Source organism: Mustela erminea, chromosome 5 (assembly GCF_009829155.1).
Source record: "Mustela erminea isolate mMusErm1 chromosome 5, mMusErm1.Pri, whole genome shotgun sequence".
Taxonomy (NCBI): Eukaryota; Metazoa; Chordata; class Mammalia; order Carnivora; family Mustelidae; genus Mustela; species Mustela erminea.
In genome coordinates this window covers 59,156,355-59,444,712 of record NC_045618.1, presented here as the reverse complement: position 1 = coordinate 59,444,712, position 288,358 = coordinate 59,156,355, and the positions used below count along the sequence as shown (strand labels likewise).

The window sequence follows — 288,358 nt, the reverse complement described above, 5'->3', positions numbered from 1 at the left end:
CATCTAATTCCATATTTCTCCATGCTTTCTTTGTTCCAAGTACACTAGCCTCCTGTCAGTACCTTCCCAAGCCAAGTTCATGGACCTCAAGGCCTCTGCACATGCTGGTCCTGTTGGGTCCCCCAATAATGGGTCCGTGATTAAAGGAGCGAGACTGATATGAAGCGAAGGTCAAACAAAGCTTTACTTCGCGCCAAGCATCAAGAATCAAACCAAACGTTTGGGGCCGCACCGCTTACAAGAGAGGGCGACCCTTCTCTATTTCACAGACTAGCTCTTATACAGCAAAGGCCATGTGGTTGGGCCTGGCTATGCACAGGTGGCCAATGAAGTTGTAACACACAAAGAAAGCTGCACGGTCATGCTAGGTGACCAACTGAATTACAATTTACCCTAGTAGACATTTGAACCACCCTATCACCTTGGTCAGAATTGGTGCTCAAAAGGTGTCCAAAGGGTGGGGCCCATACTCCTTGGTAGCTAGGAGTTAGTATGTGCCCCCACTGATTGAATACCTCCACCTGGCCTGACCCACCCTTGTATTTGGACTTTGTTACCTGGGACTGGTTTCCAGGACTTGTTTTTAAGTAAGTTCCCCTTGGGGAGGGGGCAGAGTCAATTTAAGTTTTACTGCATAAACAACAAAATGGCAGTTCAACCGGGGTGGGGCCACTCTGGCTAAATAGGCCCTTCCTGTTCTTCTTCCTGAATGGTGCCCAATCTCCATCCCTCTTCCAATGTCAAATAGTGGGCTCTTGTTTTCATTTAAGAACATTCCAAATGATTTCTCAGATATACATTGAAGGTATTATTTTAATGACTGCGTGATTTCCCATCATGTGGATATGACATAATTTATTTAAGCATTCCCTAAGATTGTTGATTAAGACAGTTCCCTATTTTTTTGTTACTAGCAAAACTGATATATGAATTAGTTACAATTCTTGGTTGAAAACAACTCAAACTAGCTCAGGCAAGAAAGGAAGTTTATTGGAATAATATTAGGGCTTCACCATAAATGGAACAAGGATTAAACAATGAAACTGTAGGAAAGGCAGGGTTAGTGAAATATCGGGGACCAAGGACCAGATGACAGATCAGATGATAAGAGAGACAGATAGTATGTACATGCGCATACACACACACACATACACATATCTATACATATACACATATTTATGTATATCATACTCTCTAATCCCAAGTCCAAAATTCCCCAAGGAAGGGTTCTAACCAGCCCGGCTTGGGTCAAGTGCCCTCTCTTAGATCAATCAACTTTAACAGTATTTTACAAACCCCCATGATTATGAATGAGGATGAAGCCCAGAAAAAGGGGACTGTTCTTCCCAGAACAAAGGCAGAGAAACTCTGATCAAACAGAATTATGAACATCTACTACAGATGAAGATATTTGTCTATAAGGAAATGGGAGAGGGTTGCTGTTTTTTTAAATCACATGCAAATTTTTAAATAACTTAATAAAGTTAAAAGGAAATGCTTTTTAAAACCCCTAATTTTAATCTCTTAAAAGTCTTTTATTTTTTGCTATTTCTCTCAAATGTTTTCCCACTTGTATAACAGATTTATATAGTTGCATTCAAATTAAACAAAAAATCTTATATGAAGTCTTTAGCTAGTTCACATGTTATCAAACTTTTTTTTCACAGTTCTGCATTATCTTTCCTTTTTTTTCTTTTTAGCTCATTGTAGAAAAAAGAGTGGCTCACTGCTACTACTATTAATACTAATGGCTAAATTTTGTATGAGATGTGTGCTGGACACTGTCCTACACACATTCTTATATTTTAATCCATTTAATCTTAGCCTATGTGCCTTAGTCCTGACCTCATGACATAGGTGCAATTATTACCACCATTTATTTGGGAGATGAAACTGAGGCCCTGAGAAGTTAAGTGACATGTGCCCTGAAGTGGCAGAGCCAGAGCTCAATCCCAGGGAGACCAGCTCTTAGATCATCGATAGTAGAAACTCATAAGGAAAGCTGGAATTACACCACACATAATCCTGACTCCCTGAGGCCACATTTACTTACATTTTGGTCTAAATTCCTCACATCTTGTTTTGTTTGCCTTCTTCTCCTTACACACCAATAAGATGGAGGGCAGATAATTGGCAGGTATCACACCATTTCCTACCCTGACCCCCATCCTGCCCCAAACAACAACATCTCCTGTCCACTGTCAATCACACCATTCTTCCCACTGACACCAGATATGCCTTCAAAATCTACCTGCAAGAAAAAAAAAAAAAAAAAAAAGCACTCACCATTAGCTCTAGTTGACAAATGGGCTGAAACTACATACAACTCCTGTGCAACATATCATTATGATTCTTGCAGATCCCGATGTTGTTAGAGATCTTTTAAACACATCACTTTTAAAGCACTTTTTCATTTCCTAAAGATAATGATTTAAATCGTTTAAGTATTTTCCTATTATAAACAGTACAGGGCTATCTTTAAATAATACATAATCCTATAATGAATAACATAAATTTTGTCTTGACTTCTACTGTTGTTTTTTTTTTTTACTTAGAACAGGTTCTAGTAGGAAACATAAATGTTAAACCTTTTATATCACAACTTCCTCAATTTTCAGTTTTTCATTTGTACTTACTTCTCAGGCAGCTGCAGTAGGGTGGGGTGGGGAGGGCAAAGGGGCAGGAAATGGAGATACAGAATGATATGACAGGGAGAAAAGGGGTGCTTCTTCCTTCCCTTCCCTTCCATCCCTTCCATCGGTAAGTCCTGAGGTCACCAGTAGAACCCCTGGCCCCTTTTCTCACCCCCTTTCTCACTTTTCCTGGACAGGAGTGGGAGTGGAGCAGTTCGGAATGAAAAAATCAGGCATGTATGGAATTGCTCCATCCTTTCTAAACCAAGCCTACCTTCAGAAAGCATCTGTTCTGCTCAGCCCCCTGCTTGCTGAATGTTTACCAGGACAGACATCGATGTCAGGGAGATATTTGTGGGTACAGGTGTCTAATCCTAGAGTTCAGTTAGGAAATCCAGTAGTTCATAGACACAAGGCATATTCTCCAACAGGAGCTTTATCAGTAACAGAAGGTGAATATTTTAGCCCATCTGTCCAACTTGTATTTCTAAATCAGTTCAGAACTTGGGCAGAGAAGATGGGTGCTATTCACTGCTCCCCAAACCCTCAATAAATTGGAATACTTACAGTAATTTTCATGATATTTTCCAAACTCTAACATATTTTAAGCCATCTTTACATTTTTATGCACAGTTATGCTGTGCCTAAACTTACTTGTTTCCAACCATTTTGTCTCAGAATTTTGGCAGTTTTGCTACATTTTCATCTGCGATTTTTGTTTCACAAGTGAAAGGTCTATGGCCAGCCTGGGTGCCATTTCTTTACAGGTAATTTTCCTCCTGCATGAGTATTTTTGAAATCATTTCTAAAAATTATTGTTAATTTTTTAAAACTTCATATTATGACCAAAGATGGTTCTCTTTTCATTGATTTTGCCTGGAATGTAGTAAACTAGTTTCATTTTCCTGTCATATTTATTTGTTTTTATTTTTTAAGCTTAGGAAAATATCTTTATCTTTGGTTATGGTATATGCCCCCATTGTCCTTATTTTTATCTGTTTGTTTACTTGTTGTTGTTGTTTTTAATCACCAGAAGGATCTATTGCTGATGGATTAGACCTCCAATTCCTGTTCTCCATGTCGTTCATCTTCTCTCCAATGTTCATCTCTTTGTTCTCCCTGAATTTTTAAAAATCTTCTGAAGTTTGTCTTCTACATCTCCGACTTAATTTTTATCATGTTAACTCCACTCCTTACTGCTTCTATTTCTGTGCTCAGCACATACGTGAACATTACAAGTTTCCTGAACAAATAACAAATGAGTGATCACTCTAGGATTTCAGTTTTTCTATTTGCTCTCTTTTCTCCTCTCATGTATCTTTTTTCATTCAATGCCATTATTTTTTAATGGAAGCTATGGTTTTTCTAGTTTTTTGTACATGTTTCACAGTCATGTCTTTCTATGTCCTAGAAGTACCTCCAAATAATTTTCTCCTGGTTCTTAGGATAAACCATTTTTCAGATTTCAAGTTTCTCTGAGTCTTGAAAATGATGCTTTCTTCTTTTTCCTCGGTGACACTTTTCCCACAAGACCCACATTTCTCTCTGTCTTCTCATCCTAGAATGAGGTGAGCTCCATTCAGAGCTTGTGTTGGGTAATACCTACATGGAGTGCATGCTTTTCACTTGGCCCCACTCCATCCAAGTGGGGTGGATTGAGTACCTTCTCAGACCTACATCTGATGTCTGTGCTTGGTGAGTTGATGCACAAAATTTTTAGCTAGCCCCCAATTTCTAATAGGATTTGATCTAAGAGGGATAAGCTGAAATGAAATAGAATCTTGTCCTGCCACTTTGCATGAGTCCCAGATGCGCTGAACAGATGGAGTTCATAAAGCACGACAGTCCCCATGCGCTGACAATACTCCCCAGCCCCAGCCACTCCCACCACAGCTCTTTACTTGTGGGAATCAAACCTCCCAGGATGAAACTCAGTCCTCCATTACTTCCTGCCCAGTTGTTTCCTGAAAGTGTTTTATTCTGCTGAACACAGAGAAAAAGAGCTACAGATGGGAAACAGGGACAACACTGGCTGCTTCAAAAGAAAAGCGCCAACACAGGAGAGGGAAGTCTGCCCAGTTTTTCATTTTGTGCAGATCTTCCGTTTCTGAATGACAGATGAAAAGGTGGCTCATCCCATCTTTGTTCTGGTTTGCATAGCACGGAATAGATGCCCAATGGTGTTCTCAAAATCAGCTACTTGGGCTTTGTAATTGCTGTGAAGTTCTTCCAGATTCTGACACTGGGTTGACTCGTAGTCAACCAACATTAGGAGGTGGTCTTCATAATGTAGACTTCCAGAGTCAGAAAGGTTTTCATTTGCATCCTGGCTTCTCCACACACTGGCTTGTTGACCTGGGAGAAAATTACTTTCTATGTCCAAGTCTGGTAGGCTCATCTGTAAAATGGGGATGATACCAGTGTGCACTCGTCAGAATGTTTGCGGAAATAATTGGGTTAAGCCTCTGTCACACAGGAAATGCAGATATCCTTCGTGTTGTTGTGTTTCCATCTTTATTGCCACAAGTATTATCAATTTTCCTATTTCTTATATGATTAATGAATATTCATTGTATAAAATTTGGAAAATGTTCCCAAACAAAAAAGAAAATAAATGCAAATCACCTAGAATCACACCATGCAGAAAAACCACTTGGACATTTCATGTGTTTTCTCAGTTTTCCTCCCATGAACGTTTGTGCGGTGGGGGAGGTGGAGGGAGGGGTGAGTACACATAAACAGAAGCAAGCCAATCCTATTTTCTGACGTTTTTTCACTGTTTTCTACAAATGTCTTCTTTTTACTATTCTTTCTTTCTTTCTTTTTTTTTTAAGATTTTATTTGTTTATGACAGAGAGCGATAGTGAGAGAAGGAACACGAGCAGGGGGAGCTGCAGGCAGAGGGAGAAGCAGGCTTCCCGCTGAGCAGGGAGCCTGATATGGGGCTCAATCCCAGGATGCTGAGATCATGGCCCGGGCTGAAGGGTTCTTTTTAGTATTCTTTGACATTAGTTCTGATAGCCTCATAATGTGCCATTGTATGGATATGATGGAGATTATTTTATTTAACTTATCATTGGACACTTAAGATTTCTATAACTGTCTTACTATTAATAACACATAGACGGACATTCTTATACACTTTTCCTCTTTGTCTATGTTCATTTTCTTAAATTCCTCTAAGTGGAAGTGTTGGATCAAATGACATACAGATTTTGTAGATACCACTGAATCGCTCTCTGCCAGTGCCTAGTGATCAGCAATGAATCCTTCCTTCAACAACACAAAAATAATAAAAAATAATAACTCCTTCTTAGTGTAATTATTAAGAATGAACATTTTAATAAGTTTATAGGTAGTTTAAGTTTCTTTTCCTTTTTTTCTGTCAATTGCCTTCTTGTGATGTTTTCTGGTTTTTTTTTAAGTTATTTATTTATTTATTTATTTATTGGACAGACAGATCACAAGTAGGCAGAGAGGCAGGCAGAGAGAGGGGGGAAGCACGCTCCCCACTGAGCAGAGAGCCTGACACTGGGGGGCAGGGTTGGGGGGTCGATCCCAGGACCCTGAGATCATGACCTGAGCTGAAGGCAGAGGCTTTAACCCACTGAGCCACCCAGTTTCCCCTGTTTTCTGTTTTTAATGAGGCTTCTTTTACATTGACTTATTTTTTAAATCTTTTTTTTTTTAATAACATATAATGTATTATTAGCCCCAGGGGTACAGGTCTGTGACTTGCCAGGTTACACACTTCACAGCACTCACCATAGCACATACCTTCCCCAATGTCCATAATCCATTGACTTTTAAGAGAGCTACTTAGTAAGTATTTTAGTCCTTTATCAGTTATAGATATTTCCTTATTAAATGTTTGGTGTGATTCACTGGTCATGTTATATTGGTCTATAGTTCTCTTTGCAGGAAGGTTTTTAATCAGAGATTCAATTTCTTCAGTAGGTATAGACTTTTCAGATTTTCTAATTCTTTTTGAATCAGTTTTGTTTTTGTATGTTTTTCTAGCAATTTGTGCACCTCATCTAAAATTCCATATTATTTACCAGGAACAATTTTATCATATCCTCTTTTTACTTTTTAAATTTGTAAGATATGTATTGATGTCCCTTTTTTCATTCCTATTATTAATAATTTTTGTCATATCTCTTTTTTCCCTGATGAGTTTTGCTAGGTGACTGTTCATTTTCATAATCACTTTGCTTTTACTTGTGTTTGTGTGTATGGGTAGTATACTGATTTACACAAGTTTTATATTATTAAGTAAGTCCATCCTTTCTTTCTTTCTTTTTTCTTTCTAAGATTTTATTTATTTGATGGAGAGAGACACAGCGAGAGAGGTAGCACAAGCAGGGGGAGTGGGAGAGGGAGAACCAGGCTTCCCACTGAGCAGGGAGCCCAGTGCAGGACTCCATCCCAGGACCCTAGGATCATGACCTAAGCTGAAGGCAGACGCTTAATGACTGAGCCACCCAGGTGCCCCCATCCTTTTCTTTCTTTGTAATTATTTTCTTTTCATGGTTTCCCCTCTCAAAATCAGATAAATCATTATTTGTATTTTCTTTTAGTTGTTTTTATTTTTTCTGTAGTTATTAAAATTATAAAATAAAAATATGTCCATATTTAAAGAAAATATACCCAACAGTTCAGAAAGCTGGAATATGAAGCATTACGTTCTCTTCATCCCCAATCCCCATTGTACCTCTCAGGATTTGTATAATGAATTCTTGTGTATATTTCCAGAATTTATTTATGCCTGGACCAGCATGTGTGTGTGTGTGTGTGTGTGTGTGTGTGTGTATTATTTTAAAACACTTCCAAACAGACATGGGACCCAAGAATCTGCATGCTTAGAAAACCACCTGAGGCAATTTGTACCACCCTTGCATGTTATGATTCTGATCTGGGGACCAGACCACTGGGTAAAAGGTTGCTTTTCCAGAGGAAGCAGGAAGAGGCATAATAAAAAAGGAACAAAGAACTGAAACAGGCATCTGCCTACCACCACCAACTGCCATTGATTAGGCACCTCCTACGTGCCCCGCACGTTTTTAGGCACCTTTATGCCAGTTACCTCCTTGTGTCCTCACAATGCTGTGATAAACGGCGCTGTGGAGGTGAAGGAAGAAGTGCTGGTAAGTGGTGGCACCAAGAGGCGAACCCGTGATTTCAAGGCCTACGTTCCTTTCCTGCTCTGCATTGCCTCCTTCCCCGCTTCAACTGCGTGAAGCAGGAGGTAGGTGAGTGCACCCCTGTGCGTGTCCTGACCTTGACTGAGGAGCTGCTGGTGGTGGCAAAACTGTTGGCTTGATCCAGGGACGTGCCAAGTGACAAATGGGACAAGAATGGCTGAGTCACCGGGGAATCTGGTGATAGGGAGAGCCAACCTGAACGATGAGCACTCGAGTAGTTTTCCATCTAACTTGCTCAGTTTGACCACTGGCAATGCCTCATTTCTCAGGCAACTCTTCAGTCAACCATCTTATGAGTCACCAGCACCAAAAAACACCGAGTGTGAGTCTAGAAACCCACCAGGCACCAAGAACAGCAAAGCATTTGGAGGCTGGGAAGGCCCCTAACTAGCATTGCCAAGATCTCTTTCCTTCTAATTTCTAAATCTGTGTGTGCTTCTTGGAAAATTTAATCCACATGTTTTGAGATCATTTCTACTAAACCCATCAAAATGTAGTTTTATAAGACCCATTTGACATCTAATAAACCTAATGTACTTTCTCTCTCTCTCTCTTTTTTAAGATTTACTTATTTTAGAGAGAGAGAGAGAGAGCATGAGTAGGGGAAGGGGCAGAGGGAGAGAATCTTAAGCAGACCTCCCACTCAGTCACAGAGCCTGATGTGGGGCTCCATCTCATGACCTTGAGCTCATGACCTGGCTGATACCAAGACTTGGATAGATGCTTAACCGACTGAGCCACCTGGGCGTGTCCCTCTTTCTTCGTTTTTAAATCACAAGCACCTAAAAATACATGCTTTCACACCCCTATCTATAATTTGTAAAGCTGGAGGTTATATGTTTTCAATAAAAACTAAGCCTAGAACCTGAAAACAGGCAACCTCAGGCCTCACCTAGCGTATGAAAAGTGACAAGTTTGAAGTCCAGACAAATATGTTCTCTCATTTCCCAGAAAAGTCCCCTAGCAGCTGTGGGAAGAAAGCCCACCCTGCTGCCGACTCTGCCTCCTCCACAGACAGTCCTCCGCCTGGCAGGGGAATACAAGATGTATTCCAGACCCTTGGTTTTAATTCAAAGAGAGCTCTGCCCACTTTTCTCAGGGTAGCATTCTGGAAACCCAACTTAGTGATTCATTCCAGTGAAATCCACAGGACACCAAATCATGGTGAATAGACTTCAAGCTGTTTCTGTCTCACTCCCATGGGAGTGTTTCTTTGGGGAGAGCATCCTAGCTTTTGCCAGGTGCTGATCACCCAGAGCCTCTTTGGGGATACCTGAAATAGAAGGAAATTAGTGAGCATTACCCACAGCACAGTTCCAAGTAGGGAAAGAGTAATTATATCCAAATCCATTGTTCATTATTTATTTCATATGTTCTTTTCCCCTAGTGTTTTGCTAAGTTGGTTGTGATTGCCATATAGTTTTTCTAACTTGGGGCTACTATTAAATTACTGATATTTAGACTCTGTTTTCAGCAGTCTTTTCACAAGCAAACCTAAATCCTGGATGAATTGCTCCCTATCATGAGATTCCATTTTAAGCTAAAGGGAATAAATTGATAGAAAACAGTGTGATGATTCCTCAAGAAATTAAAAATAGAATTACCATATGATCCAGCAATTTTATTTCTGGGTGTATATCCAGAAAAATGGAAAAGAGAGTCTCAAGAGATATTTGTACACCAATGTTCAAAGCAGTATTATTCGCAAAAACCAGACGCAACCCCACATGTCCACAGACAAATAAATGAATAAACAAAATATGGAGTGTGTGTGTGTGTGTGTGTGCGTACATATGCATTCAATGGAATATTATTTAGCCTTAAAAGGAGGGAAATTCTGACAAATGCTAAAACATGGATGAACCTTGAGAACACTATTTTAAGTGCAATAAGCCCAGCACAGAAAGGACAAATACTGTCTGATTTCTCTTGTATGAGGTATCTAGAGTACATAAACTCATAGAGACAGAAAGTAGAATGGCGGCTGCTAGGAGCTAGGGAAGGAAAATGGGGAGTTAATGTTTAATGGGTAAAGAGCTTTGGTTTTACAAGAGGAAAAGAGTTCTGAAGGGGTGTGTGGGTGGCTCAGTTGGTTAAGCAGCCTGCTCTTGATTTTGACTCAGGTCATGATCTCAGGGATTGAGCCCTGTGTTTGGCTCGCTGCTGAGTGGGAAGCACGCTCAAGGATTTTCTCTCTCTCTCCTGCCGCTCCCTGCACTCATGCTGGCTCTCTTGTGCACTCTCTCTCTCTCTCATTCAAATAAATACATCTTTTAAAAAAAAGAGTTCTGGAGATGGTGATGATGATTGCACAATATTGTGAATGTACTTAAGGCCACTGGACTGTGCACTTAAAAATGGTTAGATGGTATATTTTATGTCTATTTTGCCATAACTAAAAAAAGGAATAGATTGAACTCAAGTAGGTAAAGAGCAGTTATTTATTGAAGTTATTTTGTAACTCATCAGCGTCTGCCCTGGTTTTGTCTCTTGTCTTAGAAATAATTTTTGACTGGATAAGAGCACCAAAATTTTTCATTGTCTTTTATTGTATCTTTCTTGCTACCATCACTATTTCCTTTTTTTTTTTTTTTTTAAGATTTTATTTATTTATTCGGCAGACAGAGATCATAAGTAGGCAGAGAGGCAGGCAGAGAGAGAGAGGGGGCAGAAGCAGACTGAGAACTTCCTGCCGAGCAGGGACCCCCACTCGGAGCTTGAGCCCAGGACTCTGAGACCACGACCCAAGCCGAGGGCAGAGGCCCAACCCACTGAGCCACCCAGGCACGCCTACCGTCACTATTTCTTAACCTTAATGTGGAGCTGGTAAAGTCTTCTGAGAAACTGGTTTTGAGAAATAATCAGTTGAATAGTTCATTCCCCCTCCCCAAATCCTGTGGGATAATAAAGCCTTCTAGAATAGGGGGACAGAGTGAAGTCAGATATTAAGTATATCCTTCAAAACCCAAGAAAAATTATCCACAAATAAGCATAATCAAGTGAGAAATATAGGCAATAAACTCATGCTATAATCTTTAGAAAGTGGTAATCAAAAAAAGAAAAATGCAGAAGCTGACTTGGTATTTCTACCTTACCCTCTTGCATAGTCCTCTAAAACAGTGGTGGCAAAAAAAAAAAAAAAAAAGTAGAAAAAAGGCCCTGAATCAATGAGTTTAGGGGTGGGTTGTACTTTTATTTTATTTTAGGTGTATTATCCTTTAAAATATGGTAATATTCTAGAGTTGTGGCAAAGAATGAAAATCAATCCTTTGATTCTCTTTGACTTGCAATTCTGACCTTCATCCTTAACATTTTGAATAGGCAAGAATTTAGATAACTCTTGTAGGAGAGAGATATCATGCACAAATAGAGCATCAGGTCATTCCAGATCAAACACATTGCAAAAGAAGAGCCATTGTTCACAGAATCAGAAATTGGTGGTGGTGATTGGGGAGTGAGGGAATATCCAAGTTTAACAATGATTAAAAAAAAAAAAAAAGATGAGGAAGAAGGTGTGAGCAAGTTAGGAAAGAAAATGTGTGAGAATATAGGAAGGGCTCTACAGGCTGAGCTGTTGAAGAGGAAAGGAGCAGCTCAAAGAAAATGCAGGCAAAGTTTTTGGTCATAGATGGAATCCTGGAAGACAAGCATGCAAATTGTTATACTCGCCTCGAGACTACATGTCTGGAAAAGTGAGGTATAGACCGGAGGGACTTGAATGATGCTCAGGGGAGACTTTTAGTGGAAATATGAGAATCTGGATCTCTACCATGGGAGAGGTTCAAGGGATGACTGATGGGAGGATCCCTGGGCCATTCTCTGCCATACAACAAGAATAACACTGAAGCTCTCCCACAGTGAGTTCCATCTTGGATATCATATCCAGAGAGAAAAACCACAACCTTTATTTGATTCTTAGCCGCTGCCTGACCAAACAGGAAGCTTGTCCTAATGTCTACAGAATTCAAACTGTTTGTGGAAGGTGGAAGTCTTGCCAGCACACAATGAGTCAGCCGCCATTAACCAGAGGAGTGAGTTAGGGCAACCACTTTGGACAATATGTTATTTTGGAAGTGAGGATTTCTTTTACAACATTTGAGCCTGGGAACATGGTGTGCTTTATATAAAGCAGAAAATAAATAAAAGATTTCAAGGAATTCCTCTCCCACATGACCAATTCAAAAACCCAAGCTGACAAACCCAAGTACTAAATAGATTCAATGAGCATGCATTTACTCCAACTTTAAAAATATAATACATATGAAACTATTTTAGAAGCTTTTTCTCCTAAAAAGGAAAGTTCCTGAAATAGAGACAACTGGCCACAATTATTTTGTTTTATCAAGTGTAGGCTTTCAAGTGACATCAAAAAGGCACCCGAAAGAATTGGTCTTTTTCTGTGGGAGGATTAGGGATCAAAGCTTGGTGTGATGTTAGGAAGAAAAATCAACCTTATTGAAAATAACTGATAATAGTTAAGCATCAGTGAGTGAATAACTTAAGAGTATCTTGTTTTGGGGGCCCCTGGGTGGTTCAGTTGGTTAAGCATCTACCTTCAGCTCAGGTCATGAACCCAGGGTTCTGGGATGGAGCTCCGTGTTGGTGTCGTCATGGTCCCTACTCAGCAGGGAGTCTGCTTCTCCCTCTCCACAACCCCCATCCCTGCTCATGTTCTCTCTCGCTACCTCTCTCTCTCAAATAAATAAATAAAATCTTAAAGAAAAAAAGAGCATCTTGTTTTTAATTTGGGGAGGGAGGCACAAAATACCCCATAGCTTCTTGTTTGCTGGTATAATATGGATTCTTTTGTGGCTGATATTACTTTTTCCCTATTATCCATCTTCTTCTTCTTCCATAATAAAACCCATGATTTTTAATTAAACCCATGGCTGCTTGGAATAAAGACTGGTAGGTGTGGTCATGTGGCTAATTCTGGCTGATACAAAGAGGAAGTGGTATACACAACTTTAGAGTGCATCTTTAAAGAGAGGAGGCATGCTCATCTTTGCCCTCCTCCTCCTTTGTGGAGGTCAGAATTCAGATGTAATGAGGGCAGGGCAGTACTACTAATCAGTTAGGGCCTTGGGATCCCTGAGAACTGAAGCCAGGTACAGTGAAGCAACACAATCGAAGAAGCCTAGGTCTCTGACACAGTGCAGTGCCACAGTTGTGCTGGACTGATAGTCTTTAGATTCCTGGAACATGAGAGGAATAAACAACCACACTGCTTAAGCTGTTGTTATTTTAAGTTTCTCTGTTACTTGCAGCCAAAGCTAAGCCTAGCTAATAATCTATTTTAAAACTGTTTTTGCTTTATTGGGGGAGTAGCAGAGAAGTCTAAAATTCTCTAATTTGTACAACTTAAACCTGGTTTTAAGATGATATAGTCATAATTGGCTATCCTATCCCTATCTGTTATTTAGGCATTTGAGTCTGTGGCTTCCAACACCTACTAGAGATCTGGAAGACCTCTGAAATGGAACTATAGAAAGCAGGAGTTTCTCCACCAAGAATAGACACAATGTATAGGTCACACCCTGTGTTTTAAGGGTTAAAAAGGACTTGTGATTGCTCACTTTTGTCAGGGAAGACTCTGGCTGAAAGAAAAATCTTAGCATTCCAGCTAGATATCTCATCACTAGGGCTTTATTTTTTTAGGTTAAATCTTTAGGTACCTTTCCCTTTTAAAATGCAAACTCACAGACAGGCAAAAGTAAACCCTTTGCACTTTAGTGTAAAGCTTATCCTATTCCATTCCTGACTCTACAGAAATCTTTGGAAGATGAAAGACATGTGCATTGGGGGAGAGGAAAGAAACTGAGGAGTTGGAAATAAGAGAAAAAAAGAATGACTCTAAAGACTATCTTCAGGGATTTCATAATTATGACAAGGACAATGGATGTAAATAATATCTAGGACACGCATTCCCTGGGTGTCTAAAACCATATAGTAAATAAATGACAAGACAATTCTATGGAATGTGAACCACATGATCTTAGCTGCAATTTAGCTCAAAAAAAAAAGTAAGGAGGCTAAAAGTCAGAGTATGAGAAGGAGGGTGAATACAGGTACTGGTATGTTGTGTGACATTATTCAAAATAAATAATCCCTTTGGAAGTTTTGGTATTCAGTAGACAGCAACCACTAAGCAAGTTAACCAGCTGTACTTTCCAACCTCTAATGAAATAATGGAGCTAGACAATACTTACCAATTGACTGCTAAAACCATTCACTGAAAGCTGATAGGGACTATAAAATGGATGGGCCAAGTTCACAACATCGGAAATCCCTGATCAAACTTAACATCACAAAATGAGAGACAACCAGGCAGTATGTGCTTCCTGATGTGAGGTAGTACCAAGTCCATGGCACCACCTAGCAAGGCTTCCTGGCAAAATTTGGAACCTGAATCTGATCAGCTTCTGGCTCTAACTACTCATCTCCTGGGACATCTAGGAAGTAGAGAAACATGGTGAAGCTCTCTTGTGGATGCAATCAGCAAAATCTAGAATGTGGGAAACTCTAGAGACAAATGAATGACAAGGAAAAAAGACATCCAGAGGAGTACCTCTTTGGTTTAAAGAGACTTGAGAGACTTATCACACAGATGCAATTTGTGGTCTTTGTTTGGGTTCTTTCATCAAACAAACAGCAATTATAAAAAGACATTTTTGAGATCATCACAGAAACTTGAACATTGACTACAAATCTGGTAACATTAGGAAACTGTTGTCATTTGTTTAGTTGGAATAATAGTATGTGACCTTGGATTAGGTAATAGTCTTAAATATGACCCCAAAACACAAACAACTAAGGAGAAAATAAAGTGGAGTTTATCAACATTTAAAAATTTTATGCATCAGGGGCACCTGGGTGGCTCAGTGGGTTAAGCCTCTGCGTTCGGCTCAGGTCGTGATCCCAGGGTCCTGGGATCGAGCTCCACATTGGGCTCTCTGCTCGGCAAGAAGCCTGCTTCCTCCCTCTCTCTCTGCCTGCCTCTCTGCCTACTTGAGATCTCTGTCTGTCATATAAATAAATAAAATTTAAAAAAAAATTTTATGCATCAAAGGACACCATAATGAAAATGAAAAGAAAGTTCACAGAATGGAAAAAGATATTTTCAAATCATATTTCTGACAACGGTCTAATATCCAGAAAATATAAAGAACTCTTATAATGCAACAATAAAAAAGACAAATAACCCAGTTTAAAAATGGGCAAAGGACTTGAATAGACATTCCTCCAAAAAATAACTATAAATAGCTAATAAGCACATAAAAAGATGTTCATTATCATTAGTCTCTAGGAAAATGCAAATCAAAACCATAGTGAGATATCATCTCACATCCACCAGGATGATTATAATCAGAAAAATAGATAATAACAAGTGTTAGCAAGAATGCAGAGAAATCAGAACCACACACATGGCTGATGGGAATGCAAAATGGTATAGCCACTTTGGGAAACAGTTCAATAGCTCTTCAAAAAGCAAAATGTACACTTTCCATACAATCCAGTAATTCTACTCTTACATATATACTCAAGAGAAAAGAAAACATATACTTTCACAGGAAGTTATACATGAATTTTTATAGCAGCGTTAATCCCAATACCCCAAAAGTAGAAGCAACAACCCAGATGTCCATCAGCCATTGCATGCATAAACAAAATGTTTTGTATCAAGAAAAATTAAGTACTCGTGGCTGCTATGACATCAATAAACCTCAAAAAGATACATGTTATGTGAAAGAAGCCAGACAAAAAAGACTACAACTATATAATTTCATGTATATGAAATGTCCAAAGTAGGTAAATCTATACAGTCAGAAAGTAGACTAATGGTTGTGAGGATGTGGGGGAGAATGGAATTAGAAGTGACTGCTAATGGGATGCTGGAAATACATTGGAATTTCCTGTTTTCCGTGCTCACCAGTGGTGAAGGAAAACATCTGTAAATAAAACTAAAAGCAATTGAATTGTATACTTCAAGATGGCTCAAATGGTGAGTTTTATATTTTGTGAATTTCATCTCCATAAAATTTTTTTAAAATAGTATCATATATTATGTCTTAAAAAAGAGTCCTCATCCCTTAAAGCTGCATCGAATGTTTATGAATGGCATGACAATGCCTTAAATTTGCTTTTTAAAAATCTAGTGGGGTGGGGAGTGGGGGGTTTGCTTGGGAACTGGGAGGGTGTGATTGAAACAAGATTGGACATAAGATCATATTTATTGAAGTTGTGTGATAAGTACAGCAGAAGAACCTGTTATATCATTCTCTCTACTTTTGTATGTGTTTGAGATTTTTCACAAACGAGAGTTAAAGTCAGCTTCTTGGTTGTTATTGGGTCCCAAATGGGTTGGCTCTTAATAATGGTGGCAGAGTTCTAGCATGTTAGGCATCCTGGGTCCTTACAGATCAACAAATTCAGCTTATTCTTTGCATTTAAATGTGGAAAATGGTACCCTAGGAGACAAAAAGTGTTGGCCCAAATGGACAGAGGTATGTTTAGAACAGGGGCTAAACATACCTCTAAATCATACCTCTATATGTCTCCTGCAAGTTGTGAGGAGACATATAGTAAATATTTTAGATGTTGCAGGCCGGTTTCTGTTGTAATAATAAACTACTGTTACAGCACGAAAATCGTCATTGACAAATGACCCAAATAGACATTTTTCCAAAGAAGATAAGCAAGAGGCCAATAGATATAGGAAAAGAGGCTCAGCATCACTAGTCATTAGGGAAATGCAGATTAAAATCACAAGAGATATCACCTCACACCTGTTAGAAATGGCCATGATCAAAAAGACAAGAGTTAACAAATACTTGTATGGATGCTGAGAAAAGGAAACACTTGTGTACTGTTGGTGGGATTGTCAAGTGTGCAACCCGCAACCACTGAGGAAAACAGTATGGAGGATCCTTAAAAAGTTAAAAATAAAGCTACCATATGATCCAGCAATTCCTCTACTGGGGTATTTACCTAAAGAAAATGAAAACACTAACTCAAAAAGGTATCTGTCCCCTGTTCATAGTAGTGTTACTTAGAACAGCCAATACATGGAAACCATCTAAGTGTTCATCAATGGATGAATGGATAAAGAAGTTGTACATACAGTGGAATGTTAGTCGGCCACAACAAATGAGGAAATCCTACCAGTAGCAAAAACATAGATGGAACTTGAAGTGAAATAAGTCAGAGAAAGACAAATACTGTATGATTTAGAATCTAAAACAAAAACAAAACCAAGTCATAGAAAAAGAGATCAGTTCTGTGGTCACCAGAGGTGGGAGGCAGGGTTTAGAGGAAAGTCGTCAAAAAGTACAAACTTCCCGTTCTAAGATACGTAAGTGCCAGGGATGTAACATATGACATGATGACCATAGTAAACACTGTTGTATGATACACAGAAAGTTGTTAAGACAACATGTCCTGAAAGTTCTCATCACAAGGAATATTTTTTTCTTTCCTATTTGTTGTATCTGTATGGGATGATAGGTATTAACCAAACCTAGTGGGGCAATCATTTTGCAATATATTAAACCACTACACTGTATACCTTAAACATGTACAGCAATGTATGTCAGTTATTTCTCAATAAAACCGTGGGGGAAAAAAGAGAAAGCAGACAGTATGTAAAGAACTGAGCATGCCTGTTTTCCAGTGAAATTTCCTTTACCCACTACATTATTTATTATATTATGTATATATTTTCATGTGGTGTACAAGCCAGAGTTCTTTGGCTCATAAGCTATAGCTGGCATAGAAGAACTCTGGTATAGAAGAACTGAATTCTCCAGACTCTAAACCCTATTCTTTTTCCTCAGGGCTAAGTTACAAATAAATAAGTAAACACAGTAATCGGCTTGTGCTCACAAACAAGGACTCAAGAAAGACAAACACCATCCTTGAACCAGAGCTACCCCTGCGCTATCCATTCCTCATATCTCCATTTGGATCTACAAATGACAGGGGGATGACATCTTGAAATCACCGTGTTCTGTGACATAGATACCACTAAAAGCAGGACATCCTGACTGTAAATAAACATGACTTCTGATCAAGTTGAATGGAGGGATGGAAACAAAAGGTATTTCTCACAAATAATTTTCAAAAGAATACCTTATCATGCATGGTCCTGCGCAGAATTGTGGCTTCTTGTTGTTGTAGTTTACATTTTAAAAAATTATTTATTTGAGAGAGAGAGAGAGAGAAAGTGAGAACAAACAAGCGAGCATGAGGCAGAGGAGGGACAGAGGGAGAACCAGACGCCCTACTGAGCAGGGAGTTGATCCCAGGATGCTGAGATCATGCCTTCAGTGGAAGGCAGATGCTTAACGGTCTGAACCACCCAGACTCTCAGTCTTTCAGTTTTAAATACTTGAAAAGGAATTTGACATTTATTAATCTTGGTAAATAGATTAACTAAAATAAAGTTAGTAAAGACAGTAATATATAATATTTAACCAGCCTTTTGTTTATGTCCGGCATTCTGATACAACATAAAATGTCCCACTGAATCCTTACAAAAACCCAGAGAGTCTCTCTCTGGGAGACTGAGGAACAACATCAGAATTCAAAGGACCACCAAACTGGTGATGTTTACCATATTCTTTTTCCTTTGTGGTATTCTTGGGGCCAAACTCAATGCAGCCTGGAACCTGAAAGTGGGCATTAGTGTGAACAGAGTTCCAGGAGAAGCTTTCCAGATCAGGCTCAGAAAAAGTCACTCTTAAAACTCAGAGAGGGTTCAGAGATCTCCCTCCATCTGTTTTCCTTCTGTCCATTATCTTGTATTCCACAATCCTACAACAGCCATCCATCACAGAGGCCACACTTCAACAGGAGCCAGAACTAGGACAGAAGGAATCTTTTCTTTCCAGTTGATGGAGCTGTGATCCCAAGAGAGTGGGGTGAACTAGGTTGTCAGTTTTCTTCTTTCTCTTTCCAATCTTCCACCACTTGGCCCTATGGACAGCAAATTGGGATTACTAAAGATACAGCATTCTGGCTAGAGGACCAAAATGTGAAACCCAGGCAACCATAAATTATAGGAAAATTGCACAGAGGAAGGAGCTCGGCAAAGTGAACCAGTAAAGTTTTTTTGTGAACTGCTAGGCTCACGCTCTAGTTGTGCTCCAATGGGTTTGATCCTACTGGGCATACCAAAATGATAGACCACTACTGAGGTCGCAGACTGCATGGTGTATATGTGAGGCAATAAGCAAGCATGACTGGAAAGAAACAGCAGGAGGCAGTCTTCCTTGGTATGGAACTACTCTGTATCCTGATCGTGGTGGTGAATGAATCCATGCAGGTATTAAAATTCTAACATTGTACGCGGAAAAAACAAAACAAAACCCACCCTATTTTGCATAATAATTTTAACAATAGAATTAACAACAACAACAAACTCGCAGCAAGATAGTATGATCTCTCACATTGCTTGGACATACAAACCTCAGAAATGACTCCAGCTAACTTAGGTGGAAAGGCTTTTTATTTGAAGATTGTTGAGTAGCTCACGGAATTAACAACAAGGGCAAAGAACTAGTACTGGGAAAGTGGTACTTGAGAAACCCCCTGCTAGCACTGGGTGTTTAGTTCTGCCAGAGCCCATGTGCAGCTGCCCCTTAGGCTTCCACAGAGATTCCCACATGGGCAGAGGGACAACTGTGAACTGGCGTGGGGAGGGTGGGGTAGGTGCTCAGATGTCAGGTGACAAAAATAAATAGAAGACTATCATCAACCCCTCCTACAGATGAGAAAACTGAGGCATTCAGAGGTTCTCTGACTTCTCTGAGTTCACACACTTTGCCAGGACTCAAAACTCGTACTCCTAACCACCACACAGTGGTGGCTGAAAATGTCTCCAGCCTCAAGAGAGCTTTGTAGAAACCATACTGCCCATCTGAAAACAAAGAAGAGAACTAATTTGAAGCAGAAACTCCCAACTTCCTCCTGGCTCTTCAATTCAAGGGAATGCTAACCCAGCTGTTTGTTTTTCTTTATAACCATTTGTTTTGTTTTTGATATATAAACACTGGATTTTTTAGTATATGCATTGCCTCTGATATATTCCCTAGAGCAGTAGTATTCAAACTTTTTTGATCACATACCCATTAGCAAATACTACAATATTTGTATATTGTGTGCATTCTAAATAACATCTAAAAACTGGGAGAAAGGATAAAATAACAATACTTTAAAATAATGTTTATTAAAATAATACAAAATTATTTTTTATTTCATTAAAAATTATTAATGTGAGTGATGTTACTGGATATGCTTCAAACATCTGATCCCAAATTCAACTTTTATACTTGATTGTTATGGAAGCTATAATTTGAAAAAATTCACAAAGATATGTAAATCCAAATGGGAAAAGTGCATCACCATAGGCTACGTTTATTAAACTACGGTTTCTATTATTTAAATCTCATCTACCAAATACGCAAAAGTTTTTGTGCGTGGGAGGAAAGATCTGATTAGTAAATTTCCATTGTTGTTATTGGGCAAAAATTGGAAGGTGCTGCATTTTTGTATTTTTAACAAATGGCTTCAAGACTCACTGAAATTTCTTTAGCTAGATTAATTTAAAATAGGTTTGGGACACCTGGGTGGCTCAGTCAGTTGAGCAACTGCCTTTGGCTCAGGTCATGATCCCAGGGTCCTGGAATCAAGTCCCACATCAGGCTCCCTGCTCAGCGGGGAGCCTGCTTCTCCTTCTGTCTGCTGTACCCCGGCTTGTGCTCTCTGACAAATAAATAAAATATTTTTAAAAGTTAAAAAAAGAAAAATTTAAATAGGTTAGAAAACCATGATTCCTACTTTTAAACTGCTGTGCAGATGAGAGATTTTTATAAGTGCCAACCTGATACCATTTGCAAAAACAAAATCTTGAGATAATGGAAAATTTTTTCAAACATTTCTTTTAAAATTCTCCATAACACAAATTTCTTTTAAAAAGTAATTCCTTGCTTACTGTTAAACATCACCTTTACTTTAAAGGAATAGACCAAAAGACCAAGGAATAGACCACAAATAGAATGGATCACTTTTTAATTAAAAAAAAAAAGAGGGGGGCACCTGGGTGGCTCAGTGGGTTAAAGTCTCTGCTTTCAGGTCAGGGCATGATCCCAGGGTCCTGGGATCGAGGCCCGCATCGGGCTCTCTGCTCAGCGAGGAGCCTGCTTCCTCCTCTCTCTCTGCCTGCCTCTCTGACTACTTGTGATCTCTGTCTGTCAATAAAAAAAAAAAAAAAATCTTAAAAAAAAAAAAAAAGCTGCTAGGTAATGTATAGACTTATCCAATCACTATGCTATACACCTGAAGCTAATGTAAATTGTCAACTATAATTTTTTTTTAAATCTGCTAGGCACCATACTGTCAACAACTACATGGCATCAGAAAAAACATTAACACATTCAGCACACTTCATCTTTCACAAATCAAATCTCATATTTTGTCCTTCCCTTTAGGGGAATTCTGCTTCTATCTTTGGTAGGCTAGGTTGTTTCAGAACTACATTCCTATTAGTTAACATTCCTATTCATGGGCTAAACGTATAAGTAAGGCGAACAGAAAAAAAGCATCCCTCTCAAAGACTGGAGCCCAGCTTTGAAGCACGTCAATTCCCACTCAAATTAAAGTTATATGAAATTGCTAGCATCCCTTGCCTAGATGACTGCCTAAGCGAAAGTGAATCTTCTTGGAAGAAGATAACATAATCCAGAGCTTTAGAATATTTCTTCAGTGTCAAGATCTCAAAAAAACAAAAACAGAAACAAAAAAAAACAGACATACAAGAGGACAAGGCATAACTGACGAGAGAAAAAGCACGTTATAGATATAAATGAACAGGGGATTCAAATGATGAAATTTTCATATACACCCTTAAAATACATACAATTAATAAGTTCAAGTAATTAAGGACAAATCTGAGAATGATGGCAGGGAACAGGAAAGTATAAAATATAATCAAATAAAAATTTTAAACCTGAAAAATAATAAATGAAATCAAGATTTCAAAGGGTAGATTTAATAGCAAATTAAGCACAGCTTTAAAAAAAAACAAACCTGTAAACTGGAAGATAAGTCAGAAGAAAATACCTAGACTGAAGCATGAAAAATTGAACGATAGAAAATAAAGAAAGAAGATAGACAGTCTAGGCATACTTTGGAGATACTGCTGGTTTAGTTCCAGACCACCATAACAAAGCAGATACTACAATAAAGCAAGTCAAATTAATTTTTTGGTTTCCCAGTACATATAAAAGTTAAGTTTATACTCTACTGCAGTCTATTAAGTAGAGAATAACATTATGTCTAAAACCAATGTACATTTAATTAATTAAAATGTACATTTTTGTTAAAAAATGCTATCATCTGAGCTTAGTGAGTCATCACTGATCACCATAACAAATATAATATAATCAGACAAATATATATAATCACAGATCACCATAACAAATATAATAGCAATTGATACACTTGAAATATTGTGAAAATGATCAAAATGGGACATAGAGACATGAAGTTAAGTAAATGCTATTGGAAAATGGTGCTGATAGACTTGCTTGATGCAGGGTTGCCACAAACCTTCAATTTGGAAAAAAACGCAGTATCTACAAAGCACAATAAAGTGAGGAGCATAAAATATGTCTGTATGTGATAAATATGAACATCTATAATTAGAAAAGAGAGAAAATTAAGGCAAAAGAAAAGTCTGAAGAGATAATAATGGAGAATTTTCCGTAACTGATGATAGACATTCAACTATAGAATATAGTTGTAAGGACTTTGACACAGGAAACACACAAGCTTCTGCGAGGTACAAAGCATTTTTAAACAGTTTTGTATAAAATTCACTTAATTAATGGCACCTGGGGCTCTCTGTAAATGTCTGGATTTATCCATTTTTTTTCAGCAATAGCTTGCCTGTGAATCATGTGGAGAATAAATTTCATAGATGGTGCTATATTTGTAACTCCAGAATCTTTTATCTATTTATTCTGGTCACAGCCACTCCATTCAGTGGGGTAACATGTATAAAAACTTTCTATAATATTAGTGTTTTTTACCTTTAAAATATCACTTCTTACTGAGACCATATATTCTGTGATATAATCTTACATAGCAGTTCACCCACAAAAGTAGGCTTTTGTATATTTCATTATTGAAGTATTCTAAGATATATAATATATTTTGATATATAAGGATCATCTAAGTCCTAATTAACTAACTCAGACATCAGCAAACTTTTTCTGTAGAAGGCCAGATAATAAATGTTTTGGACCTTGAGGGCCACTTATAGTCTTTGTCATAAGTATTCAACTCTGCCATTGTAGCATGAAAGTTGACATAGGCAACTGGTAAGCAGATGAGTGTGGTGGCTGTGTACCAGTAACAGAAATAAGCAAAAGGCCAGTTTGACAAGCAGGCCATAATTTGCTCACCCCTTGATCTGACCGGATAGCAAATCTCCCATTCTACATAATTTTTTCTTATATTTCTATCTTCATATGATCAGCAATGATTTCTGTCTTCCAACAGTATATCCTATCAACACAATGTAATTTATATCTTTGTCATGTTGATTCCTGTGCCATTACTAACAATGTGTTTCCAAATGAAATTTAAAACCATCTTTTATTAATACCAAGTAAGAGTCTTCTAGAAATGTATCGTTGAGTTCAGAGAAATCTATATGCTACTGGGCTGAGTAATACAGTATATTCGTAAGGCTCTGCAGCCATCACCACGATCCACTTCCATAATTCTTTCCACCTTGTAAAACTGAAACCCTGTACTCATTAAACAACAGCTCTCCATTCCTCTTCCTCCTCAGCCTCCAGCAACCACAGTTCTACTTTCTGTCTCTGTGATTTTGACTACTCTAAGTATCTCATGTAAGTGGAATCATGTAGTATTTGCCCTTTTCTGACTGGCTTACTTCACTTAGCATAATGGCCTTAAGGTTCTGCCACATGACAGCATATATCAGAATTTCCCCCCTTTAAAGCTGAATAATATTCCTCTGTATGTATGTACTACATTTTGTTTACCCATTCATCTGTCAATGAACATGGGCTGCTTCCTTGTTTTAGCTATTGTGAATAATGCTGCTATGAACGTGTTGTTCATATTATCTTCAATAACTATGCCACGAGAGGGTCACTACTGAAGACAGAAGATAGAAATTCATACTTCAGATGGTCTCTTGGCAGTTTCTAATCCTTCAGGCTGACTTTAGCCACCCTGGCTTTAATCTCATGTTGAGGAGCTTGTACCGGCTATGGCCGAGCCTTGTCTACCATTTCCTTTATAAACATGAACGGACATTCATAGTATTATCTTCAATCTTAATCTTCTTTGCAGTAATTTTTAAAGCTACTTGTCCATTTATCATAATTTATTTGTTAGAAGTAAATAACATTACGGGTAAGTCCCCCTCAACTGAGTATATACAAATAGCACATAGTTACAAAAAGGGTGGTGAGCTTCTTGCCTGATCTCAGAATGCATTGATTAACATCTATGTAATGTGATTAACATACATACCTATTTGTTTTAGTAAATACTTATAAAGATTAATTTGTTTTTTAATTTCTAATTACAAGTAAAGATACTTAGAAGTTCCTTTATTTTCTTCTCAGACCCTAGTGAATTGTTACTTATTAGCTGAATGATTTACTCCCACTTTAACCATGGATCTAAAAATTAAAGAACATCTAAAACAATGGCACCCTTGTTATTTTAAAATACTTGTCGTATCTGAGAACTCCAAAACATTTAACTATATTCCTACAAACTATATAAGTAGTAGCTCTCAGCTTTTTTGAGATCTGGATTCTTTGAAGAACTTGATTAATTCTATAGCATCTGTCTTAAAAAAGGACTTCCCGGTCAGCTGAGTGCCTCTGCCCTGTTCTTACCCTCAATCCTGTCTTCTTCCCTTGAATGGAGGTGGGGGACTGGAGGAATGATTTAATTTGATAATTAAGGAAATTATTTAATTTCCTTAATTGAGGAAATTTTTTTGAGGAAATTTTTTAATAGTAAAAGCATTTTAATTCTTTGTACCATTACCATGCTATGTAAAGATGAAATTTGTGTTGAGTTCAAGATTTTCATGGAATAAAGATCACACAGTACTTTAAAAAAAAGGAACATAAACATCATAAATATTTTCTTTCTTCCTCTCTCCCTCTCCTCCCCCTCCATCCCCCCTCTTTCTCCCCTCCTCCCTTTCCCCTTCTCTTGCTAGTTTAGTCCAAAAAAATCTTTGGGGTCAGGGACCTGGGTGAAAAAGATGCATATGGTATCCCTGGGGAATAACAGGGACCTGCACAAGGAAATTATGCCAGTGTGGGCAGTGACATCTCAGAGACAGGGAGAGGGCCCACAGAAGGGAGATACGCTAAGTGGGATCAAGCAGGATTGAGCAAGTAGGTACATTGAGGAAATGGGCCTGAGGCTTCTTACTATAAAAGAAATTTACAACCACGGGAAGAAGGAAGCAAAGAATGAACCCTGTGGTATTAGACTGAAATCAGAGATATCAGGTTGAACATGTGCTTTTAAAATACACAGAAAGATAGATTGATAGAGATGTAAATGTGTGCCTGCATATACCTGTGTATGCACTTACCTACATACATACATATATTCCAATGTGTGTCCACTGAGAAGGCCTGGGAACAAAAATACCTCTGTAACAGTGAAGTACCTTGTGCCCAGATCTGGAATTCTAACTGCCATCTTCCAGTAATAGGTGCTAGAGCTTATTGGAAAGGTGGGCCAGTTCCAGGGCTGGGACAGGGAAAGTACAAGATAAGCCTGGAACATTTGTTAGGCTAGAAAATTTAAAAGCACTCAAAACATGATGGGGACATATCAGAAGTTAGTTTGAAGGGGATCACCCTGGCTAAATCTAAAACAATAGGTCATCAACATAAACAGTAATACTAATATATCATAACTCCTTGAAATACCATGATTCCACACTCACATAATAGAATAAATAAAAGGCAAATGTGGAAAAGGGAAAGCTCCATCTTACAGTAGAATGTCAACAAAAAATGTAGAAAAGGATTTTAAAATCAGCAGGGGAAAGTTTGATGACTTTGATGAAGGAATAAATAATAGTGTAACAACAACAAGATAATACTGGGGAAGTCAAATCACTTGATTTTCCATTGATCAAAGAGAGGACAATTTGAACATTATAAAAATAATATCAGGCATGGATTAAAGTACATCAAGTATGTTTAAGTCCACAAGTTCGTGGATCTAAAAACCTCATTGGCTGCTTCTAAAGTATTCTAGGGAACCACCTGACTATTTTGAAGACTAGTAAGTTGAAGGAAAGAATCAAGCATTTACCCTGCCTGTTCCACATGATATAAGCCTCATGGTAACCAAGATAGTTGCCTGGGGGCCTTCCCTTTTATGGAAGCACCCCAGTTTATAAAATGAAGAAGGAACAGAAGAATCAGAACAGCATCATTTTATAGCACTTAATGAATTACTGGAACCAAACAGTGAACACTAATGGCTAATAATATCAAAAAAAGAGAAACAACCCCACACCATTTCCTGATAGAAGTATGCCACCCACGAATTCTTCTCACCAAAGGAAAACAAACTTGCATCTGACAAGTTTTGGATAAGGCTCAAAGCACCCACCTTGAGTTATATACAAGCTCATGGCCCTAGGTTGGGGGAGCCTCAGGAAACATAAGCCTACAGAACACATACCAGTCTGTCCCTTAGCATTCATAAATTCTTGCTATCCACAGGATGCTGGCTGATATCCCACAGGTGGCCATTCATGGATCCCAGGCAGCTGTGTGAACCTGTGTATTCCCGACCTAAATCTATGCTTATTAAGTGACTAGACATTAGGAGCCTAGTTTTCAATAGATGCATTTCTAAATGATGACTGGCTTTGCTTCCATTCACTATTATTTCAGAATGGCCAAAAATGTGTTTAAATTTCAGGTGGTCAGTTGATTGGAAATCCATGTCATCACAACATAGACATGGTGACATTCCCCACACCACACCTCACATTCAAGCACGGACACAGAGTCTCCACATATTCCCACACTGCATGTGTACCAAAAAGAATATGTCCGTTCTCAGACTCGCTGCGCGGGGAGCCTGACTTCTCGGCTTCCTCCCTGGTGATTTCCCAACTTGGCTTTTGCAGGAAGCAGATCTGCTTTTCTCCCAGAGGAGGCCAAATGTCATAAAAGAGGAAAAGGCTGCAAGCAACAAGGGGGCCCCAAGTGAGAGAGCAGGAGAAAGGTTGGACCCAAGATCCTGAACAGATCATTTTACTGGAATAGAGAGAGAAAAATGGTTTTTCTAGGGCTGATTCATTTACTCCAGACACTTCTTGTCCTGATGCCTCCGTGTTCCTTCCTGGATTCTGTCCGCCACCCCCACAGAACCCCTTCATTGCTAGTTTTGGAAATCAGTGAGTGATAGGTTAGCCTGGGGCTCATCCCATGGTGTCACCTAGCAACGTGATGTTCATAAATAGCCACAATCATGTCTTTTCCAAAAACGGCTATAACTTCTTTTAAAGACATCAGGAAAAATGCTTAGCTCTTTCCGAGCTGGTGTGAAATATTCCCTTGTCTCAGCCCTCCCACTCCCAGCCTTCCTCTTCCCCTTCTCAATTTGACCTCCCAGTATGTTTATTGTTTATACTCTGCTTTTTTTTTAGATGCACATTTCCTTCAACAGGGTCACATAACAGCTGTTCATGGAAGAATCTCCCAGTAGTTTTGTGAACTTCATTCAGCTCAAAAACAACTCAAAAGCCAAAAAACAGTCCTACTTAATCCTCATCCCTTGCACTGTAGAAGAATTCAAACTAACAGTCACAGATTACAAAAGCTGAGGGAGAATTACTTCTAGGTAAGTGAAGACAATATTGGTCACATAAAAGTTTTACCCTTTTATTTTGTTTTGTTAAAAGTTTAAATATGAAAGAACAAAAAGGGTCCCTTTAACGAGACCAGTAACCAGCAAACCTTATTAACTCATAAATCCAACAATCCAACAGATATATATATATATATATCGCATCTACTATATTTCAAATATTGTGCTAGATAATGATACAAAGATGAGTAAGATTTCACCATTGAAGGGCTCACAGTGCAGGGAGAAATAGCACGAAATTCTCATTGTTGATGGGCTGCACAGACAGGACTCAGTCTTCTAATTCTGCAGTTATTGAAGATGGAGAACAACCAATGGGCAACCTCTACATAAAAACCATGAAGACCTAACAAAATGCCAACACTTTATAATAGCATCAAGTCTTGGGTTCTTGGCTTAAGGAAGGGGATGCATGCTGGTATCATGCCCTGTGGTGGGAGGACTGATGTCTAGGAGATATGGAAGTCCTACTGGGGCTGTGTTACCCTTGCCTGGTGGTGTCCATATCCATCTGGATCAGGCAGGAAACAGATACACTCTCAACTGGGGCACAGCAGAATGGTCAGTGAACAGACAGTTCCAAGAGCATGGGCAAAGGGAATAGTAGACCCTGGTGAAGCTCCTTGAGACCAACCATAGCACTGAAGGATGATAGGCTCTGGGCCTGAAGGGACACGGGGAGGAAGGATGGGCTCACCAGAGAGAAGCCAGAGAGAAGAGTTGTGGCCACTGGGGAGGGTTCCCCCTGATAGAGGGAAACATCTAACCCATGGTGAGCAGGTGCAGAGAAAGACAAGGGAATGCACACTGGCCCTCACTCTCCTTCTACCTTCCCATCTATTGCCAATGCTTCCCATTAGGCAAACCCAACTGGAAGACAGACAGCTTGGTGATGCTATGTGTCATGGTCAGCCTCAGAGAGAGGACACAGAGCAGAAAGAAGATGGGAGGAGAGTGGATCTGGAGAGGAATATGGAAAACATCCAGCACTGCATCCAAATGGAGATGTTGAGAGAGTCCTTTTGGTTAGGCAAGTCTGGGAGTCAGGGGAAGGTCAGAATCAGAGATAGAAATTCGGGAGCTCTTCAGTGAATAGATAGTAATTAAAGCCATTTTGCAGATGAGATCACTCAGAGAAGACAAAAGGGCTGAGGCCTGAGCCCTGGAGCATAATATAGCAGCTTAGCAGAGGAGGAGGAGCTAAGAAAGGGGTCTGAGGAGGAGGCCCTGAGAGTTTAGGCAAAACCAGAAAGTGATATCCCCAGAGCTAAAAAAAAAAAATGCATGTTTCAAGAGAGGGAGGAGATGTCTAGGGTCCTGAATTGTCTTTCACATAGACATAAAAGTATAAAAAATACTCCACAAAAATGTACTCATTCCATTGAATAAGTAGAACTTTAGGGCACAACAAGAAAACAACTTAATCCCTTTCTCACAATTGCCTTAATAATTCTTTTGAGTGGGCTAATTTTGCCTCACCCAAAGGCATAGAACTTAGGCCAGGCCCATGATTTTTCTGGTTACTCTCAGATATAATTACTTAAATTATTATTGGTTTCCTGAATGTTCTTTCTTTTGGTTTTCAGAACCGGACAGGCTCTTAGAGCTCAGGGACCAGTGGATAGATGCGCTCTGTCCTTGCAGGATCTCCAAGCAGACAAATCCACATGCAGAAGCAATCCCAGGTACCAGGGGCAGCAGGGATGTCCTACCTAACCTTCAGCACTCCTCATTTCCTTCCCAGGGGTCACTCACTTTCTGCCGCAATACTGTGTATTAAATGATGTCAGTGCCCTTCTACACGATTATAGAGTCCTGAGGAAAACAGATTACTAACTTGAAGTGTTCTAGTCTTGAGGTACTTAGACCTCGAGGGAGAACCAGAGGAAGAGGGCAATGCTTAACAGTATTAATTTATTTTTAAAATATTTTTTGAGGGGCAACTGGGTGGTTTAGATGGTTAAACATCATATGGTTAATCATCGGCTCAGGCCATGGTCTCTGGGTCCTGGGATCAAGACCCGCATCAAGCTCCCAGCTCAACGGGGGAGTCTGCTTCTCCCTCTCCCTCTACCCCTGCTTGTGCTCTCTCTCTCTCTCTCTCTCAAAAGAATAAATAAAAAATCTCTTAAAAATATTTATTGAGCTCCTACTCTGCTAGGTGCTGGGGATTCGAATAATGAACAAAAAATAAACATTGTTCCTGGTCTCATGGGAATTATAGCTTCTGCTTTAGCAAATAATAACACGGATAAATGTCAAATGTATGCCTAAAACTATGGGAGAGCATAACCAGCCAGGGAGTCCAGGGAAAGTTTTTCTGAGAAAATAATGCAGGGCTTCTCAAAAGGTGAGTAGGAGTTCATCAGGAGAGGAGATGTACTGGGAACTGTCAAGCCGGAGACTGCACAAGCAATGGACTTGTGGTGACAGTATGGACAGAAAGAATGAAAAGAAAGACAGGGGAGCTGGAGCTCTGAGGCTGAGGGGCCTGTAGAGAGCCCCCAGCAGTACTAAGGGGCCCATGGAAAGCCATGGAAGGGTTCAGAGCTGGGGAGGTACTCGGTCAGACCTGAAGTATAGAGAAGGGGTTGAGGGAGATGGGCCAGGGCACAGATGGGTGTAGGTGGCATAGACTAGGGTCAAGTCTGGGCAAGAGGTGATGGCAACATGGACCAAGGACATGGTGCTGAGCAGAGGCCCCAGGAATGGGAATGCAGAACAGGGTGGGTCCAGAAGGACGCTGGGTTTCTAGCTTACAGACCGGTCGGATGGTGAGGACAATCACTCATTCATGGAGAAAGGCAAGGGCAGAGGACCATGAGGAATGTGAGAAACATTTTATTCTTTATACCATCTCTCTGTAGAACCTGCTTTCAGCCATTTCTCTCCTTTGTGGGCTACCATCAGTACAAAATAATCACCAATTTTGTTAGGGAGATAGCAAGCTGCTGAATGTAGTGTTTCACTCTTCAGTATGGGCAGGACTTTGCATAAGATGCCTAAACATTTTCAAAGCATGTTCACATCCAGCATTTTATTTTATCCTCACCATAATTTCATGAGTTCCCCCTACTCATCCTTTATTTAAAGATCAGCGTGTTCACAATCTTGATCCAATTGTGGTGTGTATTTCTGGGCACATCATCAAAAACCTGCAGCTGCTAAATCCATTATGAAATCTTAGAATCTCAGAGGTTTAAGGGAACATTAGCTCTCAGTTACTTCCAAACCACTCATTTTACTGAGGCCCAAAGAGCTCGCTAGAGACAGAGCCAGGATGATAGTCAAATAAAACAAGTACACATCCAATTAATACTCAGAATCTCTGATAGTTACTATATTACTTTCATATAGGGTTTTTAAAAAATACATGGAAAATTTAAGACTCACCGTAGCATGTCTCCATAATGCTAACGTGACAGTCCAGTTCTGCTAACAAGCCGTCCTCTGATATCAGTCATCAAAAAGTTTATGGCTCCATGCAATGTGCTGTGGGCACTAAAAGACAGAAAGGGCTCATTCCCCTCCCCCCGGCCTCTCCTGGGTGGGGACGGACCCACACTCGGCATCAACTGTCCTCTTTCAGAAAGCTGCCCCAGCCCTAGAACTTTGATAGAGACCCCGAAAGGGTGAATAGGTGAATTAGAAAAGTCCGCTCTAGCAGGGACCCAGGGTCGTTCTTTGAAGGTATGCTAGGGTACTGTAAATTAGGTGGCTTCCTGGAACTCACTGGTTAGGGGATTTGAGGACAAGAAGATGGAAACAGAGATGGGAGATGATGAGTCAGTCGCACGGTGATGCTAAACCAACCAACCAACCAACCAACCGAGCACCATACACATAAAATCAACTCCCAAACTCCTAAGACCACAACAGGCTTCAAGATGAATTTCTGTGACTCCTTTACCTTTTCAGTTGCCCTTGATGTTTATCTGAATCTGATCGGTTCTGCAGAAAAATGCTGGAGGCAAGAAATGAGAGCATTCCAGAGGATTTGCCTCAAGTTTACATCTTATCTGTCACTCTCAGGACTCCCTCGGCCTCTACCTCAGGTCACTTGTTCAGCCAAGGTTCCTGGAGTTTTCCCCAGTGCTGGGTTTTGTGTTAGGATCTGGGGATATAACACAAACATGGAAAAGACACTTTTCCTGTCCTCCAGGGGTAGAGTGTAATGGGGACTCAGACTGCTAAACAGATAACACTGGATACAGATTGGTGTTCACTGGCTCATAAGCTAGTGCTGGAGGAGGTACTGGGAGAGACATTGCAAAGGAGACAGTGTGATGAAGCTTTGGAGTACATATAATTTGATAGGCTGCCAAGGGCATCCCAGGAAGAAGAAATCGTGTACACTGAAGGCACAGAAACATGGAACCACTGGGAAAATACTGTCAGGTGATGGCAGGAGAAGGACCAGAAGCATTCCACCACAATATATTCTTTATATGCTCAGGGTGTTCCCACACCCTGCAGAAGCTCGTTTTGCTACAGTGATGCTGAGGAAGTAACCGAAATCTCAGTGGTTTGTAACAACAAAGGTTATTCGTCATCCGCATATCCGTATATCAGCAAAGGACTAGAGGAGGTTTGGCAGCCCTGTGAGTCTGAGGTACTGCTCTAGGTTGCAGGTGGACTGTATGTCAGGCCTCCAGGTCTTCCCATTCTAGGACACAGGCTGACCAAGCAGTCCTTTTAGGAGACTCACTGTTCTCAAGTCACAGGGTGTGGAGGGAAGCTCCCATATCCCCAAAACCTTCTGCTGAGGAGTCCTGTCTACTCACATTTCCTTTGGTCCAGGCAAACAGAGGAATGAGGAAGTATACTTAGTCTACAGGGAGGTAGGAAGGTATAACAAGGATGGTGATGTAAAATACTCTTTTGGGAGAGGGAACGGATGATTAGAAATGATAACACAATGAGCTATAAATGGACTGAGAAGGAGCAAGGAGAGGCTGTTGCAGTAGTGAAAAGTGCTGGCAGTGCTGGCTGCCCAAGAAATTATCCCAAAATGTAGTGGCCTAAAGCAAAAACAATCATTTTATTATTGCTCATGGTTTCTGTGGCTCTAGAATTCAGGAAGGGCTTGGCTGGGCATTTCTAGCTTGGGAGATTATAATGCATTTGCAATTGGAGTTTAAGGGGACTGGAGCAGTTCCTTCTCAGGGACTCTCCAAGTCATCCGGTTTGTTTTTTCTTACAACATGCTGACCCCAGGGCACTCAGTCTGCTTATGCAGTGGCAAAGGTTTCAAACTTAAGCACTACAGTCAGCGGGGCAGAAGCTGCACTGCCTTTTACAATCTAACCTAGGGAATGACATACCATCACTTCCGTTGTACTCTACAGCAGGGATTGATAGACTTTTTCTCTACAACCCCAGATAATAAATGTTTTAGGCTTGGTGGGCCATATGGTCTCTGGCACAACCACTCATAACTACACAAGTTGGCCACTGTTGCATGAAAGTAGCCATGGTCAATTCAAATCCCAAGAACACTTAATTTATGGACAATGAGTTTGAGTTTCACATAATTTTCATGTCATGAGACATTATTCTTTTGATTTTTTTCAACCACTTACGGCATGAAAACAACCTTCTTAGCTTGCAGGCTATATAAGAACAGGCATCAGGTCAGAATTGGCCCCCATGCTATAGTTAGCCAAGCCCTGCTCTACTAGAGAGGTCCAGCTGGTTATGTCCACAGGCAATTGGAAACACAAGTTTTACACTCGTAAGAAATATCTGGGCCAGCATTATAGAGTTAGGCGTCACCTGTTTGTGAGTGGCAGCTGAAGCCCCCAAGACCAATGAGATTTCCCCACAAGTATCCGTTTTGTAGGAAGCCAAGATATCCTGGAACAGAATCTTCAGAACTCAAGCATTCAAGGGGTGATTTGAGGGGCCAATGAAGAGAGGCCAGAGGAGAACCACAACCCAGCTTCCCTTTCAGATTTTCTCTCCACTCTACAGTTCCATCTTCTTATCCCCACCTCCTGCTCCTGTCCCCAACACCAAATTTCCACCCCAGACACTGTTTTCAAATTGCAAGTTAGACAGCAAAGCATAAGACACTTGTAATTTGGAGGAGGTACGCTTCACACTCCTTTCTGTCCCATTCACTCATGCAAAAAATATGGTTACTTCATTTGTGAAATCATATGTTATTTAAATACTAGGTGGCATTATTGCCTGTTAAGATTTTCTTAAAGCTAGGGAGACAAACCATAAGTGACTCTTAATCTCATGAAACAAACTGAGGGTTGCTGGGGGAAGGGGGGTTGGGAGAAGGTGGGAGAAAAAAAGATTTTCTTAAAGCTAGCATAACAGATAGCTACAAACCATAATTTCTATTTCTACATCTGTTATAAACCACATACTACATTGATTAAACAGTCAATATTTTGGTAAAAAAGAATTAAATATGAGGGCAATATTTATTTGATCGTGTAGTGACTACTTCTGGTGGTCTTCACTAAATGGGGTAGTGCTAATAGCCAAGGATCAGGAGATTGGCACCTTTGTGTAAGAAAACACCCTAGAGATGGGGTGCCTATGGACATTGGGGAGGGTATGTGCTTTGGTGAGTGCTGTGAAGTGTGTAAACCTGGTGATATCACAGACCCTGGGGATAAAAATATATGTTTATAAAAAAGAAAAAAAAAGATTTTCTTAAAGCTAGCGTAACAGATAGCTACAAACCATAATGGTTTACCAAATACAGAAATAGACCAACAAATTTAACCATATGAATTAGTATTTGAAAACATTATTATTTGCACTTTATTGACTGAGAAGGAAAATAAAATTTCTGTGAAGGAGTCACCAAATTGCAGCCTTTTGGAAAGACTGGAAGTTGCTTAACTATATTTTCTCCACTTTAATCTTCAAAAATCTATTCAGAACTTCTTCAAAGAAGGGAAGCTAACACTGGGTAAATAATTGAAGTAATGAACATACTTTTTATCCAGTGTTGGGGGCGTAGAGAATGATAGATTTGTTGGCACATAAAATGTCTGTGCAGAACAGGCAGTAATATTTGACAAGCAAGGTATTAGAAGTGAGTACAGATAATTTTGCAAATTGAAGCCAGGATAAAAATGGCAAAAAAGCAGAAGTAGCAGAGTTCATGATGTAGTTCAAAAGAAGGCAAAAGTAGTGCAATCATGTGACAGGTTCTGAGAAGACAGATTTCTAACTGGTGAATTAGGAATGTGGAAGGTGGGACCCTCAGGGACCTCCCCCTTTCTGTGATTCACTTATACTGTTCCATGTGGCTTTAAATAACATGTCACCAATTATTCACTTATTCAGCTAATATTAAGTAAACTTCTAAGCTGAGATACAAATCAAAATGAAGAGTACTCTGTCAGGCTAAATGATAAACAACATTTAGATAACATTCAGTCCCTGCCTAAGGGAGATCATACCTTGTTAGGGAAGATTCCATATGTACATGAAAGGATTATTATAGACGACCTCCTTCTCTAGGCTGAGATTACTAGAGCTAGAAGCTCTGCCTCAGGAAGCTATCATTTCAAAGACTGGTTCTGGTGGTGCTAATAGCCAAGGATCAGGAGATTGGCACCTTTGTGTAAGAAAACACCCTAGAGATGGGGTGCCTAGGTGGCTCAGTAGGTTGGGCATCCAGCTCTTCATTTCAACTCAGGCCATGATCTCATGGGTTGTGGAATCAAGCCCCGCATCTGGCTCTGTGCTCAGTGGGGAGTCTGCTGGAGATTCTCTCCCTCTCCCTCTACTCTCTCACCCCTGCTCATGTGCATGCATGCTCCCTCTTTCTTTCTCTCTCAAATAAATAAACAAGCTTTTAAAAAGAAAAGAAAAGAAAAGACCCTAGACAGTGTTTTTATGCAAATTAGATCCTAGGGCCCAGTCTGGAGGATGAAAGCTTTCCAGTCTAATAATCTAAAAGGTTACCTGTTATCTCCTTTACAGAGAGGGTAATTGTTGCCTAACTCTATATTGCTGGAGATTACTTTAGAATTTATAGTATAAATATCTAAGAACCTCATAATTCCATTTCTCCCCTCCCAGCTTTTGTGCTATTGTCATAATTTCTATTTCTACATCTGTTATAAACCACATACTACATTGATTAAACAGTCAATATTTTGGTAAAAAAGAATTAAATATGAGGGCAATATTTATTTGATCATGTAGTGACTACTTCTGGTGGTCTTCACTCTTTTGTTTAGATCCAGATTTCCATCTGGTATCATTTTTATTCTGGCTAAGACTTCTTTTCACAGTTATTACAGTGTGGGACTGCTAGTTATGAATTCTTTTGGCTTTCCTATATCTGAACAAGCCTTTTCTCACCTTTGTTTTTGAAATATGTTTTTGTTGGATATAGAGCCCTGATCTTATTTGTCCCTTTTTCATTTGGTCCAATTTTGCCAGAGGTTTATCAATTGTATTCATTTTTTTTTTTCAAAACCAACTTGTGACTCTGTTAATCTTCTCTACTGTATATTTTCCAGTTTATTTAATTCCTACCTTATCTTTATATTTTCTTCCTTTATAACCTTTCTTCAACTTTATTAGACTATTCTTTCTAACATTTCCTATTGGCTCTTTAGTAACAAGTTAGTTTTAAGATTTTCTTCTTTTCTAATATTAGAATTTAAAGTTATATATTTCTCTCCAAGTATTGCTTTAGCTGTATCTCACATGATTTGATATCTGTAATTTTTACCATTTCTCTGGTCTAAAGAATCTTAAATTTTGATCTTAAGTTTCTCTTTGAACCACAAGTTATTTAACAGCATGATTCTAATACACCTTATATAGTTTCCTTTTTTCTAATTATCAGTTTATTTCCCTAATTTCAGTGAGATCATAGGTGTGTCTATGACCAATCTTTTAAATGTACTGAAATTTGTGTTATGGTCCAATATATAGTCAATTTTTGTGACTTTTCTAAATGTGCTTGAAAATAATGTTCTATAATTTTGAGGTGTAATATGTGTTCATTAGATCAAGCGTACTTATTAATTACTAATCATATGAGCCCTACAAAATGAAAGCTAAAGAAAGGTGAAAGCAAATATACCAATATATACCAATTTTACCTCTCTAACTGATGGCTCCTTAAACTAATTCCTATATTTAAGTTCCTATTCAAATCTCCACATGGGTGTCTAATAGTCACCTCAAATGTGAAATGCCTTTCCTTTCCACCCCCACCAAGACCTGCTCCTTCCCCAATCTACTTACATCAACATCTCTCCAGACTTACTTTCCTTCATTGATTCCCTCCTCCCACATCCCCCTTTCAATCCATTAGGAAGTCCTTCTGCTGCCTCCTCTAAAACTTATGTGGAGTCTGTCCACCTTTATTGATGCTTACCACCATTACCCTGATCCAAACAAGAACAATTCATGAAGACTACTCTAACAGCCTCCTAACTGGCCTTCCTGCTCTCTGTTTTAACTTTCTCTTCTTAAATCAGTTCTCCATAGAGTTGCCATCGGAATCTTACAGAATTGTAAATTTAAAATGTCACTCCCCCCCACTTAGAATGCTTCAATTATTTCCTCTCGTACTTAGAATAAAGTAAAAACTCCTTACCTCAGTTTACAAAGCCTGTGTGATCCAGCTTCTGACTGCTTCCCCATGCTCACTCTACTCTTATTCCAGTCATCCAGCTCATCTTGCAAGCTACAAAACTTGTTCCCATCTCTCGGTCTGTATCAGACAGGATAACATAGGTTATGCTACTGCAGTATAAAATCCCCAAATCACACAAAGTATCTGGTAGGGCTAGACAATTCCATAGGACAACTAATACCCATGATGGAGACTCAGTAATTCAGGAAGCCTTAATCTTGAGCTTCTGCCATTTCAGCATGCAATGTCACCAATGTTTATTGTGGTAGAAAAAGAGAGGGTCATACATCAGCCTGGAAATTATTTCTGTTACTTCTTCTCACAACCAATTTCCCAGAAGTTGTCCATAATCCCACTTACTTGCCAGATGGTTGGGGAGTTTAACCCTTTGTATGTTAAGGAGAAGCATGTCAGATATGAGTACCAGAACTGGTCTCTATTCCTGGAATGTACTTTCCTCTCATTTTCACACAGCAGACTTCTTCTCAGCATTCGGGCCTCATCTCAAAAGCCACTTTTGTAGGCTGTGGCTGATCACTCAGGTATTCTGTGTTCCAACTAAATATTAGTTTTTTTTTTTAATTTTTAATTTTTAATTTTTTATAAACATATATTTTTATCCCCAGGGGTACAGGTCTGTGAATCACTAGGTTTACACACTTCACAGCACTCACCAAAGCACATACCCTCCCCAATGTCCATAATCCCACCCCCTTCACCCAACCTCCCTCCCCCCAGCAACCCTCAGTTTGTTTTGTGAGATTAAGAGTCACTTATGGTTTGTCTCCCTCCCAATTCCATCTTGTTTCATTGATTCTTCTTCTACCCACTTAAGCCCCCATGTTGCATCACCACTTCCTCATATCAGGGAGATCATATGACAGTTGTCTTTCTCCACTTGGCTTATTTCGCTAAGCATGATACGCTCTAGTTCCATCCATGTTGTCGCAAATGGCAAGATTTCATTTCTTTTGATGGCTGCATAGTATTCCATTGTGTATATATACCACATCTTCTTGATCCATTCAGCTGTTGATGGACATCTAGGTTCTTTCCATAGTTTGGCTATTGTGGACATTGCTGCTATAAACATTCGGGTGCATGTGCCCCTTTGGATCACTACGTTTGTATCTTTAGGGTAAATACCCAGTAGTGCAATTGCTGGGTCATAGGGCAGTTCTATTTTCAACATTTTGAGGAACCTCCATGCTGTTTTCCAGAGTGGCTGCACCAGCTTGCATTCCCACCAACAGTGTAGGAGGGTTCCCCTTTCTCTGCATCCTCGCCAGCATCTGTCATTTCCTGACTTGTTGATTTTAGCCATTCTGACTGGTGTGAGGTGATACCTCATTGTGGTTTTGATTTGTATTTCCCTGATTCCCAGTGATATGGAGCACTTTTTCATGTGTCTGTTGGCCATCTGGATGTCTTCTTTGCAGAAATGTCTGTTCATGTCCTCTGCCCATTTCTTGATTGGATTATTTGTTCTTTGGGTGTTGAGTTTGCTAAGTTCTTTATAGATTTTGGACACTAGTCCTTTATCTGATATGTCGTTTGCAAATATCTTCTCCCATTCTGTCAGTTGTCTTTTGATTTTATTAACTGTTTCCTTTGCTGTGCAAAAGCTTTTGATCTTGATGAAATCCCAGTAGTTCATTTTTGCCCTTGCTTCCCTTGCCTTTGGCGATATTCCTAGGAAGATGTTGCTGTGACTGAGGTCGAAGAGGTTGCTGCCTGTGTTCTCCTCAAGGATTTTGATGGATTCCTTTCGCACATTGAGGTCCTTCATCCATTTTGAGTCTATTTTCGTGTGTGGTGTAAGGAAATGGTCCAATTTCATTTTTCTGCATGTGGCTGTCCAATTTTCCCAGCACCATTTATTGAAGAGGCTGTCTTTTTTCCATTGGACATTCTTTCCTGCTTTGTTGAAGATGAGTTGATCATAGAGTTGAGGGTCTATTTCTGGGCTCTCTATTCTGTTCCATTGATCTATGTGTCTGTTTTTGTGCCAGTACCATGCTGTCTTGATGATGACAGCTTTGTAATAGAGCTTGAAGTCCGGAATTGTGATGCCACCAACTTTGGTTTTCTTTTTCAATATCCCTTTGGCTATTCGGTTCCATATAAATTTTAGAATTATTTCTTCTATTTCTTTGAAAAAGATGGATGGTACTTTGATAGGAATTGCATTAAATGTGTAGATTGCTTTAGGTAGCATAGACATTTTCACAATATTTATTCTTCCAATCCAGGAGCATGGAACATTTTTCCATTTCTTTGTGTCTTCCTCAATTTCTTTCATGAGTACTTTATAGTTTTCTGAGTATAGATTCTGTGCCTCTTTGGTTAGGTTTATTCCTAGGTATCTTATGGTTTTGGGTGCAATTGTAAATGGGATTGACTCCTTAATTTCTCTTTCTTCTGTCTTGTTGTTGGTGTAGAGAAATGCAACTGATTTCTGTGCATTGATTTTATATCCTGACACTTTACTGAATTCCTGTACAAGTTCTAGCAGTTTTGGAGTGGAGTCTTTTGGGTTTTCCACATATAGTATCATATCATCTGCGAAGAGTGATAATTTGACTTCTTTGCCAATTTGGATGCCTTTACTTTCCTTTTGTTGTCTGATTGCTCAGGCTAGGACCTCTAGAACTATGTTGAATAGCAGTGGTGATAATGGACATCCCTGCCGTGTTCCTGACCTTAGCGGAAAAGCTTTCAGTTTTTCTCCATTGAGAATGATATTTGCGGTGGGTTTTTCATAGATGGCTTTGATGATATTGAGGTATGTGCCCTCTATCCCTACACTTTGAAGAGTTTTGATCAGGAAGGGATGCTGTACTTTGTCAAATGCTTTTTCAGCATCTATTGAGAGTATCATATGGTTCTTGTTCTTTCTTTTACTGATGTGTTGTATCACATTGACTGATTTGCGGATGTTGAACCAACCTTGCAGCCCTGGAATAAATCCCACTTGGTCGTGGTGAATAATCCTTTTAATGTACTGTTGAATCCTATTGGCTAGTATTTTGGTGAGAATTTTCACATCTGTGTTCATCAAGGATATTGGTCTATAGCTCTCTTTTTTGATGGGATCCTTGTCTGGTTTTGGGATCAAGGTGATGCTGGCCTCATAAAATGAGTTTGGAAGTTTTCCTTCCATTTCTATTTTTTGGAACAGTTTCAGGAGAATAGGAATTAGTTCTTCTTTAAATGTTTCGTAGAATTCCCCTGGGAAGCCGTCTGGCCCTGGGCTTTTGTTTGTTTGGAGATTTTTAATGACTGTTTCAATCTCCTTACTGGTTATGGGTCTGTTCAGGCTTTCTATTTCTTCCTGGTTCAGTTGTGGTAGTTTATATGTTTCTAGGAATGCATCCATTTCTTCCAGATTGTCAAATTTGTTGGCGTAGAGTTACTCATAGTATGTTCTTATAATAGTTTGTATTTCTTTGGTGTTAGTTGTGATCTCTCCTCTTTCATTCATGATTTTATTTATTTGGGTCCTTTCTCTTTTCTTTTTGATAAGTCGGGCCAGGGGTTTATCAATTTTATTAATTCTTTCAAAGAACCAGCTCCTAGTTTCATTGATTTGCTCTATTGTTTTTTTGGTTTCTATTTCATTGATTTCTGCTCTGATCTTTATGATTTCTCTTCTCCTGCTGGGCTTAGGGTTTCTTTCTTGTTCTTTCTCCAGCTCCTTTAGGTGTAGGGTTAGGTTGTGTACCTGAGACCTTTCTTGTTTCTTGAGAAAGGCTTGTACTGCTATATATTTTCCTCTCAGGACTGTCTTTGTTGTGTCCCACAGATTTTGAACCGTTGTATTTTCATTATCATTTGTTTCCATGATTTTTTTCAATTCTTCTTTAATTTCCCGGTTGACCCATTCATTCTTTAGAAGGATGCTGTTTAGTCTCCATGTATTTGGGTTCTTTCCAAACTTCCTTTTGTGGTTGAGTTCTAGCTTTAGAGCATTGTGGTCTGAAAATATGCAGGGAATGATCCCAATCTTTTGATACCGATTGAGTCCTGATTTAGGACCGAGGATGTGATCTATTCTGGAGAATGTTCCATGTGCACTAGAGAAGAATGTGTATTCTGTTGCTTTGGGATGAAATGTTCTGAATATATCTGTTATGTCCATCTGGTCCAGTGTGTCATTTAAGGCCTTTATTTCCTTGCTGATCTTTTGCTTGGATGATCTGTCCATTTCAGTGAGGGGAGTGTTAAAGTCCCCTACTATTATTGTATTATTGTTGATGTGTTTCTTTGATTTTGTTATTAATTGGTTTATATAGTTGGCTGCTCCCACGTTGGGGGCATAGATATTTAAAATTGTTAGATCTTCTTGTTGGACAGACCCTTTGAGTATGATATAGTGTCCTTCCTCATCTCTTATTATAGTCTTTGGTTTAAAATTTAATTGATCTGATATAAGGATTGCCACTCCTGCTTTCTTCTGATGTCCATTAGCATGGTAAATTCTTTTCCACCCCCTCACTTTAAATCTGGAGGTGTCTTCGGGCTTAAAATGAGTTTCTTGGAGGCAACATATAGATGGGTTTTGTTTTTTTATCCATTCTGATACCCTGTGTCTTTTGACAGGGGCATTTTGCCCATTAACATTCAGGGTAACTATTGAGAGATATGAATTTAGTGCCATTGTATTGCCTGTAAGGTGACTGTTACTGTATAAGGTCTCTGTTCCTTTCTGATCTACCACTTGTAGGCTCTCTCTTTGCTTAGAGGACCCCTTTCAATATTTCCTGTAGAGCTGGTTTGGTGTTTGCAAATTCTTTCAGTTTTTGTTTGTCCTGGAAGCTTTTAATCTCTCCTTCTATTTTCAATGATAGCCTAGCTGGATATAGTATTCTTGGCTGCATGTTTTTCTCGTTTAGTGCTCTGAAAATATCATGTCAGCTCTTTCTGGCCTGCCAGGTCTCTGTGGATAGGTCAGCTGCCAATCTAATATTTTTACCATTGTATGTTACAGACTTCTTTTCCCAGGCTGCTTTCAGGATTTTCTCTTTGTCACTAAGACTTGTGAATTTTCCTATTAGGTGACGGGATGTGGGCCTATTCTTATTGATTTTGAGGGGTGTTCTCTGAACCTCCTGAATTTTGATGCTCGTTCCCTTTGCCATATTGGGGAAATTCTCCCCAATAATTCTCTCCAGTATACCTTCTGCTCCCCTCTCTCTTTCTTCTTCTTCTGGAATCCCAATTATTCTAATGTTGTTTCGTCTTATGGTGTCACTTATCTCTCGAATTCTCCCCTCGTGGTCCAGTAGCTGTTTGTCCCTCTTTTGCTCAGCTTCCTTATTCTCTGTCATTTGGTCTTCTATATCACTAATTCTTTCTTCTGCCTCATTTATCCTAGCAGTGAGAGCCTCCATTTTTTATTGCACCTCATTAATAGCTTTTTTGATTTCAACTTGGTTAGATTTTAGTTCTTTTATTTCTCCAGAAAGGGCTTTTATATCTCTCGAGAGGGTTTCTCTAATATCTTCCATGCCTTTTTCAAGCCCGGCTAGAACCTTGAGAATTGTCATTCTGAACTCTAGATCTGACATATTACCAATGTCTGTATTGATTAGGTCCCTAGCCTTCAGTACTGCCTCTTGTTCTTTTTTTTGTGGTGAATTTTTCCGTCTTGTCATTTTGCCCAGATAAGGGTATATGAAGGAGCAAGTAAAATACTAAAAGGGTGGCAACAACCCCAGGAAAATGCTTTAACCAAATCAGAAGAGATCCCAAATTGTGAGGGGGGAGAAAGGGGATAAAAAGAGGTTCAAAAAGGAAGAAAGAAAAAAAAAAGGAAAAAAAAAAGAATTAAAAAAAAGAAAATGAATAAAGAAAAATATAAAAAAGAAAAAATATATATATTAGATAAGCTAGTTTATATATTAGATAAGCTAGTTAAAAAACGTTAAAAAAGAAAAGGGTAAAAATTAAAAAAAAAATTTACCTGAAGGCGAGAAAAAAGAAAAAAAAAATTAAATTAACTGCAAGACTAAAAAAAAAATCACAGGGAGAAAACCATGAGTTCCGTGCTTTGCTTTCTCCTCCTCTGGAATTCTGCTGCTCTCCTTGGTATTGAAACCACACTCCTTGGTAGGTGAACTTGGTCTGGCTGGATTTCTTGTTGATCTTCTGGGGGAGGGGCCTGGTGTAGTGATTCTTTGCCCCAGGCAGAATTGCACCGCCCTTACCAGGGGCCGGGCTGAGTAATCCGCTCAGGTTTGCTTTCAGGAGCTTTTGTTCCCCGAGCGCTTTCCGTAGAGTTCCGGAGGACGGGAATACAAATGGCGGCCTCCTGGTCTCCAGCCTGGAGGAGCCGAGAGCCCAGGGCCCCACTCCTCAGTGCGCCCTCAGAGAACAGCGCCCAGTTACTCCCGTCTGCCTGACCTCCGGCCGCACTCCAAGCTCACCAAGCCTGCGACCGGTTCAAGGTAACACCCAGCTGCGAGCTTACTGTCGGCTCTGTCTCCGTAGCCGGCTTTCCCCGTTCCAATACCCGCAAGCTCTGCGACACTCAGACACCCCCGATCCTTCTGTAACCCTGCGGACCTGTGGCCACGCTGACCCCGCGTGGGCTTCGCCCCGGTTTAGCCTCTGGAGCAATTTCCCTCAGCGGAACAGACTTTTAAAAGTCCCGATTTTGTGCTTCGTTGCTCCGCCGCTTGCCGGGAGCCGGCCCCTCCCCCCGGGGTCTATCTTCCCGTCGGTTTGGATTCACGTCTCCGCCAGTCCTACCTTTCAGAAAGTGGTTGTTTTTCTGTTTCCAGAATTTCTGCTCTTCTTCTCTTTGATCTGCCGGTGGATTTGTAGGTGTTTGCAATCTTTAGATAAGCTATCTAGCTGATCTCCGGCTAGCTGAAGTAGTCTCAGCCTGCTACTTCTCTGCCATCTTGACTCCTCCTCCTAAATATTAGTTTTTTGTACATAAATTTCAAATCTCTAATTTAGTTGTTTGTTTATTGAATACTCTCTCCCCAACTTAGAATATAAGACCCATGAAAGCAGGTAACATTTCTATCCTGTTTACCCTAGAATCCCCTGAATAAATATTTGTTGAATAATTTAAAAGAAAAATCACTTGGGATACCTGGGTGGCTCAGTTGTTTAAACATCTGACTCTTGATTTCAGCTCATGAAATGATTTTATGATCTCAGGATTGTGAGATCAAGCCCCCACATCAGGCTCTGTGCTGGGCATGGAGTCTACTTAAGATTCTCTTTCTTCCTTTCCTCCTCTTACTCCCCCTGAGCTTTCTCTCTCTCTCTCTCTCTCTCTCTCTCTCGCAAACAAAACAAAACAAAAAAACCCATCACTTGAAAATGCAAATCTGATCATGGCATCTCTCCTTCCTTAAGAGATTTTTATAATCTGCAGAATAAAGTGTAGACTTTCTGCCATGACATATGAGTCTTCAGAATACAACGTTTAACTTTCATTCATCCCAGAAGTTGCCACTGGAGATACGGTAGTAAAGTTAGAATATCACACAGAGCTTCATATCTAACTCTACTCTTTCCTGTACTCCGGGTTAGAAAAGTCATGTAACAATTTAAGCAGCTAACAAATTCTGTTTCTTTAAATAGATCCTCTTCAAAGTTGAAGATTTACTTAGTGAGGATGGGGACAGATTAAGAGTCTACCAATACAAATTGTACAAAGAAAGAGATTCATTTTCTAATTTGCTTTCACTGATAAATTCAGTATCCTAAAGTAATTCAGAAAAATGCTTATGACTTACATTAGTCAGGACAATCCTAGATTATGTTCTTGAAACAAAACAAAACAAACAAAAACCCTAAGTACTGTGGGCTTAACGCAAAGGTTTATTTCTTATTCAGGCAAAGTTCAATGAAGTTAGGTGATTCTCCTCCATCTTGAAGCTACACCAGCTATAGATGACTTCCCCGTGTGCTGCAGCAGGGCAAGAGACAAAGGAGGCAGACTGGTTCTTAACTGCCATGCCCCAAAGCTGACACATGTCATTACCTCTCAAATTAGACTAGCTAGAATTAGTCATGTGGCTTGAACCTATCCCCAGGGGAAGCTTAGGGACGCAGAGAAGCACATGGTAAAAATCTCTGCCTTAATGAGGTCATCAATTATTCCTTTGATCCTTTCACAAAGAACACAATCCATTCCCAAGTGAGACAACCTAAAATACAGATCTTCCTCAATTTATGATAGTATTATGTCCCAATAAACCTATTATAAATTGAAAATATTATAAACCAAAATATATTTAATACACCTAACTTACTAAACACATAACTTACCCTAGGTTACCTCAGATGTGCTCAGAACACTTACAGTAGCCTATAGTTGGGCAAAATCATCCAACGCAAAGCCTCCTTTTTAATCAAGTGTAAACATCTCATGTAATTTGTTAAATACTGTCCTGAAAGTGAAAAACAGAATCATTACAAGTGTACTGGTTGTTTACCCTCCTGATCACCTAAGGGAGCTACATCTTACTGCCCCTACTCAGCATCACAAGAGAGTATCAGACTGTGTATGGCTAGACCAGGAAAAGGTCATAATTCAAAATTTGAAGTATGGTTTCTACCAAATGCAAATCACTTTTGCACCATTATAAAGTTGGAAAGTCATAAAGTCAAACCATTTTAAGTTGGGGACTATCTGTCCCGTGCTATTGCATCCAGCTTATGTTCTAGATCTTCTAAGCCAAGAGTCAACTCTCTGCTCTTCCCTCCAACACATCCAATATACAATGCTGCATCAACAGAATAACCACAATAAAAACTCTCATTTGAAAACTAGAGGAATAGCAGATCTAAAGCAACCAAAGTCATAGCAATTCTCCTACTTGGGGAATACCAGGAAGGTCTCATACCCTAGAAGTGGAAAAGAATCCTTGATTAGACTCTTGATTTTGCTGAGAAATACTGCCTTATCCATTGTTTTCTAGGGCCCAATGCTCTGCCTTTTGTGAGATGTATTCATTTTCTGTGGCTGTCGTAAAACAAACCTGGTTGCTTACAACAACAGAACTTTATCCTCTGACAGTTCTAGAGGCCAGAGGTTTGAAATTAGAATCACTGAACTAAAAATCAAAGCACCAGCAGGGTTTTGTTCCCACTGGAGACTTTTGGTAGGGGAGAATCCTTTCCTTCCACTTCCAGCTTCTAGTGGCTGCTGGCACCCCTTGGCTTATGGCTACATCCCTCTAATCTCCAAGGACAGCATTTTCAAATGTCTCCCTGTTCCATCTTTACAGATCGTATGTGAGTGTGCACTACCTTTATAAGGATACTTGTGGTTGCATTTGGGGCCTTTTTGGACAATCCAAGACAATCTATCTCAAGATCCTTATATTAGTCATACTTGTAGAGACCATTTTTTGATATAAGGTAACACAGGTTCCAGGGAATAGGATCTATTATCTTTGAGGACCATTATTCAGCCTACTATAGTAACTTAATCCTTTTTTGGTATCCTCCATAACTCCATCTGAAGTGGGCGTGTGGAGGCTGCTGCATAGCTTTCTCTGTCTGTTTCTAGCTGGTGGGAGTTTATCCAAAGATTGTCTTGTCTTGAACTTTCCCAGAGTTCTGGTTGTTGATTCTTATTGTTGTTGATTTCTTTTTATTTATTTATTTATTTATTTATTTGTCTTTTAAGATTTTATTTATTTGACAGAGATCACAAGTAGGCAGAAAGGCAGGCAGGGAGAAGGGGGAGCAAGCTCCCTGTAGAGCAGAGAACCCTATGTGGGGCTCGATCCAGGACCTTGGGATCATGACCTAAGCCGAAGGTGAGGCTTTAACCCACTGAGCCACCCAGGCGCCCCTGTTGTTGATTTCTTTTACCACTTTCTGAATTGGATGGCTTCTTGAGAAGCACAGGGGAGCTTAGAAATTAGATACTCGTACAATTAATAAATAACAATTTACTTCTGTTTAAAAACACGACCATGTATTATTAGGTTTATTCATATTAAAATTGGAAAAAATTAAAAGCCTAAGAAAAATATCATTCACACAGAAGATGATTTTTAAATGCAGAAGAGGAGAAATTCTCTATTATGATACGTACAGATTAAACCTATATCATGTCATCACAAGTAGAGATGATTTTAACCAATTGTGGATCAAACTACAAGAAATGAATAAGTACCAGTCTTTACTAAACACCATAGACTTAATGCCAACCCATTCCAGGACAACGGCTTCTTTATCAGAATGTGAGGTACTGCAGACAACATGCTAAAGGCTCAGCCTGACTTCCCAGTTAGTCCTTTTCTAGGTCTTCAACACATAGACTTAACATCTTTCCCCCCTCCCCCCAAGATTTCACTTACTTATTTGAGAGAAAGAGCATGCATGAGAGAAGGCACAAGGTGTGTGTGTGGGGGGTGCATGTAGAGGGAGCAGCAGACTCCCCACCAAGCAGGGAGCCTGACAGGGTTAGATCCCAAGGATCCTGAGACCATGACCTGAGCTGAAGGTAGACACTTAGCTGACTGAGCCACCCACGGACCCCAACACTTAATATCTTTAAGTGGCTTTTATATAGACAGTCATGAAACTAAGCCCTTTGAAAATCTAGTATTGCTCAAGCAATCATTCGTGGATAAAAATAAGTCAGAATATAGTAAGAGGAAATGCAGAAGATGAGAGGGAAAAAAAAATCAAGGATTTGAAGGAAAAGAAGGCAGAATGAACAAAAGCAATAAAGGAATAGAAATCAAAGTTGAGGAGAAACCTGGGACTTAACAAGGGGACAACGGAGAAAACCCCACCAGAGGCAGAACGGTAGCCAAGAGAGTGGGAGTCAGAAAGAACAGGGTAAGAATTTCAGTTCCCACAATTAAGAATGTAGGTAATATTTTCTTAATTTTGGTATGCCCTCAGTTTCCTAATTTGTGAAATGGAAGTGATCATGCCTACTTCACAAAGTTACTAAGGAATTAAATAACATCTGTGAACATATTCAACCCAGTGCCTTGCCCCTAACAGGCATATAAACGTTAAGTTCTCTTTCCTTATTGCCTGACCACAAAGTACAAGTGGGAAGGAAAGGAAAGAGTAGGGGAAGTAACTGTCAAATTAGGGGGGAAAATGTATGAATTCTGAAACTATGATCATGGAAAAGACATGGGACATAGGTAATAAACCAATTCTAAAAATAAGATACGGAAGAGTGAAAAAGTGGAAGCAAGAAGTGGTCATGGAAGTACAGGCAAGAGGTGAGTGAGGCTTGGACTAAGATGGTGGTGGTGCACCTAGCAAGAACCATTCGATTCGCAAACTATTTTAATGTCTTTGATGAGGAAAATTCTTGGATCAATTGGGCAAATTATGATTATTTCTTAAAATAAGGCAGATTGGAGGTGGAACATGTATAGAGTGGGAAATCAAGAGTTCTGTTTTGGACTTACTGAAATGGAAATGCCCGAGACAGCCAAGTGGAGATGTCAAGTAGAAGACCTAAAAGTGGATGCACCAGCAGAGACGAAATAATATCCCCTAAGGGAAGTACTGCTAGAAGAGAGGGAATCTATTACTGTTTCCTGAGGAATTCCAACTTGTAAAGGTTGGAAAGATGAGGAGGATCTAGCAAAGAGGAGAGGGACCAGGGAAATAGAAGAAAGCCAGGATCATGTAGTGAAAGGAAGGAAAGAATGTGTCAAAAGCTGGTCCATGAGGTGTGTTCATCCACTGGATTTAGAATTGTAGAGTTGGTGGGGACTTTATTGAGAGCATTTCAGTGAAATGGTCAGGACAAAACTTGAGGTAATACATGAAAGCCCAACCTCTGAAGCCAGTATTGGGTTTTCTATTTAAAAAAAAAATATTCACTGGGGTGCCTGGGTGGCTCAGTCAGTTAAGCGTCTGCCTTTGGCTCAGGTCACGACCCCAGGGTCCTGGGATCAAACCCCACATCTGGCTCCTTGCTCAGGAGGGAGTCTGTTTCTCTCTCTTCTCCTCCCACCCACCCCACTCACTCCCGCCCACCTCTCCTCCCCCATTCCTGCGCTCTCAAAAAAAAATCTTTTAAAAAAAGTCACAGTTGATCATTAAATTTCCCTTACAAAACCTTCCAGTGGATTTCTGTCATCCACAGAATAAAATCTGAAATCCTTTCCATGAGCTTCAGGTTCCCAGAAGATCTGGCACTTGCTATCTCTGTGACTTTTTCTCCTTTCATGAGCTCCTGCACGCTGCCCACTCTAGTCATACTGACCTTGCTGTTCCTTCAACAGGCCAAGCTCCTTTCTGTGGAGAGCCTTTGCATTTGCTCTTCCTTTAACCTGGATGGCTCTGTTCCAATTATCTTTTAAGTAATCAGCTTTGCCTGGAGACATGACCTTGTGACCTTCGAAAGGGAAATCTGTACCAGGTAGGCTACTTTTGATGTTTTTTTTTTGAAAAAACAGGTTGTAAAAAGCAAAGAAACCTTTTGAATATGGGCTCACCTGATTATGGAGCTACTGATTTACTTATAATACTAACAGCAACAGGATCTCATAGGTTTCCAGCAATTGACCCTTCTTTTACCTAAGCTCTTAGAAAACAACCACCACTACCACAATTAGACAAGTTTGTATTAAAGGGAATTGGGACTGGGGAAGCGGGGAGGAATGGCTTTAAGGAAAGGTGAACATACAGTTTAAAGCCCATCAGTTTTTTAAGTTTGTACCATACATTTCAAGTTGCTTTTAATTCCCTAACTGATCCTAAGTGCTCAACTATTCTTCAAAGTCACTTATCATTTGACCCCTCACTCCCACCATAAACCATTCCTTTTGTTTGTATCTGGGTCTGAAGATGTCTACTTTTTATCATTACCCTGTTGTAGTCTAAAGTGCTTTCACCTTTCAATCATATTTAAAATATAGACCATCCTTTGGTAAATACAAAAATGTACAAGTGACTCAATGCCTAATCCCTAGCATTAGTACGGAGAGGACTTGTAGTAGGATAGCAGCAGTGAGGATAAAGGAACACAGATTTAAGTGACATGCAGGAAAGAGAACTGTAAAAAACTGGGAATTAATGGTGAAAAGTAAGAGAAAATGAGAAACTGATGATGACCAGGTTTCTGAGACTACTGCATAGACAGTGGTATCACTATCCATCAAGATAGAGAGGAGAGAAAAAAGTTTGAGGAATGGTTGGGTGGGGGGGAATTAGTTTGGCGCTTACTGAATTTGAGGTGCCTGCAAGAGATGTATGCATTTAAAAATGCAGGCTGTGTTATTAAATGAATGACCCTGCATTAGCATCTTAACCTCCTTAGGTCTGTTTCTAAATTTGCAAAATAAGGGTGGTGTGTAAATCTCTAAAGAGAGGTTAGGATAGACCCAGTCCTAAAACTTCAGTGACCTCAACTTTATCAGCAATCTTAATTTGGCTTGGATCCTTATTTCTTTCTTAGAAGTTTAGAGTATCATCCTATCTGTGTGCATTTCACTTAGAAAATTTAACAAGAACTTTAAAAAGAACTGTTAACTAGCTAGGAATTCACAAATTCATGCAACTTTTCTCTTAAATTTTAAGTGATAGTCAAACAGTAGTTTCCCTTACTGATGAAAGACACACATTTAAGCTTGTTGGTCATTCCTGGGAATAATGCAGGCACTTTTAAAAGAATTATAATACACTGATGAAATTACTTCTCTATGTATTTTTTTTTAAAGATTTTATTTATTTATTTGACAGAGAGAAATCACAAGTAGACGGAGAGGCAGGCAGAGAGAGAGAGGAGGAAGCAGGCTCCCTGCTGAGCAGAGAGTCCGATGTGGGACTCGATCCCAGGACCCCGAGATCATGACCTGAGCCAAAGGCAGCGGCTTAACCCACTGAGCCACCCAGGCGCCCGCTCTCTATGTATTTTTCACCTCATGGATTTGGAGAGATTGGAGACATTCCTCTAACAGGGAAAAGGAAGGAGGAAAAGACAAAGGAGGCAAAAGGGGCTTAAGTTGGACAAGTAATATCCATAAGATCTACACCACATTTTAAAAAGAAAGAAATCACTTAAATTACTATCTTGCAATTTGACAATACCAAATTAAGAATTAGTAAGAAATGGAAATTAAACAGGTCTCCTTAAGTTTTATCATCCAGAATAATCTTATTTCAATATTAGGAATCCTAGAGTTCTTCCTTTTTCAAATTGCACATAACCTCTTGGTTATTGCAAATTACTTCTAGGTTAAAATTAAGTTTGAGGGAGGAGGGGCACCAACCTCATTGTGACATGGGTATAAGGTGCCCGGACACTGAATGCAACTCGGATTCAAATACAGGCTTTGTGGAAGAGCTGACATACAAATGGCTTACTATTTTAAATAAGAGTCCAGAATCCAGAAGACTCATTTGAGAATATTGTTTCCTACTGCCTCAACAGGAAGTATCACTGCTTTGGTGATAAAGAATCCCTCATAATCTTCAAGGAAATGACATCCAATTGGGCAAAATGAACAGTACCACACACTGGACAGCATGTATGTCTTCAGTAATTTCTGTCGGATCAGCACCAACTGAGAAATCTTGGTACGTTGAAGTATTACCACAATCTTACCCTCCCAGTTTTAAGGATCCCCACAAGCCATAATGCAGACGTGCACCACAACTGAGTAAGACAGATGACTAGGAGAACCAGAATTGATACAAAAGAGTGGGAATTAAGAAGTTATTCCCTTATATAATTTTCCAGCTTAAATAAAATTTCATTTTAACAGAACAGTATTATTTTAAGTACATCTGTAACCCATGTAACAAAACATAAAATTGTCTTGCGACTAAAAGCATAGATTTTGAAGTAAGGCAATTTGGTTCAAATCCTGGTGCTTCTAACGTGATCTTGGGAATATTTTTTAATCTCTTAAAGCCTAAACCTCCTCTTTAATTAAAAAAAAAAAAAGGAAGAAAATACTTCATTATGGGGTTGAGAACTGAAAAGTGATCATTTAAAATATATTATGTAACAAAAATAAAACCTGAGAGACAAAAGAAAAACACCATTTCAACTATGATTTTGTTAGACTTTTATTGTTAATATATTTTTTGAGCCATCATTTCAAAGGATCTCTATAAAACTGCAAATCTTAAAGCAGTTAATTTTAAAGGAGTCAACTCCAGTTTTATTATTAATACCAGTGTTTTTTTTCTTTCAGGACCACTGTGAGCATGACACTATACTGATGGCCAAGCAGAAACCCTAGTTTGGATTCTCTGATGTAAAAACTATTCTCCTTACTTGTGGATATTAACTTGACTGTGAAGAATATAAAGCAAATTTCTGAAAACCTGTAAATAAGCACATGAGACTACATTTCATAATTCATGGTAAACAGTTAATTCTTGATTCTTCAAGTAAATGTAACTGTAATACAGTAATCTAAAAGTTACTCTGGTGTTGAAATATGCTATCATTTTTGAGTACTGTCCTATTAATTTTTCATCCAGAATAATTAGTTATTTTTGTTTATATTACAGATGAAACTCTGAAACCAAGTAGGACACACAAAAAATCAGTAGTAGTCTTGGGTTAAAAATTTCCCACATATCATTCAAGGATTATCATTTAATCCAGGTTTAGTGGTAACATGTTCCCAAACCAATAAATATAACATGTTTATATTTATTGTATTTACCTACTTATAAGTAACAGACCATTAAAAAATATGGATACAATCAAGGGTGAATAAAATGTCAATAAGATGAACTATACACATGAACTTTCAGTTTTTACCTTAAAAAATTACCCAAAAAGTCCATTTCTACTGCTTTCTCCTTGAGAAATTACTATCTCTTATGTGATAGTTTGTTATCCTCTAGAAGATTAAGAAAAAGTCCTTTTGTATTTCATGATAGGTTTAATCAGGTAATTAAAACAAATTCTTATATCATCTGATATGTCCAATTACATGGGTATGATGTAACAAAAACAGTTACAAACTTATATATGCATATTTACATTATATATCCAAACTATCAAGCTAATCAACTATATCTAAAGAGATACATTATGACATGAGTTAAACAATTTTTCATTGCTTATTAGGAAGAATGCAGTCAAGCTTTTAATGGAATATACAAGTGAGGCACTTTTGAGGTCAAGAATAGAAAGCAAATGACACTACATACTGGCAATGTTCACAAAAATCTATGTGAATCTTTAATACAAAGGTTTTTCAACTATATTATTCTTGAAAAGTTTCAAAACTAGCAACTTACGCAATTTAAGGAGCTTTCAGGAACAATGGCTAACATCAGTGTATCAAAGCATACGAAAGTTTTATAACCACCTGGCTGCTAGGCAAACAGTACCTTAATACCTTAAAGCCCTTTTTGTTGTTGTTGTTTTTTGGTTTATATAAATCACCTCAGGTTGTGATTTCTTAATGTTTTGACTCGCTGCAAAACACCTTATGGTACTATTATTATCATGGTTTATAGACCAATTTTTTTTTAAGTGCAACAACAATGCAAGTTTCTAGTGCTTTCCGTTCTACTTAGAAATGTGATCCTGGAGGTCAAATTAAGAATGAGAATATTTAGTGAAGAATCTGTTTTCTAGGTAACTGAAGTTTTCAAAGTTTTATATAGAAAAATGTTACACTTACTTAATGCATCTTTGGGCTAAAATTAAAAACTCAGTCTTACCCACATATTCCAAAGAGTAATCACAAAGCCTAAAGTAAATTTCAACAAAAGAAACATCCTTTAAATTGCCCATCTGGAGGAAAGGACAGGTTTCCTGTACTTTGAAGACATATGGATATTAGAAAACATCTCTGTGGCATTCAGTTAAGGGGGTGGGGTGGGGAGTAAAAGAAAAAATGCAAGACTTACCCAAGATATCAGATGGCACTATAGACATGAATTGAAAGTGCATTTGTATTACTTCAAAAGTTCTTTTTAGGCACTGCTGAATAACCAATGAAAATAGGTAGTTTCAAGTTTTCCCCTTTAAATTTTAACCCCTGTCCCAACATCATCCCAGAGACATACACACATTCTCTGAAGTTGTCATCATCAAATACAGGTGCTGTTTATTTATTTTTTAAAAAAACTCCCTGGTTGGTAATGGGAGGAAAATCAGAATACCATTTTGGTAATGGCTTTTGCATGTTAAAAGAATTAGTTTTATAAATGCTTCGGCACATCCATTAAGTTTGATTGCCAGTTCCAAATATCAAGAAATATTTTAAGACAGGATATGTAAGAAAAAAGTGCTTAAAATCTTTCAGTGACCAAAAGACACATTAGAGAAAACGTTCATTTTACAGCTCCTTTAAGATATTTCTACTCTTGCTTTCTCTGTTTGGAGGTGACCACTACTTAAATAGCCCTTTTTATTGGTAGTAGTGATGAACCCTATTAGATCCTAATTGCCACCTCACGTCTCTGGTCTATAAATCATCCAGTAGGTGGTGCTGAAGTTCCATACCGCCTATTTCTTCAGCCTCAAATGATTCCCCTGTCAAGGCAGGAGAAAAATCATTTAATTAGCAGTTCTGAACACAACAAGCCATCAGACCAAAGTCTTTCTTGTTATGCCATCTAGATGATTTCATTTTCAATATTTACTATAACTTAAGCTGGTTTAGCCATTTGCTTATACTGCCAGATTAAAAAGCAGGGAAAGGTTTCAGAGGAAAAGCCAGTTGGCAGTGCCAAGTCTATATGCAGAAGAAAATGTTCCTGAACATATCTATACACGTTTTAAAAATGAGAAATTTAAACTATCCTTTTCCCCCCCACATAGTTCTAACTTACTCAAAAGAACATTTCCACATAGGGATTCAGATAACATTATATTATCAGTTAGTCTTCTAGACTGGTTTGGAATTTGAGTATGTTATCTATAAAGATCCAAGGTGAAATAAAAACCATTTCATCACCATAGTTTTTAATGAAGAAACTTGTTTAAAATTGTAAAGGAAAAAATGGGAATGGGATGGCAAAATCTTAGCAGCAAAGTGGTTAAACAAATTGAAAATATTAATGCACAAACATTAAAATATTAAAGCATATATGTTGCATATAAAATACAGTACAGAACCAGGAGTTGCACTATACTGATTAGTGCTTAACAGAAGAAATGATTAAATTTGTTCTTCCCAGAAGTATATACACAGTTCATTTCCACAGCATTTTCCTATAGAGCCAGCAAGTTATTTTCTTCAGTTATTCACACCTTGCTCAAACCTGAATTATGAACTCAGCACTTACAAATATGAAAATTCACTCACAAGGAAAACCAATATTTCCATTTTACCAGTAAAAAGTAATTTTGAAAGTTAACAGTCTATTCTAGGAAACCAAGTTTAGCTGAAAACTTCAAGGATGAAGATCATCTGGTGTAGCAGTGTTCAATTATATAAACAGTAAAAATAAGTCTTAAAACTGCTGCTACAGTGTCATATTTTGGATTTAGTTCATCCAATTGATTTTTAGTACAAAACTAGAAATAACCTCTTCTTCATAACATCTATAGTTATCAATATATTTTTCTTCTTTTCAATGTGAAATAATACTTCAAGATGATCTATATACACAATGTTGTCAGTTCAAGCTGTCATATAAATATAAATGCTTTCTTAAAAAAAAGTATTTTACAGACAGATAGTGTTATATACATTGTTCAGTTTGATCTGGGGCAAAAGAAGAAAGCTAACACAAGCTTAAGTGTGATATGTAAAAAGAACAATACATAAATGACATTTTAAAACCTGCATAGAAATGAGCTTCAAATGGTAGTGTGATTTTAATTTTATCACTTCGGAAACTTCAAGCCATTAAAAAAAAGGCACACTTCTCAACTTTATCCCTCTAAGGGAATGTTCTTAAAGAACCCTTTACTTGTTAGAGTTTTAATGTAACACTTAAAAAGACAAAGAAAACAAAAAACAGAGAACAACGAAAAAACAAACCAACCAGACAAATTGACCCCAACTACTTTAAACCATTTGTTGGAACATTTATCCAACTACTTAGTAAATAAAACATCCAGTAATACAATGCTCTGCAAAAGAAATAAAATTATATGTACAAGACATTTCATTCACAATGTTGGATTAAATACTTTCCTGGGACAGTTTAGTATACACTTTAACATAAATTTTGCTTTTGGCAAGTTTAAATAAAGTAAAATGCAACTGGGAAAAGTTATTGTTATGTGAATAATAAGCACTGAAAATTAAGCTTAAAAATTATTAATTACAGCTGAACATATTCTAGTTTAGCAGAATGATAAATGGAGATCTCAGGAGGAAACTTTTACATGAACTATCCAGTTACACTTTTTGCCTTGTAAAACATTTGTAAATGCAATATGATTTTTTTGAAGGAGGAAACTCTGAAAGAAAACAACTTGCTGGTTGAATACCACAAAACAAAACAAAACAACCCAAAACCTCACTTTTTTCTATAATGTTTACTCAGTCTCTTTTTATATAAAAATAAGTGTTACGTTCCCATCAGAACATTAGACAATTACATCTGTGCTTTAAAAAAAAATTGGTCACTCAAGGCTATTAGGATATTTTTAAAGATTTAGATTACCAGAATGTACAGACAGAACTCAATATAAACTGTAGCCAAAGGGAAATGAGGATGAAAATAGCAAATCATTCACATGGAATAAAAACATTATTAACTAGATGAGTAAAATATTCAAAACATAATGGAATGTGACAGTAGATATATGTACATCTACTTGAGAACTAGGAAGGGGAAGAAAAGTTTAATATGTGATAATTCGTACCTTATATTTAGTTAAATATAAACATTTGTTATTTATACATAAAACCACTTTCAAAAAACAACTAATAAATGATTTAGTTGTACTTGTTTTATTTCTTATAATTCCCAAGTGTTAACTTTCTTAGACTGATATCAACTGTCCCTTAGTGCACTTTTAGTTTATGTCTTAATAAATTCAAAACTCTAAAAGTCCCATCACCTAATGCATAAATATACAAAAAAGCCAAAAATTAATCCCTTTTAGGTTGGATATTTTATGCTCACTTTTTATAGCCAATAACCAGAAATAGTTTCCTTTTGCAAATACTCTTTACAACCTGTAACAAAACATGCCATGCACTCAAGGGAAAAAGTTAGGCATGGCTAGCATTTGTGAAATGCCAAGAACTAACAAGTTCTGCTTCCTCCACGTGTGGCCCCAGACACCAGGCAAGATTTCATATTGCTTGCCAAAAGCTTCCACAAATCCAAGTTAGCTAATTCCTGGAAACAAAGAATTTAAGCTCATTTTGGCACTGGATCCTTTCATCCAGCAGCTTTATGTTTCCCACCACAGCACCCACATGCCTCACCACAACGATGGCACATTCTCAAGGGGACATAGCAGCACATACATGGTACAATGAAAGACAAAGCTACTAGGGCTAACCATCGTAAGCAGAACTTGTCATCACTAGTGTCACATGAACAGGGATCAGAAAAATCTCCCTCTGAGTCTGACATACAATGATATAACATGCTCTCTGCACAGAGCATGCAACTAACTTGATATATGCATCTTTTAATAGGGTCTGGAGCATCCTGACATTTTCCCCTGCCATTTTCTTCATGATTAAACCTTTCTTGGCAGTATACACAGCGGGAACGTTCACCATCTTCTTTTCTTCGTTTTGACTTCTTAAATTTTAATGAGGAAGGCTGTGTCTTAAATACCACAGAGTCTTTGAGTGAACTTAACTTAGTCTCATCTCCACATGAGTACAGATAGTCTGATTTTTTACTGTCTGGTTTAGAAAATTGAATATTGGAATCAGTATCATCTCTCTCTAAGTCATTTTTCCACATGTCAGGATGTCTGTAGTCTGCATACCGACGTATTAAGATATCTCGAGGGTTTATTCTGACAATCTCATCCTCATCTTGAAAGCTGACGTGACGGATTGATTTCAAAGGGACCTAAAAAGGAAAGAGATGAAGACAGCAATAAGAATGGTGAAGGTTAATTGTATATGTCAATTTGGCTAGGCTGCAGTGCCTAAATATTTGATCAAACGTTAAACGTTATTCTGGATGTTTAAGTGAAGATGTTTCTTGGATGAGACTAATCTTTAAGATGGTGGATTATGAATGAAACACATTATCTTCCACAACACAGACAGATTTCATCAATTAGCTGATGGCCTTAACAGTATGAAGACTGAGCACCCCCAGAAAGACAGAATTCTGCCTCTGGATGGATGGGACTGCAACTCTTCCCTCAGTCTCAAGCCTGATAGCCTACTTCATATTTTGCCTATGTATCTTCACTATTCCATGAACCAATTCCTTAAAATAAATCTGTGTGTGTGTGTGTGTGTATACATATATATATGTGTATATATATATGTAACTAGTTGGTTCTGTTTCTCAGGAGAACCCTGACTCATACAGATTCTAGTACCATGAACCGGAGTATTGCTGTTAGTAAGTACCTAAAAATGTGGAAATGCATTTAGAAATGGGTAGAGGCTAACAGAGTTTTGAAGTGCATGTTACAAAAAATCTTGAAGAGACTATTGTTAGAAATACATTAGGGATGCCTGGGTGGCTCAGTCAGTTAAGCTTCTGATTCTTGATTTCAGCTCAGATTATGATCTTGGGATCGTAGAATCTCCGAGCCCAGCCAAGAGTCTGCTGGAGATTCTCTCCCTCTCCCTTTGCCCTCCTCCTGATTATACACGTTCTCTCTCACTCTCTAAAATATAAATAAATAAAATTTTTTAAAAAGGGGGTGGGGGAGGGGGGGAGCAGAAGTGAGGGGAGAGGAGGGGAAAAGGAAAAGAAATTTGGGCATACAGAGAGGCAACAGGGGTGTGGATGTACAAAAGAAAAGACCATGTGAGGACACGACCAAGAAGCAGACATTTACAAGCCAGGAAGAGAAGGCTCAGAAGAAACCAAATGTGCCAACATCTTGATTTTGTGACAAAATAATTTTGTTTTATTAAGCCACTTCATCTGATACTTTGCTATGACAGCCCTAGCAAACTAATACACATACACACTAATACACACACACACACACATATATATAGCTTGGCTATATGAGTCTCTGAAAATGACTTAAAACACATTACACCCACTTATTCTCATTCCCTCCCCTTCTAATCTTCTCCCAACCCCCTTTCTGGGTATATTGTCTTCCTGAGGCCCAGGAGCAAATGAAATCTTTCTGGAGATAAACCAAATGGGGTCTAAATCAAAATGACCTTTTCCCCTTTATCTATATAAGTGGGCTTCTTGTAGTCACATTTGTATTTCCTAGTCCTAGCCCTTGGACACAGTAACCAGTCTGCAGGAAAGCACCTGGATCCAGGTTGAGGCAAACTTCCATTCTCAAGATATTATGGAACTGGGGCTAAAAAAACCCCTCCAGATCTGGGCTACAGGAATGGTGCATACAGTCTATTAAATTACCAATATATAATTCCTATCAGCTTTATCCAGTGATAAACATACAAGGGCAATCCCCAGACTCAAACCAGAAACTTGGATAGAGTTTAAGTAATCATAAATGCAGCAAATGTACACATGAAAAAACTTTTCTAGTATAATTCAGCTACATGGAGAATGAGAAGGACTAAAAAATTTCACCTATTTGTTAATTAGTTATATTCTATATTGGAAGATAAAACTAAGAACTTACCCTATTTTGGGACTTCAGACTTCCACAATCCTTGGATATTTGCCGTTGTACATATTCTATACTTCTGCTCTGCATGTCTAGGCCCGGATGACTGAACGTTATCTAAAAAATAAACAATTTCTACTTAAGTGACAAGAGAATGTATTTATTTTTAATAAAACCATGTGCAGTATGTATTCCAAAACTTTATAGCCTATTAGTAGTGAAGCTTTTCAAAACAGTTTTAAGAAAAAAGAATCACTTGAATTATCCTATTATTTAAACTTAGGTCATTCATCACACATTTATTTTTATTTTTAAGATTTTATTTTTTATTTCAAAGAGAGAGCATGAGAAGGGGGAGGGTCAGAGAAGCAGATTCCCTGCTCAGCAGGGAACCCAATGGGGGACTCAATCCTGGGACTCCAGGATCATGACCAGGGCTGAAAGGTGGCCACTTAACCAACTGAGCCATCAAGGCACCCTTCCTTACACATTAAAATTTTAATTTTGAAAGTAATACGAACTTCTGGTTTCTGAATCTGCATGTGAGGAACTTAGTAATTGCCATTCTGTCCTAACAAGCAAAAAACCTAAATAGAAAAAAATATCACTAACTCTTCTCAGATCTGTGATAGAGAGGATGACACAGTGTAAACCACTGCCTCCAAGATTGGAGACAGACAGGAAAATAAAGGGAGTCACAGCTCACCAGAGCAGATTCTTGAGCAGAAATTGCAAGAGAAACCAGTGCTGAGGTAGGAAAACCTGAACTATAATTGATGGGGTCCCAGAGTTCAGTGTACATATGGAGTTAAAAACTCCCAAGTGGAAGCAGTCATAGTGAAGCTCTCGAAGTTTTGTTGGGATTTACCTCCAAGAGCTCAACCAGGTTCTTGCAGTAAATACAAGAGAAATCCCTGCATGCTTTCAGAAGGAGGAGGGGAAAATGAACCTTTTGTAACTATGTCATAATACTCCTTTTTTGTTTGTTTTTTTAACAAGGTTTGCCCTCAGGAGAAACTAGTTAACCAGAGCCTGACCTAGGATATTATCAGAGCCTACTTGACCTAGGAAAAGAGAAAGAGCCAACTTTAGTCAACTCTAACCATGTGACCCAACTAAAAAGTTAGAAAAAACCTGCGAAATACTTGTGGAGTTCACAGTCCAGAAGCATAGGCTCATTCTAAAAGATAGACTTTGAATCAAAGGACTACGGAATGCTTCCCCTCCCCATCACATACTAAAGACCTATTTATAGCAGTTCCTTTTACCCAGTACATCATGTCTAGCTTTAAGAAAAAAAAAATCTGTAAAACATATTGAAAGGCAAAGGCAAAAACACAATTTGAAAAGATAGAACAAGCATCAGAACGAGACATAGCAGGGCTGTTGGGATTAGGAGACTAGGAATGGAAAACAACTATGATTAATATATTAAAAGCTCTGATGGATAGACAGCATGCAAGAATAAATGAGCAATATAAGGAAAGAGACAGAAACTAATAAGGAATCAAAAAAATGCTAGGGGTCACAAACATTAAGAGAAATGGAGAATGCCTTTGCTGAACTTATTAGACTGGACATGACTGAGGGGAAAAAAAAATCTCTGAGCTATTTAAAATAGTAACGACTGAGAATTCACAACTAAATTAATGTCGGACATCAAACCACAGACACAGGAAACTCAAAGAACACCAAGCAGAATAAATGCCAAAAAACACACTACACTCAAGAATATCATTTTCAAACTATAAAAACTCAAAGATTAAAAAATCCTGAAAAATGAACAAAAACAAAAGTTCCTCACTTACAGAAGAGCAAAGAATTACATCTGACTTATCCTCAGAAACCTTGTATGTAAGAGGACAGTGGAGTGAAATACTTAAGGTGGTGAAAGAAAAAAATCTGTCAGCCTAGAATTCTGTACCTTGCCAAAAAGCAAACTTCAAAAAAGATAAAGACTTTCTCAGGCAAATAAAAACTAAAGAAATTTGTTGTCAGTAGACCTGCTTTATAAGAAATGTTACGAAGTTATGAAGAAATGTTATGAAGGAAAATGATATAGATCAGAAACTCAGATATATGTAAGAGTAAAGGAGCACTGAGAAAAAAAAAATTTATTTTCAAAATAAAATACAATTTCATTTTCTTATTTTTTTTTTCTTTAAGATTTTATTTATTTAGCAGAGAGAGAGAGGGAGAGAGAGCAAGCACAGGCAGGCAGAATGGCAGGCAGAGGCAGAGGGAGAAGCAGGCTCCCTGCTGAGCAAGGAGCCCGATGTGGGACTCGATTCCAGGACGCTGGGATCATGACCTGAGCTGAAGGCAGCTGCTTAACCAACTGAGCCACCCAGGCGTCCCTCCTTTTCTTATTCTTAACTGAGCTGCAAATAGGAATAATACACTATGCTAACACTAATCAAAAGAAAGCAAATATAATTCATTTCAGACAAGGCATACTTCAAAGCAAACAAAGTTTACTGGTCATAAAGAGGGGCACTAAGGAGCGCCTGGGTGGCTCAGATGGTTAAGCGTCTGCCTTTGGCTCAGGTCATGATCCTGGGGGTCCTGGGATCGAAGCCCACATTGAGCAGGGAGCCTGCTTCTTTGTCTCCCTCTGCCTCTCCCCCTGCTTGGGAACCCCTTCTCTCTCTCAAAGGAATACATTAAATCTTAAAAGAAAATAAAGAGGGCATTACATAATGTTATGAGATTAATTTTCTAAGACCTGCAATCCTTAATGTGTACATGCTTAAGAACAGAGCATTAACTTACAGAAGGCAAAACCTGATAGAACCGCAAAGAGATACATAGGTACCTATTACCACAGCCGGAGACTTCAATACCCTTCTATCATAAAAGGACAGATCCAACAGGCAGAAAATCAGTAAGGACATAGTGGACATAGTAAGGACATAATGAATTCAACACAATCAATCAAGTGAATATAAATGACATCTACAGACTACTTAATAGCAGAATACATATTTTCTCAAGCTCACATGAACATTAACCAAGACAGACCACATTCTGGGCCATAAAACAGACTTTGCTAAATTTAGAAGAATAGAAATTACAGTGTCTGCTCTTACACCACAAAGGAATTAAACTAGAACTCAGCAACAGAAGGGTAAGCGAAAAATCCCCCCAAATATAGAGATTAAACAAAACAACACACTTTTAAATAACATATAGATCAAAGAAGAAAGCAAAAGAAAATAAGTAGTATTTTGAACATAACAGAAATGAAAATTGTGGGACAGAGTGAAGGAAGTCCAAATCCAAATATATTAGAGAAGAATCAGTAATCTAAGTTTTCACCACTGGAAATTAGAAAAAGAAGATTAAATCCAAAGGTAGAGTTCTAGCTAATGCAATAAGACAAGAAAAGGAAATAAAAGGCATATAGATTGAGAAGGAAGAAATAAAACTGATCTTGTTCACAGATGACATAATCATCTATGTAGAAAATCTGAAAGAACTGATAAAGTAACTCCTAGAATAAACAATAAGGCCATAAGATACAAGATTTATATATAAAAGACAATCACTTCCCTATATATGAACAATAAACATACAGAGTTTGACATTAAAAACACCGTACTATTCACATTAGCACTCCACAAAATGAAATACTTGGGCACACATCTAACAAAATATGTATGTAACATCTGTATGAGGAAAACGATAAAATGCTGATGAACAAAATAAAAGAAAATAAATGCAGAGATATTCCACATTCAAGGACTGGGAGACTCAATACCATCAAGACGTCTGGTCTACAGAGTCAATGAAATCCTAATTAAACCCCAGCATATTCTTTTGTAGATACTGACAAACTGATGCTAAAGTTTACAGAAAGAGGTAAAAGACCCAATATACCCAATACCATACTGAAGTAGAATTAAAGCCGGAAGAGTGATATTACCTGACTTCCAGGCTATATTAATCAAGACAGTGTGGTATCAGCAAAAGAACAAATAGATCAATGGAACAGAAGATATGACCCTGGTAATGGCGATAACTTTTTAGTTACAACACAACCCATGAAAAAAAGAACTGATAATGTGGACTTCATTAAAAATTTAAAACTTCTGTTCTGCAAAATACAATGTCAAAATAATAATAAGACAAGCCACAGACTGGAGAAAATATTTGTAAAAGATATCTGATAAAGGACTGTTATCAAAAATATACAAAGAACTGTTAAAAACCAAACAACCCAATTTAAAAAATGGGCCAAGATCTCTAAAGGAATTTGACCAAGAAAGATACACAAATGGAAAGTAAGCAAATGAGAAGATGCTGTGTACCTTAAGTCACCAAGGAAATGCAAATTAAAATAATGAGATACCGCTACACAACTAGTAGAATGGCCAGTATTCAGAACACTTAGAATGCCAAATGCTGGGGAGAACATGGAGCAAGAGGAGCCCTTACTGACTGCTGGGTGGGAATTCAAAATGGTACAAGCTACTTTGGAAGACAATTTGCTAATTTCTTACAACACTAAACATATTCTTCCCACATGATCCAGCAATTGTGCTCCTTGATATTTACTCGTAAGATTCAAAATCTTATGTCCAGACAAAAATCTGCACTGCAATATTTATAGCAGCTTTGAAGGGATAAAGTGTGGTATACCCAGACAATAGAGAGTATTATTCAGTATTTAAAAAAAAAAAAGTCATGGAAGAGTTTTACATATATATTACTAATTGAAAGAAACCAATCTGAAAAGGCTATACGCGTTATGATTCCAACTATATGACTTTCTGATCCAGGCAAACTATAAAGATAGTAAAAAGATAAGTGGTTGCCAAGAGTTGTGTTTTGGTGGGGTGGAGTAGAGGTGAATAGAAGGAACACAGAGAATTTTTAGAGCAATAAAAAAACCTCCATGATACCATAATGATGGATACACGTCATACATTTGTACTTGTAGTATAGGGAGAAAATCTTTGAGAAAATAATAGGGAGGAATTTGTAGAAACACCATCAGGAAAAGAATGATAAATTTAGTTGCATTAAAATTTAGAGTACCTATTCATCAAAAAACCCTTTAAGAGAGTGAAAAACTACCAGAAACTAAGAGATATTGCCCATAAATAAAACTAAAAATGGAGAAATGCTACTGAAAATTTTATTATTCAGATTACTCAGAAACAAGGTCATAGAAGACCACTTAGTTAAAATCATTTTATAAAGGAAAAATCACAGCTATTTCTATAATCTCACAAATGCTCAATATCTCTTATTCCTAGAACACGTGAATCCTATAGACTAATTTGTCTAATTTGTTCAGAGTCTTCTGTACACATCAATGTCAATGTTTCCTATACATGCTGAAGTAAGTCTTACATATGTTTGTACTAGCAGTATGCCTAGTAACAACAAAAACATGCAAACAACTGAAATATCCACTGGCTAGAGAAGAAGAAATAAGTGGTTGAGCTACCAAGAAAAGCACAGGTATGCAAAGCAAATAAAATCCAAGGTAATGGTTACCTCTAGAATAAAAAGCAAGGAGATGAGACTGGGGGTGCTCTTTAAGTTGTTTGCTGTTTTCTCAGGTGTTCATTATATATATTGTTTTCTATGTATTAAATATGTCATAAATCTTCCATCAGAAGCTCACTGATACATGTGCTTTTATTTGTCCACAATGAAATGACCTTCAGGACTTGAAAGTAAGCAAAATTGAGTACAAGAGCTATAATGGCTTCTAGGCCTATTAGATCTAACTGACCTAATACCTGACTGAGAGCATTAACATTTTGAAAGAATGAACCTATCCATCAAAAGGATTTAAATAGCCTATAGAAGCACAGAAAATGAGTCAAAGACAAATACTTACAATACCTATCTATGCATATCTTGAGGAAAAAACCTAGTGTTTTTTTCAGCTAGTGTTAAGTAACAATTCTCCAGAGGTCTCATTTCTGCAGATCTGGTGAGGAAAGGCACTGTTTGCCTTTGTTTCAGACTATTTCTATGCCAAGATGTGTGTAAAGTGAAACCACTGAAGTATAATGTCTTCCCAGTTTTCAGTTAGGTTTGTTTAGTATCCAGTATGACTACAACACTGTCTCCCTCCCCGGCAAAAGTCAGGCAAAACTTACTGTCCTTTAAAAAAGACTTGGGTTCCCTAAGCCCAGGGTTCCAATGCTGTGATGCAAACTCAAATGAGTGTGCAACATCTACTGAGCATCTCAGCACCAACCCCAGGGGGCCTAGAAGGCCAGGGGGCCAACGCAATCATGAAGCTCAGGCTACTTTATTGTGCTGTTAGTAATAATGCCCTTTGTCTCTCATCTACCAGTCTTATTTTCTGTCAGCATCCATAGAAACTGCAGGTTAACCTGTTAGCCAGGATGAAAATCTCAGACCTTTTGTACTTCTTGTCTAATCCTTTTGGCAAGATCATTCTGTTGCAGGGAAGGATCCATCAAGCTATCCAGTCAAAGGCAATTAAACATCCAAGCACGTAAGTACTCTGTTGAGCATGTGTGCATGAAGCTAGATTCTGGCAATCATCTAGTATCTCATGAAGATCTATTTTCTGTAGACAATGTACTAAAACAAGCTACACTAGTACTACAGTCCACATGATAGCTTAAATTAAATTTTCCATTCTAATTTTTATTAAACATTTTTCTTAAATTTGATTATTTTATGCCATGAAAGATGACGCATGTCTTAACATCCTGACAAAATATGGTTTCTGACCTTCAAGTTTAAGGCCAGACTCTGTAATACAGGTAATTAATTCTGTGAGGCCTATTAGGGGACATCCAAATGGACAAGTGGAATACCACTATAACAGGACTGTGCCAAATATAAATGTGCATTATTCCTGTTAAGAAACTCTGTAATTACTTATTAAATGCACAGTTAATATCTACAGTAGCTTTAAGGGAGAATACCTACTCCACTCTAATCCCTAATAAACTGAGTTCACTTATTTTAACATCAGCAAATGGGTAATTAAATGTCTAGTTAAACAAACTCATAAAACATAACCCTTGTTTCTCTATGTCACATCAATCTTAGAGATAAGGAAAAGTTGTAAAGAAGCTGGAATTTAGATCCTAACAGTCTGGCTCCAGAAGCCATGTTCAAAATCCCCATGCTAAGAGCTGCCTGGCAAATGTTTACTTCCCTCTCTGCAGTGACCTAGCATTATTCTGTAGTTTTCTGCAAGGCCACTATATTCTTCAACCACTCCACTACTACCATCATTGCCAAGCTGGGAGAAGGGCTCAGTTCTTCTCTCTCCCATCAGTCAAAAGAGTAGCTTAAAGTTTATAGTTCTCTCAGTCAAGAAAGGTAGGCCACATAAGTTCCCAGGGTCTGGGATGATATTAGTCTATTGTAACTTTGTGTCAGAGTCACCAAGATTTTTCCCACTGCTCAACTATATGAATCACAGGTCTACTTCAGGATGTTTGTATATCCCACTCTCCTCCACTAATGAGTTTTTCTGCCCATCGCTCAAGATATTGGAACATATTTTGTATTTAAAAGTATTAAACTGGATACCCCCAATCTTAACTATCTTATTTCCTAGGAAGCCTAGATGCTAATGAGCAAATAATGACTCCAGATGGATTGTTCTGATTCCAAAAATCCCCGGAAAAGGTATGCAAACTATTTTCAGTCTCTATTTTTGCTATTATTTTTCTCAAAGTGAAACTGGCTTAAAATTACTTTTTCCTTCTTGTACCAATTAATTTTTCTTGCATTTCTTATAAAATTTCATAGTAAACTTAGACAAAAACATGCATAAACTATAGATAATTTCTATCTCCCAAATGAGGTAGTTTGTCATAGAGGTTGCTGTGAAGAGCAATATGAGTTATAGAAGTGCTTTCCATAGTACTCAGCACACAGTAGAGACCAGCTATGATAAGGTTCAAGGGGCCACACTTAATCAGATTCAATGAAATATAAAGCTGCCTGTTTACCATAAAAGGAAATACTTTAATCTGAGTTAGAATAAAAAGGAAGAGAAGGAGAAGAGGAAGAAGGTAGAAGGAAGAAACATTTAACATTTGTAAATAACCTCAGAATTCTTATAATCAACAAGCATCAATCTAATGACATTCAGAGGTACTTAATGATTCTATGCATGAATTTCTTCGCTGACAAAAACTAAAGATATTGTTTCTGCTCAAGTGTAATATCAGAATCAAAAGCACTTAGTGAAAGACCAAAAGACTATAAAAATCTCATTTTAAATAGTCTTCTTGATTTCCTAAGACAATTACAGAGGTTAGATAAAATTATTAAACATGAAAACACATAACACTTCTAACAACTAATCTGAAAATAATTAAATATGAGAATGCAAGTCATCTTCCAAAGTAAAAGCAGAACGATTCTCTGAAATTAATGTGTTGCTTTCAGTAATTTTATTTATGATAAACACCAGGAAGAAATACTACCAGGTTTCTTTATGCCACTTCATATACCATGATTTAGAGGGGAAAATGTGAAGAATATCGATATAAACTGCAGTTCTAGGTACTGGGGGAACACTCATGTGTTTGACAGAACAAATCAAGACAATCAAACACTATCAAAGAAAAAAGAGTCTCATCTTCTTAGAAGGAGAAAAAAAAAGCTTCGCCAATAGATGACAATACCAATGTGTTTGAAAAATGGCCAACGTGAAAACGAAAGGGCCTATAAATTCTGAGGACGGGGGGAAAGTGGAACTTCAGTTAAGTAAACAATTAAAAACTATCTGATCACATGAAAGATTAGAGAGTCATCTTTTTCACCATGAAATAATCACGAGTTTATTTAATGATGATACACATCATTCAGAATAGAAAAGCCCACATGTCCTAACATACAACCTATAGATATTAGGTCAGTCTTTCACTCTGTGCTAACAGGAGTGGGAAGGGGGAGTGGTCCTATATTGGTGGTGACAGAAGTAACTGTCCTAGACTTGCCCATCTCAGATAATGGCATCGTTACTCATTCTCTTGCTTAGACCTCAAACTTAGAAGGCATCCTGGACTCTAATCTATTATCCAGACTCTTTTGGCTCTTCCTTCCAGAATTTACTCCTTATCTAACCAATTCTCATCATTTCTATCTAGTCCAAATCACCAAAATCTTTCACCTGGATGAAAACAATAGCTTCAAAATTGGTCTTAATTCCACTCATGACCACATCCTAACTGTCCATTCTCCACACAGAAGCCATAATAATGTTTTAAAAATGCAACTGGGACCTTAATTGGAGATTAAAAACCTTCCAATTGCTTCTCATTGAAACTAGAACAAAATTCCTACTCCTCCCAATAGCCTTACTCTATCCAAACTCTACTAAATTCTCTAACTATAACTTGCAGTATATTTACCACCTTTGCTCACTAAACTGCAGGTCTATCAGACTGTTTCTCTGACATACCAAGCTGCTGCTTGGATATCCCGTCCCTCACCCCTGGATTTTCACATGACTATTATGTTTTGTTTTGATATTACTCATATCTTCATATAAATAGCTCCCCCAGAGGACTTTCCCTATCACCTTATAGCTCTATGTAAGTCCCCCTCTATATTCCTACTATTCTATTTCCCATTACTTTGTTTCATAGCACTGTTACTATACATTATTGCTTTAACTTATTTATTGTCTATCTCCCTTACTAGCATTTATATCCTTCATGAGGCTAGGGATGTTATTTTTCTTGTTCACAGCTACTGTCAGGGCTTAGAAGAGGGCCTGGCACATAGTAGGTGCTCTAGCATTTATCACATGTATATATTTCAAAAACATAACAATGTCTGCATGAATGAGTGATCTTCCTTAACCCCTAAAATAACACTACAGGAGCAAGTTTTATTATCATTGATATTTACATATGAGGAAACAGTAAGACGGAGAGCATTAGTTTTTAATCTGAAGTAAATTAAAAGGACAGGATTTAAAACTAGATCTGCCTTTGTCTGAAGCCCAAGATCTTACCAACTGGTGGAGAAATTTCTATCCAGGAACAATTTTTCTCCTGGTGCCTAGCTTGGTTCTATTAAGCAAACAAGACCATATGAAAAACAGCAAAGTAACAAGTTTAGGGAGGAAATGTAAAACATACAGATTAAATTTACACAAGGCAAAAAAAGAAACATCTCTTTGCTCAAAGGATGCCATGATTAGCCTTGCCAATCTCTTGCCAATCAGCCGTAAATATGATTAAACCAGGATCTGGCACTTGACACAAAGGCAAGCCATATACTTACAAGATAGTCTAGAACAGGAGCTCTGCCCAAAAGTGGCAAAGGTGGATAGTGTGCAACATTTTATCTCTTCTTTGCCTAACTGGCCCATCCTGTAACCTTGGAATGGAGAGCTATGTAGCATATATAAATAAACCTTCCTTGAGCTGAACCAATAGGCTTCCTTCTTGTAAGAATATGGAATTGGTTTGGGACTATAGGGATCCAGGTTAGAATGTCATGTTGACTGAAGAGCTAAGCCTGACATTCTAAAAGTCATAATACACTACTAATCAATGAGGAAACAAAGAACCTAGACCCCAGGAAAAAAAGAATGAAATGGGTATGTAAAGAGAAACAGAGATAAATGGCCATGCTGAGTTTGTATGAATAAGATAGAGGGAAAGAGTGGGAATGGGGAAAGAGAGAAGCTACTTAATGCCTAGCATCTCAAAAGTCCTAGCTGTATTTATCCTCAAAATGAATCCTGAGGAATGCCACTGAGTCATTAAAATAAAGTCTCACACGGCGTTGCCCTTCCCCCACCCCCGCTGGGTAAATATATACAATGAAACACTACGCATCCAACAAAAACCTTGCCCTTTGCAACGACAAGGATGGAACTAGAGGGTATTATGCTAAGTGAAATAAGTCAGGAGAAAGACAATTATCTTAAAATCTTTCTGATACGTGGAATTTAAGAAACAATGTAGAGGATCATAGGGGAAGAGAGGAAAAAACGAAACAAGACAAAACCAGAGAGGGAGACAAACTGTAGAGACTTATAGGAAACAAAATAAGGGTTGCTGGATGAAGAGATGGGTGATGGATACTGGGGAGGGTGTTGTACTGAGCACTGGGTATTATATAAGATGGATGAACCCTACACCCTGTACCTCTGAAACAAATAACATTGTGTGTAAAATTAAAAAATTATAATATAACAAAGTAAAGTCACCAAGTGATCCTGAATTAATCAAGTTCCCAGCACTGAATAAGACCAGGAATAAACCGAATCAAAACATCATTTGCTTCTAAGCTGATGCTGTTAGCATTTATCTATTCTCTCATTCAACAAATGTTAACTAGAGGCTCACTTTATTCAGAAACTTCTAGGTTTCTGAAGATATCAGGGAACAAACTAAAAGTACAAATAGAAAAATTAAGTACATTAAAGTTAGGAAGTGATAAATGTTATGAAGAAAAATAAAGCAGAATAAAGATAGAGTAGTGATAGAAAAGTTGTTATTTTATTTAGAGTTCCCAGGGAAGGGTTCATAGAAAAGGTGACCTCAAGTGAGGGGTAAACTCCATGAAAATCTAGGAGAAAAATGTTCCAGATAGAAGGAAGAGCAAATGCAAAGCAAATTTCTTCCCTAACAAGCTGCATGTTTGAGATCCTCAGGTTAAAATGAGAATCATGAAATGAGAATCAGGTGGACTTTAGTCATAGCCACAATCCCAACAGACACTAATACATCTTATAAATAACATATATCAAGAAGAGTACTTTAAAACATTTTAAATTTTTTTTTTTAAGATTTTATTTACTTATTTGACAGACAGAGATCACAAACAGGCAGAGAGAGAGGAGGAAGCATGCTCCCTGCTGAGGAGAAAGCCCAGCAATGGGCTCCATCCCAGAACTCGGAGATCATGATCTGAGCTGAAGGCAGAGACTTAACCTAAAGGTGCCCCTAAAACATTTTTTAAAAAAGCACTTTGATTGGCTTCTGATTTTGTAGACATATACTGGGTATCGTTTAAACCACATGTCTTCATATTGAAACAGTTAAAATGCTTATTTAACAATGAAAGCATCTGTTTCTATTACTAAGAGAAATGGGATCATGAATGGTCTAACAGATCTGATAACATTTGTGAGTGACATAAAAATAGGGTTACAGCCTACTATTAAGGTCTCATTTTTAGATCAACTGGAACAATCAGAAGGTTGTATACTGAGTACCCAAAGGAAATACTTTCACTAAGTTGATTTAGGAGTACATTACTAGTATCTGAGCTAAGCTACAAGAAATAACTCAATGAAATTTATCAGTCTATATGCCAAAACAGGTATGTTTGCTCAGGATATTTTTCACAGTATCTCTAATCTGAGAAGCTTCATGTAAAGTTAGGGAAACTTTTGGTTCCTAAGAGGCTAAAATGGCTTTTCCTCCCAGATAATGAAACTATAACATACTTTCCCTTTTCACCTTTGTAATAAAAAAATATAAAGTCAAATTTATGGTTTAATTTAATCACATTCTCCTAGATTTCTGTTGTTTATTTTGTCTGACAAAGGCAGATAGTCTTAATGTTCTTCTCCAATATATCCAATTTCTATACATATGAATAATACACTGAAAAATATTTAATCTTCTCACCTGATTGGCTTGGCTTTGCAAGTAAACTCTTCTGGCATTCAGATCTTCAAAGGCAGAAGGTCTTGAGCTTCTATAAGGCTCACTGGTAACAACTGTCTCTTGCTGGAAAAGATGATCTTTCACTAGAGAACTGGAAGTGTCCTCTTCAGTTGCCTAATGGAATAATCCCCCAAATTCATTAGTTGCCAGGATATAAACAAAAATAAAGTAAGAGAGTTTCAGGCTAGCAAGTATTTAGCAAATCATTAAGTACCACTACCATCATTATAAATGGCAATTCCCCAAACTCAAATAATTATGATTAGGTAGCCAGGTCAAAATAAAATAACAATAATATTAATAATAAATCAATTTTATGAGCAAAATGGGCTTCCTTCTGGAAGACAACTTAGGAAGAATCAAAAGCCTAACCATGCCACGTGAGAGAGATAATCTAATCTAAATGAAACTTTAAACGAGAAGTGACATACATACATAGAAAATGAAGAAATTATTACAGAGAAGAAACAAATCAATGTAAGTGTTGTCTTGTAAGTTAAAAAAGCATGTACCAAGGACTGTGCTGTGCTACATGATACAGGGGATCAAAAGAAAACCACAGTCCATGATCTTACTGAATGAATGAAAGAATTAATTAGCCTGAACATGCTGATTCAACTGAGGCACATGAGACTTAGGTAGGGGATAGGCTCAATGACAGGCCCTAATGACATGTTTTTGAAATTTCATAAATAATTTGTTTAAAGATATGTAGATTTGCCATTACTTTTCCTGTTACTGTGTAATTATCTGAAAAGACTGTGAAAGCCAAATAAAAATGACAGAAATACTTTCACTGCCTTAGCTTAAAATAATATTTGGAGTAATCACTACAGGGCTAAATCTTAAAGGTGCAAACCTTTATGAACTTAAAAAAAAAAAAAAACAAACATTTAAAAATCTGGTGCTCTAAGACTAAGTAATAAGATTAATAAAATAGCTAACATATTTTAGTTTATAAATGCAGGTTCTAGTCCTTGCCCTGGAACAAAGTAGTCTTGTGATATTTAATTTCTGTGGAATTGGTTTCTTCAATTATCAAATACTTTTAATACCTATGCTATTTTATCACATGGATTTTCTTAAGGATTTAGTGAGATGATAATATATGTGAAAATGCCCCGAAAACTAAAAGCAATTGAACTTTAAAAAATATATTTGAGGGGTGTCTGAGTGGCTCAGTCGTTAAGTGTCTGTCTTTGGCTCAGTTTGTGATCCCAGGGTTCTGGGATCGAGCCGGGAGTCAGGGTCCCTACTTGGCAGGGAGCCTGCTTCTCCCTCTCCCACTCCGCGCTTGTATTCCCTCTCTTGCTTTCTCTCTGTCAAATAAATATATGAAATTCTTAAAAAATAATAAAAAAAAATAAATAAAATAATAAATAAAAATATATTTGAGAATGTAATATCACTTAAAACTAAAATGTCAAACCCAGTTAATTGTTCTTTTTAGCTAATTTCCATTACAATTGTTCCAGTGAGTTATGATAGTTAATGCTAAATTAATTACTAGAAATAAGTCAGTTAAATACTAGTAACCAGCAAACATTCTTTAAAAATGCAAGATGAAAATTGGAAAGAGTAAAAAATTTTGAAAGGTATGAAAATGTTCTAGACAGTTTTTAAAATAATTCAAGTAACTATCAAAAATCATAAGCAGGGACGCCTGGGTGGCTCAGTTGGTTGGACGACTGCCTTCGGCTCAGGTCATGATCCTGGAGTCTCGGGATCGAGTCCCGCATCAGGCTCCCAGCTCCATGGGGAGTCTGCTTCTCTCTCTGACCTCCTCGTTCATGCTCTCTCTCACTGTCTCTCTCTCAAGTAAATAAATAAAATCTTTAAAAAAAAAAATCATAAGCAGACTGAATAGAAGAAAACATGGGGGACTGGGAGGAGGTTAAGAGAAAAGGCCTAAGTTAGAAACTTGTCTCATCCAACTAAGGTATAAAATTTAAGCAATTAACTTCTCTAAATTATGGTTTTATTATAAGCTGGATATATTTGCACCAATAACTTTGGGGTTAATTGGAATACTCAAAATATTAAAATTTGTAAACAAGCATGAATTGCTCTAGTAGCAGCAGTAGTGGTGGCAGAAGTAGTACTAAGTAAGACCAGTAGTAACTACAAAGTAATTATCCTTATAATGCTGACAACTATTTGGACCAGGTTGTTTTTACTGAATTCCAATCTAATTGAGAAGTATTTTAAAATTTAAGATAAGCCTACTGAAAAATTTGTATCTGAACATCATAAACTTGTTATATAATACAAGTATTCTACTCTACTGACTTGGGTTTATTCTATTTATATTCTGTACATGAAGCAAAAACACATTTCATTTTGATTAAGAACACATTTATTTTTATTTTTTGTTAAGATTTTATTTATTTATTTGACAGACAGATCACAAGTAGGCAGAGAGGCAGGCAGAGAGAGAGGAGGAAGCAGGCTCCCTGCTGAGCAGAGAGCCCGATGAGGGGCTTGATTCCAGGACTCTGGGATCATGACCTGAGCCAAAGGCAGAGGCTTTAACCCACTGAGCAACCCAGGTGCCCCAAGAACACATTTCTTTTTTTAAAGGGAACTATCAAGAGTGTTGATTATTTCATTATTAAATAAATAAAAATGTGTTTATTGTTATTTGGGTAACAAATAATTTAGTTCTACTTAAAAATGTTTACCAAAACAGCTAGAATTAACCTAATAACTATAGTTACTATATACTATAATTACTATAGTAAATCACTGAATTTATAACTACACCTAAATGGGTCTCAGCTAGTAAAATAAAGAAAACATTCTTCAGGTGTCTTATATGGTAAGAACAAACAACTCCCCTCCCCCATCTATTATAGAGTCTACAATCTACAATAAAGCCGATTATCCCTGAACTGTAAGAAACAAACTAACATTTTTATAGAATCACAAACTAGGAGAGTATTGTCCTACTACTTAATTATATCTCCTTCAGCAAGTTAAAAATTTCGATGTATACTGGAAGAGTTTTAAAAAACGCAGTAATAAGTAAAAATGTCATTCTTATTCACTACTAATTCTATATACATGAGTAAAATCTGGAACAACCATTTGTGAAAAGTAGAATGTATAAAAATTTTAAAATATTCAAACATTTTGACAAATTCTTGAATCTTGCGAAGAAAAAAGGTACTAAATGGACGAAGCTTTAGGCAAAAGTATTTTTTTCAGAATTACTTTTAATAGTAAAATAGTAAAAATGAAGAAATAACCCTAATATCCCAAAATATGGCAATCATTACATAAATTATGGTATCCCCACTTAATGGAATATTGAGCAGTCATTTGAAATTAGGCTTATGACTAATATCCACTATATGGGGAAACACTTAATTTTTAGAAGTCAGTAAACAAAATTTTATTTATAGTATTATCATGACCATAAAAAAATAAAAGATTGAAAGGATATAAAAGGAATGTTAACACTTATCCTTGATGGTTTGATTGAGTAATTTTCCAATTTTTCTAGAGCTTTACTTTTATCCTGGCCACAAACAATATCACAATTGTTTGTGATACAGAATTACAATATTTGTGTGTGTGTGCACGGGTGTGATTAAAACACTCAAGTAATTTAACTAGGGAATTAGTCACATGCTTTTTGGTTTAAATACATTTCCCCCTACTCTGTATGTGAAATAATGAACTAAGACATTCTTTAACCTTTGCCCCAAACCCATCTGCATTCATGCAACCTATCTTTCTGTCGATTAAAAAAAACTATTTTCTAAACAAGTTCACCTTCGGAGTATCTTTCAAATCCACTTTCTCTCATTATCTTTTTTTTTAATATGTTCTATCAGCAGGCCTTTAACTGATCTCCTTGTTTCCAGCCTTGGGGAAGGCTATTCATGCAAATCTATTTGTCTTTCTGCTCAGAGCCCTTCTAAGATTTCCAATTATCAAAGCTCTTTTGGGGAATCCTGAACATACTGGAGAGTGGAAGGGAAGAAAATCAGTATTGCCTGAGGAACACCTTCATAAGAAATGTAATTTACACAAATCCACAGAAATGGGCCCTCTTCCCCCCAGTTAATCTTTTTTTGTTTTGTTTTTTGTTTTGCTATTTCAAACAATGTCGCTAAGAACATTCTTTTACAGACTTTATGGTATTTATGCACATGAGGTTTTTCTAGTAAATATCCAGGAATAAAAACGGTGGATTACAGGATATACCTATGTATGACCCAGTTTACATAATAAAAATTCGTTTCAAAGGTGGTTCTAACAATTCACATATCCATATTCTCACCAAGCCCAGGCATTATTATAATTTGTACTTATACGTACCTATCTGCTATTTAATTTTTACAATAATTAATTTCTTACTAAAAGTTACATAGTATTTTCTTTCTGGAAACAAGAAACTCTGAGAATGAACAAAAGAACTAACGAATGGATAGGTTTGTTATTTTATCATGTCTCCTAATACTATTTCATCCTCAAATCTTTTGGTTTCAGAAATATTGATGTGCTTGTTTCTTACCATTCTACATTTCACACTTCTGATTCCTCATACATGTCATTTCCACTGCCCACAATGACTATCTTCAATTTTTCCACAAGAAAAACATTGACAATGTCAGCTATAAACTCTTAAAAAGTCTTTGGTGATCCACTCCCCAATTTAATCATTCCCTCCTCTAAAGCTCCTCAAAAACACTTTTGTCTATCACCCTATATTCTAAGTGTTCTTTTATTTGTATTTCTGCCAGGAGCCAGTAATGCGAGACTTTGCCTACATTTTATCCGTAGGGCTTATAATTATGACCGTCATATAGTATCATGTAAATAACCTTTAACATGCAATCATCCACAAATCAGACCACATTATAGTAATATAGACTCAGTAAATCTGGTGTAACAGGAATTAAAATGTAGGAAAAAAGTCTTTAACAAAAAAATCTTCACCCACAAAAGAAATAATTCTAATAAATGTAAAAGTTCAAATTACACAGAAAAATTCTGCTCATTATCCCAACCCCATGGAATAAAACCTACTATAATTTGATAAAGAGCTTTCCAGACTTCTTAATGCATGTTTATTGGTTCAGATCCTACAAAGAATATGGTTTCATTTATACTATAGACAGTCTATCCATGTGGTGCTTTTTCTCACTTCAAAATGTATCATGGACCTTTCACCACATCAGTTTATAAAGATGTACCTTGTGCTTTGAAATGGTTGCAAAAAAGTTCAGTATTTGTTTGTAAGCAATACTCTAATTGTGAACCTTTAGATTCCTTCCAACTTTCTATTATGTATGTTGCAATGCACGTCCTTATACACACAACCTGGTGCAGTGCTAATATTATTTCCTTAGGATTCATTTCCATAAATATAATCACTGAATAAAGAATATACATATATCTCCATTGTATTACCAAGCTACCTTCTAGTAAGCTTATGTATCATTCGAAAACCCCTCAACAGTACATGTCAGAGAGACCATTTCCTCACATCTCTGTTCACACTGGGCTTTACCACTTACTGATCTTTGCCAATCTTATTTGTCAAATAAGAAAAACACTTTGTTATTTAATTAAATTAAATTAAATTAAATTTCATTTAATTTAATTAAAATTAATAAAACCCAAAACTTTAAGTTGGATACAACTGAGTAAAAAAGTATTCAGCTAAGTCAAATTTGAATGTTTTTAACGGAATTACAAACCCTTAAAAGTAACAATTACTATGGGAACATGGACATATTCTAAAGTTAGGTGTTGGGAAAAGCCAAAAATCTTTCACAAGAGCAGAAAATTTAACACATGATATACATAAAGACTGTACATACATTTGCATGCTCCCTGGCTTTAAACAAATTATCTATAGCAGTCCTATACACCCACATTCAATGCTCTTAGGACTGTGCTGGCATAGGCTCATCTGTATTATCTATATAGTAACCAATGCCAATATTTAATGTACAATGGAAATCTGTTTCACTCTCAGAGGCTGGTATAATAATTATTCTCCTATGGTTGCTAAGAGATTGTGTAGCTTTTTCTTTTTCTAAGACTACTATAGCAATTTAATGTGTAGAGGCAAAAGGATGCAGGGTAAAACAATAAAATAATTCCAGCTGTAGCTCTCTATCAGAACATAAGGCTAGATGACAGCTGCGGAGAAAATAGAAACCGACTTTGCTCCTCTCCTCCCTTTATCCCTTCTTACTGTGTAATTCTGAGTACAGACAACTTAGCGTTGTTCTGCAAACCTTTTAAAATACGATTCCCAATGAATAATCACATGTGGAAAAAGTATTATTGGTCTACTTGCTGCTCAAGAACTTTACTCTTGTTTTTGTATATCACAAAACACAGGTTTGAAAATGTGTGTCTGGGTTATAACCAACAAGAGAAGAGTTTAGTAATTATATTATTAGTTAATTTTAGCATGATGAAAGAATTTTAAAATGTTCTTTGATGAAAAAGTCTTACATTTTAGCATTGCATATGTTAAAAATGTTACAAAAACTGTTTTTCTTTTGGCATTTAAAATCATATACTCAAATTATGCAAACTTGGGAAGCACAGAAAAAATTACAATTCCACAAGCCCAGCAAAATCATCATTAATATTTTGCACCCAGTAGCAATTCATTTTAGATTTGACCACAATTATATCCTATTCTGCTCACTAGATTTCTTTAGTTCCTTTGATTAGTTTAAGAGTAAGAATACACTAACCTGTGAGTTTTTAATCTTGCATTTGTCTGTGAGCTTTGTCTAAAAACACTTAATAGCACATAAAGAATTTTAAGCAATCTGAACACAGTAATCAGTTATGAAATATGGAAGGAACGAGAAGTGTACCAAGACATAATGTCCCACAAAAACAGAAAAAAGAAAACAAGTCTTCCACCCTAGGTTAATCAACAAACAAAACAAACTACTTTTCTAATAAAGTCAGTTTGACTTAAATGTGGTGTTAGATTTTCAGGAATTGTTTATTGTCTGTTAATTTGTTTTTTAGTTATTTTGTTCCTGGTAACGATATAAATTTATACAATCCTGTAACTGGTAAATCTATTTTTAGGATTTTATCCTAAGGTCACACCTGGAAAAATACCAACAAAAATTAATATAAGAGACTGTGGAAAATAAAGGTTCAATAAAACATGAGTGGTTAAATAAACTGTCTGGCACAGCTACGTGATTAGAATGGCTAAATGCAAAAACTCAAGTCAGACTTTGGGGGTCCATATTTTAGGATTTATACTACTTAAATTTCAACTACCACCATCACTACCATCACCAATACAAACAAGAATCCTTCCAAAACACAATCAAGGAGTGGGCCCAGCTGGCTCAGTCCATGGAGCATGAAACTCTTGATCTGAGGGCTATAGGTCTGAGCTCCACACTAGGTACAGACATTACTTAAAAATAAAATGTTTAGGGGCGCCTGGGTGGCTCAGTGGGTTAAGCCGCTGCCTTCGGCTCGGGTCATGATCTCGGGGTTCCGGGATCGAGTCCCGCATCGGGCTCTCTGCTCAGCGGGGAGCCTGCTTCCTCCTCTCTCTCTGCCTCTCTGCCTACTTGTGATCTCTGTCTGTCAAATAAATAAATAGAATCTTTAAAAAAATTAAAAAAAAAAAAATAAAATGTTTAAAACACGCACACAATCCAAATGGAAAAGAGACTGATTCTCATAGTACTTTAAATAAAGAAATATGTATTTGAATACAAGCAAAAGAACAAAGAAAAACCTAGGCAGAGCTACCTAAATTTTTCACAGCAGTTACGTTTGCGTAGGAATAAATAATTCCTGATTTCTTCTTTATAATTTTCTAACTGCCCTAATATTCTGCTTAAAGATGTATTAGTCTAAGAGTCAAGAACAAAATGTAAATGACAAATCATTATGCAAAAAGGTTATATAGTTCTTTTGCTCCCTTGTTAGATAACAAAAACTCTATGTGAAATATACTCAAGTTTTGGGACCTCAACTGTGGAATAGTACTTAATGTAGGATGGTGATGGTCACAGTAACATAGCATCCATTTGCTAGCTAAATAACGCCTTTCCACGGAGGTGCCTTGGTGGCTCTGCTAGTTGGGCATCTGACTCTTGACTCTGGCTTGGGTCATGATCTCTGTGCTGAGACCAAGTGTGGCCCTGCACTCAGTAGGTCTGCTGGAGATTCCTTCCCTCTGCCCTGCGCTCTGCTCCCATGCTCACACTGTCCCTCCCTCCAAGCACATAAATCTTTAAAAAAGGATACAAATGCCTATCCACTTAGTTTTCAGAAACAGAGCCTTATTAAAATGTTACCACCTTTGAAAGTTATTGCATGAACAACTCATATCCCCCTTCCTAAACCAAAGTTACATTAAACTGTAAGTCATAATTCTTAAATGATTTTGGCTAAGAAATGACACTATCAAAAGAGTAAGTTAGTCAAGTATTTCTCAGTGGCCAAAAGAAAAAATAAGACAACCTTCCGTTTGGATCAACTGAGTGTCAACTTTCTTTCTCCCAAAAGCATGAAATCTGAGATCTTTTCCTCTTAGAACCACGGCCTCTTGTGAGGTGAGTTTTATGGATTTTGTTACCAATCTAGCGTATCTGAACAACAAGAGCTATTCTCTGGTCGGAGAAACACTGTAAAAATGATCTTATAACAAATACGAGATAGCATTTTGAAAAAAACAAAAAAAACAAAAAAAAAACACCTTAACTGGCTCATTCCCCCCACCCTGCAACAGGCTCATTAAAACAGTCAAAGAAAGAAACCAATGAAAAACAACATTCGTACTTTTTTACAGCTAGGTTAAAAATCGTTAAGTGTGAAGGTTTTTCTTTACAAAGCCCTTCTTGGGTACCACCTAGGTATGTCATCAGCACTGTACTAAAAACATCAGGGATAAAAGATGAGCAAGATGCGATTTTAAATCCAAATGATAATGTATTTTATATAACCCTTCAAAGACAGATAAGAAATAAAAAGGGAGACTTCTTCCTGTTGATTTATGATGACTGATAAAGACACCAAAATTACTGAAAGCAGAAAGGGCCCACCAGCAAATAACCAAATGCCTCATATAACTTTAGAAGAAAAGGTGCTCAAATAACTGGTGAATAAATTGTTGAATAATTAAAATGGAGAGGATTTCCACTCTGATATTTTAATGTCTTCGAGACATTTAATGATCTAAATAAAACACAATCATTACCTCTTCTGGTTTAAAAAAAAAAAAAAGATAATGGGTTATTCTTTAAAACCCATTTTCGTTGCCTTTGCAAACAATCACCAATGAAGTAAACCTGACATAACTACTACTATGAATCACAACCAAGTTGTATTTGAAATAATTTCAAAATGTTTAGTTATGCCAAGCTCAAAGGTGAATTACAAAACGATGTGGTTTATTTCTGATACAGTGATTAAATTATTTTATAATCTCTAATATATTCTGAAGAATGACAGTAAAAACTTTGGCCTATCATGAAATCAATGGCACTAAGGTATATTTATGAGTTTTCTTCCATAGTTCTAATTCTGGATATCGATTCTTTAAAAATTTTTCAAACAGGAAGTTCAGAAAAATTTATCTCACATATTTGTAGCATCTCAATATCCCCCACTCCTTTCTTGATATAATTAAGGTTAATGTATATATAATCAGGTTAGACTTTTTTAAACAATAAAGACGATTCTTCCCCTACCTGAACATACTCTCTGTTACAAAAGGGCTATAAAACCAAGATATAATACACTCTTCCACTGAAAAACAGAATTTACCCTAAGCTAGACATCATCTGAAAAACTGAGAACTGATGAAGTTTAGGGATTAAAGGAACATAACTACAGGTGTTAGCTTTCATTCTCATCATATTCCCTCCTGCTTGTGTACTGGTTAGCTATCCCTGCACAAAAAATTACCAGAAAACAGCAGCTTCAAAGAACATACATTTATTATTCCACAGTTTCTGTGAGTGAGAAATTTTGAAGCACATTAGCTGAATGGCTCTGGCTTACAGTCCTTTAGGACATCACAGTAAAGGTACTATCCATGGCTGCAGTTATCTGAAGGCTTGTTTGAGGCAGGAAGACTTTCGTCTAAAATCAACCCATTTCCTTGCTGGCTGCTGAAAAAAGGTCTTAGTTCCTCACCACATGGATCTCCTCACAGAACCTCTCAAGTATCCTTGCACACAGTAGCAAGCTTCTCCCAAAATGAGTAATCCAAGAAAAAGAGCAAGATGGAAGCCACAAATTTTCTTGGGACCTACTCTCACTTCCTCCACATTCTATTTGTTAGAAGTGAGTCACAAGCACAGTGACACTCCAAGAGAGGGGAATTAGACTAGAATGAAGACAGGAGTATGAAAGAATTTGTGGACATATTTTAAAACCATTACTGTTCACCACTTTTTGAACAAACAATTTACAGTTTTCTCATATACAAAATACACACACTCATCCCTCTCCCAAGGCTCCCCAGAAGTCTCATCTCTTTAGAGCAACAACTTCACTTCCAGGATGATGTGATCGAAATAGATCCATGTACAGATGATACTTCTCAGGTATAGTTCCTTAAGTACAATCATCTGAGTATAATTTCTCCCAAGGTGATGACCTGGGAACTAAAGCGACAAATTATCTGCCCTACACATACCCAAAATACAAGGGCAGGATAGGGAGGAAAATTGTTTTAATACCACCATGTACAGAAGAAAATAGGGAGGCACAATGGAGTCAGAGCCAAAGTAATTCTGATATCAAGGTGGACACATCTTCCAAGCTGCATAAAGAGAACTTAGGACCTAGGAAGAATTCTCCATGGCTCTTGGCTCTGGCCTTAGAGATTTGGTCTCTGATTTCTGAGTCACCCTTCCATTTTTTGAAAGGTAGCCCACATTTACATACATGTGTATAGAATGTTTTAACCTGACTCCTACCAGAATTTTGGGAACCTAAATGGCCACTCTTCAGTCCAAGGTGGTGATACTTCTGCCAAAATAACTCTTTTGAAAACACTGTGGGTCTCTTGTGATTCTTACCGGGGTTCACACCATTAGACAAAAAGCACAGTCACAAATCCAAGATAAAACGCTTCTCTACTTTAAATTTTTGCTAAGGGACACCCTAATCTGATAATAAGCCCCATCACTTTGATTGAAAGGTTCTTGGAGGTATACCTTAGATCTTTCTGAGGTCTTAAGAATGGATTTTATAAATCACACACTTGGCTTCATCTTTAGACAAAGCTATTCTGAGAGTGCCCTGGATCTGATCTTTGCCTGGAAGCCATTTCCCAATTTTGGCATAGTATGATATACTAAGAGGATGAGAATTTTCAAACCAGCAGGTCCTGGCTCCATTTTGTTTAGGAGCCCTTCCTTACCCCATTTCCTATAAGCAGAAAGAAGAAACCAAGCAACACCATTTTTTACCTTCTGCTTGAAAAATCTTTTTAGCTAGATCACCTAGATTTTCTTTCTCTTTTTCTTTTTTTAAAGATATTTATTTATTTATTTGACAGACAGAGATCAGAAGCAGGCAGAGAGAGAGGGGGAAGCAGGCTCTCTGCTGAGCAGAGAGCTCAATGCAGGGCTTGAGCACACCTGGGATCATGACCTGAGTCAAAGGCAGAGGCTTTAACCCACTGAACCACCCAGGCGTCCCCTTGGATACATTTTCTAAGGCCCATATTACTGCAAGTGACAGTGCTGCTAACCCTTCTGTGCCACTATATAGCAACTCCCTTTCTCCCAGCTTCCTATATGGTTTTCTTCATTTTCATATAAGCCTTTACTGGCTTTTAAAGTATGTGTTACAGTAGCACCCCATTTATAGGTACCTAAATCTCTATTAGTTACAAATTACCCCCAAACTTAACGGCTTCAATTGACACTTAACATAAATGATTTCTGTAGGTCAGAAATTAAGAATTTTGACTGTTAACTGAAAGGGTTCTGGCTCACAGTCTCCAGTGAGTTACAATCAGAACATCAACTATGGCTACAGTCATCTAAAGGCTTGTTTGGGAGTAAATGACTGGCTTCCCAGATGGCTCACTAACACTGTTATTGTCACAAGACTTCAGTTCCTTACCACATGGACATCTCCACTGGATTGTTTGAGTATCCTAATCCTGTGAGAGTTGTCATTTTCTAGTACAGGCAATCCAAGAGCATCAGAAAGAAGCTGCAATGTCTTTTATGATCAACCCTTGGAATTCACATTTTGTCACTTCTACCATTAAGTCTCTTTGGTAAGAAAGAACTAGGTATAATGTATACTCAGGGAGAGGAGAATTAGGTTCTATCAAAAGAAATATAATTTAATAATCTATTTTAAAAACACCAAAGAATATAAAGCCAAAAGATAAAACTTGATACGAAAATCGCTTAGTAAAATTACATTTAAATGGAAGCCTACTGTCATAATCTCTAGTGACACTGCATATTTTCTATTTTATTATGAAAATAAAAAAACCGGGACGCCTGGGTGGCTCAGTTGGTTAAGCAGCTGCCTTCGGCTCAGGTCATGATCCCAGCGTCCTGGGATCAAGTCCCACATCGGGCTCCTTGCTCAGCAAGGAGCCTGCTTCTCACTCTGCCTCTGCCTGCCTCTCTGTCTGCCTGTGCTCACTCTCTCTCCCTCTCTCTCTGATAGATAAATAAATAAAATCTTTAAAAAAAAAATAAATAAATAAAAAACTTACAAAAAATTAAAAAACCAAGCAAGTGCTTTAGTGTCTAATGAAGGTAAAATATAAATAACTCTTTAAGGGGTTGAGTGTGTGTGTAACATTTTGGACTGAGGGCACTGGAGATACTTTACTATGAAGTAGCCATCCTAAGGAGCTAACAGAATAACTACTCTTGCTGTTCTTTATACTACAGTAATTCTCTTCACTAGCATCCTGCTAATTCTAACTTTTCATTCTTTTGTCTGCTTCTGAAATAAACTTATTATTCTTCATTAATATCATCCCCATTTTTAACTCTATACCAAAGCCTTGATATATACAGTACTAGTAGCAAATACAATGATGGAAACAACAGTTTTTTTACAAAATCCACTGACTTTTATATGCACAGAGTACTGCAAAAATTATGTCCTGTAGCAGTTTTTCCTTTACACAATGGTATATAAAGAAATGCTGTGAAACCAAATCAGAAGAATATCAAAATGACTAATAGCATTATGTAATGGACTGTGTTTGTATGTGAAACTCTACTTTCTGAAACTGAATTTTAACCAAAGTTACTTTCATCACAGGGAGCAATCCAGAAAATGCCTCCTCATTTCCAGACTAATTTTAACTGATACCAGAACAAAATGGAACTTTGTTAAAGACTTAAGTAAAAATATTATTTTCATTTTATTACTTATTTCTTATATATAATTAACGGCAACTCACTGTGTTTTTAAAATAATAAATAACCAAACATAAAATTAAAAGATTCATATATTTAAACACAACAAAGGATGCTTAAATGTACAATGGGGGACTGGTAATTAAGATATATCTATTAAAAAACAAAATACATTATAATTAAATATAATATACTAAATATAATATACTTAGTATATTATAATGTATAATATATAAAATATATACTGGAGTGGAAAAAAAAGACTACAGCATAATGATATTATAATAACCCATGTGCTTGCCCATTTATGTGTACAGAAAAAAATGAAGCAGGCTTTATTCAAAAATATGTATGGTGGTTATCATGGATAGTAGCATACATGTTTTTTTTCTTTAAACTTAGCTATATTTCTCAAATTTTGCAAATAAAAACATTTTTATTTTCTGATTATAAATGCACATAAAACATTTGCCATGTCTTTAGGTTACAACTATTTTTACAGTAATACAAATAATTAATACTAGGTATACAGGCAAATTTGGGTTTACTGTTATAATATTGTTGTGAAGTATTAATACTTATTATATCAAAGCTGCTAAAAAGTTCTAAAGTTCTGGAAAAGTTCTAAAAAGAAAGACATATATAGCTCAGAATCTCCCAATCCAAAAGTAATAAACAAAAATATTTAACATTTTAGCGTAGTGGTAACACCATATAATTTTTATGTTTTTATTACTTAGTATATTATAAGCAAATTACTAATAAAATGTTTAATGGTTGCATGATAAAGATATACTTTAATTAATTCAATCATTCAAATTTTCCCAAATAGCTTATATTTATTATTAATACTTTGTTTTAAAAAAATTATTATTATTATTTTAAGACTTCAATTTATTTGACAGAGGAAGACACAGCAAGAGAGGTACACGAGCATGAGCAGGAGGAGTGAAAGAGGGAGAAACAGGCCCTACATTGAGCAGGAAGCCTAATGCAGGGCTCAATCCCAGGACCCCATGATCATGACCTGAGCAGAAGGGAGATCCTTAACAACTGAGCCACCCAGGTGCCCCTATTATTAATGCTTTAAATACTCATACCTAAAAATCTGTGTATAAAAAAACCTTTGTCCAAGAAAAAACAAAGAAACACTTTCTGCATCTCTATTCCTTAGTATAAATTACTGGAAATCGGTTCACTAGATCAACAGGCATTCAGGTTTCTGTTTGTAAGGCTTTTTAATATATATAATCAAACTGCTTTCTAGAAAGAACCTACCTATCTACATTTTCTCTAGCACAGCATCAATCTGTCAATCTCACAGAGAAACACAGTACGGGGCAGTGTCAATTATTTATTTATTTATTTATTTTCTGAAGATTTTATTTATTTGAAAGAGAGAAAGAGAACAGGGAGAAGTAGATGATGAACGAGAGGGACAAGAAGACTCCATGCTGAACATGAAGCCCAATGCAAGGCATCAAGGATCCCAGGACCCAGAGATCATGACCTGAGCTGAAATCAAGAGTTGGACACTTAACCATCTGAGCCACCCAGGCACCCCGGGGTGGGGGTGGGGGGGGTGTTGTCAATTTTAAACCCTTCTTCCTTTGATAACTAAAAAATGTTAATTTGCACAACCTGCTGCTTACCACTGTTCATATACACTTACTAACAATATGCAATTCCTTTTTTGTGAATTCTTTATATAAGTACTTTGCCTATATTTGATGGTTAATTTTATCTGTCAACTTGGCTAGGCAAACACCAGTCCAAACGTTGTGGAGGCATTTTCAGATGTGACTAACATTTAAATCAGTATATTTTAAGTAAAGGAGATTACCCTCCATAAAGCAGACAGGTCTCATTATGAAAAGACTTTAAAAAAAAAAAAAAAAAAGACTTAGGTCCCCCAAAGAGAAAGTCTGGCATGAGACTGCCTTCCAACTCAAAACTAAGACATCAAAGTATGTCAAAACTACCATACATGCCTGCCTACCTACCCTGTGCATTTCTAACTTGTCAGTCCCCACAATCACTGAGCCCATTCCTTTATAAAAAACAAACCACCAACTACAACAAACCAATCCAAGGAAACCAAACAAAAACAAACTCTCTGTAAGACATGCATACCTGTATCATGCCCACACATCCTATTGCTTCTGTTTCTCTGTGTTTCTTAACAAATACAATGTTGAGGGGGCAGGAGTTGGGTAAGTCTGGTGGTGGGTATTAAGGAGGGCACATATTGCATGGAGCACTGGGTGAGGTGCATAAACAATTAATTTTGGAACACACACACACACACAAAATTAAATTAAATTAAATTTAAAAAAAAAACCACCCAAATACAGTGTCAAGAAATTTTCTTAGAAATTTATAGAAGTTGTTTATTTCTTAAGGTTAGTGATTTCCTCCCTATCCTTACATTCAGAAATTCCTTTCAAGGCAAACTACTTACTTGTAAGTCATCTTCTGTTCCTTCAGCTTCATTTTTAAATGTTGGGCATCCTAAGAAAACAGGTAGATGTTAATTACGCAAAGAATTTTTGTCTTAGGTTTTAATAACTGACTAACTGATTAAATCATTACAATACTATAGAACTGATCAGAGATCATTCTGGGCTGCCTGGCAACAAGTCAGATATTGGCCACTCATACCTGCCTCTTTGTTAGGAGAATAAAGTGATTGTTTACCTCTTTTATGGGTATATTTCCAGTAATTTTCTAAAAAGATGTTCTCTGTGAAGGTGTACTATCTCTAGTAAGCCCGACCCGATTTTTCTAAAATGCTCACACTGCTAGGCAGGGTATATGCGTTAAAATTTCTCTGGTGTTACCCACATGTGATTTATTCAATTTTCTAAATATTCTTACCCAGGAAACAGTATTTAATACCCCAAACAAAGATTTTAGTTGCTTTTGCAAGAAAGAAAACAAATAAGCCTTAAACCACTGTTTACAGCCAATAGCCAGCTGTTGCTATTGATCTTTGTGTATCAATATCTCTCTGTATATTTTCCTAGTGTTCAAGAGGGTCTTTAGTTTTAATAAATTAATAAGGAAGGATGTCTTAGCAAAGTATTCTTAGTTTATGCTACCCTTGAGAGATACAGCTGACATGGAGATGAGCAGAAATTTGTCCTTCCGAAAGGGCTGCATATTTTATTCTTATTGTCATGGAAGACTAAGTAAAAGAAATTTAATGGGACTGGTGGAAGTCTATACAGTGGCTGGTAATAACACTAACCAGTATGTTTTTAAAAATGTTCAAAAATAATAAGATAGATTAATACTGTAGTCTATTCTACCTGGCAAGGAGTTTGTAGGCTCCTCTACATATATAAACGGTCCTTTAAAACATGAAATTTAATCCTAATCTATTTGATCCTAGTGAAAGAAGTATCCTTTTATGGAGCCATGAGTGTGGCTTCAAAGTAATAACACTTTAGGGAATGCAACTGGTACAGCCACTGTGGAAAACGGTATGGAAGTTCCTCAGAAAGTAATCACATTACTATTTACACAAAAAAATACAAGAACACTAATACATACATCTCTATGTTTATTGCAGCATTATTTACAATAGTCAAATATGGAAACAGCCCAAGTGTCCACTGATAGATGAATGGATAAAGAAGATGTGGTATATATACATAGTGGAATGCTATCCAGCCATAAGGAATGAAACCTTGCCATTTGCAACACCATGGACAGAATCAGGGAGTATAATGCTAAACAAAGTCAGAGAATGACAGATACCATATGATTTCATTCACACATGGAATTTAAGAAACAAAACAAAAGAGCAAAGGAAAAAGAGAGACAGAAATCAAGAATGAGACTATTAACTCTAAAGAATAAACTGATGGTTATGACAGGGGAGGTGGTTGGGGGTGGAAGAAATATGTGAGGGAGAATAAGAATACACCTATGAAGAACACTGAGTAATGTATAGTATTGCTGAATCATTGTATCATACACCTGAAACTAATGTAACACTTTATGTGCTATATATACATATACTGGAATGAAGATAAAAAGCTTAATAAAAAAAGGAAAAAGTAAAAATAAATTAAAAATTCTAGCAGCCATAGATAATGATTGTCTTTTTAAAGTAGCAGTACTTGAACAATAGCTAAATATCAGAATCAACTGGGGACATTTCAGAAAAGATGCTCATACCACAGTATATTCTCAAATCAGTATTGCCAGAATCTATGGGATGAGGCATAGGGCTTCATGTCTTTTTTATTTCTTACAGTGGTTTGAGAGCCACAGTCACTACCACAGGACCTCAGGGACTTTTTTTCCCCTCTAAATTCATAATAGAATCATTTCACAATTCTTCATCACATTTGAAATAGGAGCTTCAAAAACAAACAAACAAACAAACAAAAAATAGATGCCTCAGCTCCTGTCCTTTGGCAGACAGATTCGAACAGTCAGAGTAGGGACCAGTTATTCTATTTTGCAAAGTATCCCAGGTGACTAAAATGTGTAGCCAACATTGAAAACAATGATCTAGAAAGAACTTACAGGTTCTTGTAATAAAGATAAAATGAATGTCATCATTCCACAAAAAATTTTCTGAACTGGAAATTAATGTTTATCAATCTCTCATCTTTTAAAATAGCTAAATAAATTATTTAGGCACAGTTTCATGGACTATCAGTACAGATCTGTATTAAGCATTTCCAGGTTCTTGCCTATGGTCAGTCTCATTCATTTCTTCTAATTTTCCTAGTAAGATGTTATTTTCAAAATACAACAAATCTCAATGCTGCTAATATATTTTGATTCAGCTACTTTATATATAAGTTTATTTCTATTTATAGAGACAATTTTCCTTCTTTATTAGAAAAACAAATCAAGTCTTAATTATAACTTCACTTTGGGGATTAAATGGGCTTTAAAGTGATTTCTTTTTGCTTAATTAAGCAGAGGCCAGTCTTACATCTAAATATATTCTTTTTCCCTTTAAAACCTGCAGGCTTTAGAGTTAACAATCTTAACAGATTGGCAACATATACAAAGAGATGCATGGGGCTCTGGTCTCTACCAACCCTCAATAATGAAATCAGGTGAAGAGTTTCAAGAAAAGGTTTGCCATAGGAAAAATAGAGCCTACCTATGAAATAATAACCAAATACAGTTGAACCTTGAACAATAGAGGGGTCAGGGACATCAACCCCTGCCCCACCCCAATGCAGTTAAAAATCCACATACCACTTTTCATTCCCCAAACACTTAACTACTAGTAGTCCATTGCTGACTGAAGCATTACCAATAATATAAACAGTTTCAACATATACTTTGTATGTTATATGTACTGTATTCTTAGAATAAAATAGAGAAAAGAAAACATTAACAAGCAAATTATAAGGAAGAGAAAAATAAATTCATGGTACTGTACTGTGAAATAATCCACATCTAGTAGACTGGCACAGTTCAAGCCCATGTTGTTCAAGGGTCAACTATATTTGATTATTAGGAATGTTCTTTTTTATGACCAAAACAAGGATATGATTGATAATAATAACACACAAGAATTTTGAAAGTTCTGCCTATTCCCTTTTCACACTTCTACTTAAAAACATTTGCATTATCTGATGGTTGCTATTAATGGGTTCAAGAAAACACATGTAAGTGGTATATGTGACAAATATAAAACAGATTTAAAAACCCATTATTTTATCTTTGCCTACAGTGAGCTTTCAAAACTAATCACATATATCACAAAAGATGACCTGCTTAAAATCACTCTATTCTACTACATATATGATAAACAAATTTAAAAAAAAACAGTCAAGAAAACCTACCTTGAGAAATATCTTCTATAGCTCTTCGAATGCCTCTATCAAAAGCCCTAGCATCAGCAGGACTTTGAAAGGTAAGGCCAAATTTCTTGTCATCAATCTTCCAGTGGTGAAATGTTGGAGTGACCTTATTGTAAATGAGGTCTTTTTTAAGCATACATTCCAAAACCACCTGCCAAAAGTTAAATGCCAAAGATTACTATACATATATCAAATAATCTAATGTAGCTCTTAAATACAAACTGAGGTGAGAATAAGAGCTATTATATTTCAGTAAATGCATTTCCTCCCCTCTATTACCCCCCTATTAATGTAGAGGTCTTGCTATTTAATCTATTTCATAAAGTCACTCAATACAGAAATTTTTAAATGCAATTAAAGAGGATTCTGGGAAGATGACAAAGTAAGAAGGAAACTTTCTCCCCACCTAAACAACAATTACACTGGCAGAATCTGTCTGACAGAACTATGTTGGAACTCTGAAGTCTGATAGGTTTGCAATTCCCAAGGGAAGACACAGACAATAAACTGGGGTTAACTGGTCAATTTCAGCATTAGTACAGTAGCAGCTACACAAACCCCATGTCAGGGAGGTATATACAACATGTTCCTTAGAGCAGCTCACACACAAAACACAGGAGCCAGGGTGGGTAAAAAGGACCGTGTCCTCCAAGTATCACCAATCCATGTGCTCTGATTACTGATGGCTAAGAGATGCAGATGAAGGAGAGGACAACCATAGTTGGTATACCTTCCCTTACTGTTTCAAGTCCCTCCTCAACAAATGGAAGAGATGTCCAGGTTATTTAAAGGATCAGCATCCTTTTTTAGCTATTTTTTTTTAACTTTTTCCCATTTTGGGTGCCAAACACTAAAGAGGAGGACATTCAAAACCAATTACATTCATGGGGAAAAATCAGAAAGTGACTATTCATATCCAAGGAAATACTCAGAAAAGACATGAGAAGACCTAAATTTACACTTCAGGCAGATCCTCAGCAGAGATAACCTACAACAATTTAAAAGGGGAAAAAAAAAGCGCAAATCTTATGGAAGGGGGACAATGTGATTTCCAGAGTTACCACATAATTAGACTCAATGTTCAATGTTCAACAAAAAAGCTCAAGGCACACCACCGGTAAATTCATTTTTTCATTTTCCCACTGTAAGTAAAAAGAAAATCAACAGAAACTGTTGAGCACATCTATTAGACAAAGGATTTTAAAAAACCCCACAAAACTGTTTTAAGGAAAAAGTCAAGAAAATGACCTACAAACAAAATGAAAGTATTAATAAAGAGAAAATCTAAAAAGAAATGAAGAAATTCTGGAGCTGTAAAGTCCAATAAATAAAACAAAAAATTCACTACAGAGATTCAAAAGCAGATTTGAACAGGGAGAAAAAGATCTATGAACTTAAAAACAGACAATGGACATTATTGAGTCTGAAGACTAGAAAAACAATGATTAAAGAAAAGCAAACAGCTTAAGGGACCCGTGGGACAGCATCAAGAGGACTAACATGGGGGTGCCTGGGTATTTTAGTTGGTTAAGCGTTAGAGCCTTGATTTTGGTTCTATGATCTTAGGGTCATGAGCTTGAGCCTGCGTAGGGCTCTGCTCTCAGGATGAAGTCTGCTTGGGATTCTCTCTCCTTCTCCCTTTGCTCCTCCACATTGCTCCACCCCCACCTCACTCTCAAAATAAGTAAATCAATCTTTGAAAGAAAAAAAAAAGAGAGAGAGAGAGAGAGAGAGAACCAACATACATTGTGGGAGTTGCAGAAAGAGAAAAGGAAAAGGGGCAAAGAGAATATGTGAAGAAACAATAATTTAAAACTTCATAAATTTGATGAAAGACATCAATATAAACATCAAAGAAGCTCAACGAACTCCAAATAAGATGAATTCAAAGGATAGCCACACATCAGACAGAGAGAGAATCTTGAAAGTAGCAAGATACACATGAACCACCACATTCAAGGGGTCCTAAGAAAGAGTATTAGCAGATTTATCTTTAGAAACTTTGGGGACCAGAAGACAGTGGGCAGATATATTCAAAGTACTAAAAGAAAAAAAAAAAAAGTCAATCCTTTATTCTGGGCAAAACTGCCCCTCAAAGTAGGATAGAAACTAAGACATTCTCAGATAAACAAAAGCTGAGAGAATGTTCCCACTAGATCTATCCTGCAAAAAAAAGCTCAAGGAAATCCTACAAAGTGAAATGAAATAATACTAGACAGTAACTTGAAGCTGTATGGAGAAATAAAGATCTCAATAAAGGTAAGTGCATGAGCATTTTAAGAAGCAGTAGAATTTTAACACTGTTTTGTAACTGACACATAGTAAACCTTCAATAAACAGTAGTAGTAATGGTGATGTTGGTCATGAGGTGACAGCACTAATCCATAATACAATAAGTGCTATGAAAAACTAGATCAGAATTTGCGAGAAGACTTTTTTTTAATAAAGAAGGAGGAAAAATTTGAATGATAAATAAAAAGCACTCAGGAGCTCAAAGAGCTTATGGATAGATTCTGAGAAGCTAAAGTTAACGGATTCTAAAGGCAGTGAAAAATTTCAATCTCCAATGTTTTTCCTCCTTCTGAAAGAAATTCTAGAGTAACTAAAACTTCTGAAGATATAGTCCAAGTTATTTTGGGAAATATAGAGCAAAACTCTCATCATAAAATTACTGGACTGTTTGCCAGAAGTACTTAAAATAGACCAAGTCAAAAATGGGTACAAGTTCATTTTTGTTTTCATTAATAACAACTAACAATTTGGGAGAGCAGAGTAAAATTAAATATGTACTTTCAAACTACTATGTACTTTATTATAGCTGCTACCTTACAAAGAGCTAATTACAGGTTTACAAATTGTATTATCTAAGAAGTAGTACAGCTGGCAACCAGGCTTAAGTTTTTTCACAAGTAATTTTATGAAGTATCTTTGACTCTGAGGAAAAAATTATTTCATTTTTGAAATAAAAATGCCAAATTCAAATTAGATTACTTCTAACCAAAATCAATACTTGCTATCTCAAATAGTTGCTTCATCTCTAGTTTTCTGGAGGATATAAAATCCTTTATAAAAACACCAAGAAATATCAAACAATACTGTATTATCAAATATATAATTTTACTAATTATCTATTAATAAAAATTTGTCTTCCATGGCATGTTCTGAGCTGAGTGGATTTTAGACATTTTTAAAAAGAAACAGAAGAAACAATGACAGTGTTTCTCACATAAGAGCAGTTCAGCTACAACAGAAGGGAGGGAGTCAGTATTTAAATATATGTATGTCATAAAGAAAAGACTGAGGATCTGCTCTAGATTAAAGGAGAATAAAGTCGTGACATCTAAGTACTATGTGATCTCATACTGAAGGAATGTTCCTTAGAACATTTTTAGGACAGTTAACAAAACTGGAAAATGGATGGTAGATTCAAGTACCATATTTATGTTAAACTTCTTAAATAGGATAATTAAACTGTGACTAAGAAAATATCCCTGTTCTCAGGAAAAATACACTGAGGCACAAAGAGGTAAAGGGCAGAATATATGCAACCTACTTCAAATAGTTCAGAAAGAGAGTGTGTGTGTGTGTGTGTGTGTGTGTGTGTGTGTCTTTCTCTCTCTCTCCTGGGGGAGGGAGAGAGAGTAACAAAACCAATAGGCCAAAATATTAAAGAATTGGTATATGGAAGGGGAGGTGGATTTCATGAATTTGGGTAAAAGATGTTCAGGAGATCTTATCCTATTCTTGCTAAAAGTTGACTCTCTGCAAAGAAATGAAATAGACAAACAAAAAACAGCATAAAAGCACAAATAAATGGGGGCACTTGAGTAGCACAGTCAGTTAAGTATCAGACTCTTGGTTTCCGCTCAGGTCATGATCTCAGGGTCGTGAGACTGAGCCCCACCTTGGGTCCCCACTCAGTGTGGAGTCTGCTTAAGATTCTCTCTCCCCCTCCCTCTGCCTTGCCCTCCCCTCTCCCCTGCACACTCTCTTTAAATAAAATCTTTTTTTCCCCTAAAGTATAAATAAACAGAATTAGGAATGAAAGTAGAACAAAACTGAAACCACGACAAAACTTTAGAAAGTAATAAAGAATACAGTATAAGGTTTTATAAACCCAAATTTTAAAAAATAGCCAATTTCCTAGAAAAACTTAATTAAAACTGATTGAAAACAGAAAACCACCAGAGACTTGTAACCATCAGAGAAACTGAATCAGTAGGAAGAGTAAAAGGGGATGAAGAAGTGGAAAATGAGATACATGGTCATTCCTTTAGCACCTGAGAGATATGAAGACCACCAGCAAGAAGATTATCCCCTGTAGAGAATTTAGAAGAGACTGCTACCAGTAGAAATTGGAGAAAACTGGTCAATGCTTCTAATTAAGACACTGTTCTAACTCCTGGTGGCCGCACAAACAACCACCCAAAATTCTTGGGCACAGGCAATAACCCCTGCTTCTTTACTTGGCTCTTTCCCAAGCTCCCATAGGCTGTTAGATCTCCAAACTGCCAAACTAAAACAAAACAACCTTAAAGGAAATGTAACATGGCACAGCCATTCTGGGAAAAAGTCTGGCAGTTTCTTATGAAACTATCATACATTCAACAACTGCACTCTTGGTCATTTATTCCAGAGAAATAAAACTTAGATTCATAAAAAAACGTGTACATGAATGTTCAGAGCAGCTTTATTTACAATAGCCCAAAATTGCGAACAGCCTACATGTCCTTCAATGAGTCAATGGTTAAACAAATTTGGTACAAAGACATCACAGAGCATTAGCCAGTAATAAGAAGGAACAGACTACTGATATACAACCTGAATGAAACCACAGGGAACAATAGTCAATGAAAAAAGCCAATCCTGAAAGGTTACTTACTTATGATTCCAATTATAAAACATTTTTGAAATTACAGAAGTAGAGAAGTGGAGAACAGATGGGTGGCTGCCAGGGGAAAGAGGAAATGGATGTGGTTATAAAAGAGTAACAGGAGGGAGGATTCTCATGATTACTGAATTATTCTGTATCTTTTCTGTGGATGGTAAAACTGTATAGTTCTAAATACACACCCAAATAAGTACTAGTAAAAGTAGGGAAACCTGAAGATCATGGTTTTTACCAATTTGAATATATATTCTGACTGTGATACTATAGTTTTGCAAAATGTTACCAAAGTAACAGGATCTCTTCATATTATTCCTTACAGTAACAATTAGTAATCTCTAATTTTCACAATAAAAATATCAATTAAAAAGTCTACAGAACATCTGCACAACTAGATTTCAGAAAAATGAGTATCAGCTTCTGGTAGGGGAACCTAAGAGACATTAAGGACACTTTCTTATAATAAAGGACATCTCAAAGCAATAGCTAAATCACACTTGTGTCTGCAACACCAGAAATTCCATTAAATTCACAAAGAAGCCAACATTAGCACCAACATTTAATATTATTCTGAAGTTCTAGCTAATGCTATACAAAAGAAAGGTAAGTTTCATGAATAAGCTTTAAAGGATACCAGAAATGACACCCCTTCCCCCCAAAACAGCATTTACAATCAAACATTTTTGATGTGCCTAGGGGGAAAAAAAAAAATGAGTGTACCTATACCCCCCCAAAAAAAAAAAAAAAAAAGAAGACAAATTGTTCACTGTTTTGAATGAGAAAAGATATACCAATAAAAAAGGGTAAAAATTACTAACAAGGGGAAAACTAGTATTAGCAGATATTAAACTACATAAAACTAAAACTAAAAAGTGAAATATTCACTTAACAACAGACAAACCAATGGAACTGAATAGGAACTGTAATGTATTGAACTGCTTCCTTCTGAAATCTAGGGGAAAAAGTTCTCATCAGAAAATGAACCAGTTAGCACCTAGATCTTGGACTTCACAATGAATTTCCACTGTTTAAAGCAGCCAACCTGTGGCATTTTCTTATGGCTGCCCAAGCAGACTATTGTAAGAAGTCTAAATCAAACCATCATACTTTATCATAAACTTAAAAAGTCTAGCACACAGAAGGCACTCAAATATCTGTTGATTAATTAAAGGAATAATATCAATCAACTAATCTATTAAATACATGCTACATTCCACTTAGATTCTAATAAAGCAAAAGTAGTGAGAAAATATTTGTAAAGTTTAAAAAGTCAGTAATTTGGGGTCAGAGAGTTTGGGCTTTAATTTAGCTATCACGGAGGCTACTATCATTAGCAGTTTAATGGCAGTTGGAATGTAATGGAAAGGATGTGCAATATATCACAATGAGATATAAAACAGAAACATCAAAAGGCACCTGGGTGGCTCAGTGGGATAAGCCTCGCACAGGGCTCTCTGCTCGCTGGGGAGCCTGTTTCCTCCTCTCTCTCTGCCTACTTGTGATCTCTGTCTGTCAGGTAAATAAATAAAATCTTAAAAAAAAACCACACAAAACAGAAACATCAAGCCAAGATAATTCTGATGAGCCTGACAGAACAAATTAGCCAGTATAAGTCAATCATTAAACAATTAAATATTACTTTAAAATTAATAATTGAATATTAAAGAGGAAGTATAACATAATAAAGAGGGTGCTGAAGCAAGTGTTATGCTTAAGTTTTCTAAAAAGACGAAATAAAAGTAACCGGAAAGGTAACGTGGGACATATTCCAGATATTAATTTTCAAGAAACAGCTATTACATGTCTCTCTAGAAGAAAGAGCATAGAAATGATAACAGGCAGGTTTTTTTTTTTTTTCCTCTTTAAGGAATACAGGGACTATTAAAGAATTAACTGGTGTAAAACAACTGCTAGGAGGAAAGTCACAAAATTTACAGCTATCCAGAAAGCCATTCACAGTATAATTTATTATAGTCTCTAAAGATAACAAATTGTTAATTTTGGACTAGATGAATGTTATTAATTAGTATTTCTTCCATTCTAGGAATACTGGTTTGCCCAAGGTGCCTTCTCTAACTCAGTTTTCCTATTTTTCCATCTGTTACTTACCAGGGACAATAAAAAGGCAACTGTTCCTTCCATTCTCATTTCCTCATGAGTAGCAAGCTGTCTGCCTATATTCACTATTCCATATAAACTTTCAACATGCAATCTTTACAGTAATTTCGTTAATGTAAAAGAGGGGAAGGCATTTCCATAAGTTCGACACATACTTTTGGTGAATCACGAATGAATAATTCACTAAGGCAACATCATGGAAAGCACTGCTTTGGTAAACAGGCAGATACATTCAAGACAAATAAAAAGAGCAGTGACCAGACTGTAAGTTTTTTGTGTTGAGATAAGACGATAGCACTGTCTCAAGGAAATTTCTGGAAACTACTAAAGAAATATTAGATCCAGGTTTTAAAAAGTTCAGTATGATAAGCACTATAGAAGCCAGAGAAAAGTAAAACTGGGCCATGAAAAATTTAGGAGACTTATCTGCAGTAATACAGGCAAGAAAGGAGAGGTGTACAGAAGAAAGGAATGAAACAGAATAAAAAACAAAGAGCACTTGTTTGAAGAAACGGAAGAATCACTAATTCCTAAGTCTATGACTATTCTCGTTGCACTATTTGAATCCATTCACCACGTCCACAAAAAGTTCAAGATCTTACATAGTGTAGCATAAAATCTTAGCCAAAATTACAGATTAATTCTACTTTAAGGATACTCAAGATTTAAAAGTCCAAACATATAAATTAAAATATAAGGCCTTATCCAAATAGAAATCTTTACTCAAATGTTACCTACTTCTCAGTAAAACCTTCCTTGGCTATCCAATCTAGTTTTAATAAACCTCCCTACAAAAAACTCCCTACACCTCTTTTCTCCTGACTTGTTTTTTTCCCCTTAGCACTGAGAACTATCCAGCATTTTATTGTGTTTATTCTAATATTTCTTCGTCCCTCACCAGAATGTTGCCTTACAAACTGGGACTTATTTATTTACATATCCCTAGTGTGTAGAACAATGTCTAGCACACAGTAGCTACTCAATAAATACTTGTGACATGAAAGACTCACCTTTAAAAAGGGAGTATTCCCTTTTGATAATGTGGGATTCAATGAATTTCCTTTAGTGCAAGGTAAGTCAAAAACTCATCACATACTGGCAACTGAAATATGAATGAGAGTGGTATGAATGACTGACAAGAAAAATTCAGACTGGATTAAAAAAGAAAACAACAGGAAAGATACTGAAGCCTGAAGGAGTCTAGTGAAATTGGGAGAAAATTGGAGGTACAAAGTGATAGATTATGCAGGACACTCTAAAAGCAAGAAAAGGGGAATAAAATAGTAATGACATATGCAAAGAAAAGCAGCCAAAAATGATGATGAGGCTCAGATGTGGAAAAGTTAGCTACAGGAAGGAACTGCTACAGTCAACAGATGAAAATGAAAGCTAGAGGATGGTGATCTAAATGGCATATGCATGGGTGATAGAGGAATATCCTGTAAGAGGAGTAAGGAACAAGAAAAATCCTGAACTATCTCTACTCCCACTGCCACTTTTCCCCCAACTCTGTGGTATTATGGTGACAGAACCAGCATTTTCCAAGAGACAGAGCGGCTGAATCCTGAACAGAAAGTTAGTTAATGCCATTGGTTTTCAGTGGAGGAAGAGTTCTGTAGGACTGAAGTTTCACAATGGAATAATTCACTGAAGTACAGTGGGAAAGGCTAAGCAGAAAACTGTTGTTCTGTACTTTTATAAAGTTCAATCCAAGACAGAAAGATGATCCCTGATCTTCTAAGGTTTCCAATGGTGGAGAGTGGGTAAGTTTCATTTTTTAAAAAGCCACTGCTATATTTTAACTATTTTATTTTCTTCCTAGAAATAAACATTCTAATTTTGTTTTAGGTTCTGGCAACTTAACTGGAAAGAAGCCCCATTTTTTAAATGTGCCTTTTTAAACAATAGAACTATTATCTTACAGGCATTTTAACTTTTATAACCATTTTTATCCACAACCCAATTACTTATTAATCCAAAAAACAATTCCTTTAATCTCAGGCAAATTCTTAAAACTTAAAATGCTTCTTATTTTTCCTTTCTTCATTTTAATATTACTTTGTCACTTTAAGCTTTTAGTTATATCTATAACTCTGCTTTGACATAGCAGTGTCTTTTTCTTGATTCCAGAGTATTTTTAAGTAATCTAGATGTTGTAAGAATCCTACGTTATCTTTCTATATAGCCTACCCCATTTCTTGTTATCTCGTAGTATGTAACTTTTAATAGCATAATACATTTAAATTAAATTTGTAGTATTTTTATTGTATACTACATAAAATATTCTAAATAGTTATTTTAGAATCCATAACTTAAAACTGTGTTGAGTAATATTTTAGCAAAATTTTAAATATTACTGAGAGTTTGTTCAAGTACTCATAAAGACTAAAGGTATATATAATTTAGTGTTCAAATTTATATATCACATGCAATTTAGCTAAAATGGTCCAATAATACAATCTATACATATGGTAAATACTTTGATAAAATGTTTGCCTATAAAATAGGACTATCATATTAACAGAGAAGGGTCACTATATCCAGTGAAAACTGAATGCAAAAGAGAAAGTTTCTATCATGGGAAATGTGAAGCTCAACAGTGAAGTTAACCCAAATTAACAGTTAAATTTTAGTTAGCATTTTTTTAAATGTGATCCAAGATAACACTAACTTTTACTGAAGAAACCAAGGCTATAAAGATTTAGAAGGAAATGGAGGCTACAAGTCATATTAAAAGAAAAAAAAAAAAAAGCAGTTCTGAGAATCCACCCTTGTCAAAAACTATTCCACCCATCCCCAAGTGTCATTATTACCTAATTAAAGGTAGTATTTTATTACCTTCGGCTATAACACCAAAGCCTGGTGTTTCTTTTGAGTTCCTTCTCAATCATCAATAAAGTATGAAAGTCGATGTAGAGCAGAACTTTCCAACTTTTTCCTCAGGCACACTTAGAAAAAGAACATTTGTATGGCAACAAGGAAAGAGGAGGAACTGCTAGTGGTGAAGAGGCAAGCAGTCTGGGAGCTCCAGCCACATTTACCTATTCATGAGCTCTAATTTACAGTATGAAAGGATGGCTGCGAAATAAATTCCACCTTTGCAAGCATCATAACTTTGCAGGCAAGTTATAGGTAAGCATCAGAGGAAATAGCTTCTAATCTCTCTGAATGAATGAATGAATGAATGAGCACTGACCTAATTATACAAAAGGCCATCTTCCTGAAAAAAATCCCAGTAAGCCTGCTCTTTATCTGAGCTCCCTTTCTTATGAAAGAAGAAGAAGTAGTAGTAGAAGCAGCAGCAGTACTGAAATATAACCCTTTGGGAATGTAACAAGACATTTTTAGTATAGTAACTGTAAATCAAAGACTGGAAAAAGTCTTCTACCTAAGTGCGTATATTTTACCTTTGAGAAAAGCCACCTTTCTTCTTCACTGTTGTTAACCAGTATTCTGACTAATACATACACTTTAAAGTATTATCTAGTATTTCTTTATTAGCTACACAAGTATTTCTTTATTAACTATCAGATTACTAATTATTGATCATTTCTTAGAGGGCACAAATTTTCTCGTAGGTATGAAAGGCAGGTATCTCACTTCATTTCTACAATTCACCTAAGGTAGAAAATTCTAAGATGTGACTCACATTAAAAAAATGGGTACAGAATACAGCTTTTACCAAATATCTTTTACATGAATTGCATGGAGATAAGTTAGTTGCAGTTTACTCACCAAGGATTTTAAAGAAAACCATCATTAACTTGGGAAGACCTCTGTAAACTTATAGACAGTCATAAGGTACTTCTTTTTTAGATAAATCATGAAACTCGAATCCAGAAAAATGGATTAAAATAAAACCAATTAATGAAAACATCGATAGATAAGGACATTAATGATCTCAAAATGCAGTGATAATGAAAAACGTATACACTTCAATTCTGTTATTGCTTCAGAATTTTCTTGGTCAGATGTGCATTACCCAAGAAAGGGGGCCAAATAATGTGCTTATTTCAATGTCCCTGTCCCATTTATCTTGAGATTCCGTAAGACTGCTATTTTCAATTCATCTCTAGGCATTACTGCCACTGCCTTTGATCACACAAGTCCCCATCACCTAAACTCTTCACTACTGCTAATCCTTACAAGAAAAATGGCAACCTTCCAACTGAAAGTAATTTTCCTTTTATGTTTACACAGAGATATACTTATCATCCTTGTTCACAAATAAGATTCCTCTAGGCAAAATGGTCGGGTGAAAGAAGAGATGTTCTGATTCCTAGGTCAGTGCTTCTATCAGGAAAACCTATCTTCTTGTTAATCTATTACGATTCTATACCGTAGGATTAGGTTATGGGCTCAAATTAAGTCCTGACAAGGAAATAAGTTTTTGTGTGCTCTTTCTGAATCCCAGTTTTATTCTCACTAGTTTTATGTCAAAGCCACACTATAAGCAACCACCTAATCCATCAATCTGAGCTTTCACTGACCAGCTTCACTCCTAATTAATGCAGATTTGGTCCTATATTTAATTATCCTAAAGTACACTGTCCACCATCATTAATATAACTAATATTCTGTTTTACTTTGATATTCCTTTTCTCTACTTCACATCTAGGTCATCCTTTCCTTATTTTTATGCTTTTTCTAGCAACTGTTTTCTCCAACTCTTTCTCCACCTTTGACTTGTCTTTCTTCCTATTTTTACAAAATTAAAACATGCCTTAAATCTTCAGTATTTTATTCAGTTCCTAAAATCTACAACCTCTCCTCCAACATTTCCATTATTATTTGCTCAGACAGAAGCATAAAATTCCAGGACAGGTCACCGTATGTTCTTTCTTAGAAGTTTACAAGTTTTATTTAAATAAGCATTAGTATGCCATCCACCATCTTATGCAAACTCAAAACTACCTTTAAATATTTAAACTTTTAGAGACATTATGTTAAATATATTATATACACTTTTGACTTCAACTGGGGTTTCCTACAATCCTAAAACCACATTCTGGTTAACTGAGATACCTTGTCAGGAATGAATCATAAACTCAAAAAACAGAGTTGGAAAGCTTTCAAGATGATTTAGGGTAACTCCATTTAACTGAGGCAAAAACTGGGGCACAGACAATTTGGGCAAATTTCTAAACTACTAAAAATAACTCAGTAATAAAAAATACCCAGAAACCAAACCAGATCTTGCCATTTGCGACAACATGGATAGAACTAGAGCGTATCATGCTTAGCGAAATAAGTCAAGCAGAGAAAGACAACTATCATATGATCTCCCTGATATGAGGAAGTGGTGATGCAACATGGGGGCTTAAGTGGGTAGAAGAAGAATCAATGAAACAAGATGGAATTGGGAGGGAGACAAACCATAAGTGACTCTTAATCTCACAAAACAAACTGAGGGTTGCTGTGGGGAGGGGGGTTGGGAGAAGGGGGTGGGATTATGGACACTGGGGAGGGTGTGTGCTTTGGTGAGTGCTGTGAAGTGTGTAAACCTGGTGATTCACAGACCTGTACCCCTGGGGATAAAAATATATGTTTATAAAAAATTAAAAATTAAAAAAAAAATGAGGAACAAAAAAAAAAAGTAGATTTAATCAAAATGTTCGTGTATTGAAAGAATTATTTGGAACTTAAAACACATTTCCGGGGCACCTGGGTGGCTCAGTGGGTTAAGCCGCTGCCTTCGCTTGGGTCATGATCTCAGGGTCCTGGGATCGAGTCCCGCATCGGGCTCTCTGCTCGGCAGGGAGCCTGCTTCCTTCTCTCTCTCTCTCTGCCTGCCTCTCAGTGTACTTGTAATTTCTCTCTGTCAAATAAATAAATAAAATAAAATAAAACAAAAAAAACACACACACATTTCCAACAGAAATAACATTACTGATGGTAAGTAAATGGGCTTACAAACTAGTCCACAATTACATATTTGAAGGGAATTCTAGTTATTTTCAAGAATCTTGGAAATTTTTGGCATTTTATTCTCCTTTTGCTTCTAAATGTGTGCTTTCCTTTTGCTTGATGCAGAAATGACATTAACAACTCTCAGCTTCTCAGGTATGACTGCAGTTGTTTTTTGGTTCACAAATGAGATAAGAAAGAGCTTTCCATACCAATTAAAAGAGAACAAATATCCAACATTATCAAAGTTTAGATTCAAATTTTAAAATATACAGACGGAAGGAAACTCATCTGGTAGAAAATAGTAGTGTTAAAAACTAGTCTGGCAAACAGGTAGACTTATGAGCCCAGAATAACTAGATTCATAGAGAATGAAGAGAAAGAACCTGAGAAAAGAAACTGCAGTTAGGAGCCAGTAAAATTTTCTGTAAGGTTCCAGATACTTATGGTCTCTACAGCAACTACTCAACTCGGTCACTGTAGTATGAAAGGGGCCATAGAACAAATTAAATGAACAAGCTAGGCTATATTTCAAGAAAACTTATTTATGGACACTGAAATTTGAATTTTATGTAATTTTCATGTGTCACAAAATTATTATTCTTCTTTAGCTTTTATTCAATCATTAAAAAATGTAAAAACCAGTCCTCTTTTTTTAAACTTGAAGTTGTTGTTTTGGTGGTTTTTTTTTTTTTTTAAAGTTTAATTTATTTGTCTCAGAGAGAAAGAGAGAGAGAGAGAGAGAGACAGAGAGCATAAGAGCAAGCACAAACAGGGGGAGTGGCAAGTAGAGGGTAAAGCAGGCTCTCTGCTGAGAAAGGAGTCCGAGGTGGAACTTCATCCCAGGACCCTGGGATTATGATGTGAGCCCAAGGCAGGTGGTTAACAGATGGAGCCACGCAGGTGCCCCTATAAAAATCATTAACTCGTGGATCTTACAAAAACACATGGTAGGCTTGGGTATTCCCTGTGGATTATAGTTTGTCAACCACTAGTCTAGGGGAGAGTGAGAAAGAAGGCAGGCAGATTATACTTGGTTTTAATAACGGGGGGGGCTATTCATGATTAAACCTAATAAAAAATGCAGCTCCTTTCTAACACAATACATTAATGAGTCCCAGCTGCAAAGAAACAGACATGTTTCACTGTCCTTAACATTAAAAGAGCTTAGAAATATAATCACTGATCCTGAGCAAAAATCATTCTCCTAATGGTACGCTAATGAAAACTTTAAGTAGATAATTCATTCTACAGAATCTTAAAATTATAGCAGTAGATACATTATTCATTACCATTTTGTCCCTGAGTCGCTCTCCACGGATAAAAAAGTCAGCACAGCCATTCTCTTCCTGGTGAGGGACTTTGAAGACAGTGACGCAGCTCAGTCCACTCCCTCCAAGTGGTAGCCATCCACCACTCGAGTCATCCCGGGTCATCACCACAGCTCGCACTCGTGCATAACTATTACTAAAACAGATGCAAAGATTAGAAATTAGGTTTTCCATAAACAAGAAACAGCCAAGCTGTCAGTCTTATTTGAGAACTCAAAAACCACATTAGTTAATGTGTGGTAACTAAAATGTTTCCTATTTCCATGACAATCCACAAAGTAACCTACTTGAAGAGAGGTAAAAAAAACACTAACTAACTTAAAAGATCGACCTTTATCTTGAAGACTAACCTTACAATAAAAGACTGCAAATACTGTATTTCAATTCATCATTTGAGTAGTTGAAGCACATGTGATTGCCGTGGAACAAGTCATAAAGGACCCCAGAGACAAATATTGTCCATCTACACAGACCACCATTAAACTTGTCTATAAATGTCCACCTGTTGCAATATAACCAGGACAAATTAATGCTATATTTTAGCACATTTCATTGTGATATCTCTAAGTTTCTAACATTTTTGGGTTATAAAAAAAAGTGCTGAAACAGACACAGTACAGATACCACGTTTTTTATTTCTGCTATAAATCACACAAATCATATAAAGACAAATGTTCTGTTTCAAGAACTTATCAAGCAAACTCATCTATAGAAATTTTTCATGCTCTCTTTTTAGCAGTCTCTAAAGAGACCACATTCTAGTTCTAGCCAGAATCATTTCCCAATATTAACCACAACTGTTCTTTACATAAAATCTAAGAAATGTGTCATATAAACTAATATTCTAGATCATTCATATCTAAGCATTTTAGTTCCAAACTTTCAATATAATAATTAATAACTCCTTTCTAAAAGTAGCACACCTTGATAACTTCTTAAAAATTGTATTAAATAAAACTTAAACTTGTCTTGGTTACTATGACTATCAACTGAGGTTCTATGTAACAGTTCTGTGCTACTTAGTGTCTTAACATGTTCCAAGTGTTAGGCTGCCAGTTGTTATTTCTGTTGTCCTAGTGCTTGTCTGAAATCCCCCCAGTTGGGTTTTTTTTCTCACTTTACATATTTATTTTGTTGAGGTATATTTTATATATAATATGTTGATCTTAAATATAAAATTCAACAAATTCTGACAAATGTACACATCTGCATAACCAACATGATCATCAAGATATGAAACATTTTCATAACTCCAGAAAATTCCTTTAAGCCTGCTTCCTATCCAACAAATAGGTAACCACTCTTGTGTTTCTAAACAAATAATTAGCTTGGACTGTTACCGGGTTTCAATACCCATAGAATCAAACAGAATGCCCATTTGTATCTTTTTTTTTTTTTTACTTATTTGACTCATTGTGCTGTTATATTAGAAGTTCACGCTTTTTTACTTGCTAGGTAGTACTCTCACTGAACAAATACATCACAATTCACTTATTCTTTCTTGTGTTGATGGGCAACTTGTATTGTTCTTAGTTGCTAGCTATTATGAATAAAGCTGTTATATAAATATTCCTGTACAAGCCCTTCTGTAGACATATTGCTTTCATTTCTCTTAATATGGAAAAATGGAATTGATGGTTTACAGGATAATATGTTTAACTATAAAAGAAATTAACAAACTGTTTTCCAGAGTGGTTTTATCATTACACACATTCCCATCAGTAATATATGATAATTTCAGTTGCTGCATATCCTTGCTAAAATTTGGTGTTTCCAGTCTTTTAAATTTTACTCATTATACTGAATTACAGTGGCAACCCATTATGGTTTTAGTATCAATTTTCCTGATGACTCATGGCATTGAACAACTTTTCATGTGGCAATGGGCCATTTATATGCCATCCTCTTTTTAAGTCTTTGGTCATGTTTTTATTATGCTTTTATTATTGATTTTTAGACATTCTTTATATATTCTTGGCCCAAGTCTTTTGTCAGAAAGCTGTATACTTTTAAAGCATCGCTGTGTTGTGGTTGAGTGAGGAGTTTTAAGTCATATTTTCACAAGTTGGATCCTGGCTCAGCAACTTACTAGATGTGCGTCCTTGAGAAAGTTACCTTTAATAATTGTAAACAATGCCTGAAACATAATAAACAATATTTAAGCATGAATTATTATTATTACTAAAACAAAGAACTAAAATTGTAGTAATCATCCTGGTAATTCAAAGCCAAGAAGGAACTGGGAAAAGTAAAATTTACACAGTCAATCATAATTCTCTATTATTGGTGTCAAACTAATTCTTTTAAGGGAAGCACTATAACTCTTCAGCTTTACAGGTTACTGTTCTAATCTTTTTATTACTCAGTTACTCCGAGGCTCTGATTCTTATCTGGACCCCATTTTTATCAATCTTCACTTCAAAGAACTGGTCAGAAGAGGTATGAGTGCATAGCATATTAGTTGGTATAATGCATGTATCAAGTTGGAGTCTTCCTCTTAGGACAGGCTGGAACAAGTACCTCTACTATAAACATGACATGTATACCAAGAAGTCAGGAAAGCGTGTTACAATTACAACCAGCTTGGAGGTAAAGAATCAATACTAGACAAAGGTCATTTGGTTAGTCAAGAATTTAACCTAAGGATACCCCAGAAGCACAGCATATAACTTGGACATACTAGGTTCAGCTTAAATGTTTGTGAACTGAACTCCTTCATTTAAAGGTCAATATCTGAAGTTCAAAGAAGTCACAAAGGTAGAATTTGGATTAAAACCAAAATTCAAGTTCCCAACAAGCACTTAAGTATTTATTTTACTGTAAGATCCTGACTCTTCTTCGTTCTCATCTAATGTTGTAGTAAACTGGGAAGTTTAAGAACTTTATCCTAGGTTCTACAAGACTTAGAAACCCCAAAGAGTAAAATAACCTGTATGTAGAAGATCAGGTACATTTTGACTTCAGAGTGTAAAAGTAGTTAAACTCTTTAGGGCATAAACTCTTACTTTTTCATTTTTGAATTTTATTAATTCTCATTTACAATTTGTGTAATGCTTCTCAGCATTTTATATTTTTTTAAAAATATAAAAATATCCACAAATAACAGTATGAGAAAGTATATTAAAAACCCTAAGTAGTTATTTTAGGATGGTGAAGTTTAGCATTTTCCCTTAATTTGTTTCTTCAAGATAATTTTATAATTAATATTTACGAGATGAGTGATTTAAATACAGAACTTACATTTTAACTATGTCTTGGCTTTATTCAACATACTGTAAAAATTATAGAATGTCCTGTGTATGAACGCTTTTTCAAAAAAAGCATCCCTAACATAATTCTCTTTGTTAACCCAATTATTTTGTTTTCTATTTTATAAAGTGCCACCTAGAAGAGACATATTGTCCTCTCTAGAAAAATCAGATAAAACAAAGAACTCTTTAGGAGAAGAGAGATTCACTGTTCACTTTAATACAATAAAAGAAGTTTTCAGCTGACCAGTAATTTATATACTTTTTTACTCTCACTATACCAAATACGTCACTGTCTCACTTAATTATTCAAGCTGATCCTTCAAGCTTTAAACTATCCCAGAAGCTTATATAAGTAAATCTGTATTCCCCCTACCAGGGCCTTCATTAGTTTATAATTTAATAACTCAGCTTCCAACTTTAAGACCTAAGATTAGAATATGTACCATAAAATGTTTCAAGTTGTTCGATAAATGTGTGGGGTGGGGCCTTGGTGTTTGTTTTTAAAGACAGACCTTCCTTCCTGCCAAGGTTAATCTTCTCACCTGTGCCTTCAATTATTATAATCTCTTTACCTTCAAATGTCTTCTTTGCCCAAATGAAAGTAGTTAACTCTTATCTAAAACATGCGACCTCTCATCTAAAGACTAATGGCAGCTCTTACAAATTGTCATATCTGCCTTTCAGTATAATAAAATTTGTACTCGTAATCCCCTCTTTCTTTAGATAAAAGTAATTTTAGAGCAAGGAACCAAAGTGTATTGTTCTATTTAAAATAATAATAAACATTTTCCCCTGATCCTATAAACAGAAGCCCATTTTAGTAAATGGGGAAAATAAAGAAAAATAATACTTGCCATGATACAATTAAAATCTTAAGAACTTGTTGGATTTTACTCTCTGTGTATCATATTTGTAATCTATCAGTCTATTAGTCTAAGACAACAGCTATTTATGATAACAATTTGTTGTTATTGCTAAGAATCCAACAATTTCCCTCTTGAGCTGCTTTAAATATTTAGTTGAAAGGCACTTGTTCTCAGTGATTTATTTAAAAAAGTCAAATTTGACAATAACTACTTCTATAATTTTCTGAAATAGTTCAAACTAAAGCTCTATTCTTCCCTGTGGTAGTGGACTACACAATAACCACTTTTCATCCTAGCTTTTATTCTAGTAAAACGAAGAGGCTCTTTTGTAAAACCTAGCTGGGTTTCATTTATCTTATTCAAAATCTAAATTGTATCTCAACTGATATTCTCTGATCTCATCTGAACAATTGTATCAAATATATCCTTTCACCTATAGTGAGCAAGTACAGGTGAGAGGTAATGTTGGATTGGCCTTGGGTGAGAAGAATAGACCCAAGCGCGGGGTGCCTGGGTGGCTCAGTGGGTTAAGCCTCTGCCTTCGGCTCAGGTCCTGATCTCAGGGTCCTGGGATCCAGCCCCACATCAGGCTCTCTGCTCTGCGGGGAGCCTGCTTCCCCTTCCCCCTCTGCCTGCCTCTCTGCCTACTTGTGATGTCTGTGTCTCTCTGTCAAATAAATTAAAAAAAAAAAAAAAAAAAAGGAATAGACCCAAGCGGAAAGAAATGATTTGGGTCTCTTTTGGTGGAAGAGCCAGGAGGCCTTACTAATGGGATTTTAGTATATGTGCTGCCGAAGCGAGCACAAATTTTGCCTCTCTTATATTGTTCCACGTAGTTTCTTTTGAAATAGCAATACTGTATTACACATAATCCAGAATAATTCTAAAGCTGTACATTATTGTATTTTGTGGCAAATGCCTATTTTGGTTGCATTTTCAAATGTGCACATTGGTAAAACATTTATCAAATCAGAGTACAGTTATAGAAAATTCTACAAGCCCCAATACTCTAATATGCAAAATGTCCTTGGCCTAAAAATGGCTGTCACTTTTAGTTTCTTTTCTCCCTTATACCATACTCTTGCTCCTCCGTTATTACCAAGCCTATTATATACATCTACCCAAACACTTTCTTGCTCTCTTCATTCTTTCTATATTATCTAATTTTCAACTGAGTTGTCCTTCTATTGATTTGCATAAAGTCTTTATATTAGCGATGCTAATCCTCTGCCAGTTATGTGAATTATAAGCATCTTCTGATCCGTGGCTGCTTTTATTTTTGTAAGGGCTTTCAAAGAACAGAGCTTTTCTTTCACCATGGTGAAATGTATTTCTTTTCCTTTATGATTTGTACTGGGGACTTTCTGTAAGATCTCATACAAACCTATTTTAAACCTTTTACATTCTATTAAGAGATAAAACTTCTTTTTCTTTTTCTTATATTTTGCTTATTTATTTGACAGAGATAGGGAGAGAGATCACAAGTAGGCAGAGAGGCAGGCAGAGAGTGAGCAGGGAGCCCCATGCAGGACTCGATCCTAGGACCCTGAGATCATGACCTGAGCTGAAGGCAGAGGCTTAACCCACTGAGCCACCCAGGCACCCCAAAACTTCTTTTTCTTTTAAAAATCATTTCAGCAAACAGAATTCTCTACTTTCTCTGAAAGTAAAAAAGTCCTTAATATCACCATGTCTGGCAGAACAAATACTCATGCACCTACTGAATTATACCCTATGATCACTCACCAGAAATTAAATCCAGTTTGGTCTTTGTTTCTTAGCCCTACATGATTCTGTTTCCCCTAGGCATGGCAATCAAGTCTGCTATACATACCACTGGTGAATTGAGACCCATTTTCATTAACTTCTTTTTGTATTTAGGGTCCACTATGGTCCAGTATGGATTTATACCAGAAAACATCTCTATCCCATTCCAAAGCCTAACCCAACCTCTAAACCTTCTTACCCTTCCATGCTTTAACACTTCTAGGTGTTATCTTTTTCTTTTTATTTCATGAAATATTAAATATTACTTCAAACAGACCTCAATTATATTTTCACCAAAACACTGCCAAATTATTACAGTGATGTTGCCAATACACATCATTTACGCTCTTACCTAAGAAGTTCCCTAACTAAAGAGGATTTTTTGTGTGTGTTGTAAGCTCATCTTTATTTTTTTAAATTAACAAAATAATTTGTTTCAGGGTTACAGGTCTGATTCATCAGTCCTATATAATACCCAATGCTCATTACAACACATACCCTCTCCAATCTCCATCACCCCGTTACCCCATTCCCCACCCACCTCCCCTTCAGCAACCTAAAGAGGATTTTTAATATAGATTTACAAAGCTTGGAAGTACAGACAATTTTATAACAAGGAGAGAGTGGTCAGAAATTACTTAGAAAGTCATAACAAAATTAAAATATATTTATATAGACAATTCTGATTATCATTACGTTACAATACCACAACTACCTGTAATGGAAGCTAGGAAATACAGCCTGTATTTCCAGACAACCATGTGCCCATCTAAAAACTGGGAACACTATTACTAGTAAAACAGAAAAGATACCTGGGACTAATTAGCAGTCTCTGGCAAAAGGTAAAAGGAAAAAATTACAAATAAAAACTTAAGACCTTGGAACCAAACTGCTCTCAGAATGAAGTACAGAAGTATGCTGGGATAGGACCATTATTTAATGGCCAACAGGCAATGAGAAATGTATATATTTAGGAAACAGATTCAAGAAAAAACCAGAACTGTACAAGTCATTTCACTGTTTTGTACAGTAATGGTTCTTATTAAATTGGGGGCTCAGGGTAATCACTGATACTATTGAAATTGTGATTAAAGCTACAAACTATCTCCCCTGAAGAAAATACACATTAGACTTAAAAAAAAATCACATTTGAATACAATTTTGGGGATTCACAGTCCTTGCAAATGAGTTACCTGAACACTGGCTGGGGCGGAGTTACATCATCCTCTCTTAAGCAAATCAAAAAAATTATTACATTTCCAAGGAAACAAAATATACTAATATCCAGAAAACAAAAATAAAACTCATAGAAGATCAATTAAAGAGGATAAGGGAGGCAAACAAGGAGGTCAGAATCAGAGACTTGATGATGCTATACTGTTTGGCTTTGAAGATGCAAAAAGGGGTCATGAGCCAATGAATGCAGGCCTCTAGAAGTTGGAGAAGGCAAGGAAACGATTCCCTAAATCCTCCAAAAGGAGTGCAGTCCTATCACCACCTTGATTGCAGCCCAACAAGATCTAGTTGGATATCTGACCTCCAGACTACAATATAACAAAACTGTTATTTTTAAGCCACCAAGTCTGTAGTAATTTGTTATAGTAGCATCAGGAAAGATGAGGGTAAACTTTCCTGAGGATATGAAAGCAATCCAGATACAGGAGGCAAGGATAACTATTTTCTATTTCTAACTACAATAGTACCAAACAAAATTGCTAGAAAAACTAAAACAAAACAAAACTTAGAATCCCTTAAGATTCAGTACAATAAGAATTTATATTTTTCCATAAGGAGATATTTACTGTGACAAAACATTCCATGTCCTCAGCAGTATATTTAAGGTAAGTATTACCATCCAGGTATTAAATATTATTACAGAGAGTGGGTAAAGAGAAAAAGGAAGCATTAAACAGAAGTAAATCAGAACGATATAGCATTTCACAGTATAAGTACTTATTTTCTCACCCATAAAAAATACAGATGGTATTCAGAAGATAACCACATTACTACCCATTCATCTATTCAATTATCCAGGGAACATTTACTTATATGCTTCATACTGAGACAAAATTTAGAAGTTATGGTCTCTTCCTAAAAGCTCATAATTTAGTGAGAAATATAAATAGTGGTATATGTTAACACAAAATGGGGAGTACAGGAGATGACTAAAATTACATTTGATGTGGGTTCTGAACAGCATTATATCAGATGGAAGAAAAGCTAAGAACACTCCATGGAGGGAGCATGACACAACGAGTACACCACATTTAAGGACAAATATCAAGTTAACTTACTGAATCTTACTTTATCAGGTCTTTCATACCATGGTCTAAGTTAGTACTCTATACAAGATAAAAATCTATCAAGGGAGTAGAATACTTTGATTTGTGTTTTTAAAAATCTCTCCACGACCAAGTGCAGTAACAGAACTTTGATTGCATCAACGCTAATGAGACAGGTTATTTCAAAATTTTACAGATGGGGCGCCTGCGTTGCTCAGTGGGTTAAGCATGTGCTTTTGGCTCAGGTCATGATCCCAGGGTCCTGGGATCGAGCCCTATGTCAGGCTCTCTGCTCAGCAGGAAGCCTGCTTCTCTCTTTTCCTCTGCCTGCCGCTCTGCCTACTTGTACTCTCTATCTGTCAAATAAATAAATAAAATCTTTTTAAAAAATTTTACAGATAAAGATATAAAAGAATGAGTTTGATTACAAAAGTAAAAGTCTTAAATTACTCATTTTGTATTGGCAACTTTAAACTTGGAGCAAATATTATTTTCCACATAGTAATCGCCAAAGCATCACATGGCATTGTGTTTCACAGCAAGTCAGATTTCCTAGAATGCAAAGGCAGGTGCATCATTTAAAAGTTATAATCTTGAGCAAATTAAATTACTTTGCTCTCTGTACCCCCATTTTCCTACTCTGTAAATGGGGATAATAACTATCTAACTGCAGTGTTTGAAAAGTGAAAGAGGAAATGCAAGTAAAGTGCTTAATATTGTACCTGGCTCACAGTTTGGTACCCAATGATTTAATATATGAAGTTGATTTAATATATGAAGGCATTATAATAGTAATTATAATTATAATGCCTTCATATATTAAATGCTTCATATATTAAATCAACTTTATGATATTATAATATCTGCATTCTGAAATTGTCTAAATTTATCTCATTCTATCTTTATGATGGCTTTGATAATAAACCCAGGGAACAGCTTTTTACTTTCAGTAAGAATTGTTAGCCACACCTAAGTATCAAGTATCAGTTCTCTAACTCTTCCACATACTGCTTACATGATGAAAACACTACTAACCAAGTCACAAGCATCTGGAAGTCTTCCAGAAGAAGGAGGAATAAAACTAAAATCTAAAAAGAATAAATAAAGAGGTAGTCACAAACTATCCCTTAAGAGTCAACAATTCTAGGTTCTGCTAGGCAGTATCATCAACCAACCGAAGTCTGGTTTAAAACTCTACAACTTTGTATGTCCCATGCCATCTGGCCCCACTACTGTTAATTCCCCGATTCCTTAATTACCGGCACTGATTACATGATTTCATTTTTGGAAGTACTCTTGGTCTATGTTAGAAAAGCTGAAGTATAAAAATATTCATTGTCAATAAGAGACCAGAACGTAGAAGACAGGGAACCAATATTAATATCAGAGTTTGTAATGAGATAAAAGCATCAGAATGAAATACAGTAGTTTCAAAATAATCCCACAGTAGGAAAGGCCCAAGATCCAGAGGCAATTAAAAAATAAAGGGATAAATTCAACTATATGAAACACATTCCTGTATAGCAAAAACACGATAAACAATACTGTAAAAAAGGAGTAACAAATTGATAAAAAGAATGCACAGCATATATCTATTAGTTTTCTATTGTTGCCATAATAAATTACTGAAAAGAGTGGCTTAAAACAACACAAATTTAAACAATTCTGTGCACTGGAAGTCCAAAGGGCCTCACTGGGCTACAGTTAAGGTGCAAGCAGTGTTGCACTCTTTTCAGGATAATACAGAAGAGAATACGTTTCTTTGTCTTTTCCAATTTCTAAAAGTCATCCACTTCCTTGGAATGTGGCCTTCTTCCATTCTGAAAGACAGGGACATTGCTTCCCTCTCACCCTTTTGTAGCCACATCTCTCTCTGACCAGAGTCGCACCGTCAGGAAAAGTTCTCCACTTCTAAGAATGCAATGCTGTGTAGCCAGGATAAATATGAAGAAACTCTTTATAGTGTCAAGTGAGCAGATCTCTAGGTTTTATTAGGTTTTGATTTTTTTTTTTTTAGATACATGAAATGTGTCTAATATGCTATCATTTGTGGGGAAAACACACACATGCTCGCGCGCGCACACACACACACACACACACACAGGTACATGCATATGAATAGAATATACAACAGATTAACTTTCTTTAGCAAGAGAAAAAGAGAGGTACAAGAGTAATTTTCCTTTCATTAAGTGCTCTTATTTTTTTTTAATTTTTTACCATATGTATGTATTACCCTTTATTCAGAAATGTATTTACCAAACTCTTACACACACACACTTCTTGATGGGCTATGATCTCAAAATGGTACCTGTCTCTGTAACAAGAGCTAGCAGTTTTTGTACACTTGTCATTTATACTACAACAATGAATTTTAAGTGGAATGCAGATTGATTTTAACAGTCTTCTTGCCCTCCATAATGTTAAAACCTGCCCCATCCTGCACACTGAATCTCTCCCAAGAACCTGAAAGAGCCAGTATCACCGTTCCCACCTATTTACTATGTGTAATTCTCCCTAATAACAGAGATTTGTTTAAATATAGCCTAGTATCTCAGCCCTCTCTACATTCCATAGAACATCCCACCAACTACATCATATGCACGTATTTCTTCTAAAGATAACCTGGCTCATTAAGGAAATAACAACGTGCCTGAAGAAAGTTGAATATTCTCATGTACGAAGTACAAATAATGAGTATTATAAAGACATACAACCAGAGAAGATGAAAGACAAGGGAGGGAATTTCTTAGTCTTCCTAAGTCTTACACCTCAGATCAAGCTTTTGAGGGGGGAAGGCCTCAGAAGGATTCCTGGGTGGTAGAAGAAAAATGATTTTTATCCTTTGAAAGCAGACATAGGTTTAGCAGAGAGGTATTCTTACAGAATCCAAAGTGAACATGGATTATCTCTAAATTATAATACATTATCTAGTTTTATTTCTTACTTCCCAGAAAGTCTCCCCTGATGCCTATCATGGCCTATCAGTTTCTCTTATAATGCTTCCATCATGTAAAGTGTGAGTAGAAGACTCAAAATAATTCATACTTGATAGTTAGCTGTGTTTAATAATTCCTCTATAAAACAAAAAGGGGACACTGATTTAGGTAAGATACATGATATCCTTGTGTGTACCACTACGTAATTACCTAATTAGTTCCTTTTTACCAGATTGGAAGACATAGTAATCTATATCTCTTGTTTCTTGGCATCTTTAGTAAAATTTTATTGCCTGATCTTATCAGTGCTACCAGAAATACTAATGAAAAATTTGTGGGTTTATGACAAAGATGAAGTAATTCTCATCTAAGTGTATCAGGTCAATACCAAGAACATTTGATGAGAGATTACCCATCTCTCCGGTCAGAGAACAAATGCAAGGAGATTCAAATGACACTCATGAGGAAGCAATTCTTTCACTGTCAACATAAATAATATGTTTTCACTAAGAAATCCAGCAGAATCCTTTATATTTAGTACCCCCAACCTTTGAATATGTTGCCAACTCCTTCTATATGGTTTTGTACATGTATGTAACCTCATTTAGTAGAGATGATGAGCATTTACTTTTTCCAAATACACCAGGAAGCAAGAATTGAGAGTAAAGCTTTTACCCATGCTGAGAATGTATACAGTGCCTTTGGCACTTAAGGGCAAGGAACAGAGTAATAATGAGGGTAAGCTGACAAGCCTGCATATCTAGGATGCCAATTTTTTACTGATTAGGCGAACAAGCTGAGGGTGCTGAAAAGATATGGAGTCAGTGGCAGAGACCAAAACTAATCAGCAGATTAATCTCCTGAGAAAAAGGAAGTATCTCTCCATACAGTATTTAAGAAAATCACCAACATGAATATCTGGCAGTCCTGGCTATGCCCAACACTTGAAAGTCCAGGAGTACCTCCATAAAATATGTATTTAATAAATGCTTGTAAAACTGAATCCAGAAATAGAAAAGAAAATCAGATGAAGAAGCATGAAGAATGCTCAACAATTCTTACAAATATCTATGAAGAGTGCTTTGGGGAAAAAAAGGCTCAAAGCCCAAGACGATTTAAACACTTAATCATATGAGAATCTAGTCAAAATTTAGGAGTCTTCAATGAGGTAGGTACATAATTACACAATGTTAGTAATACTTCATCCTATAGAAGGATGTTTAGAGATTCTCTAAAAATGCCACACTAATCTGAAAATACAAAGTATAATGGCAAATAGCTATTCCTAATTATGCAACTGCAGGATCTTTGAGAATTTTAGGCATTATTCCTTCCAAATGCAACATAAAGGTACTCAATTTCCACTGAAAATGCAATACTACAACAGTGTGGCCTAACAGAAATATAATCCAAGCCATGTATGTAATTATTAATTTTCTGGTAGTTAGTTACATTTAAAAAAGTAGAAAAGTAGGCCAACAGTGAAAATACCAGAGAAGGTTAGCTTCAGGGGCCCATCCCTCAACAGAAATACTAAAAAACAGAGCAAAGAGAATCAACTTTGTCAGAACTCTAGAAAATAATCAAAGATTTACAGTGACCAAGCAAATTTTAAGTCTAAGGGCAACTTGAGAATGGGAGGAAAGCTTTGTGGCACTTGCCCTTCGCCTAAACCCACTCCTCAACCCCACCCTCAGAGGTAATCTTAAACAGGGCAACCTGTGTTCTCAGCATGAGATCCTGGTCCCTGGTTCTGGAGAAAGCAGAGCCAGATTGCAGCATCAAAGAACTGTATCTGGAGCTCTATGAAGGACTGACATAAGGTGCCTGCATTCCTCAAACACATCATAAGACAAACAAACAGCCAGCTGCTGCCAAGGGCAAAATATTACAAATGGCCAGTAAAAAATGTACCAAGAGTCTGGGAGGAAAAGCTGGGAGAGTTTCTTTAAGGAATTAGAGCAATCAAAAACAGTTATAGACTGGGGAATATAGAAAGCCCCATGCATAGCCAGGATAAAGTTCTGAAAGACTCTCTGGGGCTGACCTCTAAACTCAGCGCAAGTGGGAAGTAAAGGGTAAGGCAGCTATAAATAGCTTGGCTAAGCACTGAAGGAGTGTTGTGATACGGAGATAATCTGTTTAAGACTGGAGAGTTTTCCTTTGTTTCTTTCTTTCTTTTTTAGCTCCTGGAGTTCAAGGAAATCTCTGTCAAAACATGAGATGACCCCAGGTTATAAGAAGAGAGACTGCAGAGACCACACATGGCAAAGAATAAAGACTTCAGAGTTCAGAAAATTAAACTACAGCCCATGACCAGCAACAAACCTTGAAGAGTGGGAAGAATCTGATTTCCAGAGTTATTACATTATAATATTCAAACTCTTGTTTTCACCAAAAAAATTTACAAAGCATATAAAGAAACAGGAAAGTCTGGGCCATTCACTGATGAAATTAACACAAACTATCCCTGAAGAAATAAAGATACTGGACTTACTTATGGACATACATAAACTGTCACATACTCAGAGTAAAAAAAAACAAGAAAATAATGAAAATGATGTTTAAGCAAAGAGAAAATATTAATAAGGAAACAAATTATAAGGGGTGCCTGTGTGGTTCAGTCAGTTAAGCGTCTGACATTTGGCTTTGGCTAACTTCATAATCTCAGGATCCTGGGATTGAGCCCCATATTAGGCTCCACATTCAGGAGAGTCTGCTTGACTCCCTCTCTCTCTCTAAAATAAATAAATAAACCTTTAAAAAAAAAAAAGGAAAGAAAGCAAGAAAAGAAAAATTACAGGAAGGAACCCAATAGAAATTCTGGAATTGTTAAGAATAGTAACTGAAATGAAAAATTCTAATACCAGGTTTGACCAGGAATAAGAATCAGTGAGATTCAAGGTAGGTCAACCAAAATGAACCGGTCAGAGTTGGAGAAAGAAAAACAAAGAAAAATGAACAGAGCTTAAGAAATCTGTGAGGCAATATCAAATGTACCAACACACATGCAACAGAGAATCTCAGAAAGAGAAAAGGGAAACGCAGAAAGAGTATTTGGAGAAATGGAAAAGAAAAAAAAAAGAAAAGAAAAAGAAAAAAAAAGAAAAACCTTTACAAATTTGATAAAAGACATAAATCTACACATCCAAGAAGTTAAACGCAAAAAAAAAAAAAAAAGATAAATAGTTTTGAAACTGAGACACATTATAACCAAGTTGTTAAGAGACAAAAAGTCTTGAAAGCAGCAAGAGAAAAACTACTCATCATATACAAGGGATTCCCAATAGGATTAGCAGCCCATTTCTCATAGAAAACAATGGAGGCCAGAGGTAGTAAAGTGCTGGGGGGAAAATGTCAAATTAAGAACTCTACATATAGGGACGCCTGGGTGGCTCAGTTGGTTAAGCAGCTGCCTTCAGCTCAGGTCATGATCCCAGCATCCTGGGATCGAGTCCCACATCGGGCTCCTTGCTCCGCAGGGAGCCTGCTTCTCCCTCTGACTCTGCCTTCCACTCTGTCTGCCTGTGCTCGCTCTCGCTCTTTGACAGATAAATAAATAAAATCTTAAAAAAAAAAAAAAAGAACTCTACATATAAACTATCCTTCAAAAATGAAGAAGAAATTAAGGTAACTAAAAAGTTGAGGTGGTTGCCACTAGTAGATCAGTTGTACAAGAAGTGCTAAAAAGAATCCTTCAGGATGAAATAAAGGACACCAGACAATAATTCAAAGCCATATGAAGAAATGAAGAATTGTGGTAGGGTTAAAGAGGGAAATACAAAGCCATTATTATTCTATTTTTGGTTTGTAGATTTTTCTTGCTTCCAATAATTATAAATCTGTATTAATGCGCACATTAATGTGTGAAGATGTAAACTGTGACAATAACAACATACAGTGGACCTGTATAGGAGTACAGCTTTTATGTGCTATTAGAGCTCAGCTAGTATCAATTTAAACTAAATCGTTATAAATTTAAGGTATTAACTGTAATTTCCACGATAACCAGTAAGGAAATATCACTCACACACACACACACACACACACACACACACACACACACAGATACATATAAAAGAAAATTGAAAATACACTATAAAAAAATGCACCAAAAAAAGGGAAAAAGGGGAAATGAGAAACAGAAAAGGTGTAAAATATACAGAAAACAAATGGCAAAGAGGCAGAAGTACTTCATTAACAGTAATCACATGTAAATGAATGAAGTGCTGCTGACCAACTAGCACAATTAAAAAAAAGTCATCCAACCATATACTATCTACAAAAGACTTGCTTCACATCCAAAACTACCAACAGGTTGAAAAAAACAGATGGGAAAAAATATTCCATGATTTTTCACCATGATTTTTCTCACCAAAAGAGAGCTGGAATGGATATATTAATATCAGAGAAAATAGTCTTAAAGTTAAAAAAAAAAAAAAAGTTACAAGAGAAAAAGAAAGTAATTATATATTGATAAAAGGGTCATCAAGACAGTGTAGGGACCAGAGTCCCAAACTATACAAAGTAAACCCTGAAAAAAATGGAGAGAGAAGGAGATCTGCAGTAATAGTTGGGGACCTTAATACCACACTTTTAATAATGACTATAACATCATCTATAAAAAATAATTAAGCACTGATATGCAATAATATGCAATCTTACAAATATTACTCCTATAAGTTAAAGAAGCTATAAACAGGTGGTTACATATTATTTGATTCCATTACAACAGGTAAATCTATAAACAGAAAATAGGCTGTTGGTCTGCAGGTTGGGGAGTAACTGTTTAATGTATATGAGGTATGTTTTTAGGGTGATGAAACTATTCTGAACTAGATAGAGATGGTGGCTGCACAACACTGTGACTGTACTAAATACCATTACACTGTGTAATTTAAAGTGGTTAAATATGTTATGTGACTTTTGCCTCAAGTAAAAAGAAGGAGGTAAAATAATAGCATATTTTAATTAATCCAATTTTAATTATCCAACATAATGTCACTTTAATAGATACTTAATATAAAATAATGAGAATCTTCCACTTGTTTCATACTAAGTCTTTGAAATTTGGTGCACATTTTATACACAGCACATGTCAATTCTGATTAGTGCTCTATAGTCATATGCAGCTACCATGTTGGACAGGAAATCTAACAAAAAGATTACAAAAATAACTTGTCAGGTGAGCATATATTGAAAGAAAACATTCTTAAAATCTGGAATGCTCACTTTCTCTCATACAATACTTGGAGCTAATCCCTGAAGTCTTCTACTTATTATAAACTGAAGTAGCCACCAAAGAAATAAATATATGTATATTCCTACCTTTCATTTCATTTCCTCTTCTGGAATGCTCTTTACACCAATATAAAAGACCCATAGCTAATACTTGTCTTACGTTTTAGAGGCTATAAAGGCTTCTCCTTCTGGTGAATTCGGTGTATTTATAATCTCTTTCATGATGCAGTCACTAGTTATGATTCCTCTAGCATTGCCCTGTATCATCTAGTTTTAACCTTCTCCCATTTACATCTTAAATTTCCTATACCATCCATAGCACCTTGAATAGACCAAAAACTTGATTTGACATTCAACATTGTATTGTTCCATCACAATTCTCTTCTACTACAACTAATGAGCACTATCACATCTGCATGTCATAATAAAAGCAAAAGAACATCTGTAACATCGACTCTCTAATCAAAGTCCACACAATGTGAATTAGCTACCTAGCATCTTTAACTCAAGAAAACACAGCACAGGACACCCAGCAGAGCAACTTCAAGACTCCTCTTCAGCAGGTGTCCTCATAGCAATTCAGAGGCTATTCTTTAGCTCCTTAACTGATAGTTCAGTTGTGAGGGAATAAAACCCTATGGGTATGAAATCACGAGTGTATAGAATCATTCCTAAAAGCCCCAAACAGGAACCAAAATATCTGATACTACTACCACAGACATAGCTTCTTGGAAGTTCTGGAAAGGGATATACCCAGGTAAAAGAATACACCATGCTCAGGGCAGAGTAAAGTTCTGGCTTTCCAGAGCTCATTCACAATTTTCCCAGTCCAGATGCTGTTAACCAATTGCTGCCTAATAACACACTCACATTCTACTTTCATCAGGATTCCAGAGAACCAGAGCTTAAAAAATTAACCCCAAATCATTTTCCTAAAGAAGGAGAATGGAGGGGGCACCTGGCTGGCTAAGTCAGAAAAGCGAGCAATTCCTGATCTTGGGTCATGAGTTCTAGCCCTACACTGGATGTGGAGATTAATTAAATAAATAAAACTTTAAAAAAAAAAAAAAAAAAGGAAGAAGACAACGACGAATGGATTTGGTTAAGTTTTTACTATTATCTAAAACAGATTCACTGCCAATTAGATGGGACACATTTACATAAATATTTTATTTATATAAGTGCTCAGTCGTTATAATTCATTCTATTACTATCAGCTATCAGAATATGAATATTGCCTCGTTATATGTAACTTATTCATTATAACTGAGAATAAAATCAATAAAAAATGATCTTAGTATATCTTACAACATATACTTTTTAACAATGTGGGTTGTAAATCTTAAAAGTATTGCTGCCCTTAACAATAAGATATACTCCAACAATACATCCTCTAAAATCTCATTCATAAAGGGAGAAAAAATTCTAGTAGCATCTTACTTATTTAATTCTAGTAGGCTCTTATTTAAAAAGTGGACTATGGTTCAGTAGGTAAAGCACTTGCCTTCAGCTAAGCTTATGGTCCCAGGGTCCTGGGATCCAGTGCGGCATTGGGCTGGCTTCCTGCTCAACTGGGAGCTTCCTTCTCCCTCTTCCTCTGCCTGCCCCTCTACCTCTGTGTCAAATAAATAAATAAAATCTTAAAAAAAATTAAAATAATATAAAATAAAAAGTGGACCGTGAAGGAACATTTTGAAATAACATCAAAAATGTACCTGGAATTGTGGGGAGAGAAAGCAGGAGAGGAAGTTTCCAAGACCTGTCAGTCAATTTGTACTGGCACTAAGTAGATTTTAAAAGTGGAAAGGCAGGACATATGCTCCTCTGAATCAAGCATTCTGAGGAGAAAGTCTGGCAGCTGACAATGAATCAAAAGAACAGGGACCCCTTTGGGGATCAAAACAAAGACATTTGATAACATTTCTCCAATTAAGATTAAAATTAAAATAACAGATTCGGTTGCAGAGCTAGTTTTTCTTACAGTGAGATTTCCTCAAACCCTCATTTTTTTCATACCTAATTACATAGATAATAAGTGATAGAGCAAGTGTTCAAATAAAGGTCTGAATAGAAAGCCTACTTTTTATCATCATTTACAACCAAGCCAATGCATGGTTGATATAACTCACTGATAAAAAACAGTATTCACATTTTAAGTATATATCTACTGAATAATAAATTTTTATCTCAAGGTTCCAAGAAGCCTTAGGATTCTCACAGAATAAGTTAAGATGGTATCTATACCTCTTGCACATGTCCATGTATACACAACCCCTGCCTGCATGTGGACACAATATACAACTGCTAATATGGGAAATTTAGCAGGATTCCTGCTTATTATGCTGTTTGAAATGTACTGACAATGCTTCAAACTACAAGCATTTTAATTTAAAATAAAGGTAACTTCATTGTAAAGTTGGCTCTAGGGGTGCCTGGGTGGCACAGTTGGTAAAGCATCCAACTCTTGGTTTCTGTTCAAGTCGTGATCTCAAAGTCGTGAGATGGAACCCTGCATTGGACTCCGTACCCAAAGCGTTGTCTAAGACTCTCTCCCTCTCTTTCTGCCCCTCCCCAACCATGCTCATTAGCTCGTGCTCTAAAATAAGTAAATAAATCTTTAAAAATAATATGAAGTTGGCTCTGGTTAAGATTCCTTACTTATCTCATTCACCCCATTAGCTCCAAATGCACAAAATCCTCTTGTTACAGCAGAAACAGCCTCTTTTCAGAGTTCAAAAGTCCTGAAATTGAGCCTCATTGTCTCTAATTTGTCTAGCTTGGGTTACTGGATAATTCCGAAACAAATCACACCTATGAAGGGTCAGTCATGCAACTCAAACCAAAGGCCTCAAAGTGAAGAAGGGGTGATTTTCCCCAAACAGTAAGGGGAGCTCTTCTTTTAAAAGAAAAAGAATCAAGTTATGGTTAGCATACTGAAACAAAAGATAGCCATTACAATGTTGAAGAAGGAAACACAGGCATGGATTTAAGGTAAAAAAGTAATTTAAAGCAGGCGGAACACAATGAAAGACTAAGAGTATGCAATGTGTATGTTATTTCTGTAAGTTGGAAGGTTACTGAGGATGACAAAAATCAGACTCAACAGGAATCCTACTGGTCAACACTTTGCATACTCAAAAGGGAACTATTCTAGACTTCTGTGCCAGGGGCATATCATTAAATTGGCAGGTAATAATAATTTTATTAAAAAGTAGGATCAGGAAAGCTTGAAAGAGTCAGGAAGCAAAGAAAGAAAGGCAGCTAAGAAAATGCTATCTGAATCCAAGTACTATTTCAGTAATGAACCCTGGGAATATAGCAATGTCTTTACAGAGAGAAGTACAAGGCATAGAACAAATACTATGAAACAAATAGGAAATACAAAAAATACAAAGATAATCTCCAGGGCTGTAAACTTGTAAAGATTCAGTCTAGTGGTGCTGCATGCAGTATAAGGGATGTAGAAAAGTCGTCAATCTAGGATAAGAGTTCCGTTGTCAAGTGCAGTAAGAACATTCAAGGGGAATAACTAAAAAGCCATGGAGAGCCTAAGTAATTCAACAGTTCATAGCACATAACAGATTAAAAAAAATTAAATGGATGGATGGACTGGATGTCTTTCACAAGTCAAATAATATACTGAACAAAAAATATCCAAAGATGAATAAAAACACAGTCTTTGTTCTCAAAGAATTTACAATCCAACTAATGAACAAATAAAGGGAAATGATTGTTTTCAACAGCCATTAGGGTTCAGAGGAACAACTGATTAATTCTGGAAATGGAGTTTTGAAAGTGAATCCGAAGCCTCCATAAAAGATAAGGAGAATATGCTACTGAGACTGAGCTTTGGGAGAAATACTACTCCTTTTATGGAAGAGAGGAGTCAGGGATTGGGGTCACAGTACTAAAGGGAGGTAGGAAATTTTGTGGAATAAAGTATAATGAAAGCCAAGAAAATGGTTTCTGTCATAAAATGTGAAAGAGAAGCCTAGTTTATCGAAAGTACAATTTAAATGCAAAAGTACTAATGGATTTATATAATAACTGTCAAACACTCATTTCTCCAGTAACAGAGATTAAAGTAGTAATTCAGATTCTATTGATTATCTATCTTGTTAAACCATATCATTTTAAGATAATCTGCCTTTTATAAAGGAATAGCTATAAAATAAAAGTTTGAATTTTTCTATCTCTTCTCCTTTCACAAATGAGACTCAGGTTCAGCCTATACTGATAACCATAACACAGGTCTTGAGCAGGTATCAAAAATAAACCTAAATGAGCAAAGATTACTGCTTTTAAGTGTGTATAATACTTGCAGTGATGGAGACTATGGCCATCTACTCCAGCAGCTACCATACAGGAATGCAGGCTCAATATCATGAGAATGTTCTGATCTTTTTTAGCGAAGCTGGAAATCGTGCCTATAGGAAATCTGAATTCTTAAGTACTGGTTTATTTTGTGTGGACTAATTCTACCTAGTTTTCATCCTCTGTCTTAGACAACTAGTCTCGAGTTCAACAGAAATATAAATTACTTTTATCCATTTTTACCACTACACTTTTCTTTCTTTTTTAAACCAGAAAACTATACAAAACACAGCATGTTTTGGGATCTCCTCAACAGTGCAAAGCAACAAGGGTGATTAGCCAATAAGTACTTTACTCCTCATTCCTTAAACTGTCACTTAATACATTTTTTATTTTAAAGCACTGAATACACTTTGCTCTTAAATATGAAATAAGAAATTTGTATAATCTCAACAACTCATTTAATAATAAGCACACAGGTACGAGAATAATGAACAAACTTATACTAGATAAAAATTCCATTGGTAAGATTCCCAAACTCACATCTGAGTACTGGCTCTGAGTATTATCTGGGGAACTTTTAGAAAGAGATTCCCAAGGTCCACTCCCTGATTCCTAAGGGATGAGGCTTAGGAAGTAGTTCTGATATGTAGCTGTATTGGCGAATAACTACTTATTCAAAATATTAAACTACAAAACCTTAATTTTGAACAAATTAACTGCAAACATGACACCATAAGATTTTATCCAGAATTTTTTCTTTCCTATCACTTCAGGCAATATAGACAATTACTCTAAACTTATTTTAATCTTAAAGATTAAATTTCAAAGGAAAGCATTAAAAGAGGAACTCAATAGTCAAAGCAAAATCGTTCATTTAAGATAGCTTAGCAATCTAAACTCTTTTAGTAGCTCCTTACCATAGTTTCTAAGATTGTAACTCTTGATTCCTCTCCTAGCTCACTATCTCCAACAACACCAGCCTTCTTTCCAGTCTTAAACACCTTCCTTCCACCCCGAGTCTCTGCATTTTTTGCTACCTTTACCTGGATGCTCCCCTGAGACATTCAGAGACATTAAGTCTTCCCCCCTAAGTACAACTATAAGCTAACATGAATCCTCAAAGCTAATTCACCCAATCTAAAAAGGTCCCAATATCTAGCTTCCCTCCATCCTATTCTATAAAATTTTTTAAATGATTTTTTAATCCATTTATTTGAGAGAGAGAGAAAAATGCACAGAGCATGCAAGAGAAAACAAGAGTGGAAGGAATGGGTAAAGGGAGTGGGAGAAGTAAACTCCCTGCTGAGCAGGGAGACCAAAAACTCCAGGATGAAAGGCTGACATGCAGGGGCTTGATCCCAGCACCCTGGGATTCTTACCTGAGCACAAGGCAGAAGCTTAACCAACTGAGCACCCAGATGCTGCCCCCCCTCCATCCTATTTTATTACACTCTTGTTTCTTTTCCTGGTTTCATTTCCTTCATAATGCTTATGACTATCCGAAATTATCAAATTTACTTACTTCTCTAGGGATTTATTGTCTCCCTATTAACAGAGTTTATGTTCCACAAAAGCTGGGATTTGTCTTCCTTACTCCATTTTTATTATATTTTATCAAATAGAGTATTACTGGAGATATAATAAGTACTTAGTTATTGTTGTTATTGTTATTATGTTATTGTTGAGTAAATGAACAAAAAATGTATGTTATTGTTATTGCTATTGTTGTACGTTATTGCTGAGTATGTTATTGGAGATAATAATAAATACTCAGTTATTGTTGTTATTGTTACTATGTTATTGTCGAGTAAATGAACAAAAAAAAATATAAACTCCTAATCTTGCTCTCAATTTACTGATGTCCTATATCAAAGAGCCTCTATGAAAACAAAAAACATCTTATAAAATTTTAGTCCTAAGCAAGATTAAATATTCTGCTTTCCTCCTCTGAGCTCCCTTCCTACAGAAACAGTCATTCCCCTGTACCCTTCTGGTCAAGTAATTTTGACCTAGGCTAGGTAAACATAAGAGACTCTAGAAGCAGCAACTCTAGTGAAATAGAGAGCTACAAGCAATGTGCTAATTAACAATAATGTATATTGTACACCTGAAATTTGTTAAGAGGATATAGCTTTTCTTACCACCAAAAAAAAAAAGGTGGGGGGGAGGGGAGGGGACCTATATGTAATGACAGATATGCTAATTAGATTAATTGTGGGGAATATTTCACAATGTATATGTATATCAAAACATTAAACTGCACACTTTAAGTGTAAATAATTTTTGTCAATTTATACTTTAATAAAGCTGAAGGAAGAAAAGACTGAGCCCTAACAGCTGGACTATAAAACACTTCCCTGACATACACTTCACCACATAACTGAAGGCCTATTTACATCAGTTCATTTTAGCAAGTACAACATGTCTGGCTACCAAGAAAAAATTACAAGGCCTACTAAAAGGCAAGAAACAATTTTAAGACACAGAACATCAAAACTAGACTCAGCTCTGACAGAAATGTTGCAATCATCAAACCAAGAATTTAAAACAACTATAGAATACACAAAGTGTTCTAATGGGTAAACAGTATGCAAAACAGATGCGCCAATGAAAGCAGAGATGGAAATCCTAAGAAGGAACTAAAAAGAAATCGTAGAAATCAAAAACATTGAAACAGAAACAAAAAATGCCTTTGACAGACTCAAAGACATTAATAGACTAGATGTAGCTAACAAATCTCTTAAGTTTGATGATATCTCAGTAGAAATCTCCATAACTAAAAGCAGAGATAAAAGACTGAAACAAAAGTTTAAGAACCGTGAGACAACTAAAAACTGTGTAAGGAGAGTAACAGAAGAGAAAAGAAAAAAAGAAGAAATATTTGAAACACTAATGACTAAGCCTTTACCCAAAATAGTATCAGACACCAAATACAGGTCCAAGAAGCACCAAGCAGGACAAATGTGAAAAAAACTATACCTAGGCACATCATTTTCAAACTACAGAAAATCAAAAATAAAGAAAAATAATCCCAAAAGAAGTGAGAGGGAAAAAAAAAATACCTCTTCTACCTCTACAGAAGTGAAGATAAGAACTATGTCTGACTTCTCAGAAACCATACAAGCAAGAAGAGACTAGAGTGAAATATATATAATGTTGAGAGAAAATAAATAACTGGCCTAAAATTCCATACCCTGTGAAATTACCCTTCCAAAGTGAAGGAGATATAAAGACTCTTAGGCAAGGAAAAAATTGAGAGAATCTGTTGCCAGAAGACATGCTTACAAGAAATGTTAAAAAGGGGACGCCTGGGTGGCTCAGTTGGTTAAGCAGCTGCCTTCGGCTCAGGTCATGATCCCAGCGTCCTGGGATCAAGTCCCACATCGGGCTCCTTGCTCAGCAGGGAGCCTGCTTCTCCCTCTGCCTCTACCTGCCATTCTGTCTGCCTGTGCTCGCTCTCTCCCCCTCTCTCTCTGATAAATAAATAAATTAAATTAAATTAAATTAAATTAAATTAAATTAAATTAAAAAAAAAAAGAAATGTTAAAAAGTCCTTCAGGAAGAAGAAAACGAATAAAGGTCAGGAAAACATAGATCCATATAAAAAAAGAACTGAAGACAGAATAAATGAAGGTAAACTAAAAACTTTTATTACTATTCTTAACTGATCTAACACTAAGTTTGATCAAAACAACAACATTGTATCCAATTATGTATGTTTATGACTCAGTGAATATGTATATACGTGTGTGTAGTGTACATACAAAACACAGTATAGATCAAAAAAAATCTCAAGACATTTGATCTCAAGATCAAGATAAAAAATTTCAAGACAAAATATTCTGAATTAAATGAATATGAAAATGAATTTGTCAAAACTTAAGAGATCAGTGCCTGAAGGGAAACATATAGCACCAAAGGCATCTCTAAGGAAGTAAATATCTAAAATCAATTACCTAGGCTAAAACCTTAGCAAAAGAAGAGTAACTGAAATCCAGAAAGAGCAGATGAGAAGAAATTAAGAAATAAAATTAGGGAAGAAATCAATTAAATTGGATACAGAAAATCATTAGAGAAAAATCTATAATACCAAAAGTTGGTTCTTTGAAAAGATCAATAAAATTGGTAAGTCGAAAGGAAAGACGTTACTACAGATTCTATAGACATTAAAGGGATGATAAAGGAACACTATGAACAACTCTATGCCCACAAATCTGACAACCTACATGAGACAGATCTATTCAGAGACAAACACAATCTGCCAAAATTCACATCGAAAAGTCTGAAAAGGCCTAGATTTATTTTAAAAACTGAGTCAATAATCAATGACCTTCCAAAACAGAAAGCACCAGGCTTACTTGGGTTTACTGATGAATTTTCCCTAAAATAAAGGAAACTTTAAGAAAGTACACCAATTTTCTAGTCTCTTTCAGAAAACAGAAAGAAAATTCTTCCTAACTCAATCTTTTTTTTTTTTTTAATTTTATTTATTTATTTGACAGAGATCACAAGTAGGTACAGAGGCAGGCGGGGGTGGTGGGGAAGCAGGCCCCTGGCTGAGCAGAGAGCCGATATGGGGCTTGATCCCAGGACATGGGGCTTGATCCCAGGACGCTGGGATCATGACCTGAGATGAAGGCAGAAGCTTAACCCACTGAGCCACCCAGGCACCCCCTTCCTAACTCAATCTATGACACCAGTGTTACCCTAACATCAAAACCATATAAAAACTACAGACTTAAAAAAAAAAAAAAACCTACAGACTAATACCACTCATCTCTCATAGAAATATATGCAATGTGTGTAAAAAAGAAAAAAAAAAGGTAAAAAATTTATATTGTGTGAAAAAATATTATGTACCACCGCCAAAGGATCTATTCCAAGTATACAAAGCTGGCTTACCATTTTAAAAAACTCAATTAATATACTATATCATATCAAAGGCTAAAGAAGAAAAATCATGTAATTTTATCAACAGCCGCAAAGCATCTGGTAAAGTCCAACAGCCATTCATAATAAAAACTGTTAGTAACCTAGAAGCAGATATGGAGTATCTTAATAAAGAGTATGTACAAAATACTACAGCTAACATTGTACTTAATGGTGAGAAACTAGAAGCTTGTGATCTGAGATCAGGAACAGGGCAAGGAAGCCCCCTCTCACCACTCTTTTTCAACAATGCATTTGAGGTCCTAGCCAATGAAGTAAGACAAGAAAATAAAATAAAATGTATACAGATTTCTCAACACTGTACTTGAATTTCTAGCTAATGCAGTAAGCCAAAAAAAAAAAAAAAAGGAAATAAAAGGCATACAAACTGAGAAGGAAGAAATAAAACCATGTCTATTCACAGATGATATCATATATGTAGGAAATCCGAGAGAATCAACAACTTAAAAACTTCTGGACTAATAAGCAATCATAGCAAAGTCACAGGATACAAGATTAAGCACAAGAGCCAATCACTTATCTATATAATATTAATAAACAATTTGAAAATTAAAAACAGTGCTATCCACATTAGCACCCCCACCAAATGAAATACTTAGGTGCAAATATCACAAAACATGTACAAGATCTGTATGAGAAAAGCTACAAATCTCTAATGAAAGAAATCAAAGAATGAAATACATGGAGAAATACTCCATGTTCTTGGGTAGGAAGAATCAACACTGTCAAGATGTCAGCTCTTCCCAATTTGATCTATGAAATGAATGTAATCCCAATCAAAATCCATTAAGTTATTTCACAGTTATCAACCGATTCTAAAGTTTATAACAGAGAGGCAAAAAAAAAAAACCAGAAAAGCCAACCCAATACTGAAGGAGAACGAAGTTAAAGGACTGACACTCCTTGATTTCAAGACTTGTAAGTTAAAATCATCAAGGTATCAGTGAAAGAACAAACAGACCAATGGAACAGAACAGACAACCCCAAAATAGACTCATATAAATAGACTCAACTGATCTATCCTTTGACAAAGGTACAAAAGCAATACAATGGAGCAAAGATGGTCTTTTCAACAAATGGTGCTGGAACAACTGGGCATCCACATGCCAAAAAAAGAACCTAGACACATTCCTCAGATCCTTCACAAAAATAAACTGAAAATGGATCACAGACTCAAATATAAAACATAAACTACTAAATTCCTCGAAAATAATACAGGAGAAAAACCTGTGACCTGGGTGTGGCAAGAACTTTTTAGATACAAAACGAAAGGCATGATCCATGAACAGAACAATTAATAAGCTGGGTTTAACTGAAAGTACAAAAGCACTGTCAAGAGAATGAACAGACGACAGTCTACAAAAAATAATTTGTAAAAGAAATAGCTCATAAAGGACTCTTGTCCTAAATATACATAGAATTCTTAAAACTCAGTAATAACAAACAAAATGATTAAATATCAGACCAAAGACACACAGATGGCAAATAAGCACACAATAAGGTTCTCCACATCTTATGTCATCTTATCAAAACAACAAGACTCAACTACACACCTACTAGAATGACAAAAATAAAAAACACTAACACCAACAAATGCGGGTGAGGATGTGGATCAACAGAACCTTTTTTTTTTTATTGTTTGTGAGAATGCAGAATGCAACAGCCACTTTGGAAGGCAGTTTGGTGATTTCTTATAATAAAACTAAACATATTCCTATCACACAACCAGCAATAGCACTCCTTGGTATTTAACCAAAGGATCTGAAAACGTGTGTCCACAATGAAAATCTGCAAATGAATGTTAATAACAGGTTTATGCATAATTGCCAAAACTTGGAAGCAACCAAGATAAACTGTGATACATTCAGACAATGCAATGTTCTTCAATGCTGAAAAGAAATGTGCTATCAAGCCATGAAAAGACATGGAAGAACTTTAAAAGCATATTGCTAAGTGAAAGAAGTCAGTCTAAAGAGCTATATACTGTATGATTCCAACTCTGTGACATTCTGGAAAAGCAAAACTATGGAGACAATAAAAAAAGATCAGTAGTCACTGGGGTTGGCACAGACAGGAGAGAGGAGTAGGCAGAGAACAGAAGATTTTTTTAAAAAGTAAAACTACTCTCCGTGATACTATAATGGTGAATATATATCATTGTACATTTGTCCAAACCCAAAAGAGACTCTGGGTGATAAGGTTGTATCAATGTAGATCTATCAATGTAGATTCATCAGTTTTAACAAAGGTGCCACTCTGGTAGGGGATATTGACAAAGGTAGAGGTTAGGCATGTGTGAGACCAGGAGATATAAGAGAAATCTATACCTTCCCTCAATTTTACTGTGAATCTAACATTGCTCTAAATAAATAAAGTCTGTTTTTAAAAAAGAGCACAGTAGATGAATATAAGAAATAATTTAAAAATAGAAATAATAAAAAAATTAACTGGCTTTCCTAATTACCATGAGTTAGGAAACTGCAATATAAAAAGAGCCAATTCACAATAAAATATAAAATTACTAGAATAAATGTGCAGATCAACATGAAATCTGTAAAACTTTAATGAAGGGTATATAAAGGACTTGAATGAATAAAGACTTCTGTTTTCTTTCTTTTCTTTTTTTTTTTTTTTAAGATTTTTATTTGAGAGAGAGAGAACAAGCAGGAAGGCAGAGAGAGAAAGAGAGAGGATCTCAAGACAACTCAATAGTGAGCAGAGCCTGACATGGGGCAGATCTCATGACTATGAGATTAGGACCTGAACAGAAAGGGACCAATGTTTAATCGACTGCACCACCCAGGCACCACAACTTTTTCTTTTCTAAAAGCAAAACTCAGTATTATAAAGATGACAACTCTCTGAATTCTGTTTATTGGAAACTTAAGTTTAAAACACCAAAGGACTTTTCTGGGGAAGAAGAAGTTAGCTTAAAAAAAAAAAAAAAAAGTCCTATGGACAGCTAGAAGCCAAGAACTTCTGAATGATATTTTAAAAACACAAGTCAGAGGGGCACCTGGGTGACTCAGTCGATTAAGCATCAGATTCAGTTTCAGCTAGAGTTGTGATCCCAGGTTTGCGAGACTGAGCCCAATGTCAGGCTAGACAGCACAGAGTTGGCTTCAGATTCTTTCCTTCTTCCTCTGCCCTTCCCCCCACTCCCTTGTGAGTACTCACTCATAAATAAATAAATTAATGAATAATTAATTAATCAAAATCTCTTTTAAAAACACAGTGCAAGTCAGGTCATACAATTCTTGTTCAAAACCCTACAAAAGCTACATATTTCATTCACTGTGACAGGACAAACACTAAAGACACAGTTTTGAAGAAATAAAAAGATAAAATGTGTGCAATATGCCTTAAACAATGCAGAAAAATTTACAAGCAGCAGAATTAGAGGTTACCTTTATTTTCCCCTCATAATCACAAAAACAATCAAACCATATAAAATGAAACAAAGCGGGGTACCTGGGTGGCTCAGTGGGTTAAGCCGCTGCCTTCGGCTCAGGGATCGAGTCCCGCTCCTGCTGAGCAGGGAGCCCGCTTCCCTCTCTCTCTCTGCCTGCCTCTCTGTCTACTGTGATCTCTTTCTGTCAAATAAATAAATAAAATCTTTAAAAAAAAAAAAAAAAGAAACAAAGCAATCTAGGCTCTAATAATAAACTTTTAACAGTAAACATTTATCTAGCTCTTGTTATCTGTGCAGCCTATTGGGTATTTGTTTAAAGGTATTTTCCTTAATTCTGGAACTAGCTCTGTAAAATGGTGTTATTCCACCATTACAGCTGAGAAAACTGAGAAGTTTTCTCAGGAAACTGAGAAGTTTCAAAATCTTAAGTGACTTGTACCACTTAAGTGACTGAGCAAGGAATTAAAGCAACTGAGCAAGGAATTAAAGCCCATGCTGTTGTAGTTCTGCTCAGAAACTTAAGTTGCTGTGTCTATAAAGGAAAAAAAAGTCACTCTTTATCCCCAGTTTCATTTATGTAAAAGTAAGAAATATCTGGAGTAAATACTATCAGTTATGTTTTTCATTTTTCTACAGTTTCATAAGCCTAAATGTAAGCTCACAGCCTCTACTCAAAAAACCGTAATGATGACTCCCCCCTTCTGCAGAGGAGCAAATCTCAAAACCTATAATCCCATTACACAAAGTAAACATCTCCACCTTGACAACACCTCTTTTATATATAATGCTCATTACTCCGTCCCCTAGCCCAAAAATGTTTAGTCTAGTACACTCCATGGAATTACACTAAAACTCAAAAAACACTCTTTATCTGTGAGCAATATTGGACTTAAACTGGTATCATGGTCCTCATACACAGTAGTTTAAGAAAACTAACAAAAACAGCAAGCCAGTAATGCCCTTATAAACTTAGAGACCATGGTTCCCACACAGAAGAAAAACAGGCAATGGTGAAATAAAAACCATCATCAGACAAATTTTAATAATCAGATAAGTTATAATCTATGAACTTTCATTTCAAAAGTTGTAATAAGGGGCGCCTGGTGCTAAATGGGTTAATTCTTCATTTCAGCTCAAGCCATGATCTCAGGGTTGTGAGACTGAGCCCTTACAAGACTCCATGTTGGCCATGGAGCCTGCTTAAGATTCTCTCTCTCTCCCTCTTGGCCCTCCCAACAACAAACATTCAATGAGTCAAAGACTACAGTGAAGATGTATAGAACACATTTCCCACAGGCATTAGGAAGGAGGTAAACATAAAAACTGTTCCAAAATCTGAAAAGGCAAAGCATTCTAACACCACTTATCAACTTAGTAGCTTTTATATCAGACACAGCTGGAATGAATCACAAATACTATCTATGGCTCCTTGGGCAGAGTAAGGAATGCTTAAAGTCTATATAGTAAACCCACACCCTTTCACAAAAAGACCTTATTTATGGACCATGGATGAATATTACAGACCATGGATGATTTCAGCAATGTTGGTGTCCACTGAAAAATGACAATTCAGAAAATATCAAGGGTGAATCACTTAAGTCAAGAAGTAAAAGCTTTTTATTCCTACAGATAAATTTCACATAGACATAATACGGGTTTCATATAGATACATAAATTTAAAACAATCACAAAAATGTTTGATTAGTGGGGACTGACAAATTTTACTTCATAAATCTCAAACTATAAGGTTCTTTTTTTAGTATATGTGCTGCCGAAGTGAGCACTATAAGGTTTTTTATAAAGCTACGCATCTTATGTTCATACAATAAATATGCATTTTTCAGAAGGTGGACTTCAAAAACAGGGTGGTATATTAAGTGTATAAAAATTAAAAGTATGGGCCTTAGGAAGTTATAAGACATCTGAAAGATCTAAACTACGCTGACATACAACACAGCACTCCTTTTTAAAAGATCCACACAGATGGATCCTTTCTGTCTTGGTTTGAAAATAACAAGAAACTCCAGACTTCATTAGACCATCCATTTCTTTATTTATCAAATTACATTATTTAGGAAATTTCTTTTGTGTAAAACAAAAATTTACATCATCCTTTAACTTTCATCCACTGCTTCTAGTTTTACTCTGAGGAACAAGAGTCCAAGTATACTCCTAATATTTTATGAGGTTTATCAATTACTTGGAGACAGCTCGTATTTTTCATTGATCAACTCTTCTCCAAGCTCTACCTGGCAAGTACCTACAACTTTTTTTCACCTAACCTAGTTCCTAAATACTTCATCATACTGGTAAACTATGAAGTTATCACAATGGTTATGTGTGTATAGGAAAAAAAATAATAACCTTTTAGATACAGATGATAGGTGATGGGCTAAGTTCACTCACTAGGCAAAGCATTTCACCTACCACACGGAGAAGAGACCTTGATCCCTCCAGGAGATAGGTAACATCTGCTGAAGGATGAGGAGGTGCTTCCTGGGTGAAGGGATGGAGAGGCTTTGGCTGAGTTAGAGAGCCTGGGACCTGATATCAAACAATTTAGTTCTCAAAAACAAGGTACCTGCAACTTTCATTGCTTGTTTTGTTCCTTATTATTATTGTGCCTCATGACATAGCAACAAAACTTCTCCAAGAGTAAATTATGTGAGAGAGAGAGAGGGAGAGCAAGAGCACATACCTCTAAAACAGAAGCTGAGTATCATTTACCACTTAATCTTAGCGGTGATTTACCATCGCTTCTACTGTATTTTATTAGCCTCACAGACCAGCCCTGGTCCAGTGTGTAAGGGACTACACAAGGGTGTTAATACCAAGAGGTAGGAAGCATTGGGAGCCATTTTGGAGGATGGGCTAAGTTCACTCACTAGGCAAAGCATTTAATGCTTTCAAAACCTTTTAATGTGTCATCCATTCTCATTATATTTCTGAATGATGGTCAAGAGTAGTTCTTTTAACTTAACAGATACTAAATAGTTTGCTCATTTTAACTCATTTGGTTTTGCAAACAACTGTTTTTTCTTATGAAAGAAAATGTAGTTTGCTGGTCCACATACTCATTAACTTCTTAAATAGTGTCCAACCAAATGTCCTTAATAACCAAAGTGAGAAAACAATATCTTTGTCTTTAGACAAAATAGATCTAATAGTGTAACTCAATTATAATTACCACCACAAAAACAATAATGGGTTAAAAAGAAAAACTGGGACAAAGATGTTAATAGTAATTTTGGATGATAAGAATACACATGTATGTTATGTACTCTGTACTTCTGTATTTGAAATTTCTTAAAAAAAAAAAATAAAGAAATAGCATTCACCCAAAAGCTAAATAAACTATTTCTTGCTGAGACCCTATTAGACTAACATGAGGCTCTAAACAGTGCTTTTAGAAAAGTTTTTTCATTGACCTGTTGCTCAAAGGGATTCTTCTGATTGAAAACATTATTATGCTACCATAGACCCTTAAAAAGGCAAATTAGGTATTTCTCTTCAAACATACACTGGCTGTATTTTAGCAATCAGTGTTCATTACCAGTATCAATGATTCCTAAGAATAAAGAAAAAAAATTACATCCCCAATAAATTATTTCCTTAATAGAGATAGGGGTTTCCATGGACATTGAGGAAAAACATCAAGAGGGGGAAAAAACACTGAACAGTCCCAGAGTTCAACACACTCCAGCTACAATATATGGGCAAGTTAGTTTATCATTTCAGCCCTTAGTGCCCTAATCCAAGAAACAAAGAACAAAAACAAAAACAAAAACATCAACAACAAAAAACCCAGAGAGACAAAATGCTGTTAAATCAAAACTTTTTCTCATTCTTAATTTCTTAACTACCCAAGGTTGTAATATTTCCCAGGTAGTCCACTATAAATATTTGTCATGTATTGGTGTTTATTCTCTCTTATGAACTTTTAATGTTCCTTTGCAATTAATTAATTGCTACTTCTCCTGCTAATAATAGTACTAATAGACAGCTAACACTTTAGTATTTGCTATCTACAGACACAGTGCAATGTTTTATATGGATTACATTTAATCGTCAAAATACCCCTTCAAAACAGGTATGATTATTATCCTTTTACAGATGTTCACAATCCCAAAACTGATAAGTGACAGAGTTGGGTCATCATCCTTGGCAGAACAAACTCAAAAGCCCCTGAAGAGGGATACAGAATAGACTTGTTCACCAAATACTCAACATCAGAACAAAGGGACACTCTGAAACCCTGAACAAACCACATATATAACAGAAACAGTACTTCACATAGTAAGCTGAGTAAAAACTGGATTTAAATCCATCTTACTTTTATTAAGCTTTATAATCTCAGGCAAGTCACTCCATTTAAGACTCTTTGCTCACTTGGAATATAAGAGAAAAATAATCCCAATGTAAGATGCTACTGTAAGAATTAAAAGCAACAACATAAAGTGCTTATGTGTAATCAGCAAGCATGTCATTTAATAGTTGCATATTTTTAAAATTATGAAATGACAATACATTAAAATACACATATAAATCTAAATACTACATATTTATGTGATATATATTATATACAAATCCTTAAGCCATTTGGAGTCATTGATAATTAATTTACAATAGCCACATCACCTGTCTCTCTCTACCCCCTTAACTATAAATTGAGGGGGGGAAATTCACAATAAACAAACAAAAAAACATTCTCAGCACAATGTCCCCCCACAACAAGTACACACATACTCAAATACTACCAATGTCTTTGATTGACATTGGCTTACCCATATCAAGCATATAATTTTTTTTATTTTTAAAGATTTTATTTATTTATTTGACAGAGATCACAAGTAGGCAGAGAGGCAGGCAGAGAGAGATGGAGGGAAGCAGACTCCCTGCTGAGCAGAGAGCCCAATGCGGGGCTCAATCCCAGGACCCTGGGATCATGACCTGAGCCGAAGGCCAAGGCTTTAACCCACTGAGCCACCCAGGCACCCCATATGATAAATATTTCTGAAATTATAACGACTATTTTCTGTTTTGAAATAGTTATACCTACTGCTGGAAAGTAATTTTCTTGAATATTAGAATCAGACTGTGCTCTGTCCTTGCCAAGAAAAACAAGCAACAAAATTTATGGAAAAGACCAATGTATAAAAGGAATATTATAGTAATAAAAGAGAGCAAGTAGAAAGAATCTGAAATCTAGAATGAGAAGGCCTGAGTTTATGTCCCAACTCCATCACTTCTGTCTTGGAGTTATGAACAAAACTTTTAACTTTCATCTCAAGTTTTCTTCATCTGCAAAATGCGTAGCACCAGCCCCATCCTAATGCCAATGAGCACACCTAGCAGTGGGATAATAGTTCCTAAATACAATTCTCCAATAAAAGGAACCAGAGCTCCCTGTATAAATGGAATGACTCTAAAGCTGGAGTGAAGAAAATGTAGATGAGTCTGAAACATTTTGTGAAGCCAAAAAGAAAGTGCTCGAAAAATGAAGAAATATGTCAAAAGGGCGCAGAAGCCAACCTCATGGGGCTCCAGTGGCCAAATATGGCCAAAAAAGCATCAAAATAATGACAGCAATGGATTATTTCCCATATTTATAGAAATACTTAAATAAATGCAAGGAGAAGAGAAAGCTTCTCTACAGAATTCCAATTAATAGTAGCAAAAGGAATGATGGAAATAGAAAATCACCTTTGGCAAACATCACAATTAATTGTTGCAAGCAAAAAACAATGGCTATTAAAAAAAAAAAAAAAGGTAGGCAAGTGTGTGGTAAGAAATAGAATATTTATACAGTCTTAAAGTATCTCTTCCCAGAAGATGCTTATTATAAAAAGAATTTACCAGCTGAGAAACCTGGCAGACACCACCTTAACCAAATGATAAAGTTCATTATCATCAATATGGTTTATTTCAACTTCATGGACCTTCTGATGTGAAGCATGAGGACATCACCACTCTATAAGCATTATTGTCAGAAATGCTTACCTTGAATTAATCACAAGTGAACATCAGACAAACCTAAACTGAAAAACTCTATAAAATACCTGGCCAGTACTCTTCAAAAATTTCAAAGTTAAAGAAAGACTGAAAAGCTGTTCTAGATTAAAAGGGACATAAATACTTAATAAAATACGTGATGTGAGATTGTACCCTTAACTAGAAAAAGGACATCAGTGGCACTGATGAAACTTGAATAATATTATATCAATGTTCATTTCCTGATTTGGCTATGTAAGATGTTAACATCTTGGAAAGCTGACTGAGGAATATATTTTTGTGTATTTTTTCCTACTTTAAGTCTAACATTTCAGAGTGAGAGACATACATACATATATATGCATGCATCAGAATTTTCTGAAAGAACACAGCAATATGAGGACTAGCTTATACTTAATTTACCAGTAGTTGCCACATCTCTGAATGACAGCTCTTCAGTATATAATAATGAAAAACTCCTCAAGATTATATAGGATGCGTCGCCTGGGTTGCTCAGTGGGTTAAAGTCTCTGCCTTTGGCTCAGGTCATGATCCCAGGTCCTGGGATCAAGCCCTGCATTGGGCTCTCTGCTCAGCAGGGAGCCTTCCCCCGCACCCCCCACCCCTGCCTGCCTCTGTGCCTACTTGTGATCTCTGTCAAAATAAATAAATAAAATCTTTAAAAAAAAGATTATACAGGATGATAAGAGGCAATGACACACCAGCATGTTTATACAATCCTTTCAATGCTCCTACCTTGACGTCTCACCCATAAAATCTCCAATTTTTAGCACAAACAATTGGGAAGAAAGGAAGAAAAATTATAGTTCAGTAGGTTAAGGACAAGTTATTTGAGGAGTTTGGAACCACAACCCTGTACTTCACCAAAAATACCCCCTACTCTTTTAATCAGAAATACAGGCTTATTTGGACCATTTATCTGATTTAGAATGACACATCTTGTGCTCTTACATTAAAGCCTGACCCAAGAGAGCTAAATAGTTACAAATTACTCATTTCAAAGCTCTTCCTAGTGAAAGAAATTATTTTCTAAAAAAAGATTAAAGTCCTACACATTCTATAAATAATAAAGTATCATTCACATATAAAATTTTATTTATAATAAAGGCTAAAGTTACAAAAACAATTATGTTCACAATATTCATCTGCTCTAAATTAACCGACACTGTATCTTTTACCTTTCTTACAAAATCTCTCCTGCCATACAAACTTCAAAGTTAATCAGTTAAGACTGTAGCTATTTTGTCACATTACAAGACTACTATAGTATATATAAAGTTAAGCATAACACATAAAAATTCCTCTCAAAATGAATTAATTTTTACTTCAAGTGGTTTTTCTCACTCTTCTGGGAAAACTGTATTTTCTCCTAGCAGAAAAATCAGTATTTCCAAATCCTTCATTACCAAAAAAAACCCACTTACTTCTAGTATCAGATTGAGAAGTCAGTGAGGGCAAAAAATTCATCTTTTACTCCTCTATTTCCCCAAAGCCTACTGTCTTAACACCTGGAACACACTAAACCTCAAAAATGTTAGTTCCAATCCTTTCTTTGGCATAATATTCAGTAAATGTTTGTTGTAACTATTTCACTCAGTATCAACATTAATGACTGTGCCAAACCTAAGAGCAATGTAAACTTCAGGAGAGGGACTAAATCTGACTAATAAGAAACACTGCAACATCCTGATTTCCATCTGTTTGGTGCTTCTATCAGCCTACTATTCCAAGGCACATGTGTGATTGATCCTCTTGGGCCCACTGCAGTAAAACATTTAACTACCACTCAAATATGCAGCATACACACAATGGATTTGAATTAAAAGATTTTTCCTTATTGAAAAAGACCTAACCACTGTTTTTACAGAACCTAAACATGTTAACATCTGAATAAATAATACCTTACTTTGGCAATATACATGAGTAATTGGGTGTTTATTATTATGTTTGGCACTTTGTCATTCAATAATTATTAGGCCAATAAATTCTCATCTATCACTAGAATTATAATTTTAAAATAATATTTTATCTCAAAAAACTCAGTACCTAAGAGGTGAAACAAAAAAACCTCCAAAACATCTATTAAGCATGTAAACAGATGATGAAAATGATTGGCTTAATAAAGAACTATCTCAAGGACACTACCTAGAAATGTTAAAGGAAAACATTTCAATCTGTTCAAGGGATATATGTACAAAAGCTTATGTGAAGATCAGTATACATTCAAGTCCACTCCAGAATTTTTTTAGCTGCTTAATACATTAAAAATAGTCTATGAAAAAAACAGTTAATATGGAATTATACAATGATATAAAGCATACCAAATTGTTTCACATTTTAATACTACAAAGAAATATAAATAACAGATTATTCTAAAACTAAAATGAACTATATAAAAGAGCAAGTCAAATTATAAAATATTAGAGCCAAAAATGCTATAAATCATCTGAACCATCTTACTCATTCTAGCAATGAGGAAGCTGAACTTTTGTAGGAAACTGCTTTTTAAAGGAAGACCACACGATAGACAGTGCTAATACAACACAAGCACACATAGGCCTAGAGATTGATGGGAACAGAGGGAAAGGGAAAAAAGAATATAAACGCACAAATATGAGTTTCTGAAGAGGTTCAATTTCCCATCAGTTAAAACGCTGAGTTCTGCAGCCTGACCTGACCAATCTGAATCTCAACTCTTTTACTAGCTTAACCTCACCAAGCCTCAGTTTTTTCATTGGGCATAACAATACCTTCCCAATAGGGATGTTGTGGGATTAAAAGAATTTATCAATTCATGTGTTTAGAACAATATCTGGTACACAGTAAGCACTGAAAAACATTTCACCAAAAATCATTAGATCACAATAAAGTATAATTTTTTATCTGGTCTCTTCAACTGCTGGTGGGGAGTATAAATTAGAATATTTTGGGACACAATTTGACATTACCTTGTAAATTTAAAATCCACAACACAACAACAATCCATAATCCAACTATTTTATTCCCAAGTATATACTCAGGAGAACTTTTAGCATATATGTATCCAAAGCATATAACAAAAATGTTCACAGTAGTAATATTCATGATTACAAATATCTGGAAACAGCTCAAATACCCTTAAGAGTATCTGAATTGTGGTCACATCATTCAAACTATACTACAAAGCTGTAGTCATCAAGACAGTATGGTTCTGGCATAAAAATCAGATACACAGATCAACGAAAGCGAATAGAAAACCCAGAAACGGACCCACACCTCTATGGTCAACTAATCTTCAACAAAGCAGGAAAGAATATCCAATGGAAAAAAAGACAGTCTCTTCATCAAATGGTGTTGGGAAAACTGGATAGCAACATGCAGAAAACGAAACTGGACCACCTTCTTATACCATACACAAAAACTCAAAATGGATGAAAGAACTAAATGTGAGAAAAGAATTCATCAAAATCCTAGAGGAGAAAACAGGAAACAACCTGTTGGACCTCAGCCAGAGCAACTTCTTCTATACACGTCGCTGGAGGAAAGAGAAACTAAAGCAAAAATGACGTATTGGGACTTCATCAAGATAAAAAGCCTCTGCCACAGCAAAGGACACAATCAACAAAACTAAAAGGCAGCCTTCGGAATGGGAGAAGATATCTGCAAATGACATATCTCATAAAAGGTTAGTATCCAATACCTGTAAAGAACTTAACAAATTCAACACCCAAAACACAAACAATCCAGTTAAGAAATGGGTAGGAATAGGGTGCCTGGGTGGCTCAGTGGGTTAAGCCGCTGTCTTCGGCTCAGGTCATGATCTCAGGGTCCTGGGATCAAGTCCCACATCGGGCTCTCTGCTCGACGGGGAGCCTGCTTCCCTCTCTCTCTCTCTGCCTGCCTCTCCGTCTACTTGTGATTTCTCTCTGTCAAATAAATAAATAAAAATAAAAATTTAAAAAAAAAAAAAAGAAAGAAATGGGTAGGAATAGAAATGTTTCCAAAGACATCCAGATAGCTAATAGACACATGAAAAGATGCTCAGTATCACTCATTATCAGGGAAATACAAACCAAAACCATGAAGAGGTATCACATCACACCTGTCAGATAGCTAAAATTAACACAGGAAACGAGATACTGGTGATATGGAGAAAGGATAATCCTCTTAGACTACTGTAGAATGCACACTGGTGCAGCCACTCTGGAGAACAGTATGGAGGTTCCTCAAAAAGGTAAAAACAGAACCACCCTATGACCCAGCATTTGAACTATTATCTATTTACCCAAAGACACAGAACTACAGATTCAAAGGGGTACATGTATCCTTATGTTTCCAGCAACGTTATCAACAACAGCTAAACAAATGTCCATCAACTGATGAATGGATAATGATGAGGTATATATACAGTGGAATATTACTCAGCCATCAAAAGAATGGAATCCTGCCATTTACAATGACATGAATAGAGCTAGGAATAAGTCAGAGAAAGACAAAAACCATATGATTTCACTCATGTGGAATTTAAGAAACAAAACAGATGAACATAAGGGAAGGTGGGAAAATAAGAGAGGGAAACAAACCGTAAGAAAACAACAGAGAACAAGCTGAAGACTGATGGGAGGGATGTGGATGGGGAATGGGCTACATAGGTAACAGGCATTAAGCAGAGCACTTGCTATGATAAGCACTGGGTATTATATGTAAGGATGAACCACTCAGCTCTACTCCTGAAACCAAAATTATACTATACATTAACTAATTAGAATTTAAATAAAAATTTGGAAAGGAAAAAAAAGAACTAAAAAAATATTTATTTTCCAGTGTGTGCTAGAGAAGAATAAAAACCAAAAATGACTGAACTTCCTGATCAGTAACAATCCTACTAACTTTACTGTCTATGATTCTCATCTTTATTAGCTTCAGTGGATACAAATTCTAATATTTAATTTTAATATTATGATCAAGAAAGTACCTCAAGTTGTAGGTTATGGAAGGGTATAAATATAAAATCTGATTAGATGCATTTTAGTGGTATACTCTTCCCTTTTTTTTACATTTCATTTTATTTATTTGTCAGAAAGAGAGCACACACACAAGCAGGGGGAGCAACAAGCAGAGGGAGAAGCAGCATCCCTGCTGATGAAGAAAACTGATGCAGGACTTGATTCTAGAACTCCTGGATCACAACCAAAGCCAAAGACAGACGCTTAACGGACTGAGCCACCCAGGTGTTCCTGGTGTAACTCCTTTCTCCATGTTATACTACTGAACAGACAACTATTTTGACACTTCTCAAAATAGTATGCAGAGAGGATACAGATAGAAAAACTACAATTTAAGGGTCAACTGGGTGGCTCAGTTGGTTAAGCATCTGGTTCGTGGTTTTGGCTCATTCGTGATCTCAGGATCCTGAGATCAAGTTCCAGTAGGGCTCTGTGCTCAGTGCTCTGTGCTCAGTGTGGAGCCTGCTTAAGATTCTCTCTCTCTCCCTCTTGCTACTCCAGCATGCACAGGAGCTCTCTTTCTCTCTCTCTCTCTCTCTAAATTAAATGAATAAATCAACTTTTTAAACCCTACAATATAAGAAATTTAAAAATTACAAAGGTGCATTCTGTACTTTGATCGATCACTATACGTAACATCACAAAAATTAACATTCATAAAGCATTTTAAAGCTATACTGTAACTGTCACTTTTTGTTCTTATACTCTTTTGTTGTGTAGATCATCATGGAATCATTTGATTAATCGCCACCAGAATCATTATGCTAAGTTGCTAAAATGAATTATAAGCATGATTTTTATCATCGTTTCCTTTAAATCAAATATATTCAGTATTCCAAATGCATTTTGTCATTTGACTGCATCAAGTCATCTATTAAAAGGAGTAAAATGTCATCTATTTAAATGGATTTTTCTTTGGGGTGTCTGGGTGGCTCAGTGGGTTAAAGCCTCTACCTTAAGCTCAGGTCATTATCTCAGGGTCCTGGGATGGGGCCCCACATTGGGCTCTCTGCTCAGCAGGGTACCGGCTTCCCCTCTCTCTCTGCCTGCTGCTCTGCCTATTGTGATCTCTCTCTCTGTCAAATAAATAAATAAATAATATCAAAATAAATAAATAAATAGATTATTCTTTACTATAAAATCTTGTATAAAATGCCTTTGTGCATTTGCATTTAAATTTTTTTTAAAGATTTTTATTTACTTATTTGACAGATGGGGATCACAAGTAGGCAGAGAGGCAGGCAGAGAGGAGGAAGCAGGCTCCCTGCTGAGCAGAGAGCCTGATGCCTGGCTCAACCCCAGGACCCTGAGATCATGACTGAGCCAAAGGCAGAGGCCTCAAACCACTGGGCCACCCAGGTTACTTTAAATTTTCATCATGAGAAAGCTTCATCTTATTTCTTCCTTACATTCAAAGACCAACTATTGTTGTTAATGTTGTATTATCTTTTATAATTTGGTTATAGAGAAATCAAGAGACAGTATATCACATTGATAAAAGCCAAATATATTAAATTATCTATTGGCCCCTTAAAATGTCCTTTTCTTGTTTTGACCTTTATTCTAGATGTCTTTTACTTCTGTCACTAAAAATTCTTACATATCTCAGTACTGCTGCCATTCACAGGAGATATGAAATCATGATTCTCACTGTTAGTCATACTAATTAAAGACTTCCTCACACTGAACTTTTTTAGAAATGGAAAAGGAATTGGATATTAGTTTTTATTTACTGATTTTATTCCAAATTATGCACTTACTTTTACTTTTCTTAAATCATTCTGTAATTTTTATTAGATAAACTGTATTTCATTTCCTTATTCCCCAAACTGATCTTACACTGAGTGTTAATAAAAAGCCAGGGCTTGACGTAGAAGACAGAGCTGGGGAAGAAGAGTAGAAAGGATTCCTAAAAATTAAAGTTGATGGAGGGAGGCAGGAATCTAGTTCTTCTGGGTTTCATTATTTCTCCTCACTCACCAATTTGAAACATCTACTTTTTTGTTCTTTTGTTCCTAAAATGTCCCATTATTCCTCAATTAAATACAATGATTGGGTGGGGGGTTAAGGTGTGCTGAGCATTTATCACAACCAAGGAAAAGCAGGGGAAATAAATTCAGGTATCTTCAGCTATGTGTAGTTAGACACACAAAATTTAGAGATGGTTAAATTTAACTATCACTGATTCTGAAAACAAAAAAACTGATACATAAGATGAAATGATTTCATCATGAGCTACACACCATCAGTGATATCCCCCTGAGTGTTAAATTAAAACTCAGGTGTTATGAAATATGCTAAGTATTTGATTATCTTTCAGTCTGAAAAATAAATTTACATTTTAAATAAATAAATAATTGTGGTCACTTTGCACAATGGAATATTACACAGCAGTACAAATGAATAAAAACCCATGCCAAAAAAATGGATAATCTTAGTATTATTAAGTATAAATAAATAGTTTAAAATATCAAGTTCCAGGAGTTGATATGTAAGTAAATATATTCCCTTTGTTTAAGCATACATATATAAGACAACTTTTTTTCTTAAATAGGAAGGGAATAGGAAACACATAACTCAGGATAGAGTAACTTCTGAGAAGAAGTCAAGAGATTATGACAGAAGCACATTATTAGGTAAATGTTAGTTATCATTAATGTCCTGATCCTTGGATTATACTGTGAGAGGATATGTCAAGTAAATGAAAAATTAAAATAACAAGTTACAAAGGTCCATACATAAACCAATGACGATAGTATGAAGTAAGATAATGATTAGACCAATTCTGTGCACCAAAAAATTTTTTAAAAAGGAGTGACAAGGGGCACCTGGGTGGCTCAGTGGGTTAAAGCCTCTGCCTTCAGCTCAGGTCATGATCCCAGGGTCCTGGGATCGAGCCCCACATTGGGCTCTTCAGCGGGGAGCCTGCTTCCCCCTCTCTCTGCCTCTCTGCCTACTTGTGATCTCTCTATGTCAAATAAATAAATAAAATCTTTAAAAATAATAATAATAAATAAAATTTAAAAATAAAAAATAAAAAGGAGTGACAGTTATGTGTAAATGGCTTTGGAGTGAAGGATTAACTGAGGTAAATCATGTTTGACATAGAGCATGTTTGACATACAAAGTGTTTAATACATCTTAGCTTCTGTCCAAAATGGTATGCTTTATCAGTTATTAAAGTATAAAGTACACTTAAAAATATAAGTCTCTGAAACTAATATAACACTGTATGTTAACTATACAAGAAAATTTAAAAATTTTCAAATCTCTTCTCACTCAAAACCAACCTCTTACCCAAAGAAAGAAGCAGAAGAAACCACACCTAAAAAAGACAGACTGCCTCAGCAAACTAGTGTCACAGCAGGACTTCTGATTCTCTACCACTCCAATTCTCCTTCCACTAAATCAGTATGCCACAGATTTGTTTTGACATTCACTACCACCATCAATTTTTTACCTTAAATGCAGTACCACATTTTTAACCAAAAAATACTCCTGAAAGGTTTTTTATCACTACAGCCAATTTAAAACAACAGCAACAACAACAAATCACAAGACATAAATAGATGATAAATATAACATTTAATACAGTTTGGCTTTTACTGTATTGGCTGTCTACCAGAGACTAAGGCTGATAATACTCCTTCCTTATTAAACACACACACAAACACACACACCTTTTTTCTTAATTAAGATGTAGAAAGGAATAGCTTGTCATTTAAGGTCATGTTTATAAAACAGCTAAAATATCTTACATACCACACTTTGGAAGAAGCTTATCTACTACCTAGCTAAGGTAGTGTATTTCTTAAATAAACTGGCTAAGATTGAACACAGAACATGTTATTGTTTTCAAAAATTTGCTGTGATTGAGAGATTAGAAATTCTCTGGATCTGTGCTATCTAATACAGGAATTACTAGTTATATGTGGCTATTTAAATTAAAATTTTAGTTCCTCAGTCCCACAAGCCACGCTTTAAGTACTCATTAGCCAAAGAGCCACAGAGTGGCTCCCATACTGGACAGGATTTACAAACAAAATCTTTCTACCAGTACAGGAAATTTCACTGGAAATGATGGATGGATTAGATTCTTAAAAAATTCTAGTTAGGACGAAATGGTAGCAAATGGAAATAAGGAAAATTTTAGGGGAGAAAAAAGTATATTTGAGTGAAGTAATAGAACATTTGGAAAGAACTGTGAGAGACAATGGATTAAAAGCTGTGGTAAAAATATATTTTCCTTTTCTACAATTCCTTTATAGTCGGATGATTTCGAAGGCTGGAGATGTATTAAAGCAGGCAGGAATCACTCCACAACTAAGACAAGAGTTGTTACTGCAAATGAGGAATGAATTTAAAACTTAAAAAATAAGGTTGAGAATGAGGACATACCTTGAATGCATACTGCCAAACACTTAGTGCTTACTGTGTACCAAATACTGTTTTAACATATGAGCCTATGAAAACTCTTAAAATTACCTCAACTTCATGAAAATAGAGCTACTCTATGACCCAGCAATTGCACTATTGGTTATTTACCCTAAAGATACAAATGTAGTGATCCAAAGGGGCATGTGCTCCCCAATGTTTATAGCAGCAATGTCCACAACAGCCAAACTATGAAAAGAGTCTAGATGCTAGATGTCCATCAACAGATGAATGGATAAAGAAGATGTGGTGTGTATACACACATACAATGGAATATTATGTATCCATCAAAAAATGGAAATCTTACCATTTGCAATGACATGGATGGAACTAGAGTATATTATGCTATGCAAAATAAGTCAATCAGAGAAAGGCAATTATCGTATGATCTCACTGATACGAGGAATTTGAGAAACAAGAAAGAGGATCATAGGGGAAGGAAGAGAAAAATTAAACTAGATGAAACCAGAGAGGGAGACAAACCATAAGAGACACCATCTCAGGAAACAAACAAAGGGTTGCTAGAGGGGCGGAGGGTGGGAGACATAGTGTATCTAGGTGATGGACACTGGGAAGCATATATACTATGGTAAGAGCTGTGAATTGGGTAAGACTGATGAAACACAGACCTATACCCCTGAAACAAATACTACATTATATTTAATTTAAAAATTACCTCAACTTCATTAATAAAGCAATAAGGCAAACATGCTCAAATAATAGAATATTGGTATCTTTTTAACATAATGAGTCTTGTATAATGAACTCTCATTTACCATTCCCTGATCAACTTAAAAATGTTAGGAACTCTCTCCTTCCCCTATATGATCTCAACATCCTTGTGAAGTCATTGTTTTGCTGCAAACAGTATCTTAAAAAGCAATTTTCCTAAATCATTTGGTATACCATTCAAACGTTCACAATCCAATTTTAACTATGCAGATATTTTAGAAAGCTTCCCAACATATAGATTATATAATAACATAGCTAACACACTACTTACATAGATTTCATGTGGCTTCCCAAACAGGGCCAGGCTCATTTTCCCCTAGGTTTCTTCCTTTCCCTAAGGTTTTGCTAAAAACCTCTTATTTTTCTGTGTGCCTTCTGCTTTACCTCCCTTTTCTATTCCAATCCTCTAGAAAACCCTCCTTTTCCCAAGTAAATTAAAACTCATCTATTTATTTACATTTTTCATGAAGAAGTATTTATGGACAGGGAAAGATAACTGTGCTCATTAGCACAGACACTAAAACATCTAAGTCACATAGGTAAATAGTAAAACTGAGACCAGAATCTGAGTTTTCTTTTCTTTCTATACAGCTTTGCATATTTTTAGAGTGCCAATTAGCAAAATTTTGTTCTTCCTAATACAGGTAATTCACTGTCTATATAAACTGTATAATCTACCTAATATTTTTATAGAAACATTTTTTTTTAATTTAAGATCACTTCTACATATTGTTGCCTTTATAATACTTCTACCATAAATAAGTGCAGAAAAGAAAATTTTTCAATGGGTAATTTCCCATTGTCTTCCCAGTTTCCCACAGTGTATATTGTTTTTGTATTTCAGAAAGTTTTTATTAATTTTTCCTGGATCCAAAGGTTCCCTACTCATTTGAAAATGTCAGCCACTATAATTACAGGATATAATCATGCCCTCCACCCAGGAGCAACACGCTGATGTACCTCAAATGCTGCCTCTCACCAGAATACACTTCCTCCCAGGAATGTGCCACATGAGCTAGACACATAATGGCACAGGATATAAATATGCAAAGATATGATAGTTAAAAAGCTTTCCATCTAATATAAATAATTAGAAGCATTTCATACAGGAAATACGACTATAGTACTGATTAAAATGCAAGATTTACATAAATCTTTGAAATCGATTGCTAGATTTCAAAATAATTTTATACCTTTTTAAGACTGCTTTGGGATGCATTCCCTTACCATTTGGAACCCTTCAGTGAAGAAATGTGAGAAGCAAGGATGTAACACATATTATCTATAATTGAGCTACAGCAATTCAAATCTGAATTCCCCTGAAATTCCTCACAACTCGACCTTGAAATGCACTCCCCTGAGGATTCTATGCCTTCCAATATTATCTCTTATTTTCATGAAATAATAAACTGAACATAAATGTAAATCTTTAGTACCAACAGAAGCATCCTTGGAGTACAACATCCCTTACACACTGTAGTTCAGAAGAGGGGATTTTTTTTTTAAGATTTTATTTATTTATTTGACAGAGAGAGATCACAACTAGGCAGAGGCAGGTAGAGATGGGGGGGGGGGCAGGCTCCCTGCTGAGCAGAGAGCCCGATGCAGGGCTAGATCCCAGGACCCTGGGACCATGACCTGAGCCACCCAGGCGCCCCCAGAAGAGGGGATTTTTAACTACAAAGTCCTGACCAGCATTATGCTTTTATACAGAATAGGAATGGGCCCAGGGATAAAGGGGAGCGGGAAGTACAAGCTTGCAGTTTCAGAATGACTAAGTCACAGGGATGATAGGTACAGTATAGGGAATCTAGTCAGTGGTATTATAATAGCAGAGCAGGATGAAAGATGGTCGCTACACTTGTGGTGAGCATGACATAACATACAGAATTGTTAAATCACTATGCTGTACACCTGAAATTAATGTATTAACAAAGTTTGTCCACTCTATCTCAATTTTTTAAAAAAATACAAAAATCCTCTTGTGCCATCGCAGTGTGTCTAAGTTGATCTATGAAATGATGTTTGCATATGAATGCATGTATTATGTACTTATGACTGTTACAGTCAAAAGTTTAAAAGCCTGTTTCAGGGGTACATGCTCTGGAGTCTTTACCAGCTATATAATCTTTGTCAAGTTCTTTAACTTTTTGCTAAGCCTCCATTTCCTCATCTTTGTAAATGGAAGCACAGTAATTATAACAATGTTGAAATAGTTGCTGTGAAGACTAAATCCACAAGATAATTTTAAGATGATGCTGGTAATCACTCAAATATTAGCTGTCACTTAATTATGGGCTGGGAGCTATATAAAAAAACTGCAAGATACTAAAAAAAAATGGAATCTAAGAAGTCTGAGAATGAATTTCATTTATAATCTACAATACTAAAAAAAATGTGAATTTTTGGAAGCAGCAATTCGTAACAAAATTTTTAAAAACTTAATATTCTTTGACATATTTATTGCTCTCCTGTAAATTCATCCTAAGAAATTAATTGAAAAGAAAAAAGCAATTACATGTAAAAAAAAAAATAGCTCATTACAATGTTATTTACTTATTAAGGCAAAGAGTTGGAAACCAAGTTTTCATGAATAAGATAATGGCTGTGTAAACATACAGTACAACTAGATGAAATATTACAAACATTAAAATTATATTACTAAAAAAACTATGCATAAGTATGAAAATTCTTAGTATATTAGGTGAAAATGAATAAACATTTGTACATATACTTTAAAACAAGTAAAAACTGTATGTATGAAACTAAAAGCAACTGAAAATTGTGCTTTTTTTTTTCTTTCCTTCATTCTTTGAGGTAATTATTGTTCCTTGTTCTCACCCAAACAAAGAAAAGTCAGTATTTTAGTCCATTCAGGCTTCTACAACGAAACTCCACAGACTGGATAGCTTACAAACAAGAGAAATTTGCTTAAGAGTTCTGGAGCCTGGGAAGTCCTAGATAAGGCGCCAGCATGGTCGGCTCAGGGCCTTCTTCCTAGTTCATAGCGGAAGCCTTTTTGCTTGTGCCCTGACATGGCAGAAGGGGCTAGGATCTCTCCAAAGCCTCTCTATGGAGTCTTGGAACTGGGAAGGCACAAGGGCTCCAAGCTCAAGATTTAAGCTCCTGGGTGGCTCAGTGGGTTGGGCCTCTGCCTTCGGCTCAGGTCATGATCCCAGGGTCCTGGGATCCAGCGCTGCACCAGGCTCTCTGCTGGGCGGGGAGCCTGCTCCCCGCCCCCCCCGTCTCTGCCTGCCTCTCTGCCTACTTGTGATCTCTCTCTCTGCGTCAAATAAATAAATTAAAAAAAAAAAAAAAAAGATGTAAGCTCCTGCCAAAGGCCCCACCTCCTAATATCATCTTTGAGGGTTAGGATGTCAATATGGACTCCCAGGAAGATGAATATTCAGACCATACTAGTCAATTACAAGGATTCAGCTCAGTTTCACTATTTTCTTCCTACTATCTAGTTAAATCTATTTGAGACAGGATAAATGCAAAAATGGGACTCAAAGTTATCCAGTAATTATAAGTCAAACTTTTTTTTTTTTTAAGATTTTATTCATTTATTTGACAGAGAGATCACAAGTAGGCAGAGAGGCAGGCAGAGAGAGAGAGAGAGAGAGGGAAGCAGGCTCCCAGCCGAGCAGAGAGCCCGATGCGGGGCTCGATCCCAGGACTCTGAGATCATGACCTGAGCCGAAGGCAGCGGCTTAACCCACTGAGCCACCCAGGCGCCCCTCTCTCTTTCCTTTTTAAAGTGTTCAAAATAGGGAGTTGAAGAATACCTTAATTTGATATACTTATTAAAGTTATCTGGTATATGTTCTCAACTTTTACTAAGTTAATGAAGTTTGGGTTTTTGGATTAAATAATTCTCAAGAGAAAAAGTACATATAATTTTCATCATATTTTTAAGTTCCTGATTTATGTTCATTTAAGACTTTGATTCACAGACACCTTCAAATTCCTTTCTAAATCAAGTTTCAGTAATTATGTATCTAAAGCAACTATTTTTATTAATAAATTAGTTTCAGATTAATAAGCTAATAAGGCTACATGAAAATATAAACAGATTTTTGCTTTAGTTGTTGGTGACTAAAAAAGAACATTATGTTTATAGACCTTTAGCTGCCCAAATTAAACTTAACAGACTAAATTCAGAGCAATGAACTGCTAACTAACAGATTTAGCCCATCTCACCTATTAGGTAGAAATCTTAAGTTTGATTATAGCTGCAAAAAAGTAAATGTCTACATCTTTAATAAGCCGAAAAAATCTTCCTCTCTACCTTCTCTCACAAAAGTAGATTTTATATCTTCCATAGGATGCTATTTTTCTGAGAACTTTTTCCACTGAAATGGACAAAGAGATGTCAAAGCTATTTATACTTCCAAAATATACTCATGTATTAAAAATTGCTTTAATTAATAAGCTCTAGAAATATACTCCTTATGTAATTAGTTGTATTAAGTATCAAATAAGAAACTGGCTGGAGTCAGGTCTTTGCCTTATATTTTGGCCAACACTAGTTACTAATCTAGCTACCTCTTCTCTCATTTTTTTATCAGAACATAAAAGAAAATACTCACAACATAGATTTGTTATTTTTTGCTTGTTGGAATTTTTAGATTTTAAGTTCTTTCAAAAAGCTCCTTCTTTAACATTTAATTTGAAATACAATTTTTCAGGGTGCCTGGGTGGCTCAGTGGGTTAAAGCCTCTGTCTTTGGCTCAGGTCATGATCTCAGGGTCCTGGGATCGAGCCCCACATTAGGCTCTCTGCCAATGTTGTTGGTGACTAAAAAGAACATTATGTTTACAGACCTTTAGCTGCCCAAATTAAACTTAACAGACTAAATTCAGAGCAGGGAGCCTGTTTCCTTTCCTCTCTGTCTGCCTCTCTGCCTACTTGTGATCTCTGTCAAATCAATAAATAAAATCTTAAAAAAAAAATAAAAAAGGATTATTGACCTCCTGGAAAAATTGTTTCCTCCTGGAAAAAATTATATATTTTTTTAAGATTTTATTTATTGATTTGACAGACAGAGATCACAAGTAGGCAGAGAGATAGGAGGAAGCAGGCTCCCTGCTGAGCAGAAAGCCCGATGTGGGGCTCTGGGGCTTGATCCCAGGATTCTGGGATCATGACCCAAGTGGAAGGCACAGGCTTTAACCCACTGAGCCACTCAGGCGCCCCAGTAATCCCTTTTTAAAAGTAACCCTACCTTAGGCTAAATGAAATTGAGCACTGATTATTTCATGAACATAGTACCTTTCTTCTCAAGAACTAGAAGTTCTTTTTAATGTCCTCTTATCTCTAATCAAAAAAAATGTTGGGGGGAGGAGGAGGCTTACTTTAACATCCCTTGAAGTAGTGACATATTATCCTGGTTTTACAGATGGAGAATCAAGCACAAAGACATGTTATGTGATTTGCCAAAGTCTTAATGAGGCAATCACCAGTAACTGCAGGACCCAAGTTAATCACAAAATTGTAATTTTAGTGAATTTTGTTTTGAAAAGGACTTTCTGATTACAAAAATACAAAACCTTCTCCCAAAGACAGTATAAGGTATCTGGATAAAACCCTACAGTATCAGTCAGTATCTTGGTTAGCCTCTCAGAAAACCTTAACGTTCTCTCATTAAAATCCAAATCTGGTTAATTTATTCACATGTCTATCTTCCTTTCTCTAACTCCCAACATCCCTAGTTCCTAACGTCCTTATTCAGGATAAGACCCTTACTACATGAGATCCTATCATTCCAATACTCTCAACTCTTCCCACAGCTAAACCTTTCCCTCTCTTGCCCTCCTTCCACTGGCACCCTCCATCTTCAACCTCCAATTCTAAAACCTTTATTCCAGTCTCTTCAAATAGTAGAGGCAGACGTCAGCATTCATACTTCCACTCTAAGTCACTCAATCCACACACACATTAAACACATTGGTGCTGCCTCAAGATTCCTTTCCACCTCAACTCCTGATACCACCCAACCTAACAACTTAAACAGCCATATTAACCTTTTTCTTTTTTTTTTTAAAGATTTATTTACTTATTTATTTGACAGAGATCACAAGTAGGCAGAGAGGCAGGCAGAGAGAGAGAGGGAAGCAGGCTCCCTGCTGAGCAGAGAGCCTGAGACCCTGAGAGCATGACCTGAGCCGAAGGCAGAGGCTTTAACCCACTGAGCCACCCAGGCACCCCAATATTAACCTTTTTCTATAAATATCCTAGCAGATCCTGGCTCCTCTATTGCAACAACCTTTTCTACCTTAATATTCTCTCATCTATCATTACTCTGGAGTCTATCTTTTCTGGTCAATATCTATTTTTCAATTTTTCCCACTTCTACATGCTCTTTAACTTTACCAAAATTTCCAGTCCCTTAAAACAGCCGTCAGTTCTTTGTGTCTATGTATCACTCCAACCTCCCTTTTTTCTTTAAAATCAAGTCTGACTGGCATACATACTGGCATATGGTATGGTACAAACACAATGCATTTGGATCTCAGTTCTACCACTTACTCCCTTTTGTGGCTGTGGGCAAGTTACTAAACCACTCTTAAGTCTCAGTTATCTCCTCTGTAAACTATGGATAATACTTACCTCACATGGGTCATTAGGATTAAATCTAGCACAGCATATGACAAACAATAACAAAGTCTGAGAGACTTCTCTTTCCTAGACTTTGTTCTACCTTTTACCCAAGCCTTCTGTAAATGTTTTTTCTCTTTCTTGCATCACCTCAACAATAATCTCAACTCCCAATTTTCCCCTGAATGTGTTTAACCGTACTCTTTTCTGTCTCTACTTCATTACTTCCTATTTTGTCTTTAATACTCTTCCTCCAAACTCTCCTACCTATCAAGCATTTTCTATCTTGGGATGCCAGGGTGGCTCAGTTGGTTAAGCCACTGCCTTCGGCTCAGGTCATGATCCTGGAGTTCCAAGATCAAGTCCCACATCTCCTACCTCCTTGGGGAGTCTGCTTCTCCCCTTTCAGGCTCTCTTTTCCTCTCTCAAATAAATAAATAAAATCTCTTAAAAAAGAAAAAAAAAAGAATTTTCTGTCTTTTGTCTCTCAAAAACATTGCTGTTTCTTACCATTCATCTTCCCACTACTAAAATATTCTTCTTGGGCAATTTACCCCTGGTTCATCTATTACATATGTCAAAGACATCACCTCTAACTCTACCCTCTCAGCCTTCTTTGGAATACCAAACCTATATTTAATATACCTTATGAGACATCTTCTACCTTGATGCTTAGAGGTAGGGAAGTTTTAAAAGGCCAAAACTGAGATGTTTTCCCAATAAAAACCTCTGCCTCTTTCCACTTCATTTAAAAGCATCAAGAGGCCCAAATTTAAAATGCTGAAGTCATCCCACACTCTTCCTACTCATCCCTTCACATCCAGTCAAGTAATCATCTGGCCATCTGAACTGCCCCACAAACTTATCCTCAACAGTTTCAAATGCACTATTTCCTGCTGTTCTGACTTGGTTATTACATCTTCCTCATCAACTGTAGTTCATCTTCTCCCTCCAATCAACTGCCCAAATGAATCCCAGCATTCAGCTTTTTACACAAATCTGGGATCACTGCCTCACTTAAATTAGTAGTTCTGCACTGCCTACATGAAAAGACTTAAACTGGTACTTCTCATTAAGTATCCTTACTGACCTAAGACTTGCAGTTGGGAGTGAGGAAGGGTAGCTCAAAGAACAACTTTTCTTTGAACTCAGTGCATTGTCTGAAGTATTAATGAGGACCCTGTTCAAAAATATCATCGCTGACGAATTAAAATAAATTTTTTCATCTTGTCAAGACCGACTGACTTTCGGGGCACCTGTGTGGCTCAGTTGGTTGAGCACCCTACTCTTGATCTCAGCTCAGGTTTTGTTTTTTGGGGTTTTTTTTTTTTTTTTTTTTGACAGAGAGTGAGAACGCATGCATAATCACAAGCACAAGCACAAACACAAATGGGGAGGAGCAGGCCAAGGGAGGAGAGGGAGAAGCAGGCTCCAGAGAGCTGATGTAGGGCGGATGTAGGGCTGGACCCCAGGACCCTGGGATCATGACCTAAGCCCCAGACACTTAACTCTCTCAGCCATTGAGGTGCCCCGCTGGCTCAGGTCTTGATCTCAAGGTGGTGAGTTTGAGCCCCATATTGGGCTCCTGCCTGGGTATGGAGCCTACTAAGGACATGACAAGACAGGAGAGGGTAGGATAGGAGAAGAGAGGGGAGGGCAGAAGAAGAGAAAACAAAAACTGAATTTCAGCAGCTTCTTTCACATTCATCTTGTGGGGGTCATGCTCCAGGGCTAGCCATCACCCTTGCCCCAAGGTTGCTGACAAAACTTAAGCATAAATCTAGACTTCTCACAAACGCCTCCAACAGTCTTTTTTTTTTTTTAATTCAATTAACCAAAGTACAGTACATCATTAGTTTTTTATATAATGTTCTCCCCCACCACTCCTGCAAATAAGTATATCCAAAAAATTATTACTTTTCTCCTAACTTTTCATTTCCCATTTCATGCTTGTTCTTGTTTTGTTTTCCCCTCCTTTCTTGAAATGCCCTTCCCTTTCCATCATCCTTATCTCTGGCCAGCTCCTAAAATTTGACCTTTTCTGAAGCCTTCCTTCACACAACTCCCACACTGCCATCCGCAGCCAGGAATAATCACTTTCTCCTTGAGCCTTGAAGAACTTCATATACAGAACACACATCACATTTCAGAAGGATCTAGTTCCCTTGCTGGATAGTGAAAGCAGTTATCAGGTTTTACCTATCTTTGTATCTCCAGGGCTAAGGAAAAGTGGAAGTACCTAGAAGCCACTCAAATGTCACTGCACTGAAATTCTTGAAGAGAAAGTTACTAATGGTATCTGTCCTGAAAAATACTAAAAAATCCATATAATTCAAGCAACCAAAATTCTGAAATGCTTTTACATTTCACTAAGAGTGCAAACCCAAAACTGACCCCTAACTCCAAACTTACAAAGTCAATGTAATTCACAACAACAAGAAAAGTTTGGTGACTTTAGGCCACAACTCTTATACTAAAAGCTATCCTAAAGTTGACCAAACCCAATACCATCTTTTTAAATGAGAAATATTAAATCTAGGGGTGCCTGGGTGGCTCAGTGGGTTAAAACTTCTGCCTTTGGCTCAGGTCATGATCCCAGGGTCCTGGGATCAAGCCCCACATCGGACTCTCTGCTGAGCGGGGAGCCTGCTTCCTCTTCTCTCTTTGCCAGCCTCTCTGCCTATTTGTGATCTCTGTTAAATAAATAAATAAAATCTAAAATATATATATATATATAAAGTCTAAAATTCTAGGAAGTAGAAAAGTACTATAAATCTCCATTTATGAACGTATACTATAAATCTATAAATTATAAACATTTAGTTCCATATTATGAACAGAGACTGAATGACAACACTGCACTTCTGGCATTTAAGACTGTATTATTTCTCTTCCTTAATCTATATATGTGATAAAAATACATCAATTTTCTTATGTTGATCCATTAATGCAGTCTCAAGATAAACCCAGTCTGACTATGAAGCTTTGTTTCGTATTTAGTTCACTGAATTGGGTTTGATTTGCTACTTCTTGAAAATTCTCAGCCATTATCTCTGAGTATTTCCTCTCCTCCATGATCTGTTTTGGAACTATGAGCTGTTACGTTGGACTTGTTCCTTTAACTATTCATGTTTCTTAATCTTCCAATTTTATAAACTCTATCTTTGAGTTCAGCCTCTTGTCTATAGCAGAAGATTTTAACCTTTTGTGTCAATAGTCTTCTTTGACTGACTGAAGGCTATGGCCCCCTTCTCAGAATAATATTAAAGGCCTAAAACAAAATACATAGGATTACAAAAGAATCAATTATACTGAAATAGCTATCAAAATATTTTTAATTTAGACACAGCAATAGCCATGCTTTATTAAGATACACATAAACTCTACCAATGGTTTAATAACTGTAACTTCATTTATTTATTTATTTATTTTTAAGTAAGCTTTACACCCAAAAGGGGGCTTAAACTCACAACCCTGAGATGAAGAGTCACATGTTCTTCTGAATGACCCTGCAAGCCGTCCCTACAATGACTCAAAGCACTATTTCAATAAATCTGTAACAAATGAACAGCAACTGAACCATAAGAAAAAAAAATCTGACTTATTGGTGTTACAGGTTGAATAGTATCCCTCTAAAAAAATATATGTTGTGTTCAAACCCTCTACCTCAGAACATGACCTTACTTGGAAATAAGGTCACTACAAGTGTAATTTATTTAGAGGGGGTCATACTGGAGTAGAGGCGGCTCCTAATCCAATAAGACTGGTATCACATGGCCGCTTGAAGACACAGAGACACACAGGCAGAACATCATGTGATGATGAAGGCAGGAAATGCAATCAGGCAGCTGCAAGCCAAAAAATGCCAGACTGCCATCAACCACCAAAAGCCAGATTAAGGAAGGATTCCCCTACTGGTTTAATAGGAACGTGGCCCTGCCAACACCTTGATATTCGACTTTCAGCCTCCAAAATTGATACAATGGATTTCTGTTGTTTTAAGCTATCCATTTTGTGGTACTTTTTTACATTACAGCAGCCCTAGGAAACTAACTGCTCTCACAAGTATCTCTAATGCTGCTATGGTTTGTTGGAAATTCTGTCAATTATGAATGTAAACAAATTTCAATTAGAGATTAGTAAAAACACTCTTAATTCTAAGAACCCTATGTCTGAAGCAATTTAATAACTCGGTCTAAAATCCATTACTAATGAACTATGTTTTAACAAAAATAATGAACTACATTTAAACAAAAATACATGAAGAGCTCTTTTTCATCTCAAACCATACTGAGTGCCATAAAAACATCTCAGGGATCTGTAATGACTTTGGCTGTCAACTCTAAAATGAGATGCAGGGGCGCCTGGGTGGCTCAGTGGGTTACAGCCTGTGCCTCTGGCTCAGGTCATGATCCCAGGGTCGAGGGATCGAGCCCCGCATGGGGCTCTCTGCTGGTCAGGGAGCCTGCTTCCTCCTCTCTCTCTCTGCCTGCCTCTGTCTACTTGTGATCTCTGTCAAATAAATAAATAAAATCTTTAAAATAAAATAAAATGAGATGCAGCTCAGACATAAAACTTGTCATAAATAGTGAATTAAATCTAACTACCAAAGAATGAAAAAACTCATTATCTAAGTTAACTTCTTAAAATAATTACGTGTAAAATTATCCCTTAGTCTTAGGTTAATACGATTAATATGAATAACCAAATGAAAAGACTTTTGACACTTCTTAGCCAGTAAGTAAAGCATGAGAGAGCTGGTCTCTTGTTATTCCTTTTAGAATATATTCCTTTTAGAACTACTAAAAGTAGTATATTCCTTTTAGAACTACTCAAGTTGGTTTAAGCCCAATAGTCTTTTGTTCACTTATTCATCCAGGGGCCATAGTTTTTAAAAGAAAAAAAAAAAAAAAAAAAAAAAACAGTACAAAGTTCTCTACATGTGAGGTATATACATTATCAAAGACATGTGGCTATTAAGCCCAAAATAATAAAGTCTTAAAAGATTATGAATGGGGGCACCTGGGTGGCTCAGTGGGTTAAAGCCTCTGCCTTCGGCTCAGGTCATGATCCCAGCCAGGGTCCTGGGATCGAGCCCCAAGTCGGGCTCTCTGCTCAGTGGGGAGCCTGCTTCCTCCTCTCTCTCTCTGCCTGCCTCTCTCCCTACTTGTGATCTGTCTGTCAAACAAATAAATAAAAATCTTAAAAAAAAAAAGATTATGAATGTACTAATTGTCTCCAAATTTTTTACCTCAGCCCTTCAAAATTCATGCTTTTACTTCAGTATCCTACCAGATCTCTACTGGAAGACTTTCATTTGCTTAAATATGTCAAAAACAACATAATAAAATTAATCAAAAAAATCATTAACAAATACATATGTTTGTCTATCACTAAATTATTTCAGGGTAATTTAGTACAAGAAGGACCTCTAATGATGCTTAGTTCAAATTGCTCAAATGAAATGAGCAAACTGAGACCCACAGATGCTGCACTTGTCCAGAAGCACAGAATAATTAGTGACAGCTAGGACAGAAAGGGATCTCCCAATTCCAAGTCCAATGCTCTTTATGTTACACCATACTACATAGAAGCTAGTTAAAAGTTATGTAAATTATCTGCAAAAGCCTTTTGTATGATCACTTTAATTCTATTCATAACATGATATTTAAAAACAGTCTGGTTGCCCAAAACCTAACAAGTTTTGGGGTTTGGGGGTTTTTTTGTTTTGTTTTTTTTTTTAGTTTGGGGGTTTTTTAAATCAATTTTATTTTACCACCCAGGGCATTTTAAAAATAGGAAAAGGATTTCATTTCCACCTTTAAATTTGGCAAAAATGTTTTCAAAGAGAACTGGACACATATTTCAAGACATAAGCACTGTCATGTGAATTTTTCCTTTCTAGAGAGCAATATAGCAGAAAAAACTTAAAATTTACATCTTCTTTAACTCCATTCCTAGACTATCTTCAGGAAAGAGTAAGATTTGGATGATGACAGAGCTAAGGATCAAATGCAGCACTGTTCAGTACTAACAGAATATCCAACGATAGTAGCCTGGTTAAAACTAATGTATGTTATATACTGAACATAAAAACTATGCCATTAAAAACTATGTTCTGGGGGAAACGCCTAAGTGGCTCAGTCATTCGTTAAGCATCTGCCTTCTGCCTTCCACTCAGGTCACCATCCCAGGGTCCTGGGATCTAGCCTTACATTGTCTGCTTCTATCTCCACCACTCCCCCGATTCTCCCTCTCCCACTCCCGTTGCTTGGGTTCCCTCTCTCTTTGTCTCTGTCAAATAAATAAATAAAATGTTTTAAAAAAAAGTATACATGTATGTACATAAAATAATACAGAAAAAAGCCATCATAGTGCATGGTACATAGTAAAAAGCCAATAAATAAAAAGGATTCATCATCAACATCACTGGAAAGGTTTGATTACAGTATATCAAATGTTAAGAGTTGTTATCTGAGAAACAAATACACAAATAAATTATTATTACTTACTCCCTTTAAGGACTATTTTGTACATTATCGTAAATTACTACTTTTGCAAGAAGGAATTTTTTTTTAATTGACTCTTTAAGTTAGTTCGTTATTACTGAAGGATGGAAAAGAAAAGCAGACTTTTACAAACCCTTCCCCAAATTTGGCACTGCATAAGATAAAGTCTTACATATAATAGATCCTTCATTAATTATTGGTTAAATATACACTCACAATCAACTTTTGAGAGCTATCTCTCCACACGAAACTCTAATTTCAAGTAATATAGTATGTATTAGAGGATTTCAAAATGAGGCCTCTAAAGGCCTTACTGGATTTTTCCACAATGGTTACCTAGAAAAAGTTACTGGTTTCCCAAAATATTGGGTGATTTTCAGTCTTTAAAAAGTTGAAATCAGGTGAATAACATTTAAGTGTTAAAAACAGTCTCTAATGTAATTAAATTCCTACTGATTATGGCTCCTAAAAAAGGAAAATGAAGGTAAAAAAAAATATATGAAAGGCCCAGATAAAATCCATATTATGGGGGAATTTTACTATGCTGAGGCTTTAAGTGTGTCTGCCATAACACACATATATATATATATATATCTTTTGTTGTTTCTTATTATATACAACTATAAGTAATAAATTACCTCTATTAAAGTAATAAATTACCATTTATATAGTAAAGATAAGATAAATTATTGGAATAAAAACTACATTCCAAAGGAGTTCACACTTTGTGGCTTAGCTAATGAACAATGTTGGCTCTAATAAAACTGATTACCAGATAAACACATCGTTTCCTAAAATTTAAAAAAAAATTTTTTTAAATAAAACCTCCAAGAGTTTGTCCCCATAATATCTCATTAAAAAATACATATGCTAAAATATTTTTTACTGTTCTACCAAAACTAACATAACAAAGCCCTAGGGAATAACTTTTTAATAATGCAGGAGAAATTTGTGAAAAAAAAAAAAACAGAATTCTAAAGGTCTCAGTGAATGAGGTAATCTCCAAGGTGGCCTATATCAAAAACTTTTAATTTTTTTGAGTTTAAAAAAAAGGCAACCCTCTCAACTTGCCTTTTGGTGTCTCAAATCCCAACATCTTTGGGATTAAAAAGTACTGGGAATTGTTTACTGATTTTCAGTGTAAGAGCAGTATCATCCACCAATATCACTAATGAAAAACCTGCATCCTTAATCTGCCCACAAGTATTAGAAAAAGTCTATTTAGAAACAATGTATTTTATGCATGTGTCAATTCACCTTCCCTCATTTTTCTATTAGATGCATCCAGAGAGAAAATATTAACATTTTACTTTAAATATGGTAATTTGTCTTTTCCCATCTCTAAAACAGAATTTGACATTTGATCCAGTCTACTTTCTTAAAAGATACCAGTAAAAATTATCGTCCTTCCGTTCAGGATTTTTAGCAGTTTCTCCCCTAACTAAGTGTTATCTGAGATACTTCTTGATCTCTCTCAAAGTAGGTCTAATCTGCGGAAGGCAGTGAGACAGTGCACTGCACTGTGAATGGACAGCCAGGTATTTTATGAATGGAGGCGATCACGTGATCCCAGCACCTCCCCGAACTGATATTTCCCACATAACTGTGTCAACATTCTGAGAATAGAGGTAGTTGTTTGTGTGTGCGTATGTTTTTGAATTTAACCTATAACTTGTAATTCTCCTTACTTCCTGATCTCGAAAATCTATAAGAAGACAGACAGTCAGGCTTTGAATCTTTGTCCTGGGAAATCCTTTCAAGATGTCCAAGGTGATGGATGTTTAATTATTTTTTTATGAATGAAGAGTGTGCTATGCAAATGAGGGCGATTCACAAAAAGAGAGAGAACATGGCGGCCACTTCTGCTTCTAGACTGCACTGACACTGCAGCAATCTACCTTCTCCCACACCCGCTCATCAGAAGAGTGTGTTGGGGGTGGGGGGGGGGGTGGAGGTTTGAGGAGAAACGCTGTTTGGCATTTCTCAAGCTATTTTATGTTAAACAGGCCTAGGCTTTGGATTTTAAAGTTCTCTGAAAAAGGTCTGACTCGAGGAATGCACTTTATTTAAAGGAATGCATCCTAGGACTAGTCCTAACTCTCTTAACTCTTTCCAATCCTCCAAAGATAAACAAAACTTGAGCTTAATTACAAGAGAACGGACGCAAATATTCTGCACGAAATTAAATCCGGTCTCCGTAAAAACTGTTACCGCACCATTATTCTTGCAGGCAGCCGTTACCTTGAAGCAAAATATTTAAAAGGCAACATATTTCGTTTGGAAAACAAACCGCCCAAATAAACACAAACTTAAACCATGACACTCTAGAAGTTAATGAATGAAGTCATCAACACATTCAGCAATGTAAATACTGTTTAACCAAGGTAAACGGTGTTTCTCAATACAGCCGAAGGATAAAAATTAACATTCAATATTCTTCTATGCCCCTGATAAAAGCATGCCCAGCATTCGCAAAGGTAAAACGTAACAGTTCAATGTCTCCCACACTCCAGGTGCCCTTCGTTATTAAATTCTAAAAATGTTTCCCTAGTTCCATTTTCTACATGAAGCTTACAGGTCATAAGTTTAAAAGGGGGGAGGGGGGAGGTTTAATCGGTATTTAAGAGTCACTGACTCATCGAATTAAGATTCAAGAGCAGTTTGCTGCAGGAGGTGCTCCCACACATTAGTTTCCAAGTAAAATAGCTATAAAAGAAGCAGGATAGATATTCAGGGTATATGGACTGGTAGGCTAAAGTGAAAAAGGGCAGGCCAGGGGTCTTCGAGGCAAACAATTTCTACCCCGCCACCATCCGTCCACATTAGTCCATCTCATAGGCGTACAATTGCCATCCCACCCCAACACTCAATACCCTCCCCCAGAAGTAAGCAACTGAACGCGCAAGGGGGGGGGGGGGGGGGGGCTGCCATTAAATGGCTAAAGAAATCAAATGTTATCTCCAGAACAAGATGCACCGAACTCTCCAAGCTTGCAAGCTTTCCGGCACCCAAGTCTCAGAGGGGTCGGAAGGATGGGGGGGGGGCTACTAATCAAGATCAATGAGGCGCTTACTCGTTGTCAGAAGTCGCCGTCTCCTCGCTCATCTTTCCCTCACCGCGATCCGATCTGGAGATGGAGGAGCAACAGCAGGCGGAGGAGCAGCAGCAGCACCGAGGGGCAGGAGGCAGCGGCGGCCGGGGGGGCGCGGGTGCAGCGGCTCAGGGGCCTCACCATGGTGGATGCCTCACCCGGAACGGTGCCCCCCCAGCCGGGAACCCCGGCCACCCCCGCAGGGGGGTGGCGGCAACAACCTCCGCCGTGGCGACCCCAGCCTCTTCCTCCGCCTCAGCGCCCAGCCAAAGGATCCGAGGAGGCCAAGGAGGGTGGGTGGAAAGGAAAAAGGGCAGAGGGGCTGCGAAGGCTGACTGGAGAGCTGCTCCTCCCGCCACCGGGGTGGAGCGCGGCGGGGTCCGGCCAGGAAGGAGCGGGCGGGCGGAGAACCCGGGAGCAGAGGCGGCGCTTCCCTCAGGGATGCGGCGAGGAGGAAGCAGAGATCCGTTCGGTGGGGGCCGGCGGGAGGGTGCCGAGCCCAGGCTCCAGGCGGCGGCGGCGGCGCGGTCCTGCCGGAGCCCACCCCACCATCTCCCACCTCGCCGCCGGCTGCCCGCTTAGCGCCGAGAGGCGGCCGGGGCGGTCCTCAGCCACGAGCAGGACCGGGGCGAGGGGCCTCGCGGCGGCGGATTCCTCCAGACACGCTCCAGCCGGGACGCCTCCAGGAGGGGGAGGAGGGGGCGGCGGGGAGCGTGTGAGGCCAGGGCAGGCAAGCCGATCTCCCCCACCCGGGTCGGAGAAGAGCAGGCGTACTCAGGAGACAGGGTCCCGGGAGGCAGCGGGAGAACGAGGAGAGCGGACGCAGGTCCCCCACCAGCCGGTGCCCACCAGCAGCTCGGCGGGCCAGCTCCTCACACCCGCCAGAGGGGAGCCGTGAGGGGGGCGGCGGAAGCGCTCACGCCGCCCGCTCCTTCCGCCGCCGCCGCCGCTGCCCGAACCGGGGGCGCCCAAGGGAGAAGGAGGCGAAGTAGTCCCTGGCGACTTCTCCCGGCCGCCTGCCTCCCCCGGGGGCCAGAGCGGACGCGGGGTGCGGTTGCCGAGCGCAGTACCCGGGCTGTGAGGGCGTGTGAGTAGGGCTAAAAGCTGCGGCCTCCGGGCGAATCACTGCAACTCGAAGTCGTGTGCAGCATAGCAAGTTTCAGGAAAGTAGTTCCCTCCTCCCTTCATTTCCCAAATCGTTGTCGAGCCACAGAGTGGGGAAAGGAGGAGGGAGGCGGAGGGATACGCCAGGCACCGTGTTCGGTGTGCGTGCGCGCGCTCCAAACTCTTGGCACGCCGCGAAAGGGGGCGGGGGTGTGAGCTGCACGGGGAGCTGCTTGGGAGGTTGCATTGTTGCGGCGCGTTACTCCCCGTTACACCCCGTTACTCGCTTTGGAATATCTGGGTTGTTAGAACGAGGAGGCTAGAATGACACGGTGGTCAAGGAGGAAATTGGAGGTTGCTCTGTTTTGCCGCGTGTGTGCGTGTGTGTGTGTGTTGGAGGCTGCTCTGTTTTGCCGTGTGTGTGTGTGCCTGTGTTTTCCTTGCAGAGCGAAGAATGGAACTGGCATGAGTTCATTTTTAGTTGGTGGGGGTTAGAGGGAGGGACCGTACAAAGAGAGCTCCGCCTGCTGTCCCTCTGGTTGCACTGCTGCAGTCCCCTAGCTGCATGTAGAGCGGGAGTGCGTGTGTGTGTGTGTGTGTGTGTGTTTGTGTGTTAGAGTTAGTTTTAATACCTTGGATTCTGAAAGCGCGAGGGGTATGCTGTGCAGGGCATTCATCTCCGAAAGCTACAGTGGTTGTTAATGGAGAACGACTTCCATTGAAGCCCAGAGTAGGCGTGTTACATGAATCTGGCGCAGCCAGAAGCACAGGAAATAACTCCCGCTGCGAGTGAGGTTGCATAACTATAGCGCAGAAGATGCCTCTGTGGCACGAACTGCTCTAAACGGAGGCGGAATGATTATTGAATAGGCAGCTGTCACTTTTGCATTATAAGAGGACAATGTATGCATTCATCTTTAAAGGTTTTTGCACAGAAACCTGCTGGGGTTTCAGCCGGCAGTCTAGGGTCTGCGGGACTAGAGAACTCACGGCCCCTGGTCTTGGCCTCTGCAAATTCTATCATCCCTTCTACCTAGAAAGTCAGCCTTACGCCATCCGCTCTGGGGGCTGAGTCCTAAGTTTCTGACTCATCTCTCTAGCTATCAGTCTAGTTTTGTGTGCGGTGTTTTTCTCTCATTTTCAGGTTTGTGTGGCCTGAGAGTAAATGCTGCTCCTGCCACCTTGAGGGGTAAAACAATTCCTGAGGATGAGGAGAGTGGGGGAAAACTCCCAAACCAGCCAGCGCTCCTCACCTGGCATCTGTCTCCAGGAGGTTTCAGGATTGCTGCTTTCTAGAGCGCATACACTAGCCTGTTATTAAACAGTGTTTTACACATAGTAGTGTTTTGCACATTGCTTAATAAATGAGGAGTAAAGGAGCTAAGACTCTCAGGCGGTCCCCAAAACCAGCCCACTGATTTCTGAGGTTTCCTTAATGTAACTCTTGCCTCTTTCTTGGGCAGCAGCATTTCCTTACTCAGAGTGAGGAAGGGGCAGTGTTGGTGGCTGGAAGAGGTGACCTCTTTTACCTCTGAACATGCGTTTTGTTGTTGTTGGTGGTGGTGGTGGTTTGGTTTTGTTTTGATCTTGTTCCTGGGAAGACCCTGTTCCGGGAGTGTTGGTACTGGCCTGCTCTCCTTCCTACTACTGCTACCCAGTTTGCCTTCTCAGATTTGAATCAAGTCCCATCAGTTATCATTTGTGTGTTCTAGACAGGTTACATAAACATTGCCCATGAAAAATGGAGAGAATAGTACCTAATTCCTAGAGCTGTTGTGCTGATTCATGAACTAATAATATACGTGAAACCCTTAGAACAGATGAAGAGATCAATAAATTCTAGCTCTTCCTTCGATTTTGTAAAATGGATATGATGGTACACTCCATGACAAGGTGGTGGCAGTGGCTTGGAAGGTTAAACTCAGCCTTGCTTGTTCATTCAATAAATAACTATGGGCTTTCTTCTGTTACTACTCTTGCTAGACACATGGCCCTTAGCAAGCCTTATCCATAAATGATTGCTCTCAGTCATTATGGTTAAGTAAGTACAAGGAAAGTTGGGTCACTGGTAAAGGCCTCCTTTTCTTTTGAAGAAGTTTGCATCTGCTTGAGATTCACCTGCATCAGGGAAAGGATCAATGACAGGCTTTGGGAGATCTGAAAACCATCTTGGCTGTGCTGTGCAAGGCACTGTGCTGGCCACTTTCACACACATTACTTACCGAAAGGGGCAATATATGATCAATAGCCCAACTTCACGCTTTTTAGATTGTTCCCAGTCCTATAACCAAGACACAATCACCAAACTGTTCCTCCTCCAGTGTTCCCCATACCCCTCTCAGGACACATTTGTGCCCTTCTTTTTAAGGGTACATTTCTAGTCCTCCCCTCTCACCCAGTTATTGAAGATCTTACCAGCATTTTAGTAAACTATCTTGGTCTGAACAGAGAATTCTCCTCTGAAGCAATCAGAAATGGTCCTACGTTCAGGTTCAAGGGTCAGGGGCCTTTCAGTCTTACTCACTGTCAGTAGCTACCTTAAGTTCAAGAGGCCTCACTGCTCTATCTCAGTGTCTGTACCTTCGCCAGTACAAGAGACAGAATGACCAAAGGCAATATGGGAGACCTTATCTGGATCCTGATTTGAACAAATACTTTTACATTTGAGATCATCGGGGAAGCAAACACCAACTAGAGATTGATGATAATAAGAGATTTTTTTTAAGTATTAGTGTTATGATTATGGTTTTTTTAAGTCCTCATCTTCTATAAAAACATACTGAAATATCTATAGATGATATATCTGAGATTTGTTTCAAAATAATTCAGTAGGGTGAGGAGTGGGAAGAAGTAGGTAGGGATAGAGATGAAACAAGATTGGCTACAAAATGATAATGAGCACATTCTCTTTATTATTTCATATATTTGAAATTTTCTATAATATATATATTTTTTTAATATGCTGGAAGTACTGCTTGAAAGCAGATTCCTTAGCCCCACTCCCAAGATTGGGATCAGCAGATCTGTAATGGAACTGACAAATCTGCTTTTCCAGAACGATGCCAGGTTCTTGGTCCTTCTTAACCCTTCACAGTCTTCTACCTTTTTCCCTACAACTACTTTTCATCCCATCTCCAAACACATCCCTACCTAAGAATCTCGATTTCAGCAGCACCCAAAAAAGGGTGGCCCAACATCTATCATAAGCTAAGGCAGGTCCAGGCCAAAGGGATAGTTCAGTCAGGGAAGCTGGATCTAATAAGACTTGAAAAGCCGGCGCCTGGGTGGCTCAGTGGGTTAAAACCTCTGCCTTCGGCTCAGGTCATGATCCCAGGGTCCTGGGATCCAGACCCGCATCGGGCTTTCTGTTAAGCAGGGAGCCTGCTTCCTCCTCTCTCTCTCTGCCTGCCTCTCTGCCTACTTGTGATCTCTGTCAAATAAATAAATAAAATCTTAAAAAAAAAAAAAAATGAAGCTGTATTGACTGACATGGTGATGGAAATTCAGAGCCCCCTCCAGCTTGTTTTTGCAACCTGAACACTACAGCAGCTCAGCATTTCACACATGCTGTCCCTTGCGCTAATAAGCTCTCAGCAGAGATTTGTATACTTGAAAAGCCAAAAGAGGAGATAATCATGCCAACATGTGAGGTTCTAGCAGTGCATAAAATACATACTCAAATTTCTATTTCTAAACATTACCCCTGAGCAGATGTTTCAAAATTTAAAATTTTAAAACTGTAACTAGAATGTGCCTAGATCAAAGGGGATTGATTCTATTTTCATGCTGTACTTTGTTTAATGAACAATCTTTTTTTTTCTTTCTTTCTGTGTGTGTGTGTGTGTGTGTGTGTGTGTGTGTGTGTAAAACCAGTCTCTTGGCTAATGAGCTCTGCCTCTCAGAGGAATTACTAAATGGTAACCATGTTTCTAAATAGTTTCCTTGCCTCTGGCATGAGTCTGTTTCTCCATTGCTAGGGTTTCCTTGTTCTTCCAAACTAATACAAAGTATAAAGGATAAGTATGCTATTTTATTTTTCTCCCAAAGGACTGCAATTGTTGGTCTGGTAGTATCCGGTGAGTGTGAAATCAGTTTACTTTTAATGCTATAACTGCCTTTTACAGGAAGTTTCCACAAGATTACAACCAGTACAAGGGAAATGAGCAGTCTGTGATTTCCTTTATTTTCAGCATAATCTTAGCAGGGAGGATGCTTACCAGGCCCACACTGCTAAATAAAGCACTTCTCCTTACCATCATTCTCCCAAATGGAATTGGCATGCTTGTTCCTTGAAGGTTAGATCCCAGTACAGTAAATGTGAAGGATTGAAATATCTGTGACATAAAATTTCCAAGGATGTGTGCATGCAACAAATGCACCACAACAGGAGTCTAGATGATTCCTTGGATTTTGTTTCAAATATGGCATTTGACTTCCCTTTTAGTGAGTAATACCCGGCCATTGTATACAACTACCAAACTTGGAATGTCTTTTAGAAACTTAACCTTCCTAACCCCCTTGCCCACTAGGAATTATCATCAGTTCCAATTTATAGAAAGAATTAGGAACTGACCATCAGAGAGGTTAGGTGACTTGCCAAAGTTCACACATTAGCAGGGCTGTGGCTGAAGCTCAAACTAAAATTTTTCTCCTCTACAAACCCTTGTGTGTTTGTGTGTGTGCATGCACTTGTGTGTGTGTCTGAGAGTGTGTGTGTGTGTGTGTGTGTGTGTTTTGGTAGTATATATAACTTCTCCAAGATGAGCTCCTTGGTGGCATATACTTTCTATTTCAAATCATTATTGTTGTGGATGATGACTTGGCAGGAGAACTGTACTTTGGAAAAAGGGAGGAGGAGTCGTTATCAGCTGCCTCCTATGATGCCCACGTACATAAATGCCCTTATACCATCAGTTCCAGAGGCAACAACATCTGGTTAGTTCTCACTATCACAGTAGCCACTAGCCATGTGTGGCTATATTAAAATCAAATTAAAATCAATTAAATTTGATAAGATTAAAAACTTACTCTGTAGTCTTACTAGCTACATTTCAGGGGCTTAACTGCCATGAATGGTTGGTAGCTACCATTCTGGACAGTTCAGATATAGAACACTTCTATCACAGAACGTCCTTTTGGGTACTTTTGTGTGCAGATATGTTGCCATAAGTAACTATCTTGTTATTAATATAGACATCTAACCATGGTTGTGCTTTCGAATATGTTATTATTGGTTTGGACTGAGCATTGTATTCCCTCTTTTTATCTTAGATATGTCTTCATTGCCATCAACTAAGGGTAAAAAAGAGATAAATTTCATAATTAGAGTCTTTGGTAAAGCTGCAGAAGATATCTACCTTAGAAGCACTAATGCATTTATTTATTTGTGTTTATTTATTTGATAAAAATGTTTTAAATGCTCATGTTGAATATTGTAATTACTTGCTGCTCAAAGCAGCATAGCTTCCCCTGGGAGCTTGCTGCAAACTCTTGCAGAAATGCAAACTCTTGGGCTCCACCCGAGTCTTACTGAATTATAATCTGCATTTTAACAAGATCCTTAGGTGATTCAACTGTGCATTGAAGTTTAAGAAGCCCTGCTGTAAATAATCTCTCTCTCTGGTAGGTAGCCTTTCCTAACCTTGATTAGGGGTATCATTCTTCAGGCTTGCCTATCCTCCAAGTATATAAAAGTAAGATATTCCCACCATCATTTTCAGCCCTTTTCATACCCCCCCCCCCCGCAACAAAAGGATTTTTGTTCCTATTTCCTTTGATCCTCTTCTTTCTGGTCTAGGATTAAGAACATTCAGCATCTTGTCTCTGCTCCTCCCTCCATCAAGTCTTCTACACTCAGCTCCATGAAGTCCCAGGTCTCTCCACCAGGGCACTGTGCCCATAAGGGCTGCCCCTTTCCTCCCACCTCCCCATTTCCCCCTTTTCTTTCAAATCTTCCTGCTTCCCTAAAAAGCATTCCTTCTTTTCCCAACTCTCTTTTTTCTGACTTACCTGAAAGATTCCTGCTCTTTCTATTCAACAATAACACACTTTCAGTCGGGCTTCATTACACTCTGTTGGGCATGTGTAAAGCCTGGCAGTTCTCACAAGCCACTCAGGGCATCTTAAAACATTACATTCTTATATAGAATATATATATATATATATATATATATATATATATATATATATATATTCATATATTATTACTGCAGTTATATATATTATAACTTCTATTTGCTCTACTTTAATTTGAAAACAAAACATAAGAGCTTGCATTACATACAGAGTTGACTCTTCCAGACCTCTACCTGTGTTGGCAATGTAGATGTGTTATATATATATATATATATATATATATATATATATATATAAAATTTATATAGTTTAGCAGTTATAATTCCAAGAATGTAGAAGTTTAGGTGATAGGGCAGAAGGAGAGCTATAAAGGAATTGTGAGTATTTGAGAGAAAAGGTAGCAGTTATTTTTATTATCTGTTTTGTATACCATCTTGTATAGATAGATATAGATATATTGCAAAATTTTGGAGACCAGTAAAAAGGCTGTGGCAATGGTCTACATGAGAGAAAATTAGGGCATCGGTCAGGGCCTAGAGAGAGAGAGGATGGATAAAAAACATGTAGATAAGACAATATTCAGGACTACTTTAGGTGCTGGGAGAAAGTCTGCTTTCCAGCAATCTACAATCTAGCTAGGAAGACATGGAAAACCAAAAGGAAACATTTAGAAAATACAGGATGTTATCTGAATAAATGCCATGACAAGTAATAAAAATAACTGCTGTTGTTTTCCTCTAATGACACTATTCTTCTTAGCATCCCCAAATATGTCCATTTTGGAATTCTGTGACAGTATCTTCAATAGGTTTGCATAAGAAAATCTAAATATACACTATATTGAAGAATTCTGTGTTTAGAAATTATTAGATGCTGAAAACTTTGCTTTCAGTGACACCTGGCCAGTCCTTACCTTTCCAGACAGAGATGTTTTCTTTCTCCGTAAGATTTTTAAATCCTAAGAAGACACTGACCCGTCCTTCATACTAGAGAATGCCACCCTCAGCTCTAAAGCTTTTTATCAGGAAGCTAAAACACTTCACGCCCTTATTGTCTTCTGGGTCTTAGCCAATCTTTGTTTATTTCAGGTTTCCTTCCTTTGTTGGATCATCCAAGTCTTCCTTCTGGAGACCCTGCCAAGCTGTGCCAAGGACTTAGGACAGTTTCTCTTAACCTGCCTTATTGTCCCTGCTTATTTTAAGTATGTCTCCTAATATTTTCCATAGAGCTTTCTAGAATCGATTTAGGAAAATAAAATTGCTAGCTACACCCTACACTATTTGGTCTAGTCTAGAAATGTGGTTATTCTTGATATGTCCCATGATACTATTCTTAACTGAGTATTTGTTTAATGTCTAGATTTAGTCAACCCCAATTTCCATAGGTGTCAAATTATTTTTGCATCATAACTTATAAAGTGCAATGTCTGGTAGGTGCTTAATAAATGCTATTTTATATGGTACTGGTAATTTATGTCTCTCCAAAAAGACAACTTTTATTTATTTGTCAGAGAGAAAGGGAGAATGCAAGCAGGCAGAGTGGCAGGCAGAGGCAGAGGGAGAAGCAGGCTCCCTGCCGAGCAAGGAACCCAAAGTGGGACTCGATTCCAGCACTCTGGGATCATGACCTGAGCCAAAGGCAGCCACTTAACCTACTGAGCCACCCAGGTGCCCTCACCAAAAGGTCAACTTTTAATTTATATTTTGAATTTATATCTCTGAAGCTTTTACTTATTCAAATATATAAATGACGTGAGATATTTGGCCAAACTTCCATTCAAATTCATAAATTCTACTTATGTATGATCCCAGTTTATCCTTTACTTTTCATTCATTCACTTGAATGTAACTCATTTAATTCTAACAATAATCATCTCTTGTTTTTTTTTTTTAATTCTTTTTTCAAGGTGTTTACTTCTAATACTGATCTTCTTTTACAAAACCAAAAGTGTTTAGTGAAGGATAAAAAGAACTTTCAGAAAACTGTCATTAGGATTTATTAGAGAGTGGTCCTTAGGGGCAACTCTCAAATGATCCATCTTTGACAAAGTCACAGATAATAACTGTATCAGAGGAATTCATTAATTAATTAGTTACTTAAATATACTGAAAGCAGCACTTGACTGCAAGAAACTTACGTCTAGTGAAGATGTCAATAGGTAAATTCACGTTCCTGTGGTAAGTGCTAGAAGTGTTACAAGTGACGTGCTATCAGAGCAACTCAACTTGCTTCACATAAAATGGAGGATTAATCATAGGAGAACATTTAGGAAGAAACTCAGTTTTCCCCCTTTTGTATAGGGAAAACTCCAGGTCTTTCCTGCTGTGTTTCTCCCCTGCGTGCCTCCTTTATTTTAAAACAGCCCACTTCACTTTTGGGTACCGAATAGGTGGAGGTTTTAACCCACATGAAGTATTTCCCTGCAACACCAGCTGGGCATCCTACAATTTAACTCACTTCTGATACCGTCTATCCGGAGATGGCATCAGATTCCACAAGTTAAGGCCTCAGTCCCATAAAATTGCTCCCCCGTCCCCACCGCTACCCCCACTTCTGCCCCAACTTCAGAAGCGGTCACAAGCCCAGGGCTTCTAACCAACACGCTATAGATCAGAGGTTCCAATGGCCCCTTTCTCAGGTTTAATTAATTTGCTGCAGTGGTTCACAGAACACAGGGAAACATTACTTACATTTACCAATTTATTGTAAAAGGATATATGATAAAGGATACAGGTAAACATCCAAATGGAAGATTTGAGTAGGGCAAGGTATGTGGGAGGGGGCACGGAGCTTCCACGCCCTTTCCAGGCATACCACTCTCCCAGCTCCCATGTGTGTTCAACACCCTGGGTGCTTCCTGAACCCCCTACTATTGGGATTTTTTGGAGGCTTCCTCACATAGACATGATCAATTATTAACTCCGTTTCTAGTCCCTCTCCTGTCTGTGGAGATGAAGGGGTAGGGCTGAAAATTCCAAGCTTCTAATCATGGCTTGGTCTTTCTGATGACCAGACCCCCATCCAGAAGCCATCTAGAAAGCCGCTCAGCCTCATCAGAACAAAAGATGCTCTTAATGCTCTTATCACTTAGGAATTTACAAGGGTTTTAGGAGGTCGGTGTCAGGGACGGGGTCAAAGGCAAATATTAGAACAAGAGATGCTCCTAGTGTTCTTATCACTTAGGAAATTACAAGGGTTTTAGGAGTTCTGTGCCAAGAACTGGAGGCAGAGACCAATATATATATTTTCTACTTTTTCACAGTGAGTTGCCATAAAACATTATTGTGAAACATAAATAAGAACAGTGAAATGGAAAACCATCCTTGAAAATGGCTTCACCCATGTGTTCAAGGAGAGTGTGAATAGGAAAAACAAAACGCTGATGACTGTATATTTGTATAACTTCAGCCTCTAAAGGGACAATTGGAGCTAAGAGAGGTTTGATCAATGTCTGGTTCTTTTTTGCACACTTACATAACAACAAGGTCAGCATACTGAAGATGAAGCCCAGTGAGGGGGAAGTGCTCACAGCCACTCCCCAGTGCTCAGCCTAGTTAAATATGTTACCCCTTTCACCAATACCTATCTTCATCTTCCCCAGGAGAGGGTCTGATACTGCACAGTGATCTGATGGATGTTTATGTGGCTGGCTTATTTATATTCAATCGTATTGTCTGACAGTTCTTTACTGTACAGGCCCTGTTGGTTTATTTCCACAATCTACTAATTAATACCAAAATGCTCTGAGAAAATACTCTTTTATGTGATGTGCTTTGTTTTGATGCCCAGTTCAAGAACTATCCACGGTTGCTTGTTGTATACTAAATGCCCAAGGCCACCTGTCCTGCTTCTTATCTCATCCATCCCAGTGTCGTTCCCACTGGGCTTTCCACTTCTCTTTTCTCCTCTGAATGCATGTAAAAATGTAAAAATTCTATACTGGACATTTTCCCTGTGTTTAGTTTAATCTACAAGGTATTCTTAAGTTCCTAGTGTGTGTTCTGAATGTTCTGAATATCAAATTAAGAAGACAGGAGTTCTGCTTTCTAAGATTTGTTGTCTTTTCCCAAAATGTCTAGTGTTGTACCCTCAACGATGTTGACAGATAGAAGTTGCCTCTTGCCTTCCCAGAATATGAAGGGAGCTCATGTGAACCTGGGTCATCATGTGCAATTAAAAGCAGCAATATTAAAAGGCACAAAATAATTAATATCAAGGTGAAGAAATCCCAAGACGGAATCAGCTACCTCAGACCAGATACACTGGAGTTGAACTTTAGCACAGACATATGGATAGGTAGATATGTATGTCATCACAGTAATCCCCCAAGTGCAAAGACAAATATACCAAACTGCGTTTTTTGTTGACTTTTAAAATTAAAACAAGTGCTTCCTGCAAAAACTTAGAGCTCTATAATAAAGCAGTACAGAGTAAGAGAACTTCAATTTTACTTGTCTCAGAGGTGACTACTATTAATTAAGAATACGTAATTTTAGATCCTTTTCTATGTATTTACACACACACATAATAAAAACAAATTTTATATATTATTTTACTTCCTTTTTAGCATGCTTTTTTAACATGATATTAGTATTCATTCTTTTAAATGTATTTTATAATACCTATTTCTCTCTATAAATGGATATCAATCATTGATTGTTTCCAGATTTGGGTTTTTTTAGTAGAAACAATGCTTCAGCGAGCACCCTTGTTACTTACCTTTGGCCTTAAGGGTGAAGATTTCTCACAGAAAGATTTGTATAAGTGAAATAGCGAGGTCAAAAAGAATGACTATTTTAAATAATGGAAGATAATGCCAAATTGTCTTCCAAAAACACTCTTCCATTTTTTTAAAAATCAATTATCTTCTCACCAGTAGTATATGAGAGTACCCTTTTGTCTATACCCTCACTCAAAGTGGATATTGACAGTCTCTTAATTTTTGCCGGTGTAAGGCCACCCAGTATGGTGCCTTTTTGTTGTTTGTTTTGCCTTTCCCTAACCACTAAGTTTCATTTCATTCATGTTTCTTCTTCAGTGAATTCCATAATCCATCTGTTTTTCATTAATTTCTGTCTCAATTTCCTTAGCTGTACCCTTAGCTGAATATTGTTGTGAAGTAACCATTATGAATGTACTCATTTCTTACACATGGTTTTCCATGGGCCACTTTCTTTTCTAGCAAAAATAATAAAAAAGAAAAGTACAGTTTATAAAGGCTTTTTAAAATTTTCTTTCCTATATTCGATATTCTGTTTTTATTTATGTACTTTTAAAGTTTGCCTTTTTTCCAGTCACACAGAAATACTGTATCCGTTGTATTCAGACTAGCAATAGTAATGCAAATGCTTTAGGGAGAAATTCAGGGGAAGTGCATATGTTCTATTACTATAAAATGTCCATTTGTCCATAATGATCCCCCAGCACAGCTTCCCCAGCACAACTGTGTTAAACAAAACAAATATTATTCTTAAAAGTGTTATGAGACAGATGCCTAACTTTCTCCTCTCCCAGATCAATAACATACAATAGCCCTCTCAATAAATAAAAGTGGCCAAATGTCGCTGCACATTTTTCCTCCCTGGTGGAGGACATGAAGATAATCATAATAGCTAACATTGGGTGCTTACTGGATGCTAGGCTCTGTTCCATGTGCTTACATATGTTAATCCTAATCTCATCATGAGATAGGTGTGATTAGTATCATTTCTGTTTTAGGGATGAAGAAATAAAATCACATACTGTTAAATAACTTTAGTTCTCGCAAAAAGAACACAGCAGAGGCCTGATTCGAACTTGGGCCATCTGATTCCAGAACCCCAGTCATAGCCAGTATGCTTGATTTGGACGACCAGTGTTTGCCTAGAAGAGTAACAGAGGGAAAGAACCAGAAGGAAAAAGGCATGGACAAGGAGAGAAAACAAAGAAACGGTGGATAAGAAAAGAAAGGAAAAGAGAAAAAGAAAGAGGAAAGAGAAATAGAGGAAGAGGGATGGAGGGTGGGGAGAAAGGAAGGAAAAGAAAGAAGCTGAAGCAAAAAGGAGAGGAGATAGATACGGACCAGGGGAAATTCTCCTCCTCCACTCACGCTGCCAGTTCAATGGCCAACAGAACGGGGTTTGGTCCCGGTAAAATGCCGGGCATTGTGGGTCCGGTGTTCCTCCTGCTCCCTAGCCCTTGACCCAGTAACCCGTTCACCCCCAAATGCAGACTTATTTCTTCTAACTTGGGAGCTTGTCCTGGCGTTTTCCCTTTTTGTACTTCATAGATTCACAAACATTGTAGAGATGGTGGCACTCACAAAGGAAGGTGGGATTCCCTCGGCACTGGTTGTCTGACTTGGGCTTTTAGGCATAATACAAGCCAGTGATCAAATGTTGACAAAGTTGCACCCTGAAAAAATCCTAGAGGAAACATTGTAAAAATTGGGTTTGGATTTCAACTTCTCCCTAATTCTTTAGACTCACTTTATCTTGAACACAATAGAAAAGATCCTGGGGATTATTCTAGGATAGTGGTTCTCAACTGTGGGCGATTTTGCCCCCGAGGGCACATTCAGTGGAGACATTTTTAGGTCACAGTGTCACAACAGGGCGGGGGGGGGGGGGGGGGGGGGGGGAGGAAGGGAATAGCACTGGTATCTATGGGTAGAGGCTGGGGATTCTACTAAGAACAACCCGTCACACCAAAGAACAATCCAGCTCAAATAGGTCAACAGCACCATGATTAAGAACCCCTGTTCTGAAAGGCAATGCTACCCAGGTCAGATTACAGCTTCTCTTCAGTGGCATGGGAATTTGTTCCCTAACAGAAATACAAAGACAACTGCAACTTTTCCTTCTAGCCAAACTCTACTTTTTCCTTACAACTCCTTCCTGTCTGGCCTAAGGCCAAGTCATTCATGGAAAAACAAAACGATACAAAACAGAAATCGTGTAAAGGTCCAATCCAAAATAGTTGGGTACAATTTCTTGCTAGAGTTTTCTAACTCTGGCCATGAAATATTTTGTAGAAGGATTTTATGAATGATGTTATTTGGGTATTTCTTTATAAAGCCATGGATTGAAATGAAACTGAGCATGTGTTTTGGGGACAAGAGTAATAGAAGAAAAGAAAGGAAATCCTTTATTCTAGCGAAACTGCCTAAGGAATAAATATTATTCAATAATTACACTAGGATATTTGTTGGTTTTTTTATTGGTGCATTTTATATTTTTTTATTTAAATTCAATTAATTAACATATAATGTATTATTAGTTTCAGAGGTAGAATTCATTGATTCATCAGTCTTATATATATGGCCCAGTGCTCATGCATCACGTGCCCTCCTTAATGTCCATCACCCAGTTACCCCATGCCTCCACTCCTCTCCCCTCCAGCAACCCTCAGTTTGTTTTCTATGATTAAGTCTCTTATGGTTTGTCTGCCGCTCTGATTTTGTCTTGTTTTATTTCTCCCTTCCCTCCCCTATTATCCTGTTTTGTTTCTTAAATTCCATGGATGAGTGGGATCATATGATAATTGTCTTTAACTGACTGACTTATCTCACTTAGCCTAATACCTTTAGACTAGGACAGTTGGATGAATGATCTTTATCTTAAGAGAACTTACTTAACAGATTTGAGTATTGCCTTTTTATGTGTCATTAATAATGTGATATATTTGAAAAGCCCAAGAAAATCAGTGTTTAATAATAAATTTGAGATTTATATGCGATATTTATATACATAAAATCTTAAAATTGTATGTACCAGATACCCTGCTCAGTCCTATGTTCATTATCTCCTGCGGCCTCACATACCCAGTTAGCAGATGTAGAAGGGAAAGCTCAAGAAGGTACACTTATTTCCTATGCTTATAAAGGTAGTAAGAAGCCAACCAGGATTTGAATTCATGTTCTCTAGCTCCAACCAAGTCTAGAATTATTTGCACAGTATGATTCTGCTTATCTCATCATCCCTGTTCCTAAGAGCATTCAAGGAATGAATTGTAGTCCTATTGTTGGTTTTTGAAATACAGCCCCAAATAAAATCAATACATCAATTATATACATATGCTGTCATATTAATATATTGTGTTCATCATAAAACATTCTAAAATAAAATTTTTAAAATGAATAAGATACAGAACAAGTAAAAATAAAAGTTCTAATATTTTGCTCCTACACCTCCATAGATCATCATCTTTAACACTTCCTGGGATTCCCCCCCCATTCTTTGGAGGCCCCTGGAATAATGGGGCCTCCAAAGAATGGGGGGCCATTCTTTACTGTCTGTGTCAAACTAGGAGACCTGGCCTATCAGGGCTTTTTCTGAGATTTCATGAGAAATGGCTTTTGTCAGATCAATATTAGATACCAATTCCAATTCAGATGCACACTTAAAACCAAATAACACAACAGTGACAGGAGAATACAGCTTTTATCCATGAGAAAAGTACATGCAGAATGTGGCAGGAAGGGGGCTTCTGCCCCTTTAGCATCACCAAGATCAAAACACTGTATGACACGGCAGACGGGTCTACGGCACAATAAGATGGAAAGCTTCCCAGCATTGGATCACGAAGCCCTTTAACTCAGAGTTCCAAGGAAATATGCTTATAATTCTTCTCCAGTCCTTCTTGCATAGTAATCATTCAATAAAACATGTACTGGGGCCACTCGGTGAAAATGAAACCTGTTCTACTGTAAAGAAATCTCCGGGATGTGAATTATATGCAGAAAGGCAAATTCTAAACATGCCACTTAGTTACTTGATTTAATTTGACTTCATTTTTTTTTAAGATTTTATTTATTTATTTGACAGACAGAGAGAGAGCACAAGCAGAAAGAGGGAGAGAGAGAGGCAGGCTCCCCACCAAGCACGGAGCCCAATGTGGGACTCGATCCCAGGACCCAAGGATCATGACTCCAGCCGAAGCCCGACACCTAACCAACTGAGCCACCCAGGTGTCCCTTAATTTGACTTAAGATGCTACTAAAGCTTCTTGAATTTTCCCCTGTTTTACTCCCTACTAATACTCTCCCTTCTACTGTTTGTGCCCATGGAGCCATATCTCAAGGCTGGGACTGGGGCAAGGTGAACAAAATTCCAAAATTTTTAATGACAGAGGAGTCTGTCATTTAGCTTTCCTGGGATTGTGGAAATATCCATTTTGTCTTGTTTCTCCAAAACTTAATTTCCCACTTAGGCAAAAAGCTCTTTCTTTCTTTTTTTTTTTTTTATTTATTCCTTAAGATTTTATTTATTTATTTGACAGAGAGCGATCACAAGTAGGCAGAGAGGCAGGCGGAGTGAGAGGGGAGGAAGCAGGCTCACCGCTGAGCAGAGAGCCCGACGAGAGGCTCGATCCCAGGACCCTGGATTCATGACCTGAGCCCAAGGCAGAGGCTTTAACCCACTGAGCTACCCAGGCACCCATGAAGCTCTTTCATTTAACAATCTGATGTCCTACGTGAAGGTTCTCTTTTGTCCCGACCCCAGGAAGTGCTGTAACAGCCCATCTTGTTTTCCAGGCAGCTCCAATGAAAAATGCTTCCTGTCAAAACACAATGCTCCTATCTGGCCACCTTGCAGGCTCCATAATTCTTAAAATCTTTGACTTTTAGAAATGAAAGAGATATTGCGTATATTGGATGTAACCATTTTCATCTTGGTTCCTAGATGATTTAATGGCTAAGGGGCTAATTTCGGCTTTTTTAATGGGGAATATAAGGTGAGGAATCTAAGGTATCTACTTACACAAAGGACAGGAGTGCACTCGGCCTAAGGATGGTGGATTTAAAAATTGTTTCTGTCATTCTGCTCTACTTCTGTGCTGCTTCTTTTCTCTATCTATCTTTTCTCTATTATATTTTTTTAAGATTTTAAAAATTTATTTATTGGACAGACAGAGATCACTACTTTTTAATGGCTGCCCTAAAAGGCAGAGAAAGAGGTGGGGTTCCCGCCAAGCAGAGAGCCCATTGCGGGGCTCTATCCCAGGAACCTGGGATCATGACCTGAGCCCAAGGCAGAGACTTTAACCCACTGAGCCACTCAGGCACCACTCTATCTATTATTTCTACCACTCAGATCAAACTGGGGGAATGTGACCAGCAACCAATTGCAGGTTTGTGTATTCTCTGTTTCAGCTACCAGAAGGCTGATACTAATGCTTTGGTTCCAATTCTGAAATTCCTTGAGGGGAAAAATCCCTGATATTGGCCCAGCTTGGAAGTTCCTATGCCTGGGCCAATCAACACTGGTTCCCAGACAAGGTTAGATTTTATTTATGGTCCCATTATAATCTCACAGATGATGGAGTCGAAAGGGGGATGGTCCCCTACTAAGTGAGAGCTTGGCAGGAAAAAAAAAAAATGCCTGTATCTACAGAGAAATAATTTAGCCCAAGTCTTTCATGTAATAGATGATGAAAATCTGAGGCTCAGACAGGTGCATTGACCAAGGCTAGTGAGAAAGCCAGAAAGGGATTCCAGGCCTTCAGAGTGCCAGACTCTTGTTATTTTATTCAACAGAACTTTCTTGAGCATTCAGTGGTGCCAGCCTGGTTTCAGGTACTCCGTTTGGTTACAAGAGTCAACAATGGCCATGAAAGTCCTTGTCCTCACTCTACTGCTTGTTAGATGCATCAGATTCTCTCCAGATCTTCCTCCTTCTACACAGCTTCTTTTTTTAACCACTGCCCCAAATCTTCCTTACCAAAAACTCCAGAAAATATCTCATTCTCTCTGCCTCTTCATTGCTTTTTCACATGCCATTTGCTTCCAACTTTAGTTTTTTTCTAGAATCCACACCAAGAGTGATTGCTTTGACTGACACCCAGCCACAAGGTGCACATTTAACATGCACAAGGTCCTTGAAAGGATAGGGATGTTTTCACCATGTAGGAAGCACGTTGTAGGTGGGAAGGAAAAAATAAGCACCTTTAGTTAGTAGTTATGATACCTCATTTACTACTTTCCCCCCAAAGAAGGAATATGTAAAATGTAACAGTTCCAGATTCTTTGGGAATTTTTTGGCAGCTTCAAGAAGAAAAGAAAATTAAGGGATGGACATTACTGAGTCTTGGTTTACAGTCAGACTTCGCACCTTCCGTTTGCTAGTTATGTGACTTTCAGGAGTTCACTTAACTTCTCTGTGCCTTAGTTTCCTAGTTTATAAGAGTGGGGACTAGACAGTTTATTGGAATTATTTATACTTTGTGCTCTCACTTTGTTCTTAAAAAGATTGGAGAAGACAGTGAACTATAAAATCCAATTCCAGTGTTAAAATTCCACATTTTAATAAAAGCAAGTCTTTTAGCTCTACTTTGCAAAGGTGAACAGCTCTTGGACATTTGTAGACAGATCCTAAATAATCTAGTTGTGTTCACTGAATCAACCAGATTTCTGTGAAGACAAGATGGCTTTGTCCCCTAATGCTAGAGTCAGAATGGGTTTCTGCTGTGATTTTAAAAATATCTGTTTTGGTAGCCAAGAACATCTCATACTGGTCTTAAAAAGAAAAATACCACCTTTCCAAACAATTTCTTCTCTTCCTCCCTATATTAAAAAGGTAAGATACGACATAAGCAAGTAATTGATATTATTCAGAGTTGTCCACATACTTCATTCTACAAAAACCTAAGAAAAGAGCAATGGGGAGGAAAGGCATTTCACTTTTACTCATTGGATGACTCCAGCATGCCTACCTGATTAATTTCTTTTAGGTCTGCTTTAATTTTTTTTTAACCTGATCAATGCATATTATTTTTCATCTAGTATCAAAACATTTTCCTATTGAATTCTACAAAAAATAATCTTGGATCCAGCATTTCCACCTTGCCTTGTGTTCCTTTGACTACCAAAGATAGCTATGCCTTGATGGCCCTAGAAGAGACAGCATGTGAAATGTGCCAGTTCCCAGAAACTGTAGAGCCCCTGTGGCTGGATCCTGGATAGGCATTCCTGGAAGCAACCACTCAGGAGTGCTACTTTTAGCAACAATAGCAGCTAAGATATGATGCACGAGTCAGGACATTGTGCCGTATCTTTTCTAAGTATCTTGAATGAGCCACTGTTTGTGGGTGCCTACTGAGCTGACAGCTGAATGCTAGTCTTCATATAACATAGCCCTCAGTGTTTTCCCACTCAAAAGTAGCAACAGAGAAAACTTTTGGAGTGACATCTTGGCAACAAGCATCAAAAATCTTAAAAATACACAAAATTTGGGGCACCTGGGTGGCTCAGTGGGTTAAGCCGCTGCCTTCGGCTCAGGTCATGATCTCAGGGTCCTGGGATCGAGTCCCGCGTGGGGCTCTCTGCTCAGCAGGGAGCCTGCTTCCCTTCCTCTCTCTCTGCCTGCCTCTCCATCTACTTGTGATTTCTCTCTGTCAAATAAATAAATACAATCTTTAAAAAAAAAAAAATACACAAAATTTATCTCAGTAATTCTACCACTGAAGAATTTGTCCTAAGGAAATAAATGTATAGTATAGTGGCCAGCACATAGGAAACATGCAATAAATGTTAGATATGATTAATAAAGGTAGTCATCACAGCCTGGTTTATGATAATGAAAACTGGATTGAACCTAAACACCCCAGAAAAGGAGATTGATTAAATAAATGGCATCATATCTACATAATATACTTTTAGGGCAGCCATTAAAAAGTAGGTCGGTGGTTTCCAGATGTGGGTGTGAATCAGAATTAGCCAAGGACCTTGTAAAAAATGAAATTTCCCAGGCCCCATTCAAAATACTCTAAGAACTGGAAAGATCTATAGGTAAAAGAGAAATCAGGTTTCATATGAACTCAGTATATATAATTATATAATATATATTGTATTAGGAATATAAATTTTGCTTAAAGGATTATTATTTATGTCAAAGGCTTGATGACTTTTCTTAATCAGTTTCCCTCACAAAAATATCCATCTATTTTAAAAGAAGCCATTTAAATCCTTCGGGTCATGGAAAATAGCTTTGGCTATTTTATATCGAAGTTGAATGAGAATTCAACAAATTTTTCTTTAAGTGGGCATTACCATAAAATATTTATTCCCCAACCCTCCAAATTATGTAATCCTCTCTCTATAGATAGGTAGATAAACAGATATCTCTTTAATGAAATAATAATATTTTCCTCCAAGAGCAGAGTCCATTTGGGGTAATATTTCATATTTGGGGCTATCTTTCAATCTGCCTCCTCTGTGTGTGTTTTCATAACATTTGTATGACAATGGAAGGTAGTTGGAAGTCTGTGATTGAGTATAGTGAAAGCATTTAACTACCAACTCTGAAGGTCATTCCAGCCCTAAGATAAATAACTATTTATCTATGGTGTCTATTATGCTCAAAGAAAAGTGCACACTAAGAATATGGCCAAACAGTGTTAAGTTAATTAAACGAGGAGGCCATTAGACTGAAGTGATTCCAGTGCCTTATAGTAGTAGCCTGCTGAAGCAAACCAAAACCTTAGCCTGAAATGCCTCAAGGTTAAAAAAATCAAAAGCTAAGGACAAACAACTACAAATAGCCAAATCGGCTTTTCCAAATAAAGCAAACACTTAAGCTATAGCCAATCAAACAATTTTCTTGCTTTGCTTCTGCCTCCTCTTTAAAGCCTTTCCTCTAGCTCTTGTCAGTAAAGCACTCCTTAACCACTTCCGGTTTGTCTCTGCCCAATCTGAATTGATTTTTTGCTCAAATAAACCCTTAAAAATTTAATATGCTTCAGATTACCTTTTAACAACAGGAATTGTTTTCTTTCAGAAGAACCATTACTCCAAAGATTAATATAATGATTGTATTATCATTGGAAATTCCAGGGCATTCCTTTTTTTTTTTTCCTGGGCATTTCTTGCCTGCTTATCGTTATTGTCCCAAAACAGTGAGTTGACCCAACAGCAGCAGAGTGACTCAGTGAGCACTGATTTTTCACGTTTTAAGAAGAGTGTTGGGGCGCCTGGGTGGCTCAGTGGGTTAAAGCCTCTGCCTTCGGCTCAGGTCATGATCTCAGGGTCCTGGGATCAAGCCCCGCATCGGGCTCTCTGCTCAGCAGGGAGCCTGCTTCCCCCTCTCTCTGCCTGTCTCTCTGCCTACTTGTGATCTCGATCTCTCTCTCTGACAAATAAATAAATAAAATACTAAAAAAAAAAAAAAAAAAAAAAAAAAAAGAAGAGTGTTAAAGTCCTAATTTCTTATTCCTTCCCACACAACAACTTCTGTAATAATGGCAGCGGATGATTACACAATGTTTATTTATGCCAGGCACTGCTCTCCTCATTTCACCTAGGTATTTATGATCTAGTTCTCACCCTGTAAGACAGCATTCCCATTTTACAGATGAGGAAATGTCACCTCAGGAAGGTTAAGGTATTTGCCCAAGATCACACAGTTACACACACATAATCCATAAGGCTTCAAACGCAACCACTTGGACAGTCTACATGCGTCATCTCTCATCTCCAATCTTAGCTATATCACTTTGGGGCTGACTTTTGTTTCAGCTACTGCTGAAGCTATAGATACAGGAGAGATGAGGGACTAAGTGATAGAGGGAAGTGCCTCAGGATGAACAAGGAGAGCATTCTTAAGGTCCCAAAGTGGAACTCTGGGAGAAGCTTGGTTGCAAATGCTGCTCATCTCTACCCGACTGGCTAAGGACACTTGGAAAAGGTATTTCATTTTTCTGAACTCAGTTTCCTGTTCTGTAAAAAGCTGATAATAATGCCACTCTCATATGTCCTCATAATGAAATAAGATAATATATGCACAACAGACACAGAGAAACCTTAGCTGTCATCTGTCCCCAATCCCACTCAGAGGAAAGAAAGTTGAGATCTTTGAATTAACCGAATTGGAAATCAGGTCTCTGAGTAGACTTTCCTTAGGACTAGAAAAAGCAAAACAAAACAAAGCAACAAAACAAAAACCAAAAACCTAAAAAGAAGATGGCATTTATTAACAATACTTTTAAATGTGCTTTGACTACTCATTATTATTATTATTATTACGTTCTCCCTTCTCCTTTTCTTCTTCCACCTCCGTCCATGTTCATTTTCCCCTTCATTTCTCAGTGGAATACTTTTTGAAAACCTGCAGCTTTGACTCCACGAAGAGGGAAGAAGTTTTAAACTGAGGCCAGAAATCTATGGAAAGCAGAGTGCCCTGGGGGACATCCCAGCTGCAAAACAAAAACACAAAAGCTGGCTGAGCTGGGAGATGAATATTCTAGAGGGAGGAAGTGTTGGGAATGACCAAAAATTGCTGATTCTTTCCAGCCTGGGACTGACTTCCCAAGGTCTACTTTGCTTAGACAGTTGGTTTACTTTATTGGAAAGTGGCCCTCTGCCTAGGCCATCTTACATTTCCTTTTGCATTCCCTTAGAATCATTTCTATTGTTTCAGGCACATGTGGCTCATTTGCCATCCAAATTGCTGGTTAGAATAAGAAAATGCATCTTTTCCTTTAGTTCTATCTTTGCATGTGAACAGGAAAGAACTGTGCTTTGGGGTCAAAGAGCCCTGGGCTGAACTTCAGCTCACTGCACAGGCTGGTGAATTTGGACAAATTCTTTGGCCCTCTAAATTTAATTTTAAGGCAGATATAGGAATAGTAACAGCCAGAGGCACCTGGCTGACTCTTGATTTCAGCTCAGGTCATGATATCAGGATCCTGGGATCATGCCCCGTACTGAGCTCTGACCCTCAGCCTGGAGTCTGCTTGAGGATTTCTCTCCCTCTTCCCCTCCCCGTCTTTTTTCCCCTCTCTCTCAAATAAGGAAGTAAATCTTAAAAAGGAAAAAGGATAGTGACAGCCATAGAAGTTTGTTTGATTGAGATAGTATGTGTAAAACACTAGCAGAAGAATGGAACCTGAGAAGTGTTTGTTGGATGGCAGCTATATTTTTTAGTCCATTTTCCTCTATCTTAGGGTACCTAACTATGTACCCAGTTTAATACAAGTTTGTCAGGTGAACTATGTGAATGAAATGAAGATCAGTCAGGGCAAAAGATACAGCAAAAGACTTCTCTCCAAGAGGTTGAAGAATTTTGATGTTCTAGGCTATGTTTTAGACAAAGAAAGGAGGGTGCCTGGGTTGCTCAGTGGGTTAAGCGTCTGCCTTCCGCTCAGGTCATGATCTCAGGTTCCTGGGATCGAGTCTGGCATCGGGCTCTCTGCACAGCAAGGAGCCTGCTTCCCTCTCTTTCTCTCTGCCTGCCTCTCTGCCTACTTGCAATCTCTGTCAAATAAATAAATAAAAATCTTAAAAAAAAAAAAAGAAAGAAAAGAAAGGAAACATAGATAGAAACCTGAAAATAAATACAGAGATATCCTGAACAGTTGCCACTGTGGTTAGGATGTCTTATTTACATAAATACTTTTTGATTGCCTTAATTACATTAGTGGAATACCATATTATTTGATAAGTTAAAACAAACAAAAAACACAGGTCTTAGCTTCCACAAAACTAAAACAAGTAACTTGAAACAGAACTATTCTGTTTTAAAAGATTGAAAGAATACTTAGATTCCTCCCCTTGAATTAGTAGCTTTTTGGGTAAATGAGACTACCTAATAGGTACATTGCTGCCTCTAGGTGACTTGTTATTTTCATTCTAAGTGACTTGTTATTTCATAATATTTAAAATACTAAGTAAATATTTTATGCGTACATCATGTACTAGGCACCTGAGATTGAAAAACCAGCCAGCCGTAGTCGTAACTCTGGAAAATAAAAATAAGATTGCAATGTATTGAGTACATGGAAATTGCTACTCGAGGAATGTAGATGTGCTCAGTTGTGCTTACTAGAAGTCTAGAGTATGATCAGTCTGATCATTCCTACAGTGTCCTGGTTATGGAATCCTGCATCCATATGTATTTTCCAGGTTGTTGGTTTACTAGGTTAGGCGGATATTTATTCTCCAACTTGTGAATGACAGTAAAAATTTATGCCCCAGAGTCAGAAGCTTGGGTGAGCCATTTGCTAGGGCCCTGAAAACCACCTTTCTCTGTCACACAAGCAGTTGTTGTAATCAAATTGGCTCCATGCCTAGAGCAGGCTGTGTGACTCAGTGACAGTTGCAATCAGAGCATGGAGTTGGAGACAAAGAAGTCATAGATCAGGAAATCACAGTGACGATGGCCAATTGCGATTGGATGGTTTTATATGAGTGGAGGGTTTTTTTTTGTTTTTTTTTTTTAGGAATTTTTTTTCTTTATATATCATTCATCTAAGACACATTTAATCCTGCTTTGCATGAAATTGAAACAACTTTTTGTTCTACTAATACTCTGTTCAAGTGATTTTGTGCTAAGGGAGAGTTCCAAATATTATAACAACCATTCAGCATTTCCAGTGATTTCAGATCTGTGCTTGGTAAGGGCATATATGCCTACACTCACTTGGATTAGATCCACTTTTTAAAGTCACTTTGATTTTAACATCCGCCTCAGGCTAGATCCAACTCATTCTAGTGAAAATATAATTCATTTCCAAGAGAAATCTTAAACCAGAAGTTCTCAAGTATTTTGAAGTCCACAACATGTATATTTTGTTAGAAAATGATCAAGCACGTGACTTTCACCTATCTATCTAGTTATTGTAGTTATAAATGTATATGGCAAGTGAAAATAAAGGTACAGATTTGTAACTATTGATTAACTTCAAGGGGAAGGTGTAAAAAATTAGGGAAAAATGATAAGAGTGGAAAGTTGTGGTGGTTCTAATACAATTTATTTCTTCTCCTCTATAATATCAGCTATATGGCCAAACAATGTGGAACTACTCTGGTGATACCAGAGGCATCATCCTTATGCGGTCGGGTAGAATTGCTACACTATAGGGTAAGGATGAGTGTAACCTGGAGACAATCACAAAGAGACGGCTAGATTCTGAAATAGTCAAATGCTCTCACAGCCCCTTATCATGGAATGCTAAGGTTCTGTAGGGGGTAGATTGAACAAGCCATTGAGTAAGGCCAGGAGAATTGTAATACAGTCCGAGACAGATGTAATCATGTGAGGATTAGAGCACATCACCCCAAAGTGAAGAGATATTACTTGGGGAAGGAAATTGGAGTGATCACTGCATGTGATTCCATTGACCAGGTGCTTCAAAAGCCTTGTATGACTGGATCACTATGTCACCATTTCCCAGCCCATGGAATGTATACAATAATAAATTTTATTTTCCATTCCTCCCTCCCAAAGAAATTTGTTTTTGTAATGGTTCATTGTTGGAGGATGGAGATTCTATATTTTATTAGGAACATACCTGGGTGCATTGAGCATGTCTCAATATCATCTGCAGAAGCATCATTTGATGAATATTTACTGAGCACCTTTTATGTTCTAGATACTTCTTTAGGGTTTTGGAATACAATGATGAATAAAATGGACAAAGATGCATTTCCCCATAGAACCTACATTTCTGTGTGGATGATTGGCAATAAATACTAAATCTAATAAATAAGTAAATTGAATAGTATGGAAAAATAAAACAGTATAGCAGTATAAAGACTGTCAGTATGGGCCTTACTGTGAAAGCAATATGAGCAAAGGCTTGAAGGAAGTGAGAGTTAGATATGTAGCTATCTGTAAGAAGGGCATTTCTAGAGAGAGGGAATAGTCAGTGTGGTCCTTATTTTCACACGGCTCACCATTTTATTTAAGGAGTAGTGTATGCTACTCCCAGGGAGGTTATTTTATTCTACTTTATGGGACTGAAAGAGAGATATGCCTTTTCTTAGTTTCCTAACTAGGGTTCATAACCCCTAATGCCTTAAATATCCATAATTTTTGGCTTGGAAAGTAATTGTGACCACTCTTGGCCATACTTTATGGAGTTTGCCTGCCTCCTTCAAATGTATAGCATAGGAAATGAATTCAGTGGTGGGGTATTATTTTTTTTCTGTTGGAACAATTTGGGAAAGAACAATTGTTACACACTATATTTATCAACTATAAGATGGATATAGCTTAAGGATAATTCGATCCCCAGAAATTTAACTGAACTTGGCAGCATCATAACTTCATAGTAAATGAATGATATGGAACACACACACACACACACACACACATGTACACACACACCCCACACATTTTCTCTATGTGACATTTTGTTACAAAATCTATTCTTCTTAATCTTCAAAGTACATGTGATGTATATATTGGTAATTTTTTAAAATTTTGTTTATTTATTTGAGAGACAAAGAATGACCAGGGGCAGGGGGAGGGGGAGAAGGAGAAGCACACTCTCCACTGAGCAGGGAGCCTCACACAGGTCTCATGGAGTCCTGGATCATGACCTGAGCCAAAGGCAGATGCTTAACTGACTGAGCCAACCAAGTGTATTTAATATTAAATAGTCAATAAGCAATTAATATAATTGTTTATGTATATTTACAATGTAAATTAAGTAATAAGCAATTTCAGATGCAGAAATGCTTTTTCATGCCATGTGATATTAAGGCATTGATATAAATGAATGAATAATAAAAATCATTGACATAAATGATTGAACATACATACATACTATGCGTGAGCACACACATGTACAGGGGAAAAAAGAGACTCATTCCAATTTTGGAAATCTAAATAAAAATAAAAACACCTATATCACTTGCCTGGACAGAAAATGCATTATTAGGTAAACCACAGAGATCATTAACAAACATTTAGTGGACTGTTGGTGGATCTGTTGGTGGATCCTGTGGCAAGGGTCCTTGTTCTACTGCAGAATTTGAAATAATTCTGCTTCCAGGGGGAGCACAATATAACCCCCACGGCCCCCACTCCCACCACATACCGAGCACATATTACTTGTTAAGGAATGTGCTCAGTGCAGGTACTTGCAAAATTGTATTATTGCAATATTGCATCATTTCACTCTATGCAGTAAGCACTACTATTATCAACAGGTGAGAAAACAATGGTTCAAAGAATCTAAGAAACTTGTCTAAGACCTCAGAACTCATCGATTCTAGAGCAGGGATTTGAAAGCTGGTATTATTTCTAGGGCTTGCAGTCTTAACCACTGCAATGTGTTGCTTGAGAAGGATCTCAGAAGTAGTGTGAGAAGACTGAAGTCAGGTGAAACCCAAGTTTAAATTTTATTTCTGTGTCTTATGTGGCCATTGACAAGTTTCTAATTTTTGAGACTCAAAGATTAACAGTATGCATACTAACGACTAATATAAACTATTTGTAGTGCTATAGTATCTATAAATATCTATAAATGTGGAGATCTATAGTACAGTATTTAATATGATAGATAATATTTACCTTGCCCAAATTGTCGTAAGATTGGAGATAATGGGTGTGCCTGCTGCATAGTTGCTACCCCATAAATGACAATTGTAATTTAACTGTTATCTCTGAGTCTGAACAGAGTCCTAGAAGAAGAAAACCACGCCAAATTCAGAGTGCTCCTACCATTTCCTTTTCTCACTAACCAGAGCTATTGGTGATTTACTTGATAATTTGTTTCTAGAATCAAGTGTAACCATTGCCAGAGGGAAGACCAGGGAGTGCATGCTCCTTCTGCATTTTGTACAGCTTAGAAAATGAAGCCCATTAATTTAATTTACACCAGAGTTTTGGCACCATGAAGTCTTCCTCTGGAGGAAAGAGACAACAAGCTAATGTCCCAAGGAGGGCGAAACAATTAGCTAATTCATGAACTAAGGTTGTAGTTACAGTATACGCTTTTAGCCAAAGATAGTCATTTGTTAGCTTAAATAACACCAAACCAAGATTACCAATGTTACTAGAGAAAGTGCTCTTTAATGATGGGTCAAGCCCTAAATAATAAAATTGAAATCCAGAGATGTTTGGGATGCTCAAGGATGTTAGGATTTACATGGATGATTTTGCAATAAAGATGGCAAATTAAGCCCCAAACAAGTAATTTTCCTGAACAATAGAAGTATAAACAGAATCCTAATTAATGAGTAGTCTAGTAATTTTTCAGGAGGTAATATGATGTCAGAGCTGGAAGAGGTTTCAGAGCTCTTTTACACACACACACACACACACACACACACACACCCTTTTTTTTAGGTGCAGAAACTGAAAACCAGAGAAAGGAAATGCTGTAGCCAGTTCCATACAATACAGTAAAATATTTCTCCTCTTGATTTGCTCCTGGGTGAGGTGACGGGGCTTAGTGAGAAGCATAGTTTATAGGGACTCATGAAGCCAGGGGCCTTGCTAAATTTAGATTTGGTTCCTGCTTATGTAATTTTCCTTGTGTTTTCAATTATTTATACAAATACATTATTTATATATGTCTGGAACTTGTGCTTTTAGCACTCAATAAACAGAAATAATTTATAGGATTATGGAGTGCTTCCTGTTCTTACCTTTCAGAATGTGTTCTTTTGCATTGTTAATTAATTGTTGTATTCGGTTGTATGCAACTTCCTTTCCCAGCAACAATCTTGTGGTGACATTTAAGTAGAGAGAGCTGTGCTAGAATCCACCTTTACCTTCATACTTAGAGTCCAAAACCCAGGTTAATTATCCTATCAGCCATTTCCCAAACATAGCTATCTATGGGGTGTGGGGGGTGCTCAGTGACATGACCTAGCAGATCACATTCCCTAAGAAGAGAGACTATACTGACAGAGAAAGCAGATTTCCAGTCTTAGAGGTTGTTTCTGCTTCGAGTTTCTGCTTCGCCTCTCCTTTTTTTTTTTTTTTTTTTAAGTCAAGTTCTTGACATCCTCCTTCCTCTTTCTTCTCTTATCACCTTTTTAATTCTTGCTGCCTTGCCATGACTCCAGGTGCTGATACCATCCTGGCTTGTGGACTTAGGTCTAGATTGTCCTGCCAAAAAGGATTCCTGATTTTTGCCTCTTTCCCTGCACTTCCAAGTGTCCCTCTTGACTGACCTCCACCCCCCACTCCCCACCCTCATCCTCGGTTCTCACCTTGTCTTGGATTTCTGAGGGTTTTGCCCCATAGTCCACATGGCTGAATGACAGCTGCCAGGAAGAACTTGTATGGAAAGAGGCCTGACAGGGCTAGGGCTGGGTGCGGTGCCAGTGCACAGCCCCCACTTCGGCCTTTTTTCTTCATTGCCTCCTCAGTCTCTAAGAGCCATGTGGGAAGAGGTCCTCAGATATTTCTTCCTGAGCTTGGAGGGATATAGGTTTGTAATCCATTTTTAGAAGAGTAAATGGGAGCTACCTAATCTTTCCGCTGTGGAAAGGGAGGACAAAGTGAGATGGGCTCTCTCTTTTGCTACGGACTCTTTATGGCATGAGGTCTTCAGCTCTGGCTTGGGCCTTGGACCATGGTCTTTCTTGGGTTCCTTCCATCTCTCTCTCCCTCTCATTTTTTTTTTTTAATAAGATTTTATTTATTTATTTATTTGACAGACAAAGATCACAAGTAGGCAGAGAGGCAGGCAGAGAGAGAGGAGGAAGCAGGCTCCCCACTGAGCAGAGAGCCCGATGTGGGGCTCCATCCCAGGACTCTGAGATCACGACCTAAGCCAAAAGCAGCTGCTTAACCGACCGAGCCACCTAGGTGCCCCCTGGTCTCTCTCTTTGATGGAGCCACCAGGTGAGCAGCCCACTGTCAGACCATTTAATCTGTAAGGCAAGAAGCAACCTTCCCAGAGTCATGAGTATTTATGAGGACAGAGAGCAAATACATCATTGACATGAAAGACTACTACGATATAAACAAAATAATTCTTAGGAAAAGAGCTATTGAGGGAAATTCCTCTTTCTCTCTCTCTCTCTTTTAAAGATTCATTTATTCATTTTAGAGAGAAGGGGAGGAGGGGCATGGAGGAGGGAGAGAGAAGCATAAGCAGACTCTGCGCTGAGCACGGAACCCAACGAGAGGCTTGATCTCACAACCCTAAGGTCATGACCTGGCCAAAACCAAGAGCTGGACGCTCAACCGGCTATGCCACCCAGGCGCCCCTCTCTTTTCTAAGCTTTGCCAACAATTGGTTTTCTACCTCCTGACGTAAAACATAGTTGTCAGTCATAATACTAGGTGTCCAAATGTATTGAATGAAAGATGGATGGGGAGATGAATGAGCCTCTCACTGAAGATGTGGAACTCTCAGACCGGAGCTTGTTCATGCTAGGAACTCCCTGTAATACTTCATATCCGTGGAAGGCGCCCTGAAAGCAGTTTTAAAGCCTTAAGGGACACACCTGGGAATGCCTAGTTGCGTGGGACTGACTGGCCAAGGCGCCGGCTGTTGGGAACCTACCTCTCCGGGCTATTTGTTTTCCAGTGTACTTCAGTGGGATAAATGACAGAAGGTTCTGGTGCCCTTTGGGGCCAACTAGGTGGCTGGGGAACTACACCCAACCTAGCAGATTAGGCCAAGGAGGTGGTAGGTAACTGTGTTAAACGGGAAGGTGAGGATTCTGAAAAGGATCCTTTAAAAGCCTTGGGGCAAAGAGTTTTCATAAATTAATCTGGCTACACAACATGTTTTAGCTCCATATTTAAAACAGCTTAAATTTTAAGATGATTTATGTTTATCATAAAAGATGCAAAAAAAAAAAAGAGGGGCTGAGTAAAAGCAAAGGCCCCCGCCCCTCCACATGCATGAAGCCCGCTCCGCGGACAGTTTCTTGCTGGTCCTTTCAAAAATGTGTAATGTAGGGCACCTGGGTGGCTCAGTGGGTTAAAGCCTCTGCCTTCGGCTCAGGTCATGATTTCAAGGTCCTGGGATCAAGCCCCCCATCGGGCTCTCTGCTCAGCAGGGAGCTTGCTTCCTCCTCTCTCTCTGCCTACTTGTGATCTCTGCCTGTCAAATAAATAAGTAAAATCTTTTTTTTAAATGTGTAATGTATATAGAACTGGTGTATCCAAGGGGCTGAACTAAATGGGGGTGAAATCAGAAAAGTTCAAAGCATGCTACCAAAACTCTTAGACATTCCCTTGGGCAGATCCTGTAGCTTTTCCAAATAGGTATAGAGTTAAGAACAGTCTTTCATTTTCAAAGAGATTGAAAAGGTCAATTTGATCAGTCAAAGTTGCTTCTTGGGGCGCCTGGGTGGCTCGGTCAGTTAGGCGTCTGCCTTCGGCTCAGGTCGTGATCCCAGGGCCCTGGGATCGAGGTCCGTGTCGGGCTCCCCACTGAGCCGGGCATCGATTATTGCTTATCCCTCTCCCTCTCCCTCTGGTCCAGTCCCCTGCTCTTTCTCACTCGTTCTGTCAAAAAAAAAAAAAAAAAAAAAAAGTTGCTTCTTGTATCCAGTTAGACATTTCTTTCCTTCCCCTGAGTGTAGACCTGGTCATGGTTCAGAAGCCTCCAGGGAGACAGAGGAATGTGGGATGTGGCTTTTTCCTCTCCTTCACGTTGCTTTTTCACACCCCTGGGCCCCTTGCTGAACCCTGCTGCCCCTGGCCACTCAGGACTGGGCTGTGGAGGCCGGATGAGAGGTAAAAGGACAGGTCTTGCTCACCGGGTGCTGCGTAATCAAACATCTATGCCCTCTGGGTGGTGGAGAGCTAAGTGCTGGCTGCTTCTCACATGGGGTGGTTCTAAGGGCTTTATTCGGACACTCTCTCTGCCCTGTCAGGGACTCTGCTCTTTGTTCTCTGACCTGTTCTCTGTTCTCTGGAGATGCTCTCTTAGCCTCTTCTCTCGTGACTCCCCCAAATCTCAGATTTCAGCTTGTTCACACTGGGAATGTGGGCAGCAGTGCAATCTTGTGGTTCCTCTCCTCTCCCAGAATGTTTCTGTTAGGGTTATCTTGCCCCAGCAGATAGGGCTCTGGGGCAAGATCTTTTTAAGATGGCATAGCCTGGCTGCCTTCCAGAGCGATCTCTGAGCCTCTGGGTAAACCTGGCATTGTTGCCCTATCGAGCCCTACAAGAATGGCGGCCACTCCCACCATGGCCCTCTTTCTTTCCTCTGCTGTTCCGTGTTGTTCTAGACTACCTCTGGCCTTTAGCCTTTTCTAGGAAAGAGGCAGGCCCCTCATTCTGTGCCCCTAAGTTTTGGGGGACACAGATTCAGCTCACCCAAGGGCTCTCTCACCTTCTATCAAAAGAGAAGCATGGAGGGACCTTCTGAATTTTTGCAGCATGGCAAGCAACGAGACGGGAGTGAGAGATTTTGTTTTTTTTCTCTATCTGCCAAGCCCTTTCCACTCTCCAGGGGTTTCTCTTTCTTTCTCCCTCTCTTGGCACTTCATTTAGCCTCCCTCAGGAGAAAGGGAATCCATGGAACTAAGTGCTATTAGGCCAAAAACACTTCTCCAAGCTCTCCTTTTCTTTCTCACTCTAACATCCTTTTTTTTTTTTTTTTTAAGATTTTATTTATTTATTTGACAGAGAGAGAGCACAAGTAGGCAGAGAGGCAGGCAGAGAGAGAAGGGGGGAAGCAGGCTCCCCAAGGAGCAGAGAGCCCGATGTGGGGCTCGATCCTAGGACCCTGAGATCATGACCTGAGCTGAAGGCAGAAGCTTAACCCACTGAGCCACCCAGGCACCCCTCACTCTAACATCCTCATAGGTAGAGATTGAAGATGGATGATGAGCTAAGGGTCAAAACATAGGGTTTTGTTTACCTTTTAGTAAGTTCTGAATGGATAATTCAGATAATAGAGTATCTCTAATTAGAATATGGGGGAATATGTCCCTTACTATTATTAATGTTGAAACCTCAGCCCAGATGCCAATAGAATAGGAAGTCCATGTAAGCAACACACACACACACACACACACACACACACACACACACACACACTTCTAGGTATTAGAGATCTTTTCTTAACCTCAAATGGGAGTTGAACTATGTTTATTGTTATACAATGTTTCTTAAGAACATGTCTTAGATAACTTGAATTGTCAGTACTTATGGGTCTCCTGAAGGATTGCATTCGATAGCTGTTTCTAGATTTCTGTTACTACAAACAATGCTGGAGTGAAGAGTCTTTGTATACTTTAAGAGCATATCTGCAGAAAAAAATACCTAGAAAAAGAATCCCTTTGAATTCACAAATTAAATTTTAATGTATGTTGTTGGTTGCCAACTTTTTATGTTTTCATTCTCACCATTAGAATGTAGAAAGTCCATTTCTCCAGACCTCCACTAATCAGGGGGTTTAAGAAGCATTTAAATATGTCAATTAGATAGGTAAAAAAAAATGGGCATATCAACATTATTTCAGTTTATAGTTCTTCAGTTATGAGTGTGGTGAAACATCTTTCTATTTATTTGTTGGTCTTTTCAGTCTTTTTTCTGGGTTGCTTATTTATTTCCTTTGTTTGTTTTTGAATTCATGATTTTCATATTGATTTTTAAAGAGTACCTTGTATGTTAAAGACAGTTGCTTCTTTCTGATAAGTGAAATGAAACATTCATTGTTCTTCTTTGACATGTTTATTTTGTGTGTGTCTTTTATTTTTTTTCCTGTAAAGAAGTTTTACAATTTTATGTAGGTAAATCATTCAGTTTTTCCTTTGTAGCATCTGGATCTAATGACATCATTGAGAAAGTCTCCAAATTTCTAAAAACATTCCCATTTTCTTCTAGTGTTTTCATGCATATTTTTTTCTTTTCTTTTTTTTTATAAAAGATTTTATTTCTTTGACAGAGAGAGATCACAAGTAGGCAGAGAGGCAGGCAGAGAGAGCGAGAGAGAGGGAAGCAGGATGCCCGCTGAGCAGAGACCCCACCGCAGGACTCAATCCCAGGACCCCGAAACCATGACCCGAGTGGAAGGCAGAGGCTCAACACACTGAGCCACCCAGGCGCCCCTCCCTTTTTTTTTTTTTTTTAACATTTAAGTCATTGATCCTTGTGGAATATATCTTAAGGTAAGTGTGAGCTTCTTTTGCATTTAACAAAGCAAACTTTACTTCCCAGATTTCTCTAACTTCTTTTTCTCTTCCTCATATCAGTGAATGAAAATTGAAGTTATACTCAAGAGTCTCTCTTCAGATGCATAACTTCTCACATAGTTAAACACAAAGACAAATAAAACAGGCAAAAAAAATTTTTTGTTTGAAAATATGCCCACTGCCCACTTTCCAGGATTCTTAGCCTGTCTTTTTTCTGGGCATTGGTCCCTTGTACCGGTGTGTATTTTCACAGCAGTTCTAAAGTATTTTCAAACTCAGTGGTGAAAGAGGTGAACTATTGGCTCCTCCCCATTTTTACAGTGGAAGCCAGGAGAGGGGAAGTAAAAGGCCCAAGGTCACAGAGCAATTTAGGGTGTTGAAATCTAAGGTCCTGAGCCATCTAGCCAATTGCACTAACCATCAGACAACATCATGTACAAAGCACAGGTAGAAAGCATTCCTGTTCTGATTGCATCACTCACTAAATTACATAATCCACAACAAAAACAGCTAGAGGGCATTGGATGGGGTAGAGCTTAGCCCATTAAAATGCACAGATGTTTCAGTGAATTGGGAAAATGGCCTGCTCATAGAGATCATATATAATACTTGACAACGTGAGTCAGACTTGGGCATCATTCAAGATTAATCTTGTGCCCTTCATGAAATAGCTGATTGTTTTGACTTGTTCCTCTCTGCCTGTTCCAAGTTGCCTGACAGTGTGTTATAGAGACAGTCTTGCTGTTCTGAAGCTCGATTCTCAAATGCTGAATTATGGAGTCCATTTAGAAGTTCAGAAGTTGTGTTTGGAGAGGCAGGAATCCAGCAAAGCTTCTAATTTTTCCATGATGATTGATGGATTTGGAGCAGTCTTCAGGGGCGGCTGTCTAATGCTAAGTGTTCAGCGTGTGCCAGCTTTGTCACCTTACACGAACCCTGTAACCACCTTTTCTCCCAACCTCATCTTCACAGGCTGCCTCTGAGGGAAGGAGAATGTCTGACTTTGGAAGCTGGGAGCGATCAGAGGGAGAAGGGTGGACAGGGGCTGTAAGGAGGCACCAAAGAAAACTGGCCTGTGTCTTAATTACCTGGCAGCTTCCCGGCTTCAGTTTCATAGGTCATTGGATTTGTCCCAGAAAAGTTGTTTTGCAAAGGGTGTGTGGAGTAGTGTGGGCCCTCTGGTGAATAGGATACTCCTTCCCAGCAACAGGATATGAGAGAGTTCAGCACCAGGAAGATCCCTGTGTCCAAAATGGTGGGGAGAAGTCGGAAATGGTCTCTGTCTGACCAGCTGCTATTTTCTCTAAACTCAAGTGGCTCTGGGGATTGGCTCCAGCACCTCATCATACTGGGAGACTGTGTTTAACCCTAGGTGCCTGAAGTTCTTCAGTTAGTCTGTGGTTTATGTGGTCAGTGCTGACAGCACCAGCTAAGTTGGTGTTACAAGCAGGGATTGTGTTTGTCATAGAAATGGTTCATTCCTTGATGTGCTTTCAAGCGCTGTGTCCTATGAATCCTGTTGGCAAGAAAACCGTCCTCCACCCTAGCACTTAGTTAATAAATATGGCTTGAAAAGCAGCCAAAAATGCATATGTTTGCTGTGCTGTTAGATTCCTTCTGGAAAGGGAAGAGCTCTTCTGAATGTGATGCACAAAAGATTCTATTAATTAGGAGAACTTTGAATGCCTCCCTATAGAATAAAACAAAAAGAATCGCCTACATTGCTACTCTCCCAGTTTCCTTGGTGGATGAAGTTTATTGCTCTTGCTTCGAGCAGAGAAACCGCCTCTCTGACCCCAGTTGTCTCTCTTGTCCTCGCGCTGTGCACACACAACTATTCATTAATGTCAACAAGACTTATGAGTGCATATCCGGCGGGGTGGAGGCAAGGGGACTAGATCCCAAAGTCAACATCTTCGCAATACATCCCAAGATGAAAGCGATCAGCATCCCATTACTCTTTAGTGACTAACAGAAAACAAAGTAGAGCATTCAGGACATAGGTTAAAGACAAAGCAGAACACTGTCATTTTCTCCACCTGCATTGTGTCCTGTATACATACGCCAGACGTCAAAGCATTTCAAGTCGAACTTGTCCCTAGGTATAGTTGGATAGGATCATCAGAGCTCACTTGGAAATAGAATTTCTCCAAAGAAAGGTAAGCTCCCGGGAAGCCCAAGGTGAAAAGAGCAGCCACCCACGCAGGAACCAGGTGCTGAAAATTCGGAAGCACACACGAGAGAGAGTATAATCAGAGAAGGAGATGTGTGTTGGATGAAGGTGCCAGGGAGGGGTCTTGGCGCCTCTGAGGAGACAGAGGGATTTCTTGGAGACAGAGGAGACAGAGCTGCTTTCTGCCTTGATGAGTTTGTAGTATACCCAGGAGGGCTCCTAAGAAAACCTAGTCTCAACTCTAAGAACAGTGCCTTCAGCCTCCCATCTTCATTAGAGGGATAGTACACTCCTTTATCCTTTGTTCATTGCACTGTCTATTCTGTGTTTCCTTAAAGGGGGACTCTCCATCTTTCTCCACTCTGAGCTCTATGTGGCAGACGTCTGTGGACTAAATCACCTGGGCTCCCTTGCCTCTGGCTTCAGTTTGGGTTTGGCTGATGAGAGGGACTGGCAGGAAGTCAGAGGGCAGCAGGAGAGAGAGGTGGATCTACTTTTTCCCCACGGCCCTTCCTGCCAGGCCTCAGGTGATTCGTGACTGCGTTCTTCTAGAAAAGGTCACAGCTCCTGTGGAGACCCTTTCCTACCACGCGGGTCTCACTGGGATTCAGCAACCACTTCTTCCCAGTGCCCTTCAGGCCAAGGATTGCTGGTGGTGTTCCTCTCTTGCTAGCCCAGGGATGTTTCACCATCCTCTGTCAATCTTCTTTAACCATAATTATTCTGTGTTACATCCTCAGTGAGTAGGCCATCTGTTTTGTGCAAGCACAATGATATGGACGTCTATCCATATTAGCAAGGCTGCTTAGAATCGGGAGCAAGCCGCCAGCCCCTGACCTGCATCCGGCAGTCATATTCTATAGGAACTGTGGGCTCCTAGTAGTTGTTCTACCTTTGGAGATGTTGTTCCCAGGCCCCATTTTTGAATTGTCACTTTGTGTGATGCTCTGCTTCTGTCCTCTGGCCACATTAACTGCTCATTAGCAGCCTCTCCACTGTCTTCCTTGCTTTTGATGATTAAGTAAGTGTTTCCTATGAGGCAGGTACTGTGCTGAGCTCTTTACCTATGTTGTTTAATCGTCACGATACAGAGTTACTACATTTATCCTCATTTTGCAAATGAGAAAACTGAAACTCAGGAAAAGTTGCTGAAGATCACACAGCTGGGAATAACAGGGATTCAAATTCTATTGGTTCTCACAGCCCAGTGTAATTGCATGCCACGTTTCTATATATACTGGTGCTTTCTCTGTGTTTTGCAAACCATGGGGACATTCTAGCGGTTCAGATTTCTCACTGGGCTTCTAGTCCTGGCCCGTGTCCTGCTCCTCCCGATCTGGAACTTGACCCCTCTTTTAGTCTGCTGGGGCTGCCATAACAAAATACAGCAGACTGGATGCCTTCAACAACAGAAGCTTATCTTCCATAGTTCTTAGAAGTCTAAGATCCAGGTGTTGGCGAGACAGGTTTCACTCCGAGTCCCTCTCTGTCCGCGTGCAGGTGGATGCCATCTTGCTGTGTGCTCACATGACCTCTTCTTGATGTGCATGAAGAGAAAGTGTGAGCTCTGTTGCTTGTTCTTCTTCTTATAAGGACATAGATTCTTTAGGATTAGAATGACCTTACATAAACTTTACTACTTCCTTAAAGGCCACATCTACAGATATAATTACATCATGGGGGTTAGGAGTTCAATGTATGAATTTGGGGGTAGCAGCAGGGACCCAAATCAGATCATTATGGCCTCTCTTCCCGGGAACCTGGATTTAACATTCATTCCTGACCCTTTGTGTCAAAAATGAAAATCAGACCCTCTTGGGTAGGAAAAAAAAATTCCCTATCCCTCATACCTAGAAGGAAATGAATCTTTCCAAATTTTTATAAATGAGCATAAATATTTTTTTAAATGCCAGGATTTGGAAATACCACTTAAATCAAACTCAGTTTAAAGTACACACATATGAGGAGTTTGACAGAATATTCATAGTTAGAACATTCTACCCCAACTTCAGACAGACCAGCATTACATCATCTTGGGAAGATGTGTTCTATACCATATTTAACCATTCTGTGTTGAATTTATACACTTCTGAAGAATCCAGGGTTTCCTTCTACAAGATGAGAAGGGCATGGGGACAAGAGCTGATAGTCATGCATACAATGGATTGGGGGTGCTCAGTTAGGAAAGGAAAGAAAGGAAAACAGTGGAGAGATGGGGTGGATGAATGGTTTTGTCCTTTGAAAAACCTTTTTTGTGATAAATCATAAGATGAAAAGTGTGGTCATATAAGCAGTTTACCTCCCTTTCCCTACTCTATTATCGTTCTATTCCTGTAAATCTGGTCAGCTATTCTGTTTGTGCTCAGTTCTACCTCTATAGAAGGAAGTGGATTTGCTACCCCCAGTGGACTGAACTGTTCACAGTGGAGTGAACTAGTTCCCCAAGTAAAGTAGGCATTTGATGATTAGGAATCTTCAAACTTCAAGTTGTCTTAACTCTAAATAACTGGCTAATCTAGTAGAAATTCTGTAGCTTTCCAGAAGAGCAATTTATCACTTGGTTTGGAGAAAGAAAATCAGTATGTTTTTATACATAGAGAAAAAGGTTATAGAACATTTTTTAGAATGATTTGCCATGTCTGTGTGTGCACGTGCACGCACTCACTCACTTTAGTCAGCATGTGTGGTTACATGGTATATATCAACACAGTTGAGTCCTTGTGCTTTGCTTTGCTACAATATACACTGTAGAAAGGAAATCTAATTAATACTTAAGGTACTGGCCATTGAGATGGGGGCACATTTAAGAGGAGGCAGTCCAAAACATTGGTTTCCCCAAAGTCCTGCATATATTTTGAACCGAGAAAATAATAGAAAGAAGGAAAAAGTTTGAGCTCCCTGGACAGTTACAGGTCTGAGGCAACTGGCTTCCGGGATATGTGAGGCAAAAATCCTTCCTGAGGCACATAGATAAGATGTTATCACACTGGTGTGTCCTGATATTACTGGTGTGGAAAATCCTGGTCTGCTATTACTCCAGTTTTTTCAGAAAGCAGAGCCCATAGTCTGTCTCAGACACCCCATTCAGTTTATACTTCTCTCAATCACAGAGCTCACTGTACGTTCTATCACCAATGCTAAGGCGAAGCCATTGTGTCTTGTTCCAACTACAGTGAAGCTAAAAATCAGCTAGTCTGCACAATGACTCTCATCACTGAAAATGTTCTCTTCACTTTTCAAATATGCTGCCTCTCTCCAAGCTATAAAAAGACAAGGAAAAAAAAAGAAAACAAAACATGGGTGTGGCCTTAGTTTGAATATCTTTAGAAAGCCTCTTTCACCTTTTGCTCACTTTCTCAAATAAGGGGAAACATGGACACAACATCAGAGCATGTTATTTTTTTTCGCTCTCATGAGCAGAAATGAAAGGTTTTGTGAATTAAAAAGTCAAATGCTAATGTCGTGGGGGAAATCATGGCTCATCTCACCAACGCAGCTGGTATGGTTAAACTGTAATACAAAATTCCTATTTCTTCACAGAGGCACAAAAGTATCACAGGGAGGCTGCTTACATGAGATGTCCTTTTTTCCTTTTTTTTTTTTTTCTTTTTTAAAAAATGAGTGTGGGAGAAGACTTTCAGTTCTTAGATGTTGGCCTTTATAACTTCCTCGTTGAAATTGTGAAGTTTCAAAGTCAATGGTTCCCTTAGGGAATTTCCTTGACAAACTAAACAGTTCTTGCCTTATTCTTCCAAGGCAGGAAGCTTTCAAGGGGGGAGGTCTCTCAGCCACACCTCTTCCCAGAACATCTCATCTCTCCACTCTGGAATGTGGGACCTATGGGGCCTGTAATAGGTGGGAATCCTGGAGAACACAAAACCCATTGTGCCTCTTCAGAAACTATTTTGTCTGTTCATAAACTGTCTAGATTGAGCTCGTGTCCCAACAAAGATGCCATGATCTATGGGAGCAAGTGAATTTGGGAGTAGATTCCAAGTATATTTGGATTAAACAATTTGCTATTCAAAACCTGGAAGGGTTAAAACCTCATTTATTTACCTGTACCAATAGGTGCTTGTGACAGTTAATTTTATGTGTCAACTGACTAGGCCATAGTACCCAGGAAATTGCTTGAACATCATTCTAGATGTTTCTGTGAAGGTGCTTTTTAGATGAGATCAACATTTAAGTCTGTAGAAGTTGACTAAACCAGAACACCCTCCTTAACATGGGTGGGCCTCATCTAATCAGTTGAGGGTCTCAGAGGAAAAGAAGATGGACCTCTCCCAAAGAAGAGAAAATTCTGCCAGCAGATTGCTTTTGGACTCAAATAGCAACTCTTCCCTGGGTCTCCAGTCTGCCAGCATTCCCTGCAGATTTTGGATTTGCCAAACTATAATCATATGAGCCAATTCCTTAAAAATGTCTCTGTCACACACACACACACACACACACACACACAGAGAGTTCTACTTATACACACACACACACATCCTATTGTTTTTGTCTTTCTGGAGAATCCTAATATGGCACTCTATATGCCTGAAAACTTGACACCTGTTTGTGGAATGCTTGCATTATACCTTGATAAATGTAGAATACTGTTTTTTCAGGCTGTGGTTCCTTATGAGGCTGCTATGAAACATGCAGTCATAGGAGAGACTGCAGGTATTACGATCAACTCTCACATCTTTCTTGACTTTCTAAAACTGTTATGTTATTCCCAGGCTTAAAATTCTTTACTGCTTTCAAGATAAAGGTCAAAATGAATACGTGGCCCATGAGTAATGTGATCATATGGTTACCCAAAAGGGGGCAGTTTTGAGGATTACGGAGAGTGAGTCAGTAGGATCACAGTTTCTATAAGACCTTGTTCTGGCTCCTACCTCATCTCCTCTAGCTCCACATTCCCCTCCATTCAGGCTGCTTGGGCGCCATGCTTCTTCCTGTCACGAGGCCTGTGTACCCGCTAATCTCTCTGCCTGAATTCAACCCCTGCCAAGTACCCCCAACTGTGCCCAGCTAATGCTTCCTCATCCTTCAGATTCAGCTCAACACCATCCACTTAAGGAGGCCTCCTCAGTTCCCTGAATGAGGCTGATACGATCTCAGAGCTGCATGCACCTCTTTTTGGTGGCACTTTCCATTTTGTAACTACCTTTTAATTTTTATGTAGGTCATTGTTGGATTCAAGTCTGTCTATCTGACTTGGCTATAGACTTCATTAGGACAGGGATTTATTTTATCTGTGGTTCCAATGTTTATGTGCTGGCACATAGGAAATGTGCCAAATGTTTCTTGAATAAATGAATGAGTAAATCCGAACCACTTGAACCCCTTATGAATGAAATGTTATTTTCACAGGCTATAGTTGAGGAGACACAACATCATTAACATGCCCTTGGTCACATGGTGGTAAAAACGGATCTGGGTTCCGTAGACTCAGACTGGGTACTTTCCACTATACCAATCTGCCTTTCTCTACAGCTTGCAGAAACCAAAGGCAAAATGATTTAAAGAAAACCTTTCAATCCATGTTCTTCGCTCTCTGCTTAATCTCTAAAAACACATCCCAAGTCTCGACACTACTATGAGAAACGAGAAATCTATGTGTGTGGTTTAGTTTGGAACCAAACTTAGAGTAATTGTATGGCAATCGTGGTACCTATTGTCTCTGAATAATCAAGCTTCGTAGTGAAGCATATCACTTGAAGGTGAAAATAAGCATGTGAAAAATTTCCTTTGGCCCAGATTTGAGGAGGCGAAAAACTCACACAAAGGAAAGAATCAGACAGAACGTATAACACCTTCACATTTCATAAAAATAGAGATTGAAAATCACATCTCTCCAAGTTTTATACAACTCCAAGTTGTTTCAGATACAATTCCAACAGATCAGAGCAATTGATTTTAATTGATTCCCAAACAACAATACCAAACGTGTCCAGGGTGGCAGGTGGGTAATTCCATTTCGTTTTAGAAACACAACAGCTTAAGCATTGTGCAATCTTCCCTGGGTGTCGTGTCCTGAGCAGACGGCTCAGACGGGGAAACTTGCAGAAATCGAATCAAAACCGCCTTATAAGACAGTCTCCTGAATTTCAGACCCACAAGGCGGTCTCACAGCCAAGTCTGAAAGACTTGAAAAAACAGGGTAAGATTGGAAGTGCTGACACAAGCCCAGCAGAGAGAACGGCCTCACTTTATTGCGGCAACAATCGGAGCCACAGATGAATAATTTGGGGGCTGTGCATGAATCCTCAAGCCGCTTGTACGTGACTTGAGACTAAGCCACCGAAACTGACAGAACTCGGCCATGTACATCGTGTGTACATTCCTCCTGAACAGGGCCCATGATCACATTCCTAACAATTACGCTGTTCTCCAAAAGATCTCAACTAAGTCCTAACATGTTAAGAATGTGCAGGGGGAAAAAAACAACAACCGTGGAGAATTTTGCTTCTCTGTTACAAAAATAGAAGGAGGGGCTTAGGGCAACAGCAAGTTAAGACTTTTTCAAGCATCTGCTACTAAGGTGAAGGAAATGAGTAAATACGTTATTCTCAGGTATGTTTAGGGTCAGCATGATGGCAGAGAAGTACCAGTACTTTAGGAAAAATCATTTTGGTAATATCCATGCTTCTGCTGGTTATCTCTCTCGAGGCATGTATCTTACCATGGGCTGAATAACAGACAATTGTGTTTTTGTTTTACTTTCCACGTCTGCACTCCTGCCCCCCAGCCCCCGAGATTCGAGTTCCCTGAGTTGCTTTAGCTCAGGAGATATATTTTATTATTCTTTTGATCCCATAAAGCACTCAGTAATAGTAACTGGCGACCTATGCAATGTGAGATGTGGGTAGAGGAAATGTATTCTGGTGGATATCATAATGACAACTCTCGAAATTGATAGAGCCACCTGGACCTGAGATTCTTCGTGTGTTTTATTATTAGCCTCTTGAACGCGAGTGCTCTTAGCCTAGCCCAGGTCACCCGTCACCAAATCGGCAGCAGTGTTTTTCCCTTTGAAGGAGCACTGAGAGCCTAGAGTTAACAACACGCCCAGCCGTGCTCAGTCTCTGTTGCTCGGCAAATGGAGATTTGAATCCCGGCGTTGCCAGTTCCTGATTGTGTGACCTTGGGCAAATTTCTTCATCTCTCTAAGGGAAACGTCTAGACGAATTCCAAATTTCTATGGCCAGCGGGTGTTTCATGGGCTTGCAGCATGAGTTTGCGTGGGTGAGCTGGATTCATTTAAAGGCACCAGGACAGGACCGATTAGAAGCCCTAATCCATCTTTTGGCCACAACAGGGAGTTCTCCAGAGGAGTGGGACTTGGAGCTGGGTCTGTGACTTCAGCATTATGTGTTATTCTAATTTTATGGGGGGAAGTAGGGTAGTGACTAGCAGTTAGCCACCGCGCCTGGATTCGGAAATTGTTTCTTGTACATGTAAAGTTCATGGCCATCCTGCACATGCACCCTATGAAATCCCAAACCTTTGCTGTGGAGGTTGCTGCTGGGAACGCCAGTGTTACCTCCACACCCTTGAACTGTGAAAGAACAGTGGAAACCCCCAGATGCTGCTTCTGCTGTAGTGACCCATCCTAGGAAATCACCATGCTCTCTGCCCTTTTAGGCTCTTTAGGATTGGGGAAATGGCATTCTCTGACATTTCTGAGAAGTTCCTGTGAATCATTCTAGAAATTCCAGGTTGCAGGTTAGATTAGCACCTCACCGTACTAATGCTTTTAAGCTCTAGCCTACACAGTTTGACACTCCGTATACATTTATGCAGTTGACGAAATGTCACCAGTGGTACATAGTTATGGGGGCTGCTCCTGGGAAGAGGTTTTCCTCATTTTAGAGACAGTTTGAAAAGGACACCTCGAAGGGAAGCTTTTTGCCGCAACCCATGTAGTGCGCACACAGTGGGGCAGTGGGCTCAGGATTTTAAGTCCTATTTATCTGATGTCCCAGAAAAATCTTTTCAAGATTAGAAAGTGAGGGAGCAGCAACATGGCACAGCCTTCCTGCGGTCACTCTCGGGGAAAGGGGTTGCATCATCTGACTCTCTGAAAGTAAACTTCCTTAAAAAAAAAAAAAAAGAAATTAGTGGGAATTCTTATGACAAAGGATGCAGCATTTTAACAACACTGCATGATCCGGTGAATCCTTTCAGAGATTACTTACATCACAGGGATTTCCCTCAGGCCATGCTAGTCATGGGATAGAGCAGGGATGTCCTACTGTAACAAATTGATTCTTCTGCTCCCTTTGCCCGTCCCCTGTGGGAACTTCGAACATAGTCCAGTCCTTCCCTCTGCTCAGAAGGGGAGGGGAGTCCTTGAGGGGTATGTGTCTTAGGAACAGCAGTCTTTCCTTCACACTTCTTCTCTGGGGCTGGTAATGCCAACGTTTCCTGACCTGGTCACAGAGCCACGGGCCATTCTTGTCTGGCCTGTCTTGGATGCCTCAAAATTCCACCTGTCAATGTACACTGCTTTTCTCGTCTTTATTTCCAGCAGATGTGGCCGTTGTCTCTACTACAGAAGAGACTTTCTAGAGAAGAGAGATTCTTCTCTTCTCGCATCCTGTATCAGCCAGTCCCACGTAGCTTTCCTTTTGAGGAGTGAGGATCCTGAGAGCCATGCTGATATGTCTTCCTTTCCTCCCTTCAAGACAGACTCAAGAACTCTTCTTCTGGCTATTTCTTCCCACCTCTATTAGTAGGTTCCTTCCAAAAGAGATCAAGTGGTTTTGGGGAGTTGGGGGGGTGGATGGGACAAGGTGGCTTTGGTTATACTTGCTTGAAAAGTTATCAGTACACAAAACAAGGAAATTTTCATATCTATTTGTAACCTTAGCTCCAGTTCCCTATGAGGTTTTTGCTGCGTTTCAATTAGCAGACTTTATTTTTTAGAAAAGTTTTGAGTTTATAGAAAATTGGGCAGATAGTACAGAGAGTTCCCATGTACATCCTCTTCCCACTCTATGAGGTTTGAAGCACTTGATTTTGGAACTCATGAACTGCTTGAAGAATAAATGCAATCTTGCTAGTAAGCACAACATTTCTAACTTGCTGAACCACTGCGAGACCTGAAGAAAAATGAATAAAATCAGCGTTCTAAGTAGATCACTTATCATCTTGACCCATAGGCTATTGGTAAAGGCAAAATACTAAATATGTAATTGCAGAGTATTTTCAATTATTCAGATAAGAAGCACAAATAGGGAAGAATGTTTATTTTACAGTTTAACATACTTTTTTTTTTTAAATTTAAAAGAGGTATAATACAATTGAGCAGTATTCTCAAAATACCTAGAATTTTCTAACTGCTTATCTCCTTTTTCAGTTGCTTCTGTTCTGGATTCCCATCCTAGTTCAGCCCATTTGTCCAGAACCACAAATGGATTCTTAAAAGCTACCTGTGGTTGAAGTATGGGCGCAGAATGGGAGCTCTCTTAACTGTGTGTGGTTTCATCTTTCTGCAGCTAAATCCCTAAAGCCTTTAAAAGGGCAGGGAGTTCTCAGTCTCCTCTAATGATCTACTAATGGTCGAAAAAGCTTGTTGAAAAGGTTGTAAATATTTGTTGATTGATTGTCAATAGAGAAAAAGGCTTTTACTCCTCCATAGCTGTGCGGAGAGGGAAGGAGGAAGCTTTTACACCTCCATTTGAATTCAGCTTTTTTATTTCCTGCTTTGAGGTCCTAGACATGCATTTTGAGCACAGACCTTTCCTTTCACCTTCAAAATGAACAATTAGAATAAAACAGGTTTCTTAGGTTCCGTTTTATAACACAGGAAAAATGTACGAATTGTGTTACCAAGTTGGACAAGGCTAAGCACAGCTCTTCATGAATAAGAACAAACTTTTCATTTCAATCCACCAAAGGGAGATGGAGTAGGTGGAGTAGGCAGCTGCCGATGTCGTGAGATGTGAACATTACCAAAAGACTTGCCTGCACAAAAATATCTTTCCTCTGGGTCTATCCTAGTTACTGAAAGACAGCCGGCTATTGGAACTGCTCTTCTGGATAAAGACGCTGTCTCCATTAGGCACCATTATAACATACATCTATTCCTTGGGAAAGGTAAATGGTACACATCAGGAAAGACCAAGCATGTATGTGTGTGTCAGTGTGTGGGTGTGAACTTGTTATTTTTATTTTTATTTATTTATTTTTTTAAAAAGATTTTATTTATTTGACAGACAGAGATCACAGGTAGACAGAGAGGCAGGCAGAGAGAGAGGAAGGGAAGCAGGATCCCCGCGGAGCAGAGAGCCCGACGCGGGGCTCGATCCCAGGATTCTAGGATCAGGACCCGAGCCGAAGGCAGAGTCTTTAACCCACTGAGCCACCCAGGCACCCCGTGAACTTTTTATTTTGAGATCATTGTAGATTTCCACGCAGCCGGAAGAAGTCATACAGAGAGAGATCCCTTTACCCCTCCCCCATTTTCCCCACCTTGCGTAACTAGAGGACAGTAGCACAACCAGGAAACTGCGTACAATCTGAGGAACTTGCTCAGATTTCTCCAGTTTCATGGGCACTTCTGTGTGTGTGTATGTGTCTGTGTGTGTTTAGTTCTAGCAGTTTTGTCATAGGTGTCATATATATAATGGGGTAGCCGCCACCAGAGTCAAGATACAGAAGACCCAAGATCCAAGATCCATCACCAGGTCCATGGGGAGCCCCAGAGCAAAGTTTTCCTTTTAGCAGAGGAGCCCAGTTCTGCTACAGGCAGAAAGGGCCCTGCTGTCGTTCCCTTTCTGAGCATAGGCACCGGTTGGGAGCAGCCTGAGGGGAGTGTGGTCTCAGCATAAACACAGCAGCGGCCAATTCAAAGATGTGGCAGCTGGAGGCTATTGGCCAACTGCATTCCTTGAAGCAGGTTCGTTCTTGACAGCTAGGACGGGCACATGGCCAGGACTGCCATTTCTTTGTCTTTTATGGCATTTATATTTTTGAAGAATATGTTCCTTCTATTTTTAATAGAACAGTCTTCATTTTGGGTTTGTCTCATGCTTACCCAAGTATTCGACAAACATTTTCTCACAGACTCTTTTCCTGACAATTAGCTGTTAGCATCCTTTTGAACTGGTACTCTACGGAACAAACTTTGGGAAACTCTGTTGCTATAGGAAATGATCATTCTCCCTCTTTTGTCTAGTGATTTGCCCCCTTCTTCAAAATTCACACGTTCCAACGTTGTAGGTGTGCACATTCAGTTCCCACAACACACTGTGCCTCTCTCTGCCGTTGTACCTATCAAGACAGGCTGTCATCGATGGACTGATCCAACTGCTTGAAGCTCATCTCGAACCTATTCAATAAATCAATGTCTGGAGTAGTGTGCTATTTCCGAAGGACAACATATCTAGAGATGCTAACATGTTACCTAAATTTTATCTAGACCCAAAAATATAACGTGCAAATAATTTGGACAACTCACAAGAAACAAGAAAGGAGACGGGTGCCATGGTATCTCAGTTTGATTAAGCATCTGACTCTTGGTTTCGGCTCAGATCTCCATCTCAGAGTCATGAGACTGAGCCGCCCATGGGGCTCTGTGCTCAGCAGGAAGCCCACTTGAGATTCTTTCCCCTTTTTCTCCCTCCCCCTTTGCTCCTCCCCCTACTCAGGATCTTGCGCCCGCTCTCTCAAACAAACAAATAAATAAATAAATTTTTTTTTTTAAAAAGGAAACAAGAAAGGAGAATATAGTACAAGAGGAGAGAATACAGTATATCCCTTTACACTCCAGTATCAAAATCTTATTAATGGGAATTCTTAGGGCGTTTTTGTAGTAGGCCACTTAATGGCTATAAATACAGTCCTATGAAGATGCCATGTGGCGGCAAAAGTTCCAGTCCTAATACCGTTGGTGAGACTTGGATCCCTGAGAGTTTCTGTGTTGGATTCAGAGCTGGAACGAAGCCTGTGAGTGTCCTGGGCAGGCTAAAAATTGGGCACGTCCACAACTCTATTTTCTTTAAATATTTACATATTTATGTAGAGGAGGGGCTGAGCCCTGCAGGGAAAAGTATCAGAGAAAGGTCACCAGAAGCAGAGCTCTGCCTATTCTTTTTAGGTCCAAGCGTTTTAGTGCTGTCCCCAAATTCATGAACACCATGCAGCAAATCAGAAGAAACCTTGAAGTTAACTTGACCCATGTCTTTAGAAAATGGGGCCTTCAGAATGCTCCTTTGAAGGTCTCATACCCTATCCCAATACTTGCTTTACCTAGGTATTTCTTTAAGCCATATTTTACCCTTCCTGAGAAAATTTCTGGTAACTACAATGTTCTCCAATTCATTACATTAGCAGCAAAGGTTGCTGCTCCCTAGTGTTAACTTCCCATAAAGTAGCCCTGCTGGCCGTCCCTTAATCTGACTCTGAACTTGGGGAACAGAGAGATATTCTCTTGGCATCTAAATTTCTACTTTTTATTTATCCTTTGTGTAGGTCCCAATATTCACTTCCATTTTCATTTTAAAATAATTACCCACTGAATACATGGATTGAGTTGTAAGATTTGTGCACTCGTTTTACTTCAATAAAATGATTACCTACTGCACCTTAATAGTTAGACTACCCAGAAATAGACTGGGTAGCTGATTAAGGATGAAATGTGAGGAGAAATGGAAAATCCTATCTTGGTTAAGACATATTTTCTACAGACTTTTATTAATTTTTAAGTTATTCAACTAAAAAAGAAATACAAAGAATACTCATCATTAGGTAAAAATAGAAAATTCAAATGAGCAAGAATAATAAAAATTAAATAATCCTGGGCACCTGGCTGGCTCAGTCAGTTGAATATGCAGTGCTTGAATTTGAGTCTTACATTGGGTGTACTAAAAAAGCAAATAAATAAACTTAAAAAATTTTAAAATAATCCCCAAACACCTGCCAGAGGTTTTATAACACAATATTTTGGTATATATCCTTCTAGGGTTTTCCTAGAAGTTTATGTTTATGAAAAAATATATACATATGAAAAATATATTTATGAAGACCATATGGTTTTCTATATTATGTTATATAATCTACTTATAATATTTTATAATATACTATCAAATAATTTCTATGCTAATAAATATATTTTAATGTATTCTTTTAATTATTTGCATATTATCCTAAGAGGTAGATTCTTAGCCATTACCTAATAGCTCTATTCCCTTACTTTTGGATAGTCAGATTATTTCCAAATATTCATTATGATAACTGGCATGTTGGTAAACATCTACATTACGCAAATCTTTGGGTTCAGTTGTTATCTGGTCTATACTCTCAGAAGTCTAACTGGTAGGTGAAAAGGTGTTCACTTTTAAGGCCTTTGCTAAGTATTGCTGATTCTTGCTACTGATTTTGAAAAGTCCAAAGATCTAGGTACCCAGGAAATCCTAATAGCCCTGTGTTATTGGAAAGGATACCTGGAAGGAATACCTGGAAGGAATAATTAATTAAGCAATTAACCACGATCAGTGGAGCAGACTGGCTTCGGGACTCTGAGACGATAAGTGAGCACATGGTTTTTTCTATGGATTGGGCTGAAAAGAACAGAAGGGTGAGTGAGCAGATGTCATGGTAGCCTATGGTGTGTGGACAGACCAGGAAAAAGCACTAATAGGAAGGGTGTGTGTGTATGTGTGTGTGTGTGTGTGTGTGTGTGTGTGTAAACACATGGAGAGGAAGGGTGGTGCACAGACTTCACTGTTTCACAGTTTTGCCTGCTGTGTGTCTTGGAAGAGAACAAGTATTTTGTACTAAAATGACCCTATAAAACTAGTAGTGTGTTCCTTCCTTTGAGAAACTTGCTTCTGTGTGACAATCATACATGTCTGCAGGGTATTTTTTCAAACTTTGTGGTCTGTATAATACCTTTATTTTCTACCATATCCATTTTTGTTTGTTTATCTCTTTGTTTTTTGGTGGTTAGGGGTACGTATTGATAAGAGGGAGTCTTGAACCTCTCACAGAAAAGTAAAGAACGCAAAAACTTGAGAAATCCTCTTCTACTCTCCCTTAGTCATGCGAACATCAGCAAGCTGGAGCATGAGAGTGTCCAGAATTGATTGTTATTTGAGCTAAGGAAAGAGTCAGCTCAGGCAGGGAAACTAACCAGAGAGTGAACTTTGTGGCATCATCGGGGATAAAGCACCTTTGGGGGATCAAAGGAAGCTCCAACCAAATGCCAACTATGGGATCACTCACTGATTCCCGAAGTAGTAACTGATGGTCTATTTAGGCAATAGACATTCTCTGCCCTGAAGGTGAAGTGGACCACTCACTAGAGTGGGGTGTTTGGAGTGTACTCATTAGGCCATATCTTTTCCATGCTTCTCTTTCTCATCTGTAGAACAGATGCCCTCTAGATTTCAGATCATCTACTTGGAGACTTAAGAGAAAGATAGCCCCTAAATTTAAAACATAGAAAAACTTGGTGTTATTTTATTAGAACAATAAGGCTTATGTCAGAGTATATTTTCTAAAAATGGCCACATCAGTATTTCCACAGCTCCATGCTCCTTCAGAACCACTTTGTCATCAAGAGCTAGAGTTTATAAACCCTTGCCTCTGAATCTCAGTGGACTCATGACATCTCTGACCAGTAGAATAAGGCAAAAGTGATGCTTTGTGACCTCTAAGGCAAGAATTTATTAAGGACACAGCTTACACCTGGCTATCCTTTTTTTTTTTTTTTTTTTTTTTTTGCAGCCACAATAATCCAGAGAAGCCCAGGCCACACAAATAGGCCACGCATATATGTTCCAGTCAACAGCTCTTATTAAGATCCCAGATGGCAGCTAGAATTCATTGTGAGCAAATGAGCCTTCACATGATTCCAGCCTCTGCCTTCAAGCGTTTCAGCATCAGCCATCCAGCAGCTGATATAAACTGTTCTTTCTATGCCCTGTGCAAATTCCTGGCCTGCAAAATAATGGCTGTTTTAGTTTCCTGGTAATCTTTCATGGAAGCAGAGTAACTAAGGCAAAGCTATTGGCCAACTTCGATACTGTAATCGGGTAATAACTCAACAAACAGAGAGGTAACATGAGCCTGCTCTGATCGATGTACTCAGCTAGACTTGTAGAGTTAGTAAAACAAACAAACAATAAACAACAAAAACACAACATTCTTTGTTCTTGAGTTGTATCATCTAGTAGAGGAATCCACATAACTGCAAAATGGTGGCTAACAACATGTAGCAAGTGCCAAATGAGGTACTAAACACATGCTTTAAAGGACATGGGTGGTGGGAGGCTCCGGGCAGAGCAGAGAGCCTGGGCTTCCGTGGTAGCCCTGCAGCATCCCAGCACACAGCAAACACTAAGGAACTGGTCACGTGACCAGAGAAGATGACAAGTTGTTGAAGGAAGAGTGTCAGGTACTTGGAGAGGAAAGACAAAGGTATAAGTAGATTGGAACATAAAGTGTCCAATGTGGAGTATGAGGGTTTGGATACTAACAATAACACTATTATTCCCTTGAGTGTGTAACAGTGCCCACACTACCAAGCACTACCACAGACTTCACAATGAAGTTGGGTATCTTATCTCTATTTTATGGATAAAGAAACTTGAGCCCAGTGGTATAAAAACCACTTTGATTTTATTAGAATTTTCTGGAAGTGGCAGTGATAACTGAAAAGGAGCATAAAGGGAGCTGACATCTAGGCATTTTGTTTCATTATTTTGCCAATTTACTTAACAACTTAAAATCTACTTTTATAACAACCTTGGAAGTAATTGTTAGTATCCTGATTATATAGATGAGGAAATCAAGGCTCAGAGACATCAAGTAACTTTCTTAAGGTCATACAAGTGGTAAGTTAGGACCTAGAGACAGACATTTTCAAATGTGATGGCCAGTTCAGCAAATCTCCTACACTGGAGACAGAGGCTCTCTACTCCCCTCTGCATAGTTTCAAACAAACCTCCCTTTCACATCTGCATAGAAATATCTCAACATTGCCTTTCTAAAGCACTCAAGGCATTAATATGGGAATGACCAATGGGTTTAGCACCTCTGGAAATAAATAAATAAATAAATAAAGCTAGTGTTAACCTCAAAGAATTTCCAATTAGTAGACTCTGAAAGGGAAATCTGTCTCTGTTCTCTTGAATAAGCGGGGACACTGATGATATACCCAGAAGTTCATCAGTGAGCTAGGAATATTGCCTTGAGCTAGCCACTTAAGTCCTCTGGGTCTGGGTTTCCTTACCTGTAAAATGAAGGGCTTGCTGGATGGTCTTCAAGGTCCCTTCCAGATGGACTATCTTATGATTCATAAACCCAGAACTAAGGGATAAAATAAGGAATTCACTTTAAAAAAAAAAAGGTTACATCACTTAGCCTTTTGCCTTTCTTCACCTTTGCAAAGTGAGCCTGTCCCATTCACTGAGAACAAAGAATCACAATTTATGAAGACAGAGTCTTGGTACAGTGATGTTCTGAAGCAGTTAATGCGCAGCTGATCTTCTACCTAGCAGCAGCACTCCACACCACCAACATTTGACAGATCCCTGCAAGCCTGTGGTCTCAAAGGTATTTGTATAAAACTGTTCTACCTACTGAGGAGATTTCCCATACCTTGCTATTCCAAGTTTTCCTCCGCTAAGTACATGACCATTTTTCAGTTGATGCCTTTGAGATGTTTCGATGCCGTGAGATTGCTCCAAGAGTAAGTTCCAACCATTTGTTCTCCTCAAATGGCAATAGGCTCTGATGGCATAAAACTAACCACTAAAAAAATCTGTTTGCCATCCCGATTTGATAAAGCAATTGAAATTATGATGTTAATTGCTCTCTTCCACTTTCACTCTGTGCTAATTGCCACCGATAATTGCCACTTTCCAGGGAATCGTAGACTATGGGGATGTTAGGTAGGTTGCCCTCCCTGTCTATATTAAACCATTTGTAATAACAAATGAATATGCAGGGGCTGGTAGGCAAATAAAGTTATGGCCTTAATTTTATTGCTTGGATTGAGTTTATGTGTTCTCAAGATGTTTTTTAATTGCTGTCTCCTTGTCTATTTTTGAAAGCCTGGACAGTTATAAGTTGTTACATAAGATCTAATGATAGGTAAAACTTCTATCTCCAGAAGTTGACTTATCATTTATATTCTCTTGCATTTATACTTAGGAAATGTCAAAGGACTCAACACCAGTACATTTCTTGGTGATTTTTAATTGCTCATGAAACAACAGATTAGCATGGGGCTTCAAATAGGCCATAATCAAGAAAATGATTGACAGATGCCCTATAAAGCTTATGAAGCCTAATTCCAGTTTGCCTTCTACTTAGTGGCTCAGTCCTTAAGGAAGATAAAAAAAAATGCAGTTTCCTTTCTAGGTCTCACATAGATAGCCCTTGAGTGCTGGTCTTTTGCCCTAAATGAAAGAAAATTTCATTAAGAATAGTTGTTTCGAATGATCCTCTGAATAACGTGAATATCAATTTCTGCCCTGCACAAGTATAAAGGACTGACCCAGACTTACGTATCCTACTGTATTTCCAAGCATTCTAAAGAGCCCTTTCTGGCTCTCCCAGCCCTCCCTGGTTACCCTCAAACCCCTTCGCCTACAACAATCACATGCCAGTTGTAAAAACATTCAAAGCTGTTGAGATCATGATTAACAAGACTGTCTTTCTTTGATGATGCCCAAATATTTTCCAAAGCACGTTTTCTGTAGTGGTGTTGAGCATCTGACCTCTATGAGTACTGAATTTAATCATTTTTGAGAAAGGGGGAACACCAGTACTGACACAACTGAAGCCGGCAACTGGGTTCATTTAGGACAGGCTTCATCTACAAAAGCACATTTGCAAACCACAAATAGGGTTGGTGTAATAGGTTTTAATACTTTTGGGAGAACGCAACAATGCCATCAACCGCTGCTGACTAGAAACGGTGATGTTTTGTAAGTTCCCCAGATTTGGGATTGGTTGAGCTCCTCCAAGGCAGAGAGAGTATCCTATCAATCTTGCGTCTATCAGTTATCATCATCTTTGTTTTCCTCCTCATGGTTGTTCCCAGCAGTTTCAATAGGAAAGTGCTACACTTATTTCTAGATGGAGAGCCCTGAGCAGAGCAGCATAGAAACACGGGAGGTAGCATTTAGGCCACACAAACGTTTCCCAGCTCTTGGTGCTGAGCAGGACTGTGATTCTCCGTCTAGGCTGTGCATTATTATCACCTGTGGTGCTTAGAAAATATTATAGATTTCCAGTCTCCATAGTTGTTCTTATTCAGTAGTTCTGAGGTGGGATCCAAGCTTCTATAGCTTAAGAGTACCCTAGGTGGTTCTCCTGTACAGAGATCATGAGATCTTAGGTGTAATAAAGTAATATCAAGAACCTTAATTTCTTCTGTTATAAAATTTGCAAAAGACAGTACCGACATGTTAAACACTGGAATAAAGTAGACTTGGGTCAAAGTCCAGGCTCTACCACTTACTATGTCACTTGCTTGCATTCTATGCACTTCATAGTTTTCATCTGAAAAAATGGAGATGGGCTTATTTGGTTAAGTGTCTGACTCGTGATTTCGGCTCAGGTTGTGATCTTGTGGGTGATGAGATCCAGCCCCATGGCGGGCTTCCCGCTCAGCAGGGCGTCTGCTTGAGATTCTCTCTCTCTCACTCTTCCTCTGCCCCATTATCTCTCTCCCTCTCTCAAATAAATGGATAAATCTTTTTTAAAAAATGGGGATAACTGTTTCCTAATGAAATGGTGTAAAAATTAAATGAGATAATGTATGCACAGTACTTCCCACAGTGCCTGGTATAAATCCACCCTAAAATATAACTGTGATTTAGTTTCTCTTTAGGTGTTAAATCTGGAGAAAGGTGTACCTGAGTGACCAAAATATACCATTAAAATTTGAAAAACCATTTTATCTCTCTGTGACAGTAAGACTGGAAGACCTTTGAGGAACTAAAAATTGTAAAACCTGGCAGTTGACATCAAAGCGTTCAGAAATCAAAGCTTCATTCCTTTTCTGATAGAGTAAAATGAAAAAAAAAAAAAACAACCAGTCTTCTTCACTACGAGGGGAGATGCCTAAAAAGATCGGTTCTCTGAAGAACAGAATGTGATGATGGCTGTTGGTTGTTGGCCAACTTCAACTGGAGAGAAAGCTGATCTCTTCCTACTCCAAACTCCCACTCCGAGGGCAGGAAGGCAGGTTTCTTTCCTGTTCTCTTTTTTCTTCCATGGTTATTCTTACTCCCTTGCCTGGCCTTATTCCTTCTCCTTTTTTTGAGATCATTTAGGTCCCATGTCTTTTGGGCTATTTGATCTGCCCAACCTTTTCTCCCATCTTTTGAACTGTTGTTGTCTCAGCTAACACCTGGAACTGTGTCCATTTGATTATTTCGTGGATGTTAGTTCTGTCTTTCTGAATGGACTTCAAATTTTCTGAGGGATGAGATATTCTTAACCTACCTTGACATCTTTTTCTTTAGTCCAGCACACAAAATCCTTGGCATAAAGGGTTAGCCCATAAAAATGGGGTGCCTGGGTGGCTCAGTCAAATAAGCATCTGCCTTCGGCTCGGATCATGATCCCGGGGTTCTGGGATTGAGCCCTGCGTCTGGCTCCCTGCTCAGTGGGAGGCCTGCTTCTCCCTCTCCCACTCCCCGTGTTTGTGTTCCCTCTCTCAGTGTGTATCTCTCTGTCAAATAAATAAATAAAATCTTTTTAAAAAATGGATCAAGGGCAGAGAAAGTTATTTATTATGTGAAGTAGAAAGCCAGTGAGGTCGTCATTAGTGTTTAGTGTGCTAGTGACTTTAGGTTCAATTTGACTGGCTATTCTTTGCTTTCTAACAGAGATACGCAAAACATACAGATTATCTTAACTGTTCATTGACTTTCCTTGTTTATCAATTCAGACTTTGTTTGTTTGTTTCTCCTTTAAATAGTGATTCTCAAAATTGTTTACATGTTCGAATCATCTAGGGAGCTTTAGAAAATCCTCATGTCCAGACTACACCCCAGACAATTAAATCAGAATTTCTAGGAGTGAGGCCAGCCCATCAGGAGTTTTTGTTAAAAGGTCCCCAGGAGATTCCAGTGTACAGCCAAGATTGAGAACCACTGTTTTAGATCAAATTATGTAAAATCTGATTACTAGAGCCCCAGATTGGAAACAGATAATAACTAAATAAGCTTCTAGGAATGGGATTTCTTAATGGAGCCCCCCAGTCCAACGGACTCCTTTCTGAGTCAGAGTGTTCTTTTCCTAAGCTGCTTTGAGGCACACTGCTCGGTGGACCTGAAACTACATTTGAGAACAAGGGTGTGTAAGAAGTGAAACTTATTGCTGTAGCAGGGTTCATGGACCCCCTGTTAATAGCTCTTGGATTGTCCATATGGCCAATTGGTACCCACTATTTAAATCTCAGATGGAATGTCATTTCCTAACATAGGTCTTCTCTGACTACGTTCATGCTTCATGAATATATGAAGCACTAATAATACTTTCTCAAATGCCCTGTTTTCCTTTATACCCACAATCTATTAGTGATTATTTGCTTAATGTACCACTGCCCCTCCTTCCAGCACAGGATTTTAAGCCCAGTGATGGAAGAGATCCTATCTGCTTTATTCTTTGCTCTGAGCTGACACCCATCACAGTGCATGTGGTAGGAGTTTAGGAAATACTTGCTGAAGGAATGAAAACCAAAGTACTAGTTTTTGATGGGTATTCATTTATGTGGGAGAATGGCTGAAACCTGTGTCTTGCTGTGGAATATTCCGTCGACAGCAAGATAAAGCACAGCGGTGGGCACGCTTGGGCAGCCGATTTTGACCAGTGAGTCTTGCACATGACTTTGTGAGAGTCACTTGGATGTTTTGCTGAAAGTACAAATACCTATGCCTCCTCTTTAAGAGATCTGACTTCGGTTGAAGTCAGAAGTATGAAGTCAGAGCGAGCGGTAAGTTTGCCAGCTGATTCTGATGCCCTGGGCCAAGGTCCAGTGTTTAGAAACTTCTGCCTTAGGCATTGCCCTGAAATGACACTGTCCAATTTGAAGACTGGAGCCACCATAGCTCAGTTGTTCCTATAGTTCTGTGATGAAATGGTGGAAGTGAGGTTCAAGGTTTTCTCTAGAGGAGACACACGTTGCTCTACACAGCAGCTCTAGAGAGATAATGCTCCCCTCCCCCGCCCCAAGTCTTCCACTCTGCTCAGTAATGTGCCTCGCCAAACTTATGGTTTTTCAGAAATTTATGTAGTAAAGCCTGATGATAATACCAGAAATGCATCAAAGTAGCACTTTCCCCAGATGCTTGGGAAATCTAACCGTGTTAGCCAGGGTCAGTGCCTAGGGTGCCCTCTCTATGTTCATCAGTGTTGGTTATATTTTTATATACCTGTATCTATTTTCAGAAACAATTAACTTGGGGAATATTATATTAAGTAAGGTATTCATAGCTTTTGCATTTATGCTTAGAAAGATGCACAGATTATAAGACTGGAAGGGACCTATAGAGATCCTTCATCTAGAAAACTCAACCAGCCAGATAGAACAAAGAAGGAAAATATAAGCAAAAAGGAACTCCATATACTAAAAATGGGTATTATAAAAACCATATAATTAAAAGTAATTTTTTTCCATAGGAGAGTCCATTACTCAAAATCTATTTACTGTAATGTCAAACGTAATTTAATTGCTTTGGGAAATCACAATTCATATATAACAAACACAAAAACATTAAAATAAGAGCTGCCTAACATTTCTTGGGCTAAAACCATCCTTTATTTTAGTATATGCATTCTTATATCCAATAACTGATCGATAACTATTTACATGTTATATAATTTAGTATTTATCATAAATAATGAAAATCCAGGGAAGATATTGTACCCATTTTACAGATGCGAAAACTATGTGCCAGGGAGGTTGAAGAACTTGATGAGGTAATTGTGATTCCTAATCTAATAACTTTTCTGTTGCAGTAGGTTACCTTGTAAAATACAGAACTATTTTTAATAATCATAAAATCTGGAACCATTAAGCAACATTTAAAGTTTAGCACACTTAGTTAAAAAATGTGGAACAACCTATAGTATTTTACAAAAATGTCCATTACCAGAAGTTGAAATAAAATAACAATGTTTGAACTCAACATTGAGTTCATATAATCTGATTAAAAATGGGCAGAGGGGTGCCTGGGTGACTCACTCATTAAGCATCTGCTTTCAGCACAAGTCATGATGCCAGGGTGCTGGGATCAAGCCCTATGGCGGGCTCTCTGCTCAGCAGGAAGCCTGCTTCTCCGTCTCCCACTCACCCTGCTTGTATTCCCTTTCTTGCTGTGTTGCTCTCTGTCAAATAAATAAATAAATAAATAAATAAATAAAATTTTTTTAAAAATGGGCAGAAGACATGAACAGACATTTCTCCAAAGAAGACATACAGATGGCCAGTAGACACATGAAAAGATGCTCAACATCTCTAATCAGCAAAACGCAAATCAAAATCACAATGAGATACCACATTTAACAAGTCAGAATGTCTAGAATTAAAGACAAAAAGTAACAAGTGTTGGCGAGCATGTGGGGAAAAAGGAACACTCATACACTGTTGGTGAGAATGTAAATTGGTACAGCCATTGTGGAAATAGTATGGAGTTTTCTCAAAAAATTAAAAATATGTCACCATATGATACAGTAATACTACTACTGGGTATTTACTCCCCCCCCCAAAAAAAACAAAAACACTAATTTGAAAAGATATATGTACCCTTACATTTATTGCAGCATTATTTACAATAGCTAAGACATGGAAGCAGCCCAGGTGTTCACTGATAGATGAATGGATAAAGAAGATGTGGTATATATATATATATATATATATATATCTATATCTAGAGATATATATATATCTCAGTTTATATAGAGATATATATATAGATATCTCTATATCTAGAGATATCTATATAATGAAATATTACTCAGGCATAAAAAGTAATGAAATCTTGCCATTTGCAACACCATGGATGGACCTAGAGGGTGTTATGTTAAGTGAAATAAGTCAGAGAGAGAAGACAAAAGTAAGAGCACTTGATGGCTTGGCTGATTAAGCGTTTGACTTGATTTCAGCTCAGGTCGATCTCAGGGTTGTGAGATTGAGCCCCATGTGGGCTCTGTGCTGGGCATGGAGCCTGCGGAAGATTCTCTCTCTCCCTCTCCTTCTGCTCCTCTCCTCAAAAATAAATAAATAAATAAATAAAATATTTTGAAAAGTCACTTCTGTGGACTCTTCATTTGGGAGGAATTTAGATGAAAAAGAATTACACATGCACACACACACGTATTTTTTAAACTTTTTTTTTTTAATCCATCATGAATTACCACCATTTCTTATATGCACATACTCCTTATGTGGTTTTGGCCGTGTATTATTTATGTGATCTGCAAACCATTCTTCCGTTCTCAAAATGGCCCAGGAAAGGAAGGGAGGAAGACAGCACAGTCAATTAAAACTAAAGAGGGGTTTTCAGCAGACAGATATTATATCCCTGAGCTGGAAAAGAACTAAGATACTGAGATCCATTTCTCCATAGAAAGCGGTTTAGAGATCTTGGCTTGTGCTCAAGTTCTGCCTGGCAATATATACAATAATGCTATTACAGTAGATTATGTAATTTATTCCTTTTCAAATTCTAACCTTGTACTTTATCTGCTTAATTCTCTAGTCCTAGGATCAGATATTTGGCTGATATGAATTGGCAAAGAAGGTAATGCTATGTGTTCCTGGCCCTCCACTCAAAAACCCAACAATGCATGGATAGACTGAAGATTTTCTTTTCAGACATTTATAGTTATTGTAATCCCTGCAAGGATGGAAGGTGCTGTTATTTTGCTGCTATTTCATTTGTTACCTTATCCGTTGATTATATGTACGTATTTTGCAGTGCTGCACTGGCTGTTGGCCTTTAATCTTTTAGGATTTGGTAACTTTTCCTAACATATTTGCAGGTAGAGAAACATTTATAAACATTACACCTCTGTATCTATGTTGATATTAAGTAATCTCTCCAGATATTAATGCACTGTTTGATTCTTTACTACATTGCTCTCAAACTACTGCAGTTATTTTTCCTTCTCTATCCTGAAACTAGAAAAACTTACGTAGAGCCACTACATCAAATTTTTCCTCATCCTCTTATTCATTAACTTGTTCTTTGGTTACGTGCTGGTTTTAAAGTATGTCCACAAATTCTTTGACACAATTCCTTGGAAAGGTGGAGAGTCTAAGTCTCAGTCAGTTACATGTGGGCCATAGGTAGGGACTTCCTTGAAACAACAGAATGTGGCAGAAGTCATAATTTGGGACTTCAAGGCTAGATCATTAAAAAAATAGTACCAATTCCATTTGCTCTCTCTTGGATGGTCCACTCTGGGGAGGTTAGTTGTCATGATGTGAGAATATCCAAGTAACCTTGCAAGAGGCCCCCATGGGGAAGGACCAAGACCGCCTACCTACAGCTAGCACGAAATTGCCAGCCATGGGAGAGATCCATCATGGAAGTGCATTCTTCTGCCCCACCCAAGCCTTTGGATAGCTGTGGCCCTGGCTGTTGTCTTGACTGTGATCTCATGAGTGACCCCCAACCAGACCACTTGGCTAAGCCACTCCCAAATTCCTGACCATAGAAACCGTGATAGAAAATATATGAGTATTATTGTCTTTAAGGCACCAAGTTTTGGGGCAATTTGTTAAGTAGCAGTGATAATGGTTATCTTGTCAAGACAAATGCTACTAAGCACTTTTGAAATTTAAATTCAATTAACTAACATACAATGTATTATTTGTTTCAGGGGTACAGGTCTGTGATTCATCAGTCTATACAACACCCAGCGCTCGGTACAACACATACCCTCCCCACTGTCCATCCCCATACTTCTACACCACATCACCCTCCACCCCACCCCCCACCAGCAACCCTCAGTTTGTTTCCTATGATTAAGAGTCTTATGGTTTTCCTCCCTCTCTGGTTTCATCTTGTTTCATTTTTTCCTTTCTTCCCTTATGATCCTCTGCCTTGTTTTTCAAATTCCACATATCAGTGAGATCATATGATAATTGTCTTTCTCTGATTGACTTACTTTGCTTAGCATAATACCCTATTTTCCATCCATGTCATTGCAAATGGCAAGATTCCAATTTTTTGAGGGCTGAGTAGTATTCCGTTGTATATATATACCACATCTTCTTTATCCATTCATCTGTCAATGGACATCTGGGCTCTTTCCATAGTTTGGCTATTGTGGACATTGCCGCTATAAACATTAGGTGCTGGTGCCCCTTCAGATCACTACATTAGTATCTTTGGAATAAGTACCCAGTAGGGCAATTGCTGGGTCACAGGGTAGCTCTATTTTCAATGTTTTGAGGAACCTCCATACTATTTTTCAAGGTCTGTTGCCTTTATTCTTGTAACAATTAGCGACTACACATCTGATTTGTATTGAACAGTCTGTTGGGTGTCAATTATATTCAAGTAAGTAGAGGAGACATAGTTCCTCCCTTTAAAGAACTTATAATCTTGTGATGGATACAAATATTAAATAGATGATTATATAATTATTTAATTACTCTAAGTGTGAGAGGGAATAGCAGGGTTATGAGTGCCTATGATCCTCAACCAGAGTGAAGGTCAGGAAAGTTTTTCCTGAGCAACTGACATCGAAACCGACACTTTAATGTATAGGAGTTAACCAGGCAAAAAGGAAAGTGGAGGATGGAAAAAAGCTTTCCAGGCAGAGGGATGTATAGGTGAAGGCCCTTGTTCCATAATCCCAAATAAGAAATTTCTGTGCTAGAAACTACTGGGACTACTATGTGTCAGGTACTGTTCTAAGCACTGAGGTTACAGCAGTGAACAAATCAAGCATAAATCCCTGCCGGTATAGAACTTACATTCTAGTAGGCGAGGACAATAAATACAAATAAATGAATAAAATACATAATATGGAGTTCTGGTTTCTGTTCCAGCATGTAAAGAACTTGGGAGCTATCTCTCTCCTCCGCATAAGGAAAAAGCTGAACAAATTAAAAAACAGCAAATCTTCATAGAGTGATCAGAGAATTGAGGTCATAGGGCAAACCTTTATTCTCAGAATCAGAGAGGCAAACAGGCAGATACAAAGAATCAGAAGCCCAGGAATGGAAAACTCCCTAAGCCAAGCTAGGATAGGAAATCAGGATCTGTAATCGACAAATAGCTGGAGGCTCAGTGTGGACAAGACTGAGAGAGAAAAACTTCACTGGGGCTCAGTCTTCGGTAAGTCCCCCCTCTTCTGTGACTTTTCCCTCCAGGAGCCCTATCAGGTCCTCACAAAGAAGATCAGAAAAATCCCCTTGTGTTTCCCAGAGAGGGAGGGAGAAAGTAGCCATTCTGAAATATGCCCAGGGCATTCTGTTTTTCTTAACAAGGCTTGCCCCCAGAGAAACTATGTTACCAGAGTCTGGTTTACTGTAGTTTTACAACCTAGTGGAAAAGAAATAACCAATTCTAACACCCTTCCTATCTGACCTAAGGGGGAAAAACAAAACAAAACAAAGGGAAGCACTTGTGAAGGTCACAGCCCAGGGGCACGATCTCACTCAAGACCCAGGGCTAATAAGAGGACTACAGAATGCTTTCCCCATACTTCTACACCACATCAGTAGGGTTCCTTTATAATAACAACTGAAAGAACTGTGCATCTCAGATGATATTCAAGAAGTCCCTAGGGAAACCTGAAGACAGCAAGAGAGACAAAAGCAAGGACACCAGAGGAAAATTTAACATCCGGCATCTACAGTTACAGTGAGGATAAGTACAGTCTAATCCCTAGTCAGATAAACAAAATATATGATATGGCAGATGATGGTAAGTGCTGAGATGAAACATAAAGCAGGTAAAAGTGATCGGGTGTGTTGCTGGAGAGGGCAGGTTGCAATTTTAAGTAGGATGGTCAGGAAATGCCGCATGAACAGGTGACATCTGTGCAGAGATCTGAGGGGCAGGGGAATGAGTCATGGTGATAGCTGGGGAAGAGCAGAGGGAACAAGTGAAAGGTCTTTAGGAGGGAATGTGCCTGGTGTGTTGCACAAACCACAGGAAAACCATGTGACTAAAGCAAGAGTGAGGAGAGTCATAGGAAATGAGGTAAGAGGGCTAGGTAGATTGTGCATGACCTTGTGGGCCTATGTAAAGACTTAGGTCTCTGGCTCCTATGAAAATAGACTACAGGAGAGCAAGGGAGCCCACTCACGAGGTTTCTGAAACAATTCAGGAGAACAATTGGGTTGGGGAGGAAGCAGTAGCAAAGGTGAGACGTCATCAGATTCTGAATACACTTTGGAGATAGACCTGACAGATGTTGCTTTTGGACCAAGCTGGAAGACAAGAATAGGGATCCAGGTTGACTCCTTCATCTGAGAAAAAAGAGGAGGGCTGAATGGGGAGTTAAATCTTTTATGAGGGAGATCAAACATTAAATTAGAGATGCCCATTAGACATCCAAGTGAAGATGTTGAGTAGGCAGTTGGGCAATCCAGTACTAGAAGGTGGGGGAGAGATCTAGGCTGAAGACAGACACTTAGGAGTCATCAATATATGGATAGAGTTTTAAACCATGAGGATAAATGAAATTACTAAGAGTGAGTCTATATGAAAAGAGGGCTGAATCCTAAGGGACCCAATGTCGACAGGTTGAGAAATCAGAAGAAATGTGCAAAGAAGGCTTGGATGTGGGAGGAAAACCATGAGAGTGTGAGGTCTTGAAGACAATGAAGTATTCCCAGAAGCAGAAAGTGAACAATGGTGTTAAACATTATGGAGGAGTCAAATTAAGAAATGGACCAGTGAATTAATAATGAGGACACCACTGATGCAGAGCAGTTTTGGTGCTTGGAAGACGCAAAACTTTGATTAAAGGGGGTTCTAGAGAGAATGATAGAATAAGGTTTAGAGATATAAGTGTAGATAATTCTTCAGAGGAATGGCTATAACGAAGAATGGAAATATGAACTAGTAGCTGGAGGGCAACCCAGATGAGAGAAATAACGTGTCATAAAAGGACTGGGATCTAGTGATCAAGTGAAGGGTTCAGCCTTGGATGGGAACACGGACAGTTCATCCCTGGTAACAGGAGAAAAAGCAGCATATAGGGCCCAGATGCTAGTGGGCGGGTGGAGGTGTTGGTGGGAACTTGTGGATTGTTTCTATTTTCTCAGTGAAATAGAAATCAAGGTCATGAGCTGAGAGTGAAGATGGGGGAGGAGGCGCTGGAAGTATGAGGAGAGAGAACAACATATGGAATCCTAGCCCTAGGACTGTAAATGGACTAGGGAAATGCACGGTGGCTGCTGGGCAGCATGATGGGTGTGCTTGAAATTAATAGTTGCCCTGAATTGAAAGGGAGACTTGTCAGCGTGGACAATGTTTTCCTCTAGGTCCATTCAGCTGCATGTTTCTCCAAATAAGGATAACATAGTTATTTGTTCATATCTAACAATCAATACTAAAGTAATTATGATGAATTTGTGTAAAATCTTCCTCATTATAACTGTAAGAGAATGGGGGAGGTCTCTGGTTATTTGGATATTTTAGATAATTAAGTCCATGGTATTACATATGAACTAATTTTTTTTTTTTATAGAATTAGAAGATGGGGAAAAACTACTCTGAACATGACATGGAAGTTTTCTGGTCTAAAAATCAAATGGCACTTCAGTGTCATGGTGATGACAAGTAACAATCACTGTACATTCTAGGGAAAATTATGATTATTTGAATTTTCTGGCAGTTTGGAATCTGGATACATTATATTGATAATTTTTTAAAAGGATAGAAAAATGAAAAGAGATGTCATTAACTATAATAAGAATAGCTTCATAGAAATTTCACTTATTGTGTCTTGGTTGTGCCTAGGATAGCATTGGAGTCACTTTTTTATTTTTCCTCTTCTCAACTGCCTTTTTCTTGGCTAGTGAAGCCACAAAGATAACATAATTAGATTCTGAATCTTTGGTAATGGCAATAGCAATGCCAGTGTCAGGGAGTATCATTATCTAGACTTGCCTCATCTTTGCTGCAAGACAAACGTAACTTCTCTCTCTGCTGCCTGTGTTTTCTAGTAGCTCAGGCTATTCTTGCAAATCTGCTTTCCATTATTCACTAACTTTTTAAGAAGATTTTATTTATTTATTTGACACAGAGAGAGAGTGAGTACAAGAGGGAGAGGGAGAAGCAGGCTCCCCATGGATCCCTGGGATCATGACCTGAGCTGAAGTCAGTTGCTTAACCGACTGAGCCACCCAGGTGCTCCCATTGTCCACTTATTTTTTAAAATAACTGACTGATTATAAAAGCAACACATATTCACTGAATTTTATTTGGATAATACAGAAAGGTAGGGAGAAAAAAATAAAAATTATTATCTCACGAAGAGATGAATACAATTAACATTTGGGTGAGTTTTAATCTAATATTTTAATTCATACATGATTTGTTTAGAAAATTTATATCAAGCCCTATATCATTTTATATACTTTTAACTTAATATTTTATTGAGAGCTTCTCCCATGCCATCACATAGTCTTTGAAAACACAACTTTAAGTGACTATATAGTAGTCTAGTGTATGAATATACGGTAATTTATTTAATAATTCTCCCATGATTGTGCATTTAGGATGTTTTAAAATTTATACCACTAGGTGAGCATGCTTGATCATAGCCTTTTTTTTTTTTTGTAATACTAATTATTTTCCTAGGGTAGGTTCCTAGAAATGGAATTTTGAGATCAAAGGGTACAAATATTTTACAAGTTATATGTAAAGGGGTGCCTGGTGGCTCAGTCAGTTAAGCATCTGACCTCAGCTTAGGTCACGATCCCAGGATTCTGGGATCAAGTCCTAGATCGTCTGTTGTAAGCTCCTTACTCAGTGGGGAGTCTGCTTCTCCCTCTGCCCCTTCCTTGTCTCTCTCTTTCAAATAAATAAACAAAATTAAGAAAAAAATACAAGTTATGTGTACATCTTGCAGCTGCCCTCCTGAAGTCCCCCGAAGTGAAGGGAGGCAGCCCATTTCTCTGTACCCTTGACCATTCCATCATCTACAGCACGTGTCTGCACATCCTACCTGTGCTCACGTCACTTCAGTTGAGTTCTCAAATGAGCTATTCCATGATGCTCCCAAGGGATTATCCTTTCTTACCACTAAGATATTCTCCAGGCTCCTGTCAGAGCACTTCCACACCACTGGCCTTGACACTTCCCTGATAAAAACTTCCGCTCCTTCTCTGTCGGGGTAGATTACGTGGCAGCACAGGAGGCCCTTCCCAGTGGGTTTCAACCTCCCTTTTCAGCCTGCTGGACTGTTCGTCTTTACGTCCTCTGACCAAGCCACACAGAATGTCTTTTTATTTACACAACATACAATGCTTCTCCATGCCTCCAAGGCTTCATACAATTTCACTCTGTCACCTTTCCTCCCTGAAACTGAATTCATCTTTTATGACACAGAGCAAAGGCCCCCTTTGGCAATTCCTCCCTGACCTCACAGGGTGAGGGGGTTGATCGTGGTGCCACGTTGTGGTCCCACAGCACTGTCTCCACGTCCACACGACAGCACTCATCACTCTGCCCTGCAATTACTCGCTTACCTTGAGTTCCCCACTGCATCCCTCAAGGACCTTCTCATATTTATTTTTATCCTCAGTTCTTAGCCTGCTGCATAGTTGATGATCAAGCAATCTTTATTGACTCAGTGGCTAAAAGCACAGAATTGGTTTGAATATTCTGTCATTAGCTTAGAAGTGTTGGATTTCAGGGTAGAGTGTGTCATTGTTAACGAGTCCACAACAGTCTTGAAAGTGGACTTCCCTTAGCTAGCATCTAAGCAGACAGTCTCTCCCCGGCTGTCTTTGATCACTAGCTTCTGTTCACTCTTCCCTCTCTTCCTATTATTTGTCTTAATTGCATTCTGTGGTCTACTTTCCCAATTCTTTCATTCTAACCATCCTGTTTTGATTTCACATATCTGATAAGGCTCGGTGCTATAAGCCGCACCAGCTTTGCTTCATACTTGCTTCTTTGTTCTTGCTATTAACATTCTCTGATCCGTTCTATAGGTGGCTGAGAGTTGGTTGGAGAAACACAGAATTGTGTTGCCTAGAGCATCCTGCTTGTGGATTCTTTTCTATATTTATGTATTTTCTCTGCATCTCATTTATTTTTTATGGTACTGTATGCCCTGCAAGCAACCTCTATCCTTTGTTGAACAAGGCAGAATAGAAGTACATACGTAAATCAATGCATAAATACATAAGCACGTGCTGATTTCCATTACTGTCCACTGCGTGCTCTCAAAAGCCATTGGGTGCTCCTTGCTGCTCACTTATGTATGTTGGTTTGTCTTTTCATACAACGCTTCGGGACTGCTGTTTTCAGACCTTTTCGTGGCTTGGCTGCAAAGTTTACTTCAAAAATAGAAGCTATGCAAGGAGGCTTTCCTTAAGGTCTCTCTCTCTCTCACACTAAGTCGGCTCTTTCGAGGGTGGGCCAGGCGGGCATCTCCAGACTACAGCCTGTGTCAGGGTGTGTGTGCATGGTGCTTCTTTTTAATTTTTTAATTAAAATTTTTTTATTTAAATGCAATTAATTAACATATAATGGATTATTGGTTTCAGAGGTACAGGCCTGTGATTCTTCAGTCTTATAGAACACCCAGTGCTCATTACGTCACGTGCTCTCCTTAATGCCCGTCGCCCAGTAACCCCATCCCTCCACCCCGCCCTCCTCCAGCAACCCTCAGTTTGTTTTCTATGATTAAGAGTCTCTTATAGTTTGTCTCCCTCTCTAGCTTTGCCTTTTATTTTTCCTCTCTTCCCCTATGATCCTGTTTTGCTTCTTAAATTCCACATAGGGGTCGGGGCGCCTGGGTGGCTCAGTGGGTTGGGCCGCTGCCTTCGGCTCAGGTCATGATCTCAGGGTCCTGGGATCGAGTCCCGCATCGGGCTCTCTGCTCAGCAGGGAGCCTGCTACCCTCTCTCTCTCTCTCTCTGCCTGCCTCTCAGTGTACTTGTAATTTCTCTCTGTCCAATAAATAAATAAATAAATCTTAAAAAAAAAAATTCCACATAGGGGTGAAATCATACGATAATTGTCTTTCTCTGATTAACTTATTTCACTTAGTATAATACCCTCTAGTCCCATCCACATTGTTGTAGATGGCAAGATATATATATATATATATATATATATTTTTTTTTTTTTTTTTTTTTTTTTTTTTTGGGCTGTGTAATATTATAGGCTCAGGTTTTAAACATCTAAAGCTGGTTGGTAATTCAGGGTGTGTTTTTTTCTGATCTGCACTTTTTAATTTTTACAGTTACTTATTTTACTTCTCTCTGTCACAACACTGTCTGTTACAAATCACTTTACAATATGGGATCATTAATTAATTAATTATTTTGAATTTATGTATGTATGTTACATGCACAATGCGTCTGACTGCACATAGCCTTCTCTGAAGTCCCGGCTCGTCCGCCTACAAACCTTCTCCAGCAGAGCTCAGTCGACAAGTTCAGCTAAAAACCTTCCTCTCTGTCCTTTCTCTACTACAACATAATGTCTGACTCAGCCCCATTTATGGATGTGGATAAAGGAAATTTCAACATCGTTCATTTTTAGGGTTTACCCCCACCCCCATGGAACTTCTGCAGTAGGAAGACTTGTGAGTGGGGGTGGGGGGGTGAATGAAGAAGGGGAGTGATGGGTCTCCTGTTCTTTAGCCCACTGGGTCATGATGCTTGGTCTGTTGCCACACTCCTTGGTGTGTGGGCATCTCTGCTGAGTCTGCCCAGGTCTTGAATCCCTCGACAGGTCACCCAGCATTTTGTCTCTCAGGTCCTGTCTCTTCGGCTGCTGGGAGGCAGGCCCCCCCCCCCTTCGCCCATCTCTGCCTTGGAAATCTGTGGATGGCTTTGTCCCTATTTCCTCCTCCCACCCTGGCAATGGAAAACCCAGATCTAGGGGAAATATATATGTCTCTCTTCATTTTCCCTCAAGAACTGGTTAACCACAAACTGGCTTATTTTTCCTAACTGTTTAAGAGTTTGGGAGAACAACAAAAGCCACGAAGACTTTTGAGTCAAGACTGACCTGACTGAATGCTTGAAATATCAGAAGGAAAAACTCATAGATTAATATGTCATATAGTAGTCCCATCATAACAAAATAAAAGCAAGCAAACAAACAAGAAAGTCCTTCATTTTTCTCTACTCACTCCCATTCTCTTCACCACTGGTCTTTCTGTCTTTCTACTGTCTTCATTCTGTTAGCCACACCTCCCACTGTTTGCAATCTAGCTCTTCCTTCCCCTATTGAAAACGCTCCTCTAATCACCAACCTTGACTGTTTTTAGCTTCTTCCTTTTCTTACTTTTAACTCCCTTTTTTGCCTTCCACTCTCCGGCTCTCCCTCTGTGTTAGGACTATTCAGCTGCAGGCATTGTACTATGCAGTGAAAACAAAAATGAATTAGACTCTTTGTGTTTTTAAGGAGTTTTGCATCAGGTGAGGCATATAGGTAACAATGGAGTACTTCACAAAAATGTGTTGCTTGTCTGTTTGATCCCAGAAAGACCCTGGCCTCTTCCTGCTGCTATTTGTTCCCGTTTCTGACTCTTCCTCCTTACATTCCCCCCACCACCACCCTTTTTTCCCACTGGCCCCTCTTAAATTTTCCACTCAGCAAAGTCTTTCTGAGTTTTTCTGGTCTCTCCTATTGGCCAGAAATTCCAATGACCCCTTCCTGGTGTGTGACTAATTTGCTAGAGCTGTCACAGAAACATTCTACATACTAGGTAACAGGTTTGTAACAAAAGGATAGAACTCAGGAACAGCCCAGTGGAAGAAATGCAAAGGGCAAGATATGGGGGAAAGGTACAGAGCTTCCGTGACCTCTCCAGGAACACCAACCTCCCTGAATCTCCCAGCATTCACCAACACAGAAGCTCTCCAAACCCTGTCCTTCAGGTTTTTATGGAGGCTCCATTATTTAGGCATAATTGGTTAAATCACTGGTGGTTGGTGGTTGACACAACCTCCGGCTCCTCTGCCTTCCCAGGCAGCTTGAGGGGTGGGATGGAAAGTTCCAACCTCTAATCATGTGGTTGGTTCTCCAGGCAACCAGCACCCACCCTTAGGTGCAGCTTCAAAGTCACCTCATTAGCATAACGAAAGACACCTTTGTCATTCCCAGCTCTCATCCCTTAGGAAATTTCCGAGGGTTTAGGAACTCCATGCCAGAAACTAGGACAAAGACCAACTGAATACTTCTTACTATAAATCACAGTATAACACAATTATGCTCCAGATTCTCCTCTACCAATTGGATTGTTTGAATTCTTTACCCAGCACTCAGTGCTTCTAGGATATACTCCAAATTTGTCTCTAGCTTATCTCCAAGTAGACCCTTATGAATATCTGATACTGCAACATACTTGTATTGTTCCTCAGGTACCAGATATATTGCCTAATTGCCTTTGCTGGTACTTTTATAGCTAGAATATACTACTGCCCATTGCTACCTGTGGAACTTTTACCCATCTTTTAAACTTCTCAAAAGTTTTTTTTTAGGGGTGCTTGGGTGGTACAGTTGGTTAAGTGGCGGACTCTTGGTTTCAGCTCAGGTCATGATCTAGGGTCCTGGGATCAAGCCTATTGTCACCTTCGGGAGGAGAGTGGAGTCTGCTCAAGATCCGTCCTCCCTCTGTCCCCTCCTCCCTCTGTCCCCTCCCTCCCCTGAGTGAGCACTGCAGCCCTGTGCGCTCGCTCGCGCGCTCTCTCTCCTTCCTCTCTGAAAAAAAAAAAAAAAGCTTTTTTCTATGAAACTGTTCAGGTCTCCCTAACAGATGTTGTCTTTTCTGGCTTTGATTTTCCGGAGCACTTTGTTTGAACTTTCTGCACGGTCGTTATCTTACTCTTCCCTGTATTATGGTTATTTTCTACTTCTCTGATCTCCTTGTTAGACTTCAGTCTCCTTACAGATGGTGTCTTTTCTCACTCGTGTTGCCGATTTAACATTACATGGTCTTTATAGAGCGACCCAATACCTAGTCTCTCTTTGTCTTGAGTAACAGAATTCCTGGTTTGTTATTTTTTGTTTGTTTTTTGTTTTGTTTTGTTTTGTTTGTTTGTTTGTTTCCAGGGCAATAATGTACACAACTAAAAATACTACTTACTCTCCAAATTCTCTTGCAGTCAGGTGGCCAAATGAGTCAGTTTTACACAGGGAGATGAAAGCTGAGGGTTTCTGGCTTTCTGGGTACTGGCATCACACTCCTTTCTGCTTTGTTCTTCGTGCCTAGAACATGGCCATTAGGCTAGTCTTATGGTCATTAGGTAATAAGCTTCAGGGTAGAGATTAGCACATTGATTCTTTCATTCAACAAATATTTACCCAGTGCCTACTATCGTGCCAAGCACTATTGTAAATGCTTCAGAAAGTGGCAGAGCAGAAGGATAGAAAGGAATCTGGATCCCAGATGGCATCATTAAACATTGAAACAGCTTTAACTGCCTACCTCTAGACTTCATGAACCTCCTTTACTTTAAGCTTTTACTCAGTTTTGTTATTTTCCGTTATTTTAGCTAGATGCATTTCTTATTCATACGATGCTGTTCAATTACTTTTTTAAAGTCTAGAATTTTAAGTGAGACTGACTCAATTATTTTTCTATTGAAATAATCATCTGGATTTTCCCCTTTACTCTATTAACTATTACTGATTTTCAAATTTTGCATTCTTGAAATAAGCCCTACATAATTGAGATATAGTTATTATCCTTATTATTTATCCATAACTTAAATTTACTACTGTTTTGATTGGGATTTTTTTGCATTATGTCCATGAGAGATACTGGCGTGCAATTTTCCTTCTTGTAATATTCATGTCAAGTTTGACCAAGGTACTGTTGTCCTTGTAAGAAGTAGTCCTTTTTGATTACCTGAGAGAGTTTGCTGAAGATTGTTCTTATTCTTTAAATGTTTGGAAGAATTTACTGGTGAAGCATCTGGGCCTGGGGTTTTCATTGTTTTAATTATTAATTCAATTTCTTTCTTAGATATAGGCTTGCTAAGATTTTATGTATATATTTTAGTCATTTTTGATAAAATGTGTTTTTCAAAGCATTTGTCCATTTCATCTAAACTCCGATGTATTTATCTATTACCTTTTTTGTCTGTGGAAATTATAGAGAAGTCCCTTTTTAAAATATGATATTAGCAAGTTTTTATTTTTTGCTTTTATTGATTAATTTTTCTTGGGATTTATTAATCTTAAAATTTGTTTTCAAAGAGCCATCTTTTGCCTTTGTTAATTTTCTCTAGTGTATGTTTGCTTTCTGTTTTATTGATTTCTGCTATTATTTCCTTTGGGTTTAATTCACTATATATTTCACCCTAGCTTCTTGAAGTGGAAGCTTATATCCTTAATATTTAACCTTTCTTTTTAATATGTGCACTTAAAGATATATATGTTTCTCTGTCAGCATTGTTTTAGCTATATGCCACATGAATTGATATGTCAAGTCTTTATTATAATATAATTATAATTTAAAACATCTTCTAATTTTCACTGTGACTTCTTGTTTAACCCATGAGTTATTTAGAAATAGATTGCTTAATTTTAAAATATTTTGGTATATTTTCGTTACTTTTCTGTTATTTAAGGTTAATTCTACTGCAGTCCAAGAATTTGTGTGAGTGTATCCTTTGAAATTTATTTTGACTTTATGGCCCAGTATTAGATCTACTTTAGTAAATGTTCCATACACATTTGTAAAGAATGTGTATTACAAAGTTATTGGGTGGATTGTTATATATGTATTAACTATGTTGTTTTTACCCATATTGTTAAAATCTCATATATCTGATTTTTTAAAAAGAGTTATTTATTTATTTTATATAGAGAGAGTGTGCACTCAGGTGTGAGCCAAGGAGAGGGAAGAGAGGGAGAAGGAGAGAATCTCAAGCTGACTCCCCATTGAGCATGGAGCCTGATGTGGGGCTCCATCCCAGGATCCTGAGATCATGACCTGGCTTGAATTCAAGAGTTGTTTGCTTGGGGATGTCTGGATGGCTGTTGGTTAAGCGTCTGCCTTTGGCTTAGGTCATGATCCCAGGGTTCTGGGTTCAAGACCCGCATCAGGCTCCTTGCTCAGGGCAGAGCCTGTTTCTCCCTCTGCCTGCTGTTGCCCCTGCTTATGCTCTTTCTCTCCCCATCTCTTTGATGAATAAATAAATAAAATCTTAAAAAAAAAGTTGTTTGCTTAACTGAATGAGTCATCCAGCTGTCTCTCTTTATTGATTTTTGTTTGTCTGTTCTATTAGCTACTGCTAGAGGTATGTTAACATTTGCAGTTATTATTATGAGTTTACTATTTTGCTTTATACATTGGAAACTATGTTATTAAAAACAGACATTTATGATTTCTATTGAATTGACATTTCTGTCAACATAAAATATTTCTCTATTACTAGTCATAGTTCTTTCCTTAGAGTCTTTTTAATCTGATATTGTTATGGCTACACCAGTTTTCTTTTGGGTAAATCTGGCATGGTATATCATTTCCATCCTTTGACCTTTAACTTTCCTGTGTCTTCATATTTAAAGCTTGTCTCTTGTCAGAGTCAGGTTTGAATTCCAGTTCTGATCCTTATTAGATAAAGCTCAATTTCCTGACTGTATGTAAAATAGACACACACACACACACACACACACACACACACACAGAGGCAACAATTACTATTAACTTTTATAGTTAATAGATACACAACCTATCTTTTTAGATACAGGTTTTTTTCTTATTTTTATTCCAATTGAACACTATTCAGGTATAGTCCTTATTATGTGGTACTATCATTTATATTAAAATAGGAGGAAAACACATCTCTTCTTTTGTTTGAGTTTCTGGTCCCTCATTATGAAGCTAAATCTGGGGAAAATATTCATGCAATTGTATACTTGTTTCTTTCTAACACTGCTTCAGAAAGGAAAGTTAAGAAAGTTCTAGTATTTGACTTCCATGACTTAGAAGGAGATTATCTAAAAATTTTCTTAGTATGAAGACCCGAAACAAAACAAAAACAATTATAAGCTATGTATAAACAAAAAAGAAGTGATTCACTAAAGATTGTCTGCTTTACTTTGAGGGTCTGTTTATACTCTTACCATATATTCATCCTTGCATCCATCTAATCATTAACTTATTTCACACATATTGGGGATTTTGTTATGTACTTGGGACTGTACTAGGAGAGGGGGGTACAAAAATGAGTATGACAAAGTCTCTCCTTCTAGAAGAGAAGTAGGGAATTCTAGTAAGAAGGAAAGGTAGATTTTAGGAAAACCTTATATTCTGTGATATGTACAGTGATAGCAATATACAGAGTGCCATGAAAGTATATAGAAGAAAATGTAAATTTGAATTTGGAATACGCCTTGCTTTTGTCTATCTTGTGGATAACTCAGATTTCCTGGATGAAGGGACATTTGAATTGGGGTCATAGAGTGACTTAGAGGATGAACCAGACAAGTTCTGTGTCAGAAAAAATAAGGCACTCGACATAATTTAAGCAACAAGGATTAAATATAGGCATATTTGTGCCTAGGAAATTATTGGAAGAGCTAGAAGAATGTGCTTTATCCTGAGCCTTCGGTAATGACTCACAGAATGCCACTTATTCTGGGAGCTCTTGTCTTGTCACATTCGGGAAGTGGGAATCAAGAGGTCCACTGGTGCGGTGTCTGGGTGGCTCAGTCAGTTGAACGTCTGACTCCTGGTTTCAGCTCAGGTTGTAATCTTAGGGTTGTGGGATGGAGCCCCCCATCGAACAGTGGGGAGTCTGCTTGGAATTCTCCCTCTCCCTCTGCTTCTCCCCCTGCTCATGCTTTCTCTTTCTCCCTTTCTTTCTTGTGAATAAAGAAATCTTAAAAAAAAAAAAAAAAGACAAAAAGAATCAAAAGAAGTCCACTGGACCTACTGATTTAAAGAACATGATACTGTAATTGAGACCCAGGAGTCAAGAAGCTGGAATCAGGAAACTACTGCTACCAATACCCATGAAGCTGGTAACTTATACCAAATGTAGAATAGAAATATCCTTATCCTCACACCTTTCCTTGTCCATAGGAAATAAACACAGCTGGAATATGGTTTCTCCTTCATTTCTACTTGCTGATCTTTTTTTTTTTTTTTAAGATTTTATTTATTTATTTGAGAGAGAGAGAGAGATCATGAGCGCTGAGAAGGTTAGAGGGAGAAGCAGGCTCCCCATGGAGCTGGGAGCCTGCTATGGGACTCGATCCTGAGACTCCAGGATCATGACCCAAGCCGAAGGCAGCCGCTTAACCCACTAGCCACCCAGGTGCCCCTATTTGCTGATCTTTGAATGACTTCATCCAATTGATGAAGCCCAGTTCAAAGCAGAATTCTAGTGTAAGAGAATTCTGGGAAATGTGATTTTTTAGCTTTCTCTGTTTTTCTATACAAAGGAAGGCACAGTAGGAGGAGATGGGAATAGATGCAGAATGCAGATCAGTCATCACACATACCAGGTGAAGATGAGGAGGGAGTCGGAGAGTCAGATGGAGGGAACGAGATATAAAATGGAAGCAGAGAGTTTTGTGGGAAATCAAGATGGCTGGAAAGGAGAAACAACAAAAGATGATTCTGGAGACAACCATCCAGATGATGAGAATGGACTGGGAGAAGCTGGCAGGGAGGAGGACTGTTTAACTTAGGTAGACCACCCGGGAGGTTATTGCCTTAATCAAGCTGAGTGGCCTTGGTGGCCTGAACTAAGGCTACAGTGATAGAAAAGGAGAGATGTGACCATTGGGGAGCTAGGGAAAATACCATGATCACTGTGGAATTTAAGGGGAAAAAAGGAACAGATGAACATAGGGGAAGGGAAGGAAAAATAAGATGAAAACAGAGAGGGAGACAAACCATAAGGGACTCTTTAGTACTATAGGAGACAAACTGAGGGTTGCTAAAGGGGAAGGTTCGAAGGATGGGGTATCTGGGAGACGGGCATTAAGGAAGGCCCTTACTGTGATAAGCACTGAGTGTTGTATGCAACTGACCTCTACCTCTGAAACTAATAATATACTATATGTTAATTAAATTGAATTTAAATTGAAAAAAAGTTAAGAAACATGATCATTTTTATCACATGTATTTCTACTTTTTTAAAAATGTCTTTATTTGGCAGAGAGAGAGAGATCACAAGTAGGCAGAGAGGCAGTCAGAGATAGAGGGAGGAAGCAGGCTCCCCGCCGCTGAGCAGAGAGCCCAACGTGGGACTTGATCCCATGACCCTGAGATCAAGACCTGAACTGAAGGCAGAGGCTTTAACCCACTGAGCTACCCAGGCACCCCTGTATTTCTATTTTAATGCTGACTTTTCTCTCTGGAAAGCCTGCTTTGTTCTGGTTTTTCACCTTTTTAAAAAAAGATTGATTTATTTATTTGAGAAAGAGAGAGAGAGAGAGAGAGAGAAAGCAGGGGGAGAGGCAAAGAGAGAGCAAGAGAATCCTAAGCAGACTCCTTGCTAAATGTGAAGCCCCATCTGGGGCTCGATCCCAGGACCCCAAGATCATGACCTGAACTGAAATCAAGAGCCAGCCACTTAACTGACTGAGCCACCCGGCACCCCTCACTTGTTTCAATATAAAGCTTATAGAATGTATTATTGTAGCCCAGGGTGATTCTCTGCTTACTGAGCACCCACCGTACTTGCAGTTAATGCTGGTCTGATCCTCGTGTAGTTTCATTTGTTGGTTGCCTTCCCAGTTAGAAATGGAACTTTTAAAGAGCAGAGATCATGTTCTACTCACTTGATTTAAAGGATGTAACATTTGAAAACTTTAGCTAAGTCGCAAAGAGTTACTAGATACATTTCCTGGAGAGGTTCCAGATCCAGATGTAAAGTTCCAAAAGATGTCTCAAAACCAATTGCAGGACTTACGACTTATACTTGCATTGAGGGTCTAAAAGAATAGTATTGAGGAAGGACTTTAAAGAGGATTTCTTTGGAGAGAGCCGGGCTGGGATTTCAACTTACCCCAAGGGGGCAACCTGAGATACAATCACCCTATTTTAAGGCCAGCACAAGGGACTTACTAGAAGTACTTACTCAAGTTGTGAAATGAGGATACAGAGAAGACCAGAGATTTCCTCCTATTTGAAAAATCAAAAAGGCACCCAACAGGCAGGTTTGCTTTAGATGGATGAACTGGAGGGGGGGGGGGTGCATGACTCACATCAAGGGAATCTCAGATGAGAAGGCCTCACTGATGGGGCTCTTTCTAAGAATCCACAAAATAGCTCCTAAGAGTCCGTGTTATTTACAGGGAGTACAGGACCATTTTATGATAGTATTATTTTGGTAAGAGTTTTCCTGTGCATGCTAGCTTCTCCTTTCTCTTCTCTACACATTCTGACTTTGGCAGAAAGGATCACGACCAAATTAGCAAAATGGAGAAGGGGAGGTACAAGGAGAAGGATGCCCCCTCCCCCCTCCCTTCGCCCAGCCCCCTTCTTGAACTCCTACCCAACAAAGTCTTGCAGGAGGGGAGCAGGGAGGAAATTCAATTCCAGATCAAGTTTGAAATTTTGATTATTGCATATAATTAGATACTCTGAAGTATGAATTTGAAACAGTATTTACAACTTGAAAAGACAGTTGGATATTTTATTACCTGAACGATTAGAACAATCCTGAGGCTTTGGAGTTTTCATCCATGTCAGAGGAAGAATGTTCCCCATTGATTAGTGTTTAAAGGGAGAGTGTGAGACAACATAAAGATGGTTGGTGATTATACCACACGAATCCCACGTGGTAAATGAACTGGTTAAACTTTGTCGTTTCCAGAGGGTCTCTTGGCGCAATACTAGGCCGTAAGTGGAAATGCAATGTGGTTTGGTATGAAGGGCCTTCTGCTGCATCATAGCTCTGTGACCCTGTGAAACACACTTAATTGCTACAAATCCTGGTTTTCTAATTTACAAACTAAAGTGACTACATAATGTCTACCCTTTTTACTCCACAGTATTGTGGAACAGATCAAATAAGATTGTACACTTAAAGGGCGTCTGGGTGGCTCAGTCGGTTAAGCATCTGACTCTTGATTTCAACTCAGATCATGATCTCAGGATTGTGAGATGGAGCCCTGCATTTGGCTCTGTGCTGGCTGTGGAGCCTGCTTAAGATTCTTTCTGTATCCTTCTGTCCACTCCCTGACTTCTCAAAAGAAAAAAAAAAAAAAAGATTGCATACTTGAAAATGTTTCTAAATTCCAATAGGTACTCAGAATCAATTAAGTATTTGGTGATTAGTATCCTCTGACCAGATGGTACTTTGAAAACTCATAAAATCTTCCCCTCTTGCCCGTGGTCTGAGCCATCCTAAACCCGTAGCCAAATAAGAACAGCTAAAGAAGAAAAAGGAAGCTCCAGAGAAGGATATTCCACAGAACCCTCAGCAGCCCCTTTCTATCCATAACCCTGCTAGGATCATCTGTTCTGCCTGGGTATTCTTAATGTTTTATCACCACTTATAAAAACCACTGACAACTTAGCACTAATGAAAGTTTTCTTCCCTCATCAGTTTTTCAGCACCTTCTCCAACATGAGTGTCGAATTACTAACCAATGATCTGAAACTAAAGTGAGCCCAAGAGAGTCAGCGAATTACTAAGAAAAGCATTTACAGAGGGAGGTTCTTCATTGCCAGAGAAGTTTGATTGAAAAAGCATCTTTGTGTGTCCCAGAAAAGGGCTGGGAAAGTAGAAGAGGGCATGAGGAGGAGCCTGAGGGACCGCTTTACTCATCAACAACAAGAGAGGAGTGTGAACATCACACGGACAATACACTATCTGTCCGTGCTTATGGCATGGGATCTCCCTGACAAAGCCACTAGGAAACTGGCTGCCACTAATTAAAAATGGTTCTCGCAGTGCTTGAATGTCACAATGTTCTGTTGTATTGTGTAGAATAACAAAAATAGAGGCATTTGTGAAGGAAAATGGACCATGAAATCTAAGTGATGCTGGAGTTTCTGCAGGAAGCCTTTCCTCTTCTTCCTCTCCCCAGAGTGTCTCCAATTTAGATTTTTCAGCTTCTTGAATCAAGGGAGGATGGTTTCTAGCACCTCCACTGCCACACCCTATCTGTCTGCCTTTTCTCTTGTGAGCCGTGCCATTTAAAAGAATATAAACCACCGCTCCCGTTGCTTCTTTGGAGCTGGTGTTCTAAAATGAACTTTGCATTCATAGACCAGGGAGGGCAAAAGTACACTATGTAACAGAGTGGATCAAGGAATGGAAATGACAGAAAGCCTATTAATTATCTTGTGTTCAGATGTTAAAAGTGGTATATTTATATATACATATGGGAATGGGGGAGAAGTAGAGGGCAGTATAAGTATGCTCTTTTAGTTGGTGAAGAGATGGGAATCTAAAGTCAAAAGAGAAAAAATACAATTTAAGTATAATATTTAAAGTTCTAACAGTGATGAAGAAAAGAACTAAAAATAAATGAACTCTCCAAACTAGGAAGGGTGGGGGAGGAAGTAGAATTGAGTTAAAGTGTTTCATCTTTACTGTCTAAAGTTAACAAGTCAAGAAAGAGAATTGCAACATATTTTTTTTATAGTAATGGAAGTGACTGTCTTTGGTTATACACACAAGAACAATGGCTTTCCTAGGGAGCTGAAGCAAGGTTTCAAGGGGCACCATGGAGGAAAATGTATGTAGGAGTTGGGCTTTGCTTTCTCCCCTCCCTCTTCCAGCAGAACAACTCTGCTATTTATCTGTTTTACATCTTAGGTTACAGTGAACTATTTAGCTGGAGAGAAAAAGTTTCTTTGCTTTCAAAATGTTTGGAAAACACCATCCTGGGACAAGATACATCTGTTACAAAGATCTGGATTAAAATCCCAAATTCTGGAAAGCCAAAGAAATTATAGATAAAAGTGAGTAGCTTTTATAATACAAAGCTCCTTAACGTATAAGTGAGCTTACATCCCGAGAAACCATCCTAGGTTGAAAATGCATTTCATACACCTAACCTACCCAACATCACAGTTTAGCCTAGTCCACCTTAAGCATGCCCAGAACACTTAACATTGGCCAATAGCTGGTCAAAATCATCTGATGCAAAGTCTATCTTATATTTACATGTTGAATATCTCACATAATTTACCAGCTACCACACTGAAAGTGAAAAACAGAATGGTGATACGAATGCAGAATGACTGTAAGCATATCATCAGTTTGTGCTCTTGATCGATGGCTGACTGGGAGCTGTGGCTTTCTGCCCCAGCATTACCAGGGATTATCACACCATGAATTGCTAGTCCAGGAAAAGATCCAAATTCAAAAACTGAAGCTCAGTTTTTAGTGAATGTATATTGCCTTTGCACCGTTGTAAAATTGAAAAATTTTAAGTCAGACCATTGCAATTGGAGATCCTCTGTTTAATCCATATCCATATAATCTCTCCTTTGAAAATGGATTCTTTTCTACCCACTAGATTCTCCAGAAACCCCGATTTCCTACCTAGCATATTGAAACAAGAGTGAAGCTCATTGAAGTTTGGAGGTTTTAAATTTAGGCTCTTAGGTCCTAGACTCTGGGATTTGAAGTGAGTTGATACATACTTGGGAGCTGTGGTGTGGCTGTCTTCGCCATTTTGCAGGTAGATAATAAGGAAAGGAAGCAAAGAGGAGGTGAGGAGGTGAGGAGGTTTTAAGGAGCCCCAGAGAGAAAAGATCTTCTCTCGTTTGCATTTCCCCCATCCTTCATGAAACCGTGAGATTCCATTATCCTAGATCTTTCTAATAAAGCTTCCATTATGTTTCTCCAGTGTGCCTGGGTTTTGCTTTCTTGAATCTGGAAAGAAAGAAGGCTTTGTATAAGATATAGAAGAGAATGTACAGAACTTTAGGGAGAAAACTTAGAATGATCTGGAGGTGATAAGAACAGTTACTAACATTAGTCCAAGAGAAAATCATTAGAATTCAGAGAAGTTCAGAGGACAGAGATGAAAAGAGCACAACCCAGGAGCACCTGCGAGGTGAATGGATAAAGAAGAGGTGGAATGGAATATTCCGACGGAATATTACTCAGACATTAAAAAAACTGAAATCTTGCCATTTGTAGCAACATGGATGGAGCTAGAGAGTATGATACTAAGTGTAACTAGTCAGGGAAAGACAAATACCATATGCTTTCAGTCATACATGGAACTTAAGAAACCAAATAAACAAAAAAGAGAGAAATAAAAGGACTCTTAACTCTACAGAATAAAGATGGTTACCAGAGGAGAGGGGGTGTGGGGGATGGGTGAAATGGGTGAGGGGGATTAAAGAGTACACACTTAATCATGATGAGCCCTGAATAATGTATAGAATTGTTGAATCACTGTATTGTACACCTGAAAATAATATAACACTGTAGGTTAACTCTGCTGGAATTAAAGTAAAAAATGTACTCATCTCACAATTTCTGGGTATAGGAAAATGTGTGGCTATACCATACCATGTACCTCTGAGAAATTTTCTTTTGCCTTCCTGGACTCTTTTTTCTAATGATAGAGAAGACACTAGAAGGGTTGACATGCCATTTCTGAAAGGATCTGAACCCTAACCCGAATTCTTGAGATAATCATCTTCAGTGCAGCTTTGTTGATCAAGTGCCAAATATTACCAGTTCATGAATATATTCAGGAAGACCACTGCCCTTAAAGATGTAGATATATAGTAAAACAACATCTTTATTTTCTTTTTAAAATTACAAACAGAATACATGCTCCTCTTAATTAATTAAAACCGAATGCTGCTTTTCTAATCTATGGGTTTGTGGAATTCTGCAAATATCCTTCACTATTATCAATTGCATGAGCCCTATTCAAGAAACATGTAATTTAATCTGCAAAAAGGTTTTCCTTTTCTGATTAAGAGAAAAGAGACTCTTTGTATTTCTTGTTTGATGGTTACAAGCATATATGCACACACCTATTTATTTAACAGCATTTTCCTTTTGCCGTAAAGATACATTTTCTTTTGAAATCAGTAAGGTTCCCTGCCCCCCACAAACACTTTTATTATTTTGGCTAATATGGGCTGTTGTTCAGCAAAACCTTCAGGAGTGTAGGTGGTGTTGGAGCAATCATAGGATTTAATGGACAAGCAATCTGGAAAACTGCACTCATGTGCTATATCATATTTTGTACTCCATGTTCCTACACAGTGTCATGGCTCTTCTCAGAAGGAAATTTGCATTGTTGTCCTTGGGAATAAGAATAGATCAGAATTTGCTGTTATGTAACCATGATCCATTATTAGATGGTGTCTTTCATGCATGGTAACCAAGCTCCAAATGGACTTTCTCTCCATGGTCCTTACTCCACAGCTGACAGAGGCCAATCTGTTCCACCAGTTTCTCTGGTGTGATCCGTAGCCAACATGCTTGAGAATCACCTTACCCTACGTCTCCTGAAGGCTACTGACCAGTTTTTCCTTTCTGTGGGCAGCAGTTCTTAAACTTCACTGCACATTAGAATCACCCAAGGAGCTTTAAAGAATAATGATGCCTCATTCCATCTCCAGAGATTCTCAGTCAATGGGTCAGTGGTGTGGCTTGAACATTAGGGTATTTGGAGTACCCTATTCTTGAGGATCTTTGGATCCTCCCTAAGTGATCCTAATATGCAGGCAAGGTTTAGAACCACTGCTCTAGGGCTGCTTAGACTGTGGGAGGGGAGTCTGATTATTCCCGTGTCACTTCCCCTCATTGTGGTTGGCCTTGGTGTCTTGAAAGAACTGCTTTGGGGATATGTTGATGTGCAGATACTACAGAAAGCACTTCATTTCATTGTGCAATTTTCCCAAAAGATGTTCCTCTAAATAGAATAAATTGTCGTTACATGCTTAAATGTGATCTTGAGCCTATTTTCAAGATTTATTTATTTATTTTAGAAAGAGAGAGAGAGAGAGAGAGAGAGAGAGAGAGAGACATGGTGAGAGTGAAAACGAGGGTGAATGGGAGGGACAGGGAGGGGCAGCTCTCAAGCAGGCTCCATGGTGAGGATGGACCCTGACACAGGGCTTGATCCAGAGACCCTGTGATCACACCTGAGCAGAAATCAAGAGTCTGACACTTCACTGACTATTCAATCCAGGTGCCCCTTGAACTTATTTTAATGGAAATTCTCATCAAATTGCATTATAATTGGTAGTTTTCACAACTGTGGTCTTTGCTAGATTAATACAACAAAATTTAATGAGTAGCCATGAATGCTGGAACTTGGTTAAGCAACACAAAAATGACTGATGTAGTTTCTGCCCCCTCTGCCCCTTAGGAGTTAATACTGTATTGAGGTAGATAAACAAATCATTACAGTATCCCTTGATGATACTATAAAATATGGATATGCAATGGTAAGGAAATTCTAAGGGCTTAGTGTTGTTGTTTAAGGTGGTAAAATTTAATTTCTGCATGCCAGAATCATCCTCAAGTATTAAGGGAAGCTGGATTATTTGGGTAAACAGCTAGCCTTTGTCAAAATTCTCTTTTGGGAAAATTTTACTATATCAGTACAGTTAGAAACATTATTTTGGCTAGGATCAACTATTGGTCACCTACAGAATGGCTATTATTATGACATGAGTGGCATTTTTAGATTTTGTGCTATCTCCAAAAAGTTAGACTCATTCCTATGATTTCAAGATACAAATCCCCAGTGCAGGAGGGGAAAAAAAAATACTGGGATTTGAAGTCATTAGATTTGGGTTTGAACCAGGCTCATGTTATTAATTAAGTGGCTAAGTTACTTCTTTCCTTGAGCATCAATTTCTTTGTGACATGAGGATAAAAATGGAGAGTATGAGGTTGTTTGGATGATTAAATAAGATAATGCAACTAAGGCACTAAACATAATGCCTGACACATAAAGAAAATTTAGGAAATGTTGATTTCCTGTTATACACCTTCAAAAATTAAAAAAAGAACAGGTTGCTCCAAAGCCAAAGGGAAAATGCCAGAGGACTTTTGGAATAGATATCAGCTGCTTGCTCCTTCTTTTATCTGAGGAGTAGTATCATTCCATAACTTGTGGAGCTTGTCAGCAGCTAAAAAATTAATTCCACCCCCACCCCCCAGTTCCCTCTCCCAGTTTAGACTCAGGAGACTTAGGTACAGAGTGTCCTGTGCCCAGGGTGAGCAGAATTCATGGCCCTCCTTCTTCTGAGCTAACCTCTCAAGGCTGGCTGCTGGAGTTGTGCTCACGATTTCTTTCACTCTTCAACACCACACAAGGCCACCTGGAGAAGAGAAAGAAGATTATTTCATCTGCAGTTCAGTAAATATCTCAGGGCTGGGCAGAGAGCAAGGACTTGTAAAATGAAAGAGGAAGGGCTTTCTGATTTGTGTCTGGCTCCCCCAACCCCTGAGCAATCTGTTCCTGTTTAAAACAAAAAGCAAAACATGTTTCCTCAAACCAGTTTAAGAGAATAGTGATGACTAAGGCAGTATATTTATTTCAGTTGTCACAGGAGGCGTAGATTCCTGGATTCGTATTTTTAAAAAATTCTCCTGTGGTTCTGAAAATACTGGTTTTCTTCCTAGAGACTCTTGAAATTCTTTTTTGGACGTTAAGATGCCAGGGGAGCAGGTTCTCCATTCTGAAATACTTCCTTGTTCAAAAAGATTAGAAAAGTTGGTTGAGAAGACCACAGACCTAAAGATGCTTGAGCAAGGTTACAAAAAAATGAATAAAGGGACAAATGGAAATTACACTCATTCATTCCATAAATAAGCATTAAGCACCTGCTGTGCACCAGAGCCCATCGATATAATTCTGGGCGAACAAAGCTGAACAACAGGTACCTGCCTCCTCATGGTTTTTAACAGCCTAGGGTGTTAACAAAAAACACATCATTACATCCAGTGTGATAAAAGCACTGATAGCAGAAGTGTAAGAAGGTATAAGAGAAGATGCAGAGACCCAGAGGATGAGCAAAACTGAGCCAGATAAAGAGAGCTGTAGGTAGAAAAGTTATTCTAGGGAGAGGGAACAACGTATCTTAAGGCTTAGAAATATGAGAGAGTGGAGTGGGTTTGAGAAATGAAATTCATTTCGGTGTATGTGGATCACGAATGTAGCAGGAGGAGTAGCTAGAGATGGAGTTAGTGGGATACCCATTGTCTTCCTTTCACCAGCTTGATGCTGGTCAAATGTGGATTTAGGATTGAGAGGAAGCTAAAATTCCTTGGAGATGTTGGTCGCAAGCCACGTGCTCCCAATGAATCTTGCCAAGAGAGATGTGTAATGTGGTTCCTTGTTTCCCATTTTGTGATTTGCTACGTCTTGATTCCTCTTGGGATGCTTACCCTCAGACAGGTCCAGGAATATTGGCACTCCCTCTGAGCAGACTCGAGTGTTTGATCTCCCTTGGGATAGTACAGTTGGCACCACCTTCACCTTCCTTTGGAGTTAGCCCTACTGTTGGCTTAGTTGCTCTTGCCCGAGCACCGGTAGTTCTGGCCTTGTACTCTTTCCTTGCCAAGTCACTGCAAGATCTAACTGTCAGTATTGACAGTTCATTTCTCCTGGCTGTGTTACACTTCCAACTCACCAAGGACTAAATGTTCAACAACCTCAGGGTGATCCTTTCAACCTGTTTGACTTTTCTGGTCTTGTAAATCAGATTCTCCTGTCCTCCAAGGCACCTCTTTTGTCTACCCCTCCTAACCACGGAGAGTTGCTAAGTAAAGATTCATGGTTAAACCCAAAGGGCCCACAATACCTATATTTCTTCCTTGGTCATTGTACACCAACTCTGTTGTTCTTCCTCTATTACCTTCCTACCCTCATCCTCTCAAAGTTGTTTTGGATACATTTCTTTCTCTAAAATCCCCAATGCTTTCTTTACTTGCCACTGCAGAAATACTGACCATCATACTTCTCTTCTGTAGGATTAAGACTATTTTTGATCTTCCCGTTTCTATATCTGCATTTGATTTTTCCTTCCAGGATCAGCTAAGAAGTACTCTTTCTCTTCTCTTGCTTATGGATTGTTCTTTTTGGGACTCCTTAACCAGGCTGAAGGTCTGTATTTGTTTGGCTTAGCATTGTTTCTGTATATACTTGTGGGCAAATCCAATTACATCCTGCTTCACCTGGTGTTGACAAAATGAGATCTCTTCCCTTCTATGAACTCCCCCCTCCCCCATTTTGCAGGAGGAAAGAAAACACAATGTATTTTATTTATTAACTCAGCTGCTCATCATTTTCTGGCCTTTTCCCCGTGATACCTCTAATAGAGTGCTGGGCATATAGAACAAACTGAAATACTGAAATAACTGATCAATTGATAGATTAAAGTAGCGCGTGACTCCTGTTCAGTTCCACTTATCTCCTCCTTTCAAAGAACAGCCACGTTCCTGGATTAGTTCATCTTGTCTGGCTAATTACCTCCATGCCTGATTTACCTTTTTGTTTTTTCTTGAATCAGTCACCAGTTTTCTCTGGTACTTATGATTAGGAACTCTTTAGCCCACGAATGGGCTCTCCTAGTTAAATCAGTTTCTACCAATTAGCTCTTATAACACAGTTCTTAAGAAACTGATAGAAACTTTATTTTTACAGCCGCCCACAGAAAATCATTGGCAAATATTCCATACCTTAACTGAACAGGTTTTTGTTGTTGTTGTTGTTGTTTAGATTTATTTATTTGAGAGAGAGAGAATGAGCAGTAATCCCAAGAAGTCATCCCTCCCGCCCGATTCCCAGCCAAGCATGGAGCTTGCTGTGGGGCTCAATCGGATGACCCTGAGATCATGACCTGAGCCAAACTTAAGAGTCCAGTGCTTAACCAGCTGAGCCACCCAGATGCCTTTGAACGGGTCTTTTAATTCACAACATTTCCAGTAGATTTTCTTTGAGTGAATCACTCTTGTTTGGAAGCTTAGGCAGGGCTCAACATTGGAGAGCTAATTTATCCATGTTGCTGGGTGACTCAGTTAACCCCTCATTATTCCTGTGATGTTTTTGATAGATTCCCCACTGCCTCCCTGTATTCAAGATTCTCCACTGTTGGATTAGAGCTGAACATGGATTTTGATGTAATAGCTAAGGTATTTTTAATGTCTTGGGAAAGTAATGTGGAATCGCATTAAGAGTACTTGGTTGAAATTGAGGAAATTTTGGGTTTAGTCCTAAATCTGACAACCACTTGAAAATAAATCATCCTTAATCTCTCTGTATCTCAAGTTAAATCTCCTAAAAAATGAAGTTTCCTTTTTTTTTTTTTAAGATTTTATTTATTTATTTGACAAACAGAGATCACAGGTAGGCAGAGAGGTAGGCAGAGAGGCAGGCAGAGAGAGGAAGGGAAGCAGGCTCCCTGTTGAGCAGAGAGCCCGATGCAGGGCTAGATCCCAGGACCCCGGGACCATGACCTGAGCCGAAGGCAGAGGCTTCAACCCACTGAGCCACCCAGGTGCCCTGAAGTTTCCTTTAAATTAAACATTTTATGGGTCCTGTGTTTCCAGAACTACTGCGAAAGGAATATCTTAGGGACTTTTCTTTATCCCCATTACTCCATAATTTCACTGTGGTGGACATTGCTATGGGTCTTTGTAAGGTCATTTTTAGGCAATCTATTGGCCCTATAAATTTGGAGAAATGTCTCAGAATTTTTCTCATATTACCCGAGCCCGAGAATTTTAAAGGAAATTCTCAAAATTTAGCCAAAGTCATATACCCTAGAAGTATAAATGTACAGAATCTAGTTTATAAAGAAAATGAGATTAGAGGCAGTCGTGGAGAGGCAATATTCGAAGGGAAATTGGCTGAGAATTTTTCTGAGGTAAAAGAGATATGAGATATGAATCCTTAGATGGAGAGTGCATTTCATGTTTCAAGTAACATAAGTAAAATAAATTTATTAGAGTGAAACTGCAGAATATCAAGGGTGATGAGAAAAATCTCAAAGGCCAGCTAATCCAAAGAAAGACTACCTACCAAGAAAATTAGATTTCTAGTAGACTTCCCATTTATAATCATTGATTTTAGAGGACAATGAAGTAAACACCTTCAAAGTCCTGAGGGAGAAAAACTGACAACTTACAATTCTATTCCCAGCTAAATGGTTATTCAAAGATAAGGGAAAACTGAAAGCATTTTCAGGCATACATTCCACCCACCTATCCTTCCTAAAAGAGTAACTATACCATAAAGACAAGAATATTCAGAGGGGATGGGGCGATGTAATAAACAACAGTGAGCCCTGAAGTTGAAAGATGCTGGTAAATTTAGGAAGAACAATTGGATGATTAAAAATAGGGGCACTGGGTGGCCTAGATCGTTAAGTGTGTGCCCTCAGCTCAGGTCGTGATCTCCAGGTTGTAGGATCAAGCCCCATGTCAGGTACCCACATCAGTGGGGAACCCACTTTTCCTCTCCCTTTGCCTCTCCCCCTGCTTGTGTTCTCTCTTTCTCTCTCTCTCTCTCAAGTGAATAAATAAAATCTTTAAAAAATAATAATAATAATACTGCTTGTGTTAAATAATAAGAACCCAAATCTATATAGTAATAACTTAATGGGTAGGGGATATGTTCTCGGGTTCTAAGGTCATTGTCTTGTTCAGCTGGAGGAGACACTGAATAATGTAGATTTTGTTAGAAAAACACATATCTAATTACATGTTTTGGGGAAACCACTAGAAGAACAGAAATATAACCTATAGCTTCCACACCAACATAGAAAAACCTTATATTCCAACTGAACACAGGAACAAGGTGGAGAGCCACTGAACAAAAACAAAAACAGATGAATAAATCTAAATGTATAACAAATAATGATTGCTGAACATATATTATTTTAATCATGGGTCTTATCTTACAGAGTTTCGAATTACTCTAGATTTCCTGTGGGGTTTGGGAGGAGGGAGGGAGTGGCAAGCGGGTAGAAACCATCTAAAATACCAGGATTTTCAGAGCTGGTTTACTCTCATAACCAATTGTTAGCACAAAGTTGAAACTTTATTTATTTATGGAATAATTTCAGAGAGATTTCCAGCTATTTTCTAGCTTATACGAAAACCATTTTCATTCAATACAGAACAGAAAATACCTTTGCATTGCCTCTCCAACACCTGGAATCTGGTGTTTGATTCCACTTCCCAGATGCCCTTTTAATCTATCTCTTTATAGATAACCCATAGGTTAGGAATGTCAAATAGTATTCTACAATTTTAGAAATTGTTGTCTATGTTTACTACAATTATATCAAAGTATTTAAAACTTTTGCATTTTGACATTGGGAGAACAAAAAAAGATTTGGAGTAATCAGTTATTATGGGCACATTATCAAGTTAAATCAAAGCTTTGTTTAGTTTGCTTATAACACAGTCTGATTTCAAAAACAGCCTGAGTTTTTGAAAGTTGGATATTTGTAAATGATCTAAATGCAATTGCTTTAGTTCCTCAACCAGCTACTGACCTCCAAAAGCCAGGAAATCATTAGACTATGCTTTGTAGTTACAGTGAGGCTTACATTCTCAATCTAATCACCTATTTTGTTCATTTCATCGGTAGCTATTCTAATCTTGGTATATCAAAAAACCTTTTTTTTTTCTTTTTTGCTTGAGCTTTGGGTGCTTGAGCCTAAGTTTACTTTTTTTGTTCTCAAGGCAAACTATTGGTCACTGAGTTAAAGTATTAGTGCTCTTAGGAACTCCTTGGTCCAAACTTTCATTGCATGGAAGATGACACTGAGGGTCAAAGAGGAAATGTAACTTCCCCAAATTCTTAGGTCTCATTAGTGACAATAAGAAAGGACCTAAAACCTAGATAATTTGTGGGTTGTTTTTTTTCAGAGCTCTTTACAACATGACCACCATTTGAGCAAAATTGTTGTTTTATTATTTCAACATTTAACAAATATTATTTCAATCAATGACACACCCTAATGTTAAACAAAAGACTGTCAGTAGAAATTCAGCAAAGCGATTTATCGAAACTTATTGAGAAATGTTGTGGCTGTGGTCTACACTGGCTAATTCTCAAGTAGAAACTCATTTTAGAAATTCCTGGATTCAGCATATCTGACTAATATTGTGTGAAATAGTAATTTATTATTATTTAAAAATTATAGAGTATTTCATGTAGACAAACAAGGATTAAAGGGCCTTTGCAAGTCAGTATAGCAAGTTTGTTCCATACTTTAAAAACACCTGTTAAGAAGATCCTTGACACCATATCAGTTCAATTCTACAAATGTTTATTGACAACCCAATTTGTCAAATGTATTGTGTGAGTCATCATGTAACATATGAAGATGAAAGAAGTCCCAGAGCCTTTATAATTTAATTTTAACAGGGAGCCAGTGGAGCCCGTGTCTGAAAATTTTGAACATAGAACACCGCTATTTTGAAGCTGAATTCAGTTTTGGTTCATAAAGTGAAGGGTAAGAATTAGTCTTCAGGGGAACTTCCTTCTTTGTCTTGGGAAGGATTTCTGTGCTTTTAGGACTGTGATTTAAATCATGGATCTCTCTACCTATTGCTCAGGGAGGTCTGAGTGCAATGGAGTACTGTAAATGGACCTGCTTCAGACTGATTTGTAAAATACTCTATTAAATAAATTGAGTGTATGAGCACAATTATAATCCAGCAGAATTTGATAATTTTTCCCTTGGAATTTGAATGGAGGTAACCTATGGACAGAAATGGATTGTTCCTTGATTATTTGTGTGTCAGTCTATTTGTGAAGAACTGCTTGCTGTTTATGAGCTTTTTTCTTTTTCTAGCACAGAGCTAGACTCTATTTCTTAGTTCTCTTTATAATTCATTGTGACCATGTGATTGCTTCTTGCAAAAAAATATACAAGTTGGACTGTTGTGTGTCATTTCCAGGCCAAGGCTATTAAGAAGTGGGTAGGCCTTCCCTATGCACTGTTTCTCCTTTCCTTTGATGAATGCAGTTGACAGAGTCTAGAGGAGGGCTGGCCCCAAGATGAAAGAAGCCTGGGTCCCCAAATTGCCTCAAGGAGAAACACTATCTATAGACCTGGGACACTATCTTTGATCATTAAATAAAAGGAAAATAAACTCTTTGGTTGAAATTTGCTCTATTTGTTATAGCAGCTCACAGTACCTGAACTCATACAGTGTTCTTGGCTATGTGCTTCTTCATAGAAAACTGCGGAAGTGGACTTCCATCACATAAGCCATATAGGCTCTACTTAACATGTGGGGCGAGATTGTGAAAAGTAACAGCAGTCACTTGGTGGGGCAATACATTGAACCACTGATATCTCACACATGGTAATTTTTTGAGACAGAATAATTCAGACATTAGGAAATTATTGAATTATGATTAAGATTAAGAAATATACAAGATTTCAGAATATTATCATTGATTAGCTTCTCTGATAGCCCTGATAGCCACTACCATGTTCTTTGCTTATATGAATTTGACTATTTTAGATACTTCACACAAGTGGAATCATGCAGTATCTGTCTTTCTATGATTGGCTTATTTCACTTAGCAAATGTCCTCAAGTTTCATCCATGTTGTCACATATTGTAGGATTTCCCTCTTCTTTAAGACTAGTATTCCATTGTATGTCTATACCATGATTTATGATCCATTAATCCATCAGTGGACATTTAGGGTGTTTCTACATCTTAGCTATTATGAGTAGTGCTATAATGAACATGGAAGTGCTAATCTTTTTAAGATCTTAATTTCAATTTTGTTGGTTAAATGCATAGAAGTGGGAGTGCTGGGTCATATGGTAGTTCTATTTTTAATTTGGAGGCAAACCTCCTGTAATGTCAAGAATTTAAAAAATGGATTGATTAAAAATATATATGTATATGTATATATAGACAGAGATATAGATATAGATATGAAATTAAATAAGTTTGGCTATTAAAATAAAAAGCTAAGTGGGATAGCTTGCCATGGTATATTGATATTCAAGTTAATAGCAAAGTTGATAATCCAATATTCGTCATGAATAGCCTAATTGGATTTAATCTGTTTTTTGGAGTCTTCTTTAAATATATCACAGGGAATTGGAAAACCTCTAAAAGTGTGTTGATTCCTAAGCCTGTGAACTTCACTGGACTGGGAGTCAAAAAACCAAGAATCTGAAGATGATTGTGTTAATTTTGAATCTTGTGATCTCAGATAATCACTTTTCACTTATTAAATACACACACACAAACACACACACAGACATATAAGTTCACCATGAATAGAATTCATACGTAAATGCACATGCATATACACACTCATACACATTAATCCTACGCACAGTGAAATTGGGACAGGACAGGGGATTTACACTTTCCAACTTTCAATCTTTCTCACTGTTTGAGGTTTTTTTTCCAGGGATTTCCATACTTTAAAAATAATAAGCCATCTATGAGTCCTCATATCAAAACCAGAAAAGACATTATAGGAAAAGAAAACCATAGATCATAGCTTTTATGAATATAGATGCAAAAATCCTCAAAAAAAAGTTAGCAAAGCAAATATAGCAACATATAAAAAGAATTATATGCTATGATCAAGTGGAGTTTATCTCAGAATGCAAGGTTGGCTTAACATCTGAAAAACAATAAATGTGATACATCATATAAATAGAATGAAGGAGAAAAACCAAATGATCATGGTGATAGATGCAGAAAAAACATTTGACAAAATTAAACACCACTTCATAGAAAAACACTCAATATATTAGGAATAGAAGCTATCTTCCTCAACTTGACAAAGAGCATCTAGGAAAAACCTACAGCTAACATCGTACTTAATGATGAAAGATTGAATGTTTCTCTTTGAAGTCAGGAAAAAGACAGGCAGTCTGTTCTGCCACTTATATCCAACATTGCACCAAGTTTCTAGGCCAGGAAATTAGGAAAGGAAGAGATGCAATAAGGTACCTAGACTGAAAAGAAGAAAGTAGAATTTTCTCTCTCTCTCTCTTTTTTTTTTTTTTTTTGTCAGAAAGAGTGAGCACAGGCAGATAGAGTGGCAGGTAGAGGCAGAGGGAGAAGCAGGCTTCCTGCTGAGCAAGAAACCCGATGTGGGACTCGATCCCAGGGATCATGACCTGAGCCGAAGGCAGCTGCTTAACCAACTGAGCCACCCAGGTATCCCAGAATTTTCTCTTTTTAGATGACATGATCTTATACATAGAAAATTCTAAAGAAACTCTTAGAACTAATAAATGAGCTTGGCAAATGGCAGCATATAAGATTAATATACAAAAAACAATTGTATATCAATATACAGCAATGAAAAATCCAAAAATTAGATCAAAGAAACAATTCCATTTTTAATAGCATTTAAGAAAACAAAATATTTAGGAAAAAACTTAACGAAGTAGTTCAAAACATAGCCACTGAATTCTACAAAACATAGTTGAAAGAAATTAAAGATCTATGTAAAAAAGAAGAAAGAAGACCTAAATAAATGGAAAGATAAGTCCTGTTCATGGACTGAAGGATTTAATATTGCTAAAATAACAATAGTATTCAAAGCAATCTACAGGTTCACTTAAATCTCTAACAAATATCTAGCTGTTACAGAAATTGACAAGCTGATACTAAATTTGCAAAGACATAAATGATCCAGAATAGCCAAAACAGTCTTGAAAAAGAGCACAGTTGGAGTTCTCACACTTCTTAATGTCAAAATTTACTACAAAGTTACATGGCATAAAGATAGATATATAAATCAATTGACTGAAATCCAGAAATAACTGTGATATTTAAAATCAATTGATGTTTGACTGGGTTGCTAAGATTATATTAAGGGAAAGAATAGGGGTTTTTTGTTTGTTTTTGTTATTATTATTACTTTTAAACAAATTGTGCTGGGACACCTGGTTGGCTCAGTTGGTTGAGTGTCTGCCTTCAGTTCAGGTCATGACCTCAGAGTCCTGGAATCGAGTCCCACATAGGGCTCCTTGTTCAGTGGGGAGCCTGCTTCTTCCTCTCCCTCTGCCCCTTTCCCTGCCCATGCTCTCTCATGTGCTCTCTCTCTCTATCAAATAAATACATAAATACAATCTTTAAAAAAATAAATAAACAAATGGTGCTCAGACGATTAGATATCCACATGCAAAAGAATGATGTTGGACCCCTACCTGATAGAATATACAAAGTTAAGCCAACGTAAGTCAACAACCTAAATGTAAGAAATAAAACAATACCTAAATATGAAAAATAAAGCTTTTATAAAAATGTAAAAAAAAATAAAAGTTTTAGAAAAATTCTTGGAAGAAAACATAAGCATAAATCAATGTGATCTTGGATTAGAGTGATGGTCTCTTTTATATGATATCAAAATTGCAAGACACACACACAAACACACACACAAAACAAATGGGAGTTTGGTACAATTAAAAATTATTGTGCTTCAAAGAACACTATCAAGAAAATGAAAAATGAAAAGACAACCAATGGACTAGGAAAAAATTTGTAAATCATACATATCATTAGGGACTTGTATATAAAATATATAAAGCAATTTTATAACTCAGTAATAAAAGAAAAACCAATTTAAGAATGGGCAAAGAATCTGAACAGATAGGTCATCATAGATAATATATAAATGGTTAATAAGCACACGAGAAGATTCTCAACATCATTAGCCATCAGGGAAATGCAAATTAGAACCAAGGTAAGATACTACATCTCACCCAGTAGGATACCTAATATAATAATTTAAAAAGCAGGTAATGATAAATTTTGGTCAAAATATGGAGTAAGTATAACTCTGTTACACTACTGGCAGGAATGTAAAATGGTGTAGCAAGTTTGGAAAACTACAGTGCCTTTTAAGGTAACATATGTCAACACATGATCTAGTAATTGTATTACTGAGTATATACCTAAGGGAAATGAGACCTTATGCCCACATAAAAACTTATACACAAATTTTTATGGCAGCATTGTTCATAACAGCCAAAACGTGAAGACAACCTAAATGTCCATCAACGGATGAATAGATACCCAAAGTGTGACAGAGGAATACAACAGAAAATTATGAAGCAGTTAAAAAAAGGAATGAAGTAATGGTGCATGCTACAATGTGGATGAATCTCAAAAACATTTGTTAAGTGAATGAAGCCATTACAGAAGACCACATATTGCACATATTGCATGGGCCCATTTCAATGAAGTATCTGGAATAAACAAATCATTATGGATAGCAGGTAGATTGGCGTTTGCCTAGGGCTAGGGGAATTAGGGGGAAATGGGTAGTGACTATTAATGGGTATGTGGGTGATGAAAGTGTTCCAAAACTGATTGTCACAGTGATTGTGTAACTTTTTGAATATGCTAAAAACCATTGGATTATACACTTAAAATTGGCAAGTTATATAGTATAGGTATTATATCTCAGTAAAGTTACAAGAAATAAAATATTTTTGTGTGTGTGTGTGTGTGTGTGTTTGTCCCAATGTTTACTTCTCTGTCAAACAGGGAGCCGAGACATACAATTGATAGTTTTCTTCCATTTCCACTCTTCTATAATTCCATGGTTTTGTGATTATAGACAGGCATCAGTATTGTCACACATATGGTGTTTTGAGTGATGAAAGATTTTTAATAGTCCTAAAATAATTTAGGACTATTATTTTAATTTAAATTATTTAAATTAGGACAAATAATTTTTAGAAGTTTCTAAAATACAAATAACAAGCCAGTGATCATCCCATTTATGAACTCACAGAGTAAAAGTCACTGCTTTCCTGTACCATTTGAAGGGTCACCACTGCTGTATGTATTGAGTCTCAAGATAATTAGATTTCTATATTATCTTGAGTAAGGAAAATGCTATATCTAATTTCAAAGTTTTCATCAGTTGACATTGTTAAAAACTTTCTCTTAGTTCCAGTGCCTGAGCAGCACATTTAATACATTGATTGGTCAAGCACTATAAGCAAATTGAATCAAAATGTAATGTCCTTCGGGCAACAGAGAGATAAAAAGTTTGCAGACCTTACAAATGAGATAGGTAGATAGAGCAGTGGCAGTGATTAGAACTAACAGGTTGTGATTTGACCCAGACCCTCAATCATGCTTCTTGAACAAATAATACTTTTTTTTTTGACAAATATCTATAACTGCTAAGTGACAAAAACCAGACAACACAAGCCAATACGAAGTTCAAAATGTAATCAACTTCCAAGTATTAAAATGATGATTTGGCGGGGAAGGAGCAAGATGGTGGAAGAGTAGGAGACCTAAATATTATCAGGTCCCAAGAGTCCGGCTAGATAGTTATCAAACCATTCTGAACAACTACAAACTCAACAGGAGATAGAAGAGAAGAAGAGGAGTAATCCTAAGAACAGACAAGCAACCACTTTCTGGAAGGTAGGACGTGTAAAGAAGTAAGTTGGAGGCAACATACAGGAAGATAGAACATGGGGGGAGGGGCTGGCTCCCAGCAAGTGAGAGAGCAGCAGAGCATAAAATCAGAACTTTTAGAAGTCTGCTCCACTGAAGGACGTCACTCCAGAAGCTAAGTGAGCAGTGGAGCCCTCATGGGGACAATGTGGTCTCAGGAACCATGGGATCACAAAAAGACCAGGGGTGTGTGAGTGTGGCAGAGCTCCCAGGTATCAGAACTGCCACACTGGCTGCAGAGATGGAGCCAAGGACTGCACTCTTAGCTTGGGGTTACCTTAAACCATGAGCCAATGCACAGTTGGGCCATCGCTCTTCAGGCAGGGACCCAACAAGAGCAGATCTGGGGAGATTCACCTTCCTCTTCTGGGAGGAGTGGCATGGGAACATGCTGCAGAAATCATCTGGGTTTGGAGACTCCAAATGGGGCCGTGCACTAGAGATAGAAATGCTTGGTCACAGGCCGGATGAGGTTGGAGTGTGGCCAAAGACCAGGAAGACAGGAGGGATTGAGTGCTTTTCTTTGAGGGCACACTGAGGAGTGGGGCTCTGAGCTCTCAATGCCTACCAGCCAGAGATTGGGAAGCCGCCATCTGCATTCCTGTCCTCCAAAGCTGTATGGAAAGCATCCAGGGAACAAAAACTACCAAGAGCAACCCCGAGCAGATTACTTAGCCTGACCCCTCGTAAGGGCAGAGCAATTTCGCCTTCGGGCAAAGACATTTGAAAATCACTGCAACAGGCCCCTTCCCTAGAACATCAGCAAGAACATCCAGCCATGACCAAGTTCACAGACCAATGAGAACTGCAGAACTCCAGAGGTAGGGGAAAGCAACACATAAAATTCATGGTCTTTCCCCTATGATCCTTTAGTGTTCCAAAGTTAAAATTTTTTAATTTTATTTTTTTCTTATTCTATTTTTAAAATTTTTTCCTCTCTCCTGTTTTAATATTTTTAGCTATTTTATCTTATCAATACCTTTAAAAAATCTTTTTAAATTTTCATTGTTATAGTCATATTTTATTCCTTCATTATATTTAACCTTATTTTTGTATACACATAGGTTTTTTTTTTTCCTTTAAAATTTTGGGATACAGTTTCTTCTAACAGATCAAAATACACCCAAAATAAAGTGTGTAGCACTGTTCTATTCACTAGTCCTATATATATATATTTTTTCTTTTTTCCCCCCATTTTTCTCCCCCTGATTTCGGGTCTCTTCTGATTTGGTTAGTATATATTTTTGGGGGGTTGTTGTTACCCTTTCAGTATTTTGTTCTCTCATTCATCTACTCTTACCCGGATAAAATGACAAGGCAGAAAAACTCACTACAAAAAAATAAAAATAAAAAAGAACAAGAGGAAATACCAATGGCTAGGGACCTAATTAATATGGACTTTAGTAATATGTCAGAACTAGAGTTCAGAATGATGATTCTCAAGGTGCTAGCTGGGCTCAAAAAAAGCATGGAAGTTATTAGAGAATCCTTTCTGGAGAAATAAAATCTCTTTCTGGAGAAATAAAAGAACTAAAATCTAACCAAGTTGAAATCAAAAAGTTATTAATGAGGTACAATAAAAAATGAAGTCTCTTACTTCTAGGATGAATGAGGCAGAAGAGAGAATTACTGATATAGAAGACCAAATGATGGAGAATAAAGAAGCTGAGCAAAAGAGAGACAAACAACTACTGGACCATAAGGGGAAAATTCGAGAGATCAGTGACAGCATAAGATGAAACAATATTAGAATAATTGGGATCCCAGAAGAAGAAGAAAGAGAGGGGCAGAAGGTATATTGGAACAAATTATAGTAGAGAATTTCCCTAATTTGGTGAAGGAAACAAACATCAAAATCCGGGAGGCACAGAGAATCCCCCTCAAAATCAATAAAAATAAGTCCACACTCTGTCATTTAATAGTAAAACTTACAAGTCTCAGCGACAAAGAGAAAATCCTTAAAGCAGCTCAGGGCAAGAAGTCTGTAACATACAACAGTAGAAATATTAGATTGGCAGCAGAGCTATTCACAGAGACCTGGCAGGTCAGAAAGGACTGGCATGATATAGTCAGAGCCCTACATGAGCAAAATATGCAGGCAAGAATACTATATCCAGCTAGGCTGTCACTGAAAATAGAAGGAGAGATAAAAAGCTTCCAGGACAAATAAAAAATTAAAAGAATTTGCAAACACTAAACCAGCCCTATAGGAAATACTGAAGATGATCCTCTAAGCAAAGAGAGAGCCTAAAAGTAACAGAACAGAAAGGAACAGAGACAATATACAGTAAGAGTCACCTTACAGGTAATACAAAGACACCAAATTCATATCTTTTAATAGTTACCCTGAATGTAAATGGGCTAAATGCCCTAATAAAAAAACACAGAATATCAGAATGGATTAAAAAAACAAGACCCATCGATATGCTGTCTACAAGAAACTCATTTTATACCCAAAGACACCTCCAGATTTAAAGAGAGGATGTGGGAAACAATTAACCATGCTAATGGACAGCAAAAGAAAGCTGGGGTGGCGATCCTTATATCAGATAAATTAGCTTTTAAGCCAAAGACCATAATAAGAGATGAGGAAGGACACTATATCATACTTAAAGGGTCTGTCCTACAAGATCTAACAATTTTAAATATCTATGCCCCTAACTTGGGAGCAGCCAATTTTATAAAACAATAACAAAATCAAAGAAACACATCAACAATAATACAATAATAGTAGGGGACTTTAACACCCCCCTCACTGAAATGGACAGATCATCCAAGCAAAAGATCAACAAGGAAATAAAGGCCTTAAATGACACACTGGACCAGATGGACATCCACAGATATATTCAGAACATTCCATCCCAAAGCAACAGAATACACATTCTTCTCTAGTGCACATGGAACATTCTCCAGAATAGATCACATCATGGGTCACAAATCAGGTCTCAACTGTACCAAAAGATTGGGATCATTCTCTGCATATTTTCAGACCACAATGTGCTGAAGCTAGAACTCAATCACAAGAGGGAAGTTAGAAAGATCTCAAATACATGGAGGCTAAAGAGCATCCTACTAACGAATGAATGGGTCAACCAGGAAATTAAAGAAGAATTTTAAAAATTCATGGAAACAAATGAAAATGAAAACACAACAGTTCAAAATCTTTGGGACACAACAAAGACAGTCCTGAGAGGAAAGTATATAGCAATACAAGCCTTTCTCAAGAAATAAGAAAGGTCTCCAGTATACAACCCAACCCTACATCTACAGTAGCTGGAGAAAGAACAGCATATACCTCTCTGATATGAGGAATTTGAGAGTCAGGGCAGGGAGTTATGGGGGGTGGGTAGGGAGGAAAAAAATGAGACAAGATGGGATCGGTGGGGAGATAAACCATAAGAGACTTAATTTCAGGAAACAAACTGAGGACTGCTGGGGAATGGGGGCTAGGGAAAAGGTGGTTGGGTTATGGCCACTGGGGAGGGTATGTGCTATGGCAAGTGCTGTGAAATGTGTAAGCCTGATGAATCACATACCTGTACCCCTGGGGCAAATAATACATTATATGTTAATTTAAAAATAATTTTAGAGAAGCAAAAAAAAAATGGTGGTATAGAAGTCTATAGGGAAATATAACAGCTGAATATCATGATTATATCTAAATAATTATTTCTTTTAGGATATAGGAATTATTAGATTTAGTATTGACTAAATTAAAAAAAAAGATTTATTTATTTTAGAGGGAGAGAGCAGGGGTGGAGCAAAGGAGAGAAAGAGAACGAGAGAGAATCTCAAGCAGACTCTGCAATAAACAGGAGCCCAATGCAGGGCTCCATCTCACGACCCTGAGGTCATGACCTGAGCCAAAATCAAGAGGCAGGTGCTTGACTGACTGAGCCACCCAGGAGCCCCAGTACTGACCAACTTCTTGTTTTATGTTTAGCAATTATAATAATAATTTGTAGTAATAAATTATTATGATTTATTATTATTTAATTCTTGTTTTAGTTTATCCTGAAGAGCATGGGAAAATATATTCCTCAGATAGAATCACAAATTTGTTTATATTGCCAGAGAAACACACTTTATTAAGCATTAAACATCTGTTTAATGTTTCTGATTGCTTTTCACTTACAGTAAACTTGTCAATAAAATGAATCATTCAGAGAAAATATTTTTTTAAATGGTGATTTTCATCATGTGGCTATTCTGGTTATGCTGAAGGTAGAAGTAAGCAGGCTCCTCTGGCTATTTGGGGCTTTCAAAGGTTCATACTATGAGTGGGGTTGATAGAAGAGCTTCCTATAGCCTAATTTCTAAGAATATCTATTGCTGGTGGATGTTGGGAACCAATAGGAGAAGTTGGCTGGTCTGACACAGAACAGTAAGAGAAGTGGCTTTCTTAAGCCAAGGACACAGGCTCATCACTGTTGGAAGTGGTGCTATTGATAGTGAACAAGTTTCTGCAGAAAATGTCATCTTTATGTGAGTAGTCTGCAAGCTGAGGGTCACCAAAGTCTACTCAGAAAGGCACCGCAACTAGGCAGTTGCACTAACTGCCATGTCCTCTTTGGGTGTGAGAGGTATTCTATGTGGTTACCCAGAACTATGGCCGTAATTAAAATAAATGTCTAAAAACAGGGATAGTTGGAAGGACAAAAACGTATGCAAATTAATTAAATGGGACTTCTCTGGAGTTAGAAGACCAGAAGAAAGTATCGGTTAAAACTGAACAAGAAGGGGGCACCTGAGTGGCTCGGTTATTTGAGGGACTGCCTTCAGCTCAGGTCATGATCCCGGAGTCCCTGGATGGAGGCCCACATTGGACTCCCTGCTCAGCAAGGAGTCTGCTTCTCCCTCTGAACTTCCCCTTCTCATGCTCTCTCTCAAATAAATAGAATCTTTAAAAAAACAAAAACTAAAACAAGAAGGTAACAGACAAAAAAGAATATAGAATTTTAGAGCTAGAAGGAACTTGACTATCTTATCATGCTTTGTGTTCATCAGGCTAAGATAAGCTAAACTGAGATAACAAACTCAGAAATCTCTGTGGCTTAACACAACAAAAGTTTGTTTCTTAATTTGGTTTAAGAGACACTTTCATTCATCTGATCAGTCAAGGTCTTTCCACATCATGATACCGCCATAGCCTCCAAAGTTCGAATGGCAAGAGAACAGAAAGATGGAAAGGGTACACTGGCTCTTCCTGGAAGTGACACATGACCTGTGTTCACATTTCATTGGGCAGAATTCAGGCATATGACTCCCACCCAACATCAAGGAAAATGAGGAAATGCCGCTTTCCTGTGCAACAGTGAGTGAAAACACTACACTGCTTTCAGGCCACTACTCTGCACCCCATTTTCCCAACTTTTGCCACACTCCATTACCTCTTGAATAGGCTTACTAATTTAAGTGAATTCTAAATCAATTCACTTTAAAAGACTTAGCATTAAATAAGCTACTAATTAGATTAAAATATAATTTCAGCTGGTTTGATGTAACAATTACGTATTCTTCTAGTGTGTGTTAAAATCAATCCGTACTTACTATGTGTTATGGTAAGTCCCAAATCATTTCCCATGTTAGCAATGGTAGGTAAAATGTTTTAGAAAGAACTAATCTAACCCCCCTATTTTCAGATGAGAAAACTGAGGCTCGGAAGATGACCCAAGTCTCCTCCCATCCCCATCACATGGGATGCTGAATGACAAAACCAGAATTAGAGTCTAGGCTTCCTTTCCACTATACCATGTTTCCAATACTCGAAGTTTGTGGGAAAAGGATGTGGGCACTAGAAAAACAAACTGAGTCACTGCAATTAGGGGAATAAAAAAGAACACAGGCACAATGCACAAATACCTTAAAGTTTAAAAAAAAAAATTATACGTGTGAAGTTTTTCCGGCGAGATAAACACAACCCCAGGCAAAGTGGGTGCAAGGCAAGATTTATTAAAAACACTCTCCGGTGAAGTTTCAGGGCTCAGGAGAAGGGGAGCCAGGAAAGTTGTGCCGGGAGGAGGTGGGCACCCTCGGGCGAGGTTCCGAGATTCTGGAAAGCAGAGTCGCACCCAAGGCAGGGAAAAGGGGGCTTTTAAGGGGCCTTGAGGGGAGTTCAGGGGTCTCTTGGCAAGTTTCCCTTATTTGGATATTTCGCCTGCTCCTCGGGGTCCAGGGCGGGAGGGTCTCAGATTCCTGCTTGTCAGGATCCCATTGGTCCATGGGAGCCGGAGGCGGGAGGGTTTTCAGATTCCTGCTTGGGTCTTTGTTCTCCTGTCCAAGTCAGGTTTTGTGGCGGGGACTTTCGCCATCTTAAGTAGCCCTTTATTTCTGCCAGCCCAACAATAGGAAGAGTTGTGAGGCTGCAAGGCAAGTCGGGTCTCATAAAACATGACTCCCACACAAATCAGTAGGTTTGGGTGCATGACAATCTAAAGGCTTCTGAGGAGCCAGTTTTCTGAATTACTTAGACTCACAAATGAATAATTATAGGGGCCTTGAGAACCACCATGAGACTGGAGAGGAGCAGATACAGCTGGAGGGGCCACCAGGACAGCTGTTGGACTCTGCATATGAAAGCACAGTCTGTAGTATGAAAGCCTACTGTCTGTTCTGATCCTGGTCCTCTGGTGGGGCCACAGACCCCCCAGGAGCACACTGCTGATACACACAGGGAAGAGCATCACTCTCATTTGAATCAAGATGAAATACCAAAAGGATCTGGGTAGGAAACTTCTGGAGGGTTACGAGGAGTTCCTTAATATTTTGTAAAACAACTTTGCCAACAAATGTCTCCTCGTGAAGAATCACAACAGATGCTTGGTGGATTGAATCTCACTAATGAAGATCACAGTACTTTACACCTGAGGACATTTTGGAGGTCATCTACTATAGCTGTACATTTTCTTTTGAAATCCATGAAAACTGGTTCTTCAAAATAAGCCTTATGGACAAACTCATTATACAGAACTGGTAGAAGCAGAACCACTCTGGTTGGTGAAGTGTCTTAGTCAGCTTGGGTGGCTATAATAAAATACCATAGACTGCATGGGTGAAATGACAGACATTTATTTCTCACAGTTCCAGAGGCTGGGAAGTCCAAGATTTGGGTGCCACATGGCCGGGTTCTGGTGAGGACTCTCTTTCTGGCTTGAAGATGGCTGCCATCTTGCTGTGTTCTCACCTGCAGAGAGAGTGGACGCTGGTCTTCTTCTCTCCTTATAAGGACTCTAATCCCCTCACCCCCTGGGTGGGAGGAGGGGGCCTCCATCCTCATGCCCTCACCTACGCTTAATTATCTCCCAAAGGCCCCACTTCCAAAAACCTTCACAAAGAGATCAAGGCTTTAACAAAAGAATTGGGATGAGGAGCAGATATTCAATCCTAAGCAAGAAAAAGGGGTTTGGGAACTTTGCCAGTTTACCTCCTCCTACTGTCCTCCTCATTCCACCCAGCCCCTGAACACAGATAGATAATACGATGCCCCTTCACCCATCCAATGCCTTCATGTTAGGAATGCGGAAAGCTAGGTTTAGAGGTATTGTGCTGATTTCTGAGGCCATCCAGTTAGGCAATATCAGTCAAAACTAGAATTATAGACTTTCGATTCATGGTGGACATTTCTGTGAGATTACTATGGTAAGAGATAATGATACTGTGATTTATAGACATAGGGCTGTATTTTTCTTTATAAATAATGTCTAAAAATTGTATACTACTTGAAATAGATTGTAGAATAGAGTTCTGGATCCTGTTCTAGAAACTGAAAGCATACCACACAAATAAATTCTAAAAAAAAGACTTACTGAGGTATAACTGACATAAAATAAACAGGCAAAAAACAAAGTTGGCATAAGATAAACAGTAAAATTTACATTTGATAGGTTTTCAAATAAGTATGTATCCATAAAATCATGATAAAAATCAAGATGCTGAACACAGATATTAGACCCCAAAATTTTCTTGTGCTCTTTGTAATTCCCTCTCAATTTCCCCACGTCCTCCCTATTCCAAGGCAACAACTGTTCTGATTTCTATAACTATACATTAGCTTATAATTTAGGAATTTATATACATGGAATCATAGAATATGTACTGTTTTTCTTTTGTGGCTACTCTCAGCATAATTATGTTGAGATTCATCTACGATGTTACATGTTCACTCAATTGTATTGCTGAGAATCATTGCATTACATGGTAATACCACCCTTGGTTTGTCTATTCATATGTTGGTGAACATTTGAGTTATTTTCAGTTTCTGACTATTACAATGAGGCTGTTTTGAATGCTTGTGTACAAGGGGAGTCTGCTTCTGCCTCTTCCTCTGCCCCTTTCTGCTGCTCAGGCATGCTCTCTCTCACTCTCTCAAATAAATAAATAAAATCTTTAAAAAAGGAAAGTATCTGTTCAAACATTTTGCCCAATTTATAAATTAGATTGTTTTTATATTATTGAGTTGTTTTTTGTGTGTTTGGTTTTTTTTTTAGATTTTATGTATTTGACAGAGATCACAAGTAGGCAGAGAGGCAGGCAGAGAGAGAGAGGAGGAAGCAGGCTCCCCGCCGAGCAGAGAGCCCGATGTGGGGCTCCATCCCAGGACCCTGAGATCATGACCTGAGCCGAAGGCAGAGGCTTTAACCCATTGAGCCACCCAGGCGCCCCTATGTTATTGAGTTTTGAGGGTTCTTTATATATTTAGGATATAAGCCCTTTGGTTTCCATCAAGAAGCAGAAGTTCTTAATTTTGATGAAGTCTAATTTATCAAAAAAAATTTTTTTTAAGATTTTTTTTAATTTATTTGACAGACAGAGACCACAAGTAGGCAGAGAGGCAGGCAGAGAGAGAGAGGAGGAAGCAGGCTCCCCACGGAGCAGAGAGCCCGGTGCGGGGCTTGATCCCAGGACTCTGAGCCGAAGGCAGAGGCTTTAACCCACTGAGCCACCCAGGCGTCCCCCATATTTTTTTCTTTTATGAGTTGTGCTTCTGTTGTTGTACCTGAGAAATCTTTACCTAATCCAAAGTCAAAAACTTTTCTTCTGGAAGTTTTAGACTTTTAGGTTTTTGCAAGTAGCTCTCTAATCCAGATTTAGTTAATTTTTGTATATAGTAGGAGGTATGAACAAAAGTCATTCAATTTTATCTGTGTATGGATATCCAGCTGTTCAAGTACCATTTGTCAAAAACACTGTCCTCTCTCTACTGAATTGCCTTCATTGTCAAATGTCAGTTGTTCATACACGTATGGATCCATTTGTGTACTCTGTATTCTGTTGCACTGATGTATATGTTTATTTCTATATCAACATCACACAGTCTCGATTTTGATTGCTTTAGGATCAATCTTGAAAGGTAATGTAAGTTTTTAAACTTTATTCTTCTTTTTCACAGTTATTTTGGTTATTCTAGATCAATTACATTTCCATATGAATTTTAGAAATTCATAATGCCAAAAATGCCTGTTGGGATTTTAATTGAGATTGCATCGAAATTACAGATCGATTTGGGGAGAATTTACATGAATAAAAGTGAATCTTTTGATACATGAACATGGTATTTCTCTCCATTTATTTATGTCTTCTTTCTTTCACCATTGTTTTGTCATTTTCAGTGTATAGGCCATGTACATCTTCTGTCAGATTTATCCTCAAGTATTTTTGATATTGTTGTAAATTATATTTTTAAATTTAAATTTTCAATTTTCTATTGCTATTTTATAGAAATATAATGGACTTCCATAGAGCTTAGATGCTACAACTATGCTAAATTCATTTGTTAGTTTTAGTACCACTTTTGTAGATTTGGTAGGATTTTATTGATAGACAATTTTCAATAGACAGTTTTATTTCTCCGGATACTTTTTAATTTATTGATCTTTCCTCATTTCACTGACTGGATACTCTAGTACAGTACTGAATAGAGGTCATGGGAGTATACATCCCTGCCTTGTTCCTAATCTTAGAGGGAAAGCATTCAGCCTTTTCCATTTAAATATGATCTTAGGTGTATATTTTACATAGCTGCCATTTCAAGTCTTTCTTCAAAGATAGAATCCAAACTCAAGGTCACATGTAAGACATCCTCTGACATCCTGTAATTGCTTATACTCTAGTTATAACAAACTATGGATAATTTTGTTAATATACCAAACCTGTAATATCTTTGTGTTTTATTCATACTGTTTCCATCTTTCCCTCTTCTTTCCCTTACTCCTGGTCATTCTTTAAAATTTGGCTTAAGAATTACTTTTTTCCAGTGGTGCCTGGGTGGCTCAGTCAGTTAAGCGTCTGCCTTCGGCTCATTCATGATCCCAGGGTCTTGGGATTGAGCCCTGCATGGGGCTCCTTGTTCAGCAGGGAGTCTGTTTCTCCTTCTGCCTGCCACTCCCCCTACTTAGTTTCTCACTCACTCTCTCCGTCAAATGAATAAATAAAATCTTAAAAAAGATTTTTTAAATTAAAAATTTAAAAAAAGAATTACTTTTTGGGGTGCCTGGGTGGCTCAGTGGGTTAAGCCTCTACTTTCAGCTCAGGTCCTGATCTCAGGGTACTGGGATTGAGCCCCGCATTGGGCTCTCTGCTCAGTGGGGAGCCTGCTTCCCCCTCTATCTCTGCTGCTTTGCCTACTTGTGATCTCTCTCTCTGTGTCAAATAAATAAATAAAATCTTTAAAAAATAATAATAATTACTTTTTTCCAGTATGCTTTCTTTGGCCACCCCCTGCCTCCCCACCTGGTTGGGGTTTGCCACTCAATGTTTCCCTAGCACTACATGCATATAACTTTACAGAGCTTACCATATTTAGATTATTGATGCTCTGTTTAGTTATCCCTCTCCTCAGCTAGACTGTAAACTCCTAAATGAAAGAAGTGCCTCACCCATCTTTGAATCCTCACTGCTCAGGTCAATGACTGTCACAGACTTGGAACACAATAATGAGACAGTATTAGGCAGTGCTGTTCAGTTCAGTGGTTCTCAAAGTATGTTCGCTGGGTCAGCAACATCAGGATCACCCGGGAACTTGTTGGAGCTATAAAGACATTGTCCCATCCAGCTTTCCTGAATCACTCTGAATTACTCTGGAAGCGAGACCTACCACTCTATGGTTAATAAGACTTCCAGGAAATTGTTGCTAAGGTTGGAGAATCATCAGTTTAGTAAGCAGGAAATGATGGGGGAATCAGCAAGACCCAGTCTGAATCCTGACTATGTCAAATTCTTTGACCTGGAACAGCTTACCTAATCTTTTTAAAGTCTCAGTTCCCTCATATATAAAAGGGGCATAGTATGAGCTATTTTATAGGATTAAGATTTAAATGAGATGTAAAGTTTTAGAGTAATAAATGACCCTGATATGTGTTTGATAAATAATTACAAACAGTAGTTAATAAAATAATAATACAGGGGCACCTGGGTGGCTCAGTTGGTTAAGCGACTGCCTTCAGCTCAGGTCATGATCCCGGAGTCCCGGGATCGAGTCCCTCATTGGGCTCCAGCTCCACGGGGAGTCTGCTTCACCCTCTGACCTTCTCCCCTCTCATGCTCTCTCTCTCTGTCTCTCTCTCAAATAAATAAACAAAATCTTTAAAAAAAAATAATAATACAATAATTTGTACCTGATGGAAACAGAAGATTTATGCTATGCTTCTCTCTGTATATTATTTTGATCCAAATGGAGAGAAAAACCATTATAGGAAAGTAGAAAAAAATTATTCTTGGAATCAGAATAACCTAATAAACAACAGAATCAATGAGGGGGGAAAAAAAAAGAAAAGAAAAAGGGAAAAGAATGAGGGAGGTGGATTTATTGTCAGAGGACAAAAATCTGATGGGATTATTATTTGAAAATGTGCTACCCATATTTTGCCATAAAATTCCACATTACAGTTTCTTGGTTGGTGAGAAGAGTCAGTCATACTCAAAGTCTGAGTGGAACTTAACTTGGAAATAATCATCTCCTTTCAGTCATAACACTTTTATTGTAAGCAGGCATGGGGCTAGATATTGGGATACAGAGAGAAGGCCTGAGTATTCCCCACCTAGACTAAGCTGTGCCAAGTGGTGATGTCTGAAACAGATTAAGCAGACAATTTCTTTTGGATTTTAAATACTTTGTAATGGGAGGGATGTAAGGAAGAAAAGCTGTTTGGGCAGCAAAGATGGCCCTCAGTATATCTGCGAACAAAGACAAAGCGACTTTCTCCAGCACAAGCATTATTTAAGTCAATATTTCTCCTGGGATTTGCGGCTCTGATTTTGTTGGTTATCTTCACCGGCCCGGGTCTGTTATGTCCTTCCAGATACACACCAACAAGACGGTGAAGAAACCAAATAAACTGTGGTTTGTTGTTTGGCGTGGCAGAGGTTTAAATTCGATCCAACACTCCAAACATGTGTCGGTTACCTACACATTCGAGGCATGATGCTAAGGGAACGCCAAAGAGAAACAAAATGTAAACTCTGTCCTGGAAAAGTTCACTGTCTACTGAGAAAGATGCGTGTTCATTTAACAGCCGTATATTTTTACAGCTCTTTATACTCGACAAACCACTTTCACATAAAAATGATCTTAATTGCGCTTCACAATAGCCTCAGGAAGGGAATGCAGTGAGTACTATTGGTCCATTCTACAGATAGACAATCCGAGTAAAAATAATGCCTCTCATCAGTCTGGAGACGTCCACTGCATCCACTCTACCCTCTGTCTCCCTGCCCCAGTGCATCCATCATCCCGAAGTGGTATTGATTCTATCACCTAAATGTCTCTGAAATTTTTGCTTCCCTGACTATTTCCACCACGGCTGCCTTAGTTGAAATAAGCTCATCTTTTCTTGCCTGGGCTATTTCAATAACCTCCTAATTGGTCTCCCTGCCTACGAGTTCTGCCCACTCCAATCTGCCACCAGAATTATCTTTCAAAAACAGAAATGATTATGCCACTCAGCTGAAAAGCCCTTGCTGGCTTCCCTATCCATCAAAATAAGTTTCAAATTCTGCAGCATGGCACAAAGCTGCTTCACCAGTTTACCCCAGCTACCTTACAAACCTCATCCTTCATGTCCATCAACTTGACCTCTCATCCTCTACACACAGGTCAAATGCTCCTATGCTGATGCTCCTAGGCTCTTCCAAGCCTTCATGTCTTTGTCGGATGAGCTACTTATCCTTTAAGATCAAGCTCAAATGTTACCAGCTCAGAAACCTTCATGATCACCATAGTCCCATTCAGTCATTCCTTGCCTTGTGATTCCAGACCTCTTTGCATTTTCTGTTTTATAATTTATCACAGTGTAGTATGACCGCTTTTTCCTCAGGCACTACACTGTAAATCTGGAGGGAATGGTTACATTTTAATCACCTATGAGGGAATCCTAAAGACTTTATTGTTAATGAGGAGAACCCTTGCTAGGGTTGCCAAATTAATCAACAGAATACCCAGTTAAATTTGAGTGTCCAATAAGTAGTGAATGTTTGGTATAAGTAATTCCCAAATATTGCATGAGATACGCTCATACTAATATTTTTAAAACATGAAATTCAAATTTAACTGGCTATTTGGTAGTTTTCTTTGCTAAATCTGAGAGTCCTATTTCCTGGGGACCTAAAATCCAGCTTCTACACCCCCTTCAAAGTTTACCATGGCTACAGTTGCAATGTCTAGAAAAAATCGAAGCTGGAATTTCTGCCCCACCCTCACGGAGCTTCCCGTTTAGTAAAGAAGTCACAAAAACTATTTCTAGAATCAGTTACTTAACACCGAAAAGCTGTGCACTTCTGACAAACACTGGCATGATAAACTACATGTTTAAGGGCACATCTAAGTATTCATCCTATGGGAGGAAATAAATCCATTTTTTTTTTTCAGTTGTCTGATTCTGAGAACATATTGAAAGGAAGTCTGGAAAGCCTAGTCGAAATGGCTTGGTTGCGCTCTTGATCAAACCACCACAATACTGAGATTAGTGTAACCCTGGTCAAATTGCTTAACTCTTCTTTACTTCCTTTTAAAAAGTGTGCATGGGGTGGGAGCTTGTGGGGCAAGGAGGGTAATCAAACTCTCTTGTGTAATGAAATGACTGTCAAGCCGAAAGTGTAACTTCATCATATGCATTAAGATAAGGGCAGAGGCAAAAGTCAGGTCAGGAGCATTACCAAGTTTTCAGTTCTTGTTGCAGAATGCACAAGCCTGGAATTGGAGCCAGGCAATTGCAAAAATGATTCCAGATCTGCATGGTAACAATTTAGACCGACTTCCACTCCTGCCTGAAATTTAGCAGCGAAGGAAGTTCTTTTTCTGGCTGTCTGCCTTCTCCCCGCCTCCCCCATCCCTCAGTACCTCAGGCTGCTCCCTCCCCACATCTGTTTCCAAGCCTTGGAGAGCTGGGTCACAGCATGGCGCAATAAGCAACATTAGCAGGCGGCATGAATCAGTGGTAAACCTTTGATTTTAATTCCTCCCCTCTCCTCAAGAGGAAGTGTGGTCTAGTGGTTAACCCACTAAAAAGGCAGCTAGGAGGCAAAATTCCTAGTCTTCTCCATCTCTGTGTTCTGGCCTTGTTCGGACACCTTGCCCATCAACCAGATTTTTTCCTTTTTCCTCTCTCTTGCTCAACCGCGTTTTTCCCTGAAATGACTTCATCGCCGGATTCACTTGGGAAACTCATTAAATGATTCCTGAGACCCATCCCAGAATCTCCCGAGGAAAGTCCTAAGAATTTCTATTTTTAACCACGGCTGCTGATAAGTCTACATAATCAGACTCAGCTCCACTGTACGCTGGCTAGCCATGACACAAATGACGAGAGAGGGCTCAAGGGAGCCGCAGCAGGAGAGCTGAGGTGTAAAAGATCAGGTCCGCCATAGGGTTTGCTTGCACGAGCTCACGTGTCCTAAAAAGGCAAAGGACGAGGAACAAAGAGACTTGGGTTCCAGTTCCGGCCCTGCGTAGCTCAACTTGCGTGAGCTTGGGCAGGTCAGATAACCTCCTCTGATTGCATTTTCATGCTTTTAAAAATAAAAGTGATTAGATCATCTCTTTCAGTTCTGTGATTCAATGAATTATTTCTGCGATTTCACAGAAATGCCAAGATGGACTCAGAAAAGCTCTTTTCCTGAAAATGACAGCCCGTACAGTCATAGAGGTGTGGGCTGGCTTGTTTGGGGTTGTGGGCAGACAATGGAAATAAGTGGCAGCTGGGAGGTTTGGGGCCTCGGCCACAAGTTTTCTCCCTGACTCCCCGCCTTGAGGCTCTGCAGCTGGCCTACTTATGCAAAGGCTTTGGCTCCTCTTTCCTTTTAAAAGCATCTCTGACTCGTAGATTCCCTCAGGAGCAGAGATTCATCCTTTCGGGGAGAACTTGCCCATGCTTTCCTGAAAGAAGGAAAGGAGGGAGGAAGTGGAGGGCTTGGAGGGATTAGCAAGTGGGCTAGGGATGCCAAAGAAGTGAGTCTCTCATGCATGGTTAACATAGACCGATGGCATCATTAGCTCGGAATATGCCCAGTAAAACCCTTTGTCCTACTTCCACGATGCCTAGAAGTGGGTTCTCGTTAGCGGACTGGACACCCGCCCACTCATCTGCCTCTGGAGCATCTGGGCATTCTTCCACCCAGAACAAGTTGGGGGGTGAGGTGGGAGGAGGTGGGGGGAGCCTTGGAAGTCACAAGTGAGTCATGATGGTAGGAAAAGGATGTCTTACTGAGCCAACGCAGAACTAGCTTCCTAGAAACATCGTGACAGGCCCCATAAAGCCCACGGTTTGGTTCTAATTACAGCATGCCCACATTTGAGCATTTTCACAGTCTTCCCATAGCAACAACGGGATTTCTGAGGAAGAGGACTTTGACTCAAATGTGCTCCCTACTTCTAATAGTGGGAGCTAGTTGGACTTTCAAAAAAAAGTTATTTTTTGCAGTTTTACAAAGGAGATCTTATTGGCTCGCCTGTGCCTATTAACACATCTGTAAACTGGAGTTGAGCACCTTGTACTCGACAAAAAGGGCAAAATGAGCTATATAAAATGACAAAGATATTTTTTAAAGGGCAAGATGAGCAATGTGAAGAAAATTTTAAAAAATAGAAACCTCAAATAAGTGGAATTTGTTTCTCTGCTCAACTCGAGGTGAACAGCAAACTGGAAAAAAAAAAAAGACAAGGTTTTAAAAAGCAACTTTAAAAGGATGCTATAAATGACTCATTTATGGTACGACTGCCTATACTTTATGATTCTATTAAACAATGACTGCTCTTCCTGGGGACAATCACAGAGCACAACATGGGTCTTTGAAAAATCAAGTTATGTTCAAGTGTGAAATTGACATCATGGTATTTTCTTCTATTCAAAAATCCTTGAAAATAGCTAATTCTGGAAAACTTACTAAAGCCAACTTTTAATGACATCCGAGCTTTTGATCATTTTAAGGAAATAAAATTTTAATTTTGATCGATCCATTCTTTCCCACTTTTCATTATTTAGATACCAGAGATACTAGTCAGAGCCTGGGAGGCTAAAGATAAAACGTTTTCGCTCTCCAGTAAAACGGATTCCAGGGCTGATTAACTAGCTCTAGGGGAGATCATGAGGAAAGAGGGATTTCCTAGGCTACCCTGGAGATGGAGCTGAGAAATAGCTTGTGCACCTGCTTGGAGCCAGCTTGGGGTTGGCTGGAAATTCTTTTCACATTTGTAAAAGCTGGCATATGTGGCATTTGGAAAAGGAAGAGAAGTACCGCCTATCATTTTTGCAAGATTATCAAATGAGGCTTCACTCTGTAAATCTCAGCAGTTCTGAAAGTTGGCGTGGCCTTTAAACTCCACCACAGGAAGTAGGGATGATCAGAAAATATGTTGGCAATGTTTTGCAATTTTCCTGAAGTAAAAGAGATTCTCTCCCTATATAAATAATAATGACCTCAGGTTTAATAATTTCTTAGGAAATGATTAAGACAAAAGATAAACACTTTCCTCAGCACTTCTTTCTTTCTTCAGATAAATTCTTGAAATTTTATATGATGAATTCAAGAAGTTATTATAGCTTATTTTATGATAAATGAAGAAATATATGTCGATTTTCAGTTTTTGGCATATTTGCTTATTTTTTAATAAAGTATCTTTTACCAAAACTGGGCAAGATATCAAATATAGAGAGCAGTCATGTTTTGAGGAAAGACCCAAATATATTGTGGATCTTATATGATTATTGATTAAAGTAATCAATGGTATCCGGCCAAGCAAAATACAACAGTAGCTCATTTTTACATAATTTGTATGGCATACTATGTGCCAGGCACTGCTTTAAGTACTTTAAAAAGATTACCAGTAGTTGTAGTTAATTCTCTCAACAACCTTCATCCCCATTCACAGACGGTAAAATTGAGGCACAGCGAGGTAATGTACCTCGCTTTAGGTCACCAGATAGTAAGTGGAGGAGCTGGAATACAGCTCTGGCAGTCTGCCTCGAGTCTGGGTTCTCGATTGTTATGCGATATGGCCTCCTTGAACAATGACCAAGGGCCCTTACAGAAAATAAAGCGACTTGGAACAAGATTCAAACCCTTGAAAGGTAGCCCCTAACTCAGCCAAGCACTTTCTGCAAAATCATCAGCCTAAGAAAGGTGCTTCTTGCATCCGTGTGAGGAGTTCTTTGGTGTGCCTGTAGATTATCTATCCCCAAGATATAACTTCAACGAGCTGTAAGAGAATAAAGGCCAGTAGATGAAAGGTTCATCTTCTTTGTCAACTGGCATATTGTGCCCATGAAGGGTCATAAAGGTGCATTTCCAGTCTATAAGGAACTTGTGGTTCGATAAGACAAAGAAAGGCAATTATGGACATTCAATAAGCCTTTATTGCAAAGCTGCTATCTAGAGGGTATATAACAATAAAGAAGCCATGACACTTACTGCAAGATGGTTGTAGCCTGGTGAGGAGATGGCCCATGACCGTGGGGTGTGTCTGATGCCTAGTAGGTGAAAGAGAAGGATGTCGTGAGAACAGGAAAGGGCTTCGAACCCAGCAGAGAATTCCAGGATGGCTTCTCCTAGGACATGATGCCTGACGGAAATCCTTTAAATTTCTGTTTCCCATTTCTACATTACTTCTCACCTCCTTGTGCACATTTGCATTAGACTAGCTTTGAGGATACCATCTGAAGGGGAGTGGAGCGTACAGGATTCCAGTTATAGAATGAAGAAGTCACAGGGATGAAAGGTACAGCCTAGGAATAGAGTCAATGGTACTGTAATAGCGCTGTATGGCGACAGAGGGTGGCTGCATGGATGAGTGCTGAGTGCAGCATAATGAACAGGGTTCTTGAATCACTCTGCAGGACACCTGAAATTGACGTGACAATGCGGGTCCTTCAATTGTACTTCAATTAAAAAATTAAATTGTACTTCAATTAAAAAAAAAAAGATAAGACTTGTTCTTATTCCCCACACACATATCTTCCTTTGCATTACTGCTGTCCTCCCCCCCACCCCCAAATTCTGGGATGACTCTCAATAGAATATGGCTAAGGAGTCTTAGACAGCTTCTGGGACAGTGGACAGGACCAGGACAGCTGATTGTCCAGAATGGATTCTTTTTGTGTCTGATGCTTCCCATGTGTTTTGAGACAGGGCTGCCTTAGCATCCCATGCAGACAGACCTCCTGGTTGCTGACCACGTACCTGCGCTCTGTCCTAGTGCTCAGGCTTTTACCTGTTACCTTTTAATATTCCAACATCTCTCCCTCTCTTATTTCTTCCACTTCGGTATTCCCTCTCTTCCTATACTGTCCTCCATCGCGTATGTTCCACATATGAGTAAAAACATATGATGACTCCAGGAAACAAACTGAGGGCTGTGGAAAGGGAGGTGGGGAGAGAGGGGGGGTAACTCAGTGATGGGCAATAGGGAGGGCATCTGATGTGATGAGCACTGGGTGTGCTACGCAACTGATGAATCCCTGAACATATGTCAAAAACTAATGGTGTGCTATACATTGGCTAATTAAATTTTAAAAATTTAAGCATCTGCCTTCGGCTCAGGTCATGATCCCAGGGTCCTGGGATCGAGCCCCACATCAGGCCCCCTACTCTGTGGGGAGTTTGCTTCTCCCTCTCCCGCTCCTCCTGCATGTGTTCCCTCTCTCACTGTGTCTCTCTCTCTCTCTCTTTCTCTCTCTGCCAAATAAATAAATAAATAAATAAAAATTCCAGTGTATCTATATAATCCAATATACCTATATCTATATAATCCAGTATATTCCAGTAATCTATATAATTTCTGCTTCCTTGCTTGTTTCCTGTGTATCTTTGACCTTTATGGTTTCTTTTGAACTTGCTGTTGGAACATCTCTAGCTTTAGATGTACTTCTGCCTCTTAGTTCACACACTTTATGTTTCTTCCACTGAGCACTTGTATATTGCACTATTTCAGTTGGCAGTAGATGGAATTCAGTGCTAGATAATCAAGAGCAGAGCCCAAAGTGGGATGCCTACATGGCTCAGTCGGTTAAGTGGCTGCCTTGGCTCTGGTCACGATCCCAGCATCCTAGGACCAAGTCCCACATCGGGCTCCTTGCTCGGGAGGGAGCCTGCTTCTCCCTCTGCCTCTGCCTGCCACTCTGCCTGCCTGTGTGCTCTCTCTCTCTCTCTCTGACAAATAAATAAATAAAATCTTTTTTTAAAAAAACTGTAGAGCCCAAAGTAAAATACAGATATCTAACTTTTAACCTGGGAGAGAAGTATTCTTAAAAACCTTTGACTATTAATTTTGACTATTGTTACATATGGACATACAGCATTTTGATGAAAAAGGAAGGCGTTAGACTCAGGTAGGCAATTTTAGTTGACAGTTATATGCATTCCTTATCTTTAAGCAAAATTGATAGTGACATGTGAACATGCAAGATGATGTCAGGTTGCTATCATCAGATGCCCTTAACCCATTGCCAGAATCTGCGTGAGTTCCATAGTAGATATGTTCAAATTTTTCAATGTGCTACATAAAAGATTTGATTTGAGGACTTGAAGAAGGAACCAAGGGCCAAAGATCAAGAGATGGCAAGATTAGGGAACTGAATATTTCTTTTCCTTCTTTTCTTGCTTTTGAACTAGCTTCATCTCTCCAGAATCTTCTCTACAGTCACCATCTTCCCATCAAGCAGTGACAACATAAACGTTACTGCATACCATGTATGGAGGAACATGTGGATAAACATTGGCATCAGTGAAGCCTACTAAATGAGATGCAAAAACAAAAAAATTAAAACTTGTGTCCTCCTCTCTGAATACATAAACACTCAAGGAGGACATTTTGAAATAGTGTATAGGACAGTTTATATACTGAAGTCAGTAAGGCAGTGTTTCTGGCTCTTTTAATGGGTCTTCTGCATCAACATAGGACAATTTGGTAACTTAGAATGCAAATTTCTGGGCTCTACCTCAGCTTTACCTAACCAGTATCAAACCCAGGAAATCTGCATTTTTAACAAGTTTTCTATGTGATCATATGGGAACCTCTAGCACCGTGCTTAAAATAGGCAAGAATCCTATAATTGTAATCAAATAAAAATCATACCTAGCTCTAAGTAAATCGATTTAAACTCTTTGACTAGCATTATAGAAGGGGGGCGAGGTGTGGTTCTTAGAAAGAATTAAGTGGAAAGGGATCTTTTTATGATAGGGAGAAAGGAGGACAGACCCTTTATGGTCTTGGTGGCATCATAGCAATGCTTAGATGGTTCCTCCTCTGCCTATGCAGAAAGAAAGCAAAAGCTATGATAACTAGACCACCTGTGGTCATGACCCAGCAGAGCATGACCTTCTGCTAAAAGATAAGCAAGGCTCATATGGAGCCAATTCAAGAGCATTTTGTTTTCACCCTAAAAAGGATTCGGTGTATGTTGATGGCAATTACCAATTAGCCAAGCAGAGAAAACCAGGGTAAATGAAACGATGGTTCTCAACCTTCTTGTGTGCTCTGCACATGTCTGGACACTAGAATTTTTGGTAGTGCACTTGAAGGAAATAAAACAGTTGGAAGACCAAGGGCCATATCTGGATGCCCTAAAAAGTCAGGCAGATAGTACTATCTTCTTGCCTGCCTAGCTCCACTCCACTACTGCCTGGGGAGATCTGATGGTTCAGTGCCCTTTCTGGGCTTTCCTTCAGAAGAAAGAAAGCTTGGCACCATGCCATGCCTCTTATTGCTATATACATTGCTTTCACTGTGTTGCAGAATCTGTTCAGAATGACATTGCACAGACGTCACTACACACTTAGTAATAAAATAAAATAGGATTTAAAATTTTGAAAGACCAGCCTCTAAGAATGAAGTCCTGATGGATGGTCCAACAGGGATGAACCAGGAAAATGCTAGGCTGAGTGAAAGAAGCCCGACACAATAGGCCAAATATTGTATGATTCCACTTCTATGAAATGTTCACAATAGGCAAATCAATAGAAACAGAAAGGTAGATCAGTGGTTGCCAGGGGCTGAGAGAGGGAGCAATGGGGACTAACAGCTAATGGACAGGAGACTCTTTTGAGGGTGATGAAAATTTCTAATATTTGACAGTGGTGATGTGTTCGGTGTGCGAATTTTATGTATGTGACTTACATCAATAGAGCTGTTCTTGAAAAATAATTTTAAAAAATTTGAGAGTCTCCTGTGAAAATTTTGGAACAACAGTATGTTGAGATAGAGAGGATAAAATTGAATTAAACAATTAAAAAGTGAAAAAGTTGATAAAGTGCTGAAGTTTTACTTAAAACTAGAGTTTTCTTAAAATCTTACCATATATTAGATCTTTTTGATTATATCTAGCAAGCATAATGGACAGCTAACACTTTTTTAAAAAACACTGTTATCATGTATGATACAAAATTTGAGAGTGCTTTGATGTTAAACAAGATTAAGTCTTTTAGGAGACAGATAATTCATAGTGACGATTAAGTTTAAATTAGAATTAGTGAGAAGGATGCCAAACTATCATTGGCATTCATTTCTTTTCAAAGTTGTTTCACATGATATTTCTTATTCTCATTAATGGTTAATCAGATTATTAAAGAGAGGTTTTTTATTAAAAAAATCATTAACTGAAAGAAGAAAATCTGCCTTAATATCTCACACATGGTTTTGGTTTAATCTAGACTAGTTCAAGTAGTCTTATTGGTTGTAAGCGTATGGCACACTCAGGATTTGGAAAGAGGGTAATGAATTCGTTTCAAAGACTGAACTGGTAAAACTAAGTTCTGAAGGTGTAGTATGCTACTTCATGTTCAGCACTTATGGTCTAGACTAACGCTTCTGGCTGTTAATAGTTTTTGTCAGGGGTCCTTTGTGAATGTGAATGAAGTTATGGACCCTTCCACTGAAAGGCACATAGGTAGATGTCAATTTCTTTTCCACAGAATTTTTAGGAGAATCACTCTTAAGTCTATTCATAACCTCTATCTCATTCTGAGAACTGCATGCCTATGTAAAGAGTAGTTTAGTCCCTTATTTTGATCAGTTCAAGCTATTGTCAGTAATTTCTTATTTGCCAAGATGCCAATTTTCTTTTAATGGGCTCACACAGTATGTTGGGCAATGGACAAAGTGTGCCAGTTCCAAGATTGGACTTTATTTATCATCTCTTTGGGATATGACAATTACTTGGAGGAAGGGGGTTGTATGAGATTATAAAGTATTCAGTCCCCACTTCCAATGAAACAGGAAGCTCCCCTTAATAAGTGGCCTCCAATGTTCTTTCTACTTATGCTTTAGTGAGCAGCTCTGCAAATAAACCTTTAAGTAGAATCTGAGCCTTTTTCCAAACATGAGTGCTCCAACCCTTCACAGCACGCCCAGCCCCGACATACTGAGACTGAGGATCCAGAGAATTTGGGCAATTACCGAGCTTCGGTCTGAGTTCTCCACAAAGAAGCCTCAATGTTTTCACTTTGTTGACCATAAGTGATATATTTAGTTATCCAGAAGGGTAGTCAATCTGCCAGGGAAAATATCCTGAGGAAAATGAAGCGGGCAATTATGTCAGGCAGACCTAGGAGTTAGTGTGGATGGGCCTTGTTTTAAAACAGATTCTTAACTCAGTCAAAAAGTCTCATGTCCATGTGTTTTCCTGGGGAGAAACTTCCAAGGCGGTGATGTGAAAACTAACAGACTTGATGAAGGGGTGTGTAGCCATCTGGTTTGCTCACAAGCAGAGTTGCTCTTTTTATCGGAATTATTTTCAGATTTTTGTGTGGGGGAGGAGTTGGCCATCTTGAGCAAAAGTCAGTATTAACCCTCTCCTTAAACAATTCTGTTCAAAATTCTCTTAATAAGGATAATGGGAGCCCCGCCCCCACCCCCCTAATGAGGAAACAGAGCTCTGGTGACATCAGGTAGCCAGTATCTAGGGTGGGGGTGGGGGTTGATCATCTGTGAGATTTCTTGTTTGACTTCCAAGGTTTAAGAACAATGTGTTCCAGAGATTGGCTGCCTGAGGATGCCCTTACTTCAGTCTGAGCTTTCTATTTAGATGGAAATAAGAGTTAGGGGCTATTAAGGTGACCCTCAGTCTCTTTAGAATTGACCTATTTTATCCTTGGAGCCAAAGCCTCTTTGATCTTCCCATTCTCCCAGCTGAGGTAGGGGAAGGAGACATTTGGACAACAGGTCGCGTAACTTTGCCTGCTGCAGAACTGAAGAGAGAACACAACAGTTTTGCTCCTACTTTTTTGCTCTAATCACGCATAACACTTCCCTCCTAGAATTTTGAATATTTAACAGCCACTGAGAACAGCTTGACTGTAGGTTTCTGTTGGGGACAAAAAAAGGGTGATGGTGTTGGAGGTAGAAAGCCCAGCTTATTATTCTTCCCCCCAACCCTTTTTCTACCTCCTCCCCTCACCCCTCAACCAGGACTCTTCTAGATACACTCATCCTTATTTTGAACCAAACAGGACAGGTTTCTTTTCATTTCCTGCCTCCTGATCAGAAAAGTTTTCATGGTTACTCCTGGCAGGAATGCCCCAGTATCTTGGGAAGGGCTGCTAGCAAGTGGCAACATTTTTTCGCATGACCAAGAGAGCAAATTAAAGGCAGCAGC

The 288,358-nt window shown here is 38.1% G+C and overlaps 2 protein-coding genes and 1 long non-coding RNA gene across 3 annotated transcripts; 2 read left to right on the top strand and 1 right to left on the bottom strand.

Annotated features, from left to right (window-relative positions):
• Positions 1 to 53,276: 53,276 nt before the first annotated feature.
• On the bottom strand, positions 53,277 to 167,656 carry SPRED1 (sprouty related EVH1 domain containing 1). The gene is made up of 7 exons (XM_032343238.1): positions 167,565 to 167,656; positions 106,156 to 106,330; positions 91,933 to 92,101; positions 88,572 to 88,621; positions 72,699 to 72,851; positions 60,097 to 60,198; positions 53,277 to 58,367 (listed from the first exon to the last, which is right to left on the bottom strand). The coding sequence occupies exons 1-7, from the start codon at positions 167,594 to 167,596 to the stop codon at positions 57,717 to 57,719; spliced, it is 1,332 nt and encodes a 443-aa protein (XP_032199129.1). The 5' UTR covers positions 167,597 to 167,656; the 3' UTR covers positions 53,277 to 57,716.
• Positions 167,657 to 167,724: 68 nt separating this feature from the next.
• On the top strand, positions 167,725 to 168,480 carry LOC116590149 (basic salivary proline-rich protein 3-like). The gene has a single exon (XM_032341795.1). It carries the CDS (start codon positions 167,725 to 167,727, stop codon positions 168,478 to 168,480), a length of 756 nt encoding a protein of 251 aa, XP_032197686.1.
• Positions 168,481 to 249,374: 80,894 nt separating this feature from the next.
• On the top strand, positions 249,375 to 263,254 carry LOC116589981. The gene is made up of 3 exons (XR_004285459.1): positions 249,375 to 249,386; positions 252,562 to 252,564; positions 262,815 to 263,254. It is a non-coding gene; the product is annotated as an uncharacterized LOC116589981 (long non-coding RNA).
• The last annotated feature ends 25,104 nt before the right edge of the window (positions 263,255 to 288,358 follow it).

Excerpts from the sequence above, each read along its gene's own strand:
- SPRED1 (XM_032343238.1), bottom strand. The coding sequence starts at position 167,596 with ATGAGCGAGGAGACGGCGACTTCTGACAACGA. Across the intron at positions 106,331-167,564 it reads ACGGCGACTTCTGACAACGA|TAATAGTTATGCACGAGTGC; the intron begins GTAAGCGCCTCA and ends CATCTGTTTTAG. Across the intron at positions 58,368-60,096 it reads GTCTGAAGTCCCAAAATAGG|GTCCCTTTGAAATCAATCCG; the intron begins GTAAGTTCTTAG and ends TTTCCTTTTTAG.
- LOC116590149 (XM_032341795.1), top strand. The coding sequence starts at position 167,725 with ATGGTGGATGCCTCACCCGGAACGGTGCCCCCCCAGCCGGGAACCCCG.